The 288,358-nt window shown below is 40.7% G+C and overlaps 5 protein-coding genes and 2 long non-coding RNA genes across 8 annotated transcripts; 3 read left to right on the forward strand and 4 right to left on the reverse strand.

Annotated features, from left to right (window-relative positions):
• Positions 1-341: 341 nt before the first annotated feature.
• On the reverse strand, positions 342-18,556 carry DDX3X (DEAD-box helicase 3 X-linked). 2 transcript variants are annotated; one of them, XM_065677121.1, is made up of 17 exons: positions 18,391-18,556; positions 15,782-15,839; positions 14,647-14,697; positions 9,849-9,972; positions 8,519-8,659; positions 8,335-8,434; positions 7,690-7,825; positions 7,178-7,263; positions 6,461-6,559; positions 6,223-6,383; positions 5,884-6,028; positions 5,624-5,768; positions 5,139-5,320; positions 4,930-5,047; positions 4,335-4,491; positions 3,227-3,351; positions 342-2,867 (listed from the first exon to the last, which is right to left on the reverse strand). In XM_065677121.1, exons 1-17 carry the CDS (start codon positions 18,433-18,435, stop codon positions 2,788-2,790), a joined length of 1,953 nt encoding a protein of 650 aa, XP_065533193.1. In that variant the 5' UTR covers positions 18,436-18,556; the 3' UTR covers positions 342-2,787. The 2 variants fall into 2 exon arrangements, with proteins under 2 accessions (XP_065533193.1, XP_065533192.1); XM_065677120.1 differs by having other exon boundaries at positions 3,227-3,354.
• A 1,101-nt stretch (positions 18,557-19,657) lies between these two features.
• On the reverse strand, positions 19,658-46,036 carry LOC136013363 (uncharacterized). Its single transcript, XR_010612239.1, has 3 exons — positions 45,253-46,036; positions 36,424-36,602; positions 19,658-20,115 (listed from the first exon to the last, which is right to left on the reverse strand). It is a non-coding gene; the product is annotated as an uncharacterized LOC136013363 (long non-coding RNA).
• On the forward strand, positions 29,515-34,772 carry LOC136013364 (uncharacterized). The gene is made up of 2 exons (XR_010612240.1): positions 29,515-29,758; positions 33,718-34,772. It is a non-coding gene; the product is annotated as an uncharacterized LOC136013364 (long non-coding RNA).
• Positions 45,725-50,242, forward strand: RPL8 (ribosomal protein L8). Its single transcript, XM_065677122.1, has 6 exons — positions 45,725-45,832; positions 46,136-46,279; positions 47,875-48,016; positions 48,452-48,670; positions 49,744-49,859; positions 50,043-50,242. The coding sequence occupies exons 2-6, from the start codon at positions 46,142-46,144 to the stop codon at positions 50,199-50,201; spliced, it is 774 nt and encodes a 257-aa protein (XP_065533194.1). The 5' UTR covers positions 45,725-45,832; positions 46,136-46,141; the 3' UTR covers positions 50,202-50,242.
• An 11,607-nt stretch (positions 50,243-61,849) lies between these two features.
• USP9X (ubiquitin specific peptidase 9 X-linked) lies at positions 61,850-162,062 on the reverse strand. The gene is made up of 45 exons (XM_065677123.1): positions 161,270-162,062; positions 134,726-134,979; positions 132,768-132,913; positions 132,355-132,434; positions 127,523-127,635; positions 126,524-126,742; positions 125,258-125,373; positions 124,751-125,002; positions 124,538-124,676; positions 122,156-122,308; positions 118,201-118,305; positions 116,601-116,807; positions 115,539-115,675; positions 109,104-109,237; positions 104,496-104,583; positions 103,391-103,733; positions 101,810-101,905; positions 99,992-100,203; positions 97,949-98,189; positions 97,604-97,753; positions 97,390-97,510; positions 96,796-96,926; positions 96,261-96,539; positions 93,562-93,687; positions 92,956-93,081; positions 89,175-89,341; positions 83,445-83,553; positions 83,190-83,336; positions 82,923-83,069; positions 81,946-82,168; positions 79,385-79,605; positions 78,804-78,994; positions 78,182-78,355; positions 76,290-76,431; positions 75,363-76,113; positions 74,719-74,842; positions 73,456-73,681; positions 72,656-72,785; positions 70,006-70,191; positions 68,102-68,322; positions 66,954-67,042; positions 66,121-66,277; positions 65,483-65,695; positions 64,947-65,042; positions 61,850-63,470 (listed from the first exon to the last, which is right to left on the reverse strand). The coding sequence occupies exons 2-45, from the start codon at positions 134,819-134,821 to the stop codon at positions 63,336-63,338; spliced, it is 7,659 nt and encodes a 2,552-aa protein (XP_065533195.1). The 5' UTR covers positions 134,822-134,979; positions 161,270-162,062; the 3' UTR covers positions 61,850-63,335.
• A 55,496-nt stretch (positions 162,063-217,558) lies between these two features.
• On the forward strand, positions 217,559-255,902 carry MED14 (mediator complex subunit 14). Its single transcript, XM_065677133.1, has 31 exons — positions 217,559-217,994; positions 220,077-220,103; positions 225,606-225,711; positions 226,392-226,565; positions 227,338-227,467; positions 229,288-229,416; positions 229,779-229,886; positions 231,355-231,487; positions 232,026-232,176; positions 234,403-234,514; positions 235,140-235,265; positions 236,115-236,193; positions 237,770-237,929; positions 238,331-238,525; positions 239,103-239,237; positions 239,630-239,706; positions 242,449-242,609; positions 242,880-243,026; positions 243,111-243,202; positions 244,349-244,501; positions 244,725-244,994; positions 245,984-246,139; positions 246,696-246,807; positions 247,438-247,569; positions 248,529-248,711; positions 249,359-249,594; positions 250,079-250,258; positions 250,458-250,565; positions 251,008-251,133; positions 251,736-251,925; positions 255,309-255,902. The coding sequence occupies exons 1-31, from the start codon at positions 217,813-217,815 to the stop codon at positions 255,380-255,382; spliced, it is 4,344 nt and encodes a 1,447-aa protein (XP_065533205.1). The 5' UTR covers positions 217,559-217,812; the 3' UTR covers positions 255,383-255,902.
• Positions 255,903-268,149: 12,247 nt separating this feature from the next.
• Positions 268,150-278,666, reverse strand: ATP6AP2 (ATPase H+ transporting accessory protein 2). Its single transcript, XM_065677136.1, has 9 exons — positions 278,484-278,666; positions 276,021-276,151; positions 273,636-273,764; positions 273,412-273,507; positions 273,088-273,225; positions 272,798-272,851; positions 271,277-271,426; positions 270,102-270,218; positions 268,150-269,236 (listed from the first exon to the last, which is right to left on the reverse strand). The coding sequence occupies exons 1-9, from the start codon at positions 278,551-278,553 to the stop codon at positions 269,042-269,044; spliced, it is 1,080 nt and encodes a 359-aa protein (XP_065533208.1). The 5' UTR covers positions 278,554-278,666; the 3' UTR covers positions 268,150-269,041.
• Between the last annotated feature and the right edge of the window lie 9,692 nt (positions 278,667-288,358).

A 288,358-nucleotide genomic window follows, 5' to 3' on the forward strand; every position in this document is an offset into this window, starting at 1 on the left:
ACCGTGTGAAGTACCCAACACTGAATGGCTGAGGAATCAAGCCTGAGCAAGAGTTCAGCAAGCTTTTATTAGGTTATTGGAACAGCAACGAGATCACAACGTGATCTGCCCAGCTCTGCTTTGTTAGCTTCTCTAGACAACCCATACATGCACCTGACACTGTGGGGCACAAGGTACTTTAAGGATGCTGTAGCTGTAACCCTGATCCTAGCTGCCACTGATCACCACACTGATGTGTACCACACTAGATCCACCTGCTTCCAGAGTTGCACGTGCATGAGACTAGTCAGGCTACAGATCTTGTAAACCAGAAGAGTGACGCTTCACAAACGAGTAGACTGTGCAGTTCAACTTTTTTATTTAATAAAATCAAGAATATGCACAGCACATGCAGTGCTAGCATCTAAACTAATACAATAAGCAATTCTAAACCTACAGTGACTTGAAACTCAATTTTCACATTCAGCAAGTTTAAATCCATTCTTGCATATTGTTTTGAATCCTTGTATCTGAACTGAAAATATTGCTGGCTGATAAAACTTGCTAAAATGCACAAGTCACTGATTATGCCAATACAACAAAGATAACCACATGTTTTGAGGATTGCAATGTGCCAGACATTCACTGAAAAAAAAAAAAATAACACACAACTAAACAAAACTCACGCAACAAACATCTGAGAATCTGGACACTTCACATCAGTGTTTCGAAGTGTTTCATTAATATCTTAAGACAAGTGTATCAAAACCTTGGCATGTTCAATTTTAAGTTGCCAATTTTTTGTTTTACCTATCAGAAAGTTATGGCTACACTGCCAATGCCGGGTCTGCTTAATTTGACTTAAGAGTTTAATATGACTTAAACATTAAAAGCTCACACTACCCCGAAATATATAATTTCACGCATACGGTGACATTCAACATTCAAGTGCCAGTGTTTTTGTACTGTCTTTTGGTCAAGTTTCTTTAAACTTTCAAAGAATCACTTTTAGGCTTACAAAAATAAATATTTGTCAAAAATGTTCAATAAATATTACACAAAACTAGCAGCAAAAAGTATCTAGAAATCTGTCGTGTGCAAATAGTTTTCTTCCCAGCTATCATTCCCATGGTCCCAAATAAGTTTTAGAATCTATTTCCTTCTCCTTAAACAAGCTGCGTTCAATCTCCAAGAGACAAAATAAGATTGGAAGTTAAGGACACGCACACAAGACATATATAAAATTCTCTGAATGTGCAATAAAAGAAGTATTTTGTAAAAAGTTATGGGCAAAATGTACAAGGGCCTAAACCTAGACTTGAAATAGCACCATAACAAATGACCTCAATACTGTCAAGTGCACCTACTTAATAAAAGTTTTAGAACAAGGCACAATACACTTGAAAAAATCTATTGCACTTTAGGAGATTTTTGCCATTTTCCTGTGCCACTGTAGATTAGTTGTTAACGGTTCCGGCCACAAAGTCAGCACAGAAATCCCAAGTGGCAGAGGCGTTTTTCTGGTGGACAATACTTATCTTTGGCCAGATTTAGCATAAACAGACTATAAATACAATGGAAACCTATGCAACTAAAACTGACTAAAACTGCACTTTAATAGCAGAATTGAAACCTTGTGCAGTTTATGTACATTTCCAACCTCTGTGATCTCAGGTTTGTTTGTTACTCTTCTGGAGCCATTTTACAAAGTCTACAGTAAGCCAGTTTAACATCTCCACGCAGCTTGAACAGAGTAATGTGAATCTGCATTAAAATAAAGCCTGCTGCATAATTCTTCCTGTTCATACCCTCTTGACCAAAAAACATCAACACTAGCATGCGTTATTAGACCAAAAATTCAGTCAGGCCCTTACGGAGGACCAATCACTGCCATGGTCAGCCATTCTACCATTTCAATTTCATATGGCAGGCATTTTAAAAAGTCTAAATAGATGAATTCTCCTAAAAACTATTTCAAGTTATCAGACCTTTAAACGTTCCCTGTAATGTTCTGCCCACATTTGGCTAGCTCACATTAATGATCTGCCTAAATATTGAAAAAGGAATTGCTGTATTTGCTTGCATTAACTTCAAAAACAGTGCTTTTAATGTATGCATGTATCCATACATCATCTCATCATGACTGGAATGGCTTATTAAAGGCTATCAGGTTCTAAGTACCTATCCAGGATAGAGTGAGCAAATCAGAACTTTAACTTAGTACAGTTTTGCCACATTAGAAACTAATTGCATTGATATGCTTCAAGATGTTTTTATTTTTCAAATCTGCAGATACCAAAAGCCCTAATGCAGGCTACCGCATAAGTTTTTCTTTGTAGTATTATGGATGAATCAGTGATTCCTGTTTAAGTTGTATCACACCTGTGTGCCAAGGTTTGATTTTAGCCCAAGTTCAGTAATTTTTATTTTGTCAAAACAATTGATATCTTGAGCATTACTGAGCCAACAGGACATCAAAATAAAAGTTGTCTAAAGTTAAAGGCACAGTACATTAACAAACAAATGATCCTCAGTCACAAATCAAAATGCAGTTTCTGGGTGGGGATGGGTGGGAGGGGAGTTAATCCTGACTACAGCAATAGAGTCTTCAAAACCACCTTCAAGATAGGGCCTACTTGTTCCTTTGTTTCCATCTTGTGACCTTGAGCTCCCTTAAAAAAAATTTCAGTGGAGAATCACAGCTGGTAATGTACTGCGAGTTCTTGAAGCTACACAAGGTATAGTCTGGCTAAGTTACATGTGGTTTCCATATTAGCTTGTTTGGTAGGATATCTGCTGCAAGCAGATTCAGTTGCCCCACCAGTCAACCCCCTGGGAGTTGTAGTTTCCTCCATATCCATCACTGTTGTAGAAGCCTCCATAACCACCTATGAAAGGCAAGAGAAAGTGATGCTTAATTAACCTGTTAAAGACTTGTGCCTTCCCAAGAAGTAAACAGCCTAGGGCACAGACAAGATGTCTACTGTGTATTAATGAAAACCCACCCAGAAGTACTGTCAAATGCACAACATTCAATTGAAGTGCTGGAAAGATAGGTAGCATCAAATTAAGCAAAGGCAGGTAACTTGCTCTAGTCTAGACCCAAGGACAATGCTGAGACTTTGCAAAAAAAAAAACAAGCACCAGCTGGCCTCGTATTTAAACATTATCTCCTTAAGTCTTACTACAGCAAGCATTGTGGATATGACTTTCAATTTGCCAGCACTCCCTACCCAATTTCTCTTACCTCCAAATCCTCTGCTGCCACTTCCTCCACTGCGGCTGCTGGTTGATCGACTGCTACTAAAGCTACTACTACCAGAACCACTACTTGTTCGATAGTCTCTGGCACCAAATCCTCCACTGAACCTACTGCTGTATAAAAGAAAGAAAACAAAGATATAAGTCAAGTCAATGGTATTTTAAGCACTGCAGACATTGAGATTTAAGTACGGAATTTCTTCAGCTCTGGTTACCTGCTGCAGCTGGCCAATACTAGTATGTGTGTTACGTTCAGCAAGCTTTTATAAAGCATCCCAATGCTATCTGAAAAGGGCATTCCAGATGGCAAAGGAAAATTACTTATGCAGGGTCATACTGAACTTGTCATGTTGCACTAACTACTTTCTCAGGTCCTGGGAAGACTTGCTTCAGTGCAAGTGCTCCAAATCTTTTCCAAACCTATCTTGGTATGCACATGATGCATTTATGACCACCTTCCATACTGTAGAAAAGGACAACCATTTTCCAAACATACTTCTGAAGAAAAAAAAAACAAAACAAAACACACACCCAAACCAGCTGTAATTCATGTGGTTGTGACACATTAACTACATTAAGAGAAAGGGTTGTTTCCCCTCCTAACCTATTAAGCCATTGAACATGGCTTTCTATTAGCAGCTTATAAAGCATTATTAGGTTTCCTCAAAAAGACTATTTTACAAGTGGCCTCACACCTGCAGTCCGACCCTCATGCCTTACCCGTTTTGTGTCAGGAGATATACATTACTTCCTCCTGAACATCAAAATAGCTGCTGCTGAAGGCCTATTTCTAGCACACACAGATCTGCATTACTAGTAAGTACTTTCAGAGTTCTGAAGCCATTTTTGCCGACATCATTCTACCTCAGCTGTATCTAGTTGTCTGCTTAAGGGGAGAACATCTTGCAGATTAACTGCCTGGTAAGATAGAGCGAAACCATTCATATCAAGCTGTCACTTCCTGATGCACGTAACTCACAGTTTAGGCTCCACTGGTTTGTCTTCCCTTTACTAGACTGAAAGCAAGTCACAGAACTTAGAACTGCCTCTCACAATGGATTCAGTATACCTTTAGCCAAAGTCGCTATCATTACCTCTTAGATCGTCCACGGCTGCCACCTCCTTTGTGATGCTGTTCATAAGCCATGTTTTCCAGCCAAGATGGTACTTCTTGCTTAGCCTCAACAAGAAGATCAAGCAAGTCCTTGGTGATGTTTATGTTCCTCTCATTGAAGAATGAGGTGGCAAGACCTGAAGTAAATACTCAGTTTTAGCCCCACACAAACACACTACAGCACTTAAACCCATTCCACTCTCCACTTGCAGCTGTGACTACAATCAGATTCCTTACTGCCAAGCTTGAGAACACTAGAATTACCCAAAGAGAAAGCCATTTAAGACCATTATTCCACCACAGCTAGTCACGAAACCCTTGGCTAAGCACAGGAGTCTTACAAACACAAAAAATACCAAGCTTACATGTTGTATCAGAGCTTATTAATAGCAACAAAAACACTAGCTAAAGGAACAAGTCACTTTCCACACTGGCTGGACAGCATGGACATCCTGGTCACAGGAGCACATGGGCTTCTCTCAAATACCTACTTGAAATCTTCTGCTTAGACAATGTAGTACAACTACCAACTTGGGTATAAAGTACTGTCTATGAAAATTCTTTAACATACTTACCAAGGTTTCCTACACGGCCTGTACGACCAATACGATGTACATACTCTTCAATGTCGCTTGGCAAGTCAAAGTTTATGACATGCTTTACATTTGAGATATCCAGTCCTCTTGCTGCTACCTAGTGGTTACAGGATTACATCAAATCTTAGTAAAATTCCACAGGCCAAGTAAATATGCTTACTGGCTCAAGCTTCATTGATTTTACTTACTGCCGTGGCAACAAGAATTGGGCTTTTGCCCGAACGGAACTGATGCAGTGCTTCCTCTCTGTCTCTCTGAGAACGATCTCCATGTATACTTGTACAGGCATATCCTTCATGGTACAAGAAGTCCTCAAGAGCATCTGCACCCTTTTTAGTTTCCACAAACACCAGAGTCAAGGAATCCTTGCCTAACAATAATTGAAGCATGGGTTAGCAGAAGAGCTGTGCAAATAACTCCAGCATGTGGTAAGAGGCAGTTTCAGTTCTCCACTCTTGTTTATTCCAAACTGAAGATACTAGAGCCCCCTCCCCCCATTCCATATTACAAGAGCTTATCCACTTAAAACCGTCATCTAGCCAGTGCAATATATTCACTGCATTTGAAGGAAATACCCTTTTTATTTACCTACTCAACAGAAGTTATTACTTGAGTCATTATATTTGCCTCATCAGAACTTTGCTATATTTGCTTATCTGAGAGTGGTCTTTACCTGTGGCATTTAGCAGGTCAAGCAGAAACGATCGTTTGTCTGACTCTTCCACCCATACTACTTTCTGTGTGATATTCTCAGATGTAGAACCTACTCTGCCAACAGCCAGAAAGATATATTCATCAAGGAAGTCACGAGCAAGCATCTGAAAAAGGGAAGATGACATAAAAAAAAAATCCAATCAGCATTTTTTTTTGTGCATTCCAGGGCTGTAAGTCTGGCCCTGCGAGCTCTTAAAACTTTAGAGCTTTGTCAAGTACCTGGATTTCCTTGGGGAAAGTAGCACTGAACATCATGGTATGACGAACCCCCTTTGGTGGCATAGTATCTTGTTCAACAATTCGACGAATTTGAGGTTCAAACCCCATATCAAGCATTCTGTCAGCTTCATCAAGCACTAGGTACCTAAATAGTAATTAAAAAAAAGTTATTTTTCAGAGCTTTTCCTTTAATCTGTAACACAGTACCGAAGTTCTCAACTAGGTGTTTACACAGTCCAAAAGCCAGAATCTGGGTCGTATTAAGTCCAGATCTCACTTTAGAAGGTACAGTTTCTAGCTGTCAAGATACTTGCATGTGGCCAAGAACACTTCACTTACTTGCAGAAATCCAGTCCAATCTTTCCCCTCTCCATCATATCAACCAGTCGTCCTGGAGTTGCTACAAGCAAGTGACATCCACGTTCTAAGTCACGTATCTGTTGACCAATGTCTGCACCACCATATACAACGCAGGGACGAACTCTGGAACGGTATGCAAACTACAAAGCAAAGTATATTAGCTCTAAGGAAAACTATACTTAGGCATTTTTACAAGGATGACCTCCTAGATATATACCTTTCTGGCTTCCTCGTAGATCTGCACAGCCAGTTCTCTAGTGGGAGCCAAGACCAGCGAGATCGGGTATTGCTTGCGGCGCCCATACCTCCCATTCTCCTGAAGAGTAAGAAGAAATACTTTTAATTCCCCAAATGCAAGAGGAAATTAGTACAGCTGTTACAGGCAATACTGAAGATGGGTCACCAAGTTTGTCTTAACAAGAAGGAAAAAGCATGATTGAGAGCCAACTTGTTTTAAGCACTGCATCTCAAGACTGCCCTACTACAGTACCTAAGACTCAGCTGTTGGTTAACATGTTAACAGCCACAAACCCACACAACTCTCAGGTCTACAAACTGCACTGTTATCTTTAACTTAAGCAGCTGAGAAACAGCTGTATAAAACCTGTTATTCCTATCCTGAAGTCACTACAACAACATAGACCTGTGACCTCATAGGTTTTCTGGAGAAAGGGAAGCACCTTTAAAGCTCAGGCAACAACAAAAACACTCAAACAATTAGTTACAGATATCAACTCTTTAGAAAGGAAAAAGGTTTCACAGTCTATTTTTTCAAGGGGAATGGCTAGTCTTTCAGAAGGCAAGAAGCTTACCTATCCTACCCAAAATAATGATGACATTTAAGACCATCTACTGTGTTGAGTAGCAGATATCAACATACAGCAAAAATACACATTGGTCATAGCTTTTCTAAGACTGAGGTTTAGATACTTGCCTTCATAGCTCTCAAGGCATCACCAGGGCCATCTGCATAGATCTGGCTCAGTATTGGCAGAAGAAATGCAGCTGTTTTCCCAGACCCTATTAGGACACAATTCAGTATTAACAGTCATTTTCAAAGCTACTGTATTATCAGCTACAGCACTAATTTTGTACCACCAGCATATACCCAGTAACATCTGCATCAGTATATGGGTACTGCCTATGCCAATTGAATGCATTCCTTTGCCAGTGGAGTTTCTCTACAAAAGACTTGTCACTTTGGACCGCAAAACCACAAGGTGAATGTGAGTTAAGCCATGAACATTTCTCAAGGACGAACACAGTAAATGCAGTCAAGCCGCATCTGAAGCGGTCCGAAGAATAAAGCCAGCTAGTTTCCATGACTGCAGGTATTTCAGTATACTCTTTAAGAAAGCACTGCTACTTACAGACCTCTTACCTGCAGCTTGAGGAATACAAGACCCTATTCCAACTAAAAACTGAGCAGAAGAGTTATTAACTTACCTGTCTGAGCGCAGGCCATCAAGTCTCTCTTTTCTTTAATAATAGGTATTGCATGTTTCTGGACTGGGGTAGGACGGGTGTAGCGTGTGAGCTCAATGTTTCCCATAATAATTTCTCCCATGTCAACATCACTGAACTGAAAGATATTTAAAATCAGTAGGATGAGGATCCTTCCCTTTAGCCACCATGGCACAACATTCAGTCTAGGAAGTCATCTGTAAAGTAGCTTTAGATTCATCTCTTACTATAGAGCTTGCCTATTAAGTTTACAGATACTCAAGAACAAGTTACCAAGACTCTGGTAGCTACTCAGTCCAATCACAAGTGATCCTTGAAAAGCATGAAGTACAGACTACACCACCTCCTCCAAGCACTTTTACTTCACATGCTTACTGTTTAAAGACAAGTCAACTACAAGTGAGCTGTGTGTGTTAACTGAACATTCTTATATAACTGCTCTTGTGTCTTAATGCATTAGATACAACCCTCCTCTGAAAAACAGCTTAGCTGTAGGAAAGCAAGACAACATCTCCTTTCCTCCCTCAAGACAGCATAACATCAAATGATGGTCGGTATCAAATACATCAGCAAACCAGATCTATAAAAAACACCAAAAAAAAAAAAACAAAAAATAACCCAACTTACACTTTCAATATGTGGAGGACAGTTGCTGCCTGTTGCTTCAACAGGAATATCATCGTATTTTTCAAAGTTAATGCCAGTATTGCTTCCTGAGAATAACTCCCTGCAAGCAGGAGAGAAAGTATTTTACTTACTAGACATATCAACTGACTCTGTCATATGAATTTACACTGTGTACATTACTTACTGTTCCAGGCGCTCACTTGGGGGAAGAGGCTTTGACCAGTCATCTTCATCTGATTTGTCAGACCAGCGGCTATTCCCACCACGGTCAAATCTGCCAAAGCCGCTCCTGTCATAGTCACCACCTCTTCCACGCTCTTCATATCTAAACACAGCAAGAGTGTCAGGCCACCATTCCTGGGCAACAGGGTTTTTTGACATACAGAATTAAAGTTATAATAGCCTAGTAGAGTATGCTCTGTGTGTCACATATACAACTGTAGAACAATTTGAAGTCATCTGATTATCTGTACTTATTTCCCCACCCATGAACTGAAAGGAGTTTAGTTCCAACCGTCAGACTAGGTCACACATTCTGTCTTAGACAATCAAGTCTGTCAGGATTTCACAGCTTAGGTTATCTTACACTGAACGAGTCTTTTATCACAATTTTTATTTAGTCAAGTGTAACAAGTGTAAAGTATCAGTTATCTGCCAGCAGAGTTGCAACTCAGGTTGCACAGTCTTCACCATTTTTTGTAGGAAGCTCCACTTAAAACATCTTAGGAGACACTTATCTGGTACCCCGTCCCTTTCTCCAACCCTCATTTTACTAAAGTTCTGCACATCCAGATAAAACCCTTGAGTGCTGCAATTCATTCCGTTATTCCCCCATCATGAATGTGACCAAAATACAGTAATTACCTGTCACATTATTATTTTATAAATGATCTCACCTGTACCACTGACTCAGAAAAAGAAGGTGGAAGAAGTCCTTACCTCAACTGTTAAGTTTTTGGATCTGGTAAGTCATGTTTGAGAAAACTGGATACAGGACTAGCGTCACCTTTACTAGTCGATAAAGGTCACTCTCACCACACTTGTGCATACAACGCATGATGTGTGTAAGACTGATCAAGTAAGGTAGAGAACCTGCAAGAGTCTCACCCAGTTTTATTAACTACACTTTTTAAACAAGGAAAAATGTTGAAATTAGGAAAAAAAACGTCTGTTTTCATTTATTTTATGTGTTCCAAACAATTCTTCATGACTTTTTCTGGAAGTAGCCATCCATCTAGCACTCTTTTGGTTAAATGTCAAGGTCAGCAAGTCACTACAGCTGCCAGTGAGTGGCTGGTGGTAGACTACAGGACACATTTTTCAACATACGCAATTTTCCCATCCTGGAACTCATGTAGCTTTAAAAGCAAGAATCTCTCATATTCTGCTCCCCTCCCAGGTTCCTCCTACTTTATCCTGTCATTCACACCTAGAACTCTATCATCAAGATTACAGATGCAATACTAGAACCGAGAAAGACTTTGTATGCACCACCTAGACAAATAAGTACTTGCCTTCCTCCTCTTGATCCATTTCCACGGTCGAAGAAGCTTGATTTTGCTCCACGGTCAGACCGTGCACCAAAGCTGCTGTATGCATCCTTGTCTCTGCTAGAACTCCAGCCACCACTGTCAAAACCTGGCAGAAAAGTGTATTTTAGCTATACATTACATGGTCTACTTATGAATCCTAGTTTAGTTCCAAGGACTAATTAACTTCACACAGAGGGATTTCTGACAGAACATCAGGAATACCATAATGACTTCATTAATGCAGGAGGAAGTTGTTTGTAGCTGGTTTAGAAAAGTATCTAAACCCAGATTTTGGGATGCGTAACTTTCAAACCATACTAAAATTACTGGGGTACATCATCATGTCAAGAGACCTAACAACAGTTGTAATGACAGAAACCTTCAGGAAGATACAGCTGTAGCTTCTCATTAGCAAAAGAAAAAAAAAAGGGGGGGGGGAGGGTTGATGCAGTATTAAATGAACATCTACAAAGTCTGAGAAGTTTCAGAAAGGAGTCAAAAGTTGTTGGAACAAGTCCAAAGGAGGGCCATGACGATGATCAGGGGATTGGAGCACCTCCTGTATGAAGACGGGCTGAGAAAGTTGGGGCTGTTCAGCCTGGAGAACAGAAGGCTGCGTGGGGACCTGATAGCAGCCTTCCAGTGTCTGAAGGGGGCCTATAAGGATGCTGGGGAGGGACTCTTCATTAGGGAATGTAGCGACAGGACAAGTGGTAACAGGTTCAAACTTAACAGGGGAAGTTTAAATTGGATATAAGAAGTTCTTTACTGTGAGGGTGGTGAGGCCCTGGAATGGGCTGCCCAAGGAAGTTGTGAATGCACCCTCCCTGACGGTGTTCAAGTCCAGGCTGAACAGAGCCTTGGGTGACATGGTTTAGTGTGAGGTATCCCTGCCCATGGCAGGGGGGTTAGAACTAGATGTTCTTAAGGCCCTTTCCAATCGTAACTATTCTATTATTCTAAAATTATATAGTCCAAGTAATATACAAAAGTAAGCATACTCGTCTACCTTGCAGTAGCTTCTGAAGCTGCTACCTTGCCACATTTTTCTTTAAGGCACCACAGAAACTTTGAGACCAAGTCTTTAACAAATACATGTATATACACACCCTGCTTGGCCTTTAGGGCCATTAATTCCCTTTGGCATTCCTATTTCAATTTTACTTGTGAATGGGCAGAGAACAGAGGTCCAAGCCATACAAGTCACTTCAAAGTAACCAGCTAGTAGAAGAAATCATGATGTAGAACACATGGCAAAATAAATCTGAAGCAAATTCACTGAGACAACCCATGACAGACCATAGGCTGACTTCTCTAAAGCAAAGGATGATCACAAGACCATACAAGAATTATCAGGAAATTCTCTAAAAACATCAAGGTGAGAAAAAGGGGGGTTGGTTAAGTAGAAGCCTGCATATATTGAATCCAGCATGCATTTCTCACCAAAGGGATAAATCTGGAGTTCAGTAAGGTAATGAACTTCCAAAGCAATTTTTTAGCTCTTGCACCCATGAAGAATGGCAGAATTGTCAATGCTTACCCTCAATCAGCATTTTAATTTGAATTTTGTAACGTTCTCAAGTTCTAACACCTACTCCCTGACCTACTATAGATCAGATGAGACTTTAAATATCCAAGAGCATCTTCCAGCAAGTTTAAGAAGAAAATATCATGACAAGACTTAGTGTTATGAAGTCAAGCTCATGGAAGCAAGACATTTTAGACCAGACAGGCCTGCATTCTAAGCTCCATATAAACAGAACTGACGTTAAGTATCCTAAAGACATTTTTATGCATACTCTTACTTCCTGCAGTTATGTGCTCTCTTGTTCCCAGGTACAAAGCAGATCTGTATTACAAGAGGGACAGATCTGCAGGTGTACGGAAAGAACACGCTGAAGCGAGCAATGTAGGAGTTTAAAACAGAAGTACTTTACATCCCTTAGTGTCCTTCCCCTGTCAATACCTATTGACAGATGCTCAGTTCTTCATGAACACAGGGAAGAACTGATCTTGAAGTATCTCTCCACAGCCTTAAGTGATTTACTTGGCTGCAATTAAGCCAATTGTGCAACTTGAATGGTGGCCATGAATTACTATACCATCATCAGCTACAGAGGAAAAATGAGAATCACAAGCTAGAAACTATACATTATTTGTGTCTAGAGAACACCTAAGGGAACACCACACAGGACGAGTAATTTAGATTTTTAAATTAAGTTAGTTAACACTACCACAGAATTCCACAAGGTTGTATGGTATGTGAGCAAGACAATTCTACTAGATTACTGAAATATGGTTCCAAATAGACTGATTTTTACATCCATGAGCATATTATCAGGTTACTGCACTTGTAAGGCTGCATCAAAAATTTTCGTGCATGGTCAAATATCACTGTTACCCACGGTCTCCTGAATGTTACTCCCTATACCTTGGAAAAAAAAACCTGATGCAATCTTTACAAGCTGCTTATTGGAGTATTTAGCAATACAGAACAACTTCAACACAGCCAAAGAAGCAAACTGTTAATTTAGATGTAAACGACAGAAGCAACATCACTTTTATGATAGCACAACCATGTAACAGACACCGAACCACCCTATAAAATATCTCAGCTTTAGATCCCTATACTGATGATACCCACTTTCCTTCTCAGCAGGGGGCCTGGAGTTGCAGCTTTTCAATTTAGCTATCATGAAGCTTGTCACAGGGAGCCATGAGGAGCTTAGTGATATGATACTCAACCACATTTAAAGGAAGCTTTGAAATGTGATGTCCACCAAAGGAAGGTGGCAGCCTACGTTCTAACAAGTGAATAAACCACATGTCAAATTAGCTTCAAGACTTTTGTACCTTTTAGCAAGGTGAAGCTTGAACCTCACAAAAAAGCCAAATAACCACATGTACAATGCAGTGTCTGAACTATGGCCTTGCACGTAACAGTGACAATCCTATACATAATAGGTCATGATATGAACTCAAGGGTTAAGACCAAAGCATCCGTCTGTATCTAGGGACTGTAGCGACAGGACAAGGTGTAATGTGTTAAAACTTAAACAGGGGAAGTTTAGATTGGATATAAGGAAGAAGTTCTTTACCATAAGGGTGGTGAGGCACTGGATGGGTTGCCCAGGGAAGCTGTGGCTGCTCCATCCCTGGCGGTGTTCAAGGCCAGGTTGGACAGAGCCTTGGGTGACATGGTTTAGTGTGAGGTGTCCCTGCCCATGGCAGGGGGGGTGGAACTTAAGGTCCTTTCCAACCCTAACTATTCTATGATTCTATCTGGTATCCCCAAAAAATAAACTGGAATTTAGTACAAATTACTGTATAGGGAAAGGAAATATATGCATAGCAAGTGTTTACAAGCCAACTTTAAGTTGTTCCCTGCTTTTGAGAAACCTCCAAATTCCCCTCAGGCTTAGTTAGTTATTTCTGGAAAGACTGCCCACATATAAGGTTTATGTGACTGGGAACTTCAAGAGAACTGAACTGCAGAACAACCTCTCTACCTTCCCCGAAATACTCGGCTCTGGTAACAGGCTGTTCATCATTTGGTGCTTCAGGCCATGCTTCTTTTAGGTTAAAAAACACCCCCTCTTCCCCTCCCACCCAAACCAACACAAACACACATACACACTACACTAGCTTGGACACATGCAAAGGCAAGACTTAAAAAAAAAAAAAAAACACAAACAACAAAAAACAAACAAACAAAAAAAAAAAGCACGAAAACCAGAAACACAAAAAACCTGGTGTTTCCTCAAATGGCATAAAATTACAATGAAATGCTTTTCATCTTGTCAAATTTAAAGTTACATAGCTCCCCAAGTACTATCAGCATTTATTTCAAGTCTCCTCCCACCCGCTCCTAATGAAGTCCTCTTGCAGTACTGAAAAGACAATCTGTGGAAGTCTACTGCTTTAGAAATAGATGAGATCAAAGTCCCTCCCATGCTATGAGACTTGCAACTCCTTAAGCTCCTGCATAGCAGCAAGTATTTGAGCTCCTTTGCAGTATTTCAATAGATGTCAGAGGAAATGTATCTTTAGTATCTATGCAAGTCATTAGACAATAATGCATGCTGCAGCATCTGCAATCTTCACATCTTACTTCACCAAAGCACTCCACAAAACTTTTCTTCTTTATTCTCTTCCATTTAGAAAATAAAATGCAAGGCCATTTCTGAGAACCCCCATGTAAATATGACCAACACAGGTCGTATGTTTCATGTCTTCTTTACCAGCATCCTGCATTTCCTTCTGAAAAAAAAAGGCTCATGGACTTCCATAAAAGCTGCAAGAAGCTAAACAAAGATGGCCTCTCTTAACTGGTTTCTCATGCTCCCCAGTTAAGAGCCATTTCTGTAAATATCCATTTATAAAGTAAAAAACTGTGCTATTTGTTTATAGTAAGCAACCAATTACTACAAGTTACACATCAGTCAGCAACAGAAACTGGTACTCCTTAAATCCATTAAAATTCTTAGGATTTCAGAGCTAGTCAAGCTAAGACAGGAGACTCCATCTTGCTTTAGTCAGTTGATTGCTTAATGAGATATGGAAGGTATTTTGCCAGTCACATACTGAACTTAAGCAAGTATAACTTGGTGAAGGAACTAAGAATGGCACACTAAAAGAAGATTAAGTTGCAGTGTTTTGCAGAGAACAGTCAACGAGTCTGTACAACCACTTATAACAGCATTATCAAAGCCTTTAACTGTCTTCCTAGAGATTCAGGAGGCCAAGGATGCAAGTGATGCCCTGTATTTCTTATACATACCCTGTTTTGAAGCTTCCCTGTTCCGCAAGTGAGGAGGAATGTATCGGCCTTCTAAAGGACAAAAGAAAAGTAACATTACAAGATTGCAGCATTACCAATTTGAGATACTAGTCCTTCAGCAAAAGCCTTTGTTAAGAACATTAAAAAAACAACAAAAAAAATAATCAACCACCACAACTGTCTGCCTCACAGGCTTTAAGGCCTTTTACAGCATCTTTAAGCAAGACTCCTTTAATACAGCAAGGCTGACCAATGCAGTGAAGATTTAAGTTCCTGCATAGTTATGCGGTGTGGTTTGGTTTTTGTTTGTTAGGGCCTTTTTTTTTTTGGTTGTTTTTTAAAGACACAAATATCTTTGCTATTTATTTGACCAAGTCATACAACCCCTTTATGGCTGTTACAAGTGTTCATGACAAAAGCCTGTCTTCCTAGAACTCATTAAGGGATAAGCTAGTGCCAGATATTAGAGTAGCTTACAATTTTCACTGTGTCATTCAAGTACTGGCACTCACAAGTATGAATGCTACCAGTATTTTTCCTTCCCCTTGAATTCAACCATCCCGTTCAGTTCAGCTCAGATCAAACCAGAAGCCACACGTAATTGCTTCTGAACAGCATTCTTCATTTACAATCCAGAAGCATCTGTCTGCTAAGCAACATCAATCAGAATGTACCAGGCACAAGCTGAATGTAAATTCCAGGAAGATTCACGTCTTCCTAATGCACAGACTTAAGCCCTGAATTTCAGAGACTGCAGTTTCTACTCCACTAAGATTAGTAGAGTTTTACCAGTATTCCAACTCTAGCTGGATATTTTGAGAAAACAGATTATCTTAACAGTAGTATGAGCAGTAGCCTCCATTGTTTGATTAGAAGCAAGAGAAAATCTTGGATAGTTAGAACAGCAAGAATTGTCTCAAGCCACTGAAGTACTTAAACATACACATGCCATACCACTGCTAAATTAAGTGCTCATACCCAAGTATAACGCATTTTCAAAGTGAGCATAACTGGCAACCTCTCCAGTTCTTCCCATCATCCTCTGCAACTCCTGGCTTCAGAAATTCATTTCACAGCTACAAAATCCTTGTTTTTTAAACTGTGTTTGTAAAATTGAGAACTTGCATGTACTTACTGCTTGAAGAGCTTCCTTCACTCTGAGAGTCTGAGGAATTCAAGTCTAGACCAGAAAACTAAAAGAAATAAAACATGTATCAACATGTTGTATTACAAATTTATGCTAAGATACAAAAAGCCTTTTTGTTTATCAAGAGCAAACAGTAGTCCATCAAGTCACTGCTGCAAAGAAATTTGTTTATAGTGCCAGTTACATCTCCTGTAAACAAGAACCAAAAAGTCAGCACTCAAGCCCATACCATTTAAGTGTCTTCATATCCACCACCACCAACCACCATGAACCACATGGGCAGCAGGCAAGACCAAGTAAGTTACCTTACACTCACCAAATCAAATACCACATACTTCTACGAACACTGTATGCAGACTAAGCAGACATTTAAAATATTATTTCAGTCCATTCAAGTGCATTCTGACTGAGATCAACTCCCCCCCCCCCCCCTTTCAGATCTACAGCCCAAATAATACAAATTCAGTCAGGCACTTCACTTGCAGTTAAAAGAAGTCCTCTGAGTGTCTGCATTAATACTACCAGAACATTACTGTCCTCATGTTTGACGCAGCTACGCTCCAAAAACATCACATGACTTTCTTCCTACAATTACTCTGGCAAGCACACTTTTTTTGCATTTGCTTTTTTAAAAGCTCATTTGCAGCCTTCAGACTCACAGTAAAGTCTACCAAAAGGTATTTCAGCTCAGGCACTACTGGCACATAACCCAAATGTTTTAAGTGAAACACAATATGGACTCTTTTCAGCAGAAGGCAGTGGGCAACTCAAAAAGCTTAAAGCACCAACTTATTACAGTTGTTTGCCTGCATGGCAAATTAGAAACTTATTTGGAAAAAAAAAAGACGTATTTAAATACATTTTATGCAATACCAATTGCACAAAAGTGCCTTCCAATATGACATGAATCAACCCAAAGCAAAGAATTCAAGGCACTCTCCTTTTAAGTGTACAATTGCGTGTGGTGCCATTTAGGACTCTCACACTCTGAAAAATCCTCTCATGGCAGGACTTGTATTACCCTCTGCAAAGTTACTACTTAAAATCTGATCTCCAGTTGATCCAAGCATCAACATGAGCTTAAAGACTGATTCTTATTTGAACAGTAAGCAACGACTCCCCACCAGGTGAAAGTGGCTCTCTAGGGGCAGTCAAGAGAAGCGATGCCTACACCTTCTCGCACTGGAGTCTCACCATCTCCACGGCGGGGAGCAACGCTTGCCAGAACCTGCTCCCGGAGATGGCGCAGCAGCAAAGCCCAGCGCGGCCGCCATCTCAGTGCGGCGGTGCAGCCGGCACTGCGGGCTGGGATTTTCGGCGCAGCAGGGAGCAGCCGCAGCCGCCCAGCTAATCCAGCACCCGTCACGTGCTATCGGGGGAGGGGGGAGAAAGGGGGAAGGGTGGAGGAAGGGGGGGGGGGAGGTAAGGACCGGGTCCCTGACCTACTTCGCCTAAGACTCCAGAGCAGCGGCCGCCCGACGCCGGCAAGACGCCGAGATCTAGCGCTGTCCTGCCCCGCCAGCTGCCCGCCCCGGGTCTCGCTACAACACGGAGGCCCTCTTCCCGGCCCCCCTGCTCCGGGAATTAGATAACCATCTATCCCCTCCACACTGGGCAGGGGCCTGCGCCTGACTCCGCCCGCAGAGGCGTGGGGGGGGGGGGGGGGGGACGGTGGAAGACGTAGCGATCCGGGTGAGGGAGGGAAAACAAGAAAATAAAAAGGCAAATAACACGACCGTGGGCCCGGGAGCCGCCCGGACACACGCGGGCCTCATCCAAGCGCAACTGCGTCACTGGGGCCCACGGGAACCGGAGGGAAGAGCGGGAAAAGCAGGCGGCCACCCGCCGCTGACGCAGCTGGAACAAAGGCGGCCGCCAGCGCCCCCTCCGCCACCCCCCTCCCCAGCACAAAGCGCCGGCCTCCCCCACCCCCCGCCTCGCCCCGTCACAGGCACAATGGCCGCCATTTATCGTCTCTTTCTCCCTGCCCCCTCCTCCTCCTCCTCCTTCCCCCGCCCCCCCCCCCCCCCCACCTCCCCGTTCGCGTGCGGGGCCGTTTCCCGCCGCCGCCGCCAGGGGTCCCGGCAGCCAACGTTACCATCGTCGCTCTCAGCCACACAAAAGCCGGGCCTGGAGCGTGGCGAGAAGGCCGCGGGGGGCAGGCGCAGACCCCGGCACGGCGATGGAGCGGGAGTCCGGTTGTTCCTGCGCCCCCCGCCCGTCACCCACCCCCCTCCCCGCCGCGGCCACGGGACGTCCCTGAAGAAGGAAACCCAACGCGGTGCGCGGACGCCGGGCAACGGAAACTGCGCAACAATCGAAAGCGCCACAGAACGGCCGCGCTGGGGGGCGGGGGCCACGGTGAGGTGGGAGAAGGTGGGGTTGCCGACAAAATATTCGAGGTGAGGAATGGGGGCCACCACGACGTAGCCGCCAGCTACCGAGGAGCGAAGCAAGCCCCACGCTACGAATCCGAACCCCCCCGCTGCCCCTGCCTCACGCACACGGGGCCTCCTCCGCGCCTCCCCTCCCGCCGCTACACTCCGGTTAACGGAGCGGCCTGCCGCCTCCCACCGGATTGCGGGCCCGTGCCTCACCTGCTGGTCTAGACTGAGGGCATTTTCCACAGCCACATGACTCATAACGAGAGATCGTCTCGGGGTGCCCCGCTCCGCCTCGAGAAATTCAGACTGGCAGGGCCGGGAACTCGCCGCTAACTGCTGCTCGTCCCCTCACGGATCGCTTTCCTGACTGAGCCCCCCCGCCTTGGCCCCGGCCTTTATATAGTCCCCGCCCCCCGCCTTGGCCCTGCCCGGCGCCGCGCTGACTTCAGCGCGCACGCGACCGCCCCTACCGGAGCGCTCCCTTCCCCCCCCCGCCACTTGCAATAGAGCTATCGCGAGAGAAACCGGCCCTGCAGCGGAACTATCGCGAGATCTGGGCTGATTCCTCCCTCCCCAAATCGCAGCTCAGCCTCCCGGTGAAGGGCGCTACGGAGATCTCGCGGTATCTTCGGGCCCCGCGCGGCACGCGCAGGGTCTCCCGAGCTTTTGCTGGCGCTACCGCGAGGTTTCCCAACACACACAAAACCGGAGAGCAGGAGGAGGAGGGGAAAGGGCCACGAAATCTCGCGAGATCAAGCCCCGCTGCCTCCTCCTTTTGTTCGGCATGCTCGCGAGAGCGCCGCCCGCGCGCGCCCGAGATGTCTCCAGAAGGATAGGAATTCTGGGTCACGTGAGCGGGCTCGGCCTGCTCCCGCCGCCATCTTGTGCGCTTCCTCCCCTCCTCCCTCCCGTTTCCCGCGCAGTGGCGTAGATCGTAATGGAGGCGCGGCGAGGCCGCGGCTCGGGGACCCAGCGGGACGAGGGAAGGAGGCAGGCGCTGTTAGCGGGCTGCTGTAGGGCCCGTCCGGCTGCAGGGTCTCCGAGGGTGGGAGCTGGGACTGCGGTCAGCCAGCTCCCCCACGGCGGGGGGAGGGGAGTGAGTTCACCCATGATTACACCCCTCTCCCCCCGGCGTCTCTTCACGGTGCCTTTGCAGGGCAGGAGCTCGGGTTCCTTCCCGTTAGAAGCCCCAGTGTGCATCCTGCCATTAGTTTCTGCCTGCCTTCTCATAGGTTCTGTCACATCACCCTTTTACAAGCAGCCCCTCTGACCCACTCTGGGCCATCGTAGCTCAGCTGCCCTCAAAGCAAGTGCAGACTCCTTACCTTGTGGCTCTGGCTATGTCTGCGGGGCTACAAAGCAGTCCATTTGAGTCTGCTGTACAGAGACATAGCACTGTAAGCCACTCACCCCAGCACTGGCAGTCAGCACTAATTATTAGAGACATTCATGCATCATCCTTTTTTTTCTTCCCCTACAAAATCATGTTTACTCATCAAATCTCTTGAGATGCCAGAGATCAGGCCTACTTTCCCTGCAGTGACAGTTTTACCAAGCTACCCCATTACATCCACGAAAAGACCCACTTTGGACTCATTAAAACACATGCTTACTGTTAACCTGTCAAATGCTACTCAATAAGCATTAAGCTACCTGAAAAAGAGAGAAGCACCCCCAAAACCTTCCATCACATCACAGCTTGCTGACACAGAAGACACTAAAGCCGTTCCCTTGAATTTGGGTCAGTAAAAGTACTGACAAACATGCTTACAGAATCTGCATACCTCTGAGGCTAGTAAGTCACAAGGAAAAGGATATAGGGTTTTGTTGTCCTTGGTACACACACAGTAATTATTCCTCTCTTCCCTTCTCCGTAGGCTCCTGACTCTTCCAACAAGAAAATACAAGATTTGTATTCCACAAGGATGGCTAGATTCACTGTGGGATTAAAAAACAAGACAAAACTTTTCCATGGCATTCACACATAAAACCACCTATCTTTACGTAGTTGCTTGTGCGGGCTTTTTTGCTGAACACAGTGTTCTTTCACAGAGCTGCCCTTAAAATTAGATCTCTAGAAGCCAAGTTCTTCCACTCCAGAAATTAAGCCCTAAAAGATATAAACACCCGCAAACATATCCTTAAATGAGCTACACATACTCCTCACAGACAAACCAGACAGTTCTGCACAGGACAAGGTCTGTCTTTCAACAAAGCATTTACCATTCTCCTGCTTTGGTTTTCCATAGCACTTCTTCAGCCAGCTATACCTCCAGACTTAAAGGTTTATATCTGTATTTCTTCCCCAGATGCACCTACTTACGTTGTTTAAAAGCTTGCAGGTGTGTTCACCGAGGCTGCCTCACAGTTTAAAAAGATTCAAGATTCTGTATTTTTTAAAAAAGTTGTTACTGAACTTGAGCACCGAATGTTTTTTTTTTCTTTAAAGCAAATTTTGAATAAACCTTTTAATGTATTCTCTTTTTACAGTCATGTGGGCAGTTCTAAATTCTGAACAATTTTGCAATGTTTACATCTCCACAATGTCTGCAGTGCTTCTGTAAGCAAGAGCATTGTTTGATATAATTCACATGCACTAGAAAATTACATGAATTAATCTTCCTTCTCTGTAGAAGTTCTAGAAGTATCACAGTAATTCAGTCCCTAGTCCTGCTAGTCAGGACGGCAGGTGGGCCCGCTTGCCTCTGCAACAGGTTCGTAGAGGGACCTCTATGTGTCCTACTGTGTCAGGCTCTCACTACCTGCCTCAAGGTAGTGAGCAAATTACAGAGTTGGAGTCTTCTGCTGCAGGCACGCGAGCCTCACATTGCTTAGGGAAGTCAGTTTTCCCTTTGTTATTAAGGTAGCATCTACATTAGGCAGGACTGTGAACTCTGAGTTTCACTTTTTATTCTCCTGCAGCTGACTCAGACACAATTTGCTGGAGGAAGTTGAGCAGCTAATGAGTACTTGAGTCAAGCATTAAGCTAACACTGGAGTCCTCACAAATCCTGCTCTCTCTGTTAAACTCCCTAAGTTTGCCTGATGGACACAAAGAAAAGCGCTTAAATCCTGGCACTGTTGGGTGTGTGGACACTCAGTTCTTCAATCCTAGCAGGATTTGCAAATCTGTTACTCCATCACCTGTGGAGCCTGATCTGGTAGGCACTCTGAAAGACCATTAGCCTCAAAATAGTTCAGAGCTTTCTGAGTATTGAGGAGATCATCATTCTGCATTAGGAAAGCAGTATCCCTAGTTGCCACCAAGCAGGGTGGGTTGTAAATTCAACACTGTTTATGAAGTTGTAGCTGCCTTTTAGATTATTTTAACCCAAAGAGGATAGATGCTGGCCTTGCATACATGAGTTTCCTTCTCTGTGTTGAAACTATCAACAGTCCATATGGTAACTAACCACTTTAAGAAGCAGATTTCCCATCTTACAGAACTATGGGCTTACTTCTAAAGGAAGGAGGTATTTCACTAATGGTAAGGCACTCAGACTCAGTCCTGAAATCCAGACTGTGATAAAAAATAAAGCCTACTGTGGATGTAATTCTCAGGTTGCAGTACTGAGAACTTTTTGCTTGTTCTACAGAGCTAGCTATGAGGGTAAGACCCCATATCATATTTTGTGAGTCTTTCATATGCATACTGATAGAGCAATAAAAAAAATATAAAGTTAATGTTGTCAAGCCACAGATTAGCAAAAGGATTGAGGAACAGTCTTTAGTCAGTGGTATCTCTCACTAGTATCAGAGATCTGTCTTTAACAGCATATTTTTTCAATGCTACACATGATCATTTCTCAGTTTTCTGGAGACATTTTTAGGCGTCAGAAGGCAGCGTCTTCCTGATTTCGAGGAATAGCATGAGAAGAAGAAACACATGCAACCATCTGTATGTTCTTAGTGAAGCCTTCACTACACAGTCTGTATTCCCCTATAGCAGCAGCTACAAAACTCTTTGGACCAACAAATAAGTTTTAAAATAGTGCATGTAAATGTAATGTATATATGTCAGAATAAAATGAAAAATCATTTCTAAAGCTGGCACTCTTCCTGTAACTTCAGAACAAAAACAGGCTTGTATTGGATGGCCTTCCCAGGTTCCTCACATCTGTCTGTTGTTCTTCAGACATTTCTGTAGCAGTACTGGTGTAGGCAGTTCCCAGCACCTGCCATATGTTCCTGTCCTCAGCGTGTCCTCTTCAGCTGTCCCAGTATAGTTAGTGATGCCAGTCCATTCAGTGAATGAAAAAACCGATATGAGTTTAAAATACTCTGTTCATAGGGGTAGGAAAAAGCCCTGCCTAAGTCAGCTCTTTGCCCAAAGAAATGAATGGTTTGTAGTCAGCGAGTTTCTTCAATTTGGTGAGTATTTCCCACTATACATGCGCTTAACTCAGTGTGCAGGGCAAAGCTGCTATACTTAAGCTAAGCATTTCTTTCACTGTCATTGCCATCTTATGTAGTCCCTACCAAGCTCTGCACTCCCAGCTCATTTCAGCCTCTCAAATAAACCAGTGAGGAGAGGGTGTTATTGTTCACCCAGATAACTCTTTCTGTCTGGTTGGGGTGGTTACACAAATGCCTATGCCAGTCCACAAGAGTGGGGTAACTAGCTCCAGGCAGGGAAAACAGGAGCCTGGAGCTGCTGCAGCCAGCACTACTGCTGAAGAAGCCTGTGTGGAGCCACAGCCTCCTTCTCTAGATAGGCAGGTATAGAACAGGAGAGCATAGGATGTGCACCCTCATTTTTTCAGGGAAGAAATAACCTGGGGTGCTTGCTGCACAAATCATGGGACTCAGCAGGGAATCTCAGGAAAACCTCTACGGAGTCTTGGCCTGTAGAATTACTTCAGCTATTCTAGCCAAAATACACAGAGATGGATTTCTAGTTTGGGTCTTTTGTCTCTGTTTTGGTATAAAATCTTATTCTAAGGAATAAAGGGAGTTTCTGATAAAAATATGGTTATTAAACTCTGCCCGGAGAGCATTTGACAGAATGTTTAGAAAATTTTCCACTCCACTGCAACACTTTGTTCTGTCATTGCCTATGCTGACTGCTCTTCTATCCTAAGTCTTAGAGGACATTATGCCTCTAACTTACATGAAGAATTAAAAGGCTATCTGATTAAGAGCTCCTCTGCTCTTTGGGTAGTGTATTGTCACCAAGTCTTGTTAGCTCTCCTTCCCTCATCTCTCCATGCTCCCAGACTGGTAGAGGCTGATAGAATGTACATGGTTGATAGGGGAGGCCTTGATGAAGAGCAGATTCATGATGATTCTCTGAAAAGACACCTGAAGCATGTTTGAAAACTTCAAAGACATTCACATCTTTCTCTGAAAAGCCACAAAAGACTGTTACAGAAAGCAGACTCTTTACAGAAAGGAGAGACAGCTTTATAAGCTATGACCCTAGAATAGGGATACACAGAGAAGGTTGGCCATTTCAATCATGCTAGTCCTGAGGCATCACTGAAGGCTTCTCTTTGTTATTTTTTTTAAATGAAGTCCTTTTCTGCAATGGTTTAGTGACAAGATCAGGCAGCCACAGGCTTCTGTTGGAACTGAGGAAGTACAAGCACAGTTTTATCCTTATTTCTTGTGTTACACTAGCATCACACACCAGGAAGAATGAGTCCATGAATTTCACACGGGTGATACTTCTTGAGCTGGAGTCAGGGTTCAGGAGCTGGTGACCTGAGTGCTGCTCAAGGCTGCCACTGAAATGGTAGCAGAGGGGAACAAGACTATGAGCAAAGAGATGGGAGACAAGACAACAGTTAATTTTATCTCTCTGCTGTAGGTGGATAGTTCCTAATGGCACTCTCTTCTTAATGTGTCTCTTGCTTGGATCTTGGAGTAAGTCTTCTTTCAAGGCAAGAGTAAGCAGACTAGCAAAGACAAAACCCATGCTGCTTGTTGGAGCCTACAATGTTAACATGCCTAACCCAAGAAAGGACTGGCCTAGTGTCTTACTGGGGCTGCTTTGCTTGCCTGGATCCAAAGCAAGTATCACTGCCCTGTGAAGACAGGGGATGCTCAGCCAGCTGAGTAGGGGTTATTGCTGCTAGCCAATACCCAGACCAGAGCTGGATGAAATATCCAGCCCCTCACTCCCAGCATCCAGCCCATGTCCCAGCTAAACGTCCCTGCTGTGCCAGTGAGCCCCTGACTCTGCCATACTCCTCTCTTGGCTGTGGAGGATTTTCCCTGGCCACACTGCACATAGGGGATGGTGCAGGTATGTCCTGGGGTTTCAAGGAAGAGCCTTGCCAGTGCTCTCCCCTCTTGTGTGAACAGGTTTGACTCCTTTGCAGATGGTAGTTGCACAACATAGTGCAGCTGCCAGGGGTGTCTGGGTTCAGCAGCAGTGGCCTCAGCTATCTGAGGGATCCCCAGGGTTGCTAGTACTCCTTATTAAGTGAGATAGATTTTGGAGTATTAAATATTGTTACTGAGAAGCAGCACTAACTGAATTCTCCAGCTTGTGCACTGCCAGAACCATGCTGGGCTTTTCCTGTGGCTTGAAGTTGTAGGGGATGAAAGGGTGAGTGGGTTGTGACTAAAACGGCAAGGGTTGTTTTCCTGACTAGAAGAACAAATGGAAGGAAGATGGCAGTTGTACGAACATTGAAAGTTCTGAGCTGGGCTCTGTGTTTCATACACCTAGATTCATTGCTAGCTTAGATTTTCAAAACCTTCAGCACTTTTATCTCTGTGCGTTCAGATCTCTTCATTATCTGCACTGGACTCCCAAGTTACATCCCTCTCTCACTCCCAAAGCTTAAGTACTGCTTTGTCTTCCCAAATGCTGTTTTCCACGTTCCAATTTGATTAAGGGCTTGCCTGCACAGGAAAGTTGCACTACCATTAATTTGCAGTTTGCTTTAAAGAAATTATGTTAAACCTGGGCAAAAGGCCATGTGGATACCCTGGTATTCCCTTGCAGGAATACAAACAGCTTATTTCAGGTTAGATCAGGTCATTTAGGAACAAGAAGAACTTGCAAAGCAATAAATTTTCCTGCACCAGAACAAAGAGAGTCCAGCAGCTTCTTCTGCAGATTATGTCCTCCAAATATTGAATAAAGATTGGCAGCATGGTCTTGACCTCAGCAGGAGCTACAGTCTGATGGACAGAGGTAAAATACCACCAGTCAGTCTCACCAAAGCAGCAGCCATTAAGTTCTGGCACATGCTGTGGAGCAAGCTGTTTCACACTGCAGCAACTGCCTTTTTCCTACCCGGGGCAGGCTGGTGCGCAGCACTCATAGAGCAGGAGTAGGGACTGCTGCCTCTGTGCAAGTATAGGCATCCACTGCTTTCCTACAGGTATTAAAATGTAGTCTTGCCAAAAACCTACTTTACTATCTTGCTCAATAGGAAAAAGCCATGCGTATCTGTCTACTGCCCCTCTTTCAACACTGCATGAATGCCTTGAGTTCACTGTGTTGGTTTACAAGCAGACTAATTTATGAGTGTGCTTTTAACTTGTAGGCAAGCTCAAGGTAACAGAAGGTGAAGACAAAAGAAGAGAGACTTAACAACAGCAAGAAGAAATGAAAGAGGTCCATCAGTAAATCTTGGATGCTGCACATTCTTGAACTGGTGAACTGGTTTAAACTGGTAAGCTGGTAGTTGCAGAAATCCAAATAGGCACCTAGTCAAGATGGTTCCTATATTTAGCAACATTCATATTATGCTTTGAAGAAGGTAATGATGCTTCTCACCTTGGTTTCTGTAAGCCTTTTCTCCTCCCAATTACCATTTCCAAATACCAAATGTAACTTTTATGTCACATTAGGGTTTTCTTTGGAAAAAACCTCTAGAGGGTCAGTGACCAAATACTAGAGTGATAATAGCTCAGAAATTCCGATGGAACTGTTAGGGCCCTGAGGGCACCACCAGCCCTGACTGCCCTATCCTTGTCAGCCTCCAGGGCTTCCCCCACCTGCCAGTGGCCCAGAAGCCCATGTCACCCCCTGGGGCCACCAGCCCCTGCCCCAACAGTGTCTCCACCTCCCCACAGCCCTGCCCTGCCTGGCCATGGGCCCTGCTGAGCCAGGCTCACCTATGGGCCAACAGCTTGGCCCACCTTTGGCTGTCCTCGAGGTGGAGAGGTACCTGGGGCTGAGGCTGCCCTGGTATCCCCAGGTGGTCCTGGCTGGGGAACAGGATGGGCCCAGGCTGCCAGGCCCTGCTCTCATGCCTTGGGGAGAGCCCCTGGAGTCCCAGCCCCAAGGGAACTGCTGCCTTGCTGTGCCCTGCCAGGAACTAAAAGACCTAAATCATGAAGACTGAGGGACAAATTAACCAAACTCAATAGTGGTCTTCAAGAGAAAGGGGGAAGAAGGCCAACTTGCCCAGTTCCTGTTGCTGTTGAGTATTGATTAGGTCTGTCCCTTAGCCACAGAAGTATCTGCAGGGAGATGGAAGGGAGTGGAAGTAGTGTAGAGGTTCATAATACAAAGGTTCATACAGGTGTGAACAGAAAAGGAGTGGGAAGGCTTGGGTGTTGAGACACCAGCAGGAGCACTCAGCAGGGGAAGGGCTGTCTGAATGGCCTGCGATGACACCCAGATAAGCAGGTCATCAAGACCACAGGGCATCTCTCTGCTGTTTCACATACCACTGAGATCTGGAGACAAAAGGACCTGGCAGTCCTGCTGACTGCCAGACCTGGGACAGGATGAAGATACCGCCAGTTCCAGAAACATAACAGAAAGACATCCAAAACCCTGTGCATGGTCGCCGACCCAAGAATAACCCAGGAGACATGAAGATGACTTGATAGCTGGTATCCCTTGTTATCCATGGCGTTACAACAGATCCTGGACCTGTTACCTGGGCACAATCTTCATGTTGCCTGGATTTTGGATGGATGGATTGAATGTGCTGACCTGGTGCCTGCACCTGTGAGACTGTGAATGTGGCTGAATGAAAGCTAGTTTGTTTCTGTTTTTATTTTAAACTTAATCACTTTCTCTCTCCCCCAACCTGAATGTTTTCTTCACTGTTGATATGGTGCTGGAACAGTATTTCCTGCAGAGGAACAAGGTGTATTAAGTAGGAGCACCCAGCTGCATAATCTTTCATATCTCTGCGATGGCAGCAGAGAAAGAACCACAAAAAATTATGTCAGGAGAAAAGTCTTTTCTTTCTAGATCTGTTCTTCAAAGACCATGCTATCCTTTTTGCTGGCTTTGGTCAGCAATGCAGGTCTTGCAGCTGGGGCTCTGGCACACTCCATTGGGAAGGTTAGCTCAAGCTTCGGTTTGTACATTGCAACTTCTCCACTCGAATCATATATGGTAAAGGGGTTTTGAGACATTTAGTCCATCACACTGTCTTAAGATTATTCGTCCACTCTGGACGGATGCTCATTGGACTGGATCTCCAAAGCACAAACTACCTTCCCAAACTTGGGGGGAGGCTCCCAACCCTGGTAGCAACTGGCTTTTCCTAAGAGGTGGGGCATCAGGCTGCCATCATGTCAGCACAGCCACCGCTCCTCAGATGTGAAGCAGGAACCCCTGCTTCAAGCTGAGACTGAAAAGCCACTCATCGAGCCAGGGCCCCTCGGCTCCTTTCAGACACCCACAGGCGCCGCGGAGCCGTAACCCTCCCACCGCATTCAGAGGCAGCCGGCTCAGTGCCTGCGGGGAAGCAGGAGCTGCTGCAGCCTCCCTGTGAGACAGCAGATCGCACTGACTTCCCCTTTGTCTAAAAGATCTATGATGCTGCTGTTCAGCTCCAAGAAGTTGCTGCATGGCTTGTTGTTGCATGTCACCTCACCCTGGAATAACTTAAGTCTCCTTGTACTGTAAGCATATTGCTTTTTAGCCTATTCATAGTAAACAGGAAGAGTAGTTCATTTCCTTCCTCTTTGCAGTTACTTTTTATATATTCATGTAGTGCTATTTTGGCTCTCCTCAGACTTCACTTCTTGAGAATAAATCGGTTTTCATTGTGCCTTACAGTTTGTATCTTCTGAGCTTCCAGTAGAGCAGCAGTTTAACACTTAAATGAATATAGTGTTTATGAAGTGAGCTGGACTAACAGGCATGGAAATAGAAACTTATGTCTTCACAGATTACATGCCACAGTGGTAGGAGGAGTGAGAAATCCATACCTAACTTGTGATCTGGAACATCTCTAGAGGAAAGAAGATAATACAGTAATGAAATTTATCTAAGTGGTTTAGATTTCCTCTTCAATCAGTAGCCTTTAGGCTGTTTCAGTCTGCTGGGAGTCATTTGTGCCAGATGTGGTAGTGTTTTTATGATACAAGACATTGCAATAGCAATGAATGGTGTTAACCAACTTATTTCACATAAATCACCAGCCTTGTGGAGGCAGAGCATCCAGGCAGAGTTCATCTAATCAGCTGTAGATGGCTACATAGAAGACTCTCCAGCCAAGCTAGTCACCTCAGGCCCCTATTTACAGTCATAGTGGAGAAAAAGGCACTCTAAGGTCATGAATCATCTGATCTCAATGTAGATATTTAAAATAGATCAGATAAGACATACCTTTAAAGTGCCTGTGGGGCAACAGGCTCAGATGTAGAGATAGAAACTGCAAACATCTAAAACTAGGTGAGCTGAATCTCACCTGTGGAGTCCCTCAAACTGATGACACACAGGTCAAGTGCCCCACTTCCTGTGGTGCGTTTTCAGAGCACACCTCCTGCCTTTTTTAATTTACAGCCAGATGTAATGGCTGCTGAGAGACCTGCGAGGGTCTTCCACCAAATGGATAAATCTTCTTATGGATTTAAAAAGAAAATCCTTAATGTTTATTTTTTTTTTAGTTTAGTATTTAAATAACCATTTTTCAGAATGGGAATAGTTGCTTTTTCACTTCTGCTTATGCCACCATGTGGAACTGGAAGAGTAAATGCTTTGATTAGAAAGCACTGATGTTTACCATGGCTAAAATAATGATATTCAGAGGGAGGGGTTAGGCTGATTCATCACATACAATTAAACTGTAAAGATTTATCTCACAGAATCCTTGGAAAATATGTACTTCAAAACAATCCTTTTTACTACCACAGAATTCCCCCCCCCCCCAATTTTTATTCCAGAATTAATAGTTTGTAATTAAAGAAAAAGCTTCTCTTGATACTATAGCACATCCCCTGACCTACTTCAGTGCAAATGCATACATAACCACTTGTTTGTACTTCTACAGGTGTTGGTGCTGTTCAGATACGGGCTGTGGTTAAAGTTTCATAATGGAAAATCTGACAGGCAGTTAACTAATCCATGAGTCATATTTCATAATAGCCTAAAGGTCTCTGATGTTCGACCTTCATTTGATACCCTTGCCATCAGGGAGTTATACATAATCCATCTGAAGAACATTCTTTATATAGATGACTGCATGCTACCCTTTTATACCTGCAGGAATGGGCATGGCACTTACTGAAGCAGAGAAGTCTTATCTATCCTTTTCCACCTCTCTTTCTCTCTGTCTATTTGAAGGGCTGCAGAACTGCAGTGCAGGAAACCCACCTGATGAATGAGGACAGCACTTCACTTAAATCCCCCATAGGGCCTACCACCAGAAAGGTAAGGAGAAGGGTGGGAAGCTGGTTTTGGATTCTATTCACTGTAACCCCCCTGAAGGGATTTCTAATCCATACAGCTCCAGTAATAAAAGTATCAGTGGAACTACCAGTACTAATAGAGCTCTGCTGATTTCACCTGTGCATGGCTCACTTCTGCTTAAGGCAGGCCAGACCGATACAGAACAAAGCATCCTTTTGTCAGACCGTCCCAAATGGGACTCCCACCCTTGCTGACACCAGCGGAGTTGAGCCAGCATTAACATGCCAAGGCGTTTATAGGAAGATTTAACATGGAGAGGGCTTGTCTAGAGAATCTACCCCTCTATGTTCTAGCCAAAGAGGGAAAAAGCAACAAAATTGCTTATTAGGGTACCATAATGTTGTCATTTGGGAAATCTCAAGCCCTCCCTCAAAGGCAACAAGGAATCTTGGCATTGCTGCTGTTTCCAAAGCTAAAATAAGGCAGACACATGACTTCAGTAACTGCATGTGAAGTTTACATACTATGACTCATTGTAATAAACCTAAATAAAATCCCAGTGTGCTATTAAAGCTGGAATATGTTTTCCATATTAAATTATTTTAGGTTTGATTTGGCTTTTTTTTTTTTTTTTTTTACAGCTGTAGAGTAGTAGAGTATCTCAGGGATATAAACTCTTTGCCATTGCAGGATGTAAGTTCTGGTCTTCGTGAACGGACCTACTGTAAACCACAGCAGAAGGTTGTCTTAGTTTTTTAAAAAACTCTGGCAGTAGAACTTCTACAGCAGTGCCAAATGCTAGACAATGAGAGCAGCTGGGGAAACAAATGGAAAGAAGAAAGCAGAGGAAAAGAGCTGCATCTCAAGCTTTAACTTAGGCTGTCCTTTCAAGAAACTGCCATTTCCAAATAACTATTTTATAATTGTGCTGTAAGATACCAGCAGATGCCACAAGTGATGCATGTGTAGCATGTGAGTTGCCTGCTGTATATGAAGAACCACCTAGTGAGGGTCTAGCACAGTGGGAGGAGAAACATGACCAGCCTGACTGTAGGCACCAGTGAGGTTAGTCATCCTGCTGAGTCAGCCGGAGACACAAGCACCTCAAAAGGTTGCTTCTGCCTACTTGTCATCTAACATTAGACAGATAAAGTTACGTGGTATAGGCCTGTCATTATAGGTTCATTTGCATGCTCATTTATGCATGAAATTCATCTTACATGGATGATCTGGATTACCAGATCCAAATCTCTTCAATGTGAAGTAAAGCTGGTGTTGGGCTGGGCAGGGGCTTGCAGTGGGTGTTCTTTTAGGGCTCTCCTTGCAGCCCCTCTCAAACAAATGCAGGAGGTAAGAAAAGGCCAAACAAAGGTCCCAGCAGAATTCATGTTAATGCAGATCTAGCACCAGAAGTGGGGCACCAGTGTCTGAATTCTGACAAGAAAGTTTCTAAAAAGGTGCTAGGAGAAGGAAATGGATTACACAGCAGATGTATCCAGCCCACTGCGAGCAGTTCTACCTCTTTATCCTCCTCTGCCTTCAACTTGCATAAGAATTAATTCTTGGGTGGCATTTCAGTGGTGTGAATTCTCACTTACCAGGACATGGTAATTTTTAATACTCCTTATTTACACAGGTATTGTAAAGTTTCTGTCTAGTCAGTCACAAATTTTCAGGCATCGAGACTGTTCCAAAGAGCAGGAAGAGTTGGGTTTCTTCTGTCTTCACAGATAACTTTCCAAGAAGTTATCACCAGAAGTTTCATAAGCATGCAATTATCCTTGTCACACTCCAAGCAAAATGACAACATAGCTAGAATCAGAAAGTCAGAGTTGTTTATTGTATTTTTTCTCTGATGTGTATGTGTATGAGTAGTACTGAAATAAACCTGTCAGAAGCAGTGTAGTTTAGCTAGTTTAGGTTTAGAGGACTTTCCATCCTGTTCAAATGCTTACTGTGTTCACTGCCTCAGGCAACAACCTTGTAGTGTCACCCTTACTCAAAGATTTTTGTTGCTATCATTTAGGGTCCCTGTGGGAAGAAGGGCCCAGCTACACAAATCCCACTGGCAGTTTAGGGATGCTGTAGCAAAGGTAATACAATGCATGTAAAATGTGTTACAGTCTTGTACAACTCTTGTCTGATGATCTGAGGGATTCATCTGCAGTTTGGCATGCAGTACCCACTGAAGGCAGTGTAACTATCATCTCCAGCAACTCATCCTGGCATTGGATCACGATATTCATAACACAATTTTGGTTTAAAGTGCCAAGAGAGAGGAACTGTATTGTATGACTGTTCACAACTCTTGTTGTGAACACTCTGCACTCTTGTTTTGGCTGATTTTTTGTCTCTTTCAAAATATTTTTTCTTTTGTAAAAGTCATCTGAATATCAGAATTTTCCGTTTGTCCATCTTTCCTCTTTTTATTGCAGTATTAGCTGTAATTAAATGTCAAAATACAGGGACATCATTACCTGACATCCTTCTCTTTCCAGACAATTCCTGGAACTGAAAACTAATAAAAAGAGATACACCTTTCTACTTCTTTGTCTAGCTCTCGTGGCTTATTTTCAGCTTTTGACAGTGCTTTCTATGAGCTCAGTTTCACTGCTTTCTCCCTGGTTTATGGTTCCCTTGCTTGTGTGGAGCCTTTGATGCTGCAACAGGATAAAGCACCGAAAAAAGAAAAGTACTGTGACAAAGGACAGGCATCGCCCCAGGGATTCATGTACTGAAATATCTTTAAAATTCTGAAAAACTGACTAGTTGGGAGTTGATGGTATCCATTTATAAACAGTTTATGCTAAGAAATCCTGGTTGGTCTTATGAGCAAGTTCTGGCTGAGCAGAAGTGCTAATGACTTTTTTGAAATGAAAAACATTTCTAAAGACAAAAATATCTGGTATTGAAATCTCTCACAGTCCTTGTTTACCATTTCTGTGTGATCCCTTTTCCAGGTTTATAATGATTGCTTGCCGTGCCAGCAGAACTTACAACTCTGTGGATTTGTCTTTAATGCTGTAATTAAACCCAGGATGATTTTCATGGGCCCAGAATAATCTGTAATTTTTGTGAGAGCTCTGTCTTTCAAGTGGCCTTGCATAAGATACAATCTTCACTGACCTAAGCATGCAGACACTGGGGTTTTTTTATATACTCACTGATGTTTTCATCAAAGACCCATGTACCTTTGGGGTTCTTTCAACCTGATATGTTTAAGTACAGTTTTCCCAGCCTTTCTCACAATGTTATAGCATGTTTAAGTTATCTTTCCAAAACACTCCTTCTTTTTCTTCTGCCAGTGTGCCTCCAAACAGCTTGTCTCTTTTAAGTCCTTCTGTAAGAGTTAAGAACATGCCCTTTTGCAATCCTTTCATACTGGTTTTCCTCCAGCATGACATTTTCTGTTGCACTCTCTACCCACTCAGGATACAGGCTGGGGACCCTGCAGTGACTCCTTAGCATTCCCAGAGCTGAGTAGTCTGAAGACCAAAACCTTCTTGTTCTTCTTAAATAGGGGATCATTATGTAGTGTAAGACCCAAAGTCTGATCTCCTACTTTTTCTCTGTATTTGTGGAAGGAGTGGATATTCCTTATTGCACAACAAAAAGACGAGACTGGAATCACATACACACTCAGCAGGTCAGAAATGTACTATGGCAATAGTCACTAAGGGGTAGTAGAGGCAGAGAATTAGCTCCTTAAATGAGAATTTATTCTTATTGGAACATGTAGCTATTTTTGAAGACTGAAGTTTCATTAACATGATTCCTCTACGGATAACTTGTCCTTTTAACTTGTCCTTAAAGCTTTTGTTCTGGGAATATTTCATGTAAGGAGTTTTGAGTCTTGAACCTGTTTGTGCCTGGTAGTATTAATAACCCAGGGCAGAGAATGTTTATATAGTACTGAGCACCATGATAGCTCTTAGAAAATAATGAAATAAATCACTGGCTTTGTTTCTGTTTAAATGCAGTGCTTGCCCTCTGTGGATACAGATCTTCTGGATCCTGCTCAACAACCTCATTTGGGTAAACCTGAATACTGTGCCAATTTTATTCCAGCTCCTTTAATGTATGGCAACAGTACAGACAACACATTGGCTGACAAAGAACTTGGAGTTCCCCATCTAAACACCTAAGAAAAAGCCAAAGTCCCTGGAACTTGCAGTAAAATTATCTACCAGGAGTCTTAATTTTTATACACATACACAATTAAAGTAGCAAAGAAAAGGGGTAAATACGTCCAAATCAACAATTACAGCACGCAGGAACCATTAGGGTCCAAACTGACTGCCTATTCCAGACTTCTACAAGTGTGCTGAAAATAATCAGGACTCTTGAGTTACTCTGGCTGCTACAGAGGGGATGCCCAACCATACGAGAGCCAACATAGAACTAGCAATGTCAAGAAAACCCACACTAGTTAAACAGTTTTAAAGCACCGAGCAGAGAGCAATTGGGAAGACTGGAGCTATTGCAGTCTATGAACTTGGCCTTTGCGACCCACACACACATGCAGAAGCTGTGTGCTGTAGAGAGAAGCTGTGTGTTTTACTTCAGAACACCTTGAAAGCTGCTCAGGAATCCAAGCATTTAAGATATGTTTCAGAGAAATCATGCTGTGGTTGACTGTGCCTAGCTCACATACGTTTTCAATGGAAACATTGAAGATCATTTCAAGAGTAAGGTGTATCCACGTTAAACTTTGAGTATAGGCTGAAGAACATACAGAGCTGTGCTAGATTGGTTTCTGGTGCAGCCTGGCAAAATACTTAAGATGCGACCTAATCCCAAGTGATCCCATAAAACCCACTGGTGTCTGTGTAATCTCCTGCCACCAAATTAGTCTTAAATTTGTATGTGAGGTTACTGTATTCTCAGTCTGGTTTAATTTCTTTTCCATCAGGAACTGGCAAAGCTGAGAAATACTTTATGGCTAACTTCAGCATATTTTATGTGTTTGTGATACTTGTAGTTTCTTATTTTGAATATAAAATATAAGTAAAGAGAATCCCTACAAATAGTAAAATCGTCATGCATTTAGTATGGATTCATAATACATTAATCAAAATATTTGTAACATTTGTCTATAACTGCGTTACTGCAGAGTGAGCTGCACAAAGGGGCCTTGGGCTGGTACAGACAACAAGAAAGGACAAAATTCAACTCCAGCAACCAGTGAATGAAGAGTTCAGGTATTACAAATTGAAGGCTCTGCAAAACCAGACTAAAATGCAGAGTTAAAAGCCTCTGCCAATTCTGGAACAGAAATTTAGTCTGCTGCTACTACTAGGAAGCAATAGAATCTGGGGGAAAATGGGAAGGGATCAAGAAGTGGGGTGAGAGGCAAAAGCTATGAATGGTGAATTTGCTATCCAAGACATCAAATGAAGGCTGTGTACCGTGTGAATTTCAGTAGTCCATCATAAGTTATTAGGTCCGGCAGTGGGTCTTTTGGTCAGTTACACAGGAGGACAAGCTAGACAATCTGGATGGTTTAGGATGTGCAAATGGAGTTTCAGCACTGTCTGATGCTTGCTTTCTAACAGTACTTGTAGCAGTATTGAATAGTAAATTGGCAACTGAATAGCAGCATGCTGGCAGCGCAGCAGTTGTAGTGAGAGATGTATGTGTATCTTGGTGGTGCAAACATGCCGCTTGTCAGCAGTGGATTCTAGAGTTTGTGTTAATAGTAGAAGTAACACAAGTGTGTCTGCTTGCCATGCGGGTGGCCAGCAGTCAGGCAGCCTGCATCAATGGTAGTTGTGGGGGCACTGAAATGAGGAGCTGAAGGTATCATCTGAAAAGAAATCTCTGTGGAAAGGATAAATGGAGATACCGTCCTGCATGCCTGGGCTAGTGTGAATTCATCAGGCTCTGTGTTTGAATGGGAGCCAGGTACAGCATGCAAGTAGCTCCTGTTTGCTGTGCCTGACCTAAATTCAAGTGTTGCTTTGTCAGGTTTTGTCCGACACGTGTTCTGTTTCCCTGCTATGTAGTGACGCTGCTGGAGACTGGGTGTTAGCACTGGAAAACCGATGATTCAAACACACAAGTATGAAGGCTGTGTTGCGGCAACAGGGAGGAAGTAGGGACATGTAACCTTGCCGTGTATTTTATGGAGGTCAGAGATTTCAGTTCACGTTAAAAGAATTCTTATTTGGGAAGTTTCAAAGGATTAAATATAGACAATGTTCACATGCTAGATGGCATTGAGACTCCACAAGCAACCCGCTTCCCTGCTAACAATGCTTGTGGGGATATAATGTGGTGTTTGTTTGTTTGTTCATTAAATAGTAGTTTTTCAGGACTGACATCTCTCAGAGCCCAGCCATGCAACTCCATTGCCTCCCCATTCCTTGGCAACATTACCCTCAGCAAGAATGCACAGCTGGCACAAGTCCTTGAGCTGCCCTGATTCCTTCCTTCAGTCTCACTGGTTTTGAGGAAGATAGGAGTATTACACAAGGGGCCTTAGGGTGATAAGATAAGCATCTGCTATTTGAGCCTCTGCCTTAAACTACCACATTGCCATAAATGAGTAAGTTCCCCGTAGCAAGAAGACAGGAATTACACTTGATAGGAAGACTGCCAGCTGCCAGCTCTTCCGTGATACCTGCCTCTGGGGTGAGAGATGTTTTCCTGGTAGGATATCTGTGTGAATACTGAACCCTACTCACCGCTGATACTGATGACAAGGCTGAACGGAGCAAATGCACTCTACCCACAGATGATGCCAAGGTCCTTTTCTCAGTAGAACAGTGGGTGAGCTTGGTGTTTAGGGCAGAGAGGGTGATGGTATCATCAGTGAGAAACAAGAAGACAACATCTTTCTATTTCAAAGATCCACGTTTAAAGCCTACACAAACAAATACAAAAAAAAAAAAATAAAAAAAAGCAGTAATTAAATGGAAAAGAGAATCCACAGGCCAAGAAAAGGATGCCAGGAGTCAGCATGGGAAGGGGAAAAACAACTCTTGGGCTAATCAGGTGAAAAATGCATAAAGTTGCTAAGAAGCAGTGGCTTTGGTGCCACAAGAAACTCTGTCTCAAGTTATGAAGTAGTGGAAGTGGGCTCAGCTAGGTGCACATTCGCCCTCATGCTCTTTGCGCCAAGCATGGGGTACCGTGTATGGACAGTTAGCCAAGCTCACACCCGGAGTGCATGTGTTTACAAACGTGTTTACACAGTGCAGTGGTTACAAATGCTGTCACTCAAAGGAGAACAAGGAAATATGCGAAAAATTACCTTTTTGGAGGAAGGAGGAGGGGTGAAGGAGGAGGTAAGAAGGAGGTGGCTGTATCTTGACAACCCCAGCTAAAACTGACCTACTGTTTGGACTATCAGCATGACTGTCTATTCCCTCACTTAACAGAAGATTTCAAGACAACATGAGAGATGTGAATTTGTGAGAATGTGGAATAGTCTAAACCAAGAAACAGTCTTTGGCTTTAATTAGGCCACTACTCTTGTCCTGCTAGGGGGTCATCAGGGCTCTGAGTGCACCAATAGCTCTGAGGCACCTTGAAAAGTCCAGTCTGGGACCCCCACCCTGTCACTACTGGCCCAGGAGCATCATGCCTGGGGCTACCTGGGGCTCCCAGCTAGTTTTGCCATGTGGAACACCCTGCTCCTGCTGCTCCCTGACATATACCTGAAAGGAAAAAACAAAACCATCTCAAAAGCAGAGACTGTATTTATGAATGAACGTCAGACTTGCAAAGCAAAATTAAAATCAGTGCTGTTGCAGGATGACAGACATGAAATAATAAGCCAAAACCAAATTGTGAAGGAAGAAAAATACATGCTTACAGTACCTGAATCAAAATCTCAGTGTATAAGGTTACAGGCAGAGAGGCTGTACAAAATCTTTAGATATTTAATCACTTGTGTGTTTCCCTGTAGAAAGGAAATAGATCAGTTTTCCTATGGAGAATTCATTAGTATTCTGTCATTGAAGAGTCAGTATTTTTAGCTTAGTGACCTTAAGATGTGTTGTGGTTTGGGCCTCAGAAGTTACCAGCTCCAAGTAACAAAAGAAAAAAATGGAGTGTGTTAGGAACTGTACAGTGATTTTCTGAGATCTTTTATAAACCATCCTCCTTGCTTGCTGGTTAGCATTAAGTGCCTCAACTCCATTTCAGGAAGGTGGTGATTAAACTGGGTCAAATGGAAGTGATTAGATTGGATTATCCGTGTCATGGAAAAAAACACTGGAAGATCTAAGAGGGAGGAAATTGCCACACAGATCCCAGCAAGTTCTGCTGAAAGGTGTATGAATTTACTTTTCCCCCTGCTGAAGAGCTTTGGCACATCCAGGATCCCTCTAAATGTCTCAGACTCAGTTTAATGTAATTGTTTTAATCTTGGAAATTCCTTAGGACTGGTAAGGAAAGCAGTTGCCCTAGCATCCCTTCCACTTGTGTGGCTCACCCGAGGTCTACCTGTGCTGGGTTTTGGAAGTGTCCTTGAAGCTGCCTTTACTTAAGGGTCTTTAATGAATAAAACTCTCTTTTCATTTTTTGTGCTAAAAATTACTACGGAAATGTTCAGGTGGACAAGGAAGAGTAACACCATGCCTGTTGGAAGGGTAAGCTCTGGAAGGCCAGCAAGAGGACCCAAACTGGAGAAAACAAATCTTGTACTTGAGACTGGGTTGAGAATTGTGAAAGCACAGGCTGCTGTGGGTGTGCACCAGCACACCTGCAACACCTCCAGTGCTCTGGATTTGCCCAACACAAATGCCCATTGGTCATGAGGTGGGTCTGTGTGTAGCCTGGGTAGCGAGGCCAGATGCAGCAGTGTGAACCTCAGATTTGCTGTGTGGTACAAACAGGCTCCTGAGGGCCCAGGTCAAGTACAGTACCAGGTGTTGTACTTGAAATCAGCCCTATAGAAGCATCTAACCTACACAGGCAACCTGCACATGATTCGTGCAGCACTCCTGAGGTCTGGGGTAGAGCTCAGAGTACACACATGCCCTGGCAAGCCTCTCACTCAGCACAGCCCCAATTGAAGGCCACCTTCCATTATGTGATCCTGCCACAGAGAAGCAAATATTTGGTGAGTGCCGTAATTACTAAGACATGACATAAGCAGTATTTTATTGCAGGGTTTCCTGTTGGCCAGCAGCCGAGCAGTTGCTTCCTCCTGGTGACATCTCTGAGTGCTCTCTGCATGCCTGGCTCCACCACTCTATTTTACTGAGGTTTTCAGCAGACACCATGTCACCAACCCCTCAGTCACAACCCTTCACCCCTCATGCCACCAGAGAACTGATGGCCCTGGGGGAATGGGGCTGAGACGTGTGCATGTGTACGAGCACGTGTATGTGCATCCGCTTGTGCACACAGCTGTGTTTATTTGATGTTGCATATAGGAGAAAAAGAGGATTATTTATGTTCTAATCATGATGTGTTCCCAAGCAAAATATTTTCTGCTCTGATTTATTGCTCTCTTTAGGCCTGCCCTCAAGCATTGTTCTTATAGTTGGAGCCAGTCACATTTTTTCCATTTGGAAATGGAAATCTTAAATGGAATGGCATATTTAATGAAAAAACCACAATAGTTTCACTTCCCTATTTTCTCATTTTATGTTTGCTTTCTTTCTCCCATCTTTCTTTTTACCCTTTCTCCTAATTTATCTCTGGAAAAAAGAAAGAAAAACAGTATCTGGAGAAAAGGCAGAAGCAATTTTTTTTTCTTATTTTTGGCTAAGGAATTAGAAAAGTTCAAAAGGCTTTACTAAGAAAAAGTCCACATGAAAAGTACCTGTCATTTTCTGATTAGCACTGTTGTACTGCTGATCAAAAGTATCCAGCCAACAAGCCAAATTAAAAATGCTTGTGCACTATACGGAGGCAGCACTTCTTTACTTTATAGTGCTTCACAAAGCTTATGCAAATGGCCTTGGTTTTCTTTTTATCTCACAAATATCAAGAAAGAGAGGTCCCCCCTACCCCCAGCCTTCTTTTGCTAGATGACTTCTCCGAGAACCAACAAAATCAAATTAGTTTTGTAGGCTGCTCTTAGAAGATACAGGAGAAAGCAGATCTTTAACAAATTAAGCCTTCCTCCCATGTGTTGTTTCTCACTTTTGATTCAAACATCTCAGAAGAGTTTTACACAGCCTGAATAAAAATTCTTTTAAAATCCTGTTTTAAATCTCCACTTTTAATTACCCTCAGTAGCTTAGGATTCATTTCTGTTTTGAGGCATGAAATCCCTTCAGCTCTGTTGCCTACACGGCAAAAAGAGCAAGAACAAAGCAGAGATTATGAAAAAAACCCAACAAACAAACCCAAGAAAATAATGACATTTTCTTTTTTAAAAAAGCTCATCCATCATTATGCCATAACCCCCCCCCCCCCCCCAAAATACCAAAATCATACACTTTTTTCCTCCCTTGTGCGCCTCATCTATCAGGCAATAAAAAATCCTGTGCTATTGTATTAGGTTTGTAAACTGGATGCACAAACTATAGTGGCTGTAACCTCCAGGGATGTTGCCACCAAACAAATGTTGCCATTAAAGTGTTAGTAGGATGCCCATTAGGAAATGCAAAGAGAAGAACAACTTTTTTTGTGGGGTTTGGTAGGAAAAGCCACTAAATCTGAAATACAGCTGGGTGCTCTTAAATTAGAAATCTTTAGGAGGTCTCCCACACACCCCTGTAAGATTGCAAGTTTGAGCTGTGCATTGCTGCAGATACGCTTCACCTCCTCCAGCTTCTTTATCTGTTTCTTGCTAAGCTTCTCTGTGGCTGTAAGCCTCTCTTGGTTAACTCCCCAGTGGCCTTCTGGGCAGCGTCTCACTGCTCTTCCATCGCTCCTTCCAATTCTCATAGTTTCTCAGTATGGTTTCAATCTCATGTCTCAGCTGCTCAAGAGGAATGAAAATTAGCTCAGTAGATTTCTCCCCTTCTCCATTAGCTGCCCCTGTTATTTATCTCATTAAGAAAAAAAAGCTGGTCCAGATGTGTAACTGAAAAAACACCTTCTTTTTCTTTGACATTTCCTTGTACTGCTTTTCTCTCTGGGTAATTTTATTGTTTTACAATACAGGTGGAAGGTAATTTTCCAACATAGAGTGTTGCTTGGCCCCAAATCTGGTGGGTTTGCAGTGAAAATAATCTTCAGAAACCATGGTCATAGTCCAGTTTGAGAGGACTGGCACAGTATTTGAGCACTCCCTTGCAAGGGCTAGTCCACAAAGGTTGTGTTCTGCAAAAGCATCTTAATGCATGTGTAATGCCTGTATCTTAGGCACATGAAACTTACATACACATAAGCAGCTGGATTATCTCACCAGATAGGTGGGCATTTTTTCCAGATCCAGTGGTTAGTTGGATATATCATTTGAGATAATGAAGAAGAAATAGTTCCTCTTTTATTTGACAATGGACAAAGCAAGTATCTTGCATAATAGGAATCTCGGGAATACTTACCACAATGACTGTGCAGACTTTGAGGTTGCTGCACAAAGAGAATTATTATTACAATGTTTAGTGGGAGGAAAAGAACACCCATCAATTACTATTCTCCAATACCTTCCCCACTAAGGCTAAAATTAATCTTGATTTGAAACTAAAATATAACAGAACTCTTGTGCTCGTTGTTGTGGAACAGGAAAGCTCTTCAGAAATCAGGTGCTTCGGGCTAAAGGCCTCTAGAGGTCACCAGAGCCTAATTAAAAAGCATTGCTAAAGCCATCTGTGAAATGTAAATTGCTTTGTTTTGATTGGGATTTTCCCCCTCTGCAGCTCTGGGTCTCCCCTCTCACAAGGAATCCAGACTGTCATTAGGTGGCGATTAACATAAAATGCTTGCAAACCGACACTGGCCTGGAAAACGCCGAGCTATACAGGAATCCTCTCCTTTTGGAGTAAGAAAGCAGTCTCCTGATTGGTATCTTTTCCTCTCCACACGGTTCCAATCTTACCTTCGTGCTTCTGTGATAAAACTTGTCCTGGCACAGCTGGAGCCCCTTGTGTCCCACAGGCAAGAGCTTTGCCACACCTTTGTAAGCCCAGAGAATGCCATGAGCATTACCAAAGTGAGAGGGATGCCAGTTCTTTCTCTTGTGCTGAACTCAAATGGGAGCGCAGGCCAAGCATGCACATTAGGTAACTGGCAAGGATTTTTCTACGTATATTTTTGCCTTGCAAATTATGATCTGCAAACACAGGAAACCCTGTAAATCATAAGGTTTCCTTTCAGGTCACCCAGTGCTATGTCTACAGGGAAGGTTTACAGAAGAGCTGCAAGTTAATTATGATTAAGGAGTTGTTATGAGGCCAGAGACCTCATCTGCTTCATGCAAGAGCAGAAGGGAAAGCTCAAGTAATTTTCCTGGAGCTCTTTCCAGTGTTTAGGAATGAGACAGGCTGGGGGGGGGGGGGGGGTAGCAGGAGGAAGCTGAATACATTTGAGGGAAAATATTTATTTCAAGATGGCAAACAGAAGCTGGTCCTTTCAGGAGAAATTCCTCTGAAGAGAGCAAAGGTATTTATTTTAGGAGCAGGCACTGGAATGCAGGTCTGTGGTGTGTCAGCCGAGTGATTTTTGTCTCCTCTGGAAAGCCAGGAGAGTTGAATACAGATGAATGGCTTGTGGCTTGCCAGGATGCTGAAGGTGGAAGGCTACCACGGGGGGATCCTCATAAACAGCTCCTTTGCTTTTATACACAGGATACTGCAGGCCCAAGATGTTTCGTTACAGTCCAGGGAGATTTTCTGGATGCACAGCAGGAGCCAAGGCTCTGCCCCTTCCAATAGTCTATGTGGTAGCTCCTTCCTGTGGCACTTCCTTTACCATAGTGGCAGCTGATGGCTTGCACCCCTTGTGCCCTTCCCTGGGAACAGCAGCCCAGGGTGATGGGATCACCCTGAGTATGTTTGCTGGGGATTAGCAGCTATGTTATTTTTGCATACTGGAACTGTGGCACTGCAGCCTGGCTGGAGTCCACACGTGGGCTCCTAATCCCACACAAAGACCTAGAAAGGTCAGCAAGACCATAAACAGAGGTATGTGCCCACCTAAAAGGAGGTCAGGGATTACTGTCATTGTAGCACACGGCTCCCAGAGAGGAAACCCTCATATGAATCTTACTTTTAAATCTTTATTTCCTTTCCTTTCAAAAGATGCCTTGTAGACCTAGGGCCACCCCTTCTTGGTTCCCTTCTCAAGGCCAGATCCTAGAGAAACCTTGCTCCTTCTTCTTTCCCCTCCCCAAACAGCAATCTCATCAAAATTTCTAGGTGGCTGCCATCTGTCACAAGCAAAACACCACCCTTTTTGCTATTTACAGTGCAATTAACCTTTACCAAATTAGCCTCAGACTGTCATGAGAGGATTAATTAAGGCAACGCACCCTTGACTGATTCCCACCATGCAAGCAGTGTGCTGCATTTGCAGCAGCTTACCCACGACACTGACAAAAACTCTTCCAGAATTGCATTGCAGCAGGAGGGAGAAAGGTGGTTTTATCCTGTCTGCATCATCCCAGCAATTCTGCTAGCCCTGGGTAGACGTGCAAGGAATGGCTCCAACAGACACAGTGCTGTGGAAGTACCTATGGTGACGTAAGACCTGGCCTTCCCCAGCAGTGTGTGTGGGTGCTTCCCCGCTGCTGAGCGTTACTGCTCCAGTAGTCAGGATGTGGGACCCCACAGCAGCCAAGTGGTGTAGTTTAAGCTGCCAAAGAATGAAGCTACTGCCAAAATATTGGGCTGTGATGTGCAGCAGCTGTGCTTTGGAAACATACCCTGTTTTGCCTAGCACCATCAGACTTCCATCCAGATTTCTGTGCACATGTCTAAGAGGCATTATTCATGCATAATGCAATACATAGTTCAAGGCTTTCCAAGAGCCTCAGACCTTTGTATAGTGGAGCTGATCTGTGCAGGGTGTGCCTGGGTTATGTGGACATCCCTGTGCACGCTGGAAGGCCCTGGAGAACCCCAGGCAGATAAGCCAGTTCCCCCAGGCCAGGACAGCCTGAATCTTGGTGGAAAAAGGTCTTGGCCAGGGAAATCCAGCATGCTTGCCCTGCCTCTGTTGCTCTTCCCACATGGCTGTAGCTACTGGCAGAGAGGCAGCGCAGCCAGTAAAGGCAGTGATGTCTTAAGCCAAAGCAGCTGCAGTAGAGAGATGATATCCTGAAGGCCAAAATCTCAGGACTCAAAGCTGCAGCAGAGAACAGCTGCTGCACAGCAGCGCTGTTGGTAAGCAACAAGGTTACAATACAATACCTATATTGGCGGGCAATGCTTTTGTTGTGCTATCAGTAGTCCCATGTGTCGTGCCGTGTTGTCCAGCACAGGCTTGTCCTGCTTTACCTATGCCACTGCCACCTTCTCCTCATGCAGTGAAATCCCCCATGGATGGGTTCTGGGGAGACTGTGTCAGCCCAGGGAATGGGGGCTTAGTGAAGAAGAAAACAGCCCTGTTTCACACCATGGCACTGCTTCTGCCTCCTAAAAGTTTAACAGAATAAGTGATCATTGGTAGTGCCCAACACTTTTATTTCTTCAGCACCAAGATTCAAAGGGTGTGACCCATAGCAGCACGTTCTGACAGACCCGGGACAGTATTTATTAATTGCAGTCAGGTGTAAACTACTTCCTTACATTTATTTGGTTTTGCATCCGTGTGTGTACCTAAGGAAATCATGGATGGGTACAGAGGCAAGACCTAGATGCATACTACTGCCATCCTCCTCCTGCTTTACTCTGATGGAAAAGCACTTAAGAACCAGCTTGGATGATACCAGCACTGGAACCCTGGGCATGCAGCATGCTCTGATCCAGAGGTACATACAAACACAGTCTGAGGTGATACAAGTAGGCAATCGCATTCAGCATTACTGGGAGGAAAGGCTGAAACAGCATCTGTTGTGATAGTGAACTCTGAGCTTTTCACACTGTTATGGACATTTCTAACAACATTCATAACACCATAAAAGCTGTCAGGGAGGAGCAAGGGATTATTCGAGCTCCAGCCTTACCCTCCATGTTGCAGCCATACCTCAGCAGCAAGGAGGCTGGCCATGTCCATGATACACCTGAAAGGCTGCAGCTTCACAGATGGTGACAGCAGTATGCAAGACTGCACCATGCATTAAATAAGAATAAAATTAATACAAAGAGGTGTAGCTGCTACAGGATAATAAATGACTGTACTAAATCATCAGACAACCACTTATGTCCTTGCTGAGAACATGAAAGAGGAGTGACCAGTGTAATCTGCTGATTAATGGGCATTATTTGGAAAATCAGTTATTCTTGATACATCTGATTCTTGTCAGATGTAGTAGCAAAACACTCCTTCCCCAACTGAAGCCAGTAGGAACCATAAATCAAAGATACTCACAGTGTATCACTGTAAATTGTAACCTGAGCTTTACCATGTCAAACAGAGCTCAGGCTGAGGAGCTGACACAGCGGCTGCTCGTTGGTGTGACAGTGACCTCCAGCAGACAGGCAGGCTGGGCAAATGGCTGTACTAACCTCTTTGCCTGCGGCAGCTGATTCTCCCAGCCCTTGGCATGAGGACTTTTTGCCTGTGCTGAGGGCATGACTCCCATTCGTCCCAGGACGAACAACATGGGACAGATTATCTATCAAGAAATGACGGATGCTCAGGTTCTTCTCAGTTCCAGGCACGGAGAACCAGTGCATATACGGCCTACACCGATGAGCTTGTCCTATTCACCTGAGTCGGTCTAGAATCCACGCAGCGACCCACACCTTCCGGAAGAAGAGCCTCTGATGCTGAGAGGCCAGCGGGCTGTTAAAGCAGTTTCCGTTTCCCGTTCCGGGGCGCAGGCAGGTTGATCAGGAGCACTGAGACGATTACCTCCGCTCTGCGCTACGCAATTACGCCCTAATTAATACAGATAAAAATCTGACAAAAGCAGCTTAGAGCAGCGCCTTCCTTCTTCAGGCCCCGCCGGAGCATGGTTGCGTAGCAGCGGCGCCGCGTGACGTCACGGCAGCGCGACAGCCGCCAGTCCTCCCCGCGCCGGAAGGGTCTTGTCGCGGTGGTGACGTTGGCTCTTCCTCTTTTCCGAGGCAGGCCGGAGCGGAGGTAGGCTCGCTGCGGCCGCGGCTCCCATCCGCCGCCATCCGCCCCTCGCCCGCCGCCGGTGCCCGCCCCGGTGCAGCCCTCGGCCTGTGTGCTCTGCGCTCGGCCTCTCCCCGGCGTTGGGGGCTGGCCATGGCGCAGCTTAGCGGGTGCGCGGGCCGCGGCCTGGTGCGGCCGGGCCGGGCCGGGCGCTGACGGCTGCGGGGACTATGGGGGCTGAGGGGGACGGAAGGGGGAAGGGGAGGGGGTGCCCCGGCTGGGGACGCTGCTGACGGCGGGTGCCGGCGCGCTGCCCTCCCCCCGCAGGGCGCCATGGGACGTGTGATTCGGGGCCAGAGGAAGGGCGCGGGCTCCGTCTTCCGCGCACACGTGAAACACAGGAAGGGCCCGGCCAAGCTGCGCGCTGTGGACTTCGCCGAGAGGCACGGCTACATCAAGGGCATCGTCAAGGTAGGGGCGGGGGCCTTTCCACGCGCGCTCCGGGCCCCGTGCGGGGCAGGGTGGGAGGCTGCAAGGGCTCTTAGTGGCCTTGTCGTCGGGCGCATGGGACCTTGAGGTGCGCATCATTCTGCGCCTTACTTTTGCAAGGGAGCTGAAGTCCTGTCAGCTGTGCTGAAAGCCGTTCGGCTGCTCCTTGGGGCTTCTGTTAGGTTGTTAAATAAGTCACGTTTCTTGAAATGCTAAGCTACTTTGTGTTGACAGCACTTAAATAAACTGGCAGCACATAGATAGCAGCATGATCTGGTAAGAATTTTGCTAACTCGGGAATATCAGTGTGCTTTTATATCGCCTAAGAACTCCCTGTACCTCGTGAAACATGACGGGGGAGAGTTTTCCACATAGTTTCATCTTTAAATAAATCAACGTTCATTAACACTAAGTAGTATCCATCACCTTAGTCCTGAGCAGTGGGGGCAAGGCAGGACTTTTATTTGGGGTATAGTGCAGTGTTTCAGGTGTGCTGTAGGTATTTTTCGTGCATCAGTGACTGCAAACAGTGCCACTGTGTACCTAGCTGTGTGCTCTGCACATCAAGCTGTCTTTTCAGCCTGTCAGAGCAGGGTCATCTTGAGGCTGGAGAAAAAACTTTCTTCATGCTCACTGTAATTGAGTTTTAAGATAAAAAGTAGGTAGGTACATTTGTAGGTATGTAATGCACGGGGGGGGGGGGTGGGGAAGGGAGGTTGGGTTTGCCCAACAGGGTTGAAAATAGCAGGAAAAACACACTAATACTGGGCATCAGCCACATCTGAGCTTTCCTAGAAAACATACATATTGTGAAAAGCTTAAATCACTTGGCTGTGGTCTAAATATGTGTTTGTGTGTTGGAATGTTGGTGTAGCTAAGGATTAGAATTGACACATTTTTCCAAGAGAAAAAGAAACGGCAAGCCTGTGGTACCTCACTTTGGGTTTGGGTAATTCCAGTGTACTTAATACCAGAAGGTGAGAAACCCTGCCATTTTAAGAAAACACTTGGAGAAATTGTTGCTGGTGTCCAACTTTGTCTCTCCCCAAAGGTGATTGGGAAGTTCAGCTTAGATATAAGGAAGAAGTTCTTTCCTGTGAGGGTGGTGAGGCACGGGAACAGGTTGCCAAAGAAGTGGTAAATGCTCCATCCCTGGCAGTGTTCAAGGCCAAGTTGGACAGAGCCTTGGGTGACATGGTCTGGTGTGAGGTGGCCCTGCCTATGGCAGGGGGGTTGATACTAGGTGATCTTAAGGTCCTTTCCAACCCTAATCATTCTAAGTTTCTAACTAGTGAAAGTGGGTTTATTCTAAGGGAAGATCTGCTATTTGCACAATATCAGGAATAAGCCAGTTCAGGCTGGGTTAGTTTCAGGCAGTACACTGAACCAGAGTGTGGTACAGATACTTGTTGTATTCTTAACAAATGTCAGTCTTCAACTCATTCACATCAGGAGAAATCAAGATTTCCCAGGGAAGGGGATCCTGGTGAGAATTACCTCAGTAGTAATCATCTCCAGTTTTCCTAGTTCTTTGGTTTCTGCAGAACGCATGACAAAAGTCCCCTGTGTTCCAACAGGACATCATCCATGATCCGGGCCGAGGCGCTCCACTGGCCAAGATTGCCTTCCGTGATCCGTACCGGTTTAAGAAGAGGACGGAGCTATTCATTGCTGCGGAGGGTATTCACACCGGGCAGTTCGTGTACTGTGGCAAGAAAGGTCAGTTAAGGTTGAAGGTGTGTGCTTGGTGTTGCATGAGCAGTTCCAGAGTGCTGAAAGAGATGGTGTCTGAACCGGGATGGCCAAGTGTGGTTGTGAGCTGTGACACTGCAGCAGTTTCCACTAGCGTTAAGCAGACCTAGATACCCTTCTTGGAGATGGCAGTCTCCTCATGCAGCCTGTTTTGACTCTAACAAGCCCAATTGCAGTCTTCAGCAAGTTTTGGGGCTGTTTTACCCAGACCCCCTGTTACCTGCCTTTGTGCTACGCCGAGGGTGGGACTTGGGTTTCAGATCAAACAAAAAGTGCTTCTGCCTGTCACTGCTAAAGTGTGTGTGCAGTACCCTTCTGTGTACATCGCCCATGTTAAATAAAATAGTAATTCAAGTAGAGGAGCCTGAATGAGGCTGTGGATGCTGTGATTGCTCTTTGCAGCTCAGCTGAACATCGGCAATGTCCTGCCTGTTGGCACCATGCCAGAAGGGACCATCGTGTGCTGCCTCGAGGAGAAACCGGGTGACCGTGGGAAGCTGGCCCGTGCTTCTGGAAACTACGCCACCGTCATCTCTCATAACCCAGAAACAAAGAAAACAAGGGTGAAGCTGCCTTCTGGCTCCAAGAAAGTGATTTCTTCTGCAAACAGAGCTGTTGTTGGTAATGAGTGACAACTATGAACTTCTCTTGTACCTGAGTTGGCATACTGCTAAGCAAGCTTTCAAACAAGGCCCCAGGTTCTAATCCTGTCTTGAAAGTAGCATTACTTCCAGGCCGGACCAGGATTATGCACCAGTACAGTCTGTGCACAGGTGCCCGACTTGTATCTTTTGCCTGCATTGCTTTTGGTTAATGATAACTTAAGTCTGGAGAGGAGTCTTTGAGCAAGTGAGAGGACATGAAAGTAGATGTCCATTGTCCTCAAGCTGTAATGGAGCTGCTCGGCCTGTGAAATCAACAGTCCTTGGGGAAGAACTCTATAGAAAGCGTTGCTGATGGTTTCCTGCTTTTGGTACGCTGAGCCTTTGGGGTAGTACTAGGGAGTGTTGTCAGTAGAACAGTGTTCTGGAAGGTCTGGCATGGAAGTGAAATACCATTGTCAAGAAGAGGAGTTTTTACCAGGTTTGTTGTACGCTTGACTGACAGCTGAGATGGAGGCTGTGCTTAGCCAGCAAATTACATGTGCCTGCCTCTCAACAGAAGACACTGAATCTATGGCCTGTTACTCTAGTAAAATTAACTAAATAAATCATGAAATAACTAGATACTAAACCTTCAAGTTCTTGAAAGGCCCCTGAACTCTTTCAGTTCACATTTTCTTTAATTGAAAAACTGTTGTTTCCATTACCCAAGAAATTGCAGCAATAAAACTGGTAAGGTCTCAATCCTGCATGTATGGATGGAGAAACGGTGATTAAGGTGTGTGTGTCCCCTTGCAGAGCACTAGATGTATGCCTGGTGGCTTGAGTCCCATCTCCCTGGTAGTGTTGGCTGGAAAATACAAGTTTGAATACACACCTGGGATTGTTTGCTATTTACTGCTTTTGGTTTATGACAGCATTTAAATAAAGAAACTGGCAGCGCATAGATAGTAGTATGATCTGAGATTTAGAAGGTCATTCTTAGAAATTGAATATTATTAAGAGTTAGTCTTGTTCTTCAAACACTCTTTTGGGTTCCTGTCTGTTGTATTTGTGTGTTACTATTCCTACGTTTATTTCTTTTTTCCCCAGGGATTGTTGCTGGTGGAGGCCGTATTGACAAGCCTATTCTGAAGGCTGGCCGTGCATATCACAAATACAAGGCAAAGAGGAACTGCTGGCCACGTGTCCGTGGTGTCGCCATGAATGTGAGTCCATTCTTCATTAATTTTCACTTTTTTATGGTTTAGAAGGGATGTGTTTGCTGGGTGAAGCAGCCTGCCACATACCTGAAAGAAGGCTTTTTTGTTCCCTTAAATCCATTTATTGCTTGTAAGCATCATTACTAGTTTCTGGTTTTTATATTGACTACTTGTTTTCCTTTTCCACAGCCTGTAGAACATCCCTTTGGTGGTGGTAACCATCAGCACATTGGCAAGCCTTCAACCATCAGAAGAGATGCTCCTGCTGGGCGCAAAGTTGGTCTCATTGCTGCCCGCCGTACCGGAAGGCTGCGTGGAACAAAGACTGTGCAGGAAAAGGAGAACTAAAGACCCACTGTGGAGTTTACAGAATAAATTCTTAAAACAAAGCTTGTGTGAAGTTCAAGTTACCTGTTACTGAAGTATGGCTCAAATAGGGATAATACTCAGTAGGGGAAGTGGTGAGTGGAGGTAAGGTTGGGTTTGGGTTTGGATTTTTCCCCACCTTGAAGAGGAGGAATTCTTTCAGCCAGCACTTCAGTGTGTGGGCTGATGCTCTAGGCTAGGATAACACTGGAAATGCTCTTGTGCCCATGTGTGATGTAAACAATGGCCTAGTTATGTGGTTACCTAGGCCTGACAAAGCATTACAGACTGATCAAGTAATCCTTTGGTTACCAGGTTCATTGGTATCAGGTTTATTGGCTGAAATGGTTGAAGGGTGCTCAGTTTTCCAAGTTCCTAGACTCTTAATAGTTTTCCATTTTTTACCTGCTGTGTTTGGAGGAAGAGCTTGTGAGAGTTGTAGAACTTAAAGGAGGTAAGTTTCAGCTACCGTTAACTGCCAAGTTTGGGACTGTTCTTGGAACCATCCAGCTTCAACAGAATCAGAGGTGTTTCCCTGTAAACACAAACTCAACCTGCCACCCTTACTCATTGGTATTTGGAATGGGGAAACAGCTTCAACATCCTCTCCTTTGCAGGCCATTCTGCAGAGTGGGGTCCAGCTTTTCCTGACTGGATACTCCTAGGTATTGTGATAACAAGTAGTGGCAGTGCTGCTTCACACCAGGGAGCTGTATTCTTGATGGCTCAGCTGAGACTGGTGCATGGGGTGACAGCACACTTTGTTGAGGGGGGTGCCCAGGGATAAACCTCCCTGCCTGCTGCAGCTTCAGCAGAGTGCTCAGCCCTAGCCAGCTGTCTTGACTTCATGCAGCACCACCCTTGTTGCAGGCCAGCAGCAGAGGCATGTGGTCAGGTCCAGGTGCTGTATACTGATTTGATCATAGACCCTTTAAAGGTATCATTTCTTTTGTTGTGATTAACTCCTGCAGAACTGGAAGTGCTACAGGAACAGACATGGATTCCTCTACTGCCTAGATATTCCTGACAGTAAAGCAATGATCCTTTGCAGTATGTGACAATAAATACGGAACACAAAAGCTTATTTGTTCTTTTGAGCAGACTATTCCCTTGACGTGTAGGGTAGCTCATGTTCACCTAATGCCTTTGATTCCAAAATGCTGGTGCCAAACCTCCACATATGCATATGAACTTGTACTGATAGGAATCCAGTGGAATGCAAAGCAAGAAGAAAAGCTACTTTTATCCACCCGCTATAATGTAGCTGGCCACACATGCCTAGGGAGGAAAGCGATTAAAAAAGTAGAGCCACATACCTTGAAGGAAAAAGGCAGCAGATCACATTTGGGAAAAACCTAAAATGCAATGGCAAGAGTTCCTCCTTATACCCCCAGTGCCACCAAGGTAAGTGAAAGCGATCTCATGTTTTGCCGTGACACCAGAAGCTCTTGCTTATACGCCTATATTTTCCTGACATGGATCTAAGTGTAACGCTCACAGACTATCGGAAGAACAGTTCAAAGTACTTAATGTTCAAATTATTACCTTGACAAGAGCCAGGTTAAGACAGATTTCACAATGCATTTCCTCCCATGAGAGGAGGCTTTCAGGCTGTCAGCACAAAGAATTTCCAGAATAATTTGCATTAAATGCACCTGAAGGACCTGCTGAAACCATGGTTTCTAGTGGCTGTTGGGTTTGACTCCATCACTTTCTAGAAAGGGTGAGATCCTTGCTGACAGCACTTGGCTCCTTTGCTGCTGATCCAGGCTCTGGCTGTGTTCACAGCCAACAGCCGTGAGTAGCAGTGTGCAATCTAGAGGTGCTGAGTAATTGTACGGGTAAAGAGGTACCATGTTACAGTGCTGAGTGCAGCTACAAACACAATGTAAATACACAGGACGCAAGATCTGAAGTGTTTAAATTCATACAGTAGTGAGGATTTTGACGGTTTGAGTCCATTCACCAAACAGAGGTACAATTGCTTGTGTTGCGAGTAACAATTACTGAAGTACAGTCTCTCGTTATGAAGTTTACTACAAACTGGAGGCTTACCTTTCACGTTCGCATCCCATAGGCCTGGATGCACATCAAGCTCTAACCTCCCCTTTGGAAAGACTACCTGAAAAGTGAAAGCCAGGATTGTGAGAAAGCCCAGAGCATGTTCTAAATGTCACCCCATAACTGCTGAGCAGGGGGTTCATGCCAGTCAGCTAAGGGTGCCCATCTGGCCACACGCAAAAGATTTAAGGGCATGAATAGTAATAACATGGTGCCTGGGGCAAAGCACATTCCATTTTAGAGCAGGACAGGACTACTCAAAGTAGTCCTTTGATAGATACAGGCTGTATCTGTTCCTGCAATAGATACAGTTGAGTTGCAGGAACAGATACAGCCAGAGGTGGAATTTTACATGAGACTGTTTGGAAAAATCTGAGGGAGCCCCTGAGTGTGTACGTGCAGAGCAGGATTTACAATTGCAAGCATCAGGCTGTAGGAGCCCCCATGCTGGTGGGACCGCACCACAAGCGTGCTGATGGTGACACAAAGGCCACTGACATCCATGTGAGTCCCTAGCCTCGATGGTGTTGAAACAGACGAAACAGCCAGGCTGCCAAACGAGCTGACAGGGCAAAACACAGAAGAGCAATACCAGGACTTAATTCAGAGGAGAAATTACTCTAGACAGACGCTTTCAGTCCGGTAACGTAACTTACATTAAAAAAGCCACAGTGATCTCAGGAAGCGACCACAGCACAAGACAAACATTCTCCAGGGCAAAATGCTCGCCAGTCCTAGCACTAAGGGTGCTAAAGAATTCATGAAAAGAAATGAGGGGAGAGGGAATTAAATAAAGCGAATTATTGAAAAAACAGCTCTAAAGAAACCAATCTAAAATGAAAAACTGAACTGAAATCTGTTTTCCAAGCTGAAGGCCTAATTTAAGACAAGCGGGTGAACTCCAGCAGATTACACAACAGGAGAATTAACTGTTATTATGTTACCTCCGTGTTGGAGAATTAATAATGTGATAAGAACAATAAAACACCAAACAAAAGTCCATCACGGAGCATCAAGGAGCTTATTTCAGCCTGGGAGGATCTGTGAGAGCACTGAATGGAAAACGAAACTGACTGAAGTTAATGTCAGTCACTGGACTCTGCAGGGGCCGAATGCAGCATCAGCCACCTGCAGCAGGCAGGAGGTTCAGCTGGACAGGGTGGGGGCTCCTTCTGGATTTACACTGTAGAAACTGGAAATTAAAAGAGACAGGGACGCTGCAAAGATGCCAGCGCCTTCCTTTACCACCTTGTCTGGCAAGGTCCTTGATGCTTACTGCTTTCAAAGATGCAGTGCAAATGCAGCAGTATTGAGTGGGACAGTGTTCGGACACTTGATAAATGAAGAACATTAAATACACCAGGATCTGCTCTATTTATCCATGATCTATGGCTGGTCCTGGGATTCACAGGTGAGAGATTTACTGCAGAGTGAAGTAAACCGATTGGAAGTAGCCCCCCTAATTTCCAGCATTGGCTGCTGCGCTGTGATGTTACACAGCTGGGGTACCACTGAAGCCACAACGTGCCAACAGAAGAAATGAAAGCTGTCTCCTTCCCCTGCGTCTGCACGAGGCACCAGCTGGCAGGGAGGTCCCTCCACTGCAGGCTCCAAACACCCCTTTGCAGTGAGAAGTTGGTGCCCACAGACAGCAGGAGCTGGTGGTGAAGCGGGTGGACATCTGAGCTCCCAAAACGCTTTCAACTGTAAGTTAACAAAACAAACCCAAACCATGGCTCAACAGGAAGCACATGGCATACTTACATGGTCCTGTGCTACTCCTACCCCCGAAACTCATCATATGCTTTTATATTCACCCCTAGTAATTGTATTTTAAATGTGTGTCATATTCAACAACCTCTTGCTCAAACCAGCTGTTCTTATCAGCATGACAGAACACACGGTTGATGTGCTTATATAGTTTACATCAAGGATACTTACTTTGTGGATGGGTGTCTCAATTCTCAGCCCTTATGCTGCACAGAAGACTTGAGCTACTATACATACAGTCCAACTTCAAACATTACAGCCAGGCTTAGTATTAAAATAGTAATAAAAATAATCATCATCATCTCCGTGAAGATTAGCATTGGTACGGGGAAATAAAGCAAACTGTTGTTTTACAGAAAGACGTTAAGTGTTCTCTAAGGAATTTCAGTGGTTGTTTCCAGCGTAAGGCTTTGTTTGCTAAAAGAAAAAAGAAGGATAAAAGGAATAAAACACAAACCAGTAAAGCACTAAAGTCTTCCTTTAGAAGGGCTTCAATTTCCCCCCTACTGAAAGACCAACCAGCATTTTCTTTATACTTTAAGGGTGTACTGAGATCCATCAGGTCCTACCTAAGCATTGACATGTATCACAAATTTCATCATAGCAGAATGCCCTCATTCACATCGTTATCCCTTCCCCACCTCCTGCTCCTCTGATACCCCAGCTGCCTGGCAGACATGTGCCCAGACACACAGGGCAGAAGCCAGACTGCACCCAGGGGTGGGCAAGGCCGAGGCTCACCCCACCGGGACACCCGCAACCTGAACGCCCACCCTGCAGAGGACGCACAGCCTGCCACGCACCGGTGCAGGGAGGCAGGAAGTACGAGGGGAGATGCGAGCAAAGAACAAGGTTGGAGCAAACCCATCCAGAGAGTTTGTGCAAGAAGAAGAGAGGGAAACAAGCCTCAGCCATAGAATGATAACGCTGACCCTTGTGTTGAGCTTACCAGGTAAGCGAGTACCAAACCCGAGAGAAACGCTTTGGGTCATGTTTTCGGCTGAAGTAAAACCCACAGGAGCCTCCATTCTGAAAGCCTGCAGGAGACTGATGAATCATGGCGTGTTTCACAGTCACTGTGGAAATTAAATTAAAAATTGGGTTTTTTTAGGGTTTTATTAATGAATTCTCAGGGAGAAATGTGAGAAAACATGGGCGTGAGGCACTTTTTACCTTTTTGCTGTCTTGATCAAAAGCTTTCTTCTCCCAGTTTATGCCAAACCTCCCAGCCTGTAATGACCCAGTGGGATGCGTCCAAAATTCTTATTTTTGCTAACACATTCACATGCACATCCGTCTGTTCAGATGGGTGACATCAGCTGAACAGACCTATAATAAACTCAGGTGTTACCTGCTTGCTTGGGTGTCTTAAGGGTTTGTTATTTGATGTTAAATACTATCAATTCCCAGTAATTTGCCATTGTATTTTCCGTTACATCTTCAAAACCATGCTAAGAGCAGACAGTAAATCAGAGGCTTCATTAGCTCTCCATTACACCCACTTTGAGGTCCTTTTACATGGTGGCCCTTGCTCTGGTGGAGCAGAGCAACTGGATCATTGGCACCTGGAGTGCGAAGGGGCACCTCTCCCCGGAATAACCAATTGCCACCAAGGAGAGGCGAGTGCGATTTACAGGAGCCATTGGCCCCCAGCAGGCAGGAAGGTGGAATGACCCCTGGGAATATTCCCAAGCAGCCAAGACTTCCCCGGCAGCTGCAGTGCAGTCGAACCGGTCCTCGTGTGCTGTAACAGATCCAAAGGCAACAGCGAACCTGACTCCTTTCCCGAACTGAGGACTCCCCAGCTTTATTTCCCTGTCTTCATCACAGCGAGTCTCTTCCATGCACAACTTCATTACAGGGTATTTTAATAAATTCAACACAAAAGGCCTCCACGGGCCCATTCTTCGGTTAAGTCCACATTTTATTTACGGTTTGCTGTTGGTACTTCGATCAGATTTGTATATACACATGATCTAAAACCTACAGCGAAAGTCACGTTGACTGCTCTGAAGACCGAGAGAAGTGACACGAGTGAGGTTTTCTCCCACAGCTACACGGTAAGTCTACATTCCCACTGCAGGTTTTTGGTTCGGGCTGCAGAAGTGCTCAGAAGGACAATGCCAGCCGTCGCTCAGACTCGGCCTGGGAGGGGTACACAGTTCGCTTTCAGCATGTCAGTCTTACACACAACCACAGTAGCAATCGGAAACATTTCTTTCTGGGTGAACGCCTGGGCTGATCTGCAGCATGCTGTCTTTTCACACTGACGTCTCTAAACCCTCACTGCATCAACACAGCTACACCGATACACCTCCCTGCGCTTGCACTGCTTGAACAGTATTCATTGCAGACGGAGTTCATGCTACTTCACGTGGGTAAGGAGGTAGCAAGAGCGACCGAGCAGAAGCGTTTGTGAGTCCACGTGGTGCCACCTGAAAAACACCAGTCCCTTCGCTTGGATGCAAACCATCAGCAGCACCTACTCTGAGTCACGCTCCAGACCATTCCACGCATCCCCGGGGAGGGCAGGGAGCCCTGTGCCAGCCTGACCAGCTATCCCTGCACCCGCACTGGCCTGACCCAGAAGCTGTCACGCTGCTAAAGCCGCTTCCCGGTGCATCAGCCTGCAGCAGCTCGGCAATGAACGTCAAGAGGTAGAAAGTATTAACAGAACAAGCTCGCAAGGCCTCTCACTCATCTCACTCCTGTCTTCGTTGGCCCAGAGGATTCAGCTTGGTACAGATCTTAGAGGAGAAGGATAAAAAGTGCTTTATATGCTCCTTAATCAACTTCCTGCCAGAAACCAATTCTTCAGTGCGGGGGCAGGCCTGAAGTTCAGGAGGGCTCACACTCAGTGGTGTGTGTGAGGCCAGGCAAAGCGCATTCAGCACTTCCAGCTCCCCGGGGGCTTCACTCAGTGTGACCTCCCTCCCTTCAATGAGACATCTCCATTTCTGCCATTCACCTGTCCTGAGCCACACAGCAGGAGAGGTAGCTGGAATTTGCATTAATGGAGTATCATTAAATCCTGAAGACCTGTCTTTGTTTCTAAGCTTTTGAATTGGCTTCCAGAAGGACTCTAAAGCACCTACCGATTTAAATACAATCAAGTGTATTAAGAAGTGTCCAAGTATTCAATCAGCCTTATTTCCAAAGTGGATTCCAGTGAGACCTATTGGTTTTATTCACCTGTAGGAACTAACTGTCCAAGACAGAAAATGAAGCAAAAAACCCCAAACCTAGACCCCAGTAAGCTACAAGCTGTTTGAATTCAAGACTGCCACCCTCAGCATAAAGCTTTCATATCCTACATGTGTTCTGAGAAGATTTAAGAGCTGACAAAGCTCACCTTGTCAAGGCTGTGACTGCTGCTGCTGCCCTGTAAAAGGCTCTGCTGCCTTGCTGAACATGGCTCTTCTGTAGCAGCCAACAGCAGAACGGCAGGGGTAGGCAGAAAGGAAGGTAAAAGCCATCATGGCAAGTGAAGGGATTTGATTCCAAGAAAATATAGAAGTATTACACAGAAAATGATCCTGGCAATCCAGAGTGAGAAACTTCGTAAGAAAGAATCCTAAGAAATGACTGACAGGAGTTTAGGAGCGAAGGACAGGAACTGAGCAGAATGTCAATAAATAAAGCTACAAAAAACGCAGTCAATGCCTTCAAAAGCTGCATCCACAGAGGTATCAGTACCGAAAAAAGAACGTAACTGCTCGCTTCACGGCTCAGGTGAAATCACACTTTGACAGCGTTCATCCAGCCCTGATCATTGTATGAAAACAGGAACAGCACGTCACTACAGCAGCAATGGAAATGTGGAATGGCCATGTGGCTTGTATGGGAAAACCAGACATCTGAAGATCTTGCTCCGGTAAGGACCAGAGGGGACATAACTGCAAATGCGTCCGGAAGCTGCAAACCACACAGCCTGGGGCAACATAAACCAAGTTACTGCAAGAGCAGCTGTAGGTTAAGAATAAAAATTATCAGACATTTAAGATAGCATAGATACAGAAAAGAAAGGAATGGCCTTATTTTCCTGCACTGGATGTCCTTCTACGGTTAGATTTTGGCCAAATTCATAGAACCCGTTTTCTTTTTCCTCCTATTTTCATTGTTCAAGGTTAGCTCATTGTCAAAAACCAGAAGACATTATTTTGACCACTGAAGAATATGCTCGTTTCAGAATTGTGCTAATGTAATTAAGGCTATATGAAATTCTTCCATGGAAACAGCCTTTAGGCCGGTTTAATTATTAAAAAGCAGCTTTAAGGAATTATAAAGCTAAAAAATACAGAGTTGGGTATTTAAAATCTGATGAAAAATTAGCCCTTACTCAGGAGTGGGTTTCTCCTTAAGAAAGGAGCTCTCCCGTGCTTGTTTTGATTTCATTGTCTGCAAACAACTGTAAACAAGGCAAGTAAGACAGCCATCTTTTGTGCTACCTGCTGACTTATCTGTCCTGATCCCTGCAAACATCACCAACTTCTACTCTTAGGGTGCTGAAATCAACAGGACTCATACAAACACTACTGAAATCCACAGCTCCACCACAGCTTGCATTGAAAATATCAGATTACAGGAGTTCCTCTGAATTTAAGTGCTGGAATCTGTGTCAACACAGTTCTGAGAACAACCTACGGTAAAGACATGGCAGGGGCAGGACTGAACGCTTCTCTTGCATAAAAAGACAGAAGTATTTGACACTTTAAAAAGTTAGTCCCAGGGAAACTCTTGTATCTTATAAATAAAAGGACATTTATAGTATGAACCTTAGGAAGTTGCACACTGTAAAAGTGACAGTGCTCAGACTGAGCTAAAGCTCTTCTAGTGCAGTAGAGCTGCCTGGTCTGTGAGGGAGGGCAAGTTTTAGCGTAAATGAGTCTGTCGAGGTGACAATCCCCACAGAGCAGTGGAAGGAAGGTAAACGAACACCCTGGAACAGTATGGAGGGCATAGAGGGTGTGTTGCCTGTGCTGCTGCTGCCCAGGGATCTTTACTGCACTACTAGAGATCAACTCTAGCTGTGAGCCAGAAACACACACGCACTGCGCTTTAAAGAGCTGTTTGCCGTCAAGTTCCTCAGGCGACCACTTGCAAGAGGAACAGAAATCACGTAGAAGGATGTAGCTGGGTTTCACTTGCTTTCTGCTTGTTGTAGCACCGCTGTCCAGCATGCAGCACTGTTACAAGATGGTTCCTAGTTCTCCCCAAGAAAGCCTCTCATGTCCTGCTCTATAGAGAAGTCAGGTTTACTTTATTCCCAAGATCTCATGGCTGTGACAAAAGCAGTACCACGAATATGATGGAAAGCACGGAGGCAAGAAGACAGGGAGCAAGAATTGTCTTAATTATGCTGTGCTGGAGCATGGCCACAAATAGGAAACTCCCACATCTGTCTTCAGAAATGTAACGTCAGCATCAGCATCTCACCCTCCCAAAAACTGAGGTTTGTGTCCTTTATCACAGAGGTGAACTGGCTTTCAGTGTGGGTTTGCAAACGTGGACTAACAAGGTTTAACAAAGATATTTAAACCCTTAAATTGTTACCCTGCAGATCTCCCAACATGCCACTTCTTCCTCTAATTTATATAGTTAACCTTTAACTTTCATTTGAAGCTGAAGTCATTGCATGGAAAGCCTCAGTGCAACCAATGCCTAGTGACTGAAACCGCCCAACAAAAATGTTGAGCCACTTTGCCTCGACACAGTTCACCAGCCTATTCATTTCTGGCAAAAGACACAGAGGTAGACAAAACTGATTGAAACAAAAATGAAGCTCATTGCTACAGCAACCAATTTTTGCCCTTTTTAGCTCTGGCAGAATGGCTGATGTCATTCTCTCCTGGAACTTAGAAATACAAAGTTTTGGAACCCTACGTGCTTTTTCATAACACAAGCTATAACACACAAGCTAGGCACAACAAAGTGGCTGAAAAGGCATAATAGCAATGACTGTAACGTAATTTTCTCATATCATCCACAAGTCTCACTCTGGAGGGAAAAAAAAAAAGGAAAGGAATGTCATTGTGGAATTTCATTTCTTCCTGGCTCAATTTCAGCAAGAAGCACTTAGCTTTAAAAACACGGAACTTCCATTTTCAGAGCTGGTAGTTAGCAGGTAAAATAATCTGAAAAACTTTAAGTCAAACAGAGTCCTTTCCTGCTTGTGCATCACCACAGAAGTAGGCTCTGCAGGGCAAATAAGCTTTGACTGAACCCTGTGCAATCCCGTTGTTGTCAGTGGGTGACACAGGTGTAGGTGACCAACTCTGTGACCAAAACTTAGGTCAAGTATTGATGTACACATAGTAACTGAACTCCTTTCATATATGGCTGTACTGATTTTTTTTAACACAGCAGCAAGTGTTAAAAGCTCACTTTAGTCACTAAACAACCTAAATCTCAATGTAGTATAGGGAGAAGTTCTGCTTAGTAAGGTTATGGTCAAACTACACATTAACCACCATACAGCACCACTTATGAATTCGCAGTTTCTATGTATTTGATGTTACATTGTCCGGAACATGAGTAAGCACTTTACTATTTATTGGCTCATTTTGTGGAAGACCAGAGATCCCCTAGTAACTGTTCTAAACAGAAGAGAGGACTGAATTAGTAATGGGGAAATCAAATATTTAGGCACTTTGAGGACTAGTATTTTAAAGTGTGCCATCAACGAGGTACTGTGTAGCACCTGAAAATGACTGCTGCCAAAATGCTGTGACAGTAACGTGTACATGAAGCTTTTTACTTGTACGATATTCATCAAGTACAATTCAAACTTGTTTTGCCCAGAGTGAAGAGAACGTTGCACCCCTTACTGTAGCCAGCCTTTTAGAAGCAGCAGCTGCAGCAAACAATACAGGCTTATCCTTCTTCAAAGTCACAAATATGCACAATATTCTCCATCTGCCACCTGAAAAACAACTGCTACTGCAGTCATTCTCAACTCGGGGATGGGGGGGGGTATGACTGAAGAGTCCCAGCCTTGAAGTGTCACAGGTTTGACGTGTCTCTACAATCATTGCACTATTACAAGCAAACGCATTTGGCAAGGCTGAACTAGCACTTTATGTATTTTACCTATTAGTAAAAAGTACAGAATAATCGCTTCTGAGATAGCTTGTTTAACAATTGCTGGTCCAAATAAATATGAACTCTTTCAGCTAGAGCACTTAGGGTAGAACTTTTGAGTTAAAACCTCCAACAAGCATTCCCAAACGTAAGTGGGAATGCTTCATCCAGATTTACTAAGTCCAGGTAAAATGGTATTACTAAAAAACGATGAAAAAAAACTGAATTAACTTGAGCACAAGGGAAACACAGAAGCATAAAAGATATCATTGAAACACAGCATATTCAAAAACCTTCTGTGTCCCTTCCTTGTTACACTAAATGCATAAGAATGCACTTGCAACCAAATTTCCCTTTGTTCGTTTCAGAGTTACAGGCCTTTAATTTGATAAGCAGCTTTGTTTCTATCAACTTTTTCTGTAAAAAACACCATCAAGCTTGTGCTCATTAAATATATATATATGTATATATAAAAACATACAAAAAGTACAAGATAAATCACATTAAGAAACTTTTACAGTGTAATTGTCCTGATTATTTTATTCTCAAGGGCCAATTTTGGTTTTGTGCACAGGATCTCAATGTGACTGTTGTTCCAGAATTCAGCATAGTGCCACTGCACAGAATTCACGTTTCTGTGCAGTCCATTAAAAAAAAAAGCCAAAAAGAAAACAAAACAAAACAGAAAAAAAAACCAACACACACCACAGGACAAAACATTCTTCTTAAATCAAATTCTATTTGTGAATTCAGCAAAATAATTTCTATAAAATAAAACAGCAAAATATTTAAATAGTATAGGGTGGGCTGTATCTGTTTTGCAGGGGTATTTGGTTTTTAGACAAGTTCCAAAAAAATTACACACATTCAAGTTACCAATTTTCATTTAAATACAGTATTTACTGATGCGGTTCTTGAAGTCTTTAAACAAATGTTTATTCTGGAACAGAGATACCTCAGAATTGTATTTGACTAACCAGTAGTTTCTTTTATAATTAAACCCTGCTTCTAATGTTAAGATTTCCTGTATAATGGATAAAGAGCTAAGACAATTCTCGCTTTCAAGTAGAACTGTGAACGAGCAGAAAACCAGCAAGTTAACTTGGTGCAGTGGCACTCACAAGTACTGTGTGATTTCGTTGACTTCCACTTCACTGGGATGCAGTAGAAGGAAAGTGTTAGAAGTTTATCTAATAAGCTCTACCAAAGAAACAAAACAAGCACACCAAATACAGTCTATTATGCTCCAGGCATCCTGGCATAGCAAATTTTTGCATATTTGTTTTAAATCTTTTAAATTCCTATTACTGAAAACTAAGTGTTCTTTATCCCACCCAGAGACAGAACTGTCAAACATCAGATGTGAGGAACATATGTGAAACTGAAAACCACTTGTTTGTCACATTTTCCCTCCCCATTTTATAGTCTAGGTGTAAGAAGAAAAAGTTCTGAGCAATGCAGTTGTCACACTGGGACAACTGCTGTCACCACTTTTTTTTTCCCCCTCATTGGCTACACTAACTTGGTGTGAAGCCATGCTAAATGTTACAGCATAACTATAGCTTCAAAGTGATTAACCTAATACCAGAATGAAAAAGGCAATGAAAAAAGATCTAGAAACAATGTTACATCACCAATTTTCCACATCAACCAAGTAATTAAAAGGTTACCAGCCATTACGTTGCTCATAGTAAAATCGACTCCAGTGGCAAAGAATTAACATGAAACTATTCTTGTGGTTGACATGGATAGGCTTTTTCGTAAAGGAGTTGATCCGACTGCCATGAGGCAGGCAACACTGGTTGCAGAGCGCAGCAGATATATCAAGAAATTTTTTTTTGGGGTTTTTCTTTTTTGGGTGTTTTTTTTTTTTTTTTTTGTAGATCTGTGAGTCTCATCAAGACAAAAAAAAATGTTTCTTGCTCAAGAATTAACAGTCAAACATTAATATACTATATACACCTTTGCCATTTACACATTAGCATCAGGCCATTTATTACAAAACACTATACACTTTCCACTGCAGGCGGGTTATATATTGACAGCAATTTTCTGCAGATAAGACAGTGAATAGACTCTCCACTCCATGTTGATTAGGAATAGTTTCTCTAGTTTTAAATATTAGCCAGACACAGAGAAAAGTTGGACTGTAAGGCCTGGGTGCACAGTCTTGATGGAGCAAGTTAATTGATTATGTGCATTTCACTAATCTTTTGTCTGAGGCGGGGAAACTTCTTCACTGCCTTCATAATTTTCTTGTGCTCGTTGGCCAGTTCGCTGAGGGTTGTTCATATGATGTGCTGCTGGGCCTGTATACGGCTGTCCATGCACGTGGTTATTCTGCAATAAAGCATAAACATTTTAAAGGGACATTAAACTTAAGGCCTCTTCCTGACTAATTGTTATGTTTCCTCCTTTACACTCAGACCATCGAAAAGTATCTTCAAGCCCACTGAACTTCTCGTCTAGTAGTATCTGTGTGAACACACACCACAGTTCCTTCATTCCCCTGAATCACACTTTTCACTTACCTTTTTAATTTACACTGAAGGAAAACAAACTTTCAACTTGTAAAGATAAAAGGATTTACTTGAAATAGTAATATCTGCTTTAGAAATAGTAATCTCAGCTTTTGAATAACAAACAGTTACATGCAAAGCAAAGGCAGCAAAAAAGAAAAAAGAGGAGATGGAAAGAGGCTGCCTATGTGCTGTGGACATTAAACTGTGCACATCTATCAACAGTTTCAACCAGCTTGTATTTTTTTCCTAAGACATTGGGAAAAGCATACCTGTACCTAATTTTTGAGAGGAAAACTTTAATACTACAGAATTGAATGAAATCTAGACCAATAGTTTTCTGCACATGTTCTGCCCCAATTTAAAAAGTCATACACACATGTGGCAAAAGAAAACAACTCATTTATCTACCCCTTTGCAGAGTTTAACTAACTGTGGAGAAACCAGGAATATGAGGATTGTGTGTGTTAGTGAGAAATGCCATCTCTTGCAAGAAGGTGAGCACATCAAACGGGTAATGGTGAGGTTACGGTACATGTCTGAACTCAGGAGCTCAGGGAGGAGTGGGAAAATCTGCATGACTTACCAACTGCTCTGCTGAGAACATCAAGTAGGGGAAGCAAGATGGAGGGGAAAATGGGTTTGGGCAGGAAAGGAAATTAAATTAGCAGATTTGGAATATATAAAATGAATTGGAACAACAAAAATCACAACTAAGTGGGGGATCTACTGTTTTAGTCAAGTCGATAAGAAAACTGGTTATGATTTTTTCAGATCTGGCTTTCCACTGAAAAATATTAACAAAGCAGCCATTTCACATAAAACCAGGCTTAGATTTTATATGTACTTAAGATTTAGAAATCAGTGTTCATAGCATAAATCCTACATAACAGCCACGTGGATTTTTCTGAAAGCCTTCCAATTACCCAAACTGAAATTCAGACCTTGAGGCTTGATTTTGTATTTAAAAAACACGAAAGCAACTCTCAAAATATTATCAATAGCAACAAATATGACAGAATCAAATTCAGTCCACACTAGACTGTGATAGCATTTGTCCTTCTGCTCTTTTTATGGACAATTAATCCATGATCTGATAACACTAAGATTTTCATCTGAAGCTCTAATGGTGAAACTGTTGCTGGAAAAATGGAGGTGTATCTATACCTTTATTCCTCCAAGTGTGACAGCGGGCAACACCACACTTCTGGCTAAATGCCAATAATTTAATTTACTATAAATGCCAAAATAAGCTAACCTGGAACTCTGACTAAATGGTTCAACTATGAGCTTTTACCTGTTGATACTGGGAACCAGGTGAATGGGGATATAGTGGGGCATCTTCAGGTGGAGAAGACTCATGTTCATCTGGAGCATCAGGATCATCTGGTTCCTGAAGTTTGAAAAAACATTTTATTTACTTAGGTAAGATGTATTGTGGTTATTCTATCCAGAGCCAATTCTATATCCAAATGATCCTTTCCAGAAAAATGGAAAAATTTCCACCCCACTGTGGCACCCACAGCTTTGTACTGTACTACATAAAAATTCTATCAACGTATTACTGGAAAAACAGACCCCTTCATAATCTACTTTAAATGGCCACTTTCAATTTTACACTGCTAATTCTTTAAGTGGCAGATGCCTACAGAAACAGTAACAAAAGTAAATGGACATACTGAAGTTATGTACATGAACCACAAAAATAGAAATCCAGATTTATAAAATTTGGTACGTCTGTAATGACCAGTGACTGTTGTTTAGGTTCATGATTTACAGAAGCACTTTACTCAGATTTTTTTTCTTTTACCACAAGTCAAACAAATTCCTTACCTCCTCTGGACAGAGTTCACAAGCTTTTGCAAGAGTCATTCTAGCACTGTGTGATCTCTCTAGGAAGTAGCCATTTGATGTTTCATTGCTTTGTATTGGTGGAGACCAATTATTATAGGTGTATTGGGGATTGCCAGTGTATGGTCTACGCTCAAGCTCGTCTCCAAGCCATTCTACTGCCCACGTCCATTTTCTCTTCAAGTCCCCATTGCTCTGCAGATGGAAAATTAACAATTCAGAATAGTTTTCTCTATTCTTCAAAATAGAAGAATTTTTCTCTTCCTATACATCAGCTATCAGAGAACAGACCACTAACGCACATTTTGCTGTTTAAGAGATTCACTGAAATATCCCTTTTTTGCACAAAGAAAACTTCAAATTTGAAATGAAATCTATGGATTCGCAGCTGCATCACAGAATCATGAGTCCAAATTTAACCAAATTGCTCTCAATCCTGTATACTGAGCTTCTGATACAGGAAGGTTCAATAGAGTTGTACTCAAAAGTCCTAATTTCATCAAGGTGATGAAAACTTAAAAACAGTGGGGTTTTTTTCAGGGCTTAGTTCATTGATTGACTGTTGTTTTTAACATAGAACTGGGAAAAAAAGCAGCAAGAAACAGAACAAAAGGTATCACCTGAAGGATCTGGTAGGCTACAGGACAGTTGCTGAAGAGAGCTACCATGCACTTTATGCACTGGTAAGCTCTTTTCTGATAATGGTTCTTAGAGCGCTGAATGGTGTCAAACAGCCCATCCCTGTCATCTGGGATTCCTTTAAGTGCATTGTGAATCCTACAAAAAAGAAAACCAAAATAAACCCCCCAAACTTCAAGAGTTAAAGAGTTTTAGTATTTAAATTACTCAGTATCTACAATAACTAAACCTTTTTAATCTCAACTTTCAAAAGCCTCATCCTGTAGACATATAAAAGTTAGGTTTGAAACCAAATGAATATTTAATAGATTTAATATACTAAAGTTAAAATTCTCTTGAAATGTGATCACATAGAGAACATTTATGTATGAAATACACTTTTCCCCCAAGTTCACACTTTTTTGCATGTCTTGATATCACTGCTATGACTGATATGCTGCTGAGTCAGACCAGGCTATCACTGGACTCTCTTGAATGAGATGTTTTTAAGAATCAATCCAAGCACCTCACAGTAAATACCAATGAGTTTAGCCTAAATGGCACACTCTTGTATGTGAAAAATCTTGGGTTTATGGGACTAAGAAGTAAATTTCTGACTACTAAGGAAGATCAAGGTGAAAAATCATAGGTTTATCATAAAAATTGAGGTTTTTGATTTACCACAAAAATTGAAATAAAAGTGAAAAAATGCTTTATTAATTTAATATAGATTTTAAACAATCCTCTTGAAAGGATGAGCACAAGAACCACCAGGGAAACAAGCTGTACAAAACATAATAATGATGAATTATAAGAAAGACTGGTCCATACTAACCTGTGAGTTTGCCAAGAGTCCTCAATTAAAAGGATTTGTAGAAGCAGATCCAAATAAGGACGAAGCTCATATGTATATGAATACGCAACCTTAAAAAGTAAAAATGCAGACAACATAAGAAAGCATTCCTTGAAGCATGCAGATTACATGCTGCAATACAAGAATACAATTCATCTGAAGTGAACTTCACTGTAATTTAAATGATACTTCAAGATACGATGCATACTTTTTTTACATTGATTGTGTCAGTCTTCACAGGGGTTGTGGTTTTGTTGGGTTTTATTTCATTTTTCGATACAGGAAGTTTCGCAAAGGACAAAATGTTTCCTGATGAATTTTTAACACAACTAAAATGAAGCCCCAAGCATGTCCGCGCTGAAGAACCTACCTTAAAAAGTACCTTTAGAAAAGCAAAATTACAGTATTTTCCCCTGATATTGCTACTTTTAGATATTAGGTTCAAAGGTTATCCTAAAATGTAAAACACATGGCTAGCAAAGTATCAGTGAAGCAATTTTTATTCTGATTCTTTAAATTGCTGAACAAAAGGACATAGAAAAATGTCATGTTTATATGGGGGGGTGGGGAGGAAGGGTGAACATAAAGATAAGCAATAGTAAAGTTTTATTTGGTGTGGGAAAATGTAAGTAACTTTATAGAGATTGAAAAAGGAAGAAACAAGACAGTCCAAAAAGGCTTTCCCGAGTCCGAAGCCAAGCATGTTCTGCAGACTTGTAACAAAGAACCTTATGAATGTACTCAAACACAAAGGAGGTCTTACAAAATTATCCTGATTTTCTACACAACATAAGAAGTTCTTTTAGGGATAATGATGGAAAAGATTTAGGAAATGACACTTCCACAATACATAAAGACCACCTCAGCTTAGTTACTTAGTTCCATCTTTAACATAGCGTTCCTAACACAGAATAGGTTGACTGCTTTCCTAAACTCATAAAATGACTTCGCATAGTACTCAAAGTACTCAGTTATAGACCTAAGAGTGTAAATACTGACAAAGGATGCCATCTTCAGAAAGGTTTATCAACCACCTGTTACTTATTTAATGCAACATTTCTATATTTAAATACAGAATCATGTGCCACACACATTTATATTCCCATCTTTCTCCTAGTTTTTATTTTTACCTGCCAGAGAAGCTCACTGAGGACAGTTGAAGAGAACTGAGGATTCTCCCAACAGCAGAAACGAAGCAACTTGATGGTCTCTTCAGAGTTGCTGCAATCTTCAATAATTTTCTTCACGTAACTGGTTCTCACAAACAAAATGTCTGTTACGTTCTGCTGAAGTGCCATTATAGGCTGAGATAAATTAGGATCACCATAAGGGTTGGCAAGTGGGGGATTACCTAGAAGAAACAGTTATTACAGATGAAAAGGTACCAAAGCACTTTCGATGTAGACACAACAAAATATAAATTGGTGTAACTCAACAAAAAACAACAGATAGAGGAAGAAAAACCAACCAACCACACAACCCACAGTTGTTTTTCTTTGAAAGATGCTGTGGTATGAAATGACTAAGTTTTCCAACTGAGAAGCTAGGCACTTGCTGCCTGAGAGAGCTAGTTCTTCCTCTCAGGTAAGATTATGCAGGGACAATCAAAGCGAAACAGCTGGAGGCATGTTCATATGCAAGAAGAGAAATTATGGAGTTTTCTTCGTAAAATCTTCTCATCTCTCAAGTTTATCTGCTTTGCTGATTGTGTAACACAGCGAAAACCTATCATATTTTAGGACACAAGGTCTATTTACTGCACAGGCAATGGGAAAGAGTTCAAAGGAATATGTATGTCAGAACAGCCTTGTCTGAAGCTCTAGAGTGTAGAGAACATACTCCTGAAAGAATAAAAAAAAAGTATCTTATTTAGTAAGCTTCATTTTGTGTAAGGCAAGACTGCTGATTTGCTCCTGATGTTCCTAAATTTAGCAGTGTTATTGTTTGAAGATACCCAAAAGTCCAAGACAGAACTTTTCTAGCTTAGTATGTTGAAGCAAAAATTAACTTTACTCTGGCAATAGCAATCATAATTAGCTACAATAATGTTCATACAAACTAAATATTTTAGTACGACATTATGAGTACAGGGAACGTATTTTCATAGGTAGAATACCTTTCAAGTTAAGACTCAAATAGTGCACTGGAAACAAAACCAAATCAAAATTGCCAAATGGTTCTGAAGCTTATTAAAGCACAGTAAAATTTTCAGTTCGTTAATCTTACTATAACACATTCTAGCCCCTACTGACTTCATAGCCTGACACATCAAGCTGTAATGAGCTTGCCATTAAATAGCTTCTCTACAGATTCCTAATTAGGTTCTCTAGAATATGCTCAACAGAACATGTATATGCTAGCTTAAAGTCAATGTAGGCCAATATTCTGTCACTGTTTCTCAAAAATAATTGCACTACTGGATATATTAATGCTTCATACTATGGTCAATCAACTTCTAGCTGATTCTTTATCTGTTTTACGCTAAAGTGCTGGCATGCTGGCTTCTGTTTGTTGTCTTGAGCGCAAACAAGCACCAAATAATTTTTGAGAGCTAACCACAACAATGCAAGGTCTCTTTACTGATAAGCAGTATTAGCTGTTTCAAAGCCTGCTCTAGTGTTTCTCCTGTACAGATTACTTTTGTACTGGTAACATGAAAGTGATTTATTATTTCACTGCCTATTCAGAATCAAAAGATCTTTACGCAGTTCTTTAAAATGAGCTTAAACTATCCTAAAATCATTACTATTTTATAATCAACAAAATACTACTTTACTACTTGGTTGTCTTCCTGTATCTTTTAGGAATAAGCCAAGAAGCATAAGCCACAGAACAGATTTCCGTCTTGTGCGTTAGGATAACAAATCAGTTTTGCTAACGACAAAGAGTTTGGTCATTAAAAAAAAGGAGTTGCTGAACATAAAAGGCAAGTATTTTTCCAGCTAATCCATTTTACACATAACAGCTAAATATGTACAAAAGACATTTACTGATATATTCAATTAATCTAAGGAAACCTAAACATTCACTATACCATTGATAGAAGACTGCATTCGTGATGACACGTTGCAACAACGGATCAGTTGCGACACAACAGTGTATAGCTTCCCCAGTTCAGCATACTGGTATTTAATTGGAGGACCTGGACCTTCATCCAGAGCCACAAGCATGAAGGTTGCAGGAACACTTAGTTTCAGAAGTTGTGTCTTCTCTGCTACACCTTTACAGGGGTGGGGAGAGAAAAGAAAAACAAGATGTATCTTATTTGTTTACATGATAAATTACTTTTCAGTTGCAGGGTTTTATCATAACCATCATTTATGTTTTCTCAGGAAAAAAATACATCAGTAAAGATGCACAAGAAAATTATATTCAGTTGAAATATCACACTGAAGGAGAGTTGTAAATGACTACGATTTGTTAACTGTGCTCATTAGCACTTTAGTAACTAACATTTATATTAATAGCAAAGCCTCAGAGAAGTCTTTTGGACAAAGAATTAATCTTATCTTTGCAAGGCCCAGGACAGGATGAACACCCCCACAGTACATTTTGTTGTTTTTCCATCACATCCTAGATACTTCAATTACAAATTTAAGACATTTCCAACTGCACCATACTATGCAGTAGGTGTAAGGGTGACAAATCAATTTAAGACAAGACAAAAAAGCAAACGAGAAAGCCTCCAAAACCAGCCAAAAACCTAACAAAAATATCCAAACCATACAGCTAGTTTCATTGCAAGAACACCTTGCACATACTACATTAAGTACTTTCTTAAATTTGGTATGTCCCTTCTGATCTTGTATTCTGCTTCTCAATTGGTTAAGAGTAATGGTTTTTCATACATATCCAAGTTTTTTCTTATTCTGAAATACAACTGGGCCTTACCTACCATCTCTCTGATAAGGAGGAATCTAAGCACTCTTTTATAGGATCTTTTTGATCATTAGATAGTTCTGTAGTTACATCCTTTGTAAAACTGATCTCTCACTTGCTCTGATGTGAACAATATATTATTTAATTTCTCAAACTGTCAGACAACTTAATCTTTTTCACAGAACATGAGGTGGTGCAGGAATGATGCATTTCTTGATTTTGCTGAATCAACACCCTACATCCACAGAGAAGCCTTCAGGTAATAGTAGTAAGACCAGCACAACTGCTTAATAATTCCATGATTTATCTTTGCAGGTAGATAATGATCAGACCCACAAATATAATTTAGTTACCCTTTTCCATCTGGCTTTAGTTACCCCTTTCCATCAGGCTTCAACTGCACTGACTATGAAAAGCTAGTGAAGGAGAAAAAGTAAGTTAGAAGATCTCTCTTCTCTGTAATTAAATCCATTATATCCACTTTGGGGGTCATAACACACCTCTGCCTGAAAAGAATGCTTTGGTAGATAAAGTATATGAAGCAACACATATTATAAGTGAAATCATGTTAATTTAATTTCCTAGATTAATTTTACAGATAGGAAATTAAATTACTCTGAAATTGTCCACCCACACAAAATAGATTCCAGAGGAGTGAATGAGAGAGTGTGTGTGTCACTGAATTCTATGTGGAAATACTGAAATAACTCCTATCTGGACTAATGCATATGCTTAATACTTTAGCCACAAAGTAATATAACAGAAATTCACATTTATAACTTGTCTGTATGAGCTGATAACCAGTAATGCCTGAGCTGCTCAGTATTATGGGCATTCTGTAAAATTTACAAGGGAACTGGATCTTCTAGTTTCATAATACTTTACATAAAAGGATTAAAATACCTTGTATTAGAGTATGAGGGAGAGTGTAATAGAATACCACTATGGAAGAATATCTTATCTTGTTTGGAACTTGCTTAAGAGGAAGATGCTTTGTCACTTAAGCTACCATGTGTGAATGAGAAATGGGCCTCTAACAGAAGACACTAATTTCTGGGGAAAGTAAGAATGTAGAACTCTGTGACGTATCACTAGATATGAACCTGTGACTATCCTCATCAACCTGAGAGAGCAAAAGCAACCCTTTATTCATTTGACACTTATTCATACGATGTCTATGGTGAAAGCTTTCTGCAAGCAATGATGTCTAAGAACATATACAGATTGATCTATTTCCTCAGCCTCCCAGAGACTCTTTAAGGGGAAGACAGATACAGAATTAGTGCCTTGTATTCATAGGTATGAGCTTCAAAAGTGAACTGAAGAAATTAATATTGAAAGGACACAGTAGGAATATACAGATAAAGCACAACCATCCCTATCAACATTTTCATAAAGGAAAACCATGCATCTCTCTCTTTTTTTATCTTCACCGACTTCTTCCGGCTCAAGCCAGTTGAGAGCCCCAAACGCTTCTGGGGTCTCATGACCCCCCTGTGAATGGGCCCTGAACAAAGCATCATTTCTCTTGCCATTTTTTCACCACCACATCCTCCCGGAAGGACACTGCCTTATTACTCTAACCTTATCGTGTGCATCTTCCAAGTGTGCTAGGAAGACTCAAGCCCCAAACTCCAAACTGAAGGAACACAAACGCTCTGGGGGCCATTTATATGACACTTAATCATACCAACCTGCCTGAGGCTGAAAAACTGGATTCTCCTGCTGTTACTTGTGTAACTGCATTATTAATAAAAAACAGTTTATTACAGCGTCATCAGCAAAGATCTGTGTAATTTCCTTACCTAGATTGGCATACATCACGAACAGATTGAAATACTGTTGCAAATGGCGCCCATGTTCAGATACTTCCCTTCTTAGAAGATTTAGTACCGCTCTCAGCAAATGATCACTTAAACTTAAGTTATCATAAGCCTAAAAGAAAAAAGAAAAAAAGTTTTCATATTCACAGTTGAACCTATCAAATCTTTATTTTGTTTATACTTTCTACTATGGCAGAAAACAGAACTGGTTAAGAGGTATGGGATTCATACAAGCTCCAAAATACCAGCAGCTGGTACTACATTAAGGTTTCAGGGGGTCTTGGTGTCGGTGGTTTGGGGTTTTTTTGTTTGTTTGTTTTGGGTTTTTTTGTCAGTTCTAGGTGTATGAAATTAGTCAAAGTTTTCAACAATTTCAACGTTGTAGGGTACAGAGGAAGAAAACTCAGGGAACTCCTGGATGCTTTCATGGGTTTTGTTTGGGGTTTTTTTTGGTTTGTGGGGTTTTGTTTGGTTGGTTGTTTTTTGTTTTATTTTGTTTGGCTTTGGGGTGTTTCCCTTTGGTTTGAATTCTAAATGAAAAACAAGGGTTCACTCCCTTCACATTACTTTATTATAAGCCACTACTTTTATTTTGCAGATTTCACATGTGCAACCCAACTCAAAGTTCTCACTAATTACTTTTCACGGAGATTTACAAATGAGGTGCAAAATGGACTGTACAGATTTCCTGTCAACACTGATGTATCTACTCCAGAATTTACATTAAATGCTTATAACAAAGAGGAATAGGCTTTAAAAGTTTTTATTAGAAAATGAAATACCTGACTGGAAGGTCCAGGAGAGGCAAAAGGTGAAGGACATGGCCCATCTTGCAATGAAAAATGTGCAATAAATACTATAAGTTTTGCAAATGCACCCCTCACTTCTGCACTAGGGCATTCCAGAAGATACTCAGAGAAGCGGTTTGAAACATTAAAAAGGACATTGTGTGCAAACCAAAAGCGTACATTCTTGCTGTGACGAAGAAGGATGCATAATGCATCATACCTGAAATAGAAGATGATGCAACTGAAAGATTATGACCACATGTAGACATTGCAAAAGAATGTCTGCCAAAATTCATCAGAATTTGAAGAAAATACGTATTAAGGGTGATCCCCAAACATATTTTCTCACAAAACCCCTTAAACTATAGTTCCTATAGTGATACTAGCTATCACAAATTAAAAACATCCCTTCAATTAAAAACCTAACATTTAACTGTAGCACTTTACTTCTGTTACCCATAGGAACTAAGACGGGATGATGATCCCCTATAACAGTAAAATAAGTGTTCCAGAGAGGGTCTTGTGTGACTCTGTCCTCTTTCCTGCAGCAATATTTGAACTTCTCTTGACATCTTAACAGGAGTAACTTAGCTACTCTGAAAGTTGCTATTGAAGAAAAACGCAAGGTATATATTTGCCATGTATTACACAACTACTTAGTAGTAGTTGGTAAACTACTGGTCATCATGAAGATCATGTAAAGACTAGTAAGCTACTGGTCATCATGAAGATGTGGTGCTATAAGTACTGTTTGTTATATTACAGATTTGAATTACAAGCCCTGTAACAATGTATATAAAGCACTCTGCTAACAGTCTAGAAGACTATTATACATGTTTCAGAAACAAAATATATATAACAAGCTACAAAAATGGGTTGAGAAGAGCTTTGTTTAAAACTTCCCAAACCATGAACAAACCACTCTGATTTAGTCAGAATATATAACCTATTAGTTTTGCACTAGTAATAGACTGTACTCCTTTATCCTTAAAAAGCAGACAAAAAGTAGATTTGGGCTCTGTTTGAAAATGAATTTTGAGGCTGTTCAGCACAGCAGCTTATTTTAAGGCTCAGTTTCTTCTCTGTATTTTCTGTTCACATTTCCCCCACTTTTCATATGCACTCTGACCATGCACCTGGGGGAAGAGGGGAAAATGGGACAGACCACTAACACCTTTTATTGTCAAATGCATATAACTGGGATCTTTTAACAGACATCAAACTTTCAAAACTGATTGCTCTTAAAAGACAAAATACCAATCACTCGCAGGGCCACGGACTATTTTCTTTGTATGAAATCCTGTGGTAAAGAGAAATCTAGCAGCGAGCTGAATACTAATCATAGTTATTTCTTCTGCTTCAGGCAACAGATGATCTTGTCCTAAAGAAAAATCAAAATACTCACATGTAGACAAAGTAAAAGCAGTTTACTTTTAACAATTTAGCTGATTCCAGATTACTGTTTTGTCTTGACATTGTCTTCCAATTTTAAGCAGAAACTTGATCAAAACAGGCTTTAACTTCTATAATGTATCATTTCAAAATGTAAGCTTTAAGACAGGCACCTGGGAGGCTAACCAATGTCTGATTTTTAGAAATTCAGCATCTCACCTTTGAGAACTGTGTTCAGCAGAACAGCGCACAAACTGAAATATTTTAATATGACTTAGTGCATTAACTGAGTCACAGTTGATAGTTTATCAAAGTATTATTTGCTAAATATTCTGGGATGTACCACTGATGAACAACTCAGCAACAGATGTTTAACTGCAGAAGTCTGGATAGACAGAGTATTCAAAGCAGATCACTCAAAATTTTCACTATCAGACAAATTGTTGACAACACAAATAAGAAGTTTCCTGCAAGAAATTAATCCATAATTACCACACTAACATACTAACCTGGAGGAGGATTTAAGTAGACACTATTACAAGTAAGCAACTTCTTTATGAACTGGAAATATTCTAGGCTGTACTGCATACGATTATGCATGAACTGCACGTTCTGCTTCCGTACGCTTCGTTCAATGGCTGATGGCATTTTAATCTGATGGGGTTTAATGGTGATAGAGAGTTCTGAAATATATTTTATTAGTTCATTGTCTTTGTCTATTGTGTCCATACGTTCATAAAAAAGAATATAAGCATTCCACCACCTCTTCTGGCGTCTGTAGGACATACGCTTCATCATGTGATCGAATACTTCTCCCATGTATTCTCCACCAAAACACTGATTTTTCATTTCTTCATCATCATCCATTTTACACTCTGTTACATCTCCATCATCAAATTTATACCACCGATTCTTCTCACCATCTCCACCATTCCTCTGGATAATGTAGGAGTAATAATGTCCACCACTGGCCTGGCCACTGTGTACAAGTACACCAACAAGCCTGTATTTTGTGCTCCCAGAGTGTTCATTTTCAGACTGCTCATTTTGTATTATCTGATTTTCAGGATTTACATCATCTCCTTCCAATTTAGCTACACCTGCCACTGTGTAAGGCTCCATGTCCAGCTCTCGTGGAAATTCAAAATAGTCATTGAACTTGATTGCACATTCCCTTTCCCAGTCATAATCAAATCTTTTCAACTGGATTGCAAGAACTGGAGGCAACTTCTTAATCAACAAGCGTTTCACTGTATCAACCTAAAAAAGGACATGAATAGTTATCAGCTCTTAAGTTTCCATTCACATACTCCTACCAACAACTGAATTTGGTAATTAAATGATTTTTTTTTTAACCTGAACATTAACTAAGACTGAACTTAGTACAGCTGTAATATCACAGTTGTATTCAACTGTAATATGTATGGAATCATTACCTTTTTGTTGCATTTTTCACAATGATATGCATTTGCTCCTTCCAATAAATCTCCCTTGACGTACTGTTCCAAAGAATCAAGAAGGTTTTGGTGATTTCTTATATCTACATTCAGAGTTGTGAAGGATTCCTCGCACTCATACCTACCAATGAACAAACAAGTGTAAAAGAAAGGTAGTAACATGCTCAACTTTTATGTTTTACAGTTGCTACACAACAACTTACTGCAGAAGTTTTATTCAGCACTTGATGTCAACTTCTGGCAAAAGTAGTGAAGAAGTAAAAAAAGAATTATTTTTTTATTGCAGTCTTCCTACAATTACCTTACAGTATCTGCAAATTCTATTTTTTGATCTGCATTAATTATAGTTACTTTATGAACATCACAGAAATTACTTGTATGCCTCAAATTCACTGAAAAGATCATGGAAATTAAATCTTCTGGCACATCTTGTTTTTAACGCAGTTTAAGTAGCACGACAGACTCTTGGCTAACTTAAGCTAGTAGAGAAGCACAGACAGCAAAGCAGAGTATTTTTTCCAATCACTTTGCATATTCTTGACTGACTGAATTTAATTTTTTGTGTTATGACACAACTTTTACACAATTTCCTAGCAGTGAAACAGCAATGCTTGAGACACAACCAGTTAAAACATCTTGGAAACGTTTTTTGGTTGGCTGGTTTCTGTGGCTGGTTTTTCGGTTGTGTTGGGTTTGTTGGTTTTTTTTAGGATAAAGAAGTGATAAATAAACCTTAAGAGTTGCATCTATTCCAACATAACCCTGCAGGGCTTGTTTATTGGATATGGTATCATGCATATAAAGGGTTCTGTAACAGTGAATAAATTAAAAACACTTCAACCAAAACAGCATTACTCATTCATCTATGAAATAACTTACAAATTCAGAAAGGCTTTCTCATACCTCAAATCCAATGGCTTAGTTTGTCATCAGTTTTGTCCTCCCTAAACTATCTGGGTAAAATTTTTATTAAGAAGTACAGTTACACAAATCCAGTAGAATTCTATAATGATAGATAACACTTGTCTATCATGTAAGAATCACAAAGGATCTGAAAGATGTTGTGAACAGTAAGAAGGCCAACTGTCGGCGATACAACTTAACACAATTATAAAAAAAGCCAACTGCTGAAAAAGAACAAGTCAATCATTAGGCCATCTTGAACCTTGCACATAATTTTAATCATCCATCTCAAGAGGGATAGAAGAAAGTCTCCAACTGTACAATTCCTAATTCGATTCCTCCAGAAAGCATCTGTCATTGATCACCATCATCAAGACAGTATACCACAGAATTTCAGTCTGATACAGGTGTTTTTTTTGGTTTTTTTTGTTTTTTTTTAATATTTACTTCATTATTAGCATTTTAAGTTATTTAAACATACAGCAAAAACCTTAAGAAAAGATAAACTTTTTTACACTATTATCCCTAGTTACAGCTTGTATCGTGAGTATGGACAGGGTTTCACTCATTGGAAGTAAAGATTCATACTTGGGTCAGCATTATCCGCACATTGTGGAAGACAAAAGCCAGCAACAGCTGTTTCGTATGTCTTAAAACTTTATACATTGCATGGTCCCTAAGTTGTTTTCACTCTTAACATGGAAAAGCTGTATCTTTTCCTCTGCTGATCAATACACAATGCTTCACATACAACTGTTAAGTAGAAGCAATAATCAAGTATTTCAAGGCACCTGAAGACAAATCAATGTAGAAAAACACACGTACCAAATTCTATTAGCTTAAAAAATCCCCAACAACACAACACACCAAACCAACAGCAAAACCACAAACAGAACCTACTCTTGACTCTTTATTCACTTTCATAAGGATAAAAACACAGGTATCCTACAAGAATCGTAAACACTTACCGATGTGGGCATCCTTGACAAATCTTCTGATCAGCAAAGGACCCTCCTAGAACTTTACTTAACATTGCTGGATGGCCCAAAGCTTTTAAAGCTTCATCTAAACTGTCCACTAAGGAATTAAAAAATTCTAAAGCATCATGTTGTTCACGTAGATTTACAGGTTCACCCCAAAGTCTGAAAACAAAAGCACATTCTTGTCAAATATTTTCAGTTTTGTTCCCCAACAATTTATTTAAAAAAAACCCCTAACACTATTTACGCTATTCATCTCTCATTCTTACTGACCACGACTATTTGCTGGTTTGTGATGTAGGATACTACCTGTTACACTGTCCCTGACACTTAGTGATAAGTAAAAGCAAGCTTTTGTGTATAACATCATAGTTAATTCACTCTCAATATCAAGCTCAAGAACTACTAGAATTCCAAATAACCATCTTGCTGTAAGCTTTAGTTTACCAAGAGACTTCTACAGAATGGTAAAAGGTAGGATAACAGATGCAAGGCTGAACAAGTTCTGCTAATTTACAGTTAACATCACTGTAATTTCTTCTATTACAGTTAGTTTTGTGGCATTTCAGTGGCCCAGTGAACAGACATTAATACTAAATTTTCTATTTACCTAAATTGTTTCCAAAACCCTCTTGGTACATAGTACTGTAGCCTGGAAGCCGCTAAATGACCAAAAATTACTTGGAGATGCCTCAGAACTCCAATATTGTACTCTTTTCTATCTTCTGTTTTACTCAGTGCTGGTTTGTCTTCATACTGATGTGGATAACCAAACACATCATCTCTTGGGTCAACATTGCTCTGAAAAGCAGAAGAAAATTTGTGCAATTAATTTTGATACATAGCTGCCTTATAGCCAGTTGTATCCCTTGTTTAATTTAACAATCTAAAGTGCTTCATATTCTCATCTGAAGAAACAAGTGTCTTTGTATGCATTAACAGAGTTCTGTTGGCAGAATTAGTGTATGGTGCTCTCAAGTGAAAATCCATGAGGAGGAAGTCTGCAAACCCTGCTACCTGGATCTTTTGAACTGCCTCTCTGACAGTAAGCCTATTCAAATAAGAGACATTATGCCACTGCCCCCACTGCCAGCAGTGGAAAGAAAAGAGAAGCAACCTGAATGTTATAACCTTTTCCTAAAAAAGAATTCTATTTCAAAGATAAGCAAGTTCTGCATAATTAAATTTTACCTCATTGTCCTGCTTTTCATCCCCAGACATGTCATCATCTACATCACTGCCTGTGCCTTCAATTGCAAGAATCCCATTCCTGATGGCTGGAATCATGTACAGCTGCTGAATGACAGAATTCATGTAACAAGTGGCACCAGCATTTTTTAGCCCTACAAACCCCTTTGGTGGTCGAGGCCCAACGGGTGGTAGATATTCCCATTCTGTGAGCGCTTCACAAGCTAGAAGAAAATAGCAGAATGTGATTAGAAAACAATTTTATTATAAAAGAATCAGAATATCAATGTAATACAAAGGGCAGCTGCACAATATAAGTACTAGCTCGCATCACTCTGCAATTCACTAAAGCAAATGTTTCAGTCCAAAATTTAACTGCTAAAATAAACACAAATTCTATGATCAGTATTTCTACCTGTAATCCTACCATTACACTATTTTACCAACTGCATAACTAAAAAGGTGGCGAGACAAAAATTCAGTCTATTTATGTATCAAACAGAAGTCTTCTCTCAATACCAGCAAGTTTCTTAGCTGAAGAACTCAGCTGAATGAATCTGGAGTATATGACCAACTTATAATACCTTTCACAAATGTGCAGTGTTTTTAAAATCAGAAAATTTCACATATACCTCACTTTCCCTTGCCAGGATAGGAAACAGTGTTAGATAATGCTATTTATATGACCTTGTGACAGATTTCTTTCTTTCCTCCCGAGTCTTCTCCCTCAGACCTCTCGCATCTCTTCACAGTACATTTACAATCACAGGTTTACTACATTAACCTGTTGTTCTGTGGTTTTAACACAATATGAGATCATGCATGTTTGCAAGCAAGCTATACTTGGTATATGACGCACACAGCATGCACAGTTCATACATGTGTTCCCTCTTCCGCCTCACATACCATGGAGAACTGGGGTTCTACTGTGCTTACCAAATAATTGAGTGCAAGGAAATGCTATAAAATCTTTCTAATTGTGAGGTGATAGGAAACACTTCCCAAGAGAAAAGGATGAAGAAAAAAAGGATGAGGCAGGGGGATAAACCATAAAGCTGCCCTTTTCATTTATTCATTTGAGATGGAACTGAACAGAGAGATTGAAAAAAACTCAAACGATTCAGTGATACTACCAACTGGATAAGTAGCACTGCCATTCTGAGAGGAAGTGGACAATTCCCACTATGAGAAACAACTCCTAGTTGCTTATTGTTTTGCTAAACTCTAAAAGTTTAAATATTCTTTAATCATAGAATGGCTTGGGTTGGAATGGACCTTCAAGATCACCCAGTTCCAACCCGCTGCCATGGGCAGGGACATCTTTCACTAGACCAGGTTGCTCAAAGTCCTGTACAACCTGGCCTTGAACACTTCCAAGGAAGGAGCAGCCACAAGTCCTCTGGGCAACCTGTTCCAGTGCCTCACCACCCTCACAGTAAAGAACTTCTTTCCTGTCCTATCTAAATCTATCCTATTTCAATTTAAAATCATTGCCCCCTGTCCTCTCACTACAGGCCCTGATAAAAAGTCTCTTTCCATCTTTCTTATAAACTCCCCCTAAGTACTGAAAAGCTGCAATAAGATCTCCCCAGAGCCTTCTCTTTCCCAGCTGAACAACCCCAACACTCCAAGCCTTTCTTCCCAGACAAACTTGGTTTTGCTTGTTTTCAGTTGTTCCACCCACCCATTCCCCCTCTCCCTATCTTTCTTTCTCCTTTCCCTGTCAATATGACAGCCAAAATAGTTGTTTAATTATCCCATTTAGGGCTGCAGAAAATATGCTTTTTATTAATTTTTTAAGAAAGAAGAAAGTCTTACATGCTTTTTATTGGTAACAAAAAATCTATGTTAAGTATGAGCCTTTTGTCACCCTTGTGAGTATTACTTGCTTCATTTGAGTACCAGCTTTTGAAACACTTAACATTTACAAGTTTCTGTACATACTGCAATTGCTATAATCTTTCTCCAGTGAGGAGAAAGTTCTTTGAGTGCAGAGCTGTGCTGAGACAAGGCCAAAACTGAGAGTGCAAACATCTGAGGAAGGACCACAACAAGCAGATAATACGTACAGAACTAAACAGGACAGTGAACCTGTGCCTGTGTCTGGACAAGGATGACAAATTAAGTGAGCAACCAAGAGACTGGCACTAAAACTAAGCCAAAGATACCTGATGAATTTCTGGGATTGGTTAGGCAGAGCCTGAAATGATGAGACAAAAGTAGAAGATACAGACAGAATGAGGTTCCTGGGAGCTGGCACGGACAAAGGGGAGTAGCCAGGTCAGGGTAAGGGGGGTCTGACTGTGTAAGTGACTGGGTCTGGAACTTGGATGCAACTGCGTAATGCAAGTCAGTACATTTACCACATTAAAGAAGAACAGAGAAAGGCTACGCTGACAAACTTTTCTAGATTTTTGACAGCTTGATGTTGCAACATGAAAGCAGCCACAAACATACCACAAACTAAAACATTCAGCACCTAGTTCAGCTGACAATATAAACAAAACCTAGGCATAATATATACATTAAAAAGTAGAAAACAGATAATTAAAAATATTACATACTAGTGATTGCTGTACCTATGTAATACATTTCAGTCAACGTGTCTACTATCTGTTTGAGATTTCGTACACATCCAACTGCTAGTGCAACTAGTAGCTCAAACCCAGCGTTAATAGTAGCTGGTGAACTACAGACTGGTATAGCCTGCTCAGCAGGCAATTCTCCATTTCTCATGTACTGTAGATAAACATTTGATGCTGGAAAGATGAAATCATCTATCAACTCCTGCAGGGAAAAAAAAAAACAAACAACAAACAAAACAAGGAAAATAAATCACCTGTTACTTTATAAATTTGTACTAGTAACAGAGTAAGTATTATTACGTAAATGAATGTCTGAGAAACAGAGTAGTACTTAAAACACTCAAGAGTTAAAATTGAGACCAACACCATCATAAACTTTTAAGTTTAGAACAGAATAACTCCATTTTAATGTGGTTTCCTGCAAACCCACCCCCCACTACAAGTTAAAAATACAAAACTCTTTATCAATTAGTGTTGTAAAAAACAACATTCCTGCTGTATAATACCAGAGGTACAAAGAAGACATGACTGATGAAAGAGACACTCGGACATCATGCATTTGTTCAAACCTGCCATAAATGTTAACAGCACTAATTAGGAACATGTGAAGAAAAGACAATACAGGGGCAATGAAAGAAAACAGTCCTGTACAGGACCATCCTGTATGTAGCCCACTGTCCTTGTGTGATGTTTGCTCTTGGCATAACAGCTCACAAGGTCACAGCGACTCCATATGCCATGGTTCCAAAGAATGAGAATGTTAAGTGCTCTTATGAATGAAACATGTATTATAAAAAAAAATTTAAACCCTGATTGGAAGCCCTTTTCAAATAGTTAAACTGAGATCTTTTATGGTTACAGACCATAAGATGCAAGGCTTGTTTTTACCTTTTTGTATTTAACACCCTCCCCAAATACCATCAAAAAACTCCATACATCAAAAAACTTGAACCTACTTTAATGAGATTAGCACCTCCTTTTTCACAACCAATATGGTATTTCTTTTCAGGTGTCTGGAATGCTAACAACTCTTTTGTTACTCCAAGGTGACCCTCTAAGATAGTTTCTTCGACACCCGTTTCCCCTGTTCTTTTTACTTCATCCTGTAATTCAAGCAAAAGTTAGCATAATATAAATACTAGACACTTACCAAGAGTAAAACTTATTTCACATCAAAGTAGTAAAAAAATGATTATTAGAAATAAATTGATCCTGAAACTTACCCTAATCCTCTTAAGCCAGTCAATTTCATTATTGAGAAGAACTTCAGCATTGGGTACATTAATACTACTGTTGTAAGCATAATTAAGAAGATGTCTTAAGAGAGTGAAGTAGTCTCCAGAATGCTTAGCTCGCTCTCTTGCAGTACTCTATGTAAACAAAAACCAAATAATATGCAATTCAAACATGCTTCTACTTAAGAGTGCAACTCGAACAGAAGCCTAACTCTACTGAAACCTTTACCTCTAAAAACTTACCCCTAGGACAGTAAACAGCAGGGTAATGAAGAAAAGGAGAGGTCTCTGCCCCATGCAACACCTGGTAGCCATTAAAAAGAATTGCTCCTGTGCCATCTGACGAACAGTTCTGAAAAATCATTTAATAGAAATATTAAACTCAACCTTCCGATCCAAATAGGACAATAAAAAAAAAAAAGGGAAATATTTGTGCTTATCTGCTTGATGCCATTCTCTAAAACTGCACATAATGTAAGAAATGGGAATGCTTTACTTATTCTCCACTCATCATATTGTTTCGCCTTGCAGTGAAATTTTATATAATATTAATTACTATTACAAAACCTGTTCCACAAATCGAATATTTAAAGGCAAAAAGACATTTATCAGCAGCTAACCACTAAACCTTCACAACTGCCACCAAATACTGCATAACACAACAAGCAATTTGCAAGCCTAAATAATTCTTTTCTGTGTTTATTTTTTTTTAATTTTCAAGCACCAGCTGTGCCTGAAAGACACATTAGAACTGCCCTAGTAAAACTGCTCTTATGTATCACTTCGGCAGCCTGCTGAGCATCTGTGATCAAAATTTATCAGTAGTAAGAAATAAGAAAAGATGACCCCCTGAAAATTCAAGAGGCTAGAATTAAAAGCCATTTCCCATCTATAGACTTAATCTAAGCACTGGCATAATATAGGAACAGATAAGCTTGAGGAAAAAAAGTAACTTAAGGCAAATCCTATTCTTTCAAGTTGCAACACTGCCTCAGCATTGTATCTTGTGAAAAGTTAGAAACAACTCTGCTTGTGTGGGGAGAGAACATAAATTAATGCTGTGCTTTATAGAAGTATCTCAACATATAAGAAACCAAACTTTACAGTGTCTTTCTGGTTGTGGCTCTTGTTTTCTACTCATGAGGTCACTGTGGAAAGCACACACTCCTACTTCCCTCAGAGTTCTTTCACCTGCAGTTAACTGTGCTTCAAAAGACATGCAAACATGATCAGAGGTCAGAGCAAAGATGCAGGTAGCTAAGCACTCTGCCTCTGGTATACACTTAGGAAAGTGCACAAGAACAGGGAAGCATGCAGTGACAGTTCTCCAGAATGTTCTCTCGGTTTCTAACAATCTGTGATTCAGAAAGACTAACTAAAGCAGTATTTCATAGCCCTCACTGGACAAATTAATGAACAACCCCTCAAACTATTTCCAAACTAAAGGTTTACACTGCTTACATGTTATGCTCATGAAGTTCTCATACACAGAAACAACGTTCTCTGTTTCTTCTCTTAGTTACTCCTGATTTTAAAAGTCTCTGTGGTGTTCTCCTCCCACCATGTATCTCTTCGCCAATACCAAGTGCCCCAAGCTTTCCAGCTGTTCCTCAGATGGAAATAATTTCAGAGCTTTGATCTCCCTTGTCACCCTTGCCTGATCATTGCAAGTTCTACTACATTGCTTTGAGTTAAGAAGGCCGTGGGAGGTAGGGGGTCTGTTTTGTTCTTAATAATAACTGACATTTTATCTGCTCTGATTGCTGAGCTGATGTTTCCATAAAACTCACAGAAATTTCTTTTCAGATGTAACCCTTCAATTGCTTGGGACACATCACACAGACACTCCTCAGGTTCATGCATTTCAAGGCAGAATGAAATAGATAAAGGTGGTATTTTCCTAAAGCAGAAATGTGACCAGTGAAGCACAAGACTTCACACTGTTAAGTCTCTAAGGAGCATGAAATATGTGAACACAAGTATTATACTTTCATGAGGCTATAACAATCTAAGCGCTCTTAAGGAGCCATGGGATGTACAGCTGCCTTAATACTGGCATTTTGTGCCACGTTAGACACCATGACAACAGCATAGAACTGGCAGATAGGACAGTTGCATGGTGAACTTACATTCATCCAGCAAAATAGTTGAAGGCCAAATGCCTCCATCAAGGCAGCAGGCAACCTGAATCCCATCCCATTGATAGTCCCAGGATACAGACTTCTGCCCAGTTAGCACAAGTCACCCTCTTCAACGGATACAGGCGCCACTGCTTTCCACAAGCAGTAAGAATTTTTATTTATATGGGCCACATATGTATGACCACTGAACAGTTTGCAGCCATAAGCTGGAACACTTCTGGGTTCCAGGGTCATTTAGGACTAACTATTCAACTGCCCAAGTCATTCTTATATTCAGGGGTTACCACTATAAAATCAATTACCTTGGAGCACAAGAACTGCTCTAGTATTCAGTATTAAGCATTTTGCATTCTGTTTCGCAATTTATAGGTAGCACGGTTATGCTATGAGGAAACAGCATTAGGCCCATACAATCTCAACATCTGAAATAAACAAACAAAACCCACCAGTCCATCTAAATCTTTTCCAGAAAGATTGTATTTGTGAGATCTGAACTTGATCATCTTCCTTGTCTTTTATGGTGCACCAAAAACATTTTCTCACATGCGTATTCTTTCTCACATTGTTCTCCAATTGAGGATACGAGATTAGAGAACAATAATTGAAAGGATATTCAGAATTCTGCCCAGTATTTGCTGAACTTTCTCTACACTGCAAAAACTGATTTGTTTCCACATTAAGTCAGAAGAGGTATTTTTTTTTTTTTAGATTACTTCAACTTCACTGTCTTTATGTTCAAAGCAGTCTGTTTCTACTCATATTTAATGCTGTTCTACCATGTAATAATGAACAGCTGCATTCAAAGTGAGATTATCAGATGTAGCAGAAGTTTTACAAGCATATGAGAGAAGAGAGCTCAAAGGTTAGCTTGTAATGACAATATGAACAATTTTTCCATACAATAAATTCAGCTCATTTCCTGTTCTGGTAGAGGGAAAAAAAGCAGAGATAAGGAGCTGAGCAGCAGTTCACTTGGAGAAGGGAAGCCCTTAAAAATTTTATCCCCTCCGACAAAACAAACAAACCACATCTATTAATGCTACTCTTATTATTAAAGGGCAAGAAGCTAACATATCCAGGGAATTAAACCCCAGCTGTTCAGACTTGGGCTGACATGCTAACAAACATGTGGAAAGAGAAGCCCACACAGCTTGTTTCTTCCAGCATTTTAGGAAGAAACATACAACAATTAACTATTCAGTAGGCATAATATTATCATACAGCTGGGGTTCAAATTCAGTCAGCAAAGCTCAAATCAGCAAAAGTAATTATCAGAAGAGACTAGCAAAACCATGACAGATATTCAATCTTTAAATCAAGACAAGGTTTTGCTAGAATGCCATTCTATCTCCATCACAAACTGTGTTAGATGCAATCCGCAAAATGAAATTCAGAGACTAAACTGTTTAAGACTTATAGAAGTTCTGATTAGAACCAACAGTCAACTTCCTTAAAGAAATACAACCAGAATAGAAAAATCCTCATGAAGAGCATCTGCAGTTCCAAAGACAGAAAGAGTGATAAGTGTTGATACCAAACACTAACTGAAATATACATAAATGCTGGTGAACACTTGAGAAATGTCACCTTAACTCCAAATATAATGCACAAAGTCAAATAACAACAGTGACATTTACTATAAAAATTATCACTCATTACTTGTATTTTCACAGTTAAGATGTTAAAAAGGCACAGATCTTATAAATCTTCAGATACTAAAAACTAATTAAAAAAAAAATCAAAGGAGGGGGCACTGACACTTGCCCATGCCATTCAGCTGTACTGGTGCTCCAAATGTGACATGCGGCCAACATATACCTACTGCCAAAATAGTAACTTGGTATCAACTGTTGACGTTTTTAAAAATAAAATGTAGTGATTTCTTACTCATCAGCCTTGAAAGTTACCCAAAATAGTGAAAGACAGCTTGTTCCATTTAATGTGTAAACTTACAACATATATTTGCCAGCATGTTTTGTTAAACTTGTCTAACTTCAATGATAATAACAAGTTTCACTGAAGCTGAAAATTCAACATCCTGTAACACAGGTTGCAAACTAATAAAGCTTGTGAGATTCCAATAACAACACTCCACAGTTTCACCAGAATGTGCAACTAGTTCATTATAAAGAGATTCTGATGATAGCATTGATTATTTTGTTATGGTGAATATTCCTGAACATAAGACTTACCAACCTATTTTACCTAGAAAAGTAAAAACTGCAAAACAGGTTTCTTAATACTGCTAGAATTTATTCAGCACTTCACTATTTTTTCAGAAACACAAAGCAGCTGAAACAATTTTCAAACATAGCTGCTGTGGTGATTTTTGAAATGGGAAAGAACAGTATTTCTAATTGGTACATGGGTTACTCTTTCAATTAAACATTTGAATCAAGCGTGTTGATTTTGATACATTTCTCTAAAATAAATACTTAAGAATAAAAGCAAGGCTTTTCCTCCATCTAAGCCAAAATGAATTAAATAGAAGAAGTTCTGAAAAAACTGATTGCAAATATTCCTGAACATAAGACTTATCAACCTGTTTTATCTAGAAAAGTAGAAACAAGAAAGCATGGTGCTGAAATTCTGACCCTGTTCACCTGAGAGCATCAGAATCTGACTCCATTTAAAATGTACTGAATAACTTATACAATGCCACTAATTCCTGATCTCTGTCATTTCTCAATGAAAGGTTAACATATTCATAGAATAACAACACAGATACCTGACAAAACTAGAATTAGATCTTGAGTAACAATTCAAAGCACCAGTAACTAAGTTTAATAGCAACATACCAAAACTTTCCACCTAGATAGCTTTGAAGAACACCCCCCTCCCCAATACTCTAACAATTTCAGATGGGCTAAAAGTCACAAGACACACATCGCACACATGCTGTATTGTGCAGATGCTGTCCGAGCAGATTTGTAGGAAAAGCTTGGAGATAACAAGAGATCCACAAACTCTAAGGGGCAAGACTGCAGGGCAACTGACACACATAGATCTTGGCAGCTCCTGATAGTTTTTCCCGTCTCTCCCCAGTGTGACAGCTCTATGTAAAACGTGTCACGAGAGAAGTCAGAAGTGTGCCACTCTGGTACAAGAAAATCAGAGGATTAGTCTTAAATTCCCCCTCTCCTCAAACTGCTAGTACTTAGTACTGTGTTTTGCCTTTACTTAGCAGAAGTATAAGAAAGTTCTTCTATATCTAAGTCACTTAAAATATTCTAATGTAGCGAGTATTCACACAACTTCTGAAAAACAAAGTACCTATAACTTTAGGGTAAAGTTGTTCTAAAGCCATCAGTAGCACATTATCAGGCATCCATCTGGCTTCACAATATCCTCCTTATGAGCACAAAGAAGATGGGACTGATATAGCTGCCACTTTAGGACAGGTATCCACATTACAGATTTATATTGCTAAGTAATAAATTAAGACAACTGCAAGAGAAAAATCACTTAAATAAGAAGTCACTGCTCTGTGTTCAGGCTTTATATTAATTTCAAATTGTAAAATAACTGCTCCTCATCCAGCGAGAGGACAAGGAGAGTTGTCCATAAACTAGAATACAAGACGTTTCGCCTCAACATGAGGAAGAACTTCTTTACATTAAGGGTGGCAGAGCACTGGAACAAGCTGTCCAGGATGGGTCATGGAGTCTCCCTCTCTGAAGACATTTAAACCTCACCTGGACGTGTTCCTGTGTAACCTGCTCCAGGTGGCCCTGCCTTGAAAGCAGAGGTTGGATCTCCAGAGGTCCCTTCCAACCCTAATGACTCTGTGATTTTGTGATTAAAAAAACCCAAACAAAACACCAAAACTTACTTGCTGTGACAGTGCAATAGCAAATCAATGATAAATGTCTGCCATGCTTTTTCTTTACTGAGTGCATCCAGTGCTGTTGGAATCAAAGCAAAACACAGGGTCATCACCTCCAGTGCTTCACAGCAAACCTGTTCATCTTCTATGTCTGGTTCATTTCCTGCATTTGTCTGTGAATATAAAAAAGAGAACACAAAGTGGGTATAAAAAAAATATCCAAAGAAACCCAACTGGCTCCAAGGTACATACTCTTAATACAAACACAAACCACAAATCTGTATACTAAGTGATTATCAGTGCCAAGTATTCTATGCACTCCACTCTGATGTGATTCAGAGCACTCTGTGGGATGACCTGAACTTCCAGTACTGTGCTTCTCAAAGGCGGATTCCAAGCATGAACTTCAGGAGCCAGAAATAGGAAGCTCGTAGGCAAAAGTTACAACAGTTAATAATGTTAGGGTTTGGTGGTTTTAGTTTTTGGTTTTTTTTTTGGTTTGTACTTGGACTAATTCTTAAATAAGATGTTTTTCTTTACTACTCAGAACCTGAAGCTTTGGAAACAGTCACTACTTAAACACAGGAAGGCAACAGTGCTGTAAAATTCTTCAAGAAGTTCAGTTTTACAAAGCTTTGACACTCACAACTTATTTAACAGAAGTTTCTTAACTTCTTAACTACTGCTAGAATTTATTCAGCACTTTACTATTTTTCAGAAACACAAAGCATCTGAAACAATTTTCAAACAGATTCTATGGTTATTTTTGAAATAGGAAAGAATAGTACTTTTAATTGGCACGTAGGTTACTCTTTCAATTAAAAATCTGAATCTAGCAAGTTGATTTTGGTATATTTCTCCAAAATAAATGCTTGAGAATAAAAAGCAAGCCCTCTCCTCCATCTAAGCCAAAATTAATTAGCTTGAAGAAGTTCTGAAGAAACTGAATGTGAGTAGGTTTCAATCTTAACTCACCAGTAATCATGGCTGCAGGTTAGCAACATTAACTACAGTCATGTTTTATACATGGAAAGGTATCAAGAATAAGTAGGCAGAAAGAGTCGGTTACAGGGTAGAAGAGATAACTAATTGTAAACAGCAGTAGAAGAGGATAAAGTATGTTTCAGTCTGGCAACAGACACTATTTTGTCTTTGTGCAACAGCTAAAAATCAGGGACAGTCACTACCACTGCAGCAGGAAGACATCATAATTCTGACATATCTCAAGACAGGAAAGTAAAAGCAAAATGTTTTCAACAAGTTCAGGACTGCACCTGCTTCTGCACTGAAGCTCTATTTAGAACATTATTTTTGCGTGTGTGCAGAGATCTAGTAGAAAGGAAAAGTGCATTTTCTACTCAATGAAGTACTTCCTTACACACAGGCACCAAGAGCTCATGAGTTTGTACAAGCAGCATAGTTGTGATATTTCAGGTGGGTATGAGCCTTCTCTTGAGATAAGAAAATGGCAGTTTGACACCACTGAAAGTCACACACAGCCTTTTTCAACCAGAGAGGACTCCCATAGCAGAATTTTTGAGGGAGGAGGAAAAAGAGACTCCATAAAAGTTATGCTCTCAAAATAATTTATCTTCACTTTAAAGTCTAATTGAATTCACCAGTTAAGTTCAGAAGCTTCTTAAAGCGCTCACAACACTGTTGCATAAGTCATACTTAACGAGACTACTCTGAAGTGCTCATAACAAAAAAGAGTTTACCATAGTTGCCTTTGACGTTTTTAGGAATCCTGACATGACAATCCTGACTTCACAAAGATCAGTCTGCTTTTGTTCTTAGACTAATATTTAATGATAAATCTCTACACCATAGACTCAGCAAAATACTCCTATGACCTATGAGCAAAAAGTCTCAAGATTTAAAGGTGAACTCAGGAAACTGAAAGCATTTTTCTTGAAACACTTTTTACTCTAAGCCAGTGTTTGTCAGTCACTGGTTTAGTCAGTCTTTATAAAATACCACAGGAGATATTTTCTCTCATCTACAAGCAAACACAGTTCTCTTATACTGAAAGTGTGTATTTTCTTGCTTCATATTCCTTTTTTCTACAATAGATACTTTCTATATTAACATAGCGTTCTTTATCCCCCCCTTATTATTTCTGCAATTTCTTTTTATATTTTTCACTAACATTTTTATTTCCTTTTGCCTAGCATAAATCAAATGCAGCTGCCATTTATTACAAATGTCAATTTAAGTGTCAATAATAATCATAATCATAAAAAATAATCATAACCATAAAAAAGCCCTTTGAAGGACAACTGATCATACGCAGCTTACATTTCAACTATTTTAAAACTTCAGTTGTTTGAAAATATTATTATAGAACTTAACTGTAAAATCTTCACCCAGAAAAATACCTGAAGAGGACATTTAGGTGTATTTTCCTTTAGGTGTGCTTTCTCTAAAAGAATACTGCTGAAAACACTGGGGCTGTTCAGCCTGGAGAAGAGGAGGCTGCGTGGAGACCTGAGAGCAGCCTTCCAGTATCAGAAGGGGGCCTACAGGGATGCTGGGGGAGGGACTCTTCGCTAGGGACTGTAGTGATAGGACAAGGGATAATGGGTTAAAACTGAAACAGGGGAAGTTCAGGTTAGATATAAGGAAGTTCTTTACTGCGAGAGTGGTGAGGTACTGGAATGGGTTGCTCAGGGAAGCTGTGAATGCTCCATCCCTGGCGGTGTTCATGGCCATGCTGGACAGAACCTTGGGTGACATGGTTTAGTGTGAGGTGTCCCTGCCCACGGCAGGGGGTTGGAACTAGATGATCTTAAGGTCCTTTTCAACCCTAACTGTTCTATGATTCTATGAATGCACAGACGTAGGAGCCCATCTTCACATGCCTGGACTGTCATGCTAACTAAACCACATTTTATATGCAAGTTAATCACCTCAATTAAAAAACAAAACACAACCACCCCACTCCAACTTATTTCATGAAGTTGTCATTCCCACAGCAATCAAAGCAGATACCATTATACCCCTACATAAGCTAAAAGGTGTTGCAATCTGCTGAAGTAAATATTCTTCCTCTAACTGATCATTTAAGCACAGGACTATATATTCCTTTCCCTTTAACTCTGAAGCATTACTTGATTTTACAAGACAAACAAGAAGATACTTAAACAAAAATTATTTCTTAAATCACTTTCAGAATACAGATTACTATTTCCTACAACTATTAGCAACGTTCATTAAACATGAGGTGTGTCATACCAATAAACAACCCCCAACTCCAAATGATTTGCATAAACCACATGTGAAACCATGAATATGTTTTACACATCTACATAATTACAGAAAAAACCCCATACAGGATTAGCACTGAAGTTTCATTTTACCAATGTTTCAGTGCTAATTTCAAATCAATTACTTTGTTTCTCATTCTAGACTGCACATATGCTTTACATCAGCTTCTGAGGAATACACCTTTAAGTTTGAAGACAAGAAAACATTTGCATCGCAAGAAATGCTTATTCCTTATTTAGATACAGAATCTGGGCTGAAAATGTTAGCAGCTTACAGAAGTGGTGCATTTTTGAACTGACATCAGATTCAAGTTACAATTAAACAGTTACTGAGAAAAGTAATTTCAGAGAATTAAACTATGGTATGACAAGCAACATATACTAGACTACAAGTACCAATTACCAGGCTCCATCACCAAGACATCCACCTAAAAACTCATCACACTAAGTCTGATTGATACCGTCTCTTCTGTAAACAAAACACCAGTTACATAGAAAAGAAGTTGCTTGGGAGCTCTTACCTTTTCATAGATTTTACTAATTTCCTCATTTGAGCTGAAAACCAGCTGAACTGACCCACAACCTGATGCCCAAACAATTTTTTGTACTGCCCTAATAACACAGATGTCAGGGATGTATTTTGAAGCCTGAAAAAAAGAGAAATAAACCAAAGCAACATTAAAAGGCAGTTGCAAATAACACATTACAATGGATTCTAAACTTTCACAAATGTATTTTATAAAAAGTTTAAAATTATAAAATTTAACATAGAATTTTTCCTTAAATAGAAAAAAGATGACACATCTTGAAAAGCATTTGTATGTCACATTATATTTAATTTTTTAATAGAAGTAGCATGTAAATTAACACATGAACTTAAAATCTGCAGCAGTTTTCATAATTTCAGAAAATTACAGACACAGTGATACTGTCAAAGAAATTCAGATTTTGTTTGCTTTGACGTGCCTGGCGAAAGCAGAAATTTATTTATTAGAAGTCCTCTAAAAAGGACAAAGGTGCAATTAAAACCCTTTATTCATACCTTACTTCAAAGACGTTTCTTCTGCATAAGGAATTTAGTTAAATCAGAGTTCAACTGTCTGATTTTACAGATACAATTCACTAACCTCATCAGATATTTGTTGTGCAAGACGTATTGCTACATTTCTTAGCATGCATTCTGAAGTTGGATTAGGAATGTTTTGTAGGGCATTTTGTAGCACCACTGCCTGGTCATGCGTGGCCTGATTTATCTGGAAGAAAGTATTTCTTATTTATACATAGAAAAAAGAAAACAAGAAGATACAAAAAGCTAATGTTACTTGGAAAGGTTTGGTAGAATTAAGAAAGATCTTGGAAGGACAGAAAACGCAAACACCAAGAAAAATAAGCCTGCTCATTTTCAAATAGATACCATCACATCTGAAGACACTGCATGCTATCCTGGACAATCACAGAACACAAGCAGTTAAGAGGCACTTGCTCAAAACTATGTAGGTTTGGGGGTTTCTCTATTGATCAGATTATTTCAAGTTAACATTAATATGATGTTTAGATGCCTTCTTCCTTCCCTGACGATGTAAGAAAGAAAGAGTTTGCTAAAACAATGAGTCTCCCTCTGGATTCGCTACTAGTGTCCAGGAAGAACATGGCTGTAATTTCCATTATAGTTAAGTGCATTTTAAACATCTGAGTTAAAGCCCTGTTGAAGAATTCTGTTCTGAATTATCCCTCCCGTTCTTTATCACACTTTCACAACAGGAACAACAGCAAGACAACTTTATTTTTTTTTTTGTACTGGTTTGAGTATGGAGTTTGTTCTCATGAAGTTCCAGTTTTAACAGGTCAAATCCAATATCGTCATTTCCTTCCTACAGACAAACTTACTTGAAAGGACTATGCGCCATGGTCTTGCACAAAAGAGTTTTCTTCATTTTCTATTACCATTTCAACCAAAACCCCTGTCTCAAATGCTGCTCAAAAGGTACTCCATGAAGTTGTTCTGTAAAACCTTATGCTGGTCATATCCCTTTGCTTTGACAGGTTCACTAAAGACACCTGATTCAGGAAGCAGAATTACACAACTCCCACTGACGACTGACACAGCTTACAGAGTTAATTTAGGTATTGGAAGCATGCTGCAAATAATCAAGCAATATATATGGGGGCAAATCAGGATCTGTGAACCAGAATACTATGCTTAACGTTACTGCTTGAACTTCCTATGAAAGCAAAAAAGAAAATAAAAATCTAAAAGGTCCTAGTGACAGGGGCAGACTGATAAGAGGAAGACTGCAGACATGTAATAATGACTATCTTGTTATCTTAAGTACAGATGGAAAGCCAAGACAAAGTTATGCTGTGGTACTTATGTTTTAGACAAGAAGGATGCAAAGTGTTTACAAATCTCACCTCCAACCCAGTGTATAAGCTCACTGGTGCTGCAGCAAAAAAAAGTATCAAGACCAAAGACCTTCTAACAGGATGACGATGACAGCAAGAATAACAGTTTTTTTTCCAACAAAGCAGTTAATAAATCGGGTGTTTGAAACATTAAATACTGAATGTCAGTAGTCATGGACAAATGCTGCTTCCTCCTAAGTGGGCAGCATTAATCTGCTTCAAACAGTACTTCAAGAATCAACTGTTATTTGTGTTCCAAACCACCTTTTGAATAATCATAGAGAAAATAGGGCAGTGACATTTACTCATTTTAAATAGATGAAGGACAGGGTAGCAAACATGTTTGCTTGAAGATGGTTTTTATTATATTCTAACATGAAACATAAAGAAGGATATTCACCTTTTTGCAATCAGGACTTTTGACTTCCTTGAAAAAGAATGAATTAGGTATTTTCTAATAGATGCTGCTAACCAGAACAGATACTTATTTTTCTGACTTAAGAGGAATGTCCTTCTCTGATTCAGAGATGGATCCTAGTACAGATACTGGAAAAAAGTGCTCTGAAGTGGGGCCCTGTATGTATTCTTGAGTGTAAGTTGATAGCTCAAGTAACTATCTGGGACAAAATATCACCAAAAAAGGAAAAAAAAAACAACCCAAAATAAGCAGCTGGAATACCTGTAAGTAAATGTCCAAGATGGAAAGCAGCATTTTTTTCTTTTTGGGTCTACACTGTACACCTTCTTCAAGAGGGCAGAAATAAAACCTTGACCCACAACGTATTTGTCCAAATGCAGACAAGCTAGCCAGCCATATTAAACATCAAAAAACCTATCATTACGGACATGTGAGATCACAGTTCAGAACTTCCGTTTCCAACTCTGAGAAATCTTAGGGTAGAACATCTTTCAACTATCAACACTCAACTTTGCAGTGTACCTAGCTGTTCTCCACAAGAACTTTCTATGAGCAATGGACAGAATTAAGAATTTAGCAAGCCAAGAACTTATTTTTGTGTACAAAAAGGGCTAGCATGACTCAGTGTCAGTTCTGCTGTTTTATGCTCTAAATAGAAGATAGAGGAAATTCAGAGGCACATCCAATGTAGACTCCACAGCTCAAAAAAACCCAAACACAGAATTCACATTTACGGGATAGATGTACTTGCACACTAAGTACATACATATGTACACACATAAAGCAAGTGGATCTCACGCCTAACTTTTCTACAGTCAGAAAGAAACAGAACTTGTTTAGTAAGTTGATTTCTTTTTTAGAATTACAAGACAACATTATCTGAAAGTACGATGAGTTCTTGATAAGCAACTCAAAGAGATTGTCAATAGAGAGTAGAGAAATGTTGCTGCAGACAATATAAAACCAAAGTACGCTGCTATTTGCAGCAAGGAACATTTATATTACCGGTGAAATTGTACTTGTGCCTTCCACAACTGGCTGACAAGCTTCCGCCACAGCTCGAACATGGCCATATCCAATTGCTGTTAGCAATAATTTGGCTATTTTTAGAGCGTTAAGGTAGGCACCCCTTCGAGTTTCCATATCGGCATTTGGCAGGAAGTTATTTCTAGTCAGCATGCTCAATACAAGAGGCAAGCCACCGCTTTTTAAGAAGTTGTATTGAAAGTCACTGGCATCTTCTCCCAGAGGTGCACTGGCAGGCATTAACAAGGCATAAACTACCTGTAGAACAAAATGCAGAGTTAACAGAAATGCACTAACTTGAATACAGATGACTGAACATGAGTCTATGCTGGAATATTACTTAGGCAACACTTTGACAGCATTTGTCATACACCAGTTTATTTCAGTAAATTGTTAGGTTATCTTCAATTGTTAATTTCAAACCAGAATTTGATCTTAGGCTTCCATACTGTTACAGAAAGGATTCCTAAAGACAGAGTTGAAAATTTTTACAGAACAGCAAGGCATCACAAACCTCTGTTAGATACAGCACTTGTGAGGCAGAAGGACCAAAGAACAGAGAATCAAGAGACGGACTAAGGCTGCTTTCCCCAAGCTTTGCATGATCTAAACAAATAGCTCTTAGTTTCTCAACGGTAGTGTTATCTGCAATAAAAACACAACTTATAAATATTTTTTAACAAACCTAGAACAAGACAGTAATAATAATATTTACAATTAATTATTTACAATTTATTAAAATCTGAAAAAATTTAAGTGTAAATTTGCACAAAGTGTAACTGATAGAGGATCAGACTATGTGTTCTGCAATTTTTTTCTTCCAGTACAAATGTGATCCTATTTAAACAGTGCTACAGAAATATTTTCAAGATACAATGCTTCTCCCCATTTTCACTGCACCAAACCCTACCAAAACCAAACTTTATATACAAGAAATAACTATTTGGGAAATACATTTATAATCCCAATTAGGGTAACAGTCATGAACTACATTATCAAAAAATTACCAAGAAGTGGAACATAGTACTTTATCCTCATTTTTATACAACAGGTGAGAAATTATTGCACAGGATTTTACACGATAAAACAGGATAAAATTAGGTTTTACCTGGCGGCATGAGCTTCATAAGTACACGTGCTCCATCTCTAAGAGGTGGCATATTTAGGCTACTGCCCAGGTCTGCAACTTGCCAAAGAAAAGAGATGTATCGAGGATGCAGGGACATGATCTTAAAATAAGCAAATAAAAACCCCCATAAAATAACTGAAGACAAAGTATAGGGAAAAAATGCTTTAAACTGTTCATTTCAGAATATGCGTACCACTCCAGGCAAACAGCTTTCAACTTCTGGATTTGGACCATCACTGTAGTGATTGCCATGGTTGCCCGGAGAACCAGTTGAAGAGTCAGAAGAACTATCTGGACTTGAGGGCATATTAGAATTTATCTGTGTAAGCTTCGCTGTAATTAGCTGAAAAACACAATCATAGCTTTAATACTATTGAAAAATGAAGATTCTGTCCTAAATAAGCAACTGATACAATGTTGACGGCGTAATATAAGGAGGAGGAATGGAACTATTTCACATAAGTAAGCAACCCCATGCATGGTATTTTTCAAACATTTACAAAAGGGAAGATGTAAACAATCAACCTGCTGCACTTACCGTTTTATCTTTGAGATTCAACTGCCCAATTAATTTTCTATCATCTGCAGGGTCCACCAGCTCACCACCAATGAACAGTTCTACTTTCGTGTGTGCGCTATTGGCTTTAATACGATTGAGAATACAACGCCGTACTTGGCCAATTGTGTCGTTTGTATGAGACCAAATATCCAAATCTTCCACTTGTCGGCCTTGGTTTGGAAAACGAACCACTAGTGTGATATGTTTACCACGGAAAGCTCTGAAAACACACAAATCAGATAAAGTCATTTTTGTCCTCCCAAAAGAAATTATTTTTCCTGCTGAATTTTCTGTTGTGGATATTTCAACATCAAATCTTTACCCACGGTGATATACTCCAGCATGAGATTTTGTGCAAGCCCCAGGAACTATATGACCATAACATATACAGAAACTCTGAAGAAGCCACACTCCACAAAACTGTATTAACAATATGGTCAACTTTATAAACAGATTAGGAACTTTAACAGAATTTTGGGAAGTCTCTTATGGAGTTTTAGACCTTTTCTCTGGCTTGCAATTTCCTTATGAAAACATACAAATAAAGCTCAATCAGACTGCCAACTATGTTTTGCTCTTTTAGCAAAACAACTCAGTTTTAAATACACCAAGATCAGAAAAAGCCATCAGGACACCAATTCTTAAGGCCTTCTGTCAAAAGCTGTTTGAAGTTTAATATTATATTTAAAAAAAAAAAAAAAAAAAAATCAGAGTCCTTTTAAAAAATTTAAAGAGGTCAAAAAAAGAAGAAACGCTTTCACACTTAGCAGTGATCACGCTTTGCACAATGGCAGGGTATTGATGAGGAAAGAGAAGCCTAACAAACTACTCCCACGCAAAAGAAGGAGGAAAAAATTCCTCATAAAAGCTCCTTGCTAACAAGACCTGTGAAAAAGGTAGACTAATCAGATAAAAAGCCCATATAAAAGAGATGCTTCTGTAATCAACAAGAGAAGTTCATTAGGACTAATCAATTATATAAACAATAAAAATGCTGTAGGAGTGCTAAATAAGTGAGACGTCATGAAGAAACAGCCATCTCTTCAATTTTCTTGACAAAAAAGGGCATTTAAAGTAAGGGGACAACAGATCCTCATCATGTCTAAGAATATGTCAGCTGCATCATAAACCCATAGCAATCTCAGTGTATTTGTCATGTATTTTTGAGACTTGCTTCCCACAGAAAGCAGCTACCAACACTAGAATATTTAAACAGTTTTCTGTTCTGCTTTTCTCTCTCAGGCAATACAGTATTTTGTTTGTGAAGACAACTACACAACACTGGATTTAAGTGTTTCCTTTTCCTTTGTGCCAAAGACAGTTTTGAAGAAGGAGCAGCTAGGATTTAAGCTGTTTTTGCTCAAGGATATATTTAAAAAGAGTGAAGGTATACAGAAAATAAATACACCTCAAAGTCCTATTCTCTTTTCTCTTTTTATGAGCAACTTACACAGAACATTTCACTTACAAATAATCCTAAATTTTATCTTACAAAGTAAGATTAGCATCTCTGTAAACAAATACGGAGGTTGAAGATAAACATTAACACCACCTTTTTTGTGGTTGACATGACAGGAGTATGAATAATAAAGAAGCTTTGCCCATGGTAACTTAGAGAATGGTACTGCTTTTAAATAATTATCGGGGGGGGGGGGGTGTGGGGGGGGTGTGTGTGTGGGGTGTTTAACCAACCAAAAAAAAAAAAAAAAAAAAAAAAAAGCCCATCTAAAACTATGTAGCCACAAGGTACATTGGTGTTAGCTATAGAATAAAACACCAGAAACAACTATATTGTCAGGTCTGCTGTCCCTCTCACATATGCCTGTATTTGCCTGATTATTCAAATTTATTATTTTTTTAAACTACAGACCAGTTTCATGTGCTAGTGAAGAAAATGGAATCCTGAAACTCTATACATTTATTCCCTGGACAGATGCCCTTTAGAACACAGAAATCACAAAGAGATCAGTAATATTTTGGTTAACAGAAATCAAGATCACAGTAGTACGTTTTCACACCTACCTTGACATAGGTAGAATAGTTCTCTCTTCATGGTAATCACTGTCACATTCATTTATATACTCTCTTAAAACAGTCAACACTCTCACCATTCGTATGGCTTCTTGTCTTGCACAATTGATACTGTCTTTATCTCCATCCAACACACATAATGTATCATAGGAGGCTTTTAGACGATCAAAACAGGACTGAATGAAGTCTTCATGAATCACTACCTAATTACATTGAAAAATGGTCCAATTACAAAAAATATTAAAAAACACCTTTTCAGCTGGATAAACCAATGGCAGATGTAAAGAAAAAAAGCAGCAACCAAATAAAACCAGGTAAATGACTCTATAAAGCTGTTTTTATTCCACTTTAGAATAAACTCCTGTTGATAAAATAGCTTTAACCTCGTGCGCGCTTCAAAAATCTTGCATGTCATCAGTAGCTGTAACTGTTACAGAGAAAACTTGCATTTACAGAGAAAAAGTGAAAATCTGAACAGAAAACACTAGAATTTATTCTCTCTTACTTCCTCAGATGATGTTAAAGAACCTGTAGCTGACAATCTAGAGTACAGGTTAATTTAAGGAGCAAACACAGAACACTTACAGACCACTACGTCCCCGCCTCCAAATCACATAACCCAGTTCCAGATACACCCTATGCATTCTTCTCCTGAATTAACTCAGAAGTGAATTTTGAGCTAGATTCAGTATAGTGGTAGCTGCAGCTAATCTTTTCGTTCTATCTGATATCTAACGCCTCCTTGCTCCTGACCTAGACTGACAGATAACTTGTACTTCTGCTGTAAAAAGTTTGCAGTGTCTCCAGGGAGTAGTCTGCAACAAAACATCATGGCTACAGCAGTAAACCATAGTCCAGTATGCAGCTTTCTTACAGGCAACTCAGGAGCAGAGGAATTACCATCACACTGAAACAAAGTACTTGTGTGCATGTTACGTAAATCCAACACCTCCTGTATGTCAGATCTATCAATGTGCAGATGGACAGATCTATACATGCTTAGTAAGCCCAGACCTATAACAAGAAGAAAGCACAAAGCCCATCTGCCACTACACTTAAGTTACAGCTTGAATGGCTGTAAATGCACCACCTAGAACAGCTGTGCTGTACCTAGCAGACTGACAGCTCTGAAGCCTGTAAGAGTGTTGAGGACAGTATGAAAACTGGAGTTTTGAAAAATACATATGAAAGGTTACCAACTGAAGACTGTTTGAAGGACAATATCCCTCCTAAAATTAGTGAAATCCCAACAGTTCACCTCCTCTGACCTTTCAGAAACTCGGCATCTCTTTTCCCTGTCCACTGAAACATATCTCCCAGAAAATACTAATGCAGGGAGGTAATGCCTGGTTTGCTAGAGCTCAGCTTGACCATTATATGGAAACTCTGTGACCCTTTGTAAAGGACATAACATATAGACTACGTGAGCTTATGACAACACTCAACAGACCCACTCGCTGAACATACTGCAAATTCAACAGAAGTCTTACTTAAGTGTACTTACGCATATGATACCAACTTTTTCTGAGTAGAAAGAGCACATATGACAGATCAGTTACATGTAAAAAGTTTATCAGAATTCAGTCTGAAAGTATCAGAAAAAACTCTCAGTTCTGCATCTGACCAGAACCTGATGGCTGGACTCAGGCACATACCCTCCAAAACATGAAAACTCTTCTCTGTTTTCAAAGCTTTCAAATATGCAAATATCACCAAACTGTATTTTATCACTATTTTTCTAACTCATTATATCCCAGTTTTCTTGTTGCTTGCCCCCCCTTTTTTTGTTGTTTTTTTTTTTTTTTTTACCTGATTAACTTGTAACCTTGGGCCAAGATTAGTATAGATCTCTTTAAGAAGATCTATTGCTCTGTTTGCGATGTCATCATTTCCCTGAATCACAACCTAGCACAATTAAAAAAAAACAACAAACAAAAAACATGTTAGAACATCTTAAAACTTTCTGGTGTAAAATTTAAAACCAAAACAACTATGTAAGTATCCTGACACAACAGTATCTCTACTTATTTTATGAGACAAAAGTGACTAAAATGCCGGGTTGCAAAATACAATCAACACAACTTACACAGAAGTTAACTATGTAAGAGTCAAAATTAAGACTTAACTAGTTCAAAGGAGTTCAGAGGTAGCAAAAAAAGTTGATGCATTATAATATTTACATTACGTTTCCATTTTCACTGGTTTTTGAGAGTAAGACAACTATTTTTTCAGATGCTTAAACATTCTACATATCACCAAAGACTTAAACCCAGAATTTTTAAGTATTTAAACAGCTGTGAGTGGGGGGCATTGGAACAGGCAAATGAGTTCTGTTTCTAACCTGATAATCTAAATTTTATTTACTAGCCGTAAGGTCTGAAAGCAGCCCTTACAGACAAGCCCTGCAGGATAGTGAGCAGAAGCTTCGCAAGTTCTGTCATGCTGACAGTGGCAGGGCAGATCTAAGTTGATTCCCACAACTAAAACATGCTAGCATTATGTGTGCACTTTGTAAACAAACACTATGTGAAAACTTACTTGTATGAAAGTTGTGATCTCCTTTGGTTTTACCTGTTATCACCAGGATTAAAATACCTAACCCTTCAACAAGCCACAACCAAAATTACTGAAGACCGCTGCTTTATATACAGCACATTTTACAAAACACAGCCATGATAATCATGCCACAGTGTGCTACTGTGGGTTCCAATGCAGCTCCTGAAAACTAGAAATACTCTGAAAAAATTAAGCATCAAATTAGATATTGATGTTTTTCACCAATATATTTGGCAAGCTACAGAATGCTACAATCTTCCTATTGAAAACCTATGACCATGTTTAGGTGAAAAGTTGTGGATACAAGAGAAAGAATCAGACCAGTCATCACTTGGTCTAATCTAGAATCATTCCAGTTTACCATACTAGAATGAATGACATGAATTAGCTTATGAAGTGCACACAAAAAGTTTATTTCTAATATGCATGAGAAGGAGAAAGGAAAACCTGCAGATAATTCAAATGGAACAATCCTTTCTTCTTGAAAAGCATAGGTAAAATTTTCAATCTCATGCGCACACACAAATATACTTGATGTTTCAAATAACTTTCCATTAAACATCAGTCTGCAAATGTACCAGCTTGTATACTTGCTGGAAAGACACTGGAGTCAATATCCATGCATTTAGTTTGACAAAGTAGCTTTTTTTAATTTCAGTCACAATAACAATTTATTAATAAATTTATCAATATACTTATTAATTTATATTTAAGTATTATTTAAATTTTAATTTATTATAAACTTACTGATTAAATTACACATTCCCCAAAACATAAAGAGAGACTGAGAAAGACTTAGGAGTTATCCTTTCATGTTTCCTCCAGTTAACTCACCCTCCAAAGGTAGTCTAATCCTATTAATTCCAGATCATCCATCATATAGGCTCGCCTTTTTGCTACTAGCTTTCCTTCTCGACAGTTCACAGCTTTGAAGAAACGTTCAAAACATTTCATTCCATTTTCTGTTAATAGGGAAGGATCCAGCTGAAGCACATTATTTTCAAAGAAGTCCTTATTAATGTCAGGGTCTAAGTCTGGTTCATCCCCCATAAGTTTGGAATACCATTTAAAACAGGCTTCGCGATCACAAAGATAAACTGCATTTTCAGCTAAACACTTCCATATTTGCTTCGCCTGCGGGGCACAGAGCCACAGCTGACCATCCTTCAATAAAAATCTTGAGCAAAACAAAGAGACAATTAATAGCACCGTCTAACAGACATCTAAAGTTACAATTCAGTAAAAAGTACAGGCAAAAAGGTGAATATGCACATTATACACATATATATCATAAGTATGACCAAGCAATAAAAAGCTGAGAGTGACACAGCTTAAAGAAAACACCAATATAGTGCAGCTCTGTGATGAGCATAGGTCCTTTGTTTTCTTGCTTTACTCAAAGAACAGCTGGTCAAAAGTCATTACAGTAATTTTTTTACTCCAACCTCTTTTTAACACTCAGTTTCTGACAGCCTAACATCAGTGTCTGACAAGAGTATATATCAGTTTACGATCATGGATCTAAATCTGACGTGGCAGAACACATGGACATATCCCCACGGAAGTATTTTTAATTTTCAGCTAAGTTACACCAATATGTATGTAACTGTATCCACATGCTAACTGTATTCAAGTCAGTAGGGTTCTGCACACTAACAGACAAAGCCTATACAAATCTTAATGTATAATCACTAGCATGGATTGCAGAGATCCTAGTAAATTTTATTTTACTATTCCAATACTAGCATAGAAGACCTTGGGGGAGGGGGTGGGGATGACAACAACCACAAATCAAAACAAAAACATTTGGTGCATTTTTGCATCTGCGTTTTGGAAGAAGTTAACAAAGGAACTTCAAGCTAGGTAACGATACAGAGTTTAGGGTTTTGCTTCTCTTTAAAGTTAACAGAAGTTAAACAAATGATACATTAAAACTAACCGTAAGAAGTTAAGTCGCTCCTGTACTTCCTGTACATGACTGTATCTGCTTCCTGGTCTTACAGTTTGAGGATCATATTCGCCATGCTCTGCAAATAAAAAAGTTTTATTAGACAATACGTTCAGAAAAAGACATGCTAATCCTAACAGACATGTCTGAAGACTTGTTAGTCTTAGTATAATTAAAACCACTCAAAACCCACTAACCTGCTACCAGTTGATATCTAATCCTAGATTAAAGGCAATCCTAAATACAGGCAAAGACAAGGAAGGTCTATAATCAAATCAACAAACAATTATGTGCAGATACATGTGCTTATCATTAAATATAATTGAAGTATTAAACAACAATTAAGAATCTGCATTCTACTTATTCAGATCAATTTTCCGTGATTTCAAGTAGTCAATTTGAAGTCAGAAGTCAGTTAAAACAAAAGTATACCAAGCATATAATTCATATTATCCAATGCTTTTTTTTCTGAGGATGCTTTAAGTTTCATTACAGAGCATCTTTTCCAAATTTCAGTTTTCCCTGTCTAGGGTTTTTCCTCTCCAAATGAAATCATGACTCCAGTTCTTTAACACCTTTTAAGTAGCTTTGTATGCAATATCACTTAGAGGAAAAAAAGTATACGACAACTTTACTTACTGCAAGTTTCCAAGTACAAAAAAACAAATGGCTTTAATATTGACAAGATTTAAACAGAAGAAGCTCAGTAATTTGAAAGTAAGGCTAAAAGCAAAACTTTTACCTGCATGTTATCAATTCTCAGCATAGTATTTTATTTAATAAACAGCTGCTTGTTTCATATGAACTTTGTTTCGGTGTTTTGTTTGGTGTTCATTCTGCTTCCTGCTTTATTATTTTTTTTTAATTAGAGATTCAAGCTAGATCTGTACCTGCACTACCTTGATCTGTACTGGTAATATTTCACCATGACACATACATTATGACAGCTCTGTTAAACTAATTAATGCTGTATTTCTTATTTGCAAATATATTAACTGTATCATGACAACATCCAGACTCAGTGAAAATTATCATCAGAACTGAAAAATCAGTATCTCCCTTTGATATCAGGAACAAGGAAAACAAAACAATCAAATCTAACAGTTGATCTATCATCAATGTTTCAAAATTAGGAGAAAAATAACTGTCATAAATGCTGCTCTCTACACTAGTGCAAAAGCTGCACTAGCTTAAAAATCAAGTAAAAGGAGAAACAGAAGACTAGTAGTTAACTGATGTCTACAACACTGAAGAAATAATGTTCACCAGAATTCCTTCCAAAACTTAAATCATGAATCTCATGAAGTAAGCATAAATGGGCAATTATAAAAACAAGACGTGAAAGAAATTCTGAAGAAAGACTATAAAAGTAATAGATAGAAAATTATTTAAATATTAGAAGCAGAAAATCTGAGAAATGTGCTGAGGATCTAGCAGAAGAAACAATTACAGTACATATGCAATTACAGTGCTGCAGAGAAATTAAAACTGTTTACTTCAAATGTTGGGTGCTTTTTTTGTTTGAATTTGTTTTGGTGTGGGAAGGTGATGGTGGTGTTAATTTCTTTTCACTATGGGGACTATCTGGGCTTTTTTTTTTTCCTGAGTAGAGATTAATTCACAGACACAAGTGTCGATAGTGGCAACAACAGAAGAACTCAAGTATTAAACGTCAGTCAGTTGTTCAAAGGCAGTGTGTACACCAGAACTCTGAAAAATTCTGAACTACAAAAAAAAAAAAAAAAAACAGTTTCCTTAAATATTCTCCATCTCAGCTTTTTTCTACATTTGCCCGACTTATTTTCCACGCTGCGCATCCCACAGCAAGTTCAAGTGTGCTCTTAAAAATTCTTTCTACATACAGAAGCAGAAGAATGAAGAAATTATACATCAGAAAAGGAGGTTGAAAATTTAAGTGTAATTAGTGATAAACACATATGGCCCAATTTCTACAAATAATTATACTTCATTAACACTTTAGATTTTATTTCAGAAAAAGGTAAGATAAAGAACTGTCTAGCAATCTGTTAAGATTTCAAAAGGCCTTGATGAGTAGTTGAGAAGATGAACTATGACCTTCCTCCTTCAGGACTATACAATGCAGTAGCAGTTGCCTCATCTCCTGGAGGACTTTGCAGATTTGGAGGAAAGGGTAAGTTCAGTAGAAAGGAAAGTCACAGATCATGGAGAAAAATATGAATCATAGATTAGGCTTTTCTTTAACTGTAAAAGAGCAAACATATAAAAGGTAATATGACAGAAAAGAATATGCATTAGCAAGTAACAGGAGCATAGGAACACTGTTCTCTGTCACAGGACACAACTATGGAAGCTTTCAAGGAAAGTGAAAACATGGCAAAATCAAAATTAAAAAAGGCAACTGTGCCGTTAACTGCAAATAAGAATACTGCCAAGTGGATTCTTGGGTCTGGTTTTTTTTTGTCTGGGGCATTTGTTTGACCTGCGCTGTTTGGACCTTTGCCTTGAATTTTCTTCTTCTGTTTCATTCACCTTCTCCAACTAAGCTTAATTCTATGCATGTCCAGGTCTTTCTTTGGCCTCACAATCACTATCTTCCTTCTTCTCCTTTCATTACGCCCTTCCCCACTTCTGAAATCTTTTCTCCAGGAAGGCATGGAAGGCAATATTCACAGTGCTCTGTGTTAGACTCCATTTAATATATAAAACTGAAACAGAAGTTGCACAGAAACTGTATTCCAGTCTAACTACCTAATCTGAAACATAAGGAGGTATTTTCTGACTGCCCTTAATCATGTACTAAGCTATCTAATTAAAAAAATCCACAGTATTGTTCATCTGGTTTTGTACTTTGATGCAAACAAGCAGAAATTCTGTAGCACTCTGTCTCAAGAAAGCACAACATAACTGCTTTGTAATTAGATCCCATTAAACTCTACACACTTGTAATTCCTACTGTGCTGAAGATGTTTGTATTACTGCTTTACTGAGTCATTATAGCTGGGGAGGGGCAGGGAATGGGATGTGTCTCTTTTGGCACAAAAGAATCACGCAAGACACCAGCCTAATTCTTCTGCTAAAGTCATCAATAATTTGATAGGTACACAATATTATAAAAAATGACCTTTTGGCTTCAAAATTACTGAAATTACTGAATAATAGTTTATATATTAATAGTACATACAGACTACTTTTGGAAGAAGATAATACCGCATTAGAATATAGTTGCTGATTATGTTTCCTTCCTAACCCTAAGGCCAAACCCTGGATTTTGTATCTAGCCAAAGTCCAAAAGAAAGAAGAATCACGGATTCTAGCCTATCCATTTACTTAAGATGCAAACTTTGTTACACATGAAAGAGCATTTGTGCATCACTTTTGCAAAGGTCGAGAGCACTCCAACAGCTTACAGAACTTATAAGAAATCATACTTGTTTTATTCTACTTTTCTGGACAAGATTAAGCCTAAGACTGTATGGCTTCAGAACAGACTAAAGCATTTAGTATTATTTTAACATTAATTAGTGCAATGCTGTGATTAATTAAGGAACTTGAGGTAACCCCCCATATGTATTCCTGAATAGAGAAATATAGCTGCAGCATACAGATTTAGCTTAAATGTCATTCTCATTGACCTATACCTGGCTGAAGGTATAGGTCTTCATACATCTTCATACAGCACTACTATCCAAACAAGTCTTCAAGGATGCATTTTGGATGCCTGTTATCAAATACTCCAAAATTAAATGAACTCCAAAATTAAAGGTGTCTAGGCAACTTACGCAAGCATTGCAAGACATGCACGTGTGCTTTACAATGTGCAAACATCTTGTCCTCTGAACAATCTACACTGAATTCCTGCATAACATACTGTGTCATTTTTGAGATGTAACTGGGAAGCTGTCAGGATGTTAAAATGCCAGAGCAGGATCGTGTTTTGTGTGTGTGTGTGTGTGTGTGTGTGTGTGTGTGTGTGCACGTATATGTGCGTGTATGTGAATCTCCTCATCTCAATTCTGTTGGCTTAATTCAGTATATAAAGCACTGCGGTCCAGTGTAAGAAGTTTCCTGGATGACCATTCTCCTTCACTTCCCTACTCTTATCTCAGTAGCTAATCCAGAGTAAGAGTATAAACTCATCAGCGAAGGGTTGAGTTTAGCCTGAAATACATAAATACTAACATGATGTGCTGCAAAAGTGTTGCTGATAATAAATGCAGTGACAAAGCAGCTGAACAGAAATGGCAGTTGCATGGCAAAAGGAAACAGTATCCCCGTGATTTAAAGTTCTCCTCCCTGACAAATTCCAAACACTGGCTTCAAAGTGAGGTGATTAAAAAACTTCCTGAATGAGGCTACAAAGTTCAAAACTGGAAGTGTGACAAAATCCAAGATGATTATTAGGACTTTCCACAAAAATAGTGACCCTAGCCTCAGTAGGGCAAGATGATGTTTACCAATGCACAGATAAACAAGAGCTGCCACTTCCCCATACTCTGCTGCTAAACACAAACTTGACAAATAAAAGTTATTTCATTATCAGAATTTGCTTTTAACTCAATTTTCAACTGGAGTTTTCATGCAATCTATTTATGAGGCAATTCTTATTTGAAAACTTACCTTTAGCATACTGCCTCATGCTTTCCATATAGGCAGAGAGATTTTCTGCAACCAATGTAACTAGGGCGTGATTGTGCTGAAGTTGATTGATTAAGTCATGTCGGTAAAACACATGGGGACTTCGCTGGGTTTGACTGAAATTAAAATACAAATATTATATGTGTAGAAGTCCTGCACCTAATAGTTCAGAAATCAGGTTATGAAACTCATCTTTGATACAAGTTCCAAATTTTCCTAGATCTCTAACAGAAAGCATATTAAGTCTCTTACAGTATTTATTTTTTTATTCTGACACATCAGCAGTTCTTACCAGTTATTAAAAGTAGTTAATTTATGAGGATTATACAGTTACAGTATGGATGGAAAATATCAAAGCAATCCAAGTAGCTCAGTATGCTGGAGGGAGAATTATCTGCAACAAGACAGGAATAGAAATACTGGCCCACAAACTTGATAATAAAGATAGAGAACATAAGCTGTAGTATATCTACACTATGCATAATCACAGTTTCTTCCACATCATCTGATTTTGTTTTCAAAATTTAATATGAAAACACTAAATAAAACTAGGTCAATTTTCAAATCAAAAGCCTGTGGCCTTAAAACTATAGTGAAAGAATCACATCATTTCTCTCAATACTTCAAAAAACTGCACAGCTCTGAAAGTTTGGTTTTTTCTTTTTAATAATATCTATATGAAAAAATGTTGTTACAAACATAAAAAAACCCAACACTGTTATGCAGAGCATACAACCTAAGAAAAACCACAAAAGTTCAAGAAAATAATTATTCCAAATAATCAATCAATCATAATTTTAGCCTATTGAGCATGATCTGACAAAAAAATGCTATTCTTAAACAATACTAGATATATTTAGATTACAGAAGTAAACTCCACAAGAAAAATACAGTGCTTCGGTCCAAAACCCACATGCCATGAACACTATCAAATTCTACTAATTATGTCTGCACAACAGTCTCAAAATGCTTCAACTTGTGTAGATCAGAGCACTGATCCCAGCTGCATAAACAATGCAAATTTGCACTGTTCTTCCACCATTAACAAAGGAAAAAGGGGGGGGGGGGGGTGTGTGCAGAGGAAAGAAGAGGGAAGAGCAGCATTATTCCTCATTGTTTGCCACTCAGATGATCCTGTAGCTTGTAGGGATCCTGTAGGGATTTCAGAACTGTTCTCCTTTCCTTCATCACTTAAAAAAGCAGACTGCACGCTTAGCTTGAATGGATTACAGGTAGGAATTCTCACCCTTCCTAGGAAACACGGTCTCCGTACTACAGGACCTAGAGCACTCTACAGTATCTCCACACATTTTGAGAACAGTAGCGAAGGCAAGAAATCCCAGTTCCTGCACCAACTGACAACGATCTTGCTGCAGCTGATAACCACATTGCACTGCAGATGTAACAGGAACTCATAAACCGATTCATTGGGCCAAAAAGCACTGTCAATTTGAGCTTAAAAGACAGACGCCATCAATGCCCTGCCAATAATTTTATAATCTGCAACCAACAGAAATCGGCCTGCTAAGCACTGAGATGTTCAAAAGATTAAATTTCATAACATGCGGAGCTTTCCAAAACAGCTTAAAGAGGCACTTAAAACATAAACTGTGTTTAAACAAAAAGACCCAGACATTTGTTGGGAAGAAAACAAAATGGATAGAAGCATGAAGGAAGAAAATATACAACACTTCAGAAAGAACATCCTTCAGTTTTGCTTTGAGAAACTTTCTAATTACACTTTATTCCATCTCTGCCAACAGTCCTTGCTCAGCATAAACCAGCAACAAAACCAGCAAAAGACTGGATGTGTCTCTTTTAAAGGCTACCTCTAGATAGAAAGATGCATTTACAGAGCATAACAATAAATAAGAGCACTGACTATTCAGGAAATACAAATGACAGAATAACTAAAGGAACCAACAGAAGCAAGACAGGATATGTTGCAAAATCAAGTCACTGGAGTGTGTGTTTATACATACATAATATTATACATTTTTATCAGTCTTACAAAGCATAGCAAAAAGTTTTATTGGCAGAAAACTAAAATCTTCTGTGGTAGACATTTTTTACTTCTTTCTCAACAATGCCCATAAACAGTAAATTTGGACATGGATTTATCTTGGTTAGCAACTACTTCTGAAAGTTGAATAACTGTAATTACTGGAGTTATCAGCTGTAAGCTGTTACACGGTATTTCTGAGCAAAATTTCAGACGTTATTTTGATCATTTGCTAGGACGAAATCAAAGGCAAGATGATTGTCTCTAAGCACAGAAAAAAGCCTGTCTGACAAGACTTTCTAGCATGCTTTCAAGAATTAAAGCTAACTCCATACTCAGCTAAAGAATTATTCCTTAAGCTGTATGATGATGTTGCCACTGGAACATATTGCTTTAGTAGTAACTGAGCAACATGAAAAATTGAAGTTAATAGCAAAACTCATCTTTTCTCCATGCTTCTACTAAATGGGTATCAAAAGCCACTGTATAAGAAAAAAAAGTGTTTTGAGATGGATGACAAAGTACTTTGGAAATACTAAAAAAGACACTTCATAGTTAGAATGCATGCTTATTTGCTAGGAAGAAAACTGGCAAAGTGACAAAGGCAAAATTCCAAACTAGTGCATTTACATGAATTTTAAAATAATTATGTCTGCACATACAATTTGCTCAGCACAGTACTGCACAGGTAACTCAAGTTTTGAAGTCAGGAGTTCTACTACATGAACAAATGTTATGAACATGAGCCGGCAATGTGTGCTCGCAGCCCAGAAAGCCAACCATATCCCGGGCTGCATCAAAAGGAGTGTGACCAACAGGTCGAAGAAGGTGATCCTGCCCCTCTACTCTGCCCTTGTGAGACCTCACCTGGAGTATTGTGTGCAGTTCTGGTGTCCTCAACATAAAAAGCACATGGAACTGCTGGAACAAGTCCAGAGGAGGGCCACAAGGATGATCAGGGGACTGAAGCACCTCCCGTATGAAGACAGGCTGAGGAAGTTGGGGCTGTTCAGCCTGGAGAAAAGGCTGCATGGAGACCTAATAGCAGCCTTCCAGTACCTGAAGGGGGCCTATAGGGATGCTGGGGAGGGACTCTTCGTCAGGGACTGTAGTGACAGGACAAGGGGTAACAGGTTAAAACTTAAACAGGGGAAGTTTAAATTAGATATAAGGAGGAAATTCTTTCCTGTTAGGGTGGTGAGACACTGGAATGGCTTGTGAGTCCTCCATCCCTGGCAGTGTTCAAGGCCAGGTTGAATGAAGCCTTGGGTGGGATGGTTTAGTGTGAGGTGTCCCTGCCCATGGCAGGGGGTTGGAACTAGATGATCTTGAGGTCCTTTCCAACCCTAACTATTCTACGATTCTATGAAAGCAGACATTAAAGATCCAAACAGCAAGTGAGCAAACCCAGCAAATTCTACTGTCTGGGCTAAAAAGTGACATGAAGCTAGCACCACTGCTGCTTTAAAGCACTAATGAAACCCCTGAACACTTACAGAAGGTCCTCTCAATGCTCAGTTCATTCTTCTTGGCAAGGTAATTTAGAAGACCAATCTTACACTGCTTGAGTAAATACAGGTCAAATTAAGTACTTGAAATTAGTATAAAGGAGGCTCTACCTCCATCAGCTGACACAAAGAAAATTAAGATGATTAATTATCTGTACCTTAAGGGTCAGTACGTTTCGTAACAAAGTTGACTATTCCTTACAAGTGTCCTCTCACCCAAAGAAGAACTATTTTTTACGCTACTGTAATTGTGGTTAAGTTAAACTTCCTGAAATTTGCTGCATTTCTTTGTGGTCAGGGAGTTAACTTTTGCCAAAGCATTTGTATAACCTCTTTGTCACTTTGCTCAACTGTATGAATAACCAGCAACAATCATATCCTCTTCCTCCTCAAAAGAATCTCTGCAGTGCCAATGGCAGAAGATAATTTATACTTATTTTTGCCAAGAATAAGCCACCTTAGTTGTTCTGAACTTTTAACTGAAAGTGGCAATCAACTGAATCACCCCAAAAGAGTTGTATATAGATTATAGGATTAATGCTGCACACAGAAAGCTCTGTGAAATGTTTTTGAGGCAGTTGTCAAAGAACATCTGGTTTGATCTACTTTCAATCCAAATTCTAGAGGGATGTTAGAGATTAAAATTTAAGTCAGATAAGTAAGCTGACAGGAACAGGTGCTAGATGGATGCATTACAATTTCCAAGCTGCATCAAGGTTGTAAGAAAACGTCACTTTTTACTTCAAAATGATGTTTTCACTTACTAGGTTTCCTTGTCAACTGGGAAACCTGACTACCTGACTAAAATAACTCCCTCACCAATATCTTGCTAACAAAGACTTCTCCACAGGAAGACATCTTTATAAGACCCTTGAGTAAAACCTTTAAATCACCATTTACTTTACTGCCATATGTGTTTTAAAATTCTGTATTAAAAAAAAAGGTATTACCACACACTGCAATGCAGACTTCCTTGAAATGTGAGCAATGGAAGAGATGATCTGACAAAAAGATATATTCAAGCCATCTTGTATTGTATATATACCATACTGGGAACCTGTATTTCCATAATCAGAAATAGTTAGGTTGCTCCCAAGATTAACTCACAGCAGAAAAATAATGAAGTGCCTTGAATGAGCTCTACTTCAATAACTACTTAAAGCAAAGCCTTTTGTTAAGGCATTGTAAGAAGCATTCAACTTAACAAGTACCACGAATAACCAGGTAGCTACAATCACCTAGAGCTTATGGCATGTAAAAGGTTACGGATTCCAAAACACACAAGAGAGAGTCATCTGCTAAAAAGCAAGTACTTTTGTGACCTTACTGGAAAAGCCTCCAACAATAATTAACATGAACCTGTAAAGGATTAAAATATCATGAAACATGAAAAAGATGTTGCAAACTAAATTAATAAAGAAACCTCCAAAAGCCAGGAATGCAGTGTTATCACTGCTCCTTAAAACCGCTCTTTATTATTAAGAAGATAGTGTTGAGTGAACTGAAGGCTTATTTTGTCCATCTTTTCCTGCCTTGATCCTTCCGGTAAGCAGCCTGTACTAGCAACATTGATCTGACTAGTTTAACTTCTTACAAGAAATAAACTAGTTATGCAACGCTGATAAACAAACAACATTTTCCTAGCATTTATAAAAAATCTGATGCAGATATAATAACTGTTGGGGTGCAGAATCTCGTATTTCTGTTGTTAAATGACATTTAAAATAATGAAAACAAGCACATATATTTTGACAAATCCAAAAGGACAATGGCTTTTCTTCTTTTTTTTTCCTTCCTTTTAAAAACAAACAAACAAAACGAAACGCCATAAACCCAGAAGAACACACCCAACACATTCCTAATCTCATTCATTCAGGAGAGAATCAGTGTTTTTCCCCCAGATAAAAAAAGAAGTCACCTTTGATTTCAAGTATATAAAATGGATGATACATATAAATTTACCATCAAAGTATAGGGATGGGTGGGTACATTTGTGTGTGTGTCTACATACATACATGCACATAAGATGTATTTATACTTCATAAGTGTCCTGGGTTCAGCAGTACCAGCCATTTTTTTTCTTCTTAGTAGCTGGTGTAGTGCTGTGGTTTTGACTTTCAGCCTGGGAACCACACTGATGTTTTTAGTTGCTGCTTAGTAATGTTTAGTCTGACCAAGGACTTTCTGAGTTTCATGCTCTGCCAGGGAGGAGGAGAAGCCAGAAGGAAGCAGAGACAGGACACCTGACCCAAATTAGCCAAAGAGGTATTCCATACCACAGCACGTCATGCCCACTATATATACTGGGGGCAGTTACCCGGGAGGGCTACATCACTGCTTGGTCGGGCTGGGTATCAGACGGCGGGTGGTGAGCAGTTATATTCTCTTCCCTTGTTATTTCCCTCATCATCATTATTATTGGTGGTAGCAGTAGTGGTTTGTGTTATCCCGTAGTTACTGGTCTGTTCTTATTTCAACCTGTGGGAGTTACATTCTTTTGATTCTCCTCCCCATCCCTCCAGGAGCCAGGGGAGGAATGGGGAGCAAGTGAGCTGTGTGGCTGACTGGGCTTAAACCACAACAATAAACCAATTGCATTCTCAGGCAGGGAAATCCGTGGGTAACAGAAAACCAAACCTGGATTTTTTTCACAAATTGGACTACTGTTCTAAAAATGAATAAAAGCATGTTTGAGGAAACAGTTAACTTTCACTGTTCAGTTCTCTTACTGATCCTGGGTGTCTGAATTTTTAGAGTCTATTTACATAAATTCAAGAACATCTTTAAACACAGGTTATGATTTTACTTAAACCTTCCCTGCTTCATGTAAAAAAGATTTGAAAATTTGCCTCATTCCAACACATTCAACTTTTAACAGACAAAATTTTATTTGCATCTCATTCTTACCTCAAGTTTTGTGGCGCTTCACCAAATAAACTACAGATTTCTCTAATTTGTTTCAGTGCAGGAATGACCCATTTGTCATTTGTGCGAAGCTCTTCTATAAAACGATCTATCCACTGGATCTTTTGTGTATCTCGATCCTTAAAGAACAACCATTTATAATCAGAATCAAGTATACTGCAGGAACTATCATTATTCCCTTACTTCAGTTCCAAGACAGGACAGAAAGTACAAAGCCACACAAATACTAGATCAACTGAGTTCTGAAACATACAAGCATAAACATACATGAGCAGCACTACATGTTGGCAGAAGCCATCAGTGTGCTACAAACTCTCTGCCTTCAAGTGCTCAAGCCTTCAGTACTTATTTAAGAAAACCCGTAATTCGACAGAATCAGTGTTTAAATAATCCACCCTTTCCCCTCTTTCATTTAATTCTGCTCACTGGTACTCAAGAGTAAACTGCTATAAAATATATATTAAAAAAAAAAAAAAAGAGAGTAACTGTTTTGTAACAACTAAGAAACAAAACCTGACAGTGGCTACCAAGACAGATAATGGACTATTCTGAACAACCATGAATTATTATTCTGGCAGACTTCTACAGAAGTTTGGGTGGGGAAGGAGAGCATGTAATAGTTTTCACTGTCCTTTGCTAGGTCCTTTCTAATATTACACAAGACATATAAGGACTTATTGAAAATAAAAACCCTACCCAAACAAATCAGCATAACTGAGCTCAGAAAACACTCAGACAGGAGGGAGACGCTGCTTTTCCTTTCTATTTACTTTGGCAGGATTCTTTTCCAGTTCCTTCAATACGGTCATTACAGTATGTCACCAATCGCAAGAAGACAGGAAAACTGATTTATTTCTCTCCAATAAAAACGCAAACTGTGTTATTTAAAATACATCCCGTAACATTTTAAAGTACCGTAATGTTGGTAAAATAATACAAATCTATAAGGAACACTTCTGTTAAATTACCAAATCCATTGAAATTTTTATGGGGGGTGAAACTAACAGCGACCGATTTCACAACAGAACATACCAGATTACTCACCTGTGAACAGCTGTAATCTAAGATTTTAATATGGGCACTAAGAGCCTGGTCCATGATATCAACTGGTACATCATCACTATGAGCCAAATTCCACAAAAGGTTCAGCACTTTGTGTGCCATCACACCATCCTTGTCATCCTCTGCAAGACGACGAATTAACTCAAGAAGCTTCTCACGCTGTTTCTTGCTTGCATTTGTCCAACTTGCCTGAGAAAATATTTTATCTGATATGAAAGTCAGTCTTTTTTTTTTAAATTCCACACATAACCTGCACCATTAACAAATGAAGCAACGATAAAGTGATACAAGTATGTAAAGAATGTTTATGTTAATTTGATTAAAAATAAGTAGTACATTAGATCAATAGTTAAGTCAGACACAACTGAGTGGTTCTTTTAGTGTTTACAACTAAAGTGTATCCGACTTGGGCCTTAAGAAAAAAAAAAAAAAAAGGATCTTTATTTAAAGATCACAGATGTGCTTGTAAAAAGTTAACATTACTCCTGACAAGTTCGTCAACAGTTAAAGAGTGGCCTCAGCTGTTTCTTGGAAAAGCTATGTCAAAACACCTGTGCTTACACTTGGACAACTTCTTCAATAACTTACAATCATTAAACGAGTAAAACTTTAGTATCACTTGTGCCTCTGAAACTGACTGAAACAGATGTCCTCTGCAGTAAGTTAACCTCTTCCTAAGTTTTGAATTAACATTACTTCATAACCACCTCATAAGGTCAGACACAACTCATGACAGTTTACACATAGAATTTCTGAGCATTTACTTCAGTATCTGGATTACAGAACATTAGACATTCACCAAACTAGAGGACTCCCAATTAATCAAAGCATGAACTGCGTGTAAGCCAAACCACAACTATAACATATATTCATCCACAACCAGAAAACACGAGTCTACAAAGCCAGTTTGCAATTTCTAGTACAACAGCTTATCTGCTAAAGGTGAAACAATAAAACAAGCTTGATCGCACCACTACTGGCAGCTATAAATGTTTGTATCCATTTTGTATCCATGTTAACTGGAGAAAAATTATTACACGATAAAGAAGAAGTTTGGGGAGAGGGTAGCAGAAGTCCTTGATCTCCTCTATTTAAAGATCAGAAGTAGGCAATGCCTAATAAACTTGAAACCTACTCTAATGCCAGAAGGAAAACATTATTCACTAAATCACCAACACTTAATGACTTGAAACAAATGTAAAAAAGTATAGGATAAATTACTTACTTTATTTGAAAAATTAAATATCCCTAGGATTGCCAAGTGTCACCTTAATACTAGGGGCCTTCACAGACGTGTTATTACTCAAAAGTTGTTAAACCAGAAAACAAAGCTGGTGATTAAGCCAGCAATACTAACTAGCCTTTGCTTTAGACAGGAAGTGAATCTCTCAATGTATGCTCATTAAGGAATAGCACAACCTAGCACTTCTAATATTAAATATTACAGACAGTTGCTACACATTAAGAACACAAGGAAACTACCCGTATCTAAAATAAGTGGAAAGTAGATGTTGGTAGAGTCACAAGCTGTATCCAACTTCACAATCCATGTCCTGAATACAGTCAAAACATGCACAGTTACCTTAAAACAATCAAACAGGTGATCAAGCTGTTCAGGAGAGAAATCCCAAGCTAATTTCGCAAGGAGATCATGTACATTTTTTACAATGGCTTCATGTTTTCCTGCCTGTCAAGAAGACAAAAAGAATCCACCAACATTTGTAACAATCCATATTGAGTTAAGCAGCAAGACATCCTACATAATTTTTAAAAGAAGACTGTTCGAGGTGGCCAGCAAGAAAAGCTGATGCTGTGGGAACAGCATGGCAAACTAAGTATTTCACTGGGAAGTCACAATATTTAGATTCTTCTTGTATGCTTTAATTTTTTGTTCTTTAAACAAAATCAAGCTGTGATAACAGACAATAAAGTCTAAAGGATTATTTTAAATTGCAGATAAGTATTTTAATCTAATGCTGTTGTGGTTTTGTGAGTTTACTTGTTTTGTCTTTTATAAGAAAAACCTCAAAATCTACCTCCTCAATGAATTTCACTGGGGTGTCTTAAGCTGCAAAACAATTTTTAGTACTTACACATAGTTTATCAGGTTGAAGTACTTAATTCATGCAAGTCGATTCATGGGAAACTAAAGCTTTCTGTTACAAACAACTTATTGGCAGACAACATTTTAAAGTCCAATAGTTTATAAACTTATGAATTCTAATAACCAAACAACTAATGGCAAGCTCCTGAGTCATATACCAGCCACAGTTTAAAGAGTCTGGTGTGTATCACAATTTTGACACTTAAGGAAGAAGAGAGTAAGAAAATACCAGCAAGCTAAATTTTAACTATGAGTGAAAAGAAAATTTCCTTCCTACATGCCCAGGTGGGAAAATGAATCCCATACTTTAAAACTGCACTTGAAACCGACAATTGTGGACTATGTGAATCAATAACTGATCTGCTGCAAAAAAAGTTCCCTGTAAGTATAGAACAAAAAATGCAAACCAAACACATAGAAAATTAACTCTGATGTAATCTCATACAGTATTAAAAATAGATGCATGAGCAGTTTTGAAATTTCCTTCTAAAAGTTTCCATCAAAAAAAAAAAAAAGAGGCTAATAGCTTTGTTACATGCTGTGCTGTAAATTCTTTATACTGTGCCATAAATCCTTCTTAAAGAAGAATTTAAGCAGTTACATGCATTTTCATATTATGTGTCAGATTATGAGAGGGGGAATTATTAAACCACTTACTTCACTTGATTTTGCAAAACATAACATAATTTTTTCCTCTGATCAGACCATTTCCTGGATAGCAAGAAAAACAGAGCATACAGGGCAAGAAAGAGCATCTACAATACAACAAAGGAAAGAAGCACGCAGAGCTGCTGGTGGGGTGGGGTAGGAAGAGTAATAAAAAGGCATATAACAGCATAAGATAGTATGGGGAGGTAAGGAAACCTGGTGTGTGAACTGTCACCTTGCTGTGCAGAAACACAGAAGGGCCTGTGAAGTTCTAGCTAAATACTCCAGAATGTAAGTAATAAGACAACACTAGTCTCTGCAATTTTATTTCTTGTCCAGCTGGATCTTTCCCTGCAACTTCAACAAGGCTGCAACTTAATGCTTGTCTTTAGAGATTTCCAATATTATTCCCTCAACCAAATATACTCCTACATTGTGAACACTGGTTAAGACATGAAAACATGTCAAATAAAACTTAAAATAGATGTTGCCTTCTAAAGGCAATAGCAATATGATTATATTACTTTTCATGAACTACTTATTTTTATTGTAGCTGCATACTGAGATTCTCACAGCACTTCTATACTGTCAACTGTAAATTTGCTCATGCTCACCCTCTAAACCCAGGCAGCAACATAACAGCTCCAGCTTGAAAGCAAAACCACACCATTGCTGCACGAAGCCAGAGCTAAAATAGCCTGCCTGTTATATAAAGAAACACAGTAAATCAACTCTTCACTACTGAACTGCATGCTCCAGCTGCTCTTAGAAGCAGTCATTTAATAAGACCTTCTAATAACTACTAAACACAGGGAGTAGCAAAGTTGGTAAAAATCACTCTGCGTTAGAGGATTTTGGTATTCTTACCTCTTAGTCTACCTTAATTTCAACAGTTTGGCTTAAGCGGACTTGCCCAAGTGTCCCTGTTTTCAGGTATGCTGCTTTCAGGCTGGCCAAAGCCACAGTGAAACCATCTTAAGACTTAATGAATTCAACTTTCACACAAAAAATGAAAAAAATACAGGGTAAAACTACAGCAGGTGCAGTGTGGCAACTACCTAACTGAAAGCATAAGAAGGGAGCAGAGTAAGCTGGGTATCTGGGCGCATGGGAAACTTATTCCTCAATTTTTGTTTGCAACTTTTGGGTAGACCATCCCTATCTTTAAAGTCTGTACCACTTTGAACACTTTTCTTGGAAGGGTAAAAAGTTTGGCCTAAAGTAGTTTATCCACATGTTCCGGTTCCAGGCACTAGGAGTAATAATTGCTTGGAAGACTTTTTTTTTTTTCCAGATTTCAAGATTCCCCCCCCTTCTTCCTTATAAAAGGTGAGGCTCTAATATTAATATAGTAATACAAGCCTACTAACAGCAAACTAACTTCTCAAAGTCTTTTTTATCTGCACAGACTTCTTACAGTTTGGAAAGATTTACACACCACAAGCTGAAAAATAACAGCAGGATCACAGATCTTAATTCAAGTAGTCTGTGCACTGCTGTTACATGTAACTTTCTAAACAGGATGTAAAGCTAATGAGAAAATAAAGGCTTTCTTGAGTTGCAGCCTGTACAGTTACTATCGTGCCGGAATTGAAGTCTAGAGATTATAATGTTAGTTGAAATATTGGAGATCTCAAGTCAACCTTCCACTGCATCACCTGTAGTCTCAAGTGTTTTAAATGCAACCTGAAAACAGTATGCCTGAAAATAAGAACCCCTGGGTAAGTCCACTTAAGCCAAACTGTTAGCTTCAGAACAGCATGAACATACGTAAGATTGGGATATAATGCTACCCAAAATCCTATATTAGCCCTTGTTGTAGAATAACCCCAGCTGGCAATTAAGCGGCAGAGCTACTCACTCACTAACTCAAAAGTGGGATGAGAGAGTAAATCAGAATGGTAAAAATGAGAAAACTCATGGGTTGAAACAGAGAGTTTACGGGTAAATCTTCTGCATTACCTACACAGAACTATATAAGCTACTATGAAGAAATTTAACTCTATCTCTGCCAAAACCAGTACACAGTTTATTTTGGAAACCACATTTAGTTTTCCCACACTTGAAAGACTGACCTGAGGGCTTACTTTTACAGTTAAGTTAGACTTTCACTACCCATTACTGATGAACAAAGATATATGTTCTCATGCTTGATTCTACCCTAAAATGACCTTTTATTTTCTGTCTACTCATTAATTAATGATGATTTTGTTTCTTCAGCTGCCCATTATGTGTGCTAAACTCATGCAGCCCACAGCTAGGAAGTCCAGCTTCACCAATCATTTAAGTAAACAAGCCAGTATTGCAAAATGCATAATTAAAAAAAAAAAAATCATTACAACACTAAGGAAAGAATTTGCTGTTAAACAACTTCTAGAACAGTCATTATTATTAGTCTTATTAACAGAGCTCTGCCCAGGAAAAATATTAGCAATATATATTCTAATGTATTCTGACACATAAACTCATCATGTATCATGTTCTTTCATAATACAGACTTTGCTCAACATGGAGGGTTCCTTAGTACTTAAAATGGATAATCTTCACACCATGTTCTGAACTGTTCCTTTAGACTTTACACACACGTGTAGTTGACCCTGTTTCCACTAGAGACATCCAAAAAGACAATTTGGAGATCCAGGACCCCCACAAAGAACACCATCTGATTTCAAATTTTTCTTTAGTTTTATCTAACACCAAGCAAAAGGACAAGTCACCTTCTCAATATATGACATACAACAAGATCTCTCCTGCACAGCAGCAGAGAAGTAGTTGAATCGTTTACCTGTGCAGCCCAAATGTTGTCAAGATCCTGCAAAGTGAGGGCTTTCTCTTTGATGACAAAACGGAGGATTTTCTCTAACTTCTCTACATACTGAGGTTGATGAAGACTATCTCTCAACACAATTGATAAAATATTATTCTGCTGGATCCATTCCTGAATATAAAAAGAAAGTAGTGCCATCTCAGATTACTTAAGTGCCATCACTGCTATTTAAGCTAAAAAGCAAAATGTCAACCTGTTATAGATTTTATATGCAATATTCTAATTGAGAGAAGTGAGGAAGATGCAGCATAAGAGTGAAGTATTTACCTCATTTATATTTCACCTTAGAAAAAAACCCGGCACTCTAAATAATCCAATATGCTAGTCATTGTGATATCTTAATGGGAAGTATTTTTTCAGGCATATTAAAATCATGAACTGAAAGCATAAAAATGTTCAAGCAACTCCAAACCTAAAAAGCCAGGGGAAAGAACATTTAACTCTCCTATTCAAGGATTAAAAAAAATTTCTCTTCCAGTTCACAACCATTAAGTATCAAAACGAAATTGTTGAAGTCACTTCTAGCTTTACTTGTACGCCTACAGCACATCACATAAAAAGGGCATAAGCAAGGACTGAAATACAAAAGGGTTAGATTATTCAAGTACTGCCACTTACAGGTTTTTTTAAAAATGCTTCCAACTAATTAGAGGCACATATTCAAGCCATAATTAAGTAGATGCAATTTTTTCAGTGGTGTCATTGACACAGTCAATTAGCGTACTGTATTTTCTTTCGACCGAAGCAAAGCACTGTGTGTTCTGAGCAGTGAAAAACAAATGCGCAAGTATCATACCTTCCAACAGAGTCCTTGATTACAGACTTAAAATATTACAGCTAGTCTCACGAAATACTTAAATCTAGACGTTTTCATTTAAAAACAGAAGTCTTGTCTGAGATGCCAAACTATAGGGAATATGTAAAAAAGAGACCTATTTCCTCCTATTGCTTTAAAAAGTCAAACTGCAGTTACTCTATTCTGTCAGCGATCCTTTTGCAGATTATAAACCTTACATCAGGTAGCCAGTCACAAAGATAAATGCCCCTTTTAATAGTTCCCTACATACACACTCAAGCATGTAACAGTATCACAGAATGGTGAGGGCTGGAAAGTACCTTAAGATCATCTAGTTCCAACACCCCTGCCATGGGCAGAGACACCTCACACTAGACCAGGTTGTTCAAGGCCCTGTCAAACCTGGCCTTGAACATTGCCAGGGATGGGGCATTTACCACTCCTGTAAGCAACTAGTTCCAGTGTCTCACCACCCTCACAGTAAAGAACTTCTTCCTCATACATAACCTGAACTTCCCCTGCTTAAGTTTAAATCCATTACCCCTTGTCCTATCACTGCAGTCCCTGATGAACAGTCCCCCTCTCCGGCATCTTTACGGGCCCCCTTCAGATAACTGGAAGGCTGCTGTGAGGCCTCCACGCAGCCTTCTCATCTCCAGGCTGAACAGCCCCAACTTTCTCAGTCTGTCTTCACATGGGAGGTGCTGAGAAAGTGCGTTCATATGGGAGGTGCTCCAGCCCCCTTATCCTCTGGACTTACGCTAACAGCTCTGTGTCCTCCTTATGTTGATGAAACAAGAACTGTATGAAGTACCAGAAGTAGGGGACTCACGAGAGCAGAGTAGAGGGGTAAAAATCACTACTCAAAGTATGTAAATATTAAATAAAATAAAAAATGTGATTAACTAGAATTTTCTGTACCAAAGAATCCAGCTTTTTAAATGTGAATGGCAGAGTAGTCATAGAATCATAGAATAGAATCATAGAATAGTTAGGGTTGGAAAGGACCTCAAGATCATCTAGTTCCAACCCCCCTGCCATGGGCAGGGACACCTCACACTAAACCATCCCACCCAAGGAGTAGTCACTTAAGAACTCTGCGAAAAAATTACCTGAAGCACAAAATCTAGACTACATCCTTATTTAAATGAACATTACAGTATATAGGCACAGTGGCACGAAAGTTTCAAATGAATCACACCTGTTTTATCTATATTCGGTGGTGTTTTGGGGTTTTTTGGGGGGTAGGGTGGGGAGGAACACTGTTCAAAAACCTATCTATTCAAGGATTCCTTTTTGAGGAATCATTTCAGCAGAACTGAAAATAATTCTAAACAGCAGCTTTGAAACAAATACAGCCTTTTTTTTTTTCCCCCAGAAAGACGACTATTAAAATTACCTATTACCATGACATGATACCTACTGTTTATAACACTAGATAGGAAAACAGCAGTGCGTGTAAGATGCATAATATATAACAACTACAATTAAAGTAGTAAGTAGGAGGAAAATCTAGTCAATGCATTTTAGTGAAGAGAACTTACTGCCATTCTTTCAGCTGTAAGCCATTCTTCCTCTTCAGGATTACCATGCCGATGAGTATAATATGACACACTGGATATTACTTTGTTAACTTCATTTAGTGCATTCATTTTACCATTGAAAGAAGAAATTTGTAACAACCTGTAAGAGAAATTAAATGTAAGAAGTGTGAAAAAACATGTCAGCAGCAGCATATCCCATTAGGCATATCTTACCTAAGTATCATTTTTAACCTAAATATTTCTAAGTTTTTTACAGTTTCTTCTTGTCCAGGTACTCTTGAAGCTAAGTTTTTTAGAGATTTGATTATCATTGACAGAGCATCATTTTTGGCTTCATTCTTTGCTTCTTTTTTCAGTTCATCATCTGTTAAATTTTCTAAAAATTGTGGAACCATTTCTATAATTGGAAGGAAGTATTTCTTCACTGTATGTAATGTTAGAAATTCATAACATTGTCCAAATGGCCTGAAAAGAAAGAAGAAAAGGGATCAAAGTGCCGCAACTGGTAGTTGTGTAATATTATGATGGTAAGCAGCAATTAATTCAAGAATCTTAAGTCCATTTACAAGTACATGAAATGTTGAAGGTAAACATGTGCTAAAACTAATTAAGAGATGGAGTGAGGGGAACTGCCTCAAGAAAAGACTGAGCTTTGCACTCACATATTTTATACTTAGTCAAACTATTCCAAATATATAAATTAATAAGAAAAAAACTTACTTGATGAGAGCTGCAATTATCTGAACATTCAATGCTGATCCACTCATGAAGCGATCATGCAAGATCTGAAATCCATTTAATGTGCCAAACTTGTTGATAAGATCTACTAGCCAACCCTGCAATACAATAAACAGTTATTTTCTGACATCTACAATATCCATTCAGAAACACTTTCAAGTACCTGTTAGTAACAAAGTTTGTCTTGAAAGAAGTCCTTACACAATTAACTGTTAGGAGGTAATAGAATTGACAGTGGGCTTGCCTTTATAGTTTAAATATTCAGCTTTAAGGAAATGCTCAGAAATGAGCAACAAGATCTTTCCTGTTATCATGTCAAAGAACAGATGCTGTGTATTAGTTATTCAGAGAAATTTATCAAATATATAGAAATAAGAATGATTACACACTTCAGGCTCAGCTTTGACTGCTAAATTACTACAGAAAGCACAATGATTCTGGGTTCTTTTATTCCTGGTCCTGATGTGATAATGCTGCATATAAAAGCAGTCAGAATGCAAAACAACATTCTTCTAAGCACAGCAAGTAATGCAAGGAAGTCTAAGGACACTGGAGTTCTTTATCTGTGGTTCTTACGTATCAATAGCTAGCAGTTCTACTAAAAAAGGAGGAGGGGATGAAAAAGAAAGATAGCAACAATAATATAATTTAGTTACATCCTGAAGTTGTACCAACGCCATTTGGGCACAACTCCGAAAAATTCAGACCCAAGAACCAGAACAGATTACTAGTCTGCAGTGCTGGTTTAAAAAACCCAAATCAAATAAACCCCACAAAAATCAAAAACAAAATAACCCAAACCCCCAAACTACACTGACTGTAACATTCCATGTCCAATTAAAAACATTTCTCCCATTATTGGGAGCTCCAAGAAAGGGGAGAGAAAATTCCTACTTTATCACATAATCTCCCCCTCAAAATATGCCACCTACAAAATTATGTTCAGTAACAAGGTAAATCCATCAACTAGCAAATACAAGCAAGCCAATTAGCACAGTAGGAACGGCATTCCAATGGAGTTGTGCCAGCTTACCACAGAAACACGTGACAGTTTGACTGTGGACCAAAGACTGAATGGGTTAGAAGGAGAAATGTGCACTATATCATTATTGGTTAAGAGTCAAAAGCAGCAGAACATCTTAGTGATACAATGAAGGGTTTTTTCCCCTCCTCTAAAACCACCTCTCTATAGCTACTATGTAATTAGCTAACACTGGATAAAATACAGGTCTGAAAATGGTCTCACACCTTTGGTGATCGTGGGTCAGGAGGACGGGCATAAAGTTCATCTTCAGCAAGCTGGACTCCTGCAGGAACTGTTTCTGAGGGACGAGTACCGTTGTATAGATGGAATTTGCAGTGAGGATTTAAGGCCATTGCAAGAAGTTCAAGAAGGGGAAACCAATCCTGGGACAGCTTGGCCACACATAGTTCCACTAGTCGATGAGTGTTGTTAATAATACATCTCTATTAAGAAAAAAACAACAACCAAGAATGTAGTGACTGTACAATGAGTATGAACTAGAAACTCTGAACCATTTGTATTCAGTGTGCAGAGTTACGTAAGAGTTTTTACAGCACTGTATTTTAATTTTTACTTCTCCCAATAATGGCTTTAAACAAGCTTTAAACAATCTGTTTTCAGCTAAAAATTAGATTTAGGAAAGAGACACATATTTTTCGTGGAGACATTCATGACTCTCCACTGAACTATTAACTTTTCCTTCTTTCACCTATTTTTCTCCAGATACTGATTTTCTTATCAAGAACTTTAAAGTTTCTCACTTGGCATGTGACAAGCTGTCCAACAGGCAGTTTTTGTACTCAAGGAGCTGCTACCAACATTCAGAAGTTAGCAGACTGCTAAAAGCTTTTACTAACAAAATCAAGTTTTCATGTCCCAGCATGCACATAAAAATAAGCAGGTCTCTAGACATCTGACCAAAGACAGCCTGCCTAACAAGAGCTGCACTACCTAACATACAAAGTTCTGGTCCTCCCCAGACCATCTCTGATGTTTTATTTCCTTTCAAAAGCACCAGAGACAGAGTAAGGTGAAACAATGATAGAAGGATGACTCCCCTACCACCCACCCAGAGCCATGTCTAAAAGAGTTCTCCCAGTTCTCTGGTGAGATGAGTTTCAAAATTGAGATTCAGTCTCTGCAGCCTTTTCATAGTCACAAAGGCAGTCTCCTTCCTCATTTAAACTACTATGCTTCTCAGAAACACAACTTTAAAAACTCACATGTATCTCAAACTTCCAGCCGCTAACTGCCTCATCTGTAAGGATTTTTGTGAAAGATATTGTCAACCCATCTCGAAAAAATCGCTGGCATGCTTCACTTTTGACATCAAGGCCTATTTTAAAATAGAAAAGAGAAAAACAAACTATTAGATATGCAATTTCGTTAGTTGGTACATGAACTTTTAAATATTGAAAGCAGTCATTTGGTGTGCTGGTTTGGGCTGGGATAGAGTTAATTTTCCCCACAGGAGCTGGCATGAGGCCATGTTTTAGATTTGTGCTGGAAACAATGTTGATAACACAGGGATGTTTTTGTTATTGCTGAGCAGGGCTTACACAGAGCCCAGGCCTTTTCTGCTTCTCACACAACCCCAACAGTGAGCAGGCTGGGGGTGACACCAACTGACCAAAGGGGGTATCCCAGACCATATGGGGTCATACTCAGCATAGAAAGCTGGGGGAAGAAAAAAAAAGGGAGGGGTGTTTAGAGTGATGGCATTTGTCTTCCCAACTAGCCATGATGTGTGATGGAGCCCTGCCTTCCCTGGAGATGGCTGAATACCTGCCAGCCTATGGGATGCGGTGAACGAATTCCTTGTTTTGCTTTGCTTGTGTGTGCAGCTTTTGCTTTACCCTTTTGTCTTTATCTCAACCCACAAGTTTTCTCACTTTTACCCTTCCAGTTCTCTGCCCCATCCCACTGGAGGAGTGGCTCTGTGGTGCTTAGTTTCTAGCTGGAATCAAACGACAACATTTGGACTTCAAAGGTTTGGTGTTTACAGTTTCAGAATTACTTCAAAATAATAAGCCTTGGATGAAGACAAACTTAACATACTGTTGAATGGACAAAAACCTGATGGATTAATGTTCTAGGAAAGCTACCTCCTTGCACTCCTCAGATAATTTTAAAATTATTTTTAAAACATGTGACAGGATTGAGAGAAGTTGGAGAAATGGATTATGTAGTGAGAAAAAAGTGAACAGGAAAGGAGAAGGTGATGTGCAACATAAAGTATATGGGAGCTCCAATTAGTGGACTGAAGAAAGAACAGAGGACCACTTCATTTCTGTACCTGGGCTTAAAAGTGGTCAATCTGCCAGATAATTCTGTCTGGTTTAACACTGCCTCAAGAGCAGAAACACCCTGGGTCCATAAAACTTGTCAGTCTAGATACAAATGTTTATGAACAGACACTGATGCATCTGAGTATTTAACAGTATATGGTTGTAACACTAAGGCCCCATGCAAAATCACCCACCTCCTCTTCTCCATGACTTTGGACTACACAGCTTCACAGCTGCAACCCCAGAGCTGAGCTGGCCACAGAGCTGTGCCAGTGATCCCCTCCCTGCCCAAGACCTGGAGCCTCAATAAGGGCAATGCAGAAACCTTATGGTGGGTTGGTAAGGGCTAGCTCAGACCCTGTAGAAGTGACAGTGACCTGGGGCTAATATTCTCTGGTGAAACCCACGCTTGCCCATGGGCACAGTGGCTACACAAGGCACTCACAGATTCTGGCAGGCTTTCAATAACTCTGATAAAATCATCAGGAGTTTAATAGTTCTTCTACAACAAGACACTGCACTGACCTACTGCAGTTAATTTTCACTGCATTGATTCTAGCCCAAATACCTGGCTAAGGAATTTTGGAACATGAGGACAAATATGCTCCCCTTGCTTTAGATACATGGCAAAACCCAAACATTTCAAGAAAATTAAGAAGATACCGTTTCAATAAGGAACTCAAGAACAGTCCCACAGAAATGCAGACAGATCATTCAGAGAGAGATGGTCTTTAAAGGATACCGGAAACAATTCCCATTATAGGGCTGCCTAGCTTTTGGAAGCACATGTGCTCATGCACACAAACTTTGGTTTTTTTAAGACTCTAGAGCCTGCCTCTTTTCCACTCTGTAAGCCTTTCAATTCATCAAAAATAAAGACTTGGGATCAAGGCTGATCAAGGGTTTGGGATGGAAGGGACCTTAAAGATCACCTAGTTCCAATCCCACTGCCATAGGCAGGCACACCTTCCACTAGACCAGGTTGCTCCAAGCCCCGTCCAACCTGGCCTTGAACACTTCCAGGGATGGGGCAGCTACAACTTCTCTGGGCAACCTGTTCCAGTGTCTCGCCACCCTCATAGTAAAGAACTTCTTCCCAATAGTTAATTTAGACCTTCTATTATTCAGTTTAAAGCTATTCCCCCCCGTCCTATCACTGCACGACCTCATAAAAAGCCCCTCTCCAGACTTCTTATAGACCCCTTGGTACTTGGGAGGCCTTCCTGAAGCCTTCTTTTCTCCAGGCTGAACAAGCCCAAGTCTCTCGGCCTGTCTTCATTGGAGAGGTGCTCCAGACCCCTGATCATCTTTGTGGCCTCCTCTAGACACGCTCAAGCAGGTCCATGTCCCTCTTGTGCTGGGTGCCCCAGAGCTGAACACAGTACTACAGGTGGGGTCTCACAAAAGCAGAGTACAGGGGAAGGGTCATCTTCCTTGACATGCTGGTCATGCTCCTTTTGATGCAGCCAAGCATACGGTTGGATTCCTGGGCTGCAAGTGTACACTGAAGCTGGCTCATGTTCAGCTTCTTGTTGATCAACACCCCCACTTTGTTCTCTGCAGGGCTGGTCTCAATCCATTCTCTGCACAGCCTGCAGTTGTGCTTGGTATTGTTGCACAGTGAAATCACATTTCAGTTTAAATAAGCTACAAATTCTAAAAGTTGCCTTGCATCTTGCTTGTATGTATGTCACACTGGGAAGTTTCAGCAGCATATTAAAAGTTGAATGAAAACATATATGAATCAGTAACATCCACAATAAAGATGGAGCAACGCAGAGCTGTTCAGGGAAATTTGAAAGAAAAAGTGGATAATATTCTTGCCTGCAAAAAACCAAAACCTAAAACAAACAGCTTTTTTTTTTTAACTTTTCAATTTATAGCATCCAACTCACTACAACATTTCCTTCTGGAGCAAATCTCAATACTCAAAACAATTCATGAAGGTTGCAGAATTACTGTGAATATAAACATCAGTCTTGCTATTAAACACTTTTTCAAGCAGGTTCTCTTCTATTAGCAAGTAACTCCAGACTATGGTTTGATACTCTCACTACTTGCTTAATGAAGAATAATACATCTATGCCTACACATGAAAAGATAATCTTCCATAAATAAAGGCATCTGCCAGGAATAATGCAAGTCACAGTCTAGACAAGATTCATACTATTCTGTCGTATTTGCTCCTTGCACTTGAAGGTGGTAATGATGACATTTAATCCTGATGACTGCTTTCAATTCAGTGATGTCCCCTTCAATTTCAGTTGCTGAAGAGATTAACAGAGGATGCAAATACCACTTATTGTATAGACAGGGTCGCAAAAACAGCAGCTACACCAAAGTCACTCCAGAATGCTGATGGCCACTGGCAATGGTAGGAATAGAAGCTACTTAAAAACCCCAAACACTGGAAAACTGTGCTTGCAAAAAGCTTTTCTTAGGTTTTGTTGCTTCATAATACAGATGAGTTACAGACTGCAGTATAAAATGTAAGTAATTCAACAGCTGGTTATTTTTCTATTTCTGCTTTAAATTCTTCCCTTTTGAAACAGAACTCCTCAGACTAAGAAAAATGCCCACAGACAGGTAGCAAGGTGTCCTATTTTAGATCCTACTGAGATAATGGAACACATATTTTTTAATCTATTAACAACAGAATAATTTATATTACATATATATATATATATATATAAACAACTCTGAAACAGCGCGTGCCAAGTTCTGAGCTATCAAAACGGTGTCAGTTACCCAGCTGAGCACCCTATCATTTCCTTGAGCACTGAAAGGTATTTAAAGAAACCCATCTTTTTATATAGAAGACCTCAGGCCACTGTAGAAGATCAGGTTCAAAAATCAATCTTAGGAATCAGAAAATGCGCAAGAGTCCATGGGACCTGATGAAATCCATCTGCAGGTCCTGAGGGAGCTGATGGATGAAGTTGCTAAGACTTAGAACTCCCTAAGAATAACCTTTATTAACACCAAATTGAAGTCGTCCTTGTACAGCTATGCAAAAGTAAGGAAAGGGTACTCTATATGTCACTGTATTTAAAATGTAACTACCTGGTAAGTGTAGATCCCCTATAAGAATATTTTGATCTGACTTCTGCTGTTACTGAAATACTAGGGCAATAAATACTGACTGGAATAGGAGACCAAAGCAACTTTCAGGAGAACAGAATTTTCCAGAACACACAACAAACTTGTCAATCTGACTAGTTTAACAAACACATACACAATACCGATATGGAACCCTCCTACTTCCAAGCGAGTCAGACACAGCAAGCAATATAGTAGAATTATTAGTCTAAGGCATGTCGTTTAAAATTCTACCTTTTCTCTAATCTCAAAAGTATGTGTGTGCAAAATTTGAACAAAAATTTATGGCAAGACATTTGGAAAACTATATCAATATCTTACTTTTAAAAACCTAGAATTGAGTTCTAGTATCTATTAAAAAGACCAAACCCACTAAGTCTGATATCAAAGACAGTACAGGAAACAGGCAGGACAGGAATGACAAGATTTTTATTGCTGTGAGCGTATTCAACTTCCCCACTTATGCTAAGGCACCTAATTTCTAACTACACTGATGGCTTTCTAAAATTTCTAATCTGTGAGGGTTCTGCACACCATTCTGACACAATACACAGGACCAGGGTTATAAGAAATAATTAAGAATTTTTAAGCCTCCTTCAGGGATTCAACAGAACAGGAAAAGACTTTACACACTGGCCCAATAATCATTAATTGTCTTTTCAGCTTACCTTTTTTACTTAGTTCAATAGCAGCTTCTAGAAGAACTTCTAATTCCCCTTTCGGCAATACAGGAACCACCCATCGAGGCCTATATTCAAAAAACAAAACAGCTCCTTTATTAATGCTTGTAATATAGGATAAGAAAATAAATTTTTAAAAGCCCTGATGAGCACTCCATTAAAAAAAAAAAAAAAAAAAAAAAAAGAGCAAAAAACCTCCCCACAACAACAAACAACCCACCAAAGCCAAACCAGGCCAAAATAAAACAAACCTCTGATTTGAGCTTAATTTTACAATTCTAAGCCAATAAAAAAAGTATTTAATGAAATTCAGCAAAAAAAAAGGTGCAAGAACCCTGATTCCACTATCAAGATATTTTGCACAAATAACCTACACCCTCTGAAAGAAAGTGTGAAAATACCTATTGATCATGTCATCCAACTTTGCCAGGTCTGTGTGTGGAAATGCAGGCTCCTCATCTTCAAGCTGGGGTGGAGCATCTGCTTGGCCCTGCTCATCAGGCGGGGTAGCTGGGGAGTTCTCATTGGAAGAATCAGGAGAAGAAGTCTAAAATTGGTACGGAAAATACTTTAAATACTGCCTTTCGGCATTTTTCCTTCACACTGTGTTTCAAAGAATTACTTGAAGTAAGTACCTGTCATCATAAAATATATAAAATCATTTGATTTCAGATTAAAGAAAAACAGAGCATTAAACGTGCTATTTGCGTTCTATCTTGACAGTTTAAGAATTACGCTACTTTCCCAGAAAGTGTGAGTTTTTTTGCAATAGTCTTCTATTTCAGCAGGCCACCTATACAGAAAGTGAAAATAAATTTAATATTGATGCACCACTTTTTACAAATCTTCTCCAGGAAAAAATGACTATTTTCAGGGAGAAAGACAAACTTCAGCAATAGCACATAAGAAAACAACCATGAAGAACATCTTCTAAAGAAGTTTGCTAAAAATGAGTAACAACAATCAAAGCTGGTTATTCACCAACCTCCAAAAACATGATTAGTTACAAGCCCATTTTGATGGGCCATGGAAAATACAATGAATTCTATAGATACGGGCTTATCCGTATACAGAAATAGTATGAAATGACAAGAATAGATTCAAATCAGAACAGCCAAGATTTAGGAGGACAAGGAAGGACCAAAACCTCAAGAACATTTTTCAGATGTCACACCATGTCTGGCTGACATGGAGTTTTCTTCACTGCACCCTGTGTGGTGATGGGTTTTGAATTTCTGACCAAAACAGTACTGGTAATACACCAGTGTTTTGTGTGTTGCTGAGTAGTGGTTGCACAGATTCAAGGCCTTGTGTTTTCTCACTCTGCACCCCAGCCATAAGTAGGCTGGGGGTGACCAGGAGGCTAGGAGAGGATTCAGCAAGACAGCTGACCTAAACTTCCCAAAACAATATTCCATATCATATAGTGTCACACTCGGCAATAAAACGGGGGTGGGGGGGAAGTTTTTTCCCAAGATAGCTGTTGCTTGGGGGCTAGCTAGGCATCCACCAGCTGCTGATGAGTCACTGCATTTGCATTACTTGTTTCTCTCCCATATCCCTTCACTTATTAAACTGCCTTTACTTTGCCCTTCCTATTCTCTCTCCCATCCCACTGAGGCAGAGGGAGTAAGCGACAGGGTGGAGACTTACCTGGCAGTCAGAGTCAACCCACCATATGTGTTCCAAAGAAAATTAATTCTCAAGAAGTAACAACCACTAAAACCTTATGGTATTAAACAACTGTCACCTTCATACTGAACTAAATGACAAAGTGTAGTTTTTCTTCCAAATTGGTTTGGCTGCACTGTTTAAAAGAATCTTTCCTGGTATTTTTTAATCAACAAAAAGAATCATAACATTATGATATAATATTTGAAAATTTTTGCTTGTCTTCTGAAAGCAGGACAACCTGTTCGACAGAAACATTTTCAGGGAGTCTAGTACAATGTACCTAGATGAAGCTAGTCTTAAAGATCTGATACTGACATATAAGCTGCTTTATCTGAAGTGCTTTTGAAGAACTAAGCATAAACTGAACTCGGAGAGTAGTTTTATCAGTCGGTGGCAGATAATTCTACAACACAGTTCTGAGGAGGCTTCTACTATTACTCCAAGAAATGTTCTTATCCAAAGTACATACACCTTAAAAGGGAGCATCTTTTTTCAGTGCAGAGCTCCACAACTGTACTACTTTGCCAACAGCATTGCCTTTATCCCTCAGAATCTTTTTGGATTTCCAGACACACACAAAAATATCAAACTTAACTAGACATCTCTAGGAACATCCAAACAAACAACTCAGAAACACTATTCCAAAAGAACCCCTTTATTTTTATACAATCTGTTAATATCATACCTGATTCTGCTGGAGGGGAGGCTGCGACTGTCCATCAGGAGCCTGGCCCTGGCTATCATTCCCTCCTACCGGAGAGCCACGAGTCGTGGCTGTCATACTCGACACAGGGCAGATCTTTGCAATTTTGTCTGCTTATGTAGTTGTTGTGAGAGAAGAAATTATAGTCCACTTAGTAAAGTTGAAGTACCAGCATATGCTTGCCTTAAAAAGCTCCAACTCAAGAACATGACATCTTGCAGAGACCATTGCATAACCTGAAAGAAAAAAAAAAGGACAATATACTATATTGACACAGGCATACCAATGTAATCCACACCTGGAAAAGAGTGCTACAAAACCAAACACCACTGCTACAAAGAATCCTTTATTTTAGACTTAGTATTTCTTTTTATAGAGTACAACTGACATCAGAAGGTTACATTTGAAGTATTTAAGATGATTTTAAATGTTCTAAGTAAAAATTACACTGATAATTACCTCTATACCACTGAGAAACTGACAGATAACCAAAATTCACAACACACTCTGCCTCTGTTGTATCCAAACTGCTACAGTAGATTTTAGATTTTAATTCAAAGTCCTGATTTAAGTCTATACAGAAATTATCTAGTTAAGAGTATGAACAGCCAAATTCATGATCTTTTCCAATACTATTCTCTTGACACTGTCTAGCTGCAGATGCCTGAGAGGGAGTTACAGATTGATTCTACCTCAGCCAAGACTAATAGAGGCCCTGCAGCCAAACCTCTTCTACGAGCACATCCATTTTTACCCAAGACATTTGACCTGTATTCCCCTCTAGCACATTTCTGGGTCCATTGGCCTTTCAGGCCCACTGCAAAGCCCATCACATCCCCACAAAGTACTTCAGTAGATTATATTAAGAAAATTCTGACATCAGGTTTACTTGTTGATCTTGTAACCACGATACACAAACAGTTCAATAGTCACTATGTGTTTCAACTTCACTGTGTTATATACAGAAATAAAAATTGTATTACATTACAACAGCAATTCCACTCTATGCCACAGGGCACTGTGTAACCACAGAACACACAACGTAAATTTTCCAGAACAACTCAGGCTTCCAAGCACCACATAAACACCAAGCTTTTTGAACTCAGGAAGTTCAAAAGCCAGGTAGAGTTGTAGACTGTATGAGCTTTCAGCAAGATTCACTTGACAGTGCCAAGTTTCTCACTCAATCAGCAAAAGCTTCAAATTATCAACTTAGAGTGAAGTTTCTGCTGTAACGCTATGCACATTTTTAAGTGTTTAATTATGACATTTCATCTCAAGTTATCTTTCTTCTCCAAGACACTTAAAAATCCTTTCCTAAATAGCACAGATTTGCAAACCATTACATATGCAATAAAAATTTTGACTGAATACAACACTATCCCTCCTCTCCCCAGTCTCCAATATTAACAGCACCAACAAACTCTGAGATCTCCACTAGAACAATGCCCACTTCTGAACAAAACTCTATTCTTTGAACACAGTCAACTGTAATCCACCCATGTCCTTCAGAATTCATATTCACAGTGAGCCTCCTAAGTCCAGAACAAAGACATTATAAACTCAAACTTTTTTTTTTTTTTGAGGGGGAATAATAGTTTAAATGCAATTTTGATAATGAATATATTTTAACTGGTACTCCTTTTTAAATGCCCTCCTGAGTATTTAATAGTTTACTATTGATGTTTAGAAAGATCACTAGCCAGAAAGTATTAACAAGATTAAGTTCCCTGTCTTTCATATATATACACACACACACACACACATACATAAACACACACAGAATCACAGAATCCCAAGGGTTGGAAGGGACCTAAAAAGATCATCTAGTCCAACCCCCCTGCAATCTAGCAATCTACTGCAGTTCAATGCAGTCAGTTCCCCTGCACTATCCAACTGAGGCTTCCAGGTACTTGCATGAACCAATGAAACCTAACTTTTGCCAACTTACATTATATTTTTCAACAGCCCTAAACCAACTAACACCAAAATAAACCTTCCTTAATCACAATCATTCTTCCTGAGCAAGGAAACACGGCAGCAGAGAGGCCAGAAAAGGGTGAAACTGCTCCTTTCAGCAACAGTCCTAGTCTAGGTTTGTTTCCATGCAGAAAGAAGCAATCACTGGCAGTTATGGTTCCACAAAATCTTACATCAAGTGCAAGCAGCTTCTGTTTCATGTATTTCTTATTCCGATGCTTTTGGCTGAACTATCATGAAGTGAGATAATCCAGAGTACTAAAGGAAACAACAAGGCAGAAAACTCTGAAACTTACAAAGACTGTGATGATTTTTCAATTTTTTAATTACCTGAGCTGGTATACTACAAGGCAAGAGAGTTCTCATCCTAATGCCAGCTAGGGAGCCAGGACAAAACTGCAGCTCTCCTGTTAGACAGACTTACACTAGTGTGAATTTACCTTTCAGATACTGTGTTTAGCTGGAGGGTCTGGGTGAAGCATCCTTGTAAATTCATTTCTGCTCAAGGTAAGCAGCATAATTTAACTAGGACATACAAGAAAACTACTACTGAAATGACCTATTTATTCAAAATCTTGTAAATTCACAGAGTAAAACAAAATCTGTGTAACAAAAATATGCAGAATTTTGTAGATGTTAGCAAATACGGAACATTTACAGGCCAACTTCTTAAATGAGTTCATCATTTGTCCCCAGTCAATTTGTGTGATGTCTTCAGAGATACAAAAGTAACTTCAGGTTATGCTGCAGCTAACTAGAAACACTCTAGTAAATGGTTTCACTGCTTCTTGTAGTATCTATATATATTCTAAATTGCAAGGTTATTCTTTTCAGATATTTCCCTTCTAATTACAGTGTATACAAACACGTTTTTGTAATGACAAATAATATTCCAATTTATGGATTTTAAACAGCATTAGAAGGGAGTAGCTCACCAGTCCTGTTTTCAGCCACTGATTTAACCATTTATGTTTCACGGAAAATGCCAGACTGCACGCCCACAGAGAACACACTACTGCTTTTTTGTCTTTAGAACTGATTAACCATGGAATTTCAAATTCCCATCACTTCTCTAATTCAGACTAGTCAATCTTTTAGTTAAAACTCACCATGGCAGTTTGGTTCAGCTCAAGAATAGCCTTTATACCCGTTTAAACATCAATTATTTCTAGACAAATGTGAACTGATACATCGACACCTTGCTTTTAAGCATACAGAAAGGACAACAGAAAATTCAAACTGCGCATATCCAGCTGAATTCTAATGGAGACTCTATATTAATTTTTATATATGGCTCATCTCTACTATATTTGATTTTGCATTCAGCACGTGAAGACATGTTAAAAAAACCCTATCTTCTTTACGCAAAGATTTGCATGGATGCTTTGATACAGTGTCAAGATGGAGACAGATCAAGATTAAATGACAAACTAACTACTCCACTGTTCATCAAGCGATGCTATGAGGCTACAATGACTGAGCCAAATGAATCCCACTAACATTTGCTTTCGATTACCAACCAAGCAAATTCCAATTTGCCATGCTTCTTCTATCTCCTCATGTCACCCTGATCCACCACTAAATTACAAGCAAAAAACTCAGCTTTTGCTTCACCTGACTCCTTGTAACTTTAGTAACACCAGGCAAAGACAGCTATGGGTTTTTTGACTCTGCATGCTTCCCTTTTAGAAGACACCACTCACTGCAAGGAGCATTCCAACACCAGCACACCATGCAGAGGATGCTGGACATGGCACTACCCTCCAGGAAGGGCCTCTCCTTCCAGGCTCAAGCATTTAGTAGTTGCACATCTGAGCTTCACCTCAGCTTCCAATGCCAGCAACCTCCTGACTATGTGGCAGATAGGTTAATTTCGTTCGGGTAAGCAAAGTAATCAAGCACCCTCTCAAAAGCCAGGAAAAAAAAAAAACATCAGACATAGGTTCCTGGGTAAGTGCTAGATAGGAAGCAAATACGAACATATTGCTCTGTTACAGGATTAACATCTAACGGCAAATACAAAGGATGGCATTTAAGCATATAACGAACAAGAGACACACTTTTCTAATACAGCTTACTCCTCACACCACTTTCATCTGAGTCTCTCAATGTCATCTCCTCAAAAGTAAATGAAACAACCCAACACATACAGCCTTTCTCCTAAATTAGCTATTTAGAATCATAGAATAGTTAGGGTTGGAAAGGACCTTAAGATTAGCTAGTTTCAACCCCCCTGCCATGGGCAGGGACACCTCACACTAAACCATGTCACCCAAGGCTCTGTCCAACCAGGCCTTGAACACCGCATTGAATGATGGAGCATTCACAACTTCCCTGGGCAACCCATTCCAGTGCCTCACCACCCTTACAGTAAAGAACTTCTTCCTTATATCCAATCTAAACTTCCCTGGTTTAAGTTTGAATCCGTTACCCCTTGTCCTATCACTACAGTCCCTCCCCAGCATCCCCATAGGCCCCCTTCAGGTATCGGAAGGCTGCTATGAGGTCTCCACGCAGCCTTCTCTTCTCCAGGCTGAACAGACTCAGCTTTCTCAGCCAATCTTTATACAGGGGGTGCTTCAGCTCCCTGATCATCCTCGTGGCCCTCCTCTGGACTTCTTCCAACAGTTCCATGTCCTTTTTATGTTGAGGACACCTGAACTGTACACAATATGCCAAGTGAAGTCTCACAAAAGCAGAGGGGCAGGATCACCTCCTTCGACCTGCTGGTCACGCTCCTCTTGATGCAGCCAAGCATACAGTTGCCTTTCTGGTCTGCAAGCACACACTGAAGCCGGCTCACTTTCATTTTTTCCTCATCGACCAACACCCCCAAGTCCTTCTCTGCAGGGCTGCTCTGAATCTCTTCTCTGCCCAACCCGTAGCTGTGCCTGGGATTGCTCCGACCCAGGTGTACTTAAAATATCAAGTCTTAGAAAAAACCAAATGCAAGGTGACAGGTGACAGCAGCAGACCTCGAAAGACATATTCCTGTGCATTACGTAATCCCTATGTAGGGACACAAACCTACGTTTCCTTTATTTCAAGTTTTCTGGTTATATACAAGAGAAGATTCGCACCACAAAATCTACTTTAAAGTGTGGTGACAATGTATGCCGGGATACTAGTCTACTCAACATGTAACAATAGAGCTTTCTAAAAATCACAGAATCATAGAATAGTTAGGGTTGGAAAGGACCTTAAGATCATCTAGTTCCAACCCCCCTGCCATGGGCAGGGACACCTCACACTAAACCATGTCACCCAAGGTTCTGTCCAACTTGGCCCTGAACACTGCCAGGGATGGAGCATTCACAACTTCCCTGGGCAACCCATTCCAGTGCCTTGCCACCCTCACAGTAAAGAACTTCCTCCTTATATCAAACCTAAACTTCCCCTGTTTAAGTTTGAACCCATTACCCCCTGTCCTATCACTACAGTCCCTAATGAAGAGTCCCTCCCCAGCATCCCCATAGGCCCCCTTCAGGTATCGGAAGGCTGATATGAGGTCTCCAAGCAGCCTTCTCTTCTCCTGGCTGAATAGCCCCAACTTTCTCAGCCTGTCTTCACGTGGGAGATGCTGAGAAAGTTGGGGCTGTTCAGCCTGAAGAAGAGAAGGCTGCACGGAAACCTTCCGGTATCTGAAGGGGGCCTATAGGGATGCTGGGGAGGGGCTCTTCATTAGGGACTGTAGTGTCAGAATCATACAACTGTGCTAAGAAAAAATAATTACTAAGCATTGTTTACAGAAGAACATTCATATCTTAATGGGATCTCACAGCAGATGTGCTTTTTCATCCTGAGTGCTGTACTGCAAAAAAGTTTAACTTCAGCAATACAAATTTTAGGTTGAAAGGCATCACAGATCTGTTTCATACAGGATTCTGGGAACTGCATTCTTAAAATCCAAATAAATGACTCATCACAATGGTTACGACTTGATTTTAGTCTAAAAAATCTAGACTTGGGAATCTAACCTTCTATCCTATTCCTTTATTTTAACCAAAATGCCTTCTCATCTAGAAATACCTCCCCCAAAACTGTAACACTGACCTAATTCAGTAGCTACATCTATGCACACCCCCACGCATTTATCATTTTCTTTCTTCTCTGTGCCTTATGTCTTTCAGGAAGAGAAAATTATTTATATAATTAGAATAGAAAACTGGTGGCCTCAGCAATTCGCTCATTAACACTGGCATGCACTGAAACTGAAATGTATTAAATGATTAATGAAAAACTTGTCATTAAGCTACTATTCAGTAAAGCAAGAAGTGTCTACCTTTCAATGTTAAGAAAATACCTGATAAGCAGCAATCGGATAAAACGTTAGTTCAAATAGTTTATATTACAAAAACAAGTAATTTAGGCTCCTTTCCTGGTAAAGAAGTGAATGTAATGCGACTTAACTGCATCAGGTTCCAACACACTATTTCAAAGCAAGAAATTTCTAAATGATAACTGTAAAAGACATATTCTGAGTAACTGCAATTGCTGGTGTTCTGACTGAACAGAACTAAAACTGTTCTGACTGAAAAACAGGTTACTTCAAGCAACCTTTTTGGTTTATCTTTCCACATAACACATCTCAAGTTAACACACTTGGCAGCATAAGTTTCTGAAACACTGGAAACATCCATGAAAACATACAATTTATTTGCCCCCAAGATCATATAACATAATAGAGAGATGTCCTGCAACATACTTGAGGTCTTTCAGGACTATTTTTCAACTTCAAAGCTTAGTGTTGAGACTTAGTTTAGCTAAGATACACCTTCTTTAACAGTATGCGACTTCACTTTGTACAAGATGCTCCTACACCTACCATTCATGTGAATTTTACTGCATGTTCTGTGCAATAAAAGCATGGAAAGTGAACGTCCAAGAGAAAGTATCACCGCATATTGTCAGGTCAAGGACAAAGCAGAAAGACCACAACTATCAACCCCATAAATCTGGTCTCAAAGGAGTCATCTGCATGCATTCAGTATCTTCAAGTACCAGTTACACAGCATTCTATGCTGAAGTATGTAGAGAAATGATGCAGAAAATGTTATCTTTATGCAGTGACACTTCCTTCTCCTTGAGCAACAAATTATGGATATTACCTGATTAGAGACTTACTGTCTTACTTCAAGGCAATAATCAATGAAGGTCAGCCCTTGAAAGGGAATTGGACAGCAGCAACAGGTGTCTTTCTCTAAAAGACATTCACTTGCCAATAACTGTAGAGGCATGTGATGGTTAGACAGTGTACCATTGGTTACTTAAGGTACATGATACGTTTTCACAGATAATGTAACAACAGGTCAGGTCTTCAGATCATACACCTAGTTCTGGCTACCAAACAGGAAAGTCAACTGCAGGTCCTATTTTGAAGGCAAAGTGCTTTGCTTATGTGACAGAGAACGTCAAAGATACAGCACCAAGAAACCAAGCTGTCAATGCCTTACATACAAAAGCAGCAAAAGTTAAGTCCATTACCGGTGTTCCCTGAAGTGAGCTGTGGCTTTATTGCCATGCTTTTCCCTAGGCATACATTCCAGGTCACTGTCATGGACAAAGCACTGAGCAAGACTGAGCATCCCATCCAGTATGACCAGTCCTTCACTCCCAGGAATCTTCAGTGGGAGTTACATTGGCATGAAACTGTATACTCAATGATATTCAATATATCTCAATGACAGAAGGAGAAGGGATGTAGAATTTACAGCCCCTGCAATTGTATTAGTTAAATTCTTGTTTCCAAGTGAGTAAGAAAATACATTCAAAGCACTGGTAAGTAGGTAGATAATATGAAGTTTTATGCTAGGAGATAAGAATTCAGGTCACGACAGTAAAACAAACCAGGCTTTCCAAAAGTGAGAATGAAGTATCTGTATCAGAAATGGTGTGGCCAGCAGGACCAAGAAAGTGATCATTCCCACTGGTGAGGCTGCACCTCAAATACTGTGTTCAGTTCTGGGCCCCTCAATACAAGAGAGATATTGAGGTGTTGGAGCAGGTCCAGAGAAGGGCAAGAAAGCTGGTGAAGGCTCTAGAGAATAAGTCTTACAAGGAACAGCTGAGGGAACTGGGGTTGTTTAGCCTGGAGAAGAGAAGGTTCAGGGGGGACCTTATCACTCTCCACAACTACCTGAAAGGAGGCTGCAGTAAGGTGAGGGCTGATCTCTTCTCCCAAGTAACAAGTGATAGGACAAGAGGAAATGGCCTCAAGCTGTGCCAGGGGAGGTTTAGATTGGATATTAAGAAAAATTTCTTCACAGAGCGGGTAGTCAGGTATTGGAACAGGTTGCCCAGGGAAGTGGTGGAATCACTGCACAGACAGGCCCTCGGTGATATAGTTTAGTGGTGCTCTTGGCAGTCCTGGGGTAATGGTTGTACTTGATGATCTTAAAGGTCTTTCCCAACATACTTACTCGATAACTTTTAAGTCAAGTGAATGAAAAAAACCATCAGTAAATGCATGCACTGAACTAAGAAAAGCAAACTCAGTAAGTCATTCCTATCTGGAAAATGCTGAAATCTATTTTAAAAATTGCCTGAATGTTTTGAACTGTAACTTTCACTTACTATGCAGCCTTTTTCTTGAATTCACAATGAACATGCAAAGACGCGGGCAAGACTTTCTTTCACCTTGGGTTAAAAGAAAAAGCTACAACAGGAAACAATCTTTAAACTAAAATATAAAAAAAATCAGATCTAAGAACTTTAGTATGCACATGTTTCAGACAGAGATTCAATCTCATGCTGCTAAGCAACACAATGCTATACTTTTTTCCAATTATGCTACAGTTCATTTATGCAGGAGACTGCCATTCTGCAACCCAAACTCCATGTTGTTGGCGATATAGCCAATCAGGATTTTGATACTGCAGGTCCAACTGCAAGCTCAGTCCTTTACAGGCAGCCACAGAACACTAGAAGCAAGGACAAAGCATAGTTTAATGTTTAAATTTAAAAAATGTTCTAGATTAAAACTAATACACACATTTTTAGTTGATCCTCTATCATCTGTGAAGTAACTATTATTGTATCTTGCCTACTTTTCATTACTTCAAGAAACTAGTATGCCTAAAGTTTGTACCGAAGACTGACTAAATGCTCTAAATCTAGTTTGGTCATGGCTGTATCAAACACTTCAAGCTGTTCATTCCTTTCTAAAATGGATGTAATACTTACACCTCTCCAGCCTGTATAGTGAAGTCTACTGTCCAGAACACTTTAAGAACTCAGTTTCTTCCTTAAAGCATTAATCCAAATGCCAAAAATTGAAAGACGTGACATTATTAAGACTTTTAAAAAACATTCATTCTTACTTCATTTTAAAAAGGAATAATTAACTTTTAATGTTACTTCATGTTCAACTGGACTGCTCCGCTTTTTTGGCTAGAAAGAGCATTACTGTATGCTCAAAAGTCAAAGGGGAAAATCAAAATACATTCTCAGTATTATGGGTAGCAAAAAAATACAGGCTTAATTTCACCTAAGTAATGAAGGCTTTTCTCAGCAAGACATGAACTTTTACAGCAAAGCACTAAGGAAGAGAGGTAATTAAAAAAAATTCTGAGCACTGAGGTATCAACGGCTTCCTACTAGTTGCCAAAGCACACTATGAAAGTGGAATGAAAAGCTTTGGGAATGTACAGAATGGGATGAATTACAAAAGTCTGAAAGAGACAACAGACCAGACACCTAAGTTTACACAGTAGTACTCATCTTCCCTACATGAGGATGCGTACAATTCCTTCCAATTCACATTCCTCATATGAGCACAAACTATACTGCTGTACCAACACTGAAAGTTTTCTCTTTTGTTTAACTATAATAGCAGTAGCTCAGAAAGCAACTAGACAATGATAGCAACAGGTTCAGTTTCCTGCTGGAGTTACGTCTTTAAAACTGTTTCAGACTAATGCAGGTAGAAAGCAATGCCTCATTTTTTTTGTACTTTGTACTACAATCTAGTTTTGGATAAACATGTTGCAATACACTAACAAAACAAAATGATGTATCCCAAAGGAATCTTTTTCTTCAGGCAATTAATTTAATACACAGCCTTCAAATTTATTCTAATTGATTATCCCTATATTTTTATTTTTTACCTAATATGGATTTCTTAATACACACATATGATTAACATTCATAATATATTAAAAATATCCAAGCAACCGCCATATAACTCACTGAATAAATGTTAACATCTTAATCTCTTCTACCATGTTATGAAGAAATATTTCTGCTCTGATTCTAAACACAAGAGATGCATCAGTGTCATAACAAAAAACCTCAGTTCCCAATATTTATAATGTAATACACTAAAAAAAATTAAATATTTTAAAATGAGAAACCCAGAGAAGCTGCACTCAAGTTTTAAGATATAATAAAGAATCAAGAGAAATCTACAGACATAACTTCTCCTAGATCTTGAAAAACAGGATATAGTCCAAAATAGTGCAGAAAGGAAGGGGGGAGGAGTAGGGGGAATGGAGAGAAGAAATCAAACAACCATCTCTGGACAAAAACCTCTTTAGTGAATCTCATAGCCACTCGTGCAACTTCTTACAGTCATAAATGAGATTAAATGAATATTTTGTCATCAATGTGAAAGATTTTACAAGACCACCTGAATTCCTGTACTGCAATTTTTACACATTTGTCTAATTAAATGGAATAGGTGTAAGAAAAACAAAAAAAAAAAAACCACAACCCACAAGCCTACGCTGATCGAAACCAGAATTATTAACACAATTTCAACAAACAGGACAACAGTCCTAGCCAAACCCTTCACGTATCAATTCTCAATCCCATACTATTCAATTTTACCAATTACACAGACAAACCTATACAATTACTAACAAATTTTGCACATGGCACACAAACTAGTGGGATGATAAACAATGAGAACATGTCACAGAGTAATGTGGGTCATTTTATAAGCCTAGAACAATAAAATTTGCACTTGACATAACCAAACATCAGGTTAATCATCCCCCCCCAAAAGGACACGCAGAAAGCTTTGTATATATCGGGAAACAAGTCTAGAAACATGGTTATTCTAGGAAATCAACTGCATGTGAACACCACAAGGGCACGTTTGTATGGATAAATCTCAGAACTGTTGTCTTTTTAACAGAGGCACATAATTTTGGTCGCAGAACTGGTAAGAAACCTGTGAATTACAGTCTTTTACATCTAGAAAAAGAAAGTAGCAACAAAGATACCCTCCACACCAATTAGCTGCCACAGCAAGAAGAGAGTGCAACACGATTAATACAATACCTGAACCCATTACAAGACCAGAAACAGGATAGAACACCAGAGACTACCTACTTCCAAAGCAGCCTAATTCTGGCATTTCCTACCACTATTTATCTTATTCCTTGAAGTAAAGGAATAAAGATGTCTTTTTAAGAGTGCTATTTCTACTGTCTTCAACTTTGGGGTCTTTCAAGGAAGAAAAAGAACTGAGAAGCCAGTACTATACAAACTGTATTTGTAACCAACATTTTCAAAAAGCAGCAATTGCCAATGACGCACACATACAAAATCTGAAAAAGCAGTGTGGATCTGCCTTTTCCCTACAGCTTTTCAAAGATGTCCACACATAATATTTCGTTTTCAGTTCTGAAGCCTGAAATCATAAATACAATAAGATATATTTCATGCTAAAAACTTTCAATTTGTAGACTTCCAAGAACAGAACCAATACATATAAAATGTGTGTTTAGCAAATCTTCGGCTAGTCAAGCAAGAAAACATTTACTGGCTGTTTGAAATAGCACTCAGTACTAAGAAAACCAGCTGATACCACTACAAACTATATATACCTACCCTTCCAATTAAAAATAATGCCCATGCACAGGAACTATCTTTAAACATAACTTTTAAAGTGTAAATGATAAAGATTAATATATTCAGTAACACTAATCTTCATACCAAGTATTTCCATCTATTGCAGTTCTCTCACTGAAAGGGGTTAGAAACTATCTTACAACTTACTGAGGAACTAAGTACCATGACGTTGTGGTTTTGCACTGGAAATTAAAGCAGACAGCAGATGAAAACTTAGGCAAAATACAGACTTAAATGGGAAGGAAGGTCTAGGTTTTTAACAGGTTAGAAACAAAATCCATAATAGGAGGGTGTTAAAAAAATTATTACCAGCTACACACAAGAAAGAATAGTAAGTCTCCAGCATTAAAAAACAAAGCCAAAAAAGCACTTCATCAGAAGGCTCTTAAAAGGAGTTCCATCATGCCAGAGAAAGAGCAATAAATACCATTTTTACCGAAGTCCAGGTTTCTTAAAAGCAATAACTCAGCAAGAAAATCAATTCATATGACCCAAGAAGTATATCACCTTGTAGAATCCAGTAAAAAAAAATCACATCTGATTTTGTTAACACGTAACCTTCCATGTGACCCCACTAACCTAAGAAAATGGTCTACTGCATTTATGTCTGTTGAGCACTACTTTTTAAAGTATTAAAGCAAATTAAAACAAGGCCAAAAATTTTGTTTGTAAAAAGCTGTGTCACTTTAGTTTCATTTTTGAGAGATTAATATCATCAATATTCTGTTTCACAGTAGCTTAAGCCTACTTGATTTTGTTTGTACTTAGGCATCACATCATTTCGCAGCATTATTTTTTCCCCCCATTTTGCTTAGATTTGCCATAAGAAGTCCGCAATATTCACATTCGGATTGACAAAAATAAACAAAATATTGATGCATCTACACAGGTTTTTTTCCTCCAAACTGAAACCTCCAGTTCCTCAACCACTTCAGAAGATTCTTCAAAATTCCGTCTTCAGGAATGGATATTCCCTTCTTCTTTCGTGATCAAAGCTTTGAGTTTTGCACCTGATATTGTGAGGGTAGCTGTGAAACCTTGATACACATCAAGAACTTTCATTCTAAGACTTACGAAGAAAATTTTTATTGTTATTTTAGGTTGCATTAGGTTCTGTAATTTCTCTCTAAATAGAGTCCTATGGTTAACAGGAGAAGAACATGAGTTTTGCAGATTCCAAAAAGGTTCCACAAAGTATCTCACTTCTCTTCAGGAGCAGGGCTCAAACCCTAAGTAATTATTAAGAACCTTTATCCTCCAGCTCCATTGACCTTTGCAACTTCCCTGGAAGTTGTGTTCTTTTGCTGCAGGGCTCAGAATGAAATCTCAGATTCTTTCAGAACAATTTTGTAGGCAGGACTGAGGAAGCTAAAACTACGAAGTATCTGCCTCCTCCTCCAATGAATATTTAAACAGAATTATTTTTCAGCTGGAAGGGACCTACAATGACCATCTAGTCCAACTGCCTAAGGATTACAGAGAACATTAACTGCTGACAAAAATCTAAAAACTTTGTGAAAAAAGTTTAAATCAAAACGCTCCCTTTGATCCACTACTCATTTCAACTCTTCCTGGGGAACAAAGCAGAAACGGAAATAACACTTCAACGTTCCGTCCTTGGAAGATCCCACCAAACCATGCACATGTCCAAATCATAACTTCTCATGTTCAGTGGCATCCCTAGTCTTGTTTTTCCCCTGAGATACATAAATACATTGCAGCTTCTGTTATTTCTGAGGAGGTTCATGGATACTACCAGGCTACTGGTAGGTGCTGAATGGCTTTTGCTACCTTCATTCTTTCTCTAGTATCTAAAGGAGAACATCATGCCGTCTTCCAGGTTCATTCCACTTGCAGCTTTAAAACACGGAATTATTTATAGCATACTGCACTTAAGGTTTTGCAAAACTCAGCACTATAAATAATTGAAATACTGTCTAAATCCATTCAGCCAATGAATTATGGATAACACTAGAATGTTATATCTACATTTTCCTTGTGTGTTACTCTTTGTTAAATCATGCTTAAATACAGCACCTGATGTATCACTGGAGCGTGCAGTACCCAATGCCACCACCACAATTATACTATAAAGCTTCTGTTAGAGAAGTGAACTTTAAAGTTAGCCTGCAAAAATTAGCCTAGCCCCTTCTGATTCCCTTTATGTTTGCTATGGAGAATTTAAAGACTTCTCTAAACTATGCTAAACATTACACTAAACAAAATTACTATTTAACTAATTAATTAATAATTATTAGTATTAGTCTAAACTCCAAATTCCCCGTGACATTATCACACATTACAGAAGTTTTCTCTCAAAATATAAAATTGACACAACTTATTGCTTGGTTAGCTGCAAATAAATAAAGCACAGTATAGCATCTCACCCAGATATTAAGTTAGAAGCATTTTACATTCTTGGAACATGACAAAAGTTACTTTCTGAAATTCCAAGATATTTTGAAGTGCTTTAAATTCAAATAATCTAAGCATTTCCATTACTGTACTAGCTTTAATTTTTTTTTTTTCCAACTCTGCTTTTCATGTAATCTTCAATCAGAAAGCACAGGAACTCAAACACTACCAGCACTATCAAGCATAATTTAAAATGTCTCAAATACACAAGAAAGTGATGTCAGCGTTAAAATTCATGCTTCAATAAGCTTCTGTTAAGTGCTTAGCAAACTTGCACAAACTTCCAACAAGTTTTCAGTGTACCAACTGCTTAACGAAGCCTGGACATTTGTGTACAGTTCCATACCAGCTAACTGCAAGTAAACATTTTGTCATTTCCTGTTGCCTTACAACCATTTCAATAAGAAGATACTTGCTCTGAAAAAATCAAGCTTCAAAAGCTCACCAGAAGTGTTATAAGCTGACAGTTTTTCTTAAGACCGTCTGCCTTAAACATGCTCCATTCCAACTAAGCTCATACAAGCCATTTGCCTAAGCAGAATGAATGCTCAAGAAACCACTGAAAATTATCTGTCTGCTCCAGAGAACTTGCCTAACAACTCCCCTTAAAAATCCCAGCCTCTCTGCAGAGAAATAAGAAGTGGCAACAGGAACAGCAATTTTGTCTTCTGTGTTAATGCTCCTCTGCTAACACAGTGAAGATTGTATATACATGCAAAAAGGTAAACAGCAGAGGAAATTTAACAGGAATAAGTATGGAAGACCCTAGAAAGAAAGCAATTAGAAACAGGGTAATTATTTCTACTACACTACTACTCCCCCAGCAGAACCGAAAAGTGACTCCGCTGTTCCAGAAACTCAATACTCCTGTACCTACAAAACCTATCAGAAAGCATGTCATAACCCTCTTTATTAAGAAACACAGGAGACAATGATCAACTATTACCACATCCTAAGGACTAAGGATGGGTTTAAAAAATACTGTTGCGGCTCAGACTGAAATAAAAAAAAAAATAAAAATCAACCAACATTAAAAAACTACAACCCACCACACCAATCTTCTTGCTAAAGAGCACCTCCTTCCAGTATACAAAATAGACTATAAAAATACCACTGAATCCATCAACAGGCCAAGAGAGACAAGTGTCAGAACTGTTCCTTATAGGGACAATACTTAAACTAGCGCAAAGTCACAGTGACAGAACACTCAGAAGGTAGTTTTGCCATCACAGTGTGCACGTGGATCTCTTCTGCTTCCGTTGTTGGAATGTCAGTGAGAAATAGCAACCTTATACCCCAGTAAGAGTATTACACCCTGATAAATTTTGGGACAGAAGTTTCATTGTAGTTCTGCACGTGGACAAGCCTCAGCTGAAGATACAGCTTCATGGTCTGTTTGAAACCAGGTCTCCACCGTCACAAGAGGAGGAGGGCAACCTTGCTCACTTTCATCTTGACCACCTTCTTACCACTAACATTAGCCATTGTGTCACCACATAGTTAGCCAGATCAAGAAGCCAATCTGGCTAAAAGGTAACTGGGGGAAAGGAATGAAAATCATTTTAGTTTTCAGCTGTATCACATGCCATACGAACACTAACAATGGTATGAGAAACAGGAAGAATATACAACCATGGATAAAAACAACTTTCAGCACCAATGCAAATATATAACGAAATACACCCTGAAAGAAGAAAAAGGAAGGAAACAGAATATAGCCAATTACAGTTATATAGCACATATTTAGCTATAACAGCAACCAAGGTTCACATACATTAGACTAGAGATGAGTCCTGATGACACAGAATTGTCATAAAGACTGAAATTCTCCTCAAGCATAATGGATATCACAGGAAAATGCACATAGAGAAAGCTGTTTAAGAGTTGGTAAAATTCCAGGAATGTCAGTTTGTGAATATCTAAGTTCAGCCACTGAAAGAAATACTAAGCAGCCAGAGCAAACAAGACTAAGAGTGAGAAGTCTAAGATAGCAAAAAATCTGTCTTTACCCTGGACATTATGACAAAACCCCTGGAATACTTAATTGATCACAGTAAATTGGGAAAATTAGTTTAACAGTAACACTTGGAATAATTTGACCACAAGCACATAAATCAGCAACAAAACTAAAGCAGGCAATGCAGATGATGTAGAAAACAGAAGCTAGCAAAGATTTCATTTCGGCTAACCAGAAAAGGAAAACCAAACACCACCACCACCCCCCCTCCCAAAAAAAAAAAACCACAAAAAAAGAACAACAAACAAACAGGCCACCGTTAAAAAAAACTGTACACAGGACTACTTTATTGTCTGGAGATCCAGGTCAAAACACTGGAATTAGAGATGACACAGTATGAGTGCCTGAGTGCAAGCAACAGCTGTATCCACTGTGATAGTCAATGTCTTACTACTTCTTAGCAAAATAAATTTTCACATAACAAAATTTTGTGCCTGTGTGAGAGGCAGAGACAGACCTTGCTCCCTAAATCTGTCAAAGGCTGGATTTGTCATTTTTCTCCTACATAATTTTGGATTTTCAGAATAATATGGTTTCCACTGTAATTTCATTTCCATCAAATGAAAGTTCATTTCCATCAAACTAAGTCCCCTGGGCAAACAGTAACCAACTGAGGCACCAGGAAGAGAAACTGTCCATACCTTATTTGTTCCAAAAGTTAAATGTTGTTTTACAAGAAAAGAAACAGAACTGCTGAAGTCAAAGGGAAATCTGCAGGTTATAAGACAGCAATATATGACTCCTGAGAAGTTAATTCTGTCTGTGTCTTTTTCATATACAGTGCTGGAGAAATCACAGATTTCTCAGATTAACCTCTTCATCCTCCTCTCATTTTTCTGGGTAGTGAGATCAAGGTAAAACTGAGGAAGAGTGAGGGAGCACAAGAGCAACTTAAGCCAACATAAACTGTGTCTAACACCTTAAACATCTAACACAAATCCATTGAGAAATTATGACAGGAGGTACTTCTGAAGTTTACAGCCTCTGTGCCCCAATTCTTCATTAGTAAAACAAAAGACAACACAAGCGTTTTAATTTGCAAAGTGGTGTGAGAAACAATACATTAATGTTTGTGAAATGCACAACCTGGGAGTGAAAAGCACCTCTCAAATTTATTAACAAAGTAGTAATTCCAGTCAGTATCAGATTCAGACCAATGTAACACATGCATTTACAGCATGAATTCTAAAGATAAAATACTGAATGACAATTCAATTTAATCCAGCGTCTAGGCTGAATGAGTCAAGGATCCAATGAGAGGAAAAGTCCATAACTAAGGGGTGAGGGGGAACCCCACTGGTTTAATGACTAGTTTCATTCTTGTATTTCCCCCTTTTCCACTTTTACGTAAGCTTAGAGGAATCTTCTTAAGTTACCCAAGTGAAAATATCCCCCTTTACATGATAAAATGCTTGAATAGATCATGACTTGTGAATTTTTTCCACGTCTCTTTACAGCATTTGCTTTCCACCACACACATTTTTTAAGTACCTTTGCTGAGCTGTCAGATAATTCCACTGAAAAATGAATAATGGAAGCATTTTTAAAAAATCAAGCTTTTAGTTCCGCTGAGGAATCCACTCAAGTACTACAACCCCCAAGTCCTGATGAAACAGTATGTACTATAGGTGGGAAAAACAAATTTTGCTCTTGTATTTGTCAAACATCTGAGCAAAAATAAGGCACCTCAAACATGAACCTCATATTTACAAATTCAGCACAGAAAAAGAACCCAACTGATTATATACACCCTGTGGCAAGTTTTTGTCTGTAAAGAAGATGTTTTAGTCTGTAAAGAAGATATTTTCTTCCAGCAAGAAAGTCTTTGCAAAGTATACAACTAACCTCACCAACTTTGGTGAAACAAAACATTAGTTGTTCAGAAGCATTAGCTATCTGGAAGTATGAGAGAGGGAAAAAACAAGAAGTACAAAGGAAGATACCCACTATAACAACCGTGCACTCTGAATTTGTAACACTTTCAACAAAGAACGGCATGATAAATCACAGACTGAATTAAGCAGATGTTCAGGAAGTAAAAGAAAAAAGGTAAATGCATAGACAATCATTTCATCAGATCAATAAAATCTCACCACAGCATTTCTTTAAAGCAGACTGACACCACCAGACCAAGCATGCAAGTAGGAGCAAACTACAAAAAAATTAAACAAAAAATTGTTTAGTTCTTATTAAGAGAAAGTTTCTTAAAAAAAAAAAAAAAAAAAGAAAAAAGAAACTATCTTAAGAGCTTGTGAAAGAAGCAAAAAGGGGGTTTGTATCTACAGAAAAACATCCCAATAATGTCTTCATAATTGCTATAGATGAAAAAAAACATTGCAGCTGAACTACTTAAAACATCAACATTGTGGTTAAGGCTTCTTCCTCCCATCCTTCATCTCCAGCATACAAGTTCTGAGAACTTTGTCAAATGCACTAAAGAAACTTATTATATTAAAAATACATGGAATAAAGAATTCTAGTGGACAACTGCCATTTAGAATTTAAATAACATACAATAATAAACTCACATATAAAGCAAAATTTTGCTGTTGGAATAATCAAAAGTAAAACTGAAGGGTTTGTCTGCATTTTAAGTGTGAACTACTGTGAAGAACCACAGCGGGTCATCAATACTGAAAAGTACCCAAACTGTAGGTGTAGCATAGTCTAAGCACATACTTAACAGCATAAAGCAGCTCTCATAGGCAATTCCCATTCTCTGCTTTGAAATGTTAGTTACTTTCTGCTGGTCTAGATAACTTATTTAACCGCTAAATCTTTCTAAATCCCCACCCTAACCAAATATAAGCATATAAGCAAACAGCATACCAAGTATCAAGTACAATTTAAACTTTAGAAAAAGATGATCTTCTGAAGTAGCAACTAAGGATCAATCAGCACAGCGCTTGTGCATCTCCAAATCAAACTCTCATTTTGGCTACTGCTTGCCAGCAACAAAACTAAACTAACAATATGGTCATTCACTATCCTCATCTAGCTGCCTCCAGGCACCAAATTTGCGACTGGTTCTAAATATCCATTTCAATATCGGGGAAATTATATGAAGAAAAAGGGAAATTCATTAAGGAGGGTTTGGTAATGCATCCTGACATCTAGTGAAAAATCTTAGGACAGGGCAGAGAAATTAAAAACTTTTGTCTTACACCTGCTAACCTGAGGCTGATACTGATCACATGGGGTTTTTCCATGGCTGAAGACACACTATCTTACAGCAAGGTTTCACTACCACTAACACAGCATAGCAGCGCTACCTTTCTGCATCCACTGCCACTGACGAAAAAGCAGCTTTTAATTTCACTATAAAGCTTTTCATTATATATATATATATATATTTTTTTTTTTTAACCCAAACAAACCCTAAAAAAACTGTTTTCCCAATCCTAAAACATGGAAGTGAAAGGAATTAATGGCTTCTCAAATGCCATAAGGAGAATTCATGTTTTAAGTTACATCTTCACTAGACACATTACAAACTGTCAACAACAGCAATCTGGCCAAACTGCTACAAGAAAAAGAACATCAACAATTTTTGGGCAACCTGTAGGTTATCTAATTACCAGAACTATCATGAAGACACTCCGACACAGCAAGAGAGCTATAAAGCACTTAAGAAATTTGACATTACTACCTCACCTAGGGGAAAAAAAGTCAGTATATCAACTCAAGAAAATGTTCCATTGCATGAATGTGTGTTCTCATACGTCTCTGTGTGTGTGTTTATACACACACACAATTAAAAACAGTCAGAAAAAGCACCTGAGATTTTAAGGTCCCACTGTGATTAACAAAGCGCTGTCTGAAAGACAGGTCAAGGCATATGGAGGGCTACGCAAAACTGGAGTCTGAAACTGTAGAACAAGTCACTGGAGTTTCCACCTTCAAGGTCCAGAGAATTTACATTACAATTTCAAAAATAAAAAGAAAACCTAAAGGATTCAGGAAAATGCATTAAAAGGGAACAACAGAAATACACAAAAACCCCAACATTTTATTTCTAAATTAGAAACATACAAATTCTAATACGTAATATAGTTTAAACTATAGTTCAAGCTTTTGGTTTATCAAAATTCTGGTCTTTCACCAACCTACTTACCTACGCAGATCCACCTTTCCTATTTAACTTTCAAATTCATGGACTTTTCTGTTGAAACATGTTCAGAAACACACTGAAGTACTCAACTGCCAAGACAGCAGAAAATTTGAACACCAAAGATGAAAGGCTCATTTACTGAGATGATAGTAGATTTTGACAACAATATTCATTCTCATCTTGTATTAGAAAAGTAAGAAACTTCTTTTCCTCACTATCAATTTTCATTTCTGCACAGGAAAACTGAAATTCCACCCACAACCAATACAGGCCTGTCACCACTATGCCCACACCACAGTGCTAGCAAGGACACCCCCCTTCAACCAAAAAAGCCTGTCTGGTAACTGAGGGATCCTACCTGACACACATCACTTTTTTCTTTACTGAACATGTTTCTAAACAATCTCCTCCTTTCTTCATCAATTTAGAGCATGATAGCTAAGACTACCCAAACACAAAACACTACCTTTTCCTCTTCCCACACCTCATCCCCACTGAACCTACAGAAAAGGTTAAGCAGCATTAAAGTGACCTAAGGATTGAAGTCTGTGTTATTTATAATGCACATTTTAGTGTCATTCCATGTTACCATTCAGCTGCTACAAAAAAAACCCAACACTACTCGTCTTAAGCAAAGGCTCTTCTAGGCACAATTTTCTATTACTTGAGTTTTGGATAGTTGACATGAAACCTAAATGAAACATTAGTCTTGAAATTCCCTCCAAGTACTTCTCATTATTGTGAAGCACTCATTTGAACACTTCTGCTAAATAAAAATACCAGAGAAGTCTTTTACAATTTATAGCAGGCAGGAGAAGAGAACATGAGCAAACATTAAGGAGTCACACGCTTGTATCTTGCCTTCTAAAAAAAAAAAAAATAAAAAAATTGGAAAAAGGTTTCTTCTGTGAGTTTTCCATTCACAAATGTACATCTTAAGGGAATACCACATTGCATCATTCCTTACTTAAGAGTGAATTCATGACTAAACACTAACTACCAAACGATATGATTTGCTAAGATGACCATGCAAAGATCTATATGCAAGAAAAATGCATTTTTCTGATGCCAGTTACATGTATAACTGAATCACAAGAAAGGGCTACATAATGGTTTTATAAGCAGATCAAGGATGCTATAGGTAAGTTTCCCACAATAACATTCCTGATAGCTATCCACTACTTCTAAAGCAGGCTTCATTTTAACTTCATGAAAAAAGTTGAATATACTAGCATTCAAAACATAACTAGATTTTAAAACTACATCCCACGGACCTCTTTTGAAGCTGTGCTAGCACAAAGATGTTAAACAAAAGCAAGTAATCATTCTCACAGTTAATACTAACTAATCCTTTAAGAAAACCATACATCAGTAAAGTTTACATTAGAAATCCGCCTGTGAACACACCTGTATCCAAATGGCATTTATTCTCACCATTTTAATTTTTATTTGAAAACATGTCAACAGCTGGCAACCAAAAAGCTTTGATACCAAGCAGACTGAATTCAACTGTCAAAATAAAATGAGTAACTGATGGCTTCTTATAAAATGGAGTATCAGAAAATTCACAACGAGAATGCAGAAGGAACTGGCTGTGCTGTTAAGCTCCTTTAAGAGGGAAAAAAACAGCAAAAAGATTTTACATTAAGTCACAAGTGGCCACTTTAGGACCTTATCTCTCTTACTCCTCTCCTCTACTGTGAGGAAAGTTCTTAACAGCTCCCCTGTAACCTTACCAGCACTCAATATTTTAAACGATTTTACCAAACCAGATCTACAGAAAGTGCTCAAAGCACCAATGGGCTCAAGTGGACACTGTAATGTCTCAGAAATGCAGGAGCTGACATTTTGAGGATGTCAAGTCACAACAGAATGGCTTTCTGCCACTGTCTATCTATTCAAGACTCTGAACAAGAAGATCTAAGACAAAACACAGTTCTGTCATGAAGTACAGAGTCTTTAAACAATATTCTCAAACCATGCTACAACCTTAAGTGTAACAGAGACAGCCAATACAACATAACTTTCAAAAAGATACCTCAACTCATCATAAAACTAATTCTTGGTAAGAGTGGGAGAACTTTACCATCACTGCCTTTTTCTAATACACAAATCCAAAGCAGCTCAAACTTTACAGGCAGAAAAAAACCCAAGTCTTACTGCACACAATCATATACTTATGAAAGACCCCCTCTGCATCCCTCACCTCTGCCACAGAAAGACTGTTTAACTACCATTCTGCAATACAAAGGTTTACCAAACTGCTCTTCTTAAACATAACCAATTGCTTGGCAAGACAGCTAGGCAACTGACATTCATCACTACTCGATATTGCAGAGTTGAGAACCTCTTAAGAAAAATGAAATAACAAGACTGTGGTACAGCAGGGTAGGTACAGCACACAGTATAGTTTAATTTTTCATTCTTTTTTTCATTAGGTTTGTGTCAAGGAGACAGTATGCATAACAAAGCTCAGTTATGTAAAAGAAAACAACAAGAAGTTTTCTTGTTTCAAGGTGCCATAAGCACCTTGTATGACATAAGGCTACAGCAAGTGCACACAGCACTGCTAGCTTTGCAAAGACAAGGTACTACAACAAAGAACAGACATTATCAAGCTGTGTTCTCAAAACTTACCCTTGACTACAGCTTGAGAGTTCTAAAAAAAGGTGATATGGATAATAAAACTGGATGCAACTACAAAGAGTTTCAAGAGAAGACATATCGATGTCACCAGAAAAACTTAAAAGAGACCAGGAACAAGAGAAACCATGTCCCCACGTTCACATTAATACTAATGATAACATCCAGAAAACAATTTTCTAAAGGATACAAAAACCTTCACATGTACAGCTTTTCAAGAGAACAGAAAAAACAGCAACATTTCTTACAGCTTCAGACAATCACCTGACATTGGTCTCTGCAAGTGCTGGATAAGCAGGACTACTAGTTCAATTAAACAATATTTATGATTACAAATTAAAAAAAAAAGTTTAAGAGTTTTGGGGGCTTTAGCTTGCTGTGTTTTTGTTGGGGTTTGAGAAAAAAAAAGAATCAATCATGCTTTACATGAAAAACAGTAAGGGACACTTGATTCATTTACTTCAGAAATGAGTCTATCCTGTTCAGGATGTTTTCAAAACATACCTATAGCTTTTAGATCTCTTAGGATATATAAAACAGTATTTCTGGGATAAATAAATGTATATACACATATATACAAACACTCAGAGAACTGCCTAACACAAAACTGCTTGCCATTCAAATACCTGAAATAAGTTCTGAACTTATTTCTAAACTGGAGCAGGAAGGACAGAAATATTTCCCATGGAACTTTATATATCTTCAGTACACACCTGGCAGAAACGTAACTTTAAAGCCATTTAAAAGTTATGTATTCACACTAGTAAGTAACTGAATTCCTATCCTTTCTACCCAAAGCTGCATTCATACTGTGAAACCTAAACTAATTTCAATTTTAAATACAAAATGTCTTAGAACAAAGGTATTACATGTACCATTACTTTCTTAAGGTATTACATGTACCATTACCTTCTTAAAAGTCTGATTTTTGTTGAACAGACACTAATCCACTATTTTTGTTTACCCCAAGTCTCGCTTGTAAGAATTCTAGAATATTAATAAAACCCATAAACCTCAAAGTGTGTGTTTAGAACAGAGAGTATCTGCAGTTGTCTACTTCTGAGTACAAATGCACCGCAATGTGGGAAATGTTTATCTAAGTTTATGTAAGGCAATATTCCACAGATACAGAAGGAGTAAACAGTTTTGATGCCACTATCCTCATGATTACCACCTCCAGATGTAGTCTTCCTGTCATTTCAATGGGCAGAATTATTGCCACAAGGGCAAATTCTGCAAGACATGAAGCAGCAGCCTGGAAAGATTAAGAAAGGAGCTACCCAAAAGAAGTATCATTAAAAAAACCTACATGCAAGAAAACTACAAAATATATTGGAGAGAAGGAAACAGTTACTGTGATACAATCTTACATTTATTTTTTGCTAAATTCCTCTCCCCATCTCCCCACCCCCAGAAAAAAAAACCCATACTGATACTTGAGTTTCTTCCACTGCAGCTTTATGATTGTTTATGCTTTTCACTCAAAGCTATCACTAAGCATCACCATTGTCCAGAGTATTGCAACAGAATAATCAATACATGTATTTTACATGCTTCCCCAAAATTCTTAATTTTAGCCACTGTACTTTGTTGGTTCAAAGAATAAATGTCACTTCAACTCAAAGAATCAAAAGCATTGTAAAAAAAACAAAACAAAAACAAAGACGCCAACATACTCATGTATGACTTAGGCTTTGCTGAAATAAATGTTACTTGCTCAGGAACATTTATAGTGAGAAGTTCTGCCAATACCTCAAAGTAAAACTGAAATATCTAGAATAAAGTTAGCTATCTACAGATTTTAGCCACCCTTAAATCCTTCCTACTAGAGATACCCTTTCAATTCCATAATCAATAAAGGCCAACCTTCCAAATACCCTTCCTAAACATAGTAATTTTAATATCTACTTGTCAGGCATTTGAGAAGCCTCATGAAAAAAAACACATCTTACCTAGTCCTTCTGTCATAACAAGTGTTGCCACCAGTATACTTAACACTGCATATTAACATCTAAATTCAACAACTTTTTAAGAATACAGGTCCCAGTTCTGCAACTAGGTCAGCAAAAGTGGGCCTTGTGCTAGCTTTGGGCCTGTGACTTCAGAGGGTCTCCTCTGGGCTGATACAAACGGCCAGTGATCTGAATACAACTGCAGAATTGTGAATATAAATCAAGTTGTACAGACAACATGAAGACAGCTGAGACAGACACTGTATGTCTACAGTAAGACAGGGAGTCTTTTGAGTATTTAAATAGAACAATTCTTTTCTGAAAGATATTTTTCCCCCCATACAGCTGTGTCTTGTGTGTTATTGTACATCTTCAAAACACTTAACTGGACTTCAATGGAGAAACTTGAAAATAAAATATGGCATCTTAAAAAGCTCCTCAACATTTTCAGATGCTTGAGTATAAAATCGCTTAAGAACTGAACAATTTTCAAATGCTACTCTCTCTGCATACAAACAATGCCACACAAAGTGGGCTAGCACAGATTATTAGCGATTTCCAACACACACAAAAAAAAACCCAACAACCCATCCAACTGGTGAAATCCCTCCGTTTTCTTGAAGACAGTTAACAGAGAATAATTGTGGCCGAACTGCATGCAACTACTCCTCCCTCTGTATCGCACACCTCGGACAAGTGGAGGGGGTTATACTGCCTAAAATAAATCGCAACAAACAAGCTCCAAGACATAACTTCGAGGAGATACATCAGGACGAGCTAGAGGAAGCAGATGCAAAAAAGCCACAAATGCTTTTTGTGCATCGAAATAGGGTTGCTGGAAGCCGAGACTAGAGGAGGGGCCTACGCGTTAATAATGTTTACAGCGGGCGTGAACGAGCTGGTGCTGGTGGTTTTCATTGAGACTGTAGGAAAAGCGTCTCGGCAGGGCCTTATTTCCAGGCGTCGCCCAGGCCTACACGGCTCCAATCACTCCACCTCAGTAATGGCGTTCGGTGCGAAGGGAAAGGAGAACCAGAGGAGGCAAAGCTGGGTGCAGTGCTGCGGGCAGCCACCGGGCCCTCCTCGCCCGGCCGCACAAGGGTGGACGGCAGGAGGAGCCGCCCGACGCCTGGCAGAGCCCCCCGAGGGGCGGCGGAGCACTTCCACCCGCCGGCAGCCGGGAGAGGATGAGGAGCCGTCAGCCATTTTCCCTTGCCCTCCAAAACACCAGCGATGCAGGGCCACATGCCTGGGTCTGCGAGGGAGGCGCTGCCGCCGCCACCCTCCGCTCATTGCCCTCACACCCCCCAAGCCCCCGCTCCCCGCCCCGCGGGGCCCGACTCGGCCCTTCCTCCCCGCCGCACCCCGCCGTCCAGCACCCCGACGCGGGGAGCCCCATCCCCGGGGAGCGCCTCCGTCCGTTCCGTTCGGCGGCGGCCGCCGACTGCAGCACCAACAGCTGCCCCCACGCAGCCGCTTCGCTTCGCCGCGTCCCGGCCTCGGCCCCGACTCCTGCCCCCGGCCCCGCCCGGGCACGGCGCTCCGCCACTCACCCCCACACGGCTTCCCCTTGTCCCGCGGCTGCTGCTGCGACGGCCCGGTGCCCTCCTAGGTGCTGCCGAAGGAACGCGGCCGAGGACTGCCTCATCCCAGGCGGCCAGCAGGGCAGAGTCTCATGCCAGGCCCTGCGATCCCGGACGTGCAGCCGGCTGCCTGAGGGGGCGGCTCCGCTTCCCCGGTTCCCCACACACACACACCCCAGGCGGACGCCGTGTACTGCGACGGGAAGCAGCAGGGCGAAGCTTCCAACGCTGTCCGCGCTTCAGCTCCCGGACCCGGCCGCTTCGCTTTCTCCAGCGCCGGCGGCACCGCCGGGGCGTTTTTCCTGCGTCACCAGCTCCTGCCCGGCGGCCCTGAGCTTCGGCTCCGGTTGGGGCTTGGCCGAGGCCTGCGCGCTCCGCCCCGTCCAGGGACCGGGGCGCACGCGGGGGAGGGGGCACACACGCACCGCGCTCCTATCGCCGGGACCAGGGGCCCGGCTGGGCGGCAACGTCCGCGGCGCGCGGGGGCAGGCAGGCAGGCAGGCAGGAAGGAAAGAAGGTGGCAGCGGAGGGGCCGGCCCGGGCGGCTGAAGCGCTCTGCGCTTACGGCTCCGTGCGTGCGGGAGGGGGAGGGAAAGGTGGAGGTGGGGAGAAGAAGGGAGGGAGCGAGGCGAGACGCGGCGGCGGCTCCTCGCGCTCCCGGCGGCGGCAGCGCAGCTCCGTCTGGCGGGGCCCTGGGCAAGATGGCGGCCCCGACAGAGCCTTCCGCGTCCGGCTCGCGCTGCAAGGCCCCGGCCTAACGCGGCGGCAGCGGATCCGCCACCCGAACGGCGTGACGCGCTCCCCGCCCCCGTCGCCCCCCCACCCCTCAGGGCTGTCACTCACGCCGCAGCGGCGAGGCTCAGGCCGCGGCCCGCCGGCCCCCCACCCCTACGTGTGCGGGGAGGGACGGAGGGAGGGAGAGCGCACGAGGAAGGCGGCGGGGGGAGAGTGAAGGGGGGGGGAAGGGGAACAGGTAACGACGACGGTGGCTCGTATGAGCGCGCGCGGCCGTTTCATGCCGGTTGGGCTCGAGCGGGCTCCATTGTGACCCGCCGGACGAACCGCGCCGAGGGCCCGGATAATGACGTCAGCGCGGCCGCTGCCGTCTAGGCCCAGGCTTCCCGTTCGCTGCCGCCTGCTGGGCCCCTTCAGGGAGGGGGGGATGGCGTCTCGGGCTGCCCTGCTAGCGCGTCCCCTTCGGCCCGGCGGCCGCGGCCAGTACCGCTCCGCTCTTGGAGCCTGTGCGGCACGACGAGGGGGAGGACGGACAAAGGGGGGGGGGTTGGAGACGCACTGGCTGCTGGTCTCGTTGTGGCGTGGCGATGCGGGCTGCCTGCTCATTGCCCCGGGCCAGGAACACCATGGGCAAGCAGGTGGAAAGGCGTTGTTGCCCGGTGCCTGCACCAGTCAGCTCGTCTACGGCTGGTCCTTCCCTAGGGCTTCATCTCTCTCCAGGCCGCGGGCCCAGAGTTTGGCAACTGGCTTTGGGCAGGGCCTCGGGGCTCATATAGTTGCAGGCACGGGTATCTTCAATCCCCACCAGAACACTGCCTCCCTCAGAGCAGACACCTGATTAGGTGGGACCAGTATCATAAAAAACAGATGGATCGTTTGTTGCTCTTTTTTCTTGCCTTTGATATGTAGGTGACTGCTTTAGAGCATGATGTATCTGAAGTATCTTGAAGGGGAGGGTACAAGGATGCTGGAAAGGGGTGTTCAGCAGGGACTGTAGTGATAGGGCAAGGGGTAACGGGTTTATCTGAAAGGGGAAATTTAGGTTGGATATAAGGAAGAAGTTCTTTACTGTGAGAGTGGCGAGACACTGACACAGGTTGCCCTAAGAACTTGTGAAAGCCTCATCCCTGGCAGTGTTCAAAGCCAGGTTGGACTGGACCTTGAGCAACCTGGTCTAGTGGAAGGTGTCCCTGCCCATGGCAGGGGGCTTCAAACTGGGTGATCTCTAAGGTCCCTTCCAACCCAAACCATTCTATGAAGTCAGTGTAACCCCAGTGAATGTAGATGCTTTATGTAGCAATCCAGGAGACTTTAAACCTGGCTTTAAAACCGGGGGGTTGGGTGCAAACAGGAGAGGAAATGGGAAAGCGTGCCTTGTGGAAGGGCAGAAGTTTGGCAGATGTTGGGGACTTGTTCTAGGAGATTACCTGAAATGGTGCTTAATGTTTTGTTTGTATTGCAAGGTCAAAGTCTCATTTTAATAGCATCATTGAAGAATTTCAAGCAGGAATTGAAAAATATGGTAGCCAGGCAAGAACACAGGAGGGATTTAGGTTGCATGGGTTTGAATTTGCTCAAGAGGCTGGGGCTAACAGCCTTAGCTGTTGTGCAAAATGTTTCATCTTTTGGACCACGCAGTGACAAAGACTAAAATACCAGTTGCTCATTGCAAGAGCTGTGCGTGGGTGTTTTTCTGTAAAAAGCTGGAACTCCAAACCAAGTGGTGATACCTGCCATTATTTCCTATTTTAATGAAGTTAGAGGTAGTCCTTTTTCTGCTGATCACTAGGTTATATTATTTGGGAAGGGAATCTGAGGTACATCTCAATTGTATTAACCACTCGGTAAACAAAATAAAGGATCCAGCTGCTTCGTTACTGTACCAATGCAACAGTTTTTTTACTGAAATAATAGTTTTACATGCATTTTCTTCACCAACAATAAAAAGCCATAACCATGGTGAAAATCTGTGTAAGTCTGTTCATGTTTGGGTTAGAAGTCTGTAAGAGAAAGAACAGCCCTGTTATCTCAGTGATTTTCATTACTCCGAGCATGTTATTATGGCCTCGTTTTTCCTTTTTTGCCCATTATCAATTACTTTGGGTTTTTCCTCCTACTTCAAATTTGTCCCATTTGGTCCTTCTGGGAAAGCATTTAAAATCACTGCACCTATAACGTGTTTAACTTTTCTTGCCTGCCACAGTATTCTCCTTCGAACTCGTCCCTCTTTATGGTGGCTTACACAGACACAGCGACAGCTCAGACTATTGTAGTTGTGTACTTTTTGACACTTCTTGCCCTTAAAAATAAACTGCTGTGTTTACTGATGGTCATTTCTTTTTATTGTTCAGTAGACCCCTCTTTTAATGACAGGCCAAATACCGTGTTCCTTCTAACTGTAGTGGCTTTTTTGGCAGAGCTGAACAGTGACGCTTCAGTGCGTTTTTATAATGCGGGCAATTGTCCACCAAGAAACTCGCTGCCAGTTCACATAAAAATCAACAAAAAAAAAAAAGGTACGAGTAATACTTGTGGAAACAGTACTGGTACAACTTGTAGCAAGTATTCCCTCTTGTGAAGAAGGGTTCCTTCAGCTAAGAGAGCATAGAAACTGAGTAATTTAATTGAAACCTTAGGTTTGGAACAAGCTAAGAAGTGATTCCTCCTCAGCTTTCCAGCACCTTTGGTAGTACTCTTGTGATTTTAGATTGTACTTAATGTTACGTTTGCAGAAGTGTAACAAGATACAAGAGAAGTATTGCACTTGGGTGGGGAAAATAAATACATTACTTCGTGTTTATTCTCTGGCTTTTGTATTCGACCTCCTTTCTGTTTTAAAAGTATAATCTGAAGTGCTTTGACAGACCTGCAGTTGCTCCTGGCCGTGCTAATCAAAGGTCACGATAGGTTGAAGTCGACAGCTATTTATGGCACCAAATAAAAGAAGATACTGGGACAGCAGTGGCACTTTGTGGTTACTGAACAAGCAAACTGCACACCACACTTCCGACTGGGGAATTCTTCCTGCTCCCCAGACAAAAATCTATGCTTCTTTGGCTTCCAGATTTTTCTAGGGGCATCGCTGTGGCTCATCTTGGATGACACTGCTTTGCCTTTGGAAAAGATTGACACTTCCCCCCCACCCCGATACTGCAAATTCGTGTTACCAGTTTATCTTGTTGTAGCAACTATGGAAACAAAAGGATGTGATTGAGATAAATTGCTGATTAAAGAGTATCCATAGTATGAAGACAAGTCAGTAGGCACTCAAAAACCTCATTAATTGGTCGAAAATAAGTGTCCACATAGAGAGCTATGACAGATTAATTTATTCCTCAGTAGTCCTTCCAGCTAATTCCCCTCTGTACACAACTGTTGGTATGATTAGAAATGCTTTTGCAACATTTTTAATTCAGTGCAAAAACATGGGGAATGCATTTTCCCTGCCGGCTTCCCAGCTCTTGCACCACAGTCAGCCTGTCAAACAAAAAGTGAAACCAGCTGCAACCTGGCTGGTTGTGGTGTTCATTGACTAACCCAAAAGAAATCAAAAGTGAATCATTTTGGTGAGGGAATGATTCAGAATTTAGAAAATCTCTTACATTAATAGATGTGTTTATCCCCAGTTCTTCAAGTCTGATTGACGTCACACTGTTCCATAGACAGAAATGAAACTTAGAATGTTGCTGAAGCAGAGTAATGCTGTGGAGCTTTGCAATTGGGTAGTATAAAAGAGCAGCAACAGAAGAGAGAAAGCAGAATTTTACCACAGACCCAAGAAAGATTTTTTTTCCCCTTCCTGTTCAGCCCATTGTATGCAGCATTAGGTGGTATCCACCACCTCTCAGAAAACAAAATAGGCAGCTTAGCAGATCAGGAAAGTATCTTTTAGAAAGAAAATAAAATGCTGCTAGAAGATCAAACAAGCTACTGCCTGAACATGAAGATTTGTTCTAAGAGATCACATCAAGGATCACTGTTGCAACATTTTCAGTGTTTTTGGGCCCACTCCAGTAAATCACTTAAACACGAGTAGTAGTGCTCTTGGTTTACATAATCTTTCATTGACTTATTTTAGCCTGCACATGAGCACCACTAAGGAAAAGAGTACTTTGCACTTGCCTGAGTCTTTAGTTTATGCAGCGCATATTTTGAGTAGTATTTTGGCAATAATGGTGAGCGGTGTATGTCTCTTTGTACAACATCGAATCATAGGATGTCATCCCTTTCAGAAAAGACGATCTTTCATACTTGTCATTTCTAATGTAAAGCATAATTATATCATTGTGGTCACAGAACATTACATTGATGATTAAATGATATTTTCATACTGGGAGTAATAAGTCCCAAATACAACACACAGTGTCTGATACTGTCACACTCCTGCTCAGTGCACATGGTGGTGGTTACTATTGGCTGGGTAAGGCACGACAAAAATGAAAAACGATTCCAGAGATATGCAGATGTGTTCCCACAGGAAATTGGTTTCATCAGGGCACCCCAGAGACCAGCGTTTCCCCTGGGCTCAGGTGCACTGGGGACTCCCCAGGACATCCAAGCAGGACCTGGCAGCTCTAGCCCTTCCCACTGCCCCAGCCAGAAGCAGCCAGGGCAGCAGCCCTAGGCCCTGGGCGCATCTTATGGTTGGCTAGGCTGTAATGGGGTCTTGGGCAGGGGTGTGGGGAGGCCCCATGGGAGGCTGCCGAGGGGCCCTGGTAGTACCCTCAGAGCCCTGTTTCATGCGTATTTTCTAACCAATATGACAGATTAGTGTATCTGATGAGAAAATGCCAAGCAGGTCAGTGAGAACTTCGCCCTCTGTATCTCTGAATCAGTGAGCAAAGCACAATAAAGTTACTCCAATAACAAATAATTAAGATGGGTTTAAAATGTTTAGCATATAATACTATACCTAGACACCATATATTTAGGCTTTTCTATATGGAGCAAAACCAGAATCCAAATTTAAAAAATTAGCTATCGTGTATGTATTCCAAAACTCAGATGTAATTTCTACCTTTCATACTATACTGAGTTTAATAAACTTGGGGTAGGGGGAGGATGATGTCACCCTGAGGTATCAGACAGTACTTACTGTACATATAAATTAAGTTTCAAAATTAGGAATAAAACCCACATAGAAGTAATGTATCAGGAAGTTGGAGTGATGCTACATCTCTCATCTGTTACAAATAAAGGTAGAGTGTAGACATTCCATTTTAGTTTCTCTTGAGATGGCTGCTTCAATTACCATTCCTCACATCAATATAAGGCATCTTTTCATAGTCATAACCTTCCATTTTTCATCTTTTGATTTCTGGTTGTATGAAATGTTAACAGTGATGTTGGAGTGATCATGATGTCACTCTTGAAAGACTCATAGATGCAGTTAAACGTAATTTGTGCTCCATACTTAGAGGTACAAAAGAGTGCACGCTTGGGTAGAAATCGTAGGAGGTTGGTAAGAAAAAGATTTTGTAGGGTTCTGTGTCTCTTATGTGGAAGAAAGAATGATATCTGAGCAGGAACAATTCTTAGGAAAAGAAAAATATGGTACAGCATTTTCCTGTTATTAGTTTAGTTGCTCAAATAAGGGTTAAATGATCAGCAAAACAAGAAATTCTTTATGTGTCTACCAAATGCTTAGAAGATATTGCAGAGCCTGGTTGTGAAAATATATATTTACAGGCCCCAAAGTGCATCTTTTCCATCTTTTGGAGAGGGAGCAATTCAGAATACTTCATCTTTTCTGTCTAGTTTGTTCCTAGCTGAACTGTCCTCGGGTAAACCATGCGCTGTCCATGTGAAAAGCATCATTCTGGTAGGATTTGAACTGAGTTCAACAGATTGATTTGACAACCATATGGTCCTCTTCATCCACATGAACCTTGAAGAAGTCTGACTTCCTTCCAGCCTTAGGAGCAGAGTGAGGGAAGAAGGAAACTGTTCTTAAAACTTGTCAATGTTATTCCCAAGTGTGCTAGATGAGAATTTTGTAAAAAAAAAATGCAATAAATTCTGTAGATTTGTGAACTACAGCTATTTCCTCAGTTTTTCTGAATGCATCTCTGCACACAGAGCATTTGTCATTGCACCAGTATAAACTTGGAGACTGTTGTTCACAAAATTATGTCTGTTGCATATTATGCAATGGTCATTTTCACTTACACAGTGTTACTAAACACAAGAGTTGCTATGTGCAAAGCATAACTGAAGCAGTTTGTTTTCCCAAGGCTGAGCATCTTACACCCCTCCAACCCTGATCCCTTTCCAACCTTAAATTACTTCCTTGACATGCCAAAGTGTCTGGTTTATGTTAAATGTGCTGGACTACTCAGGAGCTTAATTAAGCAATCAGGAGGTATAATAACTGAATTGTACTTCTCTTTCCAACAGTGGGCACTACTTTGGTGTTTTTTCTTCCAAAACTTTGTAGGAATTAAAACTCTTTGAAAGCCCTTTTCCCTCATTCAGAGTTTATTGAAATTAGTTGAAAAGCTCAAAGGGAGCTGATAGGCAGATGGACAGTTAGAGAACAGGATCACGTGAAACCAGTATCATTAAGAAGCCATGAAAAGTTTCAAAACAGGGTAGTCTGATAGGAGAAAGGTTACTACTGCAGTTTTGGAGTGGGGAAAATAAAAGGTGATCCTAGAGAAAGAAACAATAGAAAAAGATTATTTAAGAGTAAATCACATGCTAACATGATTTGAACCGAAGTGCAGATCCAGTTCAGATATTGTATCAATGGTTTTATCTGAGCTTTATAAAATAGCTTGTCAGAAAGCCTTAGATCTAAAAAGATGGACAGGAAGGAAATTTGTTATTTTGTAAAGCAAGTTTTCTTCTTCTTTCTTGGGATTGAAGATTTTTAGTTTTTCTTTCCAAGTCTGAAGAGGATTTAACAGTGTAGCATGCAGAGTAGTAGGATTTTGGAACCTTTAGTAATGTGTTTGTCACTCCACTCTCTCTTTTTTGCCCAAAGTTTTCCTTAGCTGTCTGCATTTTATTGCCTGTTCCCTGCAAAAATAAGTCCCATTGTCAGAAACTTCTATAAAAAAATCCTTTTTTCTCTTTTCATGAAACAGTGTAGTAAGCAAATGCCAGATTACATTGCTGATTTATAAAGACTGAATTTTGGTAACTGCTATTATATTGCTGTTTCCACTATCTCATGGTGACAGGTCACTTCAGAATACAATGCAGATTAACTTTATGCCACGTTGTATTTTATGTAGCCCTGTAGCCTTTCTGGGAGATTACAGACACTAAAAATATGTTTAATAAATATCAAGTAGCTCATATTAAGACTTTTGAGGTAGTAGTGTTGTTCTTTTAGCTGGGAGGTTAGTAGTTGTAATAATGTTTGAACAATGGCACTGTCTTTGTAGCCAGAATAGTGTAAGGCAATAAGCAAGCCAGAACTTGTAAGAAGAGCTAATATCTTTTATTAGATCTGAAAACAGGCTTGTATGCATCGAAGTCTGTATGTTTTTAATAGACATATCAGTTCGTCTTTTGAAACAATATATAAGTAGATCCTTTATCATCCAAAGGCAATCTGCTTTTTCTCAGCACACTAATTCTTTTCCATTAATTTTTTTATTCCATTAGTTTGGGAGGGTAAACATAGTTCAGGATCTAAATGTATAGAAATAGGGTCAAAAGATAAAGTTTATGCTGCAAACAAAAGTTTATTTCTGTGGTTTTGCTTTTTCTGAATATTAACCAAAACGCACTTTAAAAGTCCAATTGACTTGTCAGTACTTCTGGCTTTTTCACTGCTCTCAGTTTTACAAATTGAGACCAAATGGGCAAATCTGATACTAACAAGTTACTTTTCTTTTTGAAAACTACTAGAATTGTGTAGTTCTTCTGCTTTTTAAACTTATTACTGGTTATTTCGTAAGTTAAAATGAGAGTCAAGTTTCAGATCATAATGTCCCTTTAATTATTTGCCTTGTGTTTGTTCTTTTTCATGCACGTTTAGTAATACTGTAGTATTTATGCATATGTCTGTATTTTTATATCTTTAACAGAAAATACAAAACAAAATTGATCAAAATAATGTATTTTAACTTCCCAGAGATGAAATAGCTCCTTTATTTTCCGAAACGACGGAAAAAATAATAAATCATCAATGTTTTGCACTGTTGTTCTTGGGTTTTTTTTCTTTTCTCTGAATAAGATTTTTAGTAGATGAACCAAAATGCCAGCAGTTCTTAAGGATTTTATTTTGTGACTATACATCATTACAAAAGACTAATTCCTTACTCTGCTTAGGTGGAGACTCCGACTGAAGTGCATGGATTAATGCCATTAATAGTATTCATTTCACTGAGCAATAGGAGACTTTGAAGTTTTCCTTGAACCAAGGAATGTTACAAGTATCAAAAACATATGGCTGAAAGACTGCAGCTGAGTGCAGTTTAGCACAGATCTAGCCCCTGCTTAGTAGGCTAAATCCATCATAAGTCTGTCTCTATTTCAAAGGGGAATGAGGCTCCTAACATGTTAAACAATAGTCGTTTCAGCTGGATACATTTCACCGGGTTGTAACCACCTACAAATGGGGCACCTTGTCGGATGTGGCTGCCTGGTGTCCCTGGGCAGTCCATGGGGAAAGGCAGGGGCTCCCTAAGCATGACATCCTGCTCCACCACTGCCTTCCGGAGCTGCTTTCCTTTCTCCCATAGCTGTGGAGAAAGTGCGAATGGCTACCTAACTTTCAGCCTGCTAATGCTGGGTGATTTCAACAAGTTGGGTGATTTCATGTGCCCAGAAGCAAGTTTTGCAGTTGCAACCAGGCTGAGCAAGGAGCCCAATAACATGCTAGCGCCTGTGGTCAGGTTAAGGAGGAGCCCAATATTGGGTTTGTATGGCAATGTTTTGGTGGCAGTGGGGACTACTTTTGTAAGAAGCGGCTGGAAGCTTCCCCTGTGTCTGACAGAGCCAATGCCAGCTGGCTACAAGGTGGATCTGGCGCTGGCCAAGGTCTAGCCCATCAGTGATGGTTGTAGTGCCTCTGTGATAACATAGCTAAGAAGGGGGGGAAATAAAACTGCACAAGAGCAACTGCAGTTGGAGAGAGGACTGAGAATATGTGAGAGCAGCAGCCCTGCAGACACCAAGGTCGGTGAGGAAGGAGGGGAGGAGGTGCTCCAGCCACTGGAGCAGATTCCCCTGCAGCCCGTGGTGCAGCTCATAGTGAGGCGGGCTGTGCCCCTGCAGCCCATGGAGGACCCACACTGGAGGATGCCCAAAGGAGCCTGTGACCCTGTGGGAAGACAGTGCTGGAGCAGGCTCCTGGCAGGACCTGTGGACTCGGGAGAGGAGCCCACTCTGGAGCAGGTTTGCTGCAGGACTTGAGCCCCCACAGGGACACAGGCTGGAGTGGCTCGTGAAGGACTGCACCCCATGGAAGAGACCCACACTGGAGCAGTCTGTTCCTGAAGGAATGCACCCCATGGAAGAGATGGACCCACACTGGAGCAGTTCATGGAGGGATGTCTCCTGCAGGAGGGACCCCAAACTGGAGCAGGGGAAGAGTGTGAGGAGTCCTTCCCTGAGGAGGAAGGAGTGGCAGAGACAAGGTGTGATGAACTGACCTCAACCTGTGCCACTGGGAAGGAGGAGGAATTCAGGAGTTAAGTGAAGCCTGGGAAGGAGGGAGGGATGGGGGGAAGGTGTTTTTGAGATTTGGGTTTATTTCTCATTACACTACTCTGATTTGATTGGTAATAAATTAAACTAATTTCCTCAAGTCAACTCTGTTTTGCCTGTGACGGTAATTGCTGAATGATGTCTCCTTGTCTTTATCTTGACCCACAAGCCTTTTGTTATATTTTCTCTCCCATGTCCAGTTCAGGAAGGGAGAGTGATAGAGTGGCTTTTGGTGGGGGGGCAATGACTGAGCAGCTTTTGGTGTGCACCTGGAGTCCAGCCAGGGTCAACCCACCACATTTTCCCTTAGTCAGCATGCAGGCAGCAAGTGGATTCCAAACTGCCCAGGCCAGAGGAAGAGAAATGTGCTACTCAGAGCATCTGAAGTATTCAGAGAGCAGATATAATGAGTAATTCATGTAGTGGGGTTGATGACAACCACTTATCTGTTTTACCAGACGTAGATGAAGTGCCACAGCAGCTAATGAGAGAGAAAGATAGGGTGAGAAAAGAGATGTGATAATGGCGGTCTGAACAGAAACAATTATTTCCAGAGAACGGTTTCTTTAACTTTCTCTAAACAATGGGATACACAGTCCAAATATTACCTACGTAGTACTTGAGAACGCTCATTCTAATAGCAAACAGCTGTTTAATTCAACCACTTTTATGCCCTGTGCTTAGTGTTCATGGACATTTGTATGACTCAAGTTTTGGTCAGCTGTTCAGGAAATGGCTCATCTTCTCAGAAAGTATCTGTCCTGTATATGAAGATACTCACTGTTTGACTTCAGTCAAGCATTATTGCCCATTTCCCTCCTTGAAAGGAAAGGCTTAATTCATTATATCAGGGAGTAAAAATTGCAAATGACCATTGTTTCATGTGTAGATTGAAAATTTTGAGTCCAAATTGTTCTTGGGAGCCAGACATACATTTATTCCTTGAATAATTGTTTTAAAATTGCAACCTGGACTCGAAGAATGTGGGGCTCATGACACAGCACACATTTTTCAGATGCAGCATCTTGAAGTTGCCTTAAGGATGCCAAATTTAGATTGCTGATGGTGCTTGCAAGAAGCAATACATGGCAGGCTAGCTCAGTCTTATGCACGTGAAGAATTCACCAAGATTATATTTTGGGGGGGATTCAGTTTCTATACGTGGTACTGATACTTTTTTGTTCACTTACATTTAATGGTGAGCAAAGGTCATCCTTGAAAGTTATATAGATGCACTCAATGGCAAAATTTGGTATCAAGTATTTTTAGTCATGTTAGTATACTTTACTGTCTTGGATAAATACCAGATTAGGTCACGACCATTCAGAAAAGAGCTTTCTGAAACTGTTTCTTCATTTTCTGGAAAGAATATTGGTAATCCCTAACTACATAATCTCCTAGTTAAAGACCAAAATGGAAGTCAGAAATTGAGGATTACTGTTGTAACTCTGTTTAACTTGGAACACTTATACAGACTTAAGATTGCCTTCATATTACACAGAGAAACAGCAACCGAAGCAGAGAAACAGCAAGAATTGCATTGTTACCTTCCTCAACTTTCATTGGTTCATGAAAGACCATCTAAACTTCTGATTGATAATACTCACTTTCATCTTGGCTGCTGCAAAAAATATAAAGTAAGGATAAGTTCTTTCCAATGAATATTGCTTGGATACTCTCATCCCATGTTCCAATTTGGTACACCAGAACACAACATGCTGAATTTTGAACATTCTAGAAAGCTGTGTTGTTCTTGCTAAATCCCTGATTTCTTTATCTAATTAAAGAAAAATACAAGCTAAAACTTTTAGCCTTTATGAAACCTTAAGCTTAATAAATATTACAATTACCTATCTAACTTAGCTGTAGTAGCTGTACAGCTAACATAGCTGAGGTACACCAGTGTATTTTCCTCTCTTCTGGTACATATCTCTTAAGGAAGTTTCTGCCACTCAAACATTCTGTAGATTACAGGGACAAAAATGACTTACTGCTTGTTGAATGCATTACACAGCTTCTATGGACATAAAATTTTAAACCTACTGATCTGTAAATGAGAAAAAGTATTATTTCCACCTAAGTAAGCACTACACATTCACTTGGGGAACTACTGCGTATTAGTGTGGAACTATTATTTAGAGCAAATTTAAAAATGTGTATTATCAGCCTTGCAGCTTGTCACAAACCACTTATTGCTTGATAAGCTTACCCAGGACGTGGAAAATTTCAAAGACAGTAAGCCAATTCTGTTTCCAGATTCTCACCGCACTAATTAACTTCGACTTGCTGTTCCTTCATAGCTATCACTAGCACTGTAAGATGAAACAATCCATAAACTCTGCTATTTTGTATAATTAAAAATGGGTTATGTATATAACATAGGCAAAGTATAGTTATGAAGTTTAACCATGCCAAGTGCAAGGTCCTACACCTGGGTCGGAGCAGTCCCAGGCACAGCTACAGGTTGGGCAGAGAAGAGATTCAGAGCAGCCCTGCGGAGAAGGACTTGGGGGTGTTGATCGATGAGAAAATGAACACGAGCCAGCTTCAATGTGTGCTTGCAGCCCAGAAAGCCAACCGTATCCTGGGCTGCATCAAAAGGAGAGTGACCAGCAGGTCGAAGGAGGTGATCCTGCCCTCTGCTCTCATGATACCCCACTTGGAGTATTGTGTGCAGTTCTGGTGTCCTCAACATAAAAAGCACATGGAACTGCTGGAACAAGTCCAGAGGAGGGCCACGAGGATGATCAGGGGACTGGAGCACCTCCCGTATGAAGACAGGCTGAGGAAGTTGGGGCTGTTCAGTCTGGAGAAGAGAAGGCTGCGTGGGGACCTCATAGCAGCCTTCCAGTAGCTGAAGGGGGCCCATAGGGATGCTGGGGAGGGACTCTTCATCAGGGACTGTAGTGACAGGACAAGGGGTAATGGGTTAAAACTTTAACAGGGGAAGTTTAGATTGGATATAAGGAAGAAGTTCTTTACTGTAAGAGTGGTGAGGCACTGGAATGGGCTGCCTAGGGAAGTTTTGAATGCTCCATCCCTGGCGGTGTTCAAGGCCACGTTGAACAGAGCCTTGGGTGACATGGTTTAGTGTGAGGTGTCCCTGCCCATGGCAGGGGGGTTGGAACGAGATGATCTTAAGGTCCTTTCCAACCTTAACTATTCTATGATTATATGATTCTATGATTCTATGATTCTATGATTCTATGAATATCTATCACATGGTAATCAAAATATGAGCTATCTGTCAATTTCATTAGAAGTATTAAGTATATAAAAGTATATAAAGTGATGGTAAAACTACATAGTTGTTCACATAGGAGTAAATGTGAAAAAAAGTACTCATCCTTAAGTATGCCCCTGTCAAAGACATGTATGTAGTGTATCATTAAATGATTACACACTGTGCATGCTTAATTACGAGCTAAGAAATAATTATAAAGTATGGCTTTTCTAGCACCTTAACAATGCATAAATATATTGATTGTGGAATCTCAGATAAAGATGATAAAATATTTTGCTGCAGCTATGAGGCTTGTAGGAAGAGGAAATACTTTTTGAACATGCCAACTGTCACCGCTGAAGAATTCAGACAACCTTTCACACATACGAAGCCATCCTTCAGGGCTGAAATAAAAGCAACAGATTTCAAAGATGTGGGGGTTGAACTGGATGATCTTTAAAGGTCCCTTCTAACCCAAACTATTCCATGATTCTAGGAGTCTATAAAATAAATATGAATTCAGGATGGTTGCTCAGAGTTTAGCTGGGTATGTATCGATTAGATCATTGCTTTGAAATAAGAGTGATTGGTGCCTGTGAAGTATGGGGCATACTGCAGGAGTGGGGAAAATGTGTACGAGACAGAAATATCAGGCTTCCTACCTCCCAGGGTTAAGAAGAGAGACTCATACTTTATAACCTGCAGAGCACAGAGAGGTTAGTGGTGGAGAAAAGAGTTTATAAAGTGTTAAAAATATATCTCTGTTAAGTCTCTGGCTTCTGGGATTGTGCAGAGTTATAAATGAGCCCATAGTTCCCAGGTTCGTTTTCAGGAGGTTTCTCCTGAGGGTCAGACTGACAGATTAGGTTGAAATGATCCTTTTGCAAGAAACGCTCACTCACTGGCAAGTAGGTACTTCCTCTGTAGAATTCCTCATAGAATTCCTCTGTGTGAATTCTTCCTGGGGCACAATGATTATTTACTTCACTTTGCTTGCTGTCGTGTACTGGATGAAGTCTATTACATTCCTGGACACTCAGGGATAGGATCCAGGATTATTCTGCTGTAGTTTGTATTTCCTCTGCAGTTGTGATGGACAACAGTTGCCGAGTTTTACATTGTTTGATTAGATGCAGTCTAGAAGTGATTATTATACTTTAGACAAGGAGTTTGCTTCTGAACACGTGCTTGGTGAGACTGGAGAATGGATTGAAGTAGAGGACGGACACCTCTGTCCATTTTTCCTAGTAATATCTTCTGTGTGGAATGTAAGGACTTGATGATTTTCTGCGTAGATTACAAGGCAGAATGGTATGCAACAGAAGTGTATCACCAAAAGGAACTCCCCACTTAATGCTTGAGTGTCTCTTCAAATAATGTTTATTACTTTAAAGAGCTATTTCTGCATAAGGATGAAAGAAAAACAAAGGGTTTGCTTAAAAGACCCTAAACTCCACCAGCTACACTGTTGCTGTATTTTTGACAGTGCTATAACACAGTGATGAGAAACAGTATCTAAGATGAAAAAAGAGTGCATTTCTAGTGAGGAATGAGATAATGCAGGAGAAAAGATTATAATAAATTACAAGTGCAAAGGGTAAATCCTGCTAATGCAAACAGCAAGAAGGTCTGTTGTTGTTTGTTTGGGGTTTTTTTAATCCTGGATAATTCACTCAACCTGGAAGTGCATCAGGTTTTGCCTTATTGTTAATGAAAGCATTAGTGCGTGATGAACTTGCAGATGACAAAATTACCTCACTTAAAATATAAAAGCTCAAAATGTAGGGTACTAGAAATGAACTGAATAACAAGCAAGCAAACAAAAAAGGAGAAATTTGTTCTAAAAATCTCCTTGATGCTCACTAACACAGGGAAAGCTAAAAGAAAGAAATGCACGAGTTATTAAGACTTTCATGAAGTTGCTATTTTATTTTGTGGGAAGGGGCACTTGTATTTTTCCTTTTTGTGGCATAAAGGTGGCAAAGCTAATTTGCACCCTGTTTGGCTTAATTTTTTTTTTACTTCTCTAAGGAACTCAAATCATGTGCAATTTCTCTCTTAGTCCCCAGCTCCCTCAGATGTGTTTGAAACTCATGGCCCAAAGAGGTCAGGAAGATTTCTTGTTCCTGCAGATATTGTATATGATTGGGACGATAGCTGGGGTGACAGCTGGTGGTGGCTTGCATGCAGGCCCACTGCTGTCTTCCTTGTGCTCAGCCAGCAAGGCCGGGAGGGTGGCAGGGTTTTTAGGGTGAAGTAATGAGGTGTCAGCGGTGGGGAGAGCTGAGCACGTGATGGTGGGAGCCACAGGCTACATTTGCATTATCCAGTCACTCAGCTGTCCTTCAAGACAGGTACATGGCTCCATCAGGGCTGCAGCCCAGCAGGCAGTCCTGGGGAGTCCCTTTAGGAGAGGATGTATAGACCAGAGGACTACCTGCACATAAAAACACAGTGATGACTGCTCATTGCCTCTACAAGCTGGGGCAGGGCTAGCAATTTCCTGTTATCCTGATTTGAAAGCGGAGGTGCATTAGAAAGATCTAAGAAGTTGTCTTAACGGATGGGAATCTAGGTTGGAAAGGGGAATCATATTACATTATGAAAATATAAACATGTTTAATATTTAATGCCATGTTAGGAGTGCCTTCCAGCTTAAACAATAATTGAAATAGTCCTCAACAAATACGCAACAAAAAAGATAATGAAAATCAAAATAAATTAAAAAGTAAATTAAGAAAATTACATGCTGGATTAATTAATCATCTCTAAGATGGATGTTATGTACATGCAGCTATTTCTCATCCTTAACTTAAAGGCCGTTTTAAAATGTAACACTGGGAAAAGCAGCAAAATAAAAAAAAATCGGAAAATAAAGGGCTTGCTTTTTTCTTCTGTGTTGACAAGGAGGATACCCTATCAAGAGCATTGACTGTGACTTACAAAATTAAGTTTCTGAGAGTCTTAAGTGCTAAGATCATTCACTCCCCAAAGCCCGTGCTGATTCTTCAGCCATGAGTAGACTGTGCAACTGATACAGTCATATTTCCCTATCTTATCTGTGAGGAGCTAGCTCGACTAATGAGCGTTTGAAGAAACTGGAATGTGGGATGGAGATGCCAGAGTGACTCTTGGGTCTGCAACAGTACTGCCACTGTGCCTCTCAGGCTTCAATTGTCAGAGATAATGTGGAGCTATTCTCTGATGGCATAAGGAATATATCATGTTGGTGATATTTTGCCTCCTTTTTCATGTAACCTACAAACTGTATGATTAGATGACAAGTGATGAATGATTCCTAAACTGTTGTTAATCTAATGCAATTTAAGAGTGATAAAAATAGTGTGACGGTGTTGCTTTGCTTTACAGGCACTTGTTTATGGTAGTAAACTTTGCCCAATGCACATAAATCACAGTGGACAATTTCAGGCTTGTATTTCTTACATCCCAATTCTTAGAATTGATGTCTTTAAAAATAAAATATTAAGATGGTGTGATTCTATAGGCATGTCTTATTTAGTGGTTCTACTGAATCATTGCAGTAAATATTGATTTAGGTGACTAAGTCTCCTGAGATAAAATTAGGCACTGGCGGCCAAAAACCTAAGATATATTTAAAAGTTTAGTAGTACTTGTATTAAGGACTTAGGTTGGTTTTCTGCTGCTTTAATATTTCTTGGTTTATTCTGTGGGGAGGCTGGATGTTTTGGAAGTCTTTGTAGGAAGCTTAGCACTGCCGCGGTGACTGAGGTAGGTTGCTGGCTCTCCAGGAGTTCTTTTCAATTCCTCTGATCTGTCATGGCCTACAGATGTGAATTTTTGGGTACAGTCTTGAGGATGAAGATTTGGGTTCTGCATTAGGATCATGCTACCCATCACATTTACCAGCCACATCCAGAACACACCTGAGAACACCTCTATGCAAAAATGAGACAAGACTGTTATAAATGTAATTCTGGAGGTGTTACTTTTCATCGACTGATATTTTAAATTTACATAGGCAAGCACTTAAATGCATTACTTAGCTTTGTTGAACAATTTTATTAGTGGTATTTCATATTCTGGCTTATGAGCAATATAAATACGATCTTTTTTGCATATGAGAAAGGTATTTTCTTAAAGAATAACGGTCCTTAGCACATGTTAGAAATTGGGTGACGAGTTAGGATAAGAACCAACAATGCTTAATTTCTGTATTGTCAGTGAAGTAACTCCTAACAAGTGTCTTTGCTTTTAGCCTACTTTTGTCTGCTTACAAAGAACTTGTCAGGAATTCTAGGTACTTACTCTTGAAGTGGAAAGAATAGATGGCCTCCAGTCTCTCACAGGGACAGCTGAGAATTAAAAAGATCTCTTAGAGAACCTAAGAATGGCTTTAGCTCCTTCAAGGGCTGAACAAGGATTTGTAATAAAAGTGCGAATGCACGAGCTACAACTTTCAGTGAAAAGCAGTCATGACACTGCAGTATTTGCAATCTAAAAAGCAGCTTTTCCAGGTACCCTCCTGCACTTTATAGATGCTTTTGACATAGAAATAATTTCTGGCATAGCTCTTGATAATTCTTGAGAAAAAAATAAGATTATAATCTCCCATTACAAATGTGAATTAAATGTGTGTCCTGGAAGCTTTCTTTTCAGCGCATAGCATAAAGCAGTATGGGCAGAGGCTGCCTCAGATGAGCTACAGAAATGTTAGAAATGAATATTACATGCCATAAGCAGGTTTGCGCTGGGCTGCCTCGACTCTGTCAACTTCCTTGTGTGCTTGGGTGCTGTCGGTGATGGGGACCTTCATAAATGCACATGATACAGCTACTGTCAGTACTTAGTATGAACACTAAGAACATTCCTCAGCATGAACACTAAGAACTTCTGAGATTCTTTATTGTCCAGAAGAAATAATTGCTACTTGGGAGACATAGGTTTGTACTTCTGAGGCAGTGTCAATCATCAGAAAATGCAAGTTGTAGAGCTGTATATCAAACTTTCCTGCCTAGAGTGCTGTGAAAGGCAGCACTCCAACACCATTCATCTTTCCAAGGAGATATCATTGCCCAATTCTTCCTGCACCTTCTCCCACTCCTGATGTCCTGTTGGCTCCTTTTTGCACTTACCCTTTTCTTCACTGGCCTTCAATGACACACTGAAGGTCAGATATACTATTCTTCATAACTTTATCTCCCGCCTGCCCCATCCTTTGTGCCCTTCTGCCTCCCCTCCATGTGGTTCACTGAGGGGATCCCTTTTCTCTCTTTGGTTTCCTTTTCTTCATGCCAGCTGCCCTGGACCTTTAGTTTCTCATGTCCTTCTGGCCCCTCTTGCTGAGGGGAGGGACTTTGCTGAAAAAGTCTGCCTGTTTGGAAGGACAAGGGATAATAGCTGTTCTGACTCCTAGATGGTAGCATGCTTTAAGAATGCTATATTCTTAGGACTGAGGTATTTAAAACATACATGTTGTATATCGTTAGGAGTATGTCTAACCACATTACTTGCTCATACATTGCCTTCTGTCCTGGCAGCTTGAACTGGGCAAAATTTCCATTTATCCACGTTGCATCATCCCATATGTTCTCTGCCTGGTCTAGCTGCAGCCTCTCCCTGGGCTTGTTCACATACAGCTAGAAGATGTGGGAGCATAACCCAGTTTCCTGCTGTCCACCCCAGGGAGAAGAAAGGCAAAGCTGTGACCAGAGTGACTGCACAGAGGATTCAGTGAATTCCCAGCCTCACACCTTCCCACTCCTCCCCTGTTCCAGGGACTCTCCAACTGTCTCTGTGTTTACTTCTTCCTTTCCTGTAACATCTTCTTATAGCCTCTGTTCCTTTTTTGCATGCCAGGGAGCATGTTATATGCAGCCTCCTTGTTTTCTCTTTTGTTGCACTGAGCATGCCTAGGCTCCTTCACAGCTCTTGTCCTGCCAAGGCTATGAAAGACAGTGCATTCATTGCTTTTCCTCGATCACGCAGTCCTTAACAGCAACAAAATCCCTTCCTCTGTGCAGTTTTCAGCTTATATTTACTAAGCTTGTGTTTGTAATTTGTGAGATCAGCTGCGCAAAAACTGGTGTAAATTTAGTAAAACGACATCTGTAAACATCACTGCATTCAGCACTATGATTATTTCTAAATGTAGAGGAACAATTGCTGTCTGTATCACAGGTGGTGCTTAGCAAGGCTTTAATTTTAAGGTTAGGATCCTAGATCTTCTTCCAGGTGAGACACCAAAGACAAATACCCATGAAGTTTCTGAAAGGAAGAGGCATCTCAGACTGGTATGCAGTCCCACCGTAATACTCACACAGGATTTTTCAGAGCCAGATGAAAGCATGACAGGTTGGTGAGGAGAAGGGTCAGTCAGCTGCAGGGCAAAAAAAACCCACAAAGTTTGCCCTCCCAGCTACCTTAATGGACTGGCTAACATTCCTGCTGCATGACAAATGTGCCAGCATCATCTTCCCAAGCTGGGAGGAGAAACAGCAGGAATGTGGGAGAAACGTGATGAAGCCAAGAGCGTGATGGAGGGATTTAAGAAATAAACCTCTCATTTATTGAAGGATCCAGGCTATTGGTAGATTTCCATAACAGAAGTAGTGGTAAGGGAACAAAAGACATTATTTTTTTGGTGGGAAATACATCAGGCATGGAGAGAGGAGGCAGGATAGCAAGATGTGGGATACAGGCTCCATAAAAAAAAAACCTTGTGTAAAACATTGCTTGTCTATAAAGGCTTACATGACCTTTTATGATTCTTCCCCATAAACATTGCTGCATCATCATTGATGAAGTCTCCGTACTCTTGTATTTGTCCTCTTTCTAGATTTTCTGGGCTATCTGTGATGCTTTGGTGTTAAGAGAAGGAAAGCAGCCCAGTTTATGGCTTCCACCTTGCAGTATTGCTACTCAGCATATTTAATCTGCTACCAGTGCTGATAGTTAGTGCTATCAATATCCAGGGGTGCCAGAAATGTCACAATAATGGTGAACAACTGTGGTGGTGCGGCAAAAAATCAGGTTCCTGGAGTCTTCCTTCTATGCACTCTTGAGAATCTTTGCATGGTCTCCTGACCTGCGCATACCTGCATGTGCTTGACAGAGCACAGATCAGTTGAGGGGAACAATGGCCAGGATTTAAGACCACATATGGTAAAATAAAGTATCTCAAGAAATACAGGCTAAGGAGGAATGTACAGTAGACAGACAGCTGTGCTGAAAAAGGTTCAGCTGCATTTAAGTCTATCCTACTTTCACAAATAGAAAGAAATCTTAGACATTAGAAAGAAATTCTTTACTATGAAGGTGGTGAGGCACTGGACAGGTTGCCCAGAGAAATATGGTTGCTCCATCCCTGGCAGTGTTCAAGGCCAGGTTAGATGGGGCTTTGAGCAAACTGGTCTGGTGGAAGGTGTCCCTGTCCATGGCAGGGGGGTTGGAACTGGGTGATCTTTAAGATCCCTTCCAACCCAAAACACTGTATGGTAAGGGGAAGGCAGGTTACAGTGGATATGCTGTCATTATTAAAGGAAGGCTTGCAAGTTAAGCTTGTGTTCATCTTTAAAAAAGGGAGGCCAGTTGCTTTTTGATAGCTGGTGTTGACTGTCTCACACATCTCTGTCTCACCCCTCCGGCTACACCTGTGTCCTGAGAAAGACGCAGCTGTGCATGTCCGGAGAAAGCTGGGAAAGGAAAGAGGTTGATCATTAGGCTTTCTACATCCTTTATTGCCAGGCCCTCAATAATCTGCCTTGACAGTCCCTCCTTAGCAGCCTTCTGAAAGATGGCAGTGGAAAGCTTTAGGTATGGATGGCAAAAAGCTATGGGCATGCAAGCAAAAGCACCAGGTTAAGCCTACGCTGCAAGCTGAGCTAAAGGATCCTTCAGGTTGCAAATGCAGTTACTCAGGGCTTTCAAAATGCCAGAATCATGGTTTTTCTTGGCAATGCAAGTATGGAAGAATATCATCAATTTTGTGTATGTCTTCCCTGAGAAGCTCAGTTCTTTAAGGCAGATTCAGTGTGTGATGCTCCTTTTGACTCTGAACAAGTCCCTCATGAACATGCAAATTTATCAGACTTAAAAGTCTGTCAAGTCTATCAATAAGCTTACAGAAAGCAAAAGATACTTTTGGTAAGTTCACAGTTGCTTATTCCCAATTAGAAATGCTTAAGCAAAATAAAGAGGGAAATGGTTAGTATTAGCTATGCTGCTTGTGTTTCAGTATTTTGAAACGGTTGAGCTGTTTGTGGGTTTTTTGTTTGGTTTTGCTGGGGTTGTGTTTTTGCCTTGAAAATGGATTTTTGCCTTGAAAATGGACTTGTGATCTCATGTAAAAACTGGGAAACATTTACCCAAGTCACAGGCAACTGAAAATTGTTATAATGAACAATTTCAGGCAATTGTAATATAAACGTTTCTGCTACTTGGCATATATCTGCAAATATATTTATTTACATTGTAGGCTAAATGAATCAAAATGCCTACTGTAAAAGAGCTCGTAAACATGCAAGTAGCCCGTGAGATCTGCAGCAAGGTAAAGCAGTGGAACAACAGAAGGTTTTCTTACACTTACCAGCAATTGGCCCTGACATAAGAAGCGACAATCAATAGATTTTAACAGTTTACACATCATGATACTAAAATAAACAAAGCTCTGCACGGCTGTGTGCTTGATTTCCTTGTTTACTGCAAGGCTGTATCATGAACAGTCACATTTCAGCTCTATTTTTAGACAACATTTATGGAGAGGAACTGTGATACCCAGAGCTCCCACAAGCTGTGCGTTTCCCAGGGAGACCTCAGGGAGCAGCTGATGTCTTGTTTGTTCTTCCAAAGAGGGTAGCTCCAAGCCCCCTCTTTCTGCAGTGTCCTCCTGAGAAAGGCAAAGGGGGACGTTTCTACCTTGGGATGTGGCAGGGGCATCCTTGCTAGCGGGCAGCCCTGCCAGCATTGACTCTGTGCCACACAATCCTATAAACGAGCCGCTGAGAGCCGGTGGATGAAGCAAAAATTGCCTTTTGCAAAATAAGCGTGAAGTTTAATCATTCTTGAGGTAATGTACGTGAGAAGGACATGAAACTCCTCTCTAGAAGAGTGATCCGTTTGCTTATTACCTGAGGAGCCACATATTGTGGAAAGGAAAATGGGGTCTCTAACATATTGTATCCATTTCTTGTGCAGCTCGGAGGGTAAATTTGCCTTTTACTGACTATAGATGTAGTGATAGAAACAACCCCTTGTTGCAATACTTGAAACTGAATTTAAAGTGAAAGAGTTGATGTGATTATACAATAAGTTTCAGTCATGCTGAAAATGAAAGCAAAACCCATGAAGGATTCACATGAATCCCTCAAGTGACATTAACCCTATGAAAAAAGTCTGCTTTGCTATCATCTGGAAGCATTTCACAAGCAGGAGGATTTAGTGCTAAGGAAGTACACAGTTTATTTAAACTTCCCCTCCAGCAGCTGTCAGTGGGTTTGAAACTTCCCCATGTCCCCTCAGGGACTCCCAGGCGAAGGTGATGATTTTGGTTCAGGACCTCAGAGGATGTGCACTCTTACAGCCCTGTTAAGAGAGGTAATCTGACTGCCAGGACTTTTATATGGCACAGCTAACACAGATGAATCAATTTAAGAAACACTGCTTTTCCCCTGCCCTCTAAATGTGTTCACGGATGCCTGTGGCAGCACTTACAGAGGTCAGACCAAGCAGCTGTTGCCATCATAATTTCGTATTTTCAGTCACACTTGACAAAACCATGGTTTTCTCTCCTCTTGGAAAGACCAATGCCTGATCTCCGCTCAAATTTGCCAAGTCAATAAAACATTGGGTGGTGTCCCTGGGGACATTTAGGAGTGTAAAAAGTGGCAAAGTAAGTTCATTTGAGCAGCTCTAAACTGAGGGCGATCACTCCCATGGCACCATCTCTGCACTCCCTGATGTCAGTATCTGCAGTGATGGACATTAATCCGTCACAGACAGATGAAGCAGAGCACCCCACAGTAAAATACAGCAATTATTTTGCTACTAGAAAAATGCTGTCAATTACAACTACATGTAGTATGCTGCATGTAGCGCCAATTTCTGCAAAAGAATGGGCCTCTCCTGGCTATTTTTATACCTGTTTGGTTATAACAGTATCTTGTAACTGCTGTGGAGTCACAGTGCCTTTTTCCTTTTCTTGGTGGCAGTGGTTTTGCACCTGACAAGCCAAAGGCACACACATTCTAATCATGTCCAGAAAGAAGATTGTACCAATTTATCTTAATCTTCTCTAAACTGAAGCAGTTAAATTGATACATGTGTGTGTGCAGCTGATGGTGCTCATCTACACTTCTCTTTCAATTAATCTCTCTGGCAGTTGCAGCACACCCTGCCTAACAACCAGTCCTTGTGTGGGCTTGGGAGATGTTCAAAGACCCTAACAAGAAAAGGACTGGGCTGCAAACAAGACAAAGCAGAACTGAAACTGAAGTCTCAAAGTGTTTTGCTTATTGCTCAGACCTCCCTTACAGTACGAAGTCTCACTGTGCCCCAGATTAGGAGGCTTGCCAACAGGCACTGTTTGAAGCCTGTTTGATAGACCACATTTTCTAATGCTGTTTAAATACATTGCCCTTTCTAGGGCTGCAGTGCAGAAATAATTAACATTTAACAAGTTCTAGCAACAATTTGTCTTTATTACAACTGAAGCTTTAAAGTTCTGCTGACAGTTATTACATTTCTCTGTAGGATTCAGCTTGACCAACGTTTAAGCAGACAGATGCTGGCACTCTAAGTGACACTGCTCACTGCCCGCATCTTGTCCCTGGGCTCCCCTGTTTCTTCATGCGACTGTAAATATTTGTGCAGTTGTTCAAAGAACTGATATAGCTGGGGAAAATAAAGAGAAAAGGTTGCTCTCGACGCTATCAGTCTAGTGATACATCCACTTTGCCTTGGGGACATAGAAACAGTTTTCCCAGCAGAGGGAAGGAGGTAGTGTGGCTGAGTAGGATGGTTGGAGGCAAGGGGAGAGGAGGACATTTTTTCAGTGGCTGTGCTGACTTAGGGTGTTTGTCAAACAGTACAGCCTTCAGTTCAGCCCTTGACTTCACGTGACGCCTCCTCCTAAGGAGTTCTTCACAATAACTGGTATTTGTCATGCTGACAAAGTGCGTCTCGTGGCATCTCACTCTGGGAGCTGAGCATGTGTGGGGCTGACTCTCACTGCCTGGGATGCCACATAGGAATCCTGGCCATTGGGGTTCAGCCCACGGTTCGCATCAAATATTCAACAATAGCAAACGGGCAGCAACACTTTGCCATGGTCTATCTGAAAGACAGGAGTAAACCAAGAGCTTGTTTGTGCTTACATGCACCTGTAATTAAACCACTAGGACGCTAAATTCCTAACGCGATTGAAAGTTCTTTGATTACAGCATTTTAAAGTGCGCCTTCATTACAAACTCAGTAGGCCCACTTAATTTGTAATTATAAACATTAATAAGTGGTATAGGAAAATCGGGGCAGCCTGGAGGATTTGGAGATGGGAACTGCTCCTGAGAAATATATGAGTGCCAGAGAACCAAGTGTCGGCCAATGACTTCCACAGCAAATTTGGCTGAAAGTCTTTCAGGCTGGCTTTAACACACACATAGATACAGGAGAAACTGGGCCATCTCATTTAACAAGAAAAGGCCCCAGCCTCTGGCTTTGTGTTGGTGCTCTTTGGATAGGGCAGAGAAGTCCTGATGGTCATGAAAATGACCATGACAACAGAAGCTTGTCTGATTCAGCATGGTCTTTGTTCCCATACCTGCTTTTTGTTGAAGCCTGATTTGAGGTCCCTGAGATAGGACTTAGGCTTGATGCAACTAAGCCTCGGCTCTTGCATGCAGTTTTCTCACCAGCTACTTTTCTGGTCCATTACTGGTTCCAAATACCAAAGTAACAGGTCAGCAAAAGGGACCACAGTCTGGTGACCATTTCAAATAACACGAAGTAATCAAATCAATCTCCATTTATTAGGCCAAGAATGAAAAAGTGGTGATAAAGCAACTTGAAAAGATTATGGATTAATCATAAATTAGTATTAAGGGCACTTAGGAAACCACAACTCATTTTGGTAGAAGAAAGGCCTAGCGATCACTGTTGTTTCATGGCTCACCTGCTAGCTCTACTATATTGCCATCTTGAAGTGGAATTTGAGCTGATGGCCTAGGCAGGGTTTGTAGGCATCTCCTGTCAGTGCAAGCTCTGAAGCAGAAAAGGCAGCCGATGAGCATGTAATAGTCTCAGAGTTTTGAACTCTACCTGTTCTTTCTGTCTTAGAGAAGAAAGCCATGCTCAGTGGGAACATGTCTAGCACATTAAAGGGCACTACTAGCCTCCTTCAGAAGGAGCGCTCTAATATTTTAGGATGCCGGGAAGAAGTTCAAGGTAAGCGACAAAGTTACTGTAGTTGAACACGTTACTTCCCATCACCTGAGGTAAGGTAACTTGTTCTGAGCATGCTTCAGGTGAAGGGTATCATGCCTCAATGGCAAACCTCTCCCCGGAGGTTCAGCCAGGGTGCTCTCTGCCCTTTTCCATCCTTCCAGCCTCATCTGTGCTTCCCTGCCCTCTCCATCAGCACTCCTTTGGCACTGATGTGAGCCAGACCAGGGAGACAAAATGGCAGAAATAAAATCCCTTCTTCCCTAAGGATGATTTTAACAAATTCCCAGCAGATTGGAGGAGCCCCAGCGTTAGCAAGGAGGAGGAGGAAGGGTGGGAGTGGGAGTTTGGCAGAGCAGAGGGGAGCAGGACTGCGTTTTCAGCTGCACCAAGTTGTTAGACAGGCTTTGCTGTAATGTCAAACCACACCTTGAGTTACATCACACCTCCGCTGAGTCTGGCTGTGTGTGGGATGCGTTACCCGCAGCTACCTGATGGGTGGTACATGGCCTTCTGCCATTGCTCCATTATCGCCATACTGTTAGTGCAATTGCCTTCTCATTCAAGGCTAGTATTACCTGCAGCCTTAAAGGAAGTGCTCCCATTACCTGGTGACTCACACCAGCTGCAGGTGTAGACCTAAGCGCTTAGGCCTCTTTGTGTAGGCCAGCCTGTAGCTGGGTTCTTGTCAAATGCAGCCAGGGATGTTAAACGAGAATTACAGAAATGAAGCACATGCTAAGTATGTGTGTCTGTGCACCGGTGTTACAGAACAGGCTGAGGTAGAAGGATATTTTGGGGCGAGAGTGGTCTCTTCTAAGTTTAGACCTCTACAATGTAAAGAGCTACACTGAGGTATCTGGCAAAGCTCCCTTTGGAGCCACCTTGAGAGAAGCAAGCCTTTTAGGATGCTGTGCATCCCATCCTGGTGTAGATACACACATCAAAAGGCAATATATACTTCTCTGAAATTTTAAAGGGGCTAAATTCACCATAGGCAACTATTTTTAAATGAGGGTGTCTTGCACTATGAGGGACTGTTTCATTCAGCTGACAGTGCAGAGTGCCTTGCTGGAGTGTGCACTTAGCTAGAGGAATCCCACCATTTCTCTCGCAGGACCTGAGAGATGAGGAAACGTGAGCAACATATTTCTCCATGTTTGCAGAATCACAAACACATTCTCATTGCAAAGCAGTAACTAAAAATTGCATCACACTTGGAGGGAAAGGTAGTGATGAAAGAAGGAACTGCATTCCATTCTCCAAAGGACAAAGAACAGAAAGCTTTTGAAAGAAGAAGAAAATAGCCACAAATTCAGCTTTGTTCTGGACTGACGCAGATATTTCTGTGCAGTGTGACGCTGACCACACAGCTGCTTCTTTACAGCTAAGCCTTGACACCTGTAATGAAGTTTGCTTTGGCTTTTTTTGCTGTTACCGTCTTAAGGTATTTTTTTATTTACAAAAGCGTTATTTGGCTCTCTTTAAAACCAGAGGTAGATGCTACTTGATTTTTATTCCGAACATTAATCTATGTTTAGGGCTGTGTAAACTCTCAAGGTGATAACTGTTCAGAAACAGCACTGTACTGTTCAGTGTGGCAGCCCAGACCTCTGTTAGCATGCCAACACACCTACATCTCCTGGGGGTATAAAGAGGCAGAGTATTTTTTGCTGCCAGAAGAAACCCCTTGTGCAGACACAACTACCTTAGCAACATACCTCTTTCATTGACAGCTCTCATTTCCTCCCAGGAGTGGTGGTTCTGCTATAGCAGTGAGAAACAAAGGTTTGTCGGTTTAGCAGTATCTGCAGTAGGGATGTGTTGTCAACAGAGTACACAGGTTAGAATTCTGTACAGCTGCAGTACCAGAAGTGGTACCTACTGTGCTAGACCTTGATGTCTGTGCGTTTTATTTCTTTCAGCAAAGGTTTTCACTGCTGATTTGCACTCACTCATTCTGGGGCTGCTGGTGATGGGCTATATAGCATATTAAATCATTAACTCATCAGAGAGTTTTTTAAACAGTCACACTTCATCACAGATTGCAAAACTTCCCTTGCATTATTTCATGAAATAATACACAGTCTATTCAAATTATGTTTATTCTTAATACATCTGAGATGCTTATATAAGTGTAAAGAACATTTCGGTTATTCTCCTGCCTTAAATTTGGGCTTTATTCACTGTTTTATTTAAATAAGGGGCCACAACTGTATACGGCATAATAACGTTACCTGGTTTTGTGAAAATAAACATGCACTTCTGGAACGTGTTTGAAAGGAGGTAGGCATACACTCTGACAGCTTCTTTCTCCTTAAGAAGAATGCGTATCCGCTCGCATCTGCTTCTGCTTGGGATGAGAAAGCATGCTAAAAATGCTGTAATTTAAGCTAGGCTGCTAATATTTGGTTCTCCAAGGGTTAAATGGTGTCATTGCATAGTTTCACTTCCTCTCCGTCAGAGACAAAACGACACAGTATGAAATAATGTGTTTATATTCCTCTCCTATTCCAGGCAGACTTACGGAGCACATTAATGTGACTACTGCGTCAAACATTCTTGCATTCCTTTAGCACAGAGCAATTGAAAATTAATTTTTTTAGAAGGATTTTTCTTTTTTTTTTTTTTTTGGTCTTCTCTAGATGGAAGGGATGCTCGGGAAATTTTGCATTAGGTAAGTAATTGGCCTGGATATAAGTCTTTGCCCTGTAGAAGCATTTTCATTTTCAAGTGTTTGGAGTAATAAACTGTGCCTCTGGAGACCAGTAATCTAGCAAACTGCTATGATTCTGTCTGTGGCGGATGTGATAGATGCGTAAGTTGGGGTATGCATTTCAAGTAAGTAAATTTAGGCTACTATTAAACAATGACTTTGGATAATGTAAAGGAAAATCCTTTTAAAAAAGTTCTATGAAGTCTATATGCCTGCTGGATTGTAGGTAAATGACTGCTAGAAGTAAAACTTGACAGCTCTCAGCCGCAAAGTGTGAAACCATGGTATTGATACATTCAATCTGAAGGACCTGAAGGGGTCAAGGTGGGGACAAGAGGGTAAATGAGTGATGTACAAGTTTAGTTCCAGACTGTGCTGTAAGTTGCTCAGCATTCATGCTCAGGCTGTGCTGTCTGCTTGGTTGCACAGGAAATAGCAACAAGATTGGTGACAAACTACAGGAACTTTTTGAAATTCCTATAAGGAATGGAAGGAGGACAGCAGAGCCAGGGGAAAGGTATGGGAAGGGGAAAGAGATGCTGGGGGAAAGGGAGCAGAAAGAAGAATTTCTTTTATTAGACTAGCCTTCCTCTCCTCTGTAGTCTTCTTGGGGCAGCCTAGTCTTTCTCTAGGGACAGCTGTACAAGCTGTAATTTGACACAGATCCTTTGCCTGACCCTTTTGTATTCCCTGCTACCTTATTTCCTTTATCCCAAATAAGCAGGAAACATGCCTGCAAGGACTTTATATGTATTTAAATGGTGCAGACAATGATTCTGTGAAGAGAATGGCCTCACTTCTTGACTCCACCACTCCTTTGCCCCAGTAGGTCATTTACACTTGACATTTCAATGCCGCACCTCTCCCACAGCATGAATTGGCTTCCCTCTGCCTACCTTGCATTGAAGCCGGGCAGTGCCCCAGCCCAGGATGGCAGGCTGACACTCAGGTTTTGCTAGTGGCAATTTAAAAGGAAGGTGGGCACTTTGTTGTGTGGCATGACTGGGAAAGGCTCTGCAGTTGGAACAGAGGTGCTGCAGTAAACATTTCTTGCAGTGGAGAAATAGGATGTTCTTAATTTCAAGGGAACTGTTGGTAGTTTTTGTGGGTTGTTTGCCAGAGACTATTATTATGCATGTGTATTAAAATAAAGGCCATGATATTTGCTTAGCAGCAGGAGAGCATTAGTGTGTCACAATGCTCTTTGCACCATTTCCTAGTATCTGACCACAGCAACCTTTCCATGCACTGTATGAGAAAAAGTCCCTTGAGATAACTGCTCTTCAAGATGACAACTCAGACCTTTCTTCTGCAGTTTCCTCTAATGCTCTTGCTTATCTTCATGCTAATTTTCTTAACTCATCTGCTATAATCTGCCTTTCATGCGCATGATCTTAGCTTCTAAGTGGTGCGGCGTTTGCAGCCAGGTAGAAATGAAGACGCCATCACATGGCATTAGCTTGGTTCCTCCACCCCAGGAACATGCTTCCAATTCAGGCCATGCTCAATAGGCACAGATTAAAACTACTGAAGAAAGGAAAGTTTTGCTTAATGCTGAATGGGGAGTAAATAATAAAGTCCGTATCACACAATGATTGAATGGATGAGAGAAACCCCAAAAGCTTATAGAGACCCTGCAGAGGAAAAAGCAGACATGAAAGACTGAAGATTGACGCTTAGGACTTGAAAGACATATAAACAAATCCTAGTTAAGTCTCCCTACTAGGTGAATCACTGCCACCAGTATTAAAATGTCAAAAGATCCTAATGTTCAAAATGATTGCTGAGATGGCAGTTCTTTTCTAAATCCCTGTTTTCAGTTGCTCTTTATCTTCCCTTTGGAAGTGAAATTTCTTCATCAGCCTTGACTTGGAGATGAAAAATCGGAGACTTTCGAAACTCAATTTTAAACAATGCTGCCCAGCGTAAAATAGAATCTGTTGTTCTTCTGAAAAATGTGTGGCTGCCTGACATTTTCTAGCAAAGTTGCTGGCTTTAGAATTTTCAGCCTTATGATTTTGACAGCTTGGGAAAAATGTGCAAGGAGAAATACTGTATAGATATTAGGCTTGGGAAAAACTGCTCTGTATTTGGCAAAAGTTGAATTTTGGTTTTTATATTCAGAAAAAAGAAAAGGTTTACTGGTGACATGGACACTCTTAAAAAGAGTTTCAAACTATTCTTTCAGCTGCAAATAATTATCTGATTTTATTAAAAGGGTTATTTGGAAGCATCACAGAGCTCCTGTATAAGCATGATAATGCAAGTCTTGTACTCTGAGTGAGTGCTACTCAGATGTGCCTCCTGTGAAGCCCAAAGCCCAACCATCAGCGGATTACCTATGGTTGGGTTTGTACCACTAGAGCCAGGGGGAAGCAAACACTTGGCATGTGGTGGAGACAGGACCACAGCCTGAGCAGAACTAATTGCAGGCCTTGTGGTGATGGGGAGCTTCAGAGAAGGTGCTCACCGAAGCCCAGAATGAATGGCTCCAAATGGAATTTTTAAAAATAAGGCTTTTTAAGGTCCATGAATGTTTAGGTGGCATAGAGACAGAGCTGTAGTTTTGTGCTTTTGCAGGGGAAATGGCTGTTGGCTAATGATGACTCCATCCACTGAAAGGTCAGTACCTGAATGGTTATTAACACAAAAGCAGAACTTTTGTAACAAAGGAGGTATCTATCTCACTTCTGGCACAGGGGTTTACTACCCGTGACCCGCAGGCTTGCTGAGCCCTGTAAGGCGAGGGTGAGCAATCACTCCCTGCTCTGCTGAACCCGATCAAAGTGTTTTCAGTTAACAGCTGGATAGTAACGTGGGGGCTGCAAGAGACTGTAAAGCCTGGCAGCAGTGCGCTTTTCCAGTCTTTAGGAATGACTGCTTTCACAGCAGAGGTGTGTCTTTTAATTTTGTTTTAAATTAAACCCTTTTATAAACAGTGAAGGACACACAGCTAGGCAGCCAACCAGTTCTCCACCTAGGCAGTAACCTCTTGCTGGCACAGACCCATTTTGTTTCAGCAAAGTACTTAAGTACACGCTTAACTTTAACCACCTGAACTGTCCCGCTGGAGCCATGGAGATGACTCATCAACTAAAGTTAGGCCCCTGCTTGCGTATCTTGCTGACTGTGGGCTTCTGCAGCATCTACTGCCAGATGTTTGGGAGAGGAAATGAAAGAAACTCTGTAGTAGACAGTTAAAGGAATAATTTACTAACAGAGAAAACTTTGTATTGCTTCCAAATATCTGAAAAGTGGTCTAACGTGACTGTAGATACTTTAGTAGTCCAGACATAGGTTTAAACCATTCTTAGTCCAACTCAAGCCTTGATCTCTAATGTTTATTAGCATGGTTTCTTCTTTAATGCTCCAGTCTGTCTTCATTGGGCTTTATCAGCTTTGCGGGTTTGACCTAACTTATGTATGCGTTCTACATGCACTTACCATTAAATATAAAATTGTGTAAGAACGTATGATAGAAGATAGAAGATAAGAACGTATGATAGAAGATGCTATGCTCAGAGAATGCAACCCTGCATTGTAGAAAGGCTAGAGTAAAAGATGGTGCGGTTTCCAGTACAACTCTACTTTTGCAACGCATACACTAGCTTTCTTTTCTTTTTCGCTTTCCAGCATACTCATCTTCCATTTGGATTGTCTTCCAAAAGCTCCTTAAGGGGAAAGCACAATCTTTGCACAAATAGCATAGTGTTGGGATGTGTTAACAGGAGTCTTCAGACTGAAAATCTCACAACAATTTTCTGTGCCATAAGCGGCACTCATTACAATAAGGTCTTTCATTCAGATTATACAACCCCACACAATGTCCTACACCAGTCAGTTAATACAGTCAGAGCCCAGTTCTAAACACCACCCTTCCCACAAACCAACACACAGACAGGATACCTCCAATGTATCCTATATACATCTCTGTACATGTATATATACATGTATATCATTATATATGATATTATACATGTATATATATGCATATATAGGGTGAATGAGACAATTATACATATATATATGTATATATATATGCATATATAGGGTGAATGAGACAATTGCCACTTGCCCTCATGCATTTTGTAGAAGTGCTGTTTGTTTAGCTCTGCGTTATGTGAAGTTTAGAGAAAGGTACTGCAGACTTGCAGCAGGCTGACACAATCTCAGAGAGAGCAAGTGAAAGATTTATTAGGGGAATCTCCTTCCCCTTGAACACAGATTTGTCTGAGGGCTGACATTTCATTTCTTCCTGGTGCCACCTCCAAGGGCTTTAATTCCCCAAGTGACGGTAATAGAATAAAACTTGCCATCTCCTGTCTTTGTCACCAGTGTGGACGTAGCCCAGTGCCTCCTGAAATCACCCTGGACTGTTCATACACAGATGACCATCCCAGTTCTTAGCTGAATTACTTCAACTGGCCAGATTGTCTAAGTTGCTGTTGCATTTGTTGGTAATTTCTGCAGAGAGGTCAATCACTAACTGGGTCTAATGCTTACTGTAAAAGCAGGTTGCTTCAGCAAAGGCCTGAGACAGGCTAGAATGGGATTGCATAGGAAGCCCTGTCTTGTTAATTCATGGCCAGAGGGTTTTCTGTGGGGGAATGAGGGCCTGCTAGACAGCCCTTTCTGTGAGTACCAGCTTCATTTTGAAAAGCACTGGAGAAACAGCACACAAGAGGTCACACTCAGAATATATCTGACTGCTTTAAATTCCTTCTGTATGAATTCTGCCTTTCCTTAATATCTACAGGAATTCTGCCAGTAATAATCCTTTTGCTATGGTTTCTCCCTTTGTATTAGTGTCCAGCAAAAACTGATCTCCACATTAACTCAGAAGATGGCACAGCACTAATTTCTAGTCTGAAACAGAAAACAAAGGAATTGTGAATATATACTTTATTCTTGACCTATTATCCTATATGACGGGTACTTTTAGTACATCCTTTATGACAGGTACATCATATCCTACACGGCAGACCTCTCTTCATTGCTAACACTAGAAGGGAAACAAAGGCTTGTTGTTTCTCTGAAGAACTAGAGTTACTCTTAGTTTCCACCCAGAAAATCCCTTCCCCACCATTTAGTATGTCCAGAAAAAAATCATAGAGAGCAGTGGATGAAACTTTGATAACATTAGGAAGTTCCTCCACTACTGTTTGAGCAGAGGAGACAGGAAGGGAATAAATAGCTACAATTCTCCACTCTAACCAGGTAGACCTAATTCCCTAAAAAGTCCTTAGGATGTATCCTTTTTGAATTGTTTGTTACTTAGCTTGCAGTCCACTTACATGCCTATACGAGATGCACAGCCACCATCAGTGTCATTCCATACTGAGCCTAGACTACGACATACTCAGCTGGGCAAGGGCATTCAGAAAGGTCATATGCTGTTTTTCTCTGGTGGAGAAGGAGAGTTCTGTGGTTGGTAGTTCCTCTCCTTCATGGCTTTGAGTGAGGTTTGAGTGAGGAGCTGTCCCTCTGAGGAATTCTCGGTATTGATACTGAGCTATTGACCTGCTTACCCGATGGGCAGATGGACCAATAACACTAAGAACTTAACAAAGAAAAAGGCCTAGGTTCAGCAATATAGGCCAATATAAAACTGTTTCAGGGCACACGACCTTTCATAATGTATTACCTTGCATTTGGGACTGCCTTAGCTTCCAGGATACTAAAGTGTCTACATGACGTGCAAAGCCACCGTCGATGTTGCTTACACTGGACCAGCGGCCTCTCACCCTGTTATGAACGTGAAATAAGGAAAGGGAAAGGACACACAGTCTCCTTTGCTCCTTGTGCAAAGAGCAGCTGCAGTCAGACTCCTGGCACTCAGGACTGGGTCTGTGAGTCTCCCCTGATGGGCCTTCCATTAGGGTTTGCTGTGTATTGCAGCAGGAAACTTCTTACTGTGAGCTGATAAGAGGTAAGAGTAAAGGTAAAAGGCTTGTTAAGAATCAAGAATACCTTCATACAGAAAAGCTGCAGGTTTCTAGATAATGTTACAGCACCTATCCTGGACTGCATCCTAAACCTTGGTGGGAAATGGGGCCAGAGCAGCTGCTGCCCCTGTACCAGGTCCTGATGTCAGCTGTGTCCTTGGCACTGAGGTCTTAAGGCACCTCCCTGGCCTTGGGACATCCTATGCCCAGGGAGTAGGTGGTATCCTTTCCAAGAGAGCTCCCCTTTAGCTCAACTCAGCTCATGTTAGAAAGAGGCCATTGTCCCTCCAGGGAGCTGAACAAACATTTTGCCTACTGCGCTTTGTCTGACAAACCAGAATGATTGAACTGGCCCCTCCCCTGTAAGGAGAACTGGAAGAGTGATGCACGGAGTTTGGGCTGCAGTGAGCCCCTTCAGCCCTGTTCAGTGAGGATGGTACGCGCCTTGAAAAGCAAAAGGTGATTCTGGATTTGGTTGTGGGTAGGTTTGAACCCCAGCAGCTTCCCAACTCCATGTTCTTTGCTGTAGGCATTGAATATATGACTTTGTTACTCTTTTCAGGCTCACTCTGTGTTGTTTTGGTTTGGGTTTTTTTAATATTACTCTATACCTTTATGGGTGAATTGTTTCATATATATTTCTGAGACGAAAATAAGTTTTTAGAAATACATGTATGCATGTAACAATTTAAACTGGCATACTAAAAATAGCAACATCACAAGAGCTCTTATCCAAGTGAAGAGACTACACTACAAAATGGGTTTATTGAAAAAGTGTCTTGTAATGCTCATTTCATTCTTGTAAACAATGCATCTTTTTAAATGTGGACTGCAAAAATTACACACAATGCTTCAGTTCAGGAATCTGCTAGCTGGTTTTCTGAATCACTGTTTTTAATATAGGGACTGTGGGCGGCTAAAAAGGGTTCTATATATAATTCTGAAGAGCCATCTCATTCATTTGCTGCAACTTACTTTACCAGTTTCTCCTGATTCATTTTTTTTCTGAATGCTGAGCATCTTAAGAGTACAGGCTGAGCAAAATGCTCTATATAGATCATTATAGTTTGCAGCTCCATGACTTCCCAAGAGATTATCTTGGGATAATATCTCAAGCAGTCAGAAACAACTCTCACCACGTAAGAAATTATTCCATTGTGCAGTATTATTCAAGCAACTAGAAATCACACCGTGTACAAAACATCGTATCTCTAGGTAGCAATTTCTGGTGTTGTATCGTGCCTGCTTATGTGCGTAGCTGCAGCAAAAGAAGCACTATGTTAACAATATAACCATTTTTAAACCAATAGACTAACAGATTCAAAACCCAACAATACACTGGAATTGCAATGCACCTTTCCATTGGTTTTAGACATCTCAATTCCCCATTCCAGAATCTCCAGGATTCATAATTTCACTGCCATTCATAAACTCCATTAAGGCAAGGAGAATGATGTGTATTTCTTTGAAACCCACCACAGCAATATTTCATAGCATGGAGAAGTCCGCAGGAAGCAAGAGGCAACGCGCACTTTCCTTCCACAGCACTCTTGACTCTAACTGTTCCAAAATGCCAAAAACCTGGTCTTGTGGTTTCTTCCCTCGGCTAGTGCAAGAAACTGCCGTAAAACTAGGCAGAGCATTTCTAAATATTTCCTTCTGAAGACCTGTAGTCAGCCTTTTTCTTTAGAAAATTAGGTTGCAATAGCATATTAACTTGAAGCATCGTGTTAAACCTAGCTTTGCAAATTATACAGATGTGGGTTAAAAGGGCCAAAGCTTAACACCCAGCTCTTAGGGCGGATCTTGTCTGTAGGCAGAAGCAGAAATAGACTAATTTGGTTTTAAAGTCAGTTAGGACAATTTTATTGTTATGAGATTCATTCAATAAGCTCCCAGGTACTTTACAGTGATATTAATGAAAAAAAGTTTCATGACATGTCAGTGAGGCATGGAAGTACAAAAACATGATTAATACCTACCTAAAACTCACACAGTCGGTGCCAGATGTGACCTCAGAAAGAAGAGTTCCCATCTTGAATGATTCTGGGATGCGGCTGTTTAAATAGAAGATGTTTTCTCTGAAGAAGTGGGAGATCCATGGTCCATGCTGGTCCAGAGTCTGAAAACTACGCTCAGCTGTGTAGGGTGGGTGCAACCATGCTGTAAACCATTTTAAAGCCCAGAGAGCAGCACGGCATTATGTCAGTTTTCCTCAGGGTAGGAGTGAGGACATGACTCTTGTACCCACCCCTTCACAACTGCTCAATACACCTGGCAGATAGCCCATCACCAAAGTCTGAGGTCAGTGCATCCTGCCCTATGGCTGCTGTGTCCCATGTCCCTGGGGAGGCAGGAGACATACACTGAGTTAAGTCTTGGTGATCCTTCTCCATAGCTATGCCCTTCCGGTATTGTTGAGGGACACTGAAATCACCAGGCACACTCAAGGGGCTCAGGAGCACCTGTAATGGATGGATGGATGCAGGACTGGAGGATCCAGTCCAGGGCGCACATGATCAGTCTGGCCCAGGAGTTCCAAGGTTTTGGGAATAAGCGCAGGTCACTATCTGATTCTGGGCCTCCTCACTATAAAAGCATCCATGAAAGCTCCAGTGCTGGAGGGGAGGGAAAGAGCGAGTGTGAGAGAGGCAGGAAAGCACAAACACTTCTGTATGTAATGTCTACATTTCATAAGGCTGTTACCATGGCAATGAGCATGGTATAAATACCTAGACAGATCTCCCTTGTGGCAGTCCATTCTGCTGCTCCTGTGCTGCAGGGCCAGTCTGTGTGCAGACATTTTGACGGGTTTCTTCAAACCCTCTCTGGTATAACCATGCATGATTTTGTTCAATCGTCCAGTGGGCAAAAGTGCTCTGTCCACTTCATTCGCCAGAACTTGCAATCTGGCCCTTCCGAATAAGCAAATAAATTCTTTTTAAACATAAAGATGGAGGACTACATCCTTATTAATTGGTATTCAGGCTAAGTAATCAATAGGAAGAGCTACATTCTGGTTGCATTAGTTATATCTGAAGTTGGACTCAGCTCAAGCATTTCCAATGAAAATTTAGCACAATCAAACCTGCTAATGCTGTTGAATTCTGAGTTGTAAAGGACTTTAAACAGATCCAGGTTAGCCAGTCACAGAGAAGGATAGCCTTAAGCTAAGTGCAATAATGAAAAAGAAAGTGCCTATGTTTCATAACACAGAAACCCTTCAATTGATTTTTTCCAGGATGTGTGTAGTCTTGCATGAGATGCAGACAGCAAGAGCTAGATTTTGTTTCAAAATATCAGGCATGATCCTTATTTTAAAATGCTCACTGCCTCCGTATTCTTTGGCAGGTATAACAGCAATGACCAGATTTCCCAGGACATCTCTTTTCCATTCACCCCCTGCTTTCTGAGTGTACAACTGAAAAGGGGAAAATGAAACATCAGAAAGATATCTATGTTCTCATACATTACATCTATGCAGGAAGACAGACTACTTCAGATGGGGAAAAAGCATCTCCACTTTGAAATGAGGTTTGCTTTTACACTGAGGTAGCTAATTCAAACTCAAAGCCAGGCTAGGAGAAGGGAGTTGATATTCTGCACATAAATTAGCAGTAAGTTAACCCACATAGTTAACCCAACCTGTTGTGTGGAAAACACAGCAAAAATGTCAAGCTGCCTGATTTTATTGTATGATTGTTAACAGAAGATCAAGACAAAATGGGAGTGAGTGAAACATGTCTTGAAAGAAATCCATACTAGGGTGAATTTCTTCCCATACTCTTCCAGTCCCTGGCAACAAGCATGTAATATGGAAACAGATGGGGCTTGGAGCAGGAGGAGAGTCATGGAAAAGCCAGGCAATGGGATGAAAGACGTCTTCCTAATACCAACACCACGTAACTTCTGACAAGTTGAAGTTTTCCAGAGCAGCACTTACTCTCCCTTTAACTTCTGAATGATACAGGGAAGAGGTCAGTAAAACTCAAATGTGAAGGAGAAGCAAAAAAAGTGAATGCCCCTCTTAGTCTAATTGGGATGGGTTTGCAGCCGATTATCATGAGCAGTAATACTTTATTCATTGCAATTCCTTGGTCCTCTTGTCTGAAACTCTTCCTCCAGCAAAAATGTTTTCTCTATCTCCTCACTCTTCATTTCTAAGGCAAACAATTTAAAGTAGCAAAGCAGAGCAAGAGAAATCACCAAGAGTTTGGAAGAGGAAAACTTGTGTTGGCACAGAGTGAGAGCTAGTCAAGATGTATGCCTATCACACTAAATGTATTTGAGACAGAGTTCTAACAGAATTGTACTGTAATCACATGCTAAAGCTGAATAAGAGCTTGAACAACTCTCCACACTAAATAATGCCCTGATCCTGCAGTACTTTTAAATTGAAAACTCATCCAAGAACTGAAAAACTGCATTGCCTTTTCCTTGGACACAGGTGAGGTGATTTGTGTAGTCACTGGAGGGGGAAGGGGACATTGCATGAGTCACTTCTGTTTGTTATATGACAAGAACCTTCTCTTAATTGGTTGCTCAACCAACTTTCATTTCCATCTACCGTCCTTTGACCATGATAGAGAATGTAATCCACAGTACGTGATTTACACGTGCTTCTTAACAGTGAAATAGATTATGGAGTCTAGTCAGTGGAGTCAAACAACCTGAAAAAGGAGAACAGAAAATAGTTGCTTGTGCTGACAAAACTCTTCTCAGCCATTGGCTTGATTCTGATCTGAGGCCTATTATCTCAGCTGAAGCCAATGGAGATAAAAAATGCACAAAAAAAAAAGGTTTCTTCATCACCTGTTTTCTTCAGGCATTAACCGCTTCTAGCAACAAATGTCCCACTCAGACATACAGTCTATCTAGCCCAGCATCCATTTCTCTGATACAGTCCAAACCTGGATGCCTAGAAAAAAATAGAAAAAGAGAGCAAGCATATTCCTAACATTTCCCCGTCTCTATCAGTCTATAGTTCAAGGATTTGACTGTTCTTATATTCCTGGGACAGATTTCCCATACCATGGGGGGACAAGTATCCCCCATACAGGGACAAGTATCAGCAAACTACAAGGGCTACCATTGCTCATTGCTTTTCCCTGTATGCACTTTCACACGCTCTCCTGAAGATCAGAGATAGCTTTTGCCAAAGAAGGTGAATGCTGCTCTGTAACTCTGAATGTTCAAGGAGTGCTCCAAAGAGATTTACCGGCTGCGAGGATCTTCCCTAGCCATTTGTCTAATAGCAGACGAAGGGCTGTCCCTGAGAGCTGAGACTGCTGCTTTCATGCATAAAGTATGTATATGTTTATGTATTCATAAAGGCTCCATCATCCCAGGTGATGCCCACTGAATTTGGGCATGGTCCACCAGAATGAAACAAAGTTTGTTTGCAAATTAGGATATGCTAATGGGAAAAAAACCCTTTAAAACAATCTAAAAACCATACCACACTTACTTAGGCAAGTATTACAATTTACAAAGTGTATCTTTGATGAATGATACATACTAGGAATCACTCAAAGGGGTTTTATTTAACATTTCTCTTCCACAGAAGCAGAATGTTAATTGTGTCCCTGATGTGCCAATATCAGTTATACACTGACAGAATCTCTCTAAGAAGCGTTTTTTAAGGCAGAACACATGCACCAAGGTGAATAAGCTGTTGATACAGGAACACCATCACTTTCCTAAGAGTGACAGTATCACCACTGTGTATCAGTGACACACTCTGTAAAAAGATGTATTCTTCCACAAAGCCTTTGGGAAGCTGCAGGCAGGGTATCCTCTGATGTCACATACTTTGATGTGCCAGTATCAAGGGCATAAAACCCAGGATGTCCCATATATGGTCCTGCGTTAGCTTGGAAGCTGGACAAAGTTACCTTTTGCAGGCTTTTGCACTTCTATCAGGAATGGAACATAGAGCCCTGGAGTATGTTTGAGACAGTCTCACAAACAGCAAGAATGGGAAACAAATGCAAGTCTTTCCTCTTCTTCATTTGATTTCAGGACTGTGAGTGAGTTGGGCAGGCATTGCCATGATCTTTACAGTGTGTAAAGACATTTTTCTCTGCTATTATCACCAAGAGGTGACATCCATGTGACTGCTCTGCATTCAGCTGGCACCTCTGACAGTCTTGCCTGCATTCTGTCCACCAGCACTTGAAAGTGGCCTGTAACCTCAGATTAAAGGGATGACTCTAAAGCATCTGTGCATGCTCCCACCTGACAGTTAGCTGCTCCATCAAGCCTTGCCTACAGCAAGGTTGTGGTAGCCTTGAAGAGTAATACTATAGGTAAATAAGCACATTCAGAAAAAGAGTTTGTCATCTTGGGAGAAAGTCAGGACACCGAGCAGAGAATCCGCAGCAAACCAGGACTATACCCTTGGGGATCGATAAGGGCAACATTCTGCTTAATGCCAGAGGAGATTTTAAAATGGACAGAGAAAGAAGAAATATTTTTGCAGCATACTAAAACCTGAAAAAAGAAAAAAAAAAAAAAAAAAAAAAGCAGCAATGATCCTTTTGCAACAGGATCTATAAAAATATACTCCATAATCCATGGAAATTTGGTATGGTTCTGTGCTTCCTTTGCTATTACATCCCTTGATATTAACTTTAAACACAGCAGTGTATGTGCGCATATGAGCAAGTGTGGCAGCACTTAAGATGATGAGAATGGAGCTTCTTTCTTTCTGTCTGCCTTTTAATGAATGAAAAATGAAAATTCAAAGCCTTGCTGTGTGGTACTGATATCCACATTTGGCATCTGGGATTGATTCTGCAGGCGTGCTGTGTGCGGAAACCCCTCCACGTGCCTGACAGAGGCACAGGCACTGGGAGGGCAGCATCCAGCCCCAGGTGCTGCTGTGTTCCTGCTTCCTGGATATATTGTCTCATGATAGCCAGGAGGGACAATGAAACAAAAATCCAACCAGGCAGCTGAGAAATTGCCTTATAGAGTTAAAATTTCGTATAGATTGCAGCAATGCCTGACTACCAACCTATTGCATTTGCTAAATATTTAAGCCAATAATACCAGCTAAAACCAATTATTTCTTAAAAAGACTATGGAGCAACAGGACAGGACACTATTTGGCTTATGTAAGGCATATTAAATGAATCTTAGCTGGTGTTGATAAGTCTGTCAATTCACAAGAGGGGAAAGAAATGCCTTAAAGGAAATAAACATAGCAGGAAAGTAAAGAGTTCTGTGTCTACATGACTTTTATTATTTCAATTGTTTTCAGCCACCTGAAAAAGAGATCAAACTGAAGATAACACACATAATTTTTAACAGGCCAGCATTTTTACTGCTGCTTATATCAGCCTATGGCCAAGACTTACTTCCTCTACCATTGCTTCAAGACTTTATGTTGTGAGGATGGACAGAAGATGTTCAAGGCAAGGAAAGATACAGAAAGGTGGTGGCACATCCAGGGTGGCAAGAAGCATAGCTCCTGCATCAGTACTGGCCATAGCCCACGGTCAAACCCACTCATAGTGCTGGCCATGCCGCTGCACAGCCCTAGCACAAAGCAAGCTCATGCAGTATGCCAGTGATGTTGAACATCAGGTCCTATGCAAAGCAGTGCTTTCTGCAGGAGTGGAGGGCAATGTCCCCTGACTAGCAGAGACATTCACAAGTCATTCTGGAGACTCCTAGAGTCACAATAATGAGGTTTCTGGTGCAACTGCCCAAATCTTCCTTTTGTTTCTCTCCTCCTTCTTCTTGCACTAACTTAGGTAACCTTGGACTGCACACGCATCTGCAATCAGCTTTAGACTCATTCACTGGACTGGCTGTCAGTAACAGTCAGATGATGGCCAGGCTTACTTTACATGTTAACAGCAGCTCACAGCTGAATAAAAGGTTGATTAAGAGCAATCACTGTAGAGCAATCTGTAGAGACTGTTCTGCCTGTGTCTGATAGGCAGATGTGTTCCTTTCTTAGCATCTGAGGGATTTGCACTTGACCAGAGTTATAAGTGTATTTATGAATTCCAAGCTTTATTATTGTAATTCCCTATTCCTTCATATACAATTGTGAAGTTTAAAGTGAAAATCAATTCAGAACATCACATCTTCTCAAAGGCATAGCCTGCAACCAACAATACCTCATCCTTTCTATCCTATTCTCTACTCTGCTGCTACCCTGGATACTGCAAAAGGTTGAAAAATCCTATTTTCCTTTTCAGTGCTCTCCAGGGGAGTGGATAATCTACCCAAGAGCTGGCTGCATAGCATGTCACTTGGATCTCCCACAACAGCTCCAATGGGCAACTGTAAAGAGTAAGTTCACGTCAGGGCAACATCGGGATCTTTTAGAAGTGATCAGGAACAAGCTACACTTGTTTTAAATGGAAATTTGAGACAATTTCTTCAGCTGTAGTCCTACTATTTACCATTTGTGATGGATACCTAGACTAAGAAGAGTACTATAGAGCAACATACTTGAACGCATACAAACCACACAAATACGGACACGCACCTCCAAGCATTCTTTTAAAAGTTGCTCAATCAACCAGGTACAATAATACAATCTTATAGTTTGGAAATATCACAGAATCACAGAATCACAGAATCCCAAGGGTTGGAAGGGACCTAAAAAGATCATCTAGTCCAACCCCCCTGCAAGAGCAGGGTAACCTACAGTACATCACACAGGAACTTGTCCAGGCGGGCCTTGAATATCTCCAGTGTAGGAGACTCCACAACCCCCCTGGGCAACCTGTTCCAGTGCTCTGTCACTCTTACAGTAAAGAAGTTCTTCCTGATGTTAACGTGGAACTTCCTATGCTCCAGTTTACACCCATTGCCCCTTGTCCTATCACTGGATATCACTGAAAAAAGCCTAGCTCCATCATCCTGACACCTACCCTTTACATATTTGTAAACATTGATGAGGTCACCCCTCAGTCTCCTCTTCTCCAAGCTAAAGAGACCCAGCTCCCTCAGCCTCTCCTCATAAGGGAGATGTTCCACTCCCTTAATCATCTTTGTGGCTCTGCGCTGGACTCCTTCAAGCAATTCCCTGTCCTTCTTGAACAGAGGGGCCCAGAACTGGACGCAATATTCCAGATGCGGCCTCACCAAGGCTGAGTAGAGGGGGAGGAGAACCTCTCTTGACCTACTAACCACTCCCTTTCTAATGCACCCTAAGATGCCATTTGCCTTCTTGGCCACAAGAGCACATTGCTGGCTCATGGTCATCCTCCTATCCACCAGGACCCCCAGGTCCCTTTCCCCTTCACTACTTTCCAGCAGGTCAACCCCCAACCTGTACTGGTACATGGGGTTGTTCTTCCCCAGATGCAAGACTCTACACTTGCCCTTGTTAAATTTCATCAAGTTTCTCCCCGCCCAACTCTCCAGCCTGTCCAGGTCTCGCTGAATGGCAGCACAGTCCTCTGGTGTGTCAGCCACTCCTCCCAGTTTTGTGTCATCAGCAAACTTGCTGAGGGTGCACTCAGTTCCCTCATCCAGGTCATTGATGAAAATATTAAACAGCACCGGTCCCAGCACCGACCCCTGAGGAACTCCACTAGTCACAGACCTCCAGCTAGATTCTGCGCCATTGACCACAACTCTCTGCCTTCTTCCTTTCAACCAGTTCTCGATCCACCTCACTACTTGATCGTCAAGCCCACACTTCCTTAGCTTATCTATGAGGATGCTGTGGGAGACAGTATCAAATGCCTTACTGAAATCAAGAAAAACTACATCTACCGCTCTACCATCATCCCTCCACCTAGTCACTTCCTCATAGAAGGCTATAAGGTTGGTCATACATGACTTCCCCCTCATAAAACCATGTTGGCTGTTCTTAATGACCCCCTCATCCTTGATATGCCTAGTGATGGAGTCAAGAATAAGTTGTTCCATCATCTTTCCAGGGATGGAGGTAAGGCTGACCGGGGTTTGAACTCTTTCAGAAAGAAAAGAGAGGACTGCCGCACTGTCAGGATTATTAGGTACTTCAAACACCACTGATAATTCCATTGATAATTAAACCACATTTTCCCTATCCATTTCTTATGCAAATGCCTTTCTGCATCCAGTTCAATTCCAGCTGTATATGCCCCATCTTGCAGGGCAAAGCTGTCAGCACGTATAGCTCTACAACACAGCGCAATGGGCACATTTCATCTCTGGGGCAAGGTGTGGTAAATCTCAAGCGAACATTGCATCCCTCCTGTACTGTGGAGTTCACCTCATGCTCTCATATAGAACAGGGTTCGGTGGTATGTCAACGGGCCAGTGGCTCAACTATTTGTTTAACTTAATGGCTAGGTCTTCCTTGGAGAAAAGGTTGTACCTGAGAGGGTACAACCCATATCAACTCCGAAATTACGCCTTCATTCTTGCTTTTGCAAGAGGGAAGTTTCTCCTGAGTTGCATTATCTGAAAGCCAGCAACTCAGCTGCTCTTGAGGGTCCATTATTTTAAAAGGCTCCGTGAAAGATAATTATGAAAAAGTTCATTACAGGGGAGAAATCCTCAGGGACCTGCAAACTAAAAAGAAAAAAGGCTGAAAATCACAGGTTTAGGTTGTTGCCCCCTTCTTCCTTCCTTGAGGCCCCTACTGGCAAGGTATGGAAATGCTTTCAATCATCTTCCAAAAGGACAGAACATGAAGACACTCAGCACCTTCCACAATGAGGTAGTTAACGTCCTTATGCTTCCCGGGGCTCTGCTGCTGATAGCAAATGAACTGATAACTCCTGCTGCTCCCACCAGCCTGGCTCCCTGTGTCATCCACCTACACACAGTCACACATTCATTCTCTCCCTCATGATTTATTCATTCCATTTATTTATTTATGTAGATTATTTTCAGTAGTAGTTTTACAAACAATGGCAGAAGTGAAAAGAGCAAGAGAGAAACAAAGTTAGGAAGACAGCTAGTGGCACACAGGGAATAGCAAGGGAATCTCTACTGAAAACAAGATGTAAGACAGAGGATTATGCCTTATTTCCTCCTTGGGCAGAGCCTGATCAAATTCCAAGTGACATCAGCTTCACCAACCTTTACTCGATACCGACTTCGCACAGCCAATTTACCTGATGCTCACATTCTGGTCTCTGGACTTACACAGTATTTCAAATGGTACTTGAGGCCTTTTAAAGCTCTCCAAAGACTAATTCTGCATCTAGAAACCATTATTTTGGTTTTCCATGCATTTAGGCATTAACCGTGTTTTAAAACTTTAATCCACAGTTGTCTTTACAGTAAAGAATATAAAGACATACTTATGTTGCCTAACCTACACGTCTAATTTAGATTTTTGTTTCCTTTTCAACCACCCTCTACAGAAACTCCCTTTTCTACATTGAATCCGCAGGAACTCTATTGTCTTCCTAAAGATGTAATCAGACAAGGTGAGAACAGTTGATCTTAAGGCTATCTGTCATTGAAAGAAGCAATCTTGGTCCTTCACCTTGCATGCTTTTCCCTGTCTTTTTCTTCTTCCTTCCCCTAATTCCACCTCTATGTTGCCCACCCATGCTTCCTTACAGAAGCATTGACAACCACCTGACCCCTCACTGAGCTGACTCAGTTCACTGGACTGCCAGAAGATAAATCCAGAGAAGTAAAAAAGGGACAGTTTTCTAATGGGTTAATGAGCTGAATCAGCTCAGTGAATATGAAAGTCAACTCGAGGGTGAGTCAGGATCATGTAGGAGGGAGTGTGAAGAGCAAAGAGGATTGACCCTTTTCACAGCAGAAAGTGATCAAAGGAGCTCAGTTTGTCTCCACTAATGGTATCCCTAGTTGGGAATACAGATGCCTGGAAACAGAATTTATCCTCACAGTTCTAGCTATGCAATAATGAATTTGTATTTCATTTTCTTTCCATTCTATGCTCAGCCGGTATGTGCTACCACAATTCATAGCATGAGAGACCTCTTTCAAGCACAGCATCTCTATAAATCTCATAAGTGGAGCTAAGAGCAACACAGTTGTCAATGGGTGAAAGTGATTCCTCTCTGAAATGAAACCATGGCTGCTCCATCTTTTGATATATTCTGACCGAGACTAGACACTTTCGTGAAGATATGCTTTGTCAAAGACAAGGTATACTTCATTGAACATGTTATGCTCAGTGAAAGAGTTCAGTGAAAACAAAGGGATGTAATACATAGGAGGTTGGAGGAGCTAATCTTACACTCCATAGAACTGTAAAGTACAGATTACACAAAGGAAAAAAGGAGACTAAAGCAAAACTTTTTGGGTAATGAGCACAACCAATTCCCACTGTTCTTCCAAAACAAAGAGGACTTCTGCCTATGCCCTTCAGTTTGGATTAGTAGTTTGTCCCTACTGATACTGCCATCCTTCCTTACCTAAAATGAGAGCTCCCTTTCTTTTGATCTACGGACACAAGCACCAAACCAGCAATTATGGAAACTGCAGGTTCTCTCTGTTTAGAAGAGTAATTTTTGAATGTACATGCAGCATCTCAGCATTCTCCTAACAATGTACCGGAAATGCTTTTGTCATTTCTGCTTCTTCCATGGCAGTAGGAAATTATGTGCTTTGCTCCAGCCTTTCATGCTCAGTATGTGACGGAAGCACATTCAGAGTGCACACTCCAAAGGGTGCAAGATTACATACTAAGTGGAGACCTTTGAATCCCTCAGAATGTAATCTTTATTCTGATAAAAAGTTTGTGGAAGATACTTTATTTCAGCAAGGCTCTCAGCCTTTCTTCATGTGCAAGCAGAAATACATTAATTTCGTATCTTCATTACAACTTTTTACATTCAGAATGAATGCAGAAATATATAGGCTGAACTACAGATATTAAAGCTGTAGGTGCCTGCCCTAGCAAAAGGTCTGATAAAAAGCACCTTCTTGTAAGACTCCTTAAATCAGAGACCTCCAGTGGCCTAATCAGTATCCTAGGAAGCTCACATTCCCATCATTCATGACAAGTTATGGATCACATGTCTCCTGCCTCGATTTAAAAGCAGTCTGGCTGCCTCTGGCTTCCTACACTTGCTTAATTTCTCTAACTTCCTCCCATTTTCCTATGACTAACATTTATTTTTTTTTCTGAGTCAAAATTTGTCACGTTTCTACCCATGGTCCAGGACTACTGTAAATAGTTTTCTGTAGCAAGTCTGTTTCCTGTTGCAGCATCGCACACGTTAAGGCAAACCACATGTGCTCAGAGACGGATCCATTTTAAGAACAGTTATTTGTAGGTTGTAGATTATCAGTCATTGACAGAAAGGGCTTTGATGACTCCTTAAAAAATTACAGAAGGCCTTTTTACATACTGAGACATTGGAATCAGATGGGAGAAATACCATTTGCAGGTTGCCTCTGCTTAGGGGAGTTAACTTCAACATAATCAGTAACTTCAAGGTAGTTCAAGAGTTTTGTGTTTGAAAATGAAATTATGCTGTGAAAGGGAGGACTAAACAGATTATTCAACGGAATTTCTTTAGGATAGAAGGCAGGCTTTCCTACTTTGAGGGTGGAAGGGAAGGAAGGACGACTGCCCCCATCTTCAGTGATCTTTACTACTTCTGCATTTCTTTTCTTTTTTCTGAATTAATTAAATTAATTAAAGAATTAAAGAATTCTTTACTACTTTCTGAGTATTTAAGAGCAAATAATGGTCCCGGTGAGGTTCAGCTCTCATGCTGCTAAGTACTGTGTACACAGTCACACACCTCCACTACCTGTGTCTGTGCACGTGCACAGGAGCTCTAGTCACACCAGCTCCTTTGGGCATCAAGATTAAACGCAGTTCAGAGTATGTGAAAAGTCTAAGTTCCCCCATGCAGGAGTTGTTCCATGCAAGTGTTTATCAACTCAGTATTTTACAGGCACCCATGTGGAATACTTAGAGTTGATAAACACTTGCCATGTCATTCACTTGTCCTCTTGGCCTTGTTAACTTGGCCTCCCTCTCCAAGAGGTGCATATACATGTTACCAGTGCAGTGAAGTCCTATAAGCAATTTCCTCATGTCACGTAATGTCACAAAGCAAGCAGTGATACAATACAAACATAAGGTGTGAATCTCTTCAACAAACTTTGGGGTAAAAATGGAGAGCTCCAGATGAGGGAACTCAGCACTGTCTGGGGAAGTTTTCCTTGTTTCCTTGTCATATTTTAGACCTTTTATGAATAGAGATTTGTTGCTCTTTTCTGACTCAATTAACTGCAATTAAGCTAGAATTTAATTGCATAGACAAATGGGTCTGACCAGCTACCCTGCAGCAGATATTCTGCACTACAGGATCATGTGGTCTCTTCACCTTTTGGATACAGATTAAGCTAAACTGCAAAAGGACATTCAGTACAGAATGAAAGGAACTATGCAGAGAAAGGGGCAGAATGATCATGTTTTAAGTACGTATGTTGGCTGATTACCCATCAGATTTCCCTTTTACACAAACCCATTCCTAGAAAGACTGGTTTTCTTTTCATTTACATTCCAGCAAGCTGAAGGAAGAGGAATTGGTTTTTGTTCGCTTTCCTTGTTTTCCTCCAGAAAATGTTCAGTGGGGCATTACTTGTGCTAAATTCTTACCTCTTGCTATACTGGTATTTTATGTACTGTACCTCTGACTAGTGTTCTACAAGATGATGAAGACAGAAAAAGGTTGTTTCCTCTAAGTCTCTAAGTAAGCACATTATACATTTATTGAAAAAAAAAAATCATCAAAAAGACCTCTGTAAGTCTCTCTCTGCTTCAGAGCAGCCTTAACACAAACTACCTGATAAGTCCAGTTTGTATGCTTGTGCAGAGAACAGGTTTCCAAAGGCCTGTTCTGGGCAGCCCTGATTAGATAATACATAACAGAGAGAGACCATGGTTTAGAGGACTTTGTTTTCATTTGCAGTTCATTAGAGGCAGCCCAAAGCTAACTGAAGCCTCCTGGCTGGGAAATACTGGATCAAGATAAAACCAGGCACAGACAAAATAAGACTGTTTAACCTTGATACAGCTGTTTCCTGAGTTCCCACATGATCAAGAAATAATAACCACTGAAGGAAGAGGCATTATCTTCAAAAGCCTCAAACCCTATCCATGCAAATACCTGTAATCCCATATTTGCAGGGGTACTTTTCGCTAAAAAACTGGCAGCCCTCTAGCAAAGCGCCCTAAATCTGTGAAGGTGACTTTACCCTCCTACACTTTCCAAATGCAAGAGGTTCAACTAGACCAAACTCTCCTCCAGTTGAGAAGGATCAGACAGGCAAGTGGAGAAGGCAGGGCCTTACCAGTTCCAGAGATTGCAACAAAAGACACTCTTTAGCCAAATTTAGAAGGCCACATTAGGGGGAGGAGAAGGAAGAGCATACATGTTTAACTAATTCCATTTATAATTAATTTAGTTGTATCAGTGTAACTTTTGTGTGTGAGCAAGCTTTATTGTAGGAAAACTAATTCTAAATTAAAAGGAGAAATAGAGCAGTGTCAACCATTACAAAGGAAACATGGGTTGAAAGTACTGCTGAATTGCATGCTGGCTTCTAAAAATACCAGAATGCAAGGATTAAGTACAAGTGAGTTAATAAGGTGTTACACTGCATTCTGAAGGCTGCTTAAAATTAGCTGTGAATGTGCTTTTGCTTGTCCTAAATACACAGTGGAAAGATGGCCTTTTTTTATCTCTTCTAGTCTTCCTTTGAGCTGTCATACTCTGAAAAGTCTGGCTCTGTAGGCACTAGAGGGAGAGAGATAGCTTTGCTGCTGCTCTTCTTTCTGATCATGTTCTCAAGCCTGAAGGAACCAATTTTAATATGTGACGTACAGAGGTGAAGCTCAGTCATCTCCCTATACGATTTACTCACTGTGCATACGGCGCCATTGTACAGTGCTGTACTTGCTGGTGTGAAAAGGCATTTTCACAAGAAATGCCCATTTTCAGGATCAGATCATTTGCTCAAACAAACAAACGGAAGACAGAAGAGGCTAGGGCTTTGCTGGCTGATCCTCAAAATAAAATGTTGCTGGGGTTTACTGAGATTCTACTATGTCTTCTGCATGCTACAGCTGTGCAGGATGGTAACAATTTTCAGCATTCTGTGGATTCCTACAGCATTGCAACAAGCCACAGTCTGCCAGTTACCTTTGCAATCAGTGGGGCTGGGAACCTTCTCCTTCTAAGCTAAAATGTTGAGTTGTATGAATTGTGGGCTATATGCAGATCTCAGTATGTGGTCTGTACTCCACAAAAACCTCTAAACGACGGCTCACCCAGGTGCTGCCTGACCCCACACAAAGCACTGCATATCCTTCTTGCACAACAGGCTGTATTTAGTTAGGAGTAAGAAGGTTGTGCTTCCAGGAGAACTAGGACCCTTGCACAGAGGTAATTCCACCCCTAGCCTACATTGTCTGATCTTCCAAAACTGGCACTGCTGGAACTGCTGCCTGTGTGCATGCCTCTGTGGCACCTGAGAGCAATCTGCTCCTCTTGCCCATATTTTATAATCCACCAGAGGACCAGTATTCCTGCATTGGTACAGATGTAACATTCTGCCTTTCCACTGTACTTTTCTTTCAATTTTAATGGACAGTGGGTAGCCACTGGATTTCATTAAGTCAATCCAGTTTGCAATCACACACGAAATCATGTAATAAGCTCTTCAGTCCCTGGAGCCAAACCTGTTCTGGCATCCTTTTATGTCAAAGCTGACATCTCAGAGCTTTGTGACATAGGTAGGGTTTAGAAAAGGTTCTCCTAACTGCTACAGAAAGTGCTGTTTTATCCTTTCTGGGGGGAAGATAAATAAATAAACAAGTAAAAATAACATTCCAGAAGCTCTCAAGAGGGAAACTTCTTATAAATCATCTTAGCCCAGAAACTTCCTTCACACCCAAAATGCAGGTGGAGAATGGCAGCACAGGAGTAATCCTGTGCGAGCTTACCTCTGAGAGCGAGGGTTGGCATTTAAACATCCTCTGACCACAGCTACAGATCTACAAAGCGTTTGCAATTAAGCATGTTCTGGTACCCACCCTTGTCTTTCAAAGAGCGTGAGAGTTTGCACTGTCTGAATGTATTAGTCAGCAGCAGTTAAACACAATCGAGCTGTCCACTTCTAAGTTTAGGACAGAATACTTCATAGCTGCAGTCCCCTTCTCCCACTGGGTATGACTAATCAGATCTACTTCCCTGATATTCTCTCCATCTCTTAGGTGTTTGCACAGATAAATCCTTCTGGCCAAAAGTACTTCCATGTTGAAGTATGTGCTCACTTTGTATTTTTTCAGCATATGTGTATTTTTTCAAATTCTGAGTAACACTCAGGGACTGTTAGACAGGGAGAAATCACAGGTTAGGGTTGGTGTTGCCAACTTGTTCAAGTCACTGACTGAACAGTGTCATTCATCACTTCACCGCCATGCGTTAGATCAGGGGTTCTTTTTCCTTTGCTAGCTTTCCAAAGATGTGGGGTACATAAAGGATGTTACTGTTTTACTCCTACTTCAGAATTACTTGGGAACAATGCAGAGGTTTTTTTTACTCACAGAAAAAAAAAATGCAGCTTGTAAGGTTGAAATAGTAAACTAAGTTGTAATTAACTGAATCACATTAATAATGAAAGCTCTTTTGATGACAGCAAGGCCTTTAGCTAGATTTAGTTCCAGTCTGACAGAGACAAACCACTTCAGAATTTACAGTGGATATCAACAGAGTCAGTAAAGAAGCCCCAAAATAAGTTCAGACTAATACGGCTATAAACCATTTTGCATTATTATAAGAAAAGGGACTTTTGTAAATAAAATCAAAGATTCTATTTTATGACTTGGAGAATGTTTTTTTTCTTAAGTTGTTCACTACATATAATTAGAACTGTAGTGTACTTTACTACACGCTGCACAAGAGATTGTCTCACAGTAGCACGCTGTCTCACACACCATGAGTGACTGACAGAGAATTCTCAATCTGTTACTGTATGTTTTCCACCATTCCAAAAAATAGTTGCCAAACTTAATCCTGTGAAGGAAGTAGATCAAAAAAGAGATTTAATGTATCAGGCAATATATCATTTTAAAACTTACAGGTTGGGGTTTTTTTAATCGGTTCCATTTGCAGCCTTTTTAATAAATACAAAAAAAAAAAAAAAAAGCAGAGCACTTGTGCAGCAACCAGCTACAAACCCCCTTCCTCTAACACACACACATACACTTTTGCAAAGAATGCTCTACTGTAGGTACAACAGTCCTGTACAATTCACAAACCTGTGATTTGTGTAATGAAGTACAGAACGATCAACGAATAATCACTAATAAAGATACAGGCCATAAAACCATTTGTGATGAGAAGGTCAGTGGTATTTTTCAACTGGACTTGCATCATAACATCACAGAAAAAAGTCTTATGTTCACGCGATTGCTACAATGGAAAACTTCAAATATTTTTTTGCTGTTGGTATGTGTTTGATGTATAGTGATGCATGGTATCCTATTAGAATTTAAATATATACCTTAACTTTCAACGAATACAAGCTTGAAGCTTCGTCAGTTCATAACGCACAGAACTGCAATAACTGATATTATGTGTGGGAACTCTCCCCCACCATATCTGATTCTCTGATGCCTTCTGAGAAGCACAAAAGATATAAAACTTTTATTACTCATAATTTATATAGGCACTTGGATATAACATTGCAAAGTGTTGCAACACTTCATGGATCAAGTGATTGATAACGAATCTATACACTGTATTCGTGTATTGTTATCTTTTATTATTAAAAGAATGCTTAAATCCCAAGTCCAGGAGATTCCTGTGTTTTTAAACAGCTCTCCGATAAGAAAAAATTGAGAAATGGAAAAACCATGTTCTAAACCACATAAACAGAGGATAGCTAGCAGGCTCTCTTGCAGAGTGCGATACGGTCTACCTCCCTCCCACTGAACATTTGTCCCACGGTTCCAAAGAACAGTAAATGTTTAACTTCTCTGGAAATAGAAAGTCATCTGCTGTCCTTCCCATTAGCTCTATTACACTATTAGCTCCATGGCTAAATATCAACAGGTTTTGATTGACCAACAAATTCCTAACTGAAAGTAGGCTTCTAGGCTCCCCACTACAGTAACAAAGAGGAGCCAGTTTAAAATATTTGGCTTCTTGGGTAAGTACTCATGTATGGAGGGGCGCAATCACTACTGTAGCTATTTCACAAGTCAGGAAGTTGAGGCATATGCCTGGAGTCACAAAGTATATTAACAACGTTGGAAGGAGAAGCTGATGTTCTAATCCTCAGCGCCATCTGCACTGGAAAGATGTAGCAGTACTCCCAGGCTGGGAATGCCCAAGCCTTTCTTGATCCAAACCCTCCTTTAAGCCATACTAAGCAGCACATTACAGCAGTACAGTCCTAACGTAGCAGAGTACCATGCTGCTCGTGCAAGCTGACAGACATCTACCATACAGTGGAGGACACAATGCATATGACATGGAAACATATGTATTTCCTTTTACAGGAGTATTATATAGGCCAGTCACCTGATTTTTGAACTCCTAACACCCATCTCCAGCTTACTGTTGAAACAACTAATCTTACCAAGTCTCCCAGCAGCATGTTTGTTGTGTGCACACAAGCATAAGCCTTGAGCTTCTGAAACTTCCCTGTGGCTGCTCCTGCTTTCTTTGAGAACAGTATCAAGCACTTCTTTCCTATACAGCCATGTGAGACGAGAGCTCAGCATGACCCCTGCCATGACTCCAATTAACCTCTCTTCTCCCAGAGAAGTGGAGAAAAGCAGCCAAGCTGAGGACACCCCTCCTCCCCAGCCAAGGCTAAAAAATTCACCAAGACCAGAGCTTCTCCAATAAAAGACAACTCTAAGAGGAGCAAAGTCACATTCAACCACTATTTCCCACCTGTCTTTTCACCAACAAAACCTGAGCCTGTGCCACTGAAATCAACACGAATTATATTATGGACTAAATTGGAAGAGAGGAGATAGGAAGAAGGGAAAAGAGCAATAAAAAGTCCGCATTCTAAGTTAATAGTTCTCATAGATGGCCTAAGCACATTCCTGTGCATGTAAGTCACTATTTCTTCAACAATGCAACTAGTTGGCCATAAAATGAGTATGCTGCATTTATTCATGCATGTACAGGGGGAAAAAAAGATTTTCATACATTTGGAAAAACCCATTTTTGCAATGGGGAGGCAAGAACTTACAATACACTAAGCAAATAACTTTTATTCACCTGTTTTGAAAAACACTCCCCTCCAGTAACCTAAAAAAAAGAGCAAAACTTAGGTCTACAGGTGGTTTCTAGTCTCTTCTCTCCTCAGAGGTGAGGCAGTGGCTGGCAGCCCATGCAGTAATCTGGGAGCTGCTGTGCCAATGCAGAGCTAACAGTCCATCTTGCTCAATGCACTGTTTTATGCTTCGTGGAGGGTATAGAAGACCCTGCCTGCCACGGTAGCTGCTCCTTGCCAGTCAGCTCATAACCTGGAGCAAGAAACATGCTCCCTGCAGGAATATAACTGACTATTCTTGTTGCTGGCATAGATGCCATTATTATTATTCTACTACTATTATTACCATTAAGTTGTTGATTCCACACTTCTCAGGTTGAAAAACTTTTTACTTTCCCCTTAGAAAGAGCTAAGAGGTTTTGAAAAGTCTATACTTAATACAAAACAAGTAAGACCTTTTCTTTAACTTTGAGGAATTTGGATATTTATTGTCTACAATGTGCTTATTTCGGGGATTTCTTTGTAATCAAATGGCAAGTATTTATGATTTAACACTCAAGTGAATCACGATAAAATACCCAAGATTTATACGGCTCCTTTCCTTACACAATCCACTTTGCTAATCAGTACACAAAAAAAAAACATCTTCAGTTATTTACAGACCTCCCTTCTCTCGTCAGAAGACAGAACATGCCCAAGTTTCCACGGTTTCGTGTTTGTCACCAGGTCCCACTGACCACTCTCCTGCCCACTGCTCCTTTCCCTTGCTTTACCAGAGATTTTAAAGAAGGATGTACAGAAAGCTACCCCTAACCTCGCCTGCCCGGCATCGCCCTGCACCCTTCACACAAGCCTCGCGTTTCCCAGGTCATCAGAAAGGGCTTAGCCCGCCCAGCGCCTAACATAGACCCTCACTCCCTTGCGGCCTGAAGAGCTGCATCAAAACCTCTTTGAGACGCTGAACCAGTCATCTGGCTCTCCTCCGCCCTGTATTTCACCACAACGGGAGAGCCCTCCCCGCTGCGGGTCCCCTCCGTTATCAATTAATGGCACTTCAATGGGGAAGCGCTCCACGAAAGACACAGCTCGCTCCCGAGCACGGCGCCATTTCCCCTCCCCGCCGTGCCCTACGAGGAGGCAGCCAGCCAGGCCCGGCCCCTTCAGCCTCCCCGCCGCCAGACAGCCCCGGGCCGCGCAAACCCGGCCTCCCGGCCACCCTCCCGCCCCTCAGGGCGGCCCTGCCGCGACGGGCGCCCCGCGCGCGCCCTCACCCGCCGGCGGGACCCACCCCCCCCCGATCAGGCTTTTCCGGAAAGGTTCTCTTTCCGGTCCGCTACAGCTGTTCGCTTCCGGTTCCGTGCCCCCAACATGGCGGCGGCCCCTGTGCCCAGTGGAGGGGTTTGAGTGTTGCGGTTCTCCTCCCGTGCCGCCGCTGTCCGCCCCAGTGCAGGGGCCCGCGCCCGCCCTCGCCGCCCTGCTCCCTCCGTCCGGGGTGAGTCGGGCTGCGGGCCGGTGCCTCCGGGAGCGCCGGGCGCGCTCCCACTTCCCCCCCACCCCGGGCTGCCGAGCGGTTCCTGCCCGGGGTTGAGGCGCTGCCGCCGCCGCCGCCATGGCGCCGGTGCAGCTGGAGAGCAACCAGCTGGTGCCGGCCGGCGGGGGCCCTGCGTCAGCCCCGGCCCCGCCGGCTCCCGGGGCTGTGACAGCCGCCGCCAGTCCCGGCTACCGGCTCAGCACCCTCATCGACTTCTTGCTGCATCGGACCTACGCCGAGCTCACCGTCCTGGCTGACCTGTGAGTGCCCTAAACTACCTCGGTCGGCTCCCGCGCCTCTCCCTGCCCAGCTGCTAGGGCTTACCGGTGCCACCTCCCAGCATCTCAGGGGATGGGAGGCCTCGCAGGGGATCTGTACCCGTGATGAGGAGTTGGTCGCTCCTTCCCCTTCTCCCACCCCGTGGAAATGCCCTGTTTGTGCAGGCTTGTATCTGTGTTGGGCCATACTCTGAGGCTTAGTGAAAGTTGCTGAGTGGGCTCTCATAAAGAGGGAATGTTCTTCACTGTGAGGGTGGTGAAGCACTGGAACAGGTTGTGCAGAGAAATGGTGCATGCCCTGTCCCCTGGCAGTGTCAAGGGCAGGTTGGATGGGACTTGGAGCAACCTGATCTAGTATGAGGTGTCCCTGCCCATGGCAGGGGGGTTGGAACTGGATGATCTCTAAGGTCCTTTCCAACCCAAACTAAGAAAATGATGATAGGGAGTGGAAGGCAGCCTGATGCAGGTTGTCATCTTAAAAGCTTAAGTTTGCCTCCAAGTTATTCTCAGAAAACCCAGCAGTGGTGTTTGTACCTATACCAGAACCCACAAAACTGAAACAAGTGAAACTGAGATATTTTCAGATGCTGCAACTCCTTGAGTTACTTGTGTACTTTTAAATCTGATTGTTTTGGGGAAATAAGTAAGTTATTTACATTTACTTTGTGATCTACTATGCTGATGTTGTTGTGTTTGAAGTGGCAACACAAAGGAATGTGTTTGGGCCAAGAAAAATTTTCCTGAGAGCGCCTGTACTTTGAATAAACCTGTTTCCCTTTCACTTTGTTTAACCTTAGAGGTTCTTGTGGGGAACCTGTATGTTTTAAGAAGTGACATAGAGAACAGAAAAAAATAGGTATAGTTCTTGTAAAATACTGTATCTGGTAAGAAGGCAAACACAGGTTTGCTTGACATGGGGTTGAGAGTGTTAAAACTCTGGAAAGGAGAGGAGTTTTAGAATTTTATAGTTTTGCTTTGGAAGAACTTCCCAAATGCCATTCAGGAAGCATCCTGTGTGCTTGTGGTATGTGCAGACAGTAATTGGTACTGTATGCATCCTTCTAGGAGCGTGTGCCTGTGATGTCTTTTATTCTTGTTTTAAGGTGTAGAGGAGGTCCTTTTGACTTAAGTACATAATTAAGGTACAAAATAAAATGGGTGATGTGAACAACACAGGAGTGCTTTGTGCACTTTGATTCAGCAAGTAGTTTATAAGTGATGTGGTGTCCCCTCCAAAGGCAGAGTAGGATGGATTTTTCCCGTAAAGCATGGACTTGGCTAATAGAAAGCCCAGCTGCCAAGTCTTCTCCTTCCCTCCAACAAAATGATTTCTCGTTCTTTTACCAACACCAGCTTAGTGCTATTTTAGTCCTAGAGTGAAAAAATAACTTTTTTAATGAGATGCCAGTGATACCTGTGGAACATTACAGAAATACAGTACCCTCTCTGCAGGAGAATCAGTCGCACAGGTTATTAATATTTCTGAAATACGGCATTTCTCCACTTCTAGATTGATTCAAAAGAAAAGAGAAATTCATTTCAGACAACTCAGGAAACAGCATATTTTGACACTTGCTGCAGATGTTCTGGAATTACTACTATGAATTAGTTAACTCTAGTCATGGATGCTTAGTGAAAGTCATCAGTTACAAAGCACGGGCAGTGATACTGTGTGGCTCGTTAGATTAATACAACTCTTGTGATTTCAGCACACTTCATCAAGCTTTAAAATTAATTTGACCAGTTCCAGCTTACCTGGCACACAGTAGTGGCAGGTGCCCTGTGGTGCTGTTCTATGCCTGATTTTATTTATTTTCCCCTGCCTTTAATGAGGCTGCTTTCTAGAGCTGCCAAGCTACTTCCTTTATCAAACATGTAATTTCACTGCATTTAGGAAACATTTTCAATTATAGAAGTTTTGACATGCTCTTTATAGGTATGTGGAATTTCTTCTTGTACTTAGTTGAAGGGTACTAGCGAGATTTCTAGTAGTCTGAAATGTAATAAACAATTTATAATATGGCTTTTTTTTTTTTTTTATTTTTTTTTTTTTTCCTTATACAGATTACCAAGAAAGACTGACATGGAGAGGTGAGTTACAGAAAGACAATCTGTAATGCATCTTAAAATACAGAACTTTGAGGATATTAAGATTAATATAGAACTGTTTAAATAGAATATTTTCCTCCTACTTTTAGACTTGATGCAAGAAAATAAGCCTTGTATCTTTTGCTGTCACTACACAGGTTCAAGAGTTTTCTTGGCATCAGTGCCAGTTGTTGGGTTATGGTTTTGTTGTTGTTTGGCTTTTTGTTTCTGTTGCACTCTTCAGTAACATACTGTTGCTGTAGGTGAGCTCTGTTACAGGCATTTTTCTCTTAATGACTCTTGAAGCAATGAAGTAACAGTAAAGTTGATGTGAAAGGGAACTGAAGAACCTAAATAGATATTAGTTAGTGTGATAAAGAAACTTTTTGTTCAGAGGAAGCAGTTCAACAATGAAAACAAGGTAAAAACCTCTCTTCTGCTTTTTTCCATGTTACCTGATCTTTTTTATCATGAGCACTGTTTTCTACTTCTATATGTTTTTGGAGTGTGAAGATTATTAGAGAACAAATGCAGGAGACCAAAACAGGGCTTTCCCTCCCCCCCCCCCCCCCCCCCCAAGATGAAATATCCTGATTTACTTTTTTGTTTATTTGAATAAATTTTATGGAGCTTGTCAGAAAATTGTTTCCTCTATCTATGTTGACATGCCGGTTGACCTAGCTTTCTTTGGAGACGTACAGCAGCTATGAGAATGCTAATAAAGAATATAAAGAATTCTGTGTAGCATAATTATCATTAGTACAGTTATCTCAACTCTTCCAGAACTCTTACAACATGTTGTGGAATTAATCCCATTTTCAGGGAATCATAACCTGGGATTCCTTGTGCCCCTTTTCTTTATGTACCATATTTTACAAAGAGAAACAATGTGTGTGGTGTTGTTTGTTTGTTTTTAATTATCACACTATTTGATGAGGAAATTACATTCAACTTGGGTCTAGAGCTCCCTCGTACTGGTGGGGAGGCTTCTCCCATCTGGATGTTTAGCATTTCTTGGTAAAGCTGGAATCTACTTTGTGAGTCACACAGGTCTGGAGCAATAATGTATTAACGGATAAAGGAAAACAAGACAGCCTTCAGTAATTACAAAGAATGTTCTGCAGTTGAGATTGTCTTGAAATTAAGTATTCATATGCGTGTTAGCTTTGACTTGCAATTCTTCTTGCTGAAGTGGCTTTCCATCTCTTGGAGGAAATCTGAAAGCAGTGTAGTTTAATTATCCAGATTATTCTGGTTTTCGTAGCTTTGAGAGCTGTAATGGCAGCAGTAGTTCAAGCTCTGTTTCTTCAGGCTAGCCTGGTGACATGGCATACATACTTTGGTGAAGATGTGATGGTATTATCTTCTAATAAAGTTCACATAAAATCTAAGTTCATTACTACAGTGCCTAGCTAAAAGCTGTGGTGAGAAAAACTGACAGGAAATTATGCATCATAGTATAGTTTTGCTCTTCTTTCTAAAGGCTCATTTATTAGTTATCAATGTTAGGAATAAATAACTCTTGCAACAAGAAGGAAGTGGTTGGGTTAAAAAATAACATCAGTGCCATTGTGTAAAATCAGTAATGCTGGGTCCTGAGGTAAATCCAGAGACTTTTTGATAATGAAGACCTCTTTCTGCTCTGTATTCTTTCTTTCCCTTTTTATTCTCCACTAAAATGTAGTATGTGGGAAACTCATATAAATACAGTAATGGCTGTATAATATATATATATGGTTGGACTTGATGATCTTAAAAGTCTTTTCCAATCAGTTGATTCTATGATTAAGTAAGATTTAACTGGAACCTGGATTATAATGACTTTGCAAGGCCCTGTCTTCTGTTGTGGGGAAATGTAAGGTAAAACTTTCCACCTGTGTTCCTGAATGAACAGTTCCTGATGAGAAGTATTTAGAAGAGAACTGTTGTTAAAGTACTTCCAAGAACTATATAAGCATACTGTTTTCCTAAAACCAGTTTCCCTGCTGGTTTTGCAGTAGTTAGTTACTTCTCAAACTCACAGTAAGGACTCTATTATCTACACAAGATTAAAAAGAAAAAAAAAGCATTCAGAGCTGTTGTAAAAACATGTTGTTTGTGACTTTAGTAACCATGCAATTACAGAGCCAATTTTTGGGAAACATTGAGTTCTGTTCTTTTCTAATGACAAAATGACTGTTATTTCACTCCTTCATAGACATGGATAATAATTTTGGTTAGAATAGTACTTTGGAGGTACCTAGTCCAACCCTCTGCTTACAGTAAAAGACGCTTTCAAAGTCAGGGTCGCATCCATTTGAGTTTTAAATATCTTCAAGGATGGAAATCATGCAACCTTTCTAGCCAGCCTGCTTGAGTCTTTTACTGCATCAGTCTGTGTTTCTTTGTTTTCTTCACGTCTAACTGGTTTTTTACCGTTTTAGGTTATGGCTGTTGTTTGTGGCTCTTTGCACTTTTGAGAAGAGTCTGGTTCTGTCTCCTTTATAATGCCTCTTTTGGTATTTGAAGATGGCAGTAGCATCTCACAGTAGCCTTCTCAAGCAGAAGCAAACACAATTTCCTCAGCCCCATCTTGTATATCGTGTGTTCTAGCCCCTGACACGCTTCTGTAGGGCAGTATTTTTCTTGGCTAGGGAGTATAAAACCAGATACCATGTTTCAGGTGTAGTCTCACAAATGCTGACTCAAGGCAAATAATTGCCTTCCTTGACCTAGGCTGCACTGGTGCTAATGCATCCTGTCATTGTTGCAAGGGCACATTGCTGATGCCTGTTCACCTATCCACCAGGACCCCCAGGTCCACTTCTGCAGAGCTGCTGCCCAGCTGCACCTTAGTACCCACCCTGTGCCGTTATATGAGATTGTTTGTTTCCAGATGCAGGACTTTACATGTGGTTTTGCTGAACATCACGAGGTTCCTGTCAGCCAGTTCCTCCAATCAGCTGAGGTCCCTCTGTTTGCTCCTACCTGTGCACTTCCAAGGGGTGCATTCCTTCTCATCGTGCAGATTGTTGATGGAGGTGCTAAATTGCATTGGTGCCAGTATTGACCCTCAAGGAACACCACTAGTAACCAGCATTAAAGAAATCCAAGTGGTAGCTGGTCTCAGCCTTTCATTTGTGACAGTCCCCTCAGTTTTTTACTTACCTTGCAGTCCACTTACCCGTACCATATCTCACTTGTCTTGAAGGATGCTATGTGAGGTCTGGTCAAAAACTGTGCAGAAGTCAATATAAATGTGTTTTTTGTTCTCCCCTTGTTCATCCTGTTGAAGGCAATTGTGTTGATCAAAGATGGTTTGCCATTGGCAAATCTGTGCTGGCTGCTCCCACGCTCCTTTAATGTCCATTATTTATGTGGACATAGCTTCTGGAAGGATTTGTTCTGTAAATTTTATTAACTGAACTTAGGCCAACTGCCCCATAGGTCCCTAGATCCTTCTTGAAGAAGGACATGATATTTGCTTTGTTTGCCTTTTTCCAGTCATCAAGACCTTCGATCACTGTTGCCTTTTCAAAATGATAGGGAGCAACTTTACAGTGGCATGGGTGAGCTCCCTCAGCACCCTTGGATGCATTCCACCCAGTCTAATGGCCTTTTGTATGTCAAGCTTGCTTAGGCTGTCCTCAACTTATTCTTCTTCTACTGTAGCTAATACTTCTCTCCCCTTGTTTCATCTTCCTTGAATAAGTCTTTTGTGCAGCCCAGTGTAATGTCCTGTATCTATAATGAAGGACAAAGGAAGGCAGTAAAATTGGTTCTGCAAAGTAGAAGTAACAAGTCTTCTATAATTTCATACACTTGGTGTTAACAGAACAGTTACTGAAATACGGTGTATAGTTTTATCAGTCATTTTCATTATTAAATTGCTGTGCTTTTTTCTGTTTTTTTTTTTTTTTTTTTTGTAGGGGAGGAAGGAAGATACACTTTTGATTTCTGGTTACAGAACAGCAGTTTGAATTTTCTTGCTATTGTGCTGTTTTCACCACATTGACTGATGTAACTCCTAGATTTTAGCAACTTCTATATGGAGTTTGAGAAATTACTGGCTTTCTTAAGTCTCACTGTAGAAATCTTTCAAATCCCATAAAGTCTTTCTGAATCTGTCAAAGTTCTCAACGTCTTGTTTTCATAGCTGGTTGAGCAGTATGTACATACAGCGGTGTGTCCGCTACTTGAAAATTTAGTATCAGGCTGAATGCCATTTTAAAACTTATGCCGTAGAACACAGAGAAGTTAATGGCTTAATGGCCAAGTTCTTGGATGATGTTTGTAGTGTGTAATGCATTAAACTGGACCAGATGGTGTTAGTTGTGCTTCTGGCCTATATGTTCATATGCTACAAGCAGATTATGCTTTACTTACTACACAAAACAGCTAACCTCATTATACCAAAACTTCCAGCAGAAAAAGGCTCTATCTGTGTTATGAATATGTGTTTTCCAGATTCGGATCAGAAGGTGTGACTTCTGTTTGGTAGATGCCAATATCTGTTGCAGTGATTAGTATTCTTTTTGTCCACATTTTTGTTAGTCCAGAAAACCCCATCAGGAAAAAAGCTTCGGATTGGGTTTTTTTTCAAAGTAACTAGAAAACCATGGTGGTATTAGTAAATTGAACATGTAGAAAGGGAGGAAAACTTCTATAAACAGTAGATGAAATCATATTTCAGAGTGTATGGTATTACAGATCTACATTGTAGATCTGCATGTCTTGTCTAATGCATCTAAAATATAGATCTGTAATGAAGGGGAAAAATCTGGGTGTGCTTCCTTCATGTTCTCTTTCATGAAAACTAACTCCTGAGACATGCAAACATACATTGCCTCATTTTGACTGCCTTATAAAAAGCAGGTGGGAGGAATGCTGACTTTAACTAATTCATTCTTATCCAAATTTCTTCACAATGTAGGAATGGAAAGAAATATGGTGGAGGTTTTTTGTGGTCTTCCTTACCACCACACATCACCCCCCCAACTCCCCACCCCATTTCCTGACAAAATGGAAGTATATTGTAACATACTGCATAAAGACATCCTAAAATTAGTAGAGTTATATTTTGTACAGTAGCTGATTTATTTCTGGGTTTTTTTTTTTTGTGTCATTGTAATGTTACTACCAGGTCCTTTAACCCATAGGTATGTTGCCTTGTCTGCTTTAAACTCAACCATAAGCCCTGGTGAAATCTTGTAAAAGGTATAAAAATAATTCATTCGAGTTCACTGTGGAATTGTTTCTCTAAAAATTAGTAATTAATTCATGTGAGTATGCTTTTTTGTTTCCCCAGACTGTCTTGGTTGGTTAGAATCTATGTATGTTGTTAGCATTTAGATATTCAGAACCCTGAGCTTTTTTTCATGTTCTAATCAAACAAACCATATATTAGTGATGCCTTCATTAATACAATTAGAAGTTATCATTGCAGCTTTTTCTTTTATTGGCATAGTTTTAGTGCAGCTTTTTGTATAAATTGAGCACTGATTTTACATATGCTTTTCTTTCCAGAAAAATAGAAATAGTGCAGTTTGCAAGTCGCACTCGTCAACTGTTTGTTCGTTTGTTAGCCTTGGTCAAATGGGCTAATAATGCTGGAAAGGTGGAAAAATGTGCGGTAAGGTTGCAACAGAGTTTCGTATGAAATAATCTGTAAGTCATATAGGATTTTGGTACACCCTAACTTATGCTCGCTATGGAAGTTAAAAAGGAAAAAAAAGCTGATTTCATAGGCAAGCAAATATTAAATTATAACCAGTTTCTTCTTATTTAAAGCTGTATAATCTTTTTAACAGTTTGTGTTCCTAAAAACTCACGAGCGGCAAAAAATAAAATGCTTGTCCAGACAGAGTTTCAAGAGTACTTTGGGGTTAGGTAATAGCACAGGGAAGATGGTGATCAGTGTGTTAGTCACTTTCATCCTGTTCTTGGTTAAATAAGAATAAAGTCCAGAATGTTGCTAAAAACAAGCCCGTAGTGCTTACAAACGAGTATGGTTGCATTCCAGTAGCAATCATCAGATGAAGAGCTGTGAGGCTTTACAGATCCTCCACAGCATCAATAATGGCATGCAGATTTAAAGTGTCCTTGTATATGAATGTAAGAAATGGCCAGAACGTTAATTCTGTATTTTAAAGATCCAATGACTTGAATTGGAAGTGACAGATAAAATCATCTTAGTTACATGCACTAGATGAACTGAATATAAAGGGGCATTGATTTCTGCATTCTTTTTTGCCCACCTACTTTTTTTTTTTTCTTTTAATTTATTTTCTTTTCCCTCCTTGCCCTTGATAGATGATATCAAGTTTTTTAGATCAGCAAGCTATTCTGTTTGTGGACACTGCTGATCGTCTGGCATCGCTAGCTAGAGATGCTTTGGTTCATGCTCGTCTACCTAGTTTTGCTATCCCGTATGCTATTGATGTTCTGACGACTGGATCATACCCACGTCTGCCTACCTGCATTAGGGTAAATAATGCTACCATACATCGGGGGTGGGGTGGGGAAATTCCTTGTATAGTATCAAATACATGTTAATGAAGCTAATTGTCTGTGTGCAAACGGAACTGTAGTTTAATACAGGCCTAGTGCCAAGTCTCTGTAGAGACAGTTTTCTCATGCAGAGCACTTCCTATTTGAACAAATTATACTTTCCCAGTAAAACATTCTCTCCATTTAAACTAGTTCTGCTATAGGATGAGTAGAGTAGCAACTTTTCTTCCTTGGTTCTTTAAATAAGCCAATAGCTAAGCCACCATGCTAGAAAAATGGAAGTGTGAAAAGGAGATGCAGGCATCTATTGTTCTTAAAGGTTTTGCCTGTATTTAGAGATGTACTGAAATACTTAAAAGTTCTCTTTAATGCTTGTGTCTTTTGTTACTGTTAAAATGTAGAATAACAAGATTTTGTGAAGTAATATAAATAGTTGTGCCTGTGACTTAGATCTATAGCTACAGATAAGGATTGACTTTCAAATCTTAGTATTTAAAAAAAAGTTTAGCCTGATGTAAGGCCCTGAATTTATTTAATTGACCCAAGTTGATCAGTTTTATTCAATGGTCAGTCACAGATAAAATGTAATCAACTAGAAAACAAATCTGAGTGTAAGATACAGGCCGTTACACACAGAGTGATGTTTTGTAGTATTTATATTTTCAGACTTTAGTCTGCTTAGTTTTCACCGTTGCTATTGTTGATGTATTACACGTTTGAGATATGCAGACTTATTTGTGTTTAACAGGATAAAATAATCCCTCCTGACCCAATAACAAAGAGTGAGAAACAAACCACACTTCATCAGCTAAACCAGATACTTCGACATCGACTAGTGACTACAGATCTCCCTCCACAGCTGGCAAATCTTACAGTTGGTAAGAACTGGAATTACTTTTTGAAGAACACATTATTGCAGGCTGATCTAAAATTGTTGCTTTAGTGATAAAACAAATATAGCTTCACTGAGACGATTAGGTATGCTCATCTATAAAGGCTTCAAGCCTGTTTCTGTATGACATCAAAATATGGTTTGCTCTTTTTGAAAAATGAGAGCACTGATAATACTGCTGAAATATTATTTACTTTCAGGAAGAAATCCTGTGCGGGTAATGGCAAAAGGTTGTAGAGATGGTCTTGCTCTTTCAGCAAATGCGTTATGGAAGAGTCTTAGGCCTAACAATGTAACTGCTTTATCTTATTTTAAAATGCAATCTAATTAAACTGTTAAGTCTTTATTTGAACTTTATCTTAAACAAGTCACTCTAGTGTTGCTTCTAAAATCTGTTTCAATATTCATCTTCATGCATAAAATTGTTGGTATTTATGCATGCCTTTTGTTCTGTGCCTCCCTACAGTGCCACATCTCTTAATCTGTTTTCAGATCCCTATTTTCATTTAGCCCAAGTAGTGGTAGACATTAAGATGATCATTTTTACAGGGAGGATGGCTATGAACTGGACTAAGTTATTGCAGGATCACAGAGAATAGGGCAGGAATGGACCTAGTCCATTGAACTAAGAAAAGGTTAGCCATGCGTAAACCGTATCTCACAGACTTAAATTGATGAGTATAGTTTTCACTGGTCCCATTGTGAATGTTTGCAGTACCAGCATTAGAGCCATTTTTATCTAACAAAACCGTAAATGAATATGTGTCTGAGCTCTTCAGATTTTTCAGTTGACTAAGCATTTCAATGACTATTAGTTTTTGGTATGGGTTTTGATTTGTTTAAAAGCATCCCTGGGATGCTTCTGAAAATTAAACTGTTAGTTAAAATGGTTAAAATTTCTACAGGAATATTTCTATATGTCTATAATTGCAGATGTATATCGCATGTTTTGTTAAGTGACTGAGAAGAAGGCTGGCCCATAGGTTATAATAAGGACTTGTACTAAATAGTTTGCTCTGCCACTCATTCTCTTTATGACCTTGCTTACGCAAATTGGACAATCTTTGTTCCCAGCTCTTGAAACTGATAGCACTGTCCACAAAGGTGTGAGGATGTATATATTGATTAGATAGCATGCATAATCTTTGCTTGTGTGCGCATATATATGAATTATGCAAAATATCTTCCTCACATAAAAATTGAGTTATAATATTGTAGTGTTGAATAAATGGTTTAAAGTGAGATGTGCTTCCGGGGCTAGATTTCAGCCTAGGCTGAGATCAGGTTCTGAACCTCTTTTGAATAGTGCTTAAAGTATTCATTATTGATGTAGCAAAGAATTGGAAAAATTAAGCCAGACTTTTTTTTTTTTTTTTGTGTAACTTGTCAGGCTGGTACTCAGCTCAGTGTTACTCTGTCTTATAGTAGCACAAGTGTTAAGTTATTGTGACTAAAGTACTGCAGTTCAGGATGGTTCGGTACATGGATCTGTGCTGCTTATTGACACTTATTCTGATGCAGAAGCAACTGTGAAATCTTCAGAGCTGCACAGAAACAGGTGCAACAGAGCAGAAACCATAGGGCAGTAATCCATCATGAGTGTCGGAAACTACCACAATGATGTTTTGAGGCATCTGAAGGCCAGGTTGGACAGGCTTTTGAGCAACCTGAGCTAGTGGAAGGTGTTCCTGCCCATGGCAGGGGGTTGGAACTAGATGATCTTTAAGGTCCCTTCCAATCCAAACCATTCTATGATTCTTTGATCTTAAGAGGCTGAGTGAAATAAAGCATTATTTTCTTTCTTAGCCAATGGCCGTGTGAAGTTCCGAGTTGAGGGTGAGTTTGAGGCCACCTTGACAGTGATGGGTGATGACCCTGACATCCCCTGGCGCCTTCTCAAACTGGAAATCTTGGTTGAAGACAAGGAAACTGGTGGTAAAAAAAAAAAATCAATTGTTAACACTTCGTTGTCAACATGATGTTCATCTCTGATGTTGTATATGTCTTGCTTATACTGGGTTTTTTGCATATCACAACTTAGATGGTAAGGCTGTATATACTATTCTTGTTTTAACCTTGCTCTATATGCTTTTAATACCTTAACAGAGGTAAGACTGGGTTAGTGTTGTAGTCAGAAATTTCTAGAGTAAACCAAGGATTTTGTTATTTTATTAGAAATTCTGGTGTGGAAATTGTTGGGTTTTTTTCTTGTTAATTTATTCATTTAATTATTTAAAAGCCTAGTTTCCTGATGTCTAATGGTTTTGGTTTGTTTGGTTTTTTTTAATTCATGAAAGATGGTCGAGCCTTGGTTCACAGCATGCAGATCAATTTCATCCATCAGTTGGTCCAGTCAAGGCTGTTTGCTGATGAAAAGCCACTTCAGGATATGTACAACTGTCTGCGTATCCTTCTGAGAGTTGCTTCTGAATAAGCTTTTTAATGTAGCCTTGCTCTTCCTAGTAGCTGGAAGGCAAGAAAGATGGATTCACTATTAAGCTAGAGGGAAACGTTTGGATGTGGAGTAAAAATGATAGCCTTGGAAACAGTTATGCTCAGGTGCCAGCACGTAAAATTTGATTTCGCACACTTAAATCAACAAAGGTAGAGGTTTAGTACTCAGGACAGCAGGCTGTGGTAGGTCAGTCCAACAGCAGCTGGCTGCATGTGCTTACTTCACAGTACAGTGCTGACTTGGAGGACATGGGAGCTGACAATTCTTGCTGCCAGGAACTGCACTGAGGTGATGATGGTGTGCTAACTGTATTGCACCTATGTGGAAAATAAGGTGAGATCCAGCATGTGCAGGAAGTTATTTGCTACGTGCAAAGGACACTTTTTTTGGCAATGAGAAACAGTTTTCAGTGAAACAGTTTCTGCAGAAACAAAACAGAATCATGTTATTCTAGGGTGACCATGGGAGACGGGGTTAGTGGTAACTATAGGGTGAATTAAATTTCTTTGTTAGCAATCTTCTTTTCCCTAAAAGATTATCAGAGCTAAAATCCATGAAACAGAACTATTGTGGCACTCTTGTCTAACACCCGGCCCTAGATAAGAGATTTGATGTTTACAGGTCTTTATCTCTGGATAATTACTTTTATGTGTTTTCAGACAGTATCCTGTCTGACTTTTATGGAATGGCTAGGGTTGGAAAGGACCTAAAGATCATCTAATTCCAAGCCCCCAGCCATAGGCAGGGACACCTCACACTAGGCTGTATCACCTGAGTCCCTGTCCAGCCTGGCCTTGAACACTGCCAGGGATGGAGCGTTTTCTACTTCTTTGGGCAACCTGTTCCAGTGCCTCACCACCCTCACAGTAAAGAACTTCTTCCTTATATCTAACTTCAACTTCCCCTGTTTAAGTTTACATCCATTCCCCTTTGTGCTATCGCTGCAGTCCCTAATGAAGAGTCCTTCTCCAGCATTCTTGTAGGCCCCCTTTAGATATTGGAAGGCTGCTATGAGCTCTCCATCCAGCATTCTGAGGGTGAACAGCCCCAACTCTCTCAGCCTGTCTTCATACAGGAGGTGCTTCAGCCCTTCTCTGGACTTGTTCCAGCAGCTCCATGTCCTTCTTATTTTGGGACACCAGAACTGTACACAGTACTCCCAAGTAGGGTCTCCCGAGAGCAGAGTAGAGGGGCAGGATCACCTCCTTTGACCTGCTGGTCACGCTCCTTTTGATACAGCCCAGCGTACAGTTGGCTTTCTGAGCTGTGAGCACACACTGCAGGCTCATGTTGAGCTTCTTGTCAGCCAACACCCCAAAGTCCTTCTCCACAGTGGCTGCTGTCCATTTTTGTTACAAGTGGATTTATGTAGTGTACAGGCATTTGGGAAGTCTTACTTTCTTAACACAGTTCGTTAGACTCCTTCTGCTTAGCACTTCAGTTGGAAGTCTTGCATTCACAGACACTAATGCTGATTCGGGAGCGCTGGGGCGACCTTGTGCAAGTGGAGCGGTATCATGCGGGGAAATGTCTCTCTCTCTCTGTTTGGAAGTAAGTTGATTTTAAAAGGGCTGTTAGTAAACAATAAATTAAATAAAGGGAGGGTTTTCATTTACCAAGCTTGAGCCATAATTTTCAGAAATGTACTTTCTTTTTGATGTGAGACTCCTAAATGTTGTAATTAAGTACCTAGACATGTTGCTTGACTTGCAGAGAAGTGAGTGATGTACATTAATGTACAGGAGAAAAATTGATATAGTTACCACTCAGCTTGTATTATTGCGAACATCTAAATTAATTAGTTCTTTGTCAGTCTTTTACTGTTGCTTGACTTGCACTTGATAAAATTTAGAAAAAACACAATCCAAATGCTCTTCTGACTGTGTTTAATTTGCAGCCATCTAAAACTTCTTTATGTGGCTATAACTTACAAGGAGTTCTGCATTAAAATGTAAAATTAAACAAATTTGGGGTTTTTTTGAGTTCAGTCTTATTTTTAACCAGAATTCTCAAAATCAAGTATCAGCTACTGAAAAATATATTTTCTACTGTTTCAGTTACGTGGTTTAATTATTCTCTTTAATTTAAGTCAACAGGTGCTTGGAAGGAAAACAGGGACTGCATCTGTTCATAAGGTCACTATTAAGATTGATGAAACTGATGTCTCAAAACCCTTACAAATATCTCATGAGCCTCCACTGCCAGCCTGTGATTCCAAACTGATGGAAAGAGCCATGAAGGTAAAGCTTTGCTTTGCAGTAGGCATCTAGTTTTATAAATCAAAACCATAAAAATCCTTTGCACTATCAGATTGTTTCTCTTTGATTCTATTTAAAGAGCTGTTTCTAAGAGTTTTAGTGAACAGTTCAACTAGGTTGTGTTGGTTAGTGTTTATATTGGGACCTAAAATTGCTGTTACAAATTAACTGGCCTTTACTTCATCTTAAAAATTACACCTACTTCACAGTGCATTATATACCACTTACAAGACAGAATGCTGAGGCTGGGGGGAAACAGCAACAAAATTTCACTTGTGGTTAGTGTTTGGTTTGAAATGCTTTATAGACAGAAAAGGGAAGAACTGGCTCTAATCTCTATCTTCCTGGAGATGCTGCATAAACTTCCTCTGAAAGTCAGCTTCCGCATGTCAACTAGAGTTGGCAACCCAGCAGTGCTGTTTGCTTTCAAAAATATTGCGTTATGATTTGGAAATCTGGTGTGGAAAAGCTTAACATAGTTTCCTTGTTACAAGTGTTAGGTGAAGGTTGGGTTTACACTACTACTAACTAGATTACATCATGTGGCCTGTCTTACAGAACTTTCTACTGACGGTAGCCTTCAGCTGTTGTACATACTTTGCATTTGAGCCTCTTGGCCTATCTTGTTTACCAGGTCTGACCGACAAGTCTATATGGTGAATGCAAAAACTTCGTATGTTTGGGCTGCAGAGGCATGTGGGAAACTTAGTGGAGCATAGCCTTTTACTATACTTGTAGAGTAGAAATTCTACTATTAGTGTAGTAAACATATACTAAATTTACTCATTTAATAACCTAAATTAGCCACATTTAGGCTACTAAATACACAGTTAATTTAGTGAAGATGCTGTATTTATGCCTAAATCTAGGAAAATATGCTTTATCTAGAAAAATCTGCTGAAGTTCCACTGGAGCTGATGCAATCTAAGTCACTAAATCAGGCCTACAGTCTGTAATTTAAGATATGAGGCTATTGTAAATTTGAGATTTGTCAAAATTAATGCTGACTCCCTTTATAACTATTTACTCTGAGATTAAAAAAATTATCAGTTATGGTATTTACACTTCTGTTCTAGTGTTTGAAATATCTCAGCTGTGATGATGTAGATAGCACACTGTTTCTATTTAGGTAAGTACTATATAAAACAGTGGCACGAATAAATGTGTTTATGTCAGGAGGTTATTATACATTAACCTACTGAAAATTGGGTATAGCTATAGAACCTGTAGTTGATAGTGAGGAAGATTTCACTCATAGCAGCTGCTGAGTTGAAATGCTCTTGTGGGTGTATAAACACTTAATTTTTAGGGCTTTGTTTTGGAAAGCTAATCTTTAGGGCAAGATCATTCTGCTGTATGCAAAAGCATGTACTGAAATTCTGTATGATTCTGTTGCGGTGTAATCCTCTTCTGCATTTATCTCATGCTAGAATAAAATTCAAGTTTAATTCACCTTAAAAAGTTTCCAAAGCAATGTGATATTAACTAAAAAAGTGTTTTGCAGTAATCTGTAGCTTTGTCTATTCAAAATGTGTAAATAATATGACTGTCATGTGAATGGATTTAAATGCAAATGCTTTAATTTAAGGTGCACAAGTAAGCTACGGTGAATATAAGTGGTGGCATAAGCTTCAGCACTGACAGTGCAACAACCTCGAGATGCAAGCCTTTAGATACTCCTGGGTTTAGTAGTGGCTGCTGCTGCATCTTTGCTGCATCGTTACCTTGTTAGCAGGACTAAGACTAGTGTGTTGTATTTCATGTTACAGCTACATATTTGTTTGTGTAGAGGCAACCATATTCTAATAGAGTGTTGTTTTGGGGATGTGTGGTTGCTTGGTTCTTTTTCCTTATCTTATAAGTGAATAAACAGATGCATGCTAAGTAGGAAAATACTCCAGCCTTAATCCAGAACAAGTATGTCTACACATGCAGTGGTAATAGCATAGTTAAATGTCTTGTCCTTTGCATTTTCTTCTAGTCTACTGTAAAAAACCCTCCCACTGCCTGCTGCACAGACACAATCTTACGTTAGTTTGTTATATTTTTATACTGATCCAAATATTCAAGCTAGTAGTTCACTTGGTTCACCACAGTTCTAAGCAAATTCTTTCTGAAGTGATTCTGGAGTAGCTTTGTTCCAGCATGCTAGTGCATAAAATCTACACATCAAATTTGAGCTTGCTCAAGTGCACTCCTTTTTTACAGATTGACCACCTATCAATAGAAAAACTCCTAATAGACAGTGTCCATGCAAGATCTCATCAAAAACTCCAGGAGCTGAAAGCCATTCTTAAGAGCTACAATATTAATGACAACTGTATGTGCTTTCTACTGAAGTTGTTTCAAGTGTATTTCTATTTGTGCCTAGGAGTGGTTTCCTTTTTTCTTACTGTTTGTTTTCAGAATTTTTTCATGTTTTTAATTTAAAGGGAGATGTGTTCAGAATTAACAGGACAGCTTTAAATTATTCTGTATTGATAACTGTAAAATAATTATACCTCTAAATGCGATATAACAGATGAACCTGATAGAGCATTACAGTCTGAGTCGAAGGGTTAAAAGTTGTCTACTGTAAAACTTGTACGTGTTCAGAACTGAAAGCAAATCATGCACTGTCTTTAGCTAGCTTTGGATGAGACTTCGCTTAAGCTGTTGTTTGAACTGTTGGGATTTGAATTGATCTTACATCTTTAGTATCTTTTAACTCAAAGAGTTAAAAGATATTAAAGGATTAATGACCTTCAAATTTTGTCTGTCCGTTGTTGGTTTGATACTAGCACTGTTTTCACAGAGAAATTCTTCTATTATTTGTGCTAACAGTGTAATAATGTGCAAGTGAAGATTGCTTCCATAAAAACAAACTGGTTTTATGATTATAATGGACTAATTTTTAATATGAGCTTGAATCTTGTGTAACCTTATTGACGTAAATTTTTGTTTAGCATTCATTGAGACGGCTCTTCCAACTCTTGTAATTCCAATTTTGGAACCTTGTGGTCGATCAGAGTGCCTGCATGTATTTGTTGATCTCCACTCCGGAATGTTTCAACTAATGCTGTATGGTGTTGGTAAGTAGGTGCAAAGCAGGATGTATTTAATATCTCACAAAAATCTTTCATTCTGAAGTAATTTTGTGTGAACAATTCTGTTAATCTGCAAATTTCTGTAAGTAAATAACGATAATGCAAATGAACATCCCATTGGAGTCATCATCTAGCTATTTGAGTTTAAGGAACCGAGAAGTGAATCTTTATGCTGAAGAGTCCTGGTTCAGTTAGGTATGATTTACGAGAACAACAGGCTAAATATTGTTAGGCATCATTGCAATGCATATTCTTTATGACTTGGGATTCCTGGGTTGTGCTGTTAATGAATGCAGTCATTTTATATGTGCCTGATTAAGGATTGTATTATGTGACCTTACACATCTTAACTGTTGAAGTCTTAACTTCAGGTTTCATATTACTTAAAAAAAGAAGGAAAGTGAGTTCTTTCAGTTTATTTGCCTAATAACATACTGCTGTGGTTTTACAAGTGTTATGGGTCATTTGTTTTGTATTAATCTCTCTCTTCACAATGAGCCACATAGAGAAGAGGCAACAATTACAAGTTGCACCAGGAGAGGTTTCATCTCAATATAAAAATTTTTTACAATGAAAACAATCATTCACTGGAACAGCCTCCCCAGGGATGTGTGGAGTTCCCATCACTAGAGATTCTCAAGGTGTTAGATAATCTCTCATCTAGGCTTGCTTTCCCATGAAAGGTTGGACCAGATGATCTTTCAAGGACCCTTCCAGCCTGGGCTGTTCTATGATTCTATGATTAATTGTTAAATTAGATAAGACACATTTAAAAAGTCAGAATTTTTTTACCTGCAGATGTTAAGACCATTCACTTACCTTATGTTCTTGCAGATCAACTGACACTCGATGACATAGAGAAGTCTGTTAATGATGATATGAAACGTATCATTCCTTGTCTCCAGCAGCTCAAGTAAGTGACTTGAATGATTCACTTCGTTTTCATAAAATGAGCTACCATATTTGTATTTTGGATTATCACACTTCCATGGATTTGCGTTTTACACAATAGGGCATATACTTTCTCACTGTTCTAAGCAACTTTTCCATGTCTTCTAAGTGGGTGGTGGAAATTCTGGTTTTGCTTGGAGTTGATTCCATAGCCCTCCTTTAGCCCCCTTACGCATAGCCTCATGCATTGGTATGCACATACTCTGCATGAAGTCTTTTCACTTTAAGTCAGTAGCAGATGACTTGTTTTTTGAGGATCTCAATTTGTGTTCATGTTTATTTTCTATCTCCTTTATTCCACCCTGTTTCTACCACTGAACTGCTTGTTTCTCAGCAATAACGTCTCCCTTCTCACTATATAGTGGAAAAAACAGAAAGTGGCCTAGGATGATTTAAATAATATCTGTTTATCTGCTAATACTTCAGCCCTTGCTGGTTTAAAGCTCTTATCTTCCTTCTATACAGCCCTGAGATTTAAGCACAAGATACATTTGGCTCCCAAAAGAGGTTGTAGCAAGTAATACAAATACAATTTGCATCTGCATGAAAACTTAAGTTCCACCTGCTCCGTCATTTTGGAAATTCCCAGTACTCTGAGTTAATTGCAGGGTGAAACCTCTATTTGAAGAATTTTGCTTCTAAAAGAAGCCTGATGACGCATGAAGTGCTGGCACCCTGGAGAAACTAATCAACCTCCCTTTGTTATAAATTATGTACTTGAGATAATTGCTTGGGTAGTGCTGCAGTTTTTGAGGAAGCTAGACAGATCCATGAAATGTCTTTTAGGACAGCTATAACGTGTCTACAAGAATAAACGTGGTGTGTCATGATGGAGGGATGCTCAGCACCCACACTTTCCACTGGTGTCTTCAGTGGAAGGTTAACTGAAAAACCAAGCCACACATTTCTGTGTGCCTTTCAGGTTTAGCTAGACTTTCTGGCCTTTCATTATACCCAAAATCCATTAGAATAGAACAAAGTTTAGTGCCAAACATTAGAATAATTTGGTGTCTTGCATGTGATTCTTCATGTCTAAACTTACTCAGGTGAATGAGTTTGCTGATAACATAATGCAAAGTGACATCCAGCTTTAGTTACTTTTTACTGTATTGCTTACCAGCGTATGGGAGCAAAGATTTTCCTTTCCATACCAAAAAATAATTGAAGATCTCCAATTGTAAAATAACTGTAATCTGCATGGGTTTTAATTTGTCTCTTTGTTTTCTATGTTGCAATTACATATTGTAGTGTATACAAATTTATGTATTCTTTCAGCAAAAAATTTCAGGGCTTTTCTTCTTATATCAACAGCTGTCTTTTACTCAAACTGAAGACAAGATATGGACATAATAATACAAAAATACAAACTCTTCTCACAAATCATCTGTGTGATTTTTTTCTGTGTATAACTTGTGCAGCAATGACAGATGTTGACTTAGGATATGACTGACTTAATTTGACACTAATGCTCTAAACAGCAGTATACTAGAATAATTTAAAACAGCCTCAGGGTACTAATGCCTTTCTTTCAATGCAAGGTTCTGGCTTGGACAGCAACGTTGCAAACAGTCTATAAAGCATCTGCCTACAGTGAGCAATGAAACTCTTCAACTAGCTAATTATGCTAGCCATCCAGTGGGAAACCTTTCCAAACACAAATTGTTTATCAAACTCACTCGCCTTCCGCAGTACTACATTGTAAGTAGCTGAAAAATGCTTCTGTCTTTTGCTCCCAGTCATGGATATGTCAGACAGTTTGTCTGTTGCGCTGTTAACTCTATCATTAGGAACCAAGTCACCAATGTAATCCTCAACTCTCCTCTCTCCCTCCCTTCTCTCATTCAGTGGGTTTATTAAGGAGTCAGGCTTATAGAGAGGAGGGGGCATAAAGTTTGATTACTCAGCAACCTTCTCAGCAGCCATTCTCTCTATATTTCCTGAAAGTTTATCATCTTTCTCTTCTTGGATCCCTTTCCTAGCCACAGTACTAATATGTTGAAAAAGACTTGTCTTTTCTTTGACAGGGAGAGGATAGGAACTGATGTAGACATATTCTCAGCTTGAGGGTCTTTTGTATTTGTTGTTTTGTTTTAATATAGGTTGTAGAGATGTTTGATGTTCCTGGCAACCCCACTGAACTAGAGTACAAGTACTATTTTCTCTCTGTGAGCTATGCTGAAGGAGATGACAGCCCTGCTACTGCACTTTTACTACAGCAGTTCAAGCCAAACATTGAAGAGTTGGTACTAGACACAAAAAGTGGGAAACAAATGAAAAGTGGTGTCAAGCGCAAGGTATGTGGTTCAAAAGCCATTGAGCTAGTTGTAGAGCATGAAAGCTAAACGCACGTTCTGAGCATCAATACCAGCTTTAGTAGTGGTGTTTCAAAAGTTTGTGTGGCTTACATCCTGCTTATATTACAGCTTGGTTCTCTGGGCTGCTTCCCTAGGGAGATGTTGGGAAACTATTTTGAAACAATTGTCTTTTAATTCACGCCTGACCTTGTCCACTGTTGTAAAGAACCAAGGCAGAGCACTATGCAGTGGTAGCAAGAGTAGCTTGCATACACAGAGTGCTGGTATCTGTGTCATATGCTTTGTGCCATGTAGGTGTAGTCTTCAAAAGACTTGCAGGGGCTGATAAGTGTTACTTCTGGGGTCAGCCTGACATGGGTTAGTGATATGTAAATACTGTTTTAAGGAAGGAGGTAATTTTTAAATTACTTCAACTGAATTGTTTCTATCCTGAAGTACCAGATCCTTTCAGTAGACTGTGTTAAGGGTGTGATTAATTTAAAACTTGGATGAGTGAGATTATTCTCTGGTATATTTTCTAAATGTGCAAGTACCTTTGTCTTTATTTTAATTCTAGCTATCTGGTGATCCATGTTCCATAGAACCTAAGAAGCCAAAACGGTCGGGAGAAATGTGTGCCTTCAATAAAGTGCTAGCTCATATTGTAGCCATGTGTGATACAAATATGCCATTTATAGGTCTACGTATGGAGGTATGTGTTAAAAGATACCTTGTTTCCTTCTTCCTCTCTACTGGTCCTGATTCTCTTGTGTAAATGCCACTGTTCAGCAAACTTGTTCACTTTGGAGTTCCCCCGCCAGCTGAGCCTTGTTCCTCTGGTCTTGTTAGAGCTAGTTCTCTAATACCAAGTGACATAAAAAGCTTGAAAAACTTAGAGAAAAGGGAAAATGAGAATGAAAGACAGTCGTGGGAGGGGTTGGGAGTTTTATACCGGATTTGCATAGACTCTCTTTTGGATTTCCAATGCTTGAAGATGTGAAACATCTGGCACTCTTGGTGGTGGTGGTGGTGGTAGGGGAATCCTTGAGAAGTTAATTTGTTTGACTTTTTGCTTGGGATAACATTTTTCTTGTTCATTCCTAGTTATCTAATATGGACATTCCTCACCAGGGAGTACAAGTAGAAGGAGATGGCTTCAGCCATGCAATACGTTTACTAAAGTAAGAGGATATGCTCCTGCGTGTGCATTTTATTACTGTACATATGCTTGAGAGAAGGAAAGGATTGTTTGGAGAGTAACACTAAAAAAAATGAGGCAGGATTTTGGTTTAGGATTTTTTGTTGGTTTGGGGGGGTTTTGTTTTGTGGGTCTTTTTTAATTGTGTGTCTTGCACTCTCATATGAAGCAGTGTTGGAGAAAAGAAAATAAGAGTAGACACAGAGCTAACTATAATTTCTTTTCCTTCATTAGCTTAAACTGGGAAGGTCTGAAAATAGTTTGACAGTCCTCAGTCCTAAAATCAAGGCAGTGCTAAGGAAGATACGGTGATGATTCTTTAACATGTAATTGCAATTTTAGATCAGATCAGAGGCCTACATACTCTGTATGTTATTTGACAATTGCCAGTATGTGATGCTGCCAATGAAAATTCAAGGAATCCCAGAAAATACATCATCTGGACCAACTTTCTGCTCATAGCAGGATCAGCTGTGTTTTCCAATCTTCAAGGGTGTTTGTGCCCTCCCTGGGCACAGCAATCTCAAATGCTTACTAGAGGAGAGTTAGTCACTTGATTGCCTGGCTAATACAGCCCAGGATGTATTGGTCTGTTGTGGCTGCAACGGCATGCTGCAGACTCCTGTTCAGTCCGTATGCCAGGGCCCCAAGTTCCTTTTCTGCAGAGCTGCTGCCCAGCCAGTCAGTCCCCACACCGCTATCGCTCAAGGTTATTTGGGACCAAGTGCAGGACTTTGCATTATTTTTGTTGAACTTCATGAGGTCCCTGTTAATTTTTACTTCCACCCATTTGAGGTCTCTTTGAATGGAAGCCTTGTACTTCAGCATGTTAAGTGATCCCTTCAGTTTGCATCATCTACAAATTTGCTATTCTTTTGCATTGTGTAGGTTATTGAAATAGTTAAGTATTGTCTTCTGCTAACCCTGAGGAATGCTAGCCACAGCCAGCCACTAATTGCATCTGCAACTATTGACCACAGTGCAGTGGACCTTGCAGCCCAGCCAGTTTTTCACACTTCTGTGAGCCTGCGTCAAGACTCACCACTTAAACTTTGGATTGTGTTATGAAGTAAAACAGACTATATCAGTTTAAAACATATAAAAAAATAAAATTAGCTTCAAAGACAACTTCTAGAGTAAAACCTTCTTAAATTCTTTCGTGCTGTTGAAATGTATAGTGATATAAAGGCATCAGTCTCTAAATGCACCAGGCCCTACCTTTTTAATTTTGCATATGAACAGAGTAGTACTGAGAATTGTGAACTGAAATTAGGGGTGGTATATGAAGTTTCTGAATAGATTCTCAAGGAACTTGAAAATGTATGGGATGTTTTTAAGCTTCATGTGGTCTGTCAACTTGATTCTCATGCTGGGATATGAATAAATTAGTGGATACTAAGGTAACTGCCAGGTCATTCATTGCACTTAGAGCAAGCTTGTTCTAGAAGGCAAACATTCATGAATTCAGGTTGCCATAGAACTTACTTATTTTGGAATCATAGAGTCATAGAGTAGTTAGGGTTGGAAAGGACTTAAAGATCAACAAGTTCCAACCTGCCTGCCATGAGCAGGAACACCTCACACTAAACCATGTCACCCAAGGCTCTGTCCAGCCCAGCCTTGAATACCACCAGGGATGGAGCATTCACAGCTTCCCTGAGCATCCCATTCCAGTGCCTCACCATCTTTACAGTGAAGAACTTCTTTCTTATATCCAGTCTAAACTTCCCCTGTTTAAGTTTTAACCCGTTACCCCTTGTCCTGTCACTACAGTCCCTAATGAAGAGTCCCTCCCCAGCATCCCTATAGGCCCCCTTCAGATACTGGAAGGCTGCTATTAGGTCTCCACACAGCCTTCTCTTCTCCAGCCTGAACAGCCCCAACTTTCTCAGCCTGTCTTCATACGGGAGGTGCTCCAGTCCCCTGATCATCCTCGTGGCCCTCCTCTGGACTTGTTCCAACAGTTCCATGTCCTTTTTATGTTGAGGACACCAGAACTGCACACAGTACTCCAGGTGAGGTCTCACGAGAGCAGAGGGGCAGGATCACTTCTTTTGACCTGCTGGTCACACACCTTTTGATGCAGCCCAGGATGCAGTTGGCTTTCTGGGCTGCAAGTTCACACTGAAGCCAGCTCATGTTAAGTTTCTCATCGACCAGCACACCCAAGTCCTTCTCTGCAGGGCTGCTCTGAATCTCTTCTCTGCCCAACCTGTAGCTGTGCCTGGTGTTGCTCCAACCCAGGTGTAGGACCTTGCACTTGGCATGGTTAAACTTCCTAAGGTTGGCATCAGCCCACCTCACAAGCATGTCGAGGTCCCTCTGGATGGCATTCCTTCCTTCCCTCCAGCGTATCAGTTGAACCACACAGCTCGGTGTCATCGGCAAATTTGCTGAGGGTGCACTTTTCATCTTTTTTGTCTTGTTTCTCTGTTTAAAAGCTTTATATTGTTGTGCTTTTACTTCACCAGGAGATAAGGGCAATTCAGGAGATCTGTATAAAAACTGGTCTTCACTCAGAGTGCTTTTCTAACGCACTTATTACAGTCCTTGAAGAGGAATAGGATATCTCACTATGCAGTCTAGCCGTCTTTGCTGTTGATTTGTTCATTCTCTCATGTCCCGACTTGGAAGTCCTTCAGGAAATGTTGGAAGGCAGTATTTTTAATTTTGGAACTGTACTGTATCTAATTGCCTTTTTTTTTTTCTTTTTAATCATAAATAGAATTCCTCCCTGTAAAGGTGTAAATGAGGAAACACAGAAGGCTCTCGACCGATCTCTTCTTGATTGCACTTTCCGATTACAAGGTAGAAATAATCGCACGTGGGTGGCTGAGCTGGTGTTTGCAAACTGTCCACTTAATAGCACTTCATCTCGGGAGCAAGGTAAGTTTTATTCAGGAAAACTGGTATATTTTGCTTCTGTGTAGTTTACATTGTCTATTCCAGTAATGTTTTGGAGTTACTGGGCAGCTGTCTGCTCCTAAGATTTCTAATAAACCACATTGTACCTGAAAATAACTTTTGACTGCTGAGTTGATGCGCTTTTATTATTTAAATATACTTCTTGGTCACTTACTGCAGTTCACTCATAGACTAAACCACAGTTTAGGAACCACTACTTTAATCAGTATTTACCATCTCCTCACACTGCAGGACCAACCCGTCATGTTTACCTGACGTATGAAAACCAGTTGTCTGAACCAGTTGGAGGTCGTAAAGTTGTTGAGACATTCCTTAACGACTGGAACAGTATCGCCCGGCTGTATGAATGTGTCCTGGAGTTTGCACGGTCCCTACCAGGTACAGAAATCTCCTGTTTATGAAAATTATGTCTTTACAGATTACTGTGGTTTTCTCACTGTCTTTTGCCTCCTTTCTTCAAAGACATACCCAACCACTTAAACCTGTTTTCAGAAGTTCGTATCTACAATTACCGAAAACTTATCCTTTGTTATGGAACTACCAAGGGGAGTTCAGTAAGTAACTCTTAAGTGCACTTAAAATGTATGTTTGAAAACACAATGGGTAGGGATAGAGTTCTCAAAACTCTGCTGCAAAATATGTCTTTGTAATACGTGATTGTGAAGTTACTATTGATGAATGTAGAAGAGAGCAGGAGAGGGTGCCAGCTTGCTAATTTGCTAGGTTACTACATGTTCAGAATTTTTGAGGATTTGTGTAAGATGCTTTAAATTGTGGGAAGGACAGTTGTGTGCTTCTAATTGATGAAAGCTGGTGTGGCAGCCTTTTTCTGATAAACTTATGGTAAGTGTTGCTGCTGGTCACTGCTGTAGTGGGATGTATGGATATATATATAAGCTGAGTGCCTAATTCTGCCTCAGAAGAAAGGACTTTTGAATGTAGTATTTTGCTTTCAAAAGAGAAGATCCTTCTTTGTAGTGGTGCTGTTCCCTTGTTTAGAACTCTAGCTTACTCTGTAGTATTTGAATTTACAGCTTATTAATTACTTTGAAATTCACTGACTACTTGCTCACACCCTTGCATTGAATGCAAGGTAGAGGAGGAAGTAAGTGCACATGTGTTAGACTAAGAATATATTTTTGTGTGCAACTGATACAAAGTAGCTGACGCACCTGAAATTTGCTTCCTGGAAGGTTTTTCTGTTCACATTCTAAGCTGAATTTTTAAGAGTATTTCTGTGTGCATTTTACTGGTACAGTTAATAAGTAACTAGAGTAGCAGTGTGGATTCTGCGTGTGACTTCCTTACATGTTAGCATGTCTAGTTGTGATTTTTGTGTGATATGACTGAGAAAACCTGTCCACCTCCAGCAGCTCATTAATCAGTTCTCTGCAGCATGAATCTGTCAAACTTTCTGTATCTTGCCTTTGGCAGAAAAGGCTTTTTTTCTTTCTGTTTGACTTGCTAAAATAGTTCTCCAGTTTTGTGGTTGCCAACAATCCAGCTAGCTAAAAGATTGTTAAAGCTAACAGCACTATTTTTTTCCTCATAACTTCAGCAATTTTTGAGGAAGGTAAATTAAGAATCTGTTCAGGTTTTATGAAAAATGGGAGGAAAAAACTTAAAGCAGACCAGCTTTCTTGTTATAACCTCATAGTTGGTCTAGTTTCCAAGACCATTTTATGTTCTTAATATTGCAGATCAGCATTCAGTGGAATTTCATACTCCAGAAATTCCACATTTCACTGGGAACCGTTGGCCCAAACTCAGGTTGCAGTAACTGTCACAACACAATTCTGCACCAGCTCCAGGAGATGTTTAATAAAACACCAAATGTGATGCAGTTGTTACAGGTAAGGTTTTAAAACTTGTCTCAATCAAAGTGCAATATAATTAAGAGCTGAATTCGGATTAAACTGTTCTCTTTGAAATTACATGTGTGTGTTTATTGTTTATGGATCTCATTTGCAGAAGGTGGCTTGGAGAATACTGTATTCCACCCTGCCATGTCCCCATTTTCCCTGACCTTTACTCAAAAGTAAGCTACTTGATCTCTCAATATCTATTTTTTCTCAGGTTTTGTTTGACACTCAGGCTCCATTAAATGCCATCAACAAACTTCCAACTGTGCCCATGCTGGGTCTGACTCAACGCACCAACACTGCCTATCAGTGTTTCTCCATTCTGCCACAGTCACCCACACATATCAGGCTGGCATTTAGGAATATGTACTGCATTGACATCTACTGCCGGAGCCGTGGTGTTGTGGCGATACGTGATGGGGCATACAGTCTCTTTGACAACAGCAAAATAGTTGAAGGATTTTACCCTGCGCCTGGATTAAAGGTGACTGTTTCTGTATTTTCTGGCATATTATAAGCAAGTGAGCTTCCAACAGGAAGTATGGGTCTGATGTGAAGAGCTTTGTGGAACTTCTTTCTGTGGAGAGCTGCAGTCCTAGACAGAAACTTCTCTTTTAAAATAGCTTCTATCATTGTGTGGCGGGAGCCTGTGGCTTTTCTTCTGAATACACTACTGGTTTGCTTCTCCTGAAAAAATGCCCATTGACAGAATACTGAACTGGGGGCAGCTTGTAACAGTGCTAGTTTTACAGGACTATTGGAAAGTGCACCCATTGTGAAACAGGATAGTTTGCTAATTTTTTTTTCTGACAATTGCAACTGAATACTCATTCTCTGATACTGCATGTAGCTGATCTTAAACAGCTTTTTCATGAATTCCAAATTGAAGGTTAATGGGAAAAGGAGGGGGATTGTAGGTACCGGTGGAAAGCATAAATTAATGAAATTGGGAAAGTAAAGGAGGAAATATTTCAGGAGGATGGGGAAGTTCCTCTGGGTACAACAGAACACTATGGAGGAGGCACCCTGGATGTTCTTACCCAAACAAGGCAGTTGTAGGTCTGATACTAAAGCTCAGTAGGTTCTGGATACTGGTGAGTTGTTCTGGAACAGCTATTTTTTGGGGTAAGCTTTTCCTTATTTTTCGGGAAAAAATACAAATATTGGTATATGACTAGAGATATATTAATGAGCAAGGTGTCTTGGTTGGTGGTGATGCAAGATGCCCCTTTTTTAAAAGAGAAAGGGAATTAAGTTTAAGTATCCACTGAGAAGCTCTGTTTATGAACTGAACTGTTTTGCAGACTATTCATACTGCATATAATGAATGCCCCCTAGTAGTTAGTTGTAGAGACCTGCCTGTTTCTTACATGCTGTAGCTGATAAAGATAGTATTAAAGCTATCAAATACTTTGCTCATTTATGTAATAAAACTTAAATGGGGAATTGCTAACAAAAGTGATTTTTCCACAGACATTCCTGAACATGTTTGTTGACAGCAATCAGGATGCACGAAGACGATCTGTAAATGAAGACGACAACCCACCTTCTCCTATTGGAGGAGACATGATGGATTCTTTGATATCGCAGCTTCAACCCCAGCAGCCACTGCAGCAACCACAACAACAGGTACCCTCCAGGCAAAATAAGCAATGTTTATTGTCTTCCACAACTGCAGGTTTCTAAGAACTTAAGTTCTAAAAAGATTAGCAGTAAAAAACAGAAAGGGAGGCTATAAAACTGCTCTGCCGTGGAATTCCCCTTGGGGCAAAAAGTATTAATTTATTTTGCTATTTCTCATTCCAGTGTAAATAGCCGATAGCATATGAGCAGCAGCTTTGGAAGGTCACATGAGACTTGTTGCTTTAGAAGCAAAGGACTGAGGGAGGGAAAATGACTGTTTAAAATAAAAAATGGGAGAGGAAGTCAGGAGGCTTTGCTGTTATGGGGTGGCAGATGAAAGAAGTGAGGTGCAGAGGTATTATGTCTTGAGGAGAAACTGCAAAAATTCACTGGCAAAAAGAGTACTGAGCAAGGTGGGATAGAGAATAAAGCTACTATGTTGATGGAGCTATAAGAATTCATAGGTGGGGATCAAACTCTCATTAGCATTTTTGTTCACGTGCTTAACTTTAGTTGTAGTACAAAATGATCAAAACTTCTTGTTCTGTGTTGACAATTTCAGCCATTTGCAAAACAGGCAGGAGCATCGGGAGCATACCCTCTTACTTCACCTCCCACCTCTTATCACAACACGGTAACGCCATCTCCGTCTATGATGCACACACAGTCACCAGGTAAGATAGCTGAGAGTTTATATGCTAATCGGGTGCTGGAAATGTAAACGCAGCTCTGTGCATGCCTTTTTTGTTACTTGAGCTGTGTTTGGCTCCAAATTAGCCAAGAGAATGTACCCTATATTGTGGAAAAATAGCAAAGTCTTGCAATACATGTTTTCAAAAGTTAAAATTTGAAGCTAAAGCAAACAAAGAAATCCATGAAACCGTCATCTTTAAATGTGTAATATTTGGGACTGTTTCATTCTTACAGGTTACAACTTGCTCAGATCAAAACCTGTTAATTTTAAATGCCTGCTTCTCCAGAAAAGGTTTTTAACACCAAAGCTTTCTGCTCCCACCTCTTACACACAACAGCTGAAAATACTTAGATTTGGGGCATGGCTGGGCAGGAGGAAATGCCATTCTTCAATCCAAATATCTTGGAAAGTTTCCTTTGAGTAGTGAATCAGTCTGGACAATATAACACTTATGCATGTACAAACTAAAGCCTTTGAGTGCAAAACAAATTCTTGTGAATCATGTTTGCTCTCTCCCAAAAAGAGGAGATAACTGTGGCAATTGATAGAAAAAAATTACACATTTCCCGTTTTTCTGTTCTAATTTGAGCTATATGATGTCTTTGATTAGGAAATTTGCATGCTGCAAGCTCACCTAGTGGAGCTCTAAGAGCACCATCACCAGCATCCTTTGGTCCAACTCCTTCACCTTCCTCTCTTGGAATCACAATGGGACAGACAGCTAACTTTGCCAGCCCACATGGTGAGTTTTTTACTGGCAGGTGTATATATTAGTGACAGGGAGCAGATTTGCTTCTTGAAGTCTTTAAGAGCAGACTTTGGTTTTGTAATTAGCTTAAGTAGCTGTGTGGGTTTAAGCCTTAGCAGTAATCAAAAGTGTCTGCATGGCACATTAAAATGTTCCTAATGTTTTAAAAATTGACTATCAGTCATTCTTCCCTGCTTTACTAATGTGGGGAAATTCCATGTGGTCTTGTAGCAGAACAATGGCTGCAGCTTTTAATCAGCGTTGTCTCTTGTTAGATTAGTTAATGTGTTTTCACTGCTTACGTTTCCTGGAAAAGTTGCTGGAACAGGTTAGAAATTCAAACACTTGCCTTTTGAAAACATTGTCAGAGTCCTGCTGGTTTGACTGTATGTGAGTAACACGCTTTTTGATTGTTGCCTTTTTTAAGTTTTTTTGGAAAGCTGCCAAAACAACTGTTTTTTATAATTGCAGTGCATTGGAAACCATTCCATAGATCACAATAAATGAACAATTCAGGCTGTAATTTTAGAACACCAGTTTAACTGTCAAGATGAAGAAACTGAGATAGATGTACAACAGACTGTTTAAGAAGCTTTTTCTGATCAGTCTGTGTAGCAGAGTACAAAACCAAAGCTACTTCTGAGGAGATGACTGCAGGATACTGAACAGATAAGGAATGGTCTAGCTGAGGCTTTCATTTGCCTAAGGAGCAAGAGTTCTTTTTAGTTTAGAACCTGTTACATGTTGAACAGGCCCATTTGCTGTAACATTCAGTTATATTTTACTTTTTACAAAATACAACCAGAAAAACCTTGACTCTGTATCTTGTGAGTTTTTATATCACTTTTTTTATATTCCATGCTTTACAGATTTTGGAAAGCCTATTTTAGATTTCTACATTACAAAACATTGTAATTTGTTAAAAAATAGTAACAGTTTTGTAACATCTGTAGGTACGATAGACCCAAGCTCGCCATACACTATGATGTCACCCAGTCAGCGTGCAGGGAACTGGCCAGGATCTCCTCAGGTCTCTGGTCCATCACCAGCAGCACGGATGCCTGGAATGTCACCAGCCAACCCTTCCCTTCATTCGCCTGTCCCAGATGCCTCTCATTCCCCACGAGCTGGAACAAGTAAGCTTTTTTATTAGTGTTAAGACTGTGAAACACTAATGTTTAACGTTTCTAGTTCTGTTCTTTTTGATAGTTTTGTGCATCAGCCTAATGGCCCTTACTGCCTTGTGCAGTAAAATATCTAATGAAATGAAGCTTTTATTCTGTCCTAGTTCAAACTGGAAAATTAAATAAGTCATACAGCAGGATTGATACCTCTTTATGCACCTCAGAAATAAGTCTTAAACTACTGAGCTCTGTGACTGAGAGAAAATTCTTTGGAATAGAAACAATGATAAGCTTATTTGCTTACCCACATACTGACTTTTCACATCATAGTTATGCTGCTTTTGCACAACTGATTTAGCCATCTTTGCATCTCATTGAGTTTGTTGTACAAGCCTGCTATCTGCTGGCGCTTTGCAGAAAGAGGAAAAGGGAGTAGGATTTTTATGTTACTGAGATTCTGTGCATGGGTGGAGGGTCGAAACGCTAATTCTTTATCTATCTGTTGGATATCACTAGGCAGCCAAATTCTTACATATGAAGGATTAAGCTTTGGCCCAGAGAACTCATTACTTTTATAGTGATGACAAATAAAATTAACACGTATCTTATGCTACAACTTAAATACTTCCTTACTACAAGTACTTTTTCCTTGTCAATAGGTTCCCAAGCAATGCCAACCAGCATGCCTCCACCTCGTAAACTACCTCAGCGCTCTTGGGCTGCGTCCATACCTACAATCCTCACCCACAGTGCCTTGAATATTCTGCTATTGCCCTCTCCTACCCCTGGGCTTGTACCGGGACTAGCTGGCAGCTATCTTTGCTCCCCTCTTGAGCGATTCCTTGGATCAGTTATTATGAGGAGGCATCTTCAGAGGATCATACAACAGGAAACGGTATGATTTAGGTTGTTTTAATATTGACCTGTGAGTATGATTTCACAACTGTTCTTCAGGCTTCTGTACTCTTTGTCTTTCAGATCGGGCAGAAACTGAAATGCTTCATATATAATAAGTATTTGCTGTATGTCCATTGGGAGTTAACTAGAGCAGCCACAGATTTACTGTAGATGCCATTACTTAGCAGTAGTGTCAGTGAAATTAGCTACTGGTTGACTGTAACTGAACTACTCAGTCATGAATGTTGCTTTAGGATTTGGGGCAGACAGTGTGCACATCCTCACTTCTTTGGCATTGATTCAGTGACAGAAAAAGAAGCCAAAACTTGCATAAGCTTTGTTCTCAAGGCAATTTTACCTGTATACAACTATCACCTGTTTGTAAAGAGGGCAGATTGATCACTACAGTCTTGGACATGAATTTGTGCATGGACATGCTATTTACGAATGACTGATAAAATGTGATGCTTCCTTTCATGCAGCTACAGTTAATAAACTCCAATGAACCAGGTGTAATTATGTTTAAGACGGAGGCACTGAAGTGCAGGGTTGCTCTCAATCCCAAAACCAACCAAACCTTGCAACTGAAAGTAACACCTGAAAACACAGGACAGTGGAAATCGGAGGAGTTACAAGTTTTAGAGAAGTTCTTTGAAACAAGGGTATGTACTCAAATCATAACTGTTTCTATTTATGTGCATTACGTTTAATCTCTGGTGCCATTGTGAGTGGTACTGTTGACTTTCATTGACCTGTGTAAGGCCTGCAGAATATAAAATGAACAGCTGTGCATGCTGGTTACCATATTAAATGATACAGCTATTATCTGAATAGGCAGTACTAAATAGTGTCTTTCTTTAGGTTGCAGGACCACCTTTTAAAGCAAACACCTTAATAGCCTTCACAAAATTACTAGGGGCTCCAACGCATATCCTCAGGGACTGCGTACACATAATGAAACTTGAGCTGGTAAGTTAACTCCTCTGTTTAGTTCACCCAGCTTTGGTTAATATATTTTAAAATAAAAGGTGCTGTTATCTTTCTCTATAAACACATACATTACTCTAAATTTATATATATATATATGTTATTTGGTGTTAATAAAGAAGTTTCAATTTCACTACTAGCCTTCCTGGAAACTCAGAATTTCTCCTTTAAACTGATGATTTTGAGAAACCTCAGGCACATGACTGTATAATAGGCACATACATAAGCTGGCTGGAATCTTTCTGATTGTATTCTTGTTTACCCTATGCTCAGTTCTTTCTGAGTCATTCTGAAACCTGGCAGCATCTGCAAGTTTAGCTGGAGAGACACATTCTACTTTCTAACACTCCCCTAGTTCATCGCCATGTATGTCACTGATGTGAGACCTTTGCTGGTCTTTCTCTGTGCTGCTGTTTCTTAACAGTTCCCTGATCAGGCAAGTCAGCTGAAATGGAATGTGCAGTTTTGTTTAACAATTCCTCCCAGTGCACCGCCAATTGCGCCTCCAGGAACACCTGCTGTTGTGCTGAAATCCAAAATGTTGTTTTTTGTAAGTAGAGCTATCTGTTTTAAAATTCTGTGGGCTGTGTGTCTTTGAAATCATCATGGGTTAGTAGCCAAACATAAGCATGCTATATCTGACAACTGTTAATAGCTAAAACTGGTTTGCCATTTGGAAGCGTCTCTTATTTGGGTTCAGTTAGTATTCCTATTCTCCCTCCTATAAAAGCACAACAACTCTTCATGTTTTGTGTTCTTGGAGAGATGTTGACAGTATATAAACTTCAGTTCCCTCTGGGCTGCGGGTACCTTCAAACGTTCAATTGCTGGATATGTTTTTCTTCTTGGAGGCTCTAACCACATGGATTAAGTGATGCACAGATTTGCAGCGATCGAAAAGATAGGAGGAACGAGATGTTTAGAACAGGTCTACCTCAGTGTCATCTCTGAGGCAGTGCTCACTGTAGGGTACTTTTGAAAAGAAAATAGCCTACACCTGGTTGATAACTTTCCTGTTACAGAATCGATGTCTGAAAACTGAGGGGGTGGGAGTACATGCTGTCTGTAGGCCTAGAGTGTTTAACTGTATCAGAAGCTGCACTGGAGTATGTGGTCATTCGGTTTAACACACTTTTTGATTCTTTCCCACAGCTCCAGCTAACACAGAAAACAACAGTCCCACAGGAAGCTGTTAGTATTATTGTCCCAATTATTTATGATATGGCTTCGGGTACAACGCAACAGGCTGACATTCCCAGGCAGCAGAACTCTTCTGTTGCTGCTCCAATGATGGTTAGCAATATTCTAAAGAGGTTTGCTGAACTGAATTCGCCACGAGCAGGTACTGTACATGTCCAGTAGATACATTCTCTTCACCCAGACATCTGTGACAAATCTCCAGTGTCAAACTAAACCTCTCTTAAGTCTGAATTCTTCTTGGTTTCTATCATATTTCTTTAGTGATTATAAACTCCTGATGTGACAGGCAATATGTAACTTAATAGCAAGTGCTGGCAACACATCAGAAGGTTACACTGATGATGTAGGCTGAATTTTGCTGTTCTGCCTGAGTGATAAATGCATCTCTTGTTGGCCCAGCTCTTGCTGCACAGCAGGACTCACACTTTTTAACAAATGGGCCCAGAATGAGTCACAAGAAATATGCTATGGTCAAGTATTAGTTTTCATGGCTAATTCTTAAGTTACTGAGCTTAACAGTAGAATATAAAGGGATGTTAAAGAAGTTATTGGAACTTGTCCATGTGCTGTGAATGATTAAAAAGTAACTGGAGCGATTGTATATGCCTTTGTCAGTGTGTGCACTAACAGAGGTCCATACAGTTTTGTCCACCAAACGTGCTGTGAAGTGTTTGAGCTAAATAGGTTGTTGAATGTCATTGGCCCCTAGGTAGTGCACTGTGAGCAATGTTGTGCTTTGATTTCCCTCTTGTTTGTCATGCTTTTCGGGTTTTTTTTGTTGAGTTTTTTTGTAGTATCTGAAACATTGAACAACAGTAACAGGTTCTTTGGGCAGCATGTTGTCTGTAAGCAGTGGCTTGGGGTCTGTTAATACACAGATGGCTCATAAGAACTATAACTTTCAGTTCTGCTGTAGTTACATGCTGAAGAACAAAGCCTTTTTCCAATAACCCAGTGAACAGGTTGAAGTTGTGAATCCAGAGGTTGAATTCTACTTCTGTATAATTATTCATCTCGTTGTTATGCAGTAATTTTAACTATGCTTGATGGCTTATTTTGATTGGTAGAACATGAGCAATGTTCATCTCAAGTTGGTGTGGATATGCATACATTTCTTAAAATTGTGAAAAGATTTAAATTAACACACATTTTCTGTTTAACATATAGTAGTAGTGTGGGTAAATAGGAGAGAAAGTAGACTTGAGAACATGTGAGCTTACCTGTAGGAGTTCTGTATGTGGTACAGAGCTGTTGTTTTTGTAGCACTTTTGTGTCAAGATAAGTTAACTTCAGGTGTTTCATTTGGAAGGTGCTTCCCCGCTGAGTTCCCCTAGCGTGGCGAAGGGTAGATACTGGTTTTGCTGTTTGTTATTGCACTAAGTTCTGTTTTAAGGTAAACCCTCCACAAAATGCTGCAGCATAGGGAGTAATTGCCAAAGCTGCTCTGGAGTAACCCTAGTGAGATGTCGTCTGATGATTGTTATAGAGATCAGGACAGACAATTTTTGTTTGTCACACGTTTTGAAGTAGTTTGGGATTGTGGTACAGGGAGCAGAGAACAGAGAGGGAAAGAAAAGCATATCTAAAGAGCTTGTGGCCACAAGTAGGACCTTATGCAGGCAAAGAACAGGACTTTTCTAGTAGTCATTCCTCTGACTTCTAAAAGAAAGAACTAGTCTGTATGGATTTTATTTATTTATTTATTTGTTTATTTCCAACACCACCACCCAGCCAAAAGAGTATCTTCCCTGAGGACACTTGAAATGTGTTTTCCTGTGTTCTTACTGTCAAAACTTGTATTATTGTATCTGCTAAAAGAGAACAAGATACCTTCTTTTCTTTGCCATCGAAAGAGGATTGGAGACAGCAGATGAATGTAGATAGTTGGGAGACTTCTGTACATGGGAGATCCCAGATGTGTATCCTTTCTCTTCTGATGCTATTGTGCTGTACCCAGGATTTTCCTACCTGTGTTAGCTCTTCTGTTGCACTCATTGCATTTTGCTTGGTTAAGTGAACTTCGCACTGTTTGAGTCAGAAAGGACCAGGGCTTCCCATCATGCACGTATATTACTGGCACTTTCATTGTAACCCGTAATCAGTGTTGCCTCATTTTGGCTGTATCCTTTTTACCTTTCTCTCTTTGTGAGAAAGTATTTTGTATTCAGCTTAATTTTCCTCTTAATAAAATGGTAGTGCCTGAAAAGTAAGTTCTTCTGGAAGAGTTTTCTTTTCAGATCTGTGGGCAAACACATTCTGCTGTGTTTATCAGTAAAACATTGACTCATTGTGAGTGCACTGGCTTTCTGAGATCACTTTACCTATGCCTCCATGGGAAAAAATATTTTATTTGGGGAAAATAATGATATGAACTGAGATGGAATCAATGCTCTGAAATAATAGGGTTAAACTTGAGCTGTAAGTCTACAAGCTGCGTTATGTAGTGGGCATCAGTCTGGTAAGGAAAGTCCCTGCAGATGCTGAAGGTGACCCTTTAGAGGGGAGCTCCAAGGGTCTTGTGATGTTTCTTAAAGCACTTCATGACTAAGCATTTTTCATTGTCTGATTTTCAGTGATGCAGTGGATGGTATTTAGCCCAGATGTGTAGCTTGGCTATGATAATGACTTGTCCAAAATTATCTTGGGAATCCCTAGTTTGGCAGTTAGAATAAATGCATCCCAACATTTTCTACTCCTATCTCTTTGCTTACACTGTTGCTCCTTCAGCAGTAAAATTCAATGTCTTCTCATTGCTGTTTCTTGATATGTGCAAGAAAAACTCAGCCCACAGTGACCAGGGTATGATAGAAGCTATTAACTGTATTCTCTTACCAGGAAACAGTAGATGAAAGTAACACCTGTCTAATGCTTCACCTTTTGTTGTTCTAATTAAACCGTCTTGATTCTATTGGTTTTAACTTTTTTAAGCTATTTCAGAATGTGTGTTTTTGTCAAAAAAAATACTGGTATTCAAAACTTGAGACAGCTGTGGCTGGGTTTTCCTCTCTGTATTGGATCTCAGCTGTTGGAAACAAAAGTCCATTTGTATTTTATTTTGTATTTGGATGTCAAGGGTAGAGCCAGAATAATCTGGTTGAAAGAAACAGTCTTCTGACTTTTGCCCAGTCTTGGAATTAGAAATGTTTCCAAAACTAGGCTTAGGACAGAAAACATCTTCCAGCTGTTTCAGACTTGAGTCATTTGAAATGTTTACTTTCTGCTCTTAATCAATACAAATAGGACTTGGAAAAGTGTTTCTTTTTCTTTAGAAGATGTAGTGCTTTTAATTAATAGCATGCAGAAAAATACAGATTGCAGTGCCACATGCGATAAATCCCAGTATAGACTCAATCTGACATTCAAAAGTAATTAAAAGTTAAAAGCTTCTTGCAATTTCGTGACCAACAAGAGCTGTCCTGCTGGGAAAGCCGAAGCTACTTCCCTTAAAATCATTACAGATCCTGCTTGTTGGGGTGAAGGCCTGTGTGTGGAGTGATGCTAACCTGTTTCTTTTCCCTGTTCCAGGTGAATGCACAATATTTGCGGCCGTTCGTGATTTGATGGTTAATCTTACGCTGCCCCCTGGTGGGCGTCCGTAGACACTTTTAAAAGAAGGCTGAGAGACAAAACCGCAAAAAATAATAAAAAATAAAAAATAAAGCCTTCAGTTAAAAGAGGACGTTTTATTTTTATTTTTTTTAAGAGCTAACTATAAGAAACTGGCAAACTTTCAGGGATGCACTTTCATCAAATGAGTATCACCACGACTTTTGTATAGTGCTGTTGTATAGTGTGTTTTCACGGGAGACACTTCAGACTAGGTGATAGATTGAAGTATCAGCTTGCTGGTAATAGATTTAATATTCTGTTTTATACTATAAAGATTATGAAAATGCCAAACTTGTTTGTTTTTCTGTTTTTTCTTATGTTTTGGTGTAATAGTCTTTTTTTAAGGCAGGTCTGTCATTTTTGAATACTGTAAAACTGTGACAAACTTTATATTGAAGCTGTATTTTAATATGACTGCTTTGAATCCTTAAACAATTTATTTGGGCTTGTTGTAAACATGTCCCCAAAAAGCAATATTTAATAAACTGGATTAAAAAATCTTAAACTGGATGTTGTATAATCTTAAACTTTATTCCTCTCTACTGTAGCTACTGGCCAGACCTTCTGTATTCACAATTACCTAGCTATCTCTGTAGGTGTTTCCGAACACACGTGCTGCTAACTTGAAAAAAAAACACAAAACAAAACCTTATTTATTTATTCTGTGGCTTTGATTTGAATCCAAGTCATAGGACGCAGAGTTTGTTCATTTTCCTGGTTGTATAAATAACCAGTAATTACTTAAAACAGTGCTTTGTTTCTTGCAGTCATAAGGAGTTACATGCATTCTGTCCCAAAAGGAAAGGTTAGTGGAAGAAAGGACCTTCTTTCATCTGTCACAGAGTTTGTAGCTGTAGACACCTCTGTATAGATTCATATTTGTTTTATTGTAAAGGCAGGTAAGGTAGAGGCTTGAACTGTATACTGTGAAATAGAGGCTGATCCAAGAAAAGCTGATCCTGAGAAGAAACAGCCTCACATATAACTTTTTGAATTGGGTGTATGTAGAGGACTTTGTCAGGGATGAATGAAGGCTCTTGTAACTGAGTAAAATCTCCATCCGTAGGAATTACTTGGTCATTTAACCATTTGTCCTCATGGATCAGTATTCTCCACTTTTTTGTTGTGTTCAGGTTGGTTTCCTGATTTCCTGCGAGAGTAGCTTTCTGTTGTGCTGCCTCACTCCCTTTGCAGGGCTCTGTCAGGTCCCTGCTCAGCTGAAGGATGCTTTAAATTAATTCTAAAAGCCTTTTGGTGGATGTATCTTAGCTTGCCTTGCTGGCATTAAGGCTGCCCATTGCCAGTACAGCTGTTGCAGTCCTTCCTTTCTTGTGAATGAATGAACGTCTTTCAAAGCTCTTGCCATTAGAAAGAATTTTTTGGTGTCCACTGCAGATTTCAGTCTTGAACCTGTGAGTTTGGGTATTGGTACTGTATCACTGCTTCTCTGACCCATGTGTATCTAACAGGTGGTTATGCAGTTTCTGCTTCTGGTATACAAAACTTATCCACTGGAGAGAAAACTCTAGCATTCTTTTAAGTATTTGATCTTTAACTGCTGCTACTCAGTTGGAAAGATTCTTTATTTCTACCATTTCACAACTAAACTGATGTTTTAACATCGAGAGCTGATATGAGCTGAGCTACAGTGACTCTACATCCTCTGGTACTTGCAGATTGTTTCTGATAAACCTGCCTGTGGGACAAGAAACATTTAATTACACAGAGTAATATAGCAGTTCTGAACTGATTCACAGATCTGGCATAGCGATGTTAGCCAGTGTCAAATGGGAACACAACTCTCAAAAAGCTCCCCCAGATGACAGCAGGGGAATGATGCATACTGCATTGAAAGAGACAGAGAAAAGCACTCCCATCCTTTGAAGCTGATTTTGCAGCAGAGTGAGAGACGGAGGGGGCAGCTGGGGGGCTGCAGGCCAGCGTAGGCCCTGCTGTGCTTTTGACACACACCTGTGTGGTGTCGATCCCACAAAGTGGGGATGGAGCCAGCTTGGCTCAGGGCTGAGAGCTGGTGGTGGCATCTCTGATGCTGCTCTGTGTGTGAGCTCCTACCTTGCTCTTTAAGGTAGACTAGACTAGCTTAGACTAGACTAGTCTACGATGTTTCAGTTGGAAGTGGTCTACAACAATCATCTAGTCCAACCGCCTGACCAGTTCAGGGCTGACTGAAAGTTAAGGGCATTGTGCAAGTGCTTCTTAAACACTGATGGGCTTGGGGCATCGAGGACCTCTCTAGGAAGCCTGTTCCAGTGTTTGACCACGCTGTTAGTGAAGGAATGCTTCAGTCTAAACCTCCGCTGGTGCAGCTTTTTGAACCATTCCCATGCATCTTGTCACTGGATAACAAGAAGAGCTCAGCACCTCCATCTCTCATGTACCCTCCTCAGGGAGCTGTAGAGAGCAATGAGGTTGCCCCTCAGCCTCCTTTTCTCCAACTAGGGAAGACCAAAGTTCTCAGCCACTCCTCACAGGACATTCCTTCCAGCTCTGTCACTGGCTTTGTTGTCCTCCTCTGGATGCATTCAAGGACCTTCACAGCCTTACCTTGTGGGGCCCAGGACTGCACAAAGTGCTCCAGGTGAGGCCACACAACTGCTCAATACAATGGGATAATGCCCTCTGTTGACTGGTAGGTGATACTGTTTCATGCACCGCAGGATGCGGTTCTCCCTCCTGGTCGCCAGAGCACACTGCTGACTCCTATTGAGCCTGCTATCGACCAGCATCTGCAGATCCCTTCCTGCAGGGCTGCTCTCCAGCTACTCCTCTCCCAGTTCATACTTGTTATCAGGCCTCTGCTCGTGAAGCGCTGTAATGTAGTAGGAATGCACCATGATTTTCATACACAGCTGAGAAGCTGTGGTGTTCATTGTGTACCGCCACAGAAGCAATTCGACAGTACTAAATGACGTTGCACTTATCACACCCTTGCGCTGTTAATAAGACCTAACACTTTGCTTGCTGATCTGTTAAAACACCAGTTAGCAGAACAGACTAGATCTTTTTTAATGACATCTATCCTTCGTCCTTCTCCCATCAAAAGCTGCAAAGAAAAGAAGTGTTTGTATACATGTGGAATCAATGAGCAGGTAAAACAAAAGGGGTAAAATGGATGTATGCCTGAACTATCTGGGCAGCCTGCAAAGCTGACTGTTTCCTAGGGATTTAGCTATGTTAAAATAGCTATTTAAATAGCATTACTATGTGAGAACTGAAGTGTAACTTCAAATACTACTGAGACAATGCCTCCCCTTCCCATCCTTCCCAAGTGCTTGTTGAGCCCATCTTAGCCACAAGTCCTGCTTAGCTGTCACCCTCAGTGCCCAGAGGAGAGCTGCCAGCTACCAGCTGAGACCTAACCTATGTTTGAACCGAGCTCTACCCTATCCACCTACTCCGCACTCTTGGGTTCAAGCTTTCCAGTTCAGCTCTCGGTTAGCGTGTCAGGGTAAGAAGCTGCTCTCCCAGCAGCACGCTCCTGGCGGCCGCTGCCATGGAAAAACATCTCTTGTGTACACCGTGTTGCACTGCAGCAGTGGTGATGCGGGAGTCAGCTGGGAAGACTGAACCTCAGAGCTTGGCTTTTGCTAAGCAGCTTTTGGGACCCTGCAGCGTCCCGCTGTTGGATTTGCTGCTCAGCAGGAATCTCCAGAGGCTGGACTCTGTTTGAGCATGTTTTCCCCTGCTAAATAGAAGTGGAGCAAACTCGGACTTGCTGTGCTGACCTGCAGAGCTGGCAGGCTCACAAGCTTCCCAGCCCTGCATGGGACCGCTCCGGCTAGCTCTCAGCAAGCTGGACTTGCTCATGGTCGGTATGCATATATATGGGTGGGAGCCAGTCAGGCCTGTTTGTCCTAGGGGCCAAGGCCAGGTTCTGCCCTGCTTGTGTAGCAGTGTAAGTGGAATACCTCACCTTCATGGCACTCCATGTTGAATGGACAGGCATAACATGTGCCTTTGCGATAGCTCTGGATGCTTGGAAACATTAAATTCCTTTTGATTTTTGTGGGCTGGAATTTACCTTACTGTTGTGCTGGGTAGTGCCTTTCCTTTCATGGTGTCTTACAAATGGGGACCAGGGCAAGCTTTAGAAACAAATTCATTCTTTTCTATGCTCCGTGTGCCTGGGTCTATACATAGTTGGCCATAGTCAACTTGAATTCATCTTAGATTTGAAAGCACACTCACTGGTCCCGAAATCAAGTTTGTAAGTTGCTTTCCTCTATACATTTCTGCACTTGTTTTTCTGCGTTTGTTTTGTTGCAGAAAGGTGTTTTGAAAGAGAAAAGATTGCCTACACACACCCTGCCTCTTGCTCACTGCACAGTTTGGCACAGGACCATCCACATTCAACTCTTACTGAAGAGTCAGCTGCTCAAACAGGGGAAGTTTTAAGTCTGAAGGAATCAGTCTTCAAACGCACCATTGACTAGGAAACAGCAGATTATGGGCATCCTGGGAGAGTTTCATTCCAGTTTGTTTCATTCACTTCAGATGACATGACCTTGAAACATCAGTGGCATTCATGGCCTGGTAGTGAAGCTGGACAGAGTGCAGCTGAAGCTGAAGGTCACCCATCAGCCCTGTGTGTTTTGTTGTGCAGGTTTACCCAGCTCATGGGCAGATGAAGGTTTCTGGACCAGCTTGGTGGTGCAAACCCTTTTATCTTTAACAGCTGCCTCAGAGACAGCCGCCAGCAGAAAGTCACAGAGGTCATCCTCCTGACCAGAGCATTTCCAGAGTCCCCTTTTCTTCCATAGCACGTAGTGCAGTACAGCCCTACAGGGGCAGGGTATCCGTGGGCAGCACCACTGCTGGGCCCAGAGCGGCTGTGGCCCTGCAGTGATGCTGCTTCCGCTCTTCACCTTCTCACTAGGGGACTGGAGCCCTCAATGAACTGATGCATTCTGCAGAAAGGAGAGTTTCTTCTTCCTGCTGCCTGAAGGTGTTTGGAAGGGAGACACGAGGTTCACTGTGCGCGTTGCAGAAGGTGCCAGAGGTCTGACTGCTTGTACAGCTATAAAAAAGGTAAAACAAGGGGTTCTGCTTTGCATTTAATGAGAAATACAGGGCTGGGCTTCCTGTGTCTCCAAACTGAGATCCGCTGCGGGCAAACACGCTGTAAAATGCTGTTTGTAAACTTGGCAGGCTCTATTTTAAAGTTATGTGCTCTTGCCTAAACTTACAAGTCCTCTCAGTATCCTCTGAGAGTGAAGGTCTTGGAGATCCTCACTGCTCTGAGCTTCGTGGTGCACTACAGAGATTATGTCAGCCACAAAAAGCTGTGAGCATGAGGTGATATTTGTAAGCATCCAAGGAAGAAACTGCCCTTTTTCCATCTTGTTTCTGTGCTCCAGTCCCTTTGGGCACAGTTATGACCACGGTCAGGCAGCAGCTGATGAATCATGATTTTAGAAGCATCTTGATTCATTCTCCTGCAAAAACAACAAAATCCACCCGGTGACAGCTCTCGTTCAAAGACCTATATTAAAATATAGGGAGGAGTGGAGGGAGCTGGAGGAAGGAGCGCAGCACAGACTGGCCCAGAGGTCCTCAGCATCCTGTGCAGAACCCACCACAGGCTGGTTAGAGGGACTGCCCCTGGCTTCTTCCCTCCTTCCCCATGGCTGCTCTTCCAGCTGGACCCTTTCTCAATGCTGCACCTGGGAATACACAGAGCCTTTTTGAACTCCATAAACACTTTGACTGTGGGAAAGACTTTTTTCTCTTTTCCTTTTCTTCTTTTAATAAAAATATGGCTGTGAACACAGGAGGGAAGGAAGATGTCCTTAACCCTTTCGTTTCCAGCCGTTGGAGAGTGCTTAAAATACACCACACACTCTTTTTACCTTAGATGAACCCAGCTGCTGGACCTAGCATCATTGTTCCAAATCTGGCTGGTTTTGAGTACTTTGATAATGTTTTGTCCAGAGAAATGGGTTCCTTTGTTCCATCCCCCCACCTCCACCCCCACCCCCACCCCCCCCAACTCTTCAATTTCATTTTTGCACCCTGAAGTCTTTGGGGAGAAGCTGACATGGAAACCTTGGGAAGAAAAAAGGCCGGGGTTCTGTTGTGAACCACTGCCTACGCTGGTAATTTCTGACCTTTCATTCTGGATATGCACTTACAAGACCTGTGCTGTCAGAACCCCATTTTTCTGCTCTAAATAAGGCTCTGGTTTTGACAGTCTCTGCTATTGTCTGGCTAACAGCCTTCTCCAGCCTTCCTCCCTGCGCAGCTCTTGGTTGTTTTCTTCCATAGATCAGGAGTTAAAATAAAGCTTTTAGCAAATGCAGCATTTCTTCCTCCTCCTCCACTCTCCTATTGTCACAGATGACTTGATAGAACAAATCTAATTTTACCTTTTGCAAGTGGGTTTTTGTTGTTGTTGGGTTTTTTCCTTCTTGTTGTTTTAAACGGTTCTCATAAAGACAGTGGAAATGTTCTTTTAAATGAAGTGTTGATATTTTCTAGGGAAAAATATCCTCCAGCCTGGTTCTGTCTGTGTTCCACGTATTTCCCTTCAATTTGCAGTAGGCTTTCAATTTCTGTGAGTACTTTTAACCTCATGGTTATTTGGACATAGCTAGATCCGTAAGAAAATGAAAGTTGTCCCCTTTCTCTATTTAATATAGCACAGTTCCTTGCTATCTGGCTGTGCTGTGTACTCAGTAGGAATATTTTTGCTGTTCCACAGAATCAAGCAGAATCACAGAGTGGTTTGGGTTGAAAGCGACCTTAAAGATCATCTAGTTCAAACCCAAGATTTAGTATTGGAGGGGGTTTCTGCTTCTGGTCTTGTTGTCCACTTTGAGGAAGATTGCCTAGCCTGTTCGTGGTTCCCTTTCTCCATCCCTCCAAATCCTGACCTTCAGTGCTCCATCGCCAAAATGTGACATTTCATAGACTATTATATGAGAACCTTTACTCTAGCATAGATTTGCTTCTGACATGGAAACTTAGTGCTCTCAGCACCAAAAAATTCCCTCTGGTGTTTCAGTGTTGGACATGGCAGAAGTTGTATGGACTCCCTGTTCAAACTCCCATGGAGCATGGAGGTGTGGTCCGACACATGTGCATTACACAAGCTTCTCGCTGCTCCCAGGAATTGCCCTGGTAGTGGGAGTTACCAAATAGTTAATTTAGGCTACAGCAACCAGTGACTCCTACACAGTGCTGGCTATGATAGCAACTGGGACTTGTTTTACTGCTGCCAACAATCGGAGTACTTCAGCAGCTGTGGAAATTGTTAAGAATGAGGTCTGTGGTGTGAAAGTAGCTAAACACAGGGTGGAAAGAAGAAATGAAGGCGATTCCTGTGTGGCTGAACTTCTGGGAACTGCTGGCATAACAGAAAAAAGGAAAAAAAAGGAAAAGTTAAAAATAAACGGGAGCAGAGGAGGAACCGAAATGCAGAATGGTCATTTGGGATGTTTAAATGTGGACTGCCTGACGCCCTTGTCTTGACAAGGAAGCTGGTCTCATGGCAATGATCACTGCTGCTATTGCAACATGTCCAAGGCTGCTTTCCCAAGTGAGATTCCTTGGATGGAGGGGTTTGTCCGGCAGCTAGCTCCTTGCTAGGAGCACAAGAGGCTTCGGCTTTACCCTGAGATGTCAGAGAAGACAGACTTCAAGAAGTGCTGCCCTGAAAAGACTTTCTAAAGCGTCAGGCTTTCGGCTGGAAGTTTGGACAAGTTGCTTCTCAGCCGGGCGGTGCAGAAGGGAGAGGGCTGTGCTCACCCCGGGCTCCCTAAGTCAGGAAAGGTGACTTTGGCCCTTTGTCCCTTAACTACTGCTTTTCATCTAAGGGAATGGAAGAGCCCATACTAAAGGGACTGGCAGCCACAGGCTTGGCACGTGTCCTGTGGCATCAGCAGCTGCCTGCAGGAGATACCGTTTCTTTCAGTTCTGTGCCTGGCCCTGTAACTCCCTCTGTATTCCTTTAAGTACGGACTCTTCCATTTCCTTGGGTAAAAAACAGTAATTAAGGGACATAGGCAAAATTAAAGCATGCTGCAAAATTAAACCTGTGTTGCAGTTGCCCCTGAGGCCATGGTGCTTTGGTGATGCTATTTGTGCCCCAGCATGATTATTTTCCTGATTCGCTTGTGCTTAGTTTTGATATGCTGATTTTGTTTTTCTGCGAAGGTAGCACACCTTGAAGCCAGTTTCTGCTAGTCAGCATCACCTTTGGGACGTAAGTTGTGTGGGCACCGTTTTCCTGCAGATGTTTTACTGGACATCTTTTTGAGTCGATTGAAAACAATCGGTACAGCTGGGTTTGTGTATTTTTTTCTCTGTTGTTTTGCTGCAGCAGAGACTAAGAGTGACAGCAACAGGAGCTGAGAGCTGTTTTCTCTTTCCAAGCTGATGCTGTACATTAGTCAAGATTTTGATTGATGACCTACTGTAGGATGCAGTTAGAGCTCACATTTAGCTCTGCTCTGTTCCAAACGCTGTAATTGATTACACAGGTATTGTAACAGACTTCTTTTTTTATCAATTCCTTGGGTACTTTGACCGTGGCATTTTAAGGAAGTACTTCAAATAAGAGGCTTGATCAAGTAGGTAGGCAGCACTGAAGTCTTTGAAGTCATTGACCTTACAGCTACCAGTTAAATTACTATGAATTCCTCTGAGCCATACTGCTTCTATCCCCATTGCCTAATGAAAAGCATATGCTTGCTAGATTAAGGACATGTAAATTTGTCATCATAAATTCATGCACTTGAGCATAATTAAAGCATAATTTGATTGCCTTTATAAAAACATTTGGGGCAGCCATGAATTTTGTTTCCCTTATGAAGCATTCTAAATATTTTATGATGTGTATTCATGCCAAGAACTTAGCTATGTATTTTTGGTGATGCTGAATGACATCAATGTCACTTTGATTTAGAATTGATTGCCAGAGTCCTTTAGTGTGAATCTGCTCTTCAGCAACAGAAGAATCTCTTTAAACTCTTGAAAGCATGCTGGTGAGGCAAGTCCCTGTTTAGGGATGGGATTAATATTCTAAAACCTGTCCTCAACCGCTCCGACGTACTGATGCGGTCTGCATGCCTTGTTGACCTATTCTAGACAAGAATTGCTGATAATTTTGTTATCATAGAATCACAGAATGGTTTGCGTTGGAAGGAACCTTAAAGATCACCTGGTTCCAATCCCACTGCCATGTGCAGGAGCACCTTCCACTAGATGAGGTTTCTCAAGGCCCCATCCAACCTGCTCTTGAACACTGCCGGGGATGGGGCAGCCACAGCTTCTCTGGGCAACCTGTGCCGGGGCCTCCCCACCCTCACAGTGAAGTTTTTTTCCTCATACCTAATCTAAATCTACTTTTTTTCAGGTTAAAGCTATTCCCCCGTCTCTTGTCACTTGTTACAGACATCTATCCGAACCTCTAGTTTCAGAGCACCACCTATCCATTCCTGGGTTTAGACAGCCTTTCAGCAGATCCACGTCCTGCCTGTTCCTAGGCAGACACCATCTGTAGTGGCTGATTTTCCAGCAGCTTAGGTAGGACAGAGCACTAGAGCAGGGTATTTGGATGCATGGCTTCATGCCAGCCATCAGTTTCTGCTCCATTTATTTGAGAGGAATATGGTCACCTGGGCTTTCTGTACCCTGAACCTCATCACTGGTCAGGCAGGACATGCTTTACACAAGTCTGAGTAGGAAGAACAGGGCAGCAGTTTCACTACAGTCACATTGTGCCAGGGCACATGTCTCTGAGAAGTATGGGAAATGTTGCATTATCTGCTAGTGCTCCACATCTCCCGAGACGCTTCCCCCCAAAACAGAGGGAGCTGAATTGTCATTGGACCAGGAGATTGCAGTCATTTACAGCATGACCAAAGACTTGCCCAGGTCTGGGGTCAGACACCTGCTGTTATCTGTGCTTACAAGCTGTGCCTGGAGAGGGATTGGCGGCAGCAGTGCCTGTATCTGTGCTAGCACTGCACGAAGGGAGTTGTTGGAGTCTTCACTCTCTGATTCAGTGACACATCACACACCAGCCCTGCCTCTGCAGGGAAACCACTTCTGTGTACGGTGGCTAGCTTTCACTCCATTCCACCCTTCACACTGTGAGATGTAGAAGTCCTTTATAGCTCGCTGCCTTGCAAGTGCAGCTCCTCCATAGCAACACCTTGTGCTAGTGGCAGAAAAGCACAGGAAATAAACTGCTGCGTTTCCTGCTTATTCCAGTTTCTTTTGTTCTGAAAGATTTGAAATCCTATAGCTCCTCTTCTGCCTTCTTTGACCTGACTCCGTTTCTGTCCTGCAATACTTCTGTGGATTCCCCCACCCTCTTCTACAAAGGTGAATGAGAATATGGTGTAGTGCCTGCAGAAGAGAAAATTAGTAACACAAAAGAGTCCTCAACCCTTTCTTGAGCACAAAATTTCATTTTTTTTCTAGAGAATATTTGTAAATTTTAGCTCAAATCCCAGCACTCACTTGCAAGGTTGTTCAACATTTGCATTTCAGCACAGTTTCTTCTTTTCCACTTCTTTACACTTGAATGTAACACACATTTCAGATCCACTTTATGTTTATCTTGCCTGTTGCAACAGCAGTGCACTGGACAAAAGAACCCTGAAAGTTGCCATGCCTGCAGCATGGCGAAGTCTGGACAGTTGAGGCATAGACTAAGCCTGCATTACACCTCCCTTCTGCCAAGTTTGGACTTGGGGGGGATTACCTAGAAAGACCAGCACACTGACACTTTTAAAAGCCCTTTATTGTATATTTCCTCTTTTCAATCTAAGTATCAAAAGCGATGCTCAAGCTTCAATTCTGACTCAGAATTCTCTCCTTTTTCACAAATATCAGCACTTCATGAGAACCTGTGCTCCAGGTATTCCCCAGTACAAATACCAGACAATACATGACTATGGTCTGAAGCAGACCCAACCAAATACTTCTCACCCTTTTCACCAGGAAAAAGTCTCCTTGGTGACCAGATCACCACTCCCTGCAGCAGTTACATGGCAGATCCTATAGTCAGCACTGTCAAGCCTTTCCCAGCCTGGCTGAAAGTTACTTCCTGCTAGGTATTAGAATCATAGAATAGTTAGGGCTGGAAAGGACCTTAAGATCATCTAGTTCCAGCCCCCCTGCCATGGGCATAATGACTGTCCTACACTTCCTACGTCGAGCAGACAGGATCCTAGTATAGGCTCTATTTTCCTCACATCCCTCTCCCTTTCTCAGCTTTGCAGGAATGCCTCAAAAGGTGGTGACTTCCCTCTGGAAAACATTGTGGGTTTCTGCTCTCACTCTTGTCTTGCTTCACAAAGCGAACATGACAGTTTCACTGCTTTCCTGGCAGCACTGTCCACAAAACCTGCCATTTCTGCCATATCACAAATCTTTTTACAGTTTCTGTTCTTGGGATGATTACATTTAAAGATCAATAGCAGGTCTAATGGCGGTGACAGCACTTCCATTCAAATTAACTGAATTCTAAGTACAAAACCGCTGTTCCTGGCACACAGATCAGTACTGTAATTGCCTGTTTGATTAGCAGTTAAGGACCAGGACTGTTGTACAGTGTGTCTTGCTTACCTAGCTCAAACTAAAGCCTAGTGGCTTTAGAGTGGCTCGAGAAAACAGCTTGTGCTGCACAAAGCAACTCGTATTTAAGAAACAGCACACATTAGAGTGCTCAAAAGCCCCTTCAGTAGGAGTTGGAGGTCTACAGCCATGAGAATGAACAAACGCAGTACTAATATGAGAGGCAGGAACTCAAATGTGCCCTTCAAAGTAGTTAAGGCTAGCTTTAAAAAGTAAAACTAGAGCCTACCTACAGCACCAACAAGCAGCTGGAAGGGAGCTGACAGGGATGACCATCTCAATGGCAGGTCTTGCATTTAAACAAATTTTCTGGATAGTGGGGTGGAAAGAACTGCAGAAGTCTCATCTGCCCTAAAGTACAGGTGTTTTAATTGGATGGGGCCCTGAGCAACGTGGTCAAGTGGAAGGGATCCCTGCCTTGTGGCAGAGCTGTATGTTAAATGGTTTCATAGCAGCTGTACAGCTCCATCAGATGGATTTGATTCTCAAAGCAGTGCAGGTGTGTTACAGGATGTTCAATAATGAGAGAAACTGGCACAGCAACTCTTATCTATTGAACTTACTCAGATTAAATGCCATTCAAATTAATTTCAAATTACTGTAACAGACAATAAACTGGATTTCCTAGACGTGGGTAAAGCTGCAGCATGTTAATTCAACATGAAGCAGTACCCAGGATCACCACAACACAAACAACTTAAATCCCTCCAAACCTGACATTCCCAGTAAACAAGGCAAATTAATTCAATGAGCAGATCTTCCCTGGTAGTGGAATAAATATCTCCCAACAGTAAGGAAAGTTCAGCACATTAAAGGATGACAAGATGAAAAAAGCTGTTTCCATTCACATTGCTGTAGTCCAGAAGAATTCCTTTTACAAGAGCAAATGAGTTTCTAAAACAGTAGATAGTTCAAAAAAAGATTCCAGACAGAGATTAACTTGGTTTAACTATACTCATTATTTGGTTTAGGAAAACTAGTTCATACAAGGTGCTCTTTCAACATTTGCTTCTGAAAGACAATTAAATCTAAACTGTTACAGACTTGGGCCCAGTGTCACATATAGGAGGCTGCCAGCACAAACTCTGTTCAGCTGAGCTAATAGTAAATACAAGTAGCTACACCTATGAAGCCACAAAGAATAAATGCATTCCAGAACAACTGTTCTTTGTTTTATTGACTGGTTGAAGCAGGAGTAGAAGCCAGGTGTATTTCAATCAAGTGTTGGTCCACTCTTATCATCAAAAAGAATTATTTTTTTTTATAATAACATCAACACAAATGGAAGGAATATGAAGCATCATACTAGGAACTTTCAACTGTACATGACATGAGACCATGATCAGACTGGTGCTACTTCAATATTTATAGACTCTCCACTGTACAGTCCAGCCACACTAGTGTTATTTACCTCCAAATCATTCAAGTTCTAGGCAAAGGATCCTTCTGACTACAGCTCACATCTGAGCCATCAACATGAAATCAAAATGCCATTTGTGCCGCTAGGATTGCAGTCTTGTAGAAATAGTTCTATATTTAGTATATTACTAAAGAATAATTGCTATCCTCTCTGAAGTTACATATAGCCATTATAAATATTTACATCAAACATTTACAACTGGTTCATAATATACAACACAACAATTTCGCTATAATTTCTAATCTTCCAGTGTAAAAGTTTCAAACAACATGTTGCTATCATAATTGCATCTGGTTTGCACACAGTCACAGGCAGTACAGGGTATTTCAAAAACTCATGTTACATGATAAAAAAAATGGAATGATGTTACTTTAATAACAATTACCTTGGAGACTGTTGTTGGTTTGTTGGGTTTTTTTTAAACAAGCAGTTTTCAATTTCTAAACCCCATCTGGTGCTATTACTAACATTTAAAATAAGCTTAAGAGGAAAAAAAAAATACTTAGAAATAAATACACCTTTAAAAAATTCCACAATAAACCATGTCAGGATATTTGTTTTCCAGACAGTTTAAAGGAGACCTTACTCTTCATCATTTCCTTGCACTGAAACAGAGTGCAGTTCAATCCATTCTTATCTTCTGATTTGTCATCCTATAAATAATGCTGTCGTAGCCAGGATCCATGTTCCAGAGGTTGTAGGAGATAACTATCACAGCTAAAGCAAGACCTATCATCATCCACAAAATAATGTTGAAGATTACAGAGTAGTTGTAGTTATATGGGTAGGCAAGGTTATATGGATTGTCTGGTTCACTCTGAAATAAAGAGAAGATGTATTACTTTAAAGTTAGCTTGCATACAAAACAATTCTGACTACATCAAAAAATTTGAGCAATATGAATACGTGAGATGCGGTTTTGTCTACACAATCCTGATGCTAGGGCACAAAATGTAAAAGTGATTACGGTGCCTGACATTAATGGAATCCAGAACAAGCTGACAGAAGCCTCATGAAATTTTGTTAGGACGAATACAAAGTCCTGCACCTGGGACAGGATAACCTCACAGGCTGGTGGGGACTGACCACTGGGCAGCAGTTCGGCAGAGAGGGACCTGGAGGTCCTGGTGGACAAGGTGCACAGGAATCAGCAGTGTGCCCCTGCGATGATGCGAGGCAACTGCACCTTGGACTGCAACTGGAGCGCAGGCAGCAAGTCAAGAAAAACAATTTTCTCCCTACCTGGGAGACAGGCCTTACATGCACTACTGCACTAGGGAGAAAAGAGCAGACATGCAAATTCTAACAAGACATAAGGGAAAAATATTTTTACAGTGACAATGGGTAAAGCTTTGGAACAAGCTGTCCAGAGAGGCTCTGGGATTGCCACCCATGGACTTTTCAAGAACTTGGCTGGACAGGGACCTGAGCAGCCCAACCTAACTCCTAAATTAATCCTGCTTTGAGCAGCTGGTTGGACTAGATGATCTCCAGAGGCCCTTCTTCAACCTAAATTAATATCTGATGAAGTTAAAATCAAGACGGGGAAGCTGACCTCTTCACACCCATGCCTAAATCGGTTAGTAGTCTAGTCCTTACAAAAAAGTTATGCTCAAGTGAAGTAGCGATGCAGTTTGGATTACTTCTAACAAATGAGATACAGAAAAATGTGCATTTACTACCTGTGAAGACTGGAGAATTGAGCGAGTCTTCCTTATGCTGGGAGAATTAAACGCCTTTACAGCTACCACTTCTACTACTGCATTCCCGCTGTACAGATTAAACATCTCGTCTGCAAACTGGAAAGCAAGAGTGATTTAATTTGAAACCTGAACTGTAGCCAGGAATTAAGTTTTGTTAGCAAGATGTCTTACGGTTTAGTACATCAGCTTCAGGAATAATGCTGGAAAGTTGTAAAAATTTACACTATTTCAGAATTGCACACAGGAAGTGCTGACTCACCTGGTTTACAGCATCTCTTTAAACTACCTCAAACACTGTTCAGGAAACTGGAGCTTAAGACTGCTTTCTGGGCTGAATTCATTCTTTCATCCCTTTCACAAAAGGCCCATCAGCACATAGCTTCCCCATTGTATGTCTATCAGTTTCAACAAAATATTTCAGTTCTCAGCCTTCCACTGGGAAATTATAAACCTGAATAATTCAGTCTGGTCTGAAGACTAATACGTCTAGTATTTAAATACATCTGCTTAACTGCAAAGAGGACAAAGAGTAATGTTTAGAGAAAACAGTTATTTGATTTACTGGCCAAACTTATTTGGCATTATTCACACTTTCACACTTTTCCATCGTGCTTTTGAAAATCCCAAGATTGACTGGTCATAATAAAGATTTTATCTAACAATTACCTGGTAAAAATTTACTTTGAGCACACTGATAGATGAGAGCAGTTACTTTAGAGGCTTGGAAATACAGATTTGTACAGCTTTGTGGGGATGGGGAAAACTAACCAATGCACCCTGAGATAAAGAGATTCCCACATTTCTGAGAGCAAGTTTTTGCAAGACCTACTGCTGGTTTTAAATGCATGATATTTATTTAGGAAAAACAAATATACCTAGTCATGTTTCAATATAACCCTACTCATTTACACAGAACATCTAACACATTGTAAAATCATGTCAACACTTTCCAGAGTGACAAGTTGCAACATTCAATTTTGTAACTGAACAACAGCATTTTGAAAACCAAACAAAAACAAGCATCAGGCAAGCCATCACTAATGAAGTAACAATTCAAAGCAGAAAACAGTCAATAAACTAACTCCCTTGTAATTAACACACAAAAAAATATCTCAGTATTCCTGTGAGTTTTGCTCATTAGGTAGAAAGCATACCTTTTGCAAAGAGTCTACAAGAATTTGAGAAGCATCCTTGAACTGCTGAGAGTCTTCCCCATATCGTTTTCCAACCTCTTCCAAACCAGAGAGCTCCAGAGAATACAGGTCTGGAGAGTGATCTTTGGCTAAGTGCTTGTGTCGAGACAGCTTTGGCACACCATTCAGGGCAGAAAGAAATTAAATCATACACAGGTTACTTTAAAAACACATTTCACAAAAATCAGTTTGCTACTGGGACTAATCCAGCCTCACTTTCCACAGTCACATTCCATATTGATAAGCTGGCAAAAAATTCTGCTCCCTTAACTTGAAGTCCACAATTTTCCTATTCTACAGAAGCAAGAAGATGATCATCATGCAGCATCTATTCCTAACATGAGGTTATATACATGTAATATAGAGCTCTACTAAAAAGAAACATTATACTTATTCACATCAGAATCTTTGTTCTGTAATTGTTGTAAAAATAAAATTTGGAGAAAAAATAAAAATACGTAACTATAATTCTTAGATACTACTAATCCCTCTGCTGAAGCCGGCCCTTGCAAAACTGAGTAGGTTGCAACTTCTACCTTGCTGTAACCCATGCACAGAAGTATTTTACTTAGTATTATCCTATTGTTGTAAACCCCAACTAATATAGTCCAAATTATCTCAAAGGACAGGAGTGATGTTCTTGCACTTCTACAGGTGTGAAGCTGCAGCACTGACATTTGCCTGCACAAGAGAACAGTCTCTGAAAGCAAGGCATTTAATCTGCTCATATCTTCCCATCTACTTTAACTACATGATTTCTAGTTTGAAGACACCACATTGTCCTACCTCATTTTCTCAAGAGCTCTATTTCTCTCCATCAGACCTTCAGCTAAAGTGAACTTTCAGTTCTTAATGCCTCTTTCATTTTAAGTAGCTGAGGACTGCAGCATAAAGAAAGAAAAGAAACAACCAACCCCCATAACCAACCTCAAAACAAACCCTAAACCACAGCAACAAGACAGTAGCTTCTTAGTAAAAAGACTGTAAGAATTACAAGTTTGCCTGTCTATGGGAACATTTTTATCACCATCACTACTCATGCCACAAAAGTTACCCCAGTCTTTTCAGATAAAATGTTATGGTGATCTTCTGAAGTAAAATTGTGGCTAGGGCAAAGAACATGTTCTTAACTACCACTATACTTATCAACTAAGAAAAGAAGGAAAGCCCTAGCAAATTCTTCATTAATTACTTCCTATGTCTTTAGGTATGGAGAAATACCAGCTCAGAATTCCTGCTGTTCTCACTGAACACAATACAAAAGAAATTACAAATTATGAAGGGTCCCATTTTCTTCCACCAGTGAAAGGGCTGATGAAAACAGCTTGAGAATGCATTATTTAAACTGATGCAGCCAACTGATGACAAACTGGAATATATATCACTGGTTGCCAAGTGTCCTGGCTACAGCTTCTATACCTTTAAAGGAGATCGCTGAAGTTTTTGACAAAAGACAGGGAAAGTGGTTCAAAAAAACCTTACCAGGCTTGCAATATCATGTAGGACTTGTAGTTCTGACAGAAAAAGCAAGTCAACCTGGGGGAAGAGGCAGAAAGAAAGAGACAGGTATTTCCTTTGGTGAGACCAAAGTTAGGGAAGTCTCATTTTGTTGCAAGGCTCAGTATTTTACAACAGGTTAAGTCTGTTACAGCATCAAAATATGCTAGAAGGAAATTACTCTTTCAATAAACTTACTTACAAAAACGAAACCCCAAAACCTAAAAGCTTAGTTCCTTAGTTCTTAGTTCCCACTGATTAAAAATTTTTTTTACCTCGTTGTTTCTGCTGAGGGAGTTGAGAGGAAGGGAGCCAAGAATGGAGTTGTCCTGGAATAAGCGGTTTCGCAGTTGGCGCAGTGTGACAGACAGATCTTCAAATACAGAGTTTGCCTTACCCACCATGTACACCCTCTGCAGGAAGAACACCAGAGAGAGTAGTTTTCAGTTTTTCCAGTCACTCATTAATAACCAATCACACTTGCAATCCCTCTCCAATGCAAAATATTTCATAAACCCAATTGCTTTTGGTCCAGCCACACAAGTGGAAAGCGGTTTATTATTTAGAACATCTGGAATCATAAGTGAAGCAATACTCACTTCCTCACTGGGGGCCAGCTGCAAGACCACAGGAGTTTCCTCAGAGAACAAAGTATGAATAGCATTTGCAACACTGTCAAGACTGAAAGGAACGGCCTGGAAGACAATATTTAGTTAGATTTTTGATAAAACAGGGCCTAATGATATAAAAGGAGATAATTTGCTTAAGTACAGAAGTCTGGAAAAATAAGAAAACCTCTTTTTGAGCAAATGTAGATACTCACATTCTCAATAGGGTAAGAAACCCCTTTCACAGGCAGTGCCAGCTTGTCCACTCCCTTCACGGTTACCAGCACAGTAGCTCGTGGTCTGTGAAACAGATCACCCACTGCAAGGCCAGGCCAGGAAAGGTCCTATTAGAACATAGTAAAAAAACGCTTGTATTTCAAAGGGAGAAAGCGAGGACCCCTCCCCAACAATTACAGCAGAATAACTATCTTGTTAATATCTCTGTGCAGGACAGCCTGTTCGAAATTTCATGGGGGAGCAAGTTAATACTAGAACTCCTCTAAAAAATGCTGTCTCAAGTTAACCATGAAGAAATTGCTGGTTTAAAAGGTGCCAGTAACTTAATAACAAAGTCTACGCTGAGAAAGCATTACACATACTGGATAGATCAGGAGCTATTTCCCATAATTAGATTCAATATATCATAGTCTGTATTTAATAACTGAAGGCTCAATTAAAAAACAACCACACATCCCGCACCTTTTCCAAAACATCACAGAAAAGGATTTAGGCACATTAAAACACTAACATCTTCATATTTTCTGTACTAGACAGAAATGAGACACACACACACAAAGGGAAGGAAGTATCAATCATAACAGCAACATACTAATCTAAACCATACAAATTTGCATAGAAAACATAGAAAAAAGATTCCTTAGTAGCTTACTGCAGCTATGTATTGGTAAGAGCACCTGGCTGGTTTATTCAGGCACAAAATACAAATTCATCCATTTAGAATTATTTCAGATTTCTTCACCTGTGTAAAAGACGTATCTGCTTGTTTAAGTTTTATGAAACTGTTTTATTTGGATTTACTTGGATTTCAGAACTACATGTCATTGACATCACAATCTGTATCACCTCAAAGAAACAAAAGAAAAATCTTTAAAAGAACCATCAGGGACAAAAAAGAGGTTCCATTTTATCTTGCTTTAGCAAGAAGAACATTTTAGGACTGTTGTTCAGAATCCCCAATGTAATGCAGCAAGAATTCTCAATTGTATGTAGTGCACCTACTGCACTGCCAATTTATGTTCCTAGACTACAGCCTCGATGTAAAGCTGAGTGTTTGGGCCCTCTGATATCCTCCATACCAAGGTATGCTGCCTAGACAGTGATCAATGCCTTAGCGACAATGCTGGTAACTTTCAGTTTCAGAGCTTCACTGAACAGAGAAATTAAAACACTTCCTTTCCTGCCTGCTTCTAGGATTTGAAATAATACTAGTAGAGAACTACTTCTAAAGGATGCTATGGACCCATCGCAGCAAATGAATTCTATGTTTTGTCAAAGGCACAGAGTCAGTACTGAAACACTTTTTTCCATAAACGTATCATACCTCTGCATGACCAGTATGACAAAAGTCAAGCGCGCAAAATGGGCCAAACCTCACTGTTTTCCTGGGTGTCTTTACATGTAATGCACACAATACCATCCGATGTATTGTTTTTTTCTTTATAAAATAATCAAAATAGACTTCTTGGGAATACTATTCATAAGAGTGTGTTAGTAGTTTAATGATAAAAAAGTATAATTAATTGACAAGGTATTTTCAGACAAATTCCAGGACACAGGTTAAACAGACCTGCATTCAAACCAGACTTACAGGACCTTTTGCCTAGCTGCAGTATAGAAAAAATGGGAACCAGCCTCCACCACCCCCCAGCATTGTGAGCACATCCCAGCTTGTGGCTTTGAGTATCTAGGGACACCTGGGTATCACACTTTAAGATTCTGCTTCAACAGCTGCTCATCTCTGCTGAAGCCCAGCAAGAAATTCAGTAGGCAAGACAGAATCAATCCAAGGGCTCCTACTCATGTGGCCTACTTTAAATATTAGTACAGCTATATTCAAAAACCTGATTTGGGAAAACACTACCCCAAGATAAGTTTTCAAGTCTCTGGGTTACTTCCTAAATATCCATCCTACTTGGTTCTTATTATCTCTGCTCAGCACACAAGCTTGCTGAGCTGACAAAATGCCTGCCCAGCCAAGCCGTTTCTTACCATCTTCAGTGTAACCAGGTGCACAGCCCTACAGATAGCTTGTAGGCGAGAAGTGACTATTTTCAACAGATTCCCAGTATGTGACCATGGGTGGGGGGATACAGCATGTGGGTGGCTCTCAGAGGAAATTAACAACAGCACAGTAAAGACTCACAGGCATGCTTCCTTCTATAGCTGATGATTCAAATTAGCTGGCTAGCACAGCCTTTTGCTGCTCATATGACTTGGAAACCACACTCTGACAAGTCACACATTCCTCAAGACAAACATGATGAATTTTATATATTCCAGCACATGACAGAAGATCTGCATTTTAAGTGAGCAGGTCTGTTGTTTTAGAGGCATTTCGAAAATCAAGAACTGAAACATACCTCTTCAACAGAAAAGCCCATGGACAACGCAGCTACATCTGGGATCCGCTCGCCAGGAATGGGCCAACTTCCATCTCGAAAAACAACCGACTGAGGTGATCGTAAGACACTAAATTCATCTCCACTTACACCTGAAAAACAAACATTAAAAGCCATCAGAGTTCTTGAAATCTAATACAACACAGAAAAACACGGTTTTCATTCTTTCTTCCCTCTCACACCTAGCAGTTTATGCAATGCAAGTAATGCGAACCAATCATTTTAATGCTCTAGCATACAAAATAAAGTTTCTATACAGCAATGACTAAGGACATACAAATCCACATTAACAAAACCAGGGCAATTACTCAAGCAATAGCATAGCACACTTCTGCATACTTACTAGCGGCTTGCAAGCAGTGTTACAATTCACACCTGGTAGAACTAACCCTCAGCAGAGTCAGGCAGACTCCAACATCCTGTTAGCTCACAAGCAGCATCAATACAGCTCTGCTTGCTTCCAGGACTGCTTGGTTTACCACCTCTTTTCATGCAAACAGCCTGAGCCACTGAACCCAGAGCCAGGAGGATCAAGCATTTTGTCAGTGCTGGTTTGAACAGAGCACTGCCAGGAACAATCTGGCATCTGCAGCACAGCTCTGATGTCTCTGCTCTGCCTTCTCAACCACATGACGTTGTGAGACATCTTCCTTGGATGCAGTACTAGACCTAAGCTAATTGTGTGAAGTCACAGACTGCAACACTTCTCTTGCTGGGTTTTCACTTTCAGAAAGTCAAGAAAACAAATATTTGCAGGCTCTTGAAGTTCTAATTATACACTCAGTCTGACTGCATACTTCAAAAAAGATATATATAACAGTATACAGAAAATAAAGGTATTTTCTCATACGATCACCGAAAACCAGTTACCGATACAAGCAGCTACATATCACAGTTTTCCAGGGCATCTGCAAATCTAAAGGCTGCTTATAAAAATAATGCAATAGTAAACTGATGTGTTGTGCAGTTGTAACCTTCCCTAAACAATAATTTAACCAATGTGACCTTGAAGATACTCTTTTAAAGCCTGGCTCATGATCATGCATACAAATGTTGACAGTAAATCTGAGCTATGTTATGATAAACATACTAAAGGAACAAAGTACTGCAAGGCAGGCCAGGGAAGGGTGGCAAAAGGAAGAAAAAAGGCCAAACCACTCTAGTGCATACAGAGCAGATTCAAGCATTCTCTGGTTTAAACTGATGTGTCAATTGGATCAGCTGCTATCAACTTTAACAGTGCATCGACCCGCATTTCGAAGGACAGGAATGTTTGCAAACCAATTTGTTTAAGAAGGAATTTACAAAATTGCTACAAATATTTTTGCTCAGCCTGTAGGATTCCAGTCCACTCCCCACAGGGCTGTAAGAGAGTCCCACGTGTTACTTAGGACAAGTTGGCTTAACTTGGGACAAGATTGCTTAGGTGGATGGGTAAAATTAGAGCATTACTTTTCTCAATGAAATTTGCCTTGCTCGACTTGTTCAAGATCTCAGTGATTAAAACTGAATTTGAACTTGAGAACACAAGCCTTTTCTTCAGATACATTATAACTGCTTGACCACAATACCCCACTAGGCCACAGAAGTGGTTAAGTCTAGAGAGTAAATTCTGAGATGCATTTAATCCTGTACACTGTTACACACACACCCACAGAACACATAATCAGACTTTCACCCTGCCAAAGTTGTACTTCTAGAGAACTTCACCTCTCAAAATCCTTTGTGAGCTTGGACTGAAGAACTAAGGCATACTGACTGAAAACTATTTGTGGGGCCTGGAAGCCTTAAGTACAGACCACAAGCTCAACTCAAAACAAGTAACAGAAAGCCTTCAGATCAGCAAAACATGAAAAGTTGTACAAAGTAACATAACGATGTCTTCACAAACCAAGTAGATAAGGCCCTTAATGACATGGTTTAGTGGTGGCTTGGCAGTCCTGGGGTAATGGTTGGGCTTGATGAATTTAAAGGTCTTTTCCAACCTCAACGATTCTGTGATTCCATAACACATCCCATAAAGATCTATGCTAGAAAGGGAGTGTGAAGTCTTCAAGCACAATCTTTAGAGAAGCCGGGGTGGGTGTGGAAATAGGGGGCAGGGAGATGCAGCAAAAGACTGCCCTCCGCTCCATACCTCAGTGCTGAAGCTGACAGACAGACAGACACATACGTGTGGGAGAAGTCCCGGGTCTTTTCCCCACCTACAGCGGGCGGACGGGTCTCTCCGTCCGCGCTCCTTCCCCTTCCTTCACCCACATCGCTCCCGCACCCCTTTCCTACGGCTGCCGTCGGTCTCGCTGAGGCGCGCAGCCGCCCCTTTCCCCGCAGCGGCCAGGCAGCCCTTCCCGTTCCCCTCACCCCCACGCCCAGCAGCAAGCTAGGCCAGCGCTCCCCCACGACGGCCGAACGCCGCTCACTTACCGGCAACACAAGCCGATGTGACCAGCACCGCCACCTCCAAGGCCCAAAGCACCCCACCGCGCCACACCATGTCCGCCTCAGGGCCGGCTACCGCCGCGCTAAGAGGCGCCGCTGGGAAGACGCCGGGCCGCACCGTCGGACCGAGACCCCCAAGCCCCCACCCCCTGGGGAGCACTGACAGCCAAGCACCGCAGCCAATTAGCAGGGAGATTGGGGCGGGGAGGCGGAACTGTGCAGGAGTGACAGGAGGAACTGACCAATCAGCAATGCAAGCCCACCCCCTCCTTGTCACGGGGTGATCAGTCAGCTGAGCAGCTGCCCCGCCCAGACGGGGGCGGAGTCTTAATTTGAATGACGCTTACACTTGGCCAATCAGATCGTGAGAGATCTCTGCACCATTTTCCTCTCCGCACTGTGGGTTCAGAGCGGAGCGGTGAGAGGCGGAGCCTCGCCGGGGCGAGCGGACAGCTGATCCGGCCAATCGGAGCGCGAGGGATCGGGCCGCGCCCCTCCCACTGCTCGGCAGTTGGACGTTTGGCAGAGGCGCGGTTGGATAGGGCAGCCTCGGCGCGGGGGGCGGGAAGAGCCTCTGATTGACAGGGTAAAGGACCATTCAGAGAGCGAGGGCTCTGTCTACTTCGCACCTGTATAGCGCAGGGTGCTGTGGCTGGGAGGTGTTGACCGTGAGGGGGGGTTCGGGCTGTGGCTGTGGCTGTGGCTGTGGCTGTGGCTCTGTGCCCCTCAGGTGGTGTACCTGAGAGGAGGACAAAAATCCATGTTAAAGGGGGGTTAGTACCGCTAGTGAGAGAGCTTGTTTCAGGCGGATGAGGGGTTTTCATTGGTTTGCTTTTTTGTTTGTCACTTCAATGAGGCTTAAATAATTTTAAGAAGTAGCCATGTGTTTATGGCTGTTATCTGCCTCAACACTTCACCCCTGAAAGGAGCCGAGTCAGTGAGTTGGGCACCTCTGTGCAGCTGCGGGCTTGGATGTTTGCAGGTGAAGTAGCCTTCAGGGCCTTGATTGTGCCCATTAAGCTAGAGGGGGTTTATTAAGGTGAAGGAGAGGGGTCAGGATGGAATGTTCAGCTGGAAAATCCCTGCCCCCTTTCCAGAAGTTTTGGTTGTTGAGAACAGTTAACAGTGACATATGCACTTGCTGCCCAGGCCCTACTTATTTCACTTCAGCTGTTCTTGCTTGTAGTAGAAACAGGCAGGTGGATGTGTGCTGTTGACTGTATACGTCGTACAAGGCCATGATCAATCAAGTTGTGAGTAGTTCTTGGGGTCTTTGTATGTTTTTAGGCTCAGGAATCTTGATGAGTTCTATGATTCTCCTTTATATGCTTTCCTGGAACACAGCAACTGTGTCACATCCAGATGGCAAGACCATGTGCTGAACATGTCGGAAATTACTAGCCGTACAGCTGTCTGACCAGAGCTATTCTGCTATGTGTTTAGAAATCCCAGTCAACTACAGGAATATTTTGAAAGTTGCCTGAGCAACATTTCTGTACCGAAAGAGGGGCTTTGTCTAGGAGAATCAGTGAATGAGTTGTGGAGAGGCAGGTAGTAAAATGAAAAGTGAGCGTACAACAGTTGATTAGTGTTTAAGAGAGTAAAGTTACATCCCTGCATCTGCCACATGATAGTGAGTGAAGATGGGCAAATCACCTAAACCCAGCTTTTCTTAGGTGGCAATAATAGCCTATTCCTTGTCTGTGAAACGATTTGCGTAAGTGAAGAGGAGCTGCTGCTCCCAGTGTTGTCAGGTGGAAACTGTACTTAAAAATATGAGAACCGTGCATGATGTGTACTATAAAATTTAATAGCCATTCAAGTTAGGAGCACTTCAAATTAATACTTACTCTTTACTCTGAATTGTGCATCACCAGCACAACAGCTTTTGTGGAAAGAATGCAAATAAATGTTTGTGAGATTAGCTGGATACTGTAGCAAAGAGTATGATCAAAACAGTTGTTTCCTTATGGGCTTTTCTGCCTTCAGAGCAGGATTAGAAGAGCACACGGGAGACAAGGCCTGGATCACTGAACAATGAAGATATTGAATGATTGTTTTTTCAACAAGCTCAGACTGTTTGTGCACTGAGAAAGGCAGGATGATATTAAAAACATAATATCCTATTCTGTAAGATGAAAATGATACCACAACCTGTATGCCCATGGGCTCTGGATTAAGTTTATGTGGGTTAACTTATTTTTGGCATTTACCAGCTCTTGGATGCTTGACTTTGCAAGTGCAGTATGCTATTTACTGTGTATATTTTAATGTCATTTCACAAAGTTTTACCTATCTGGGAAAATGTTTCCTGCGCAAAGGTGCTTGTAGTCTGAATTAAGTGACCATAGGATATCAAATATGGGTATAAAGTGGGCTGTTTTCTCACAGCAGCAGCTGTAGTGTTGTTTCATTCCACTTACCCTTTTCCCTCCCCTTCCCCCCCCCCCCTTCAGATGTGGTCTACACCCAAAATCTGCACGGGAATAAGGCACAAAGGGTGGCTCAAAGCAGTGAGTTTGGAAAGCTACTAGAGGGCATTAAGTGAATGTAATGGTGTTTCAGATGGGAATGTAGTGGGAAGTGCAGAGCAGGGAAAGGAGCATGTGAGGGAAGAAGTTTGATCTAAATCAAGGATTTCTTACAAATAGGATGGGTAAAAGAAGGGGGCAGGGTGAATAAGACTGTTTCAAGGAAGTTGTTTCTCTTGTATCTGTTACTATATCTGTGTTTCATATCTATGCATGTTAGCAATCATTTCAAATTTTGTTATGATTACCTTGACACTATTTTCCATAAAGTGTTCATTCTGGAAGTCATGCTACCACTGAAGACTGTCATTTTTTCATATTTGGAGAAGGAATTGTATTTTTGAGACTTTAGGGTTCACGTTCCCCCTTTTTTCTGAACTTTTGGTGCTGGCAGTATTATAATTTAATTCTAGAAATAAAAGAGAAATCAGTTTTGCATTTGGATCTTATTATATGTCTTCTTTGCTGCTTGAATTGCTTTTCTTCTGGAAATCACAGTAGAAACATGGTTTGTGGAGAATTCTCGATTCTTCTATGTTATGTTTGCCTCTTTGGAAAAATAATAAATAGAAGCAGTACATTTTATTATGAAATAGTCAAGTCTCACTAACTCTCTACACTGTTTTTTGGTGCCCATTAGGTATATCTGTATGTCAGTGAAGCCCATATATACTTATACTAAAGTATAAGAGAATGACACCATTGCTTTACAGGCTGGCAGAGTTCTAGCTATTTTCTCTAGGCTTAATTTAGATCCCAGCTGTGCTTTGAAGTGAGTGGATTTTGTAATACTGTAAGCAATACTTGTGACAAAATCTACATGCGGTAAAGTTATTCTGTTAAACTGATTTCATTCTGAGCTTCCACTCAGGGCAAGTAAAAAATGAGACAACTTGCACATGAGGTCAGAAGTAATTTTCATAAAGCCCTATACTGCTAGCAGCAGTAACAAAATCAGAGTGCCAGCTGTAGGCAAAATACCCACATTCACTGACTGGTTTAATAGCATGCTGTGCAAACATGTCTTCGGCAGGAATTGCTAGAGCCCTGTCTGAACTAACAGCGTTACGGGTGGAATGATTGTAGGAGAGGCAATGTGAGAAATAGGCTAAATCAAAGAGCCAGCCATTTGTCTATACTGGACTATGTTATCTATTTGGTTTCATTGTGTCACTATTAAATCTAGTGTAGTTACTAGCAGAAGTAATAGTCTCAACCGTCATTTCCAAAACAGTATTTTAATTGAAGAGTTTTTGCCTGTCTGCTGCTAACACCAGGCCAGTCATAGCCTATGGGAAAGAATGAGTTCCCAGTGCCAGGTACCATTTGGAGTTAGCAGGTCCAGAAGAACAAGGGGTTAGCAATATCCCTCTTGGTACCGGGATTTACAGTCTCACAGAAAATACATGCACAGAAGCAAAGCATAAACTTTTAAAATAGAACTGAGAAGATAAACCACTGTTTTCTGTGATGCTTTCTGGCCTTCATATGCTAACAGAGCATATGCTTAACACAGTATGACTAGTCAGACACCCCTGACCTGGTGTGGTGGGGGAATGGGATGACTTTGAAATACTCTCTATTGGCCAGTTGGTTCTGGGGCTGCTGACATACTGGGAGACTGGGATGTGAGAGACAAGGTGATTGTGTCTGGCTTGGCAATTTATACTGGCTGCAGCTGACAGACAGGTCTCATGAAAAGTTGTTAGTTCTTGCCGCTGAATTGCTTTGTGGTCTCAGTTCTCCTGGCCCCATTTGCAGACTCCATCTGTGTAAGCAGAAACAGTTGTAGTCCCTGCAAATGTGAACACCAAGGCTAAACAAATCGAAGGCAACTTAAATAATTTCTAAAGGACTTGAAAAGAAACCCCCAGAAACAAATTAAAAAACCCAAACCTGTTGCTGCTGACCTAAGTCTTGGGCTGTGTCAGAGCTGATTTCATGAAGCCTCAAATCGTAAGCAAAATGTTAGTGCTGTCATTTCTAAAAGGTAGAGATGTCTTCTATACTTCTTTGTGAAAGGAGTGCCTTTCTCTTTTACTTCTGCCAGTCAATAGCTGACTTACTTTGTCTTAAAGAGGATTGCTAGCTTTCTTATCTGTGGGACTGAGCTATAGTTGAAGCCTCCAAATAAGCATGAGAAACCCATTTTAGGATTCTTTTTGCTAGGTTCTATATGCACATCATATAAAGAGAACTCTACATCTTTTTTGTCTGTCAGTACAAATGTTGCAATGTCAAAATTGTGATCTGGAAATGCAGTTCCTCTAGACTCTTGACACTTTCTGACAGTTCTCTCTGTGGCTTTGTCTATGACTTTGCCAGCAGCTACATGCTTACTGGAGGTGAGAATGCTGCTGTACGTGTGTTTTGTTAAAGGCAGTCCCCATCCTGCAGAGTTTGCAGTCCAAGTAGCTGTAGTGGTGGAACAGAGCATCATGAGGTGACTGGCTTGCCTGAGCTCCTACAGTAGATCAGCAGAAAGACAAGGAAGGACCTTGTGTCTCTTGCCTGTACTTCAGCCCATGCTGCCCTCAGTCCCTGAGGGATCTCTCTGCCTTCAGTGATCATAGTTGTTTGTAAAATACATTTTTAAAAATCGTTTTGTACATAACACTGCAGGCTGCTAAAAGCATAATTTTGACGTAACAGTTCCAAACAAGATGGTCATCTGTAATCCACATTTTAGTAGTTCCAAAGTCACATCAATCACTATCTTTTAATTAAGTCAACTTAATCAAAACACATTTTTAATGTCCTATCTTAAGGGCATTGAAGGTAGGGGCAGAGTATGGTTTTAAGGACAATTGATATAATTAAAGGTGCATAGCTTCTCTATGTTGAGGTTGTAGCACTAATGAGGAAAGAAGCCTGGGAGAAAGAAACCCAGTCTTTTCCTGAAATTTTGAAGAAGAATTGGGGGGTGGTGGTGATGTATATGAATCATAGCTGCTTTGTTCATTACGTTTTCCTTCAACTTCTCTTCATCATTTTAGTAGTAAGGACTTGAGCAAAGCAGATTTGCCGGTGGCCTTTGGTGAGTGTTTTGGATGAGTCCCTAGATCGCAAACACTTTCGGCACCATCTGGTGGTCGAAAAATACGACTGCAGCCTCGCTGGCTTGGTATCCCCATGCTCACACCGAAAGTTAAATGAAACGCAGCCTCTCCGGGACACTTCATGTAGTGTTCCCTCTGTAGGTTCCTGTTCTGTGACGCTACTCAGCCTTTTTAATAAACTAGTGATGCTAAGAGCATCACTGAAGTAGGTGAGAGAAATTGAGTCAGAGCAAAGAAACAAAAACATCTGGTGGGGCCTGGGGTGAAATCACCATTCACTGTTTCCTTCCAGGTCAGTGGAGAATTTAAGTTATTCTCTCCCACTTCTTTGAGCTTACATGGTAAGAGGTAAGAAGGTCATTCATAACAATTTACTACTTTATTAGGAGGAATTTGCCTTCAGTGGTGCCAGGCTAATTTTACAAACAGTCTGCAAAATCTCATGAGCTGCACCATGGGGAGCTTAGCACATTTTAGCTGACAATACTTAAAGCATCTCTGTTCTTAATTCTTGTTAAAGAGCAAAGCTGGGACCTTAGTCATCCGAAAGCTAAAAGAAAAAGTTAGACTGTGTTTTTATTTGACATTAAGCCATTCTTAGAGGTTCTGATCACCTTCTAGAAAGGTCTTACATCCTTCCTACATCCTTTCAGTCATGGCTCTGAGCTATGGGAAGAAAAAAAACATAAAGCAGAAGTGAGACCTCAGTCATATGCAGTAGGGAAACATTGCTAATCTTCTTCTCCCGAAAAGCCTCTCTTCTACTCCAGTTCTTTCTCTACTTGGTTTCCCACCTACAACTTCGATATTTGGGCTTGTTTCTACATTTTCCCCCAATTTTCAAGAAGCCCTAGAAGCTAACTAGCTAGAGAAAGCACACTGGCACATTGGGTGACTGGTTTAGCTACTGGCATTCCTCCATCCTGTCCTAACTGCAGAATATACACAGTGTACCAAGAGCATTCTCTCTTCTCTGTCACAGCTCCTAACACATCAAAACCCAACCTGAGCTTGTAGGTGTCAGCTTGCAGGTGTCACACAGTAAGCTGGGGAGTGGTTCTCCAGCAGCTCAGCAGTAACTGCCTGTGTGCGTACTCATTCACAGCTGTGACAGCAGGGCAGGGTGCTTTGGCTCCATTTCAATGAAGGGTAAAGCTCATTCACACTTTCTCCAGATGTATCAGGTTTAAGAGCTGCCTTCTGAAACATGCCTGTGTCACTTCCCCAGCTGAGAAGGACAGTTGTGGTCTTTTATACTTTTGGTTAATGAGGCCTTTCTGGTCTGACCTCTCATGTATTGCACTCAAACTTAATATGCTGTTGGGACTACTAATCCTTTCTGAAAATGCATCTTTTCTTCCAGTTTGAGAAGATTTAGGATGTGGTGAGAGAGAGAGTTAAATTTGACATTCTTCCCCCTATGCTTGAAGAGATTTAATTGAAGATCACCCTGGGGAGGAGTCATTACCAGCAGATAAACACCTTAGCTTGCTATTTCTACCAAGATGGTTAACAGTGGAATAGTTAAGACTTAAAATATAATTTGTTGTCATTAAGCTTATATGTTATCTCTGTCCTGAGCTCAATAGAAACTCCTGTTGAAGAGTCCAGGTGCTTTAGATATGTCCTATATTTTGAAGATAATCATTGCAGTCATTAGTGTGAAGGTTGCTGAGCTAAGCTTATAGCTTCTTGCTTTTGAAAGGGGTGATGATGTTTCTATTCTCCCCCAAATTTGGTTATGCACCCCTCTGTATCATATTGGCTGTGGGTCTCCTCTAAGTTTACTATGTGATTATTTTGACCCAGCTCTTTTGTGGAGTTGGTTTTCTTAAGTTTCAGGAACCTGAACTGGCTTACTGAGAGGCCAGGTGAGCATCAAAGCTAGGGCAAAGCGAGAGGCAGGACTGCATGGATGGGAGCAGGGGGAGTGGGATCCTCCCTGTTTCAGTGCCCTGATAGCATTCAGTGGCCAGATTAGCACAGGCTGCATCATGCCTCTTGGCCTTACATCCAAGGTCGGGAGCCATGATTAAACAGTCATTTTAATCCAGTTGCTGCTCTTGACAGAAAAATTCCTTATTCTCTCCCCTTGTTTGTGCTGTCTCTGTCGTGCTAAACTCAAGTTGAGGGAGCTTTGCTTCCTCTGGGGTAGGCACTTTCAGTCATATCAGATCTGTGACCATATGAATATTGATATTGTGGCAAGTAGTGAGGCAGGAGCCACTGGCTAGAGAAGGGACCATCTCAGCGCCCATGTGGACTCATATTGGAGAGTGAATACATATCCATGGGTTTTAGCCAGATTTTTCTTTTCTGTGCCCTTCAAATCAGGCTTCCAAATGAGATACCTAAACACAAACATGCTGACCATTCTCCTGTTAATCTCACTTTCTTTAGTAGTGACTTAATGTTTAGGAAAATCAGGCCAGTTCTACTCATACACAGTTGTGCTGCATCCTGGGTCTTGTTTATTACTGATACTTGTTGTGGGAGTGTCCTGAGTTCAGCAGTAGCAGTTATTTTTCTCCTTCTCAGTAGCTGGTGCAGTGCTGTGTTTTGACTTTCGGCCTGGGAACAAAGCTGATAACACAAATGTTTGGTCTGACCAAGGACTTTCTGAGCCTCATGCTCTGCCAGGGGGGAGGGAAAGCCAGGAGGAAGCAGAGACAGGACACCTGACCCAAACTAGCCAAAGAGGTATTCCATACCACAGCACGTCATGCCCAGGATGTAACGGAGAGTTACCCGGAAGGGCTAGTTCACTGCAGGCTTGGACGAGCTATCGGTCGGTGCTCAGTCGGGGTGGGGCGAGTTATCGGTTGGCTGGTGGTGAGGTGTTGTATTCTTTCCTCTTGTTATTTTCTGTTATCATTCTTATTATTGGTGGTAGCAGTAGTGATTTGTGTTATACCTTGTGTTATACCTTGTGTTGTACCTAAACTGTTCTTATCTCAACCCATGGGAGATGCATTCTTTTCAATTCTCCTTTCCGTCCCTCTGGGAGTAGAGGGAGGGAAAGAAAGGGGGGAGTGAGTGTTGAGCTGCGTGGTTTATGGCTGACTTTGTTTAAACCACAACAGGGAGGAGGGAGCATGCTTGAGAGCCAAAGGGACAGCAGTATAATAGTTAACATCTGCAGGGCAAAACAGTGATCTTAAGGGAGATAACGAGAATGTTTTTGATAATATACCATATGAGAATATTACCACTTTGCCTTTGCATTTTGCCTCATAGAATTTGAAACCAAAGTGTAGCTACATACACATTTAGGGGGTAAAGGAGGATTCAGCATTTGAGCCATAGAAAGGCTTTGGAAGCTTGCAATATCTTTGCCTTATTTAACAATTTCTGTAAGTAAGTTTTGATGCTTGCTTTGGGTACTTTCCCTAGTGGTCTCCCAAACTGATTACAGACTTGTTTGGCTGATTTCCATCTCATGGTTTTCTGTCTGTCATTGGATTATTGGAGAGCAGTTGTCAGATTTAAAATAACCATTGTGAATGTCCCCTGCGTTTAAAAAAGAAAAAAGTATCTATTCATAAAGTGAAAGAGAGAAACTGGTCATGAGGGCTCTGAGCTGTGGGTGAGGAAGCAGCTTTAGTAAAGCAAAATGCAGGGCTTTGCCTGAGCAGTTGTGCAAAAGAGCTCTCCTAGCCAGAATGGACTTGGGATAAGAGATAACCTCAATGGGGTTGAATGAAGTTCACCTTTTAGCACCTTGAAATACAAAGGTGATGGGTGAAGTGTATTATTTTCATAAGCCACTATGAAATGTCAAACAAACATGTATAATAGTGCAACAGAAGCTGAGAATCGTGCAGGAATAAATAGAGCCTTGAAGTAAACGATTTGGTTGCTGGAACTATTGGAATGGAAAAGAAAAAGTTGTAACCTGGAATAGTGGAAGAAAGGATTTAAACCAAAACAAACCAAAACAAAAACAAAAAAGCAAACACCCAAAACCCATACTACCTATTTTGGGGATGGGTAAAAGATGTTTTAAACTGACTCATCTGATTAAATTTTGCTTAGTCTATTTCTTAAAAAAGTAAAAAATACAGTGAGACCTATAAAAACAAGGACCTTTCTGATGGGAAATTACTTTTTGGGAGACACTGCTACACAGGCACTGTATACTATTTTTGTGTATACTAATCGCGTAACAGAGAATGTCTGTTGCACACTTGCAGAGTTCAGTGTCTTTTTTTATTTCAGCTTCTATACTCTCTGTTCTTGGAGCACATTACAAATACTTACCTCCTTCTAA

Source organism: Lathamus discolor, chromosome 4 (assembly GCF_037157495.1).
Source record: "Lathamus discolor isolate bLatDis1 chromosome 4, bLatDis1.hap1, whole genome shotgun sequence".
Classification (NCBI taxonomy): domain Eukaryota; kingdom Metazoa; phylum Chordata; class Aves; order Psittaciformes; family Psittacidae; genus Lathamus; species Lathamus discolor.

Excerpts from the sequence above, each read along its gene's own strand:
- DDX3X (XM_065677120.1), bottom strand. The coding sequence starts at position 18,435 with ATGAGTCATGTGGCTGTGGAAAATGCCCTCAGTCTAGACCAGCAG. Across the intron at positions 8,435-8,518 it reads CCAAGTGAGCGCCTGGAACA|GGAGTTATTCTCAGGAAGCA; the intron begins GTAAGTAATGTA and ends TCCTGCTTGCAG. Across the intron at positions 2,868-3,226 it reads TGGCAGCAGAGGATTTGGAG|GTGGTTATGGAGGCTTCTAC; the intron begins GTAAGAGAAATT and ends TGCCTTTCATAG.
- RPL8 (XM_065677122.1), top strand. The coding sequence starts at position 46,142 with ATGGGACGTGTGATTCGGGGCCAGAGGAAGGGCGCGGGCTCCGTCTTC. Across the intron at positions 46,280-47,874 it reads ACATCAAGGGCATCGTCAAG|GACATCATCCATGATCCGGG; the intron begins GTAGGGGCGGGG and ends GTGTTCCAACAG. Across the intron at positions 48,671-49,743 it reads TGCAAACAGAGCTGTTGTTG|GGATTGTTGCTGGTGGAGGC; the intron begins GTAATGAGTGAC and ends TTTTTTCCCCAG.
- USP9X (XM_065677123.1), bottom strand. The coding sequence starts at position 134,821 with ATGACAGCCACGACTCGTGGCTCTCCGGTAGGAGGGAATGATAGCCAG. Across the intron at positions 103,734-104,495 it reads GAGCGACTTAACTTCTTACG|ATTTTTATTGAAGGATGGTC; the intron begins GTTAGTTTTAAT and ends GTTTTGCTCAAG. Across the intron at positions 93,688-96,260 it reads GCACAAGTACAATTTCACCG|ATAAATCAGGCCACGCATGA; the intron begins GTAATATAAATG and ends ACTTTCTTCCAG.
- MED14 (XM_065677133.1), top strand. The coding sequence starts at position 217,813 with ATGGCGCCGGTGCAGCTGGAGAGCAACCAGCTGGTGCCGGCCGGCGGG. Across the intron at positions 225,712-226,391 it reads GAAAGGTGGAAAAATGTGCG|ATGATATCAAGTTTTTTAGA; the intron begins GTAAGGTTGCAA and ends TGCCCTTGATAG. Across the intron at positions 238,526-239,102 it reads AAAGTGGTGTCAAGCGCAAG|CTATCTGGTGATCCATGTTC; the intron begins GTATGTGGTTCA and ends TTTTAATTCTAG.
- ATP6AP2 (XM_065677136.1), bottom strand. The coding sequence starts at position 278,553 with ATGGTGTGGCGCGGTGGGGTGCTTTGGGCCTTGGAGGTGGCGGTGCTG. Across the intron at positions 270,219-271,276 it reads TTGTAGACTCTTTGCAAAAG|TTTGCAGACGAGATGTTTAA; the intron begins GTATGCTTTCTA and ends CTTGCTTTCCAG. Across the intron at positions 269,237-270,101 it reads CAATTCTCCAGTCTTCACAG|AGTGAACCAGACAATCCATA; the intron begins GTAGTAAATGCA and ends TCTTTATTTCAG.